The 275495-nt window shown below is 37.8% G+C and overlaps 1 protein-coding gene across 1 annotated transcript; it reads left to right on the top strand.

Moving 5' to 3' along the window:
• The first annotated feature begins 93861 nt into the window (after window positions 1-93861).
• TNKS (tankyrase) lies at window positions 93862-270091 on the top strand. The gene is made up of 27 exons (XM_060001288.1): window positions 93862-94545; window positions 118260-118484; window positions 141197-141292; window positions 179207-179243; window positions 180003-180078; window positions 201027-201121; window positions 202602-202668; window positions 202975-203161; window positions 207352-207473; window positions 208936-209027; window positions 209120-209198; window positions 225635-225806; window positions 227868-227947; window positions 231116-231261; window positions 233213-233378; window positions 234723-234942; window positions 235238-235347; window positions 241506-241694; window positions 243577-243814; window positions 244403-244485; window positions 251206-251326; window positions 252540-252637; window positions 252807-252881; window positions 253598-253703; window positions 254299-254485; window positions 257230-257386; window positions 264097-270091. The coding sequence occupies exons 1-27, from the start codon at window positions 93873-93875 to the stop codon at window positions 264181-264183; spliced, it is 3984 nt and encodes a 1327-aa protein (XP_059857271.1). The 5' UTR covers window positions 93862-93872; the 3' UTR covers window positions 264184-270091.
• The last annotated feature ends 5404 nt before the right edge of the window (window positions 270092-275495 follow it).

The raw sequence follows: 275495 nt of genomic DNA, 5'->3' as shown, positions 1-275495 counted from the left end.
GAGCACTGGAATGGTCTGTTCTCTGGTCCTAAGGAACCTGGTGCTTGAGAGCTATTCTTTGAGGAATCCGGAGAGTTCTTGGGGAAGGTGTTTAGGGAGAGATGCCTTATTTAAAGTGAACTTCCTGGGCTTCCCTGGTGGCGCAGTGGTTGAGCGTCCTCCTGCCGATGCAGGGGACACGGGTTCGTGCCCCGGTCCGGGAAGATCCCACATGCCGCGGAGCGGCTGGGCCCGTGAGCCATGGCCGCTGAGCCTGCGCGTCCGGAGCCTGTGCTCCGCGACGGGAAAGGCCACAACAGTGAGAGGCCCGCGTACCACGAAAAAAAAAAAGTGAACTTCCTACAGAGAAAGACAAATACTGAATGATATCACTTATATGTGGAATCTAAAAAGTACAACAAACCAGTGAATATAACAAAAAAGAAGCAGACTCACAGACACAGAGAACAAACCAGTGGTTACCAGTGGGCGGGGGGGAGCAAGATGGGGGAGGGGAGTGGGAGGTACAAACTATTGGGTATAAGATAGGCTATAAGGATGTATTATACAATATGGAGAATAGAGCCAATCTTTTGTAATAACTGTAAATGGAAAGTAATCTTTATAAATTGTATTAAAAATTGTTTTAATCTTAAAAACAAAGTGAACTTCCTGAATCTAAAACTTCTAAAAATTTAAATTGCCCCAAGAGAATGAGACTGGAAGAAGAGTCATGGAAAAACAGAAACCGTGTCAATTTAAAAGGGACTTTACATAAAAAAATTAATTTTCAATTAAAGTACTCACTGTGAATTTTGAGAGCACAGGAATAAAAGGAGAGTTCCAAATGGATCCAGGAGCTCTCCCTCTTGGTGGAATATGAGAGGTGGAATCAAGTATACACTAGAGGAAGCAGCGGCCTAGGGGCCAAAGAAGCAGGCTCCAGCCCAGCCTGTCACTAACTAGGTGGTTCTGAGCAAACTCACATTACTCCTCTGGCATCCAGGATCCTCATCTGAAATATAAGACCCATATCACATACTAGTAAGTGTGGGTATAGACTCAGTCCAGCCTGGGTTTGAGTTTAAGCCCTACTAGCTGCATAGCTCTGAGCAAGACATTTACACCTTCAGCCTCAGTTTCCTCATCTGCAAAATAGATTAGTAGAACCTACCTCATAGGATTATTGGGATGACTGAATAAAATAAACGTACAAAGCGCTTAGCACACAGAGTCCGGCACATAGTAAGAGTGCGATAAAAACTGGTTCTTATTACGTATAATATAGCTCTAAAATCTCTCCAGCTGTATTATTCTATAATTCTAGTTTTATAGCACAAAGAGAGAAAACCCTTAGTTGAACAACATTACAAATGATGAGTCCGTAAGCTATGTCAATTCATGAAAACATACATATACCATCTTCTTAAGTAGAAGGAAGTTATGACTAGTTGTCCCCAGTGCAGATTTGCTGGTAAAAAACAAGGGGAATATTGAGAAGCAATGGAAGGAAATCGTCATTGAAACAGGTGAAATGTCATATCCTTTTTTTTTTTTTTCTTTGCGGTACACGAGCCTCTCACTGTTGTGGCCTCTCCCATTGCGGAGCACAGGCTCTGGACGCGCAGGCTCAGTGGCCATGGCTCACGGGCCCAGCCGCTCCGCGGTATGTGGGATCTTCCCAGACCGCGGCACGAATCCGTGTCCCCTGCGTCAACAGTCGGACTCTCAACCACTGCGCCGCCAGGGAAGCCCCATATTATCCTTTTTTTCTAAAGTTGTTCAGGAATTCAGTACAGAGTTAATGAGGAGCTAAAACTCTATGAAAAGTGGTTTTGCTTGTCTTCTTTTTCTATGAAATTGTCCTAGATACGTAGAGATTACCATTTAGGGTTACAGTCAGTGATCGAGGGCCCTTGGATAACCATCCTGCCAACGTGATGGATCTAGTTGTTTTGTGGCTCATCTGTAGCTTCTCACAAAAAGCTTTTCAAAAAAGAAAGATGGTCCAGTCTCTCTTAGTGAAGCTGGCTGAACATCTCTCCTCAGAAAACGTTCCTATTAGCTTTTCTCCAACTCAGCCTCCAGTCTAATCCATAAATTATGCAGACACACTCTTCATCAAACTTGGACTTTTTACCTCTTGAACTGTAGTGGGAAGAGAGGATTTAATTAACTTTGGAGCATGAGAAATCACAAGCGAACTCCTGAATGTCTCTGGGTTACTTGGATAGTTATAAAAATAACAACAACAGCTCAATTATTGAGTGTTATCTAGATGCCAGATGCCATGCGAAGCACTTCACACATCATTTGATTCTTACAACAGCTCTATGAAGTAAGTAGTAATATCATCCCCAGTTTACAGATGAAGACATGGCGGCTTAGAAAATTTAAGTAACTCGTTCATGGTTACAGTGTTAGTAAACAACAGAGATAGGATTCGAATTGCCTTTGACGTGGTCCCAAAGCTCATGATCTGAACAGTTACTCCGTAAGGGCTGTCTGCTAAGTGATTGCTCATCCTTAACAGTCTTTCCCAAATTACTGTGGTGTCTCTTCTTTAAGAATAAGACATCTTGGGCTTCCCTGGTGGCGCAGTGGTTGAGAGTCCGCCTGCCGATGCAGGAGACACGGGTTCGTGCCCCGGTCCGAGAAGATCCCACATGCCACGGAGCGGCTGGACCCGTGAGCCATGGCCGCTGAGCCTGCGTGTCCGGAGCCTGTGGCTCCGCAACGGGAGAGGCCACAACAGTGAGAGGCCAGCGTACCGCAAAAGAAAAAAAAAAAAAGAATAAGACATCTTACTGTATGTGGCTTCAAGAGAGTTTTCCCCAGAGTGGGTGCCCAATGAGCCAATAGTTGGTCTGTTTTATGCCCAGCATTGTGCTAAGCTAAAAAAAGCCTTTGAACTTCCAGCCTAATCATTTTCTAAAGAAAATGTATTGGAGGAGAATTAATAGACAGATGAGATTGTAAAAAATTCAAAGTCCAGCTTTAAGAGACTCCTTCAAAAGTAAGCTAGAGGGCAAAAAAGTTCTAAACCAGAATCTGTGTGTGTGTGTAGTTTTGTGTGTCTTTGTGTGTGTCTGCATAAGGGGAGTTGAAGAGAAATGTTGTCCATTTATTCCACAAAATGCCAACAGAAAAGATGAACAAGATCAAGGCAAGAGAAAACTACAGCTATTTATTCCCCCAAAGAAGAGCATTCAAAGCGATTCATCGGCTTGACATTAGCAATCCTCCCAAACATTTATACATGAATTCTTGAAGACAAGAAAAGGACAAATCAATCAGGAGCCCAGCATTTGAAACTATCACACTATCCACTTCTGTAATAAGACATCGACTGTGGATACGGGGTCACTCACCTCCCCTCCACTTGGCTTCCTCATCTTTCACCTCCAAGTATGAAAATACAGCTGGGAATCAGCCAGATCAAGGCAACTGTACTACACATGGGTTCCTTCCATTAATAAGCAGGAAACAAAATGGAAAAAGCCCACTTTTAAATCAACATGGTCATTCGTAAAGAGAGAGCTCCATCTCTTCCTGTATATGGATACAGCACCCCTCAGAGAAGGGCGAGGGCTGATTTCTCTTTCTCTTTTCAAGGGCTAATTCTCCTGTTGTCATTCACAGAATAGAACATAATATCAAATTGGAGGAAAGATCCTTTTGTTTCTCTATGTCAGTAACAGATGTTTCTTTCAGATCAGGGAGCTGCAGGGAGGAAGAAATTTCCTCTCATGCAAACTTAAAATGAGCTGACCAACTCTGCAGAGTTATGTCTCTGCCAGGTTCTTTGGGAAGATTCCTGACCTTAAGATCAGCTCTGTTGGAGCCAAAAAAAGTATTCCTTTTCTTTATAGGAAGCAACTTATTCACATCGATTTGGAACACACCAGTTCTTGGGCCAGAAGTCCTGTCTCCCACAGCACCATGTGAGGCCATGGAGTTTGGCTCTATGATCCTGAACTCTGAAGATGTGCAGACCTGAATTCAAGCCCTCAATTTCTTCTCAGCATCAAGATCTACTGTGATTCAGGGAGAGAGAATAGAGGTGTCAAGTCCAGAACTATTGTTTACAGGATAATTATAGATCTTTGGGAACTATTGTCAAGGTTTGAGGGAAGAGAAGAGGATTCTCACATCAATCTTTTAAAGCCTTTATTATATATTTGAGAGAGAGAAATTCACCAAGTTTTTCTGAAATTTGGTTTCTTCTTTTGTAAAATGGAAATAACCTCTTCTGCTTACTGTGTAAGAACAATCTACTACCAGAGTTTCTTGTGCACAAGGACAGTGTCCTCTAAAACTTTGCTCTCCAATTTTTGAGCAGTGCCTGGCATAGAGAAAATGCAGAAAAATGTCATCGTTGAGTGAATGAGTAAATGAAAGAATGAGCACATCAATGGATTGACAGTAATAAAATATGAAAATGTATGAAGTCCTGTACACTAGTTGTAAGCACTCTTCTCCAAATGAAATAAACTACTGGCTCTTCCTTTGGCATAGTTCAAAGTCTCTAAAGCATCTCAACCTTTGATTTGGAGCTCTTTGAATTATCGGTCTTTTAAATTCTGTTTTATCTTTGGCAAGCCAATGTGAATACAAACATGGCTTTTCCTCTAAAGACTGTGTGATTCATCAGATAGCCTTCACCTGAGCTCTGTCTAATCTCCTGACTGGTCTCCAGGTAGCCAGAGGTGTTTTCATTTGTGACAGCTCAGTGGGAGGTTTTAGGAAGTCACTTCCTCCCCTAAGCTGCATTTCTAGAAAGCAATTCCCCTCCAAATATGATTGGGAAATGGTGCTTTTAGTGGAAAATATTAATGAAATTTGAGGTCCTAGTCTCAAGTGTGGTTTCCCCACAAGGCAGGCAGCAGGATCCACCGGGTTCTTCACATTCAAGACATGCCAGCTGGGTTCATGCTCTTTGTCACATCCCTAGAGGATGTGTTAGCCATCAACCTGTTCTGACAATGGTCCAGGCCCACGCGAGGCTCTGTGGGTAAACCCAGGTATGTTGCATCCACCTTTTCCAGAGAGACAGACCTGAAAGCATAAAAGCTATCCAGTAATCCAAGCCAGTCCATCTTAAGGGCCACCTGAGTGAGCTAGAGTCACCAAAACCAAGAAAGCCTTAGGGCCAGAGTCTTCAGGAAGATTTCGTGGAGAAGGTGGGCCTTGAATCAGGAAGACTCCGCATCTGCACTGACCTGGCACGGAGCCAGCAGGACTCTGCATGGGTCCTGGGAAAAGTCAGCAGGCTGCCGGGACTCTGGCGTTTCCTTTCTTGACAACATTTTCTCCCTCATACGGTCCTTGGAAGGACCAAATTAAATAGTGGATGTGAAAGTTACTTGAAAATTCTAAACTACTACTATCATTGTTATTTAGGAAAAATACGGCCTGAAAAGCAGGTCAGGCACAGATCAGGAAGGACATTAAACGTTTGGCTAAGGAGCCGTGTTGGTTAAAATTGAACTTCGTAAGCAAGAAAGGGCAACAAAAAACCCCGGGCAGGCCCTTGGGCTCCTCTCTCCCTGCAGCAGCCTCCTTCTCTCCCCTCACAGGGTACCACCCACTGCAGCACAAACCCCTGTCACAAACTTAGTGGGAAATGAAAGCTTATCTCTAAGAGTGTTGAGGAAGTGTTAACTCACCCATTTCAGCTCTACCCTCTCCCCTACACAAAGCTAAAAATGAGCAAATCAATTAACGTGGGCTATTTTAGAATTTCGGCAAACTTTGAATGTTAGAGGCAGCGCTGCCTAGCAACAGGAGAGGATGTAGGGATCACCTGGGCTCTGATGCTCTGATTCGGAATGTCCCACGGGCTAGCTGCTTAACTTCGGCTTAACTTTCCTTGTCTGAACCTCATTTTCCTCCTCTGTGAAGTGGGTGGTGTGTGTGTGGGGGGGGGGGGTCTTCCACGTTCCCTAAGGACTTGTCAAATCCTCTTTGAGATGTTTCTGTACCTGAGGACAGGGGAGGGGAGAAGCTCCAGGGAGGGTGCTAGGGGCTCTAGGAGAAGCAGGTGAACTATGTGGAGGATACACTGTCAACCACATATCCTGTCTAGAGCCACGCTGACATGGTCTGTTCTTCCAACAGACACTGCGGATGTGCCCAGTAGGTCTGTGGATGAGTGACACAGAGCTTCTGACATCACGAAGCTCACAATCTAGTGGCAAAAAAATCAGACAAATAAACACACCATTACTCGGAAGCATGGTAAGTGTCAGGATGCAGCAGTGTTGGGAACTATGGGAGACAGAGGAGGGACCACTGCACCAGACTGATTTTCCAATATTCTTGTCCTGTGCTCCCTGCCATGCTTTCTCGGTCTGTTTCATGAATAGCTTCACCAATCAAGTAGACTTGGATACATTTAATCTATTTTTTAAGAATTACAACGATATTAAGTATATCAAATATGCCCGCCGATCAGGTTTGGATCCTCCGCCATCCTCCATGGTGAATCATAAATTACCCAAGGGCCTTTTCCTGGGCCGTCATCCCATGATTCCCTGTCGTGGTCTACGCCGGCTGTTTCTGTAGGGCATTTTCTGAACTCACTTCGAGAAGCATGCCCTTCCTTTTCCTTGCTCTGTACCTGCCACTTGGCTGTGTTACGCCTTTCACTGGGTGTTCGAATTTTGTTGGGCAAATTCCTTATATCCTAGGACAGATACCAGGATACAGACTCAGCACTGACAGAGAAACAAATTATTAACCACCTGCTTGTATTTAATCAGGAGAGTTCATGCCCAAAGCCAATGAGAGTCAATGGGGTCGTGATTAGTGGTATTTAGCAAACATGTACAAGTTTCCACTAGAAAAATTCATGCTTTATTTCTTTTTTCCTAAAATGGCCTTTCTAAACCCTAGAGGGTTTGATATCCAAGAATCTTGTGACCACACACATGATCTCCATCCTTACCCTTCCCCCGTTTCAGAGATCCATCTCCCGCCCTACCACCCGCTTTGCCTCTGCCCCTGTGGACTGAAGATCCCAGTGTCTCCCTTCTGCCCAGTCCTCCAACCCCTTGATCACTTCACTGGCCCCTCCCTGAGCCTTCTCCTGTTCCATTAGAGTTTTATTGAAGTGCAGAGATGAGAATACGCATAGCATCCCTCAAGTAAAAGCAAGTGTTTGTTATTTGTTTCCAAAACTCTTCCTGGAGCCCCCAGTCTCATGCTGGCCATTGTGGCCACATCAACCCGTGTCAGCAGATAAGCCAAAAGATAACCTCTTGGCTTCCTTTCCTCCTCTATTCTCAGGGACAGACTCTCTCCAAGGCTGTCTGACCCCCACCCCACCCCCGCCAGACAATAGCAATTTCTCCTTGCTGTATGGCTGCTCTCTGCCCCAGGTAAGAATCGGTAAGAAGCAAAACCCATTTTGCAGCCAGAATTCTAATCCTGGGCTAAGCGTGTTCTCATCCCGCACGCATGCAGGGCACGGATTCTGACAAACAGATGATGCAGCCACAGTTGTGGAAACAGAGCTGTTCAGAATCTGCCAGCTTCCTCCTGGAGCGGTGGGAGAAGCTCTCCATCAATGCCAGTCCCTCTGATTACACCCCTAAAGCACAGCCACGGTGTGCACTCTCCTTCCAAACAGTGTGAGCCTAAATCCATGTGAAATGAGCTGGACCGTGTTCATCAAAATAGCTTCAGCAGCGATGTGAGCCATTCCGTTTCTTATGTTTGGATACAGGGCTCTTGTCTGTTTTGACTAAAAATTCTAACCTAGGATTTACTTTTGTTCTCCTAGAGACACACACACACACGTGTGTGTGTGTGTGTGCGCGTGTGTGTGTGTGTACCCGCCTCCTCTTTCCCTCTCTGGTACTGTTTCCATATTTCTATTTTCTTCTCTTTTTATATATTTAAGTATCTCCTTTATTTCCTCCCTCCATCCTTCTCCTCCTCCTTCTTTCTTTCCTTCTCTCCTCTCTCTCTCCCTTCCTTCCTCTCTCCCTCCTTCTCTCTTTATCTCCCCTCTCCTCATTCCCTTCCTCCCCCTCTTTCTCTTCTCCCATCTTCTCCCCCCACAATTCTGCTAATTCTCCTAATGCCTTAAACTGCACAAGCCAAAGAGTTCAGCCCGCTCTCCCGAAATTGCAAACTGTTGCGTGGCTTTGTGACGGTAGTGTCATCTACTCAGTCCCTCTCACTATATCCCGGTGTCTAAAGATTTTCTTTAATATGTACTCGATAAGCACCAACATAAAAAATAAAGTAGAAAAAAGCCGTAAAAATCAGACTGTACTGAGCTTAACTTTTCTGCATTCGTTAAAACTTGTTGATATCATGGATTCTATTAGGCTAATCCCAGCTACAGCGTGACATGATTTTTATTATGCCAGTGCAGAGCCCTGAAGTGCTTTCTAAAATATAAAAGATAAAATGAACAGGATTGGGGGGGGGGTTGAAGGGGTATTATAGTACACCTTGATTTTTAGAAAACTGGTAATTTGTCTATGGTATAATTTATATACTAACTTATAACCAACCAGAACATGTGATGGACCTAAACTCTTTCTTCCCTAATGGTGTCACATGGCAGAGAAGCACCATGGAAATAGCTATACAAATTCTTTGTGTAACATATTGGAAGATAATACAGAAATGTGTGTAAATGTCTCAGAGTATAATGGAGTATGATCCAGAAGTGTGTGTAAATGTCAACAGACCTCGAATATCATTCATTCCTATCCTTGGGGTTCCAATGGCAATAGCAGCTGCTTCTGACACATCCTGATTGTGAATCTGTCCCCGCTGACCCACACCTTTTGATGCCTTTGCTCTGGGAAGGTCACCCACTCCTGTTGGCTTTATCTCCCTGGCCTCTCAGCCTTAGTGCTGTCAGGTCTCAGCCTCTAAGCTGCATGTGTTTGTCATTTCAGCTTCCCTGAGAGTAGGTGATGCCTAAACAACTCTGTCCTGCAGGCATTTGGAATGAAAACATATTTTGTACTTGTCCCAGCGGTCATGAATTATAGAATCATAACTCTGAAAGGAACCTCAGAGTTGTCCAATCCAATCTCTCATTTGACTAATGAGTAGGGTGACCGGTTTGTCTGGACAGTTTCAATTTATGCCTCTTGTCCTGACATAGTTATTAATAGCTCCCTCTTTTACTCTCAGATGTATCCTGATGTGGACGATAAATTGTATGGTCTCCCTACTAACGAGAGAAGCAATGTAGCTGAGGCCAGAATCCACACCCAGGTATCCAGAGTTTTTATTTTTTTTTAATAATTATTACTGTGCTGCCTCTTTCACCTTAGAGATATTCCTTTAGAGCAATGCTTCTTAATCAAAATCACCTGGAGAGCTCTTCCAAAACACAAATGCTTTAGCTCTAATAAACTCTCAGGGTAGGGGTTGGACATACATCTTATGGCAGAATTCCCACGGCAATCCTGATGTACATCTCTGATTCAGAGCCACTGCTTAGAGAAAAGAGGTGGTTAAGAGAGATTGCTACACCCCCCCCCCCCGAACCATGTGACAAGATGTACTATTTCAGCACTAACAATTCACCAGACTCTAAGGCTTCATCATTGATCGCTCCGTTTTGTTTTTGTATATGCTGTGTGACTTTGAAATTAGGCTAAACAAGAAGCTAAAAAGCCCGAAGGTGACTTCTCTCTTGGGTCCAACTCTAGGAGACATACAGAAAGACTTCTTTGATCCGTAGAGGTTTCCTTCAGTTTGACTTTCTGCTTCGTATTGACCACGCCATGAAATCAGAGGTCAAAGAGCTAGACAAGGATAGATTTTCTTCACGCCGTAACAGATGAACTTTATAGCCTAAGGGTGGCTATAAGCTAAAAAGCAATGCCAACCACCAGCAATGTGGAGCTGATGACCAAAGAAATTTAGTAAAAGACAGGAGTACTTCTCACATTTGGCCAGGAAGAAAAGAAACCAGCAGAAATGACTCCATGCCAGCAAGGAGAAATGAATCACAGCTGGAAACCTAAGTGAAGGAAGAGCAGTGATTAATCAGTGTTTGAAAGCCATCTGCTTTCTTTGGCTCTGGAATTCAGGCCAGCAGCACTGGCTACAGATGCTTGAAAGTGGGCTGGGTGCCAGAGAAGGGACAGTGTTTTCCTGTTCAGTGAAGGTGTAAAGGTTCATCTTCTGCAAGACTGGAGCTGTGAAAGGGCGTGTTCATTTGGGGCAACACGGGTAGGTCCCACCCACCAGCCCATCTGGTTGACTTTTTTTTCTTTTTTGGTTGACTTTCTTTTATTTCAAGTTTCTGTGTTATGATTTTTGTTTCACAGGTTGGAATCCTCTACCTGGACTTACTGTTATCTTTTTTCCCTTCCAAATCCCCAATTTAAAAAATAGGAAAGAAATTGATAAAAGGTATTAACCTATAGGCAAAGAGAATGGAAATGGAAAAGGGGGAAACAAAAGCTAAAAGATTTCTATAAATTGGGGGGAAATAGGAAGCAGATGGGGTGCTTTGGACCAAATTGTGTTCCCTTAAAATTCATATGTTGAAGCATAACTCCCAATATAATGGCCATTTGGAAGTAATTAAGGTAAAATGAAGTCATAAGGGAGGGGCCCTGATCTGATAGGATTAGTTTCCTTATAAGAAGAGGGATCTCTTTCTCTCAGTGCATGCACACAAAGAGGTCATGTGAGCATACAGGGAGGTGGCAGCTACATACAAGCCAGGAAGATCCTCACCAGAACTTGACCCTACTCGTACCTCCATCAGACCTCCAGGCTCCAGAACTGTGAGGAATAAATTTCTACTACTTAAGCCACTCAGTCTACGGTATTTTGTTATAGCAGCCCAAGCAGAGTAATCCATGAGAGATTGATTTAGCTTAGAAGACGAAAGTAGATCATAAAAAGCTGCTAATGGAGTTGGTAATGGTGCAGGGTAGAAAACGGGTTAGTTATCTCAAAGGTCCACATTGAGCTGTTGAACCAACAGGAGCCACCCTACCTTGAAGAGCCAGGTAACCATCCCTCTGCTCATTCTCCTATGAGAAAAGGGAGGATTTTGATTTGTTTTCTGGAGCAACTGAACCGGAGACTGGGGACACAAGGCACAGATAAGGGCCAGGGAAGCTTGGTGCTACAAGCAGGGTGATTAAGGGCGTACATGGTGAACTGTGAAGCCCTTAGTCCTCTGCCTTGGTTTGCTCCTCAAATGCAGCAGTTTGGTATATCTCCCTCCCACTCCAGGGAGGAGAGGGGACGATTCTTCTTTGGAGAAATAAGTACCCCCAGAGGAGTGATATCTACACAATAAATAGTAAGGGTCTAGCAATGGGAAACAATATTATCTGCATGCTTCCTGACACCCTACAAAGGACCTTACAACTGGACAAACTCTACCCACATGCACCAAGTTCATGAGAGGACAGCCAAGGATTAAGTGAGGGTAGAATAAAGATACCTTCAAATACACAGAACTCAAAAAATTTATTTCCCATGCAGTGCGTCTCAAACTCCTGGAGCCTGTGCTTTGGCAAAAGGAAGGCAAAACTCTACAAAGAGAAAGACTTGGAATTCAGAAAACAAGAATTACAACACAAAATAATGGTGAAGGGAATACCTAGGATGACAAAGAGTGGATCAAGCCTAGAATAGAACTAGATCAGATGGAGCAGAAAGATGGAGGGATATGAAAGGAACATGTCCATAAGGGAAAAAATGTAAATAATCTGATATATTGCAGTGTTTGGAAAAATAATTCCTAGGTGTTTGAAAGATGTTGAAGCATTAGGGGGAAAGGAGGGCTTAATACATATAAAACTGAAAAAGTAAACACAATTAGGCAATTATTAATTACAGGAAAAAGTGGTAATAGCTGGCTTTCAAGAGGTGCCCAGTGATCCCCAGTTACTGGTTTTCATGCCCCTTGTATAATCTCCCATGTTTAATAAGAATGATCATGTAACAACCAGGATTTTGTGGAAATGATGATATAAAAGAGATTGGAACTTTCAGCTTGGTCTCTTAAATCAGTTGCTCTGGAGGAAGCCAGCTTCCATGACGTGATGATACTTAAGCAGCCTTAGAACCAAGAGCCAGCCAAGAGCCAACATAACCTGCCAATCATGTGAGTTATCATGGAAGTGGATCCTCCAGCTCCAGTCGAGCCTTCAGATGATGTCAGTCCTCAGTCAGCACCTCCACTGCAAGCTCATGAGACATCCTGAGCCAAAACCACCTGCTTAAACTACTCCTGGATTCATGACCCAAAGGAACCAAGTAAGATAATAAATGTTTATTGTTGCCTTAAGTCACTAAGCTTTGGGATAAATCTGGGGTATGAAGGTCTTGGTACCTGGAAGTGGGTGCAGCTGTAACATAAACCTAAATCGAGGGTGTGGATCTAGACTTGGTAGTGGGAAGAAGCTGGAAGGACCTTGAGACAATTAGTGAAAGCCTAGAGGGTATTAAAGATATTGTTAGTAGAAGCCTGATAGTTTTTGAGGAGGATGCTGGGGAAGGCCCAATAGAAAGTGAGAGAAATATTATTGGAAATTGGAGGAAAGGCGATACTTCTTATATGGGAGCATAATGTTTAACGATGCTGTTTTGTGCAGCAACAAGGAAATTTTTATTTACAGAAAGAAAGACTCACACTATATCTCAAAGACTTTGAGTGACATTGGTGAAGGTATGGGCTGCAGTAAGCTATAGGCATGATAAAAAGAGAGGAAAATTTACCTGGAAGCTGAGGTGTAACCAGTTTCCAAAGCCTGGGGAGTGAGCCTGGGGGTCCTAGGGCAGAGGGTGCAGCTCCTGGGCTGCTGGTTGAGGGGAACGCACATATAAAAGGAGCTACCTCATGGTCACAGTCTCTTGCAGTTCCGTGGTCTTGCCTGTTCATTATAGTCCTAACCACCATCGTGACAACACACCAGTCAAAAAAGGAGCAAAACATGAAAAGATGCCCAGCATTGCAAAATATTAGAGAAATGCAAATTAAAACTACAATGAGGTACAACCTCACACCGGTCAGAATTAGCCATCATTAAAAATCTACAAATAACAAGTGCTGGAGAGGGTGTGGAGAAAAGGGAACCCTCCTACACTCTTGGTGAAAATGTAAATTGTCCAGCCACTATGGAGAACAGTGTGGAGGTTCCTCAAAAAACTAAAAATAGAGTTGCCATATGATCCAGCAATCTCACTCCTGGACATATATCTGGACAAAATTATAATTCAAAAAGATATGTGCACCCCTATGTTCATAGCAGCACTATTTACAATAGCCAAGACATGGAAACAACCTAAATGCCCATAGACAGATGAATGGATAAAGAAGATGTGGTACATATATACAATGGAATATTACTCAGCCACAAAAAAGAAAGAAATAATGCCATTTACAACAACATGGATGGACCTAGAGATTATCATACTAAGTGAAATAAGTCAGAAAGAGAAAGACAAATACATATGACATCACTTATATGTGGAATCTAAAATATGACACAAATGAGCGTATCTATGAAATAGAAAAGACTCAGAGACATAGAGAACAGATTTGTAGTTGTCAAGGGGGAAAGAGAGTGGGGGAGGGATGGATTGGAAGTTTGGGATTAGCAGATGCAAACTATTATATATGGAATGGATAAACACAAGGTCCTACTGTATAGCACAGGGAACTGTATTCAGTATCCTGTAATAAACCATAATGGAAAAGAATATGAAAAAGAATATATATATATATATAATTGAATCACTTTGCTATACAGCAGAAATTAACACAACATTGTAAATCAACTATATTTCAATAAAATAAATTTTAAAAAATAAATAAAAGGAGCAAAGGAAACGTGTTGGAAGACACTGCTTTTGGAGAACACGCTTAGTAAGATCACAGAGTTATGAAACCTGGGTTCAAGCCCCCTCTGTCACTCATGAGACCCGAGGCCCCGGTAGAGTCATTCAGTATCACTGTTCTTCTCTTTCATCATCCGTAAAATAGGGACACTTCACACAGTGCCTTTTAAACTATTAAGTGCTGTGCAACCAGGGGTCGCCCCCCACCAGCAACTTTGGCAACTGTACTTGCACCTCCTCCCAGCATGTTGACTAGAGAAAGATAGTGCAGCTTTCCTGACTATGAAGAAAAACAGTCCATTACTACCACGACCTAGAAAACCTTCTTAATAGTCAGAATTACCAGGAAAAATTATGGAGAACTGGGACACAGCCCCTTTCCACAGTCAAGTGAGGCAAACATAACAGAGGGCTGAGTGAACTGACAAAGGAAGGCATTAGAGCCCAGACGGTCTTCATGTAACAATTTAAGTGCCTCGCCTCCCCTTCCCTCACCTTCATCCCTTTTACAAATAGCATTGGGTGACACAGGCTTTAGCTTTACTTGCCTTAGATGCTTTCTGCTACACTTCCAGAGTGGAAGGCGTGGTTGCCTCCCCCGGCCCCTCCTTTTTTTGTGCAACATAAAATGATTAGAGGTTAAGCTTCTCATCTTTGGAAGCCCTTCACATTAAAGGACGAGGTGTCCTGAGATGCCCACATTGACTGGTGCACTTGTGAGCAGCCTGCCAGCACAGACATCTTTGTAGGCAGGTAGGGTAGGAAGATGCCGGCAGACATGGGACTCTGAAATGTCTGGTGTTTCCTGCGAGGTAGGGTGGCTCTAAGACTTTCTTTTTTTTGTTTGTTTGTTTTTTGCAGTACGGGGGCCTCTCACTGTTGTGGCCTCTCCCGTTGCGGAGCACAGGCTCCGGACGCGCAGGCTCAGCGGCCATGGCTCATGGGCCCAGCCGCTCCGCGGCATGTGGGATCTTCCCGGACCGGGTCACGAACCCGTGTCCCCTGCATCGGCAGGCGGACTCTCAACCAATGCGCCACCAGGGAAGCCCAAGACTTTCTTGAATTTGTTTAGGGTTGAGATGCTTTCTCCATTCCTATAGCTAATGTTGGCATAGCTACCTCATAGCAGATGTCTAATGTTGCCTGCAATCATACTTTGGGGCAAAACTTGGTGGGAATCATTAAAGGTGCTTTAGCCATCTCATTGCCAAAACAAGGAGAGGACCATGCCAAGAGAACCCACAAATTAGCCTATTTGCATATGGGCACAAGATGCTAGCCTTCTAGTGCTTCTCAAATTTACCCTTGAAATCTTCCTACAGAGCATTTCTAAGCATGAAAGAACTGCAATATGGTCCTTAGAGCTAGAAGGCCACCAGCAATTCTGCACCTGCTACTGTACACAGCCTGCATTTTTTACAGAACGGATGCCTTGTGATTTGTAGGGGGGGAATCCCTCTCACTATGCCACAGAACACAGAGCCACATGTTAGAACTGTCAGCTGCTTTCAGGAAAGGTGGAAATCTACATATTCTCACCCCATCTGTGCAATGATCCTGATTGTTTTAGAAGTTCTCTAGAAGACAAATCTAAGATCACAGCTCTGAACGGTATACTCATCTATACTACTCAATGAGGCAAGGAAGAAAATTAACTAAAACAAATACAATTTCTCAGGGATTGAAAACAACAACTACTACAGACTTAAGAGGTCATTGAATCACATCAGGTGAGCATTCTTTTTTGCAGCTTTCCTGTTGTTTCACAAAAGTATGACTTACAAATTCATCTATACATTACAGAAATACATTCGGTAATTACAAATTACAGAAATATTTATACGGCAGAGAGTGGTCTTGGGTCTAAAAAGAGAGGGAATGATGGTGTTGTGGATAAAAACTATGTTTTCACTAGTGATTCATCCATTTAAGCAATCAATATTTAAAGAGCCTGCTAGGTTCTGGGATGCAGAGATGGTTAAAGCCACATAAAATGGTACGGTCTCTGCTCTCTGGCTTACAGGAGAGAAAGGAGAAGAGGGAGATAGAAAGGTACGGAATAACAGAGAGACAGAAAGTGGAGGCAAACAGAAAATCAGAGACAGACTAGGTAGACATCTTTTGGCACCAAGCATAGACATGGGAGAGAGATGTAAGCCGCTGACTGCTTGCTGTGGGACACTGGTCAACTCATTCAATCTTTTTAGACTTATGTTTTCTCATTTGTTAAAAGCTATGTTTTTTAATGGACCAGAAGAATTATATGATTATATTAATTCTTTCAAGACACATGAAGAATTGATATGCACATAAGGGGAGTTTGTTTACTCAACAAATAAGAACAGCTGTTGAGGCTGTATGCCATATATATCATGTACAATTGTAAGAAAAAAATCCCTACCATCTCTGATCTTACAGGGCTCACAATATCACGACAATCCTCAAACATGGGCCAGGATCACCTGTGGGACTTTTTGTAAGAAAACTTCAAATGCATAGTAGCATATAGTAATGCAATGTTCAGGTTCAAAGGGGACCCTGGAGTCTGACCTAAATCCTAATTCCAGCTCCACCACTTAACAGCCTTAAGACTTTGGGGCACTTACTTCTCAAAACCTTAGTTTCCTCATCTGTAAGCCTAGAGCTAATAATACTGATTTAGTAGGGCTGTTTGAGAATGAAATGAGATAACTCATGAGGAGGGCTTTTCCACAGCTACTGGAACGTAGTAACCACTCAATAAATGAGAGCTCTTGCAATCAGCTTTTAAATTCCTCCCAATCCTGAAATTTCTTGATCTAGTCTATTTTAGTCTCCAGGGTCTAGGTAGGAACACCTTACAAAGAGAAGAGACAATAGCACAGAGCCACCTGAGCTTCTGAGGAGGGCATGTTTGCCACATGTGTCTGGTGTGGACTTGAAGATTATTATTGTTCACTCCATTCAAACCCTGTACAGGAACTATGAGATACATAAATGCTTAAAATTCACATTTCTACATGTTGGTAGCTTATTTTCTTCTTAGTTGATTAGAGCAAGGGTATGCGTCAACAAGTAATGAGATTTGTTGTAATTGCTTTTATTCTATCCCTATCTGAGAAAATGTATCCCATTTCCTATTCTATGAAGTCTAACAAGCCAACATTTAATTGACTTATCCTTCAAAAAGAACAGTTTTCTTTTTTTTTCCAGTTTTCTTTTCTGATATAGTATTTTACTTGAAAACTAAATCTGGATGACTCACTGTAACTAATAACATATTTTGGCTGAAATAAGAACTTCTAACCTAGAAAACACATGGGCAGGATATATCAAAGAGAAACAGTTTTTGGTGTGACTTTACCTAAAACAATAAATCCTAAACTGCTATTACAAATGGATACTATTTTCCTTTAAATTGTGAAATTAAAACAAATTTTCCCATGGATTTACTCAAAAAGATTTTCTTAAGCATAATCTGCTCAGACTAAAGGGATTTGTTTTTAAAGATTAACTTTTAAGGTGCTCTTGAGATTTGCATAAATCTTCTTTAATCATAAATTCCTGTTCCGCTATTCTGCTCCCCTCTATAATATTTGGAGCCATTCCCCTCTTTAATACCTTTTGTCTTTTCAGTCATTTTTTTAAAATTAATTAATTTTTTATTTTTGGCTGTGTTGGGTCTTCGTTTCTGTGCGAGGGCTTTCTCTAGTTGCGGCAAGTGGGGGCCACTCTTCATCGCGGTGCGCGGGTCTCTCGCTATCATGGCCTCTCTTGTTGCGGAGCACAGGCTCCAGATGCGCAGGCTCAGTAGTTGTGGCTCATGGGCCTAGTTGCTCCGCGGCATGTGAGATCTTCCCAGACCAGGGCTTGAACCCGTGTCCCCTGCATTGGCAGGCAGATTCTCAACCACTGTGCCACCAGGGAAGCCCTTTTCAGTCATTTTTACAGAGGATTAAGTAATAAAACCACAAAGAACTGATTCCATTGAAATTTCCCTGAAATATTTGCCATTCTCATAACAGATTGTTTTATGAGTATATTATATCCACTTGCATGAAACAGCAAGACAGATTTTCCTTCAAAAAGAAAATAGGTTGCATGCATCTTTAACTTTTGCAATTCAATTAGAACAAGCAATAGCATGCTTTCAAAATACCAGATGGATAGCCCAGTGTGCTGCTTATTTCATATTGATTATTTAATTGTGCCTAATATATGGACTTACATTGATGTGTCTATCCATTCAATATGCATTGATACCTACCTGTGCCAAGCTCGGTGCTTGTCCTAAAGAGCTCAGACAAGGTTAGGAGGACACTCTCTCTGCCCCAAAGAGCTCACAGTTGGTCAAGGAGATAGAAGAGGCTTCAGAAGAGGGGACGCCACTTGAGCTGAGCCTTAAAGGAAAAGTAGAAGGTTGCCAGGTAGAGGAGTGATGAAATGCTATTCCAAGCAGTGGAACAGTCTTTTCAAAGATTCTAAGGTGCAGAATTGCATGAGAGTTTCAGGAAATGATGAAGTCAGTACATGTAACAAGAGGGCAGTTGTCTGTCTTTGAACAAAGGTGTGATTTTACTTGCAAATTGGTAAAAGCATTGATTGCAGATGTACGTTTCCTAATCCTATATTGTGGGCCACTTGATCCCCGATCTCCCGGACCTTCAGCACCGGGTGGCTTGCTCCGATCACCATCCACTAGACTCCCTGGGGTCACCTTCTTCCCAAAGTTTCCCATACACATAAATATCGTGCCCACTCTAGGCGGTGAGAGCAGGGTAACTCAATGATGAGCGGCATGTACTCTGAAGTCAGTTCTGCCACTTCCTGTGTGACCTCTAGCAATTGACAACCTCTTTTGCCTCAATTTCCTCACTTGTAAAACAAAGATGAAAAGGCACCAACCTCATAAAGTCACTGCAAGGATTAAATGTGGTAAGGTATATCATGATTTACATAAGTGCTTGGCACATAGCAAATTTCAGCTCTTGTTTATTAATAATACTTCCCCCAAATTCCTCACTGTCTGTAAAAAATAAGATTCTATAATAACTGTTCCCTTTTCGGCTTCATCTACGCTTAAGGAAGGTCAAAATCTTGTGGTATCTGCTGCTTTCAGCCTAATGAGGAACCTCCACGTCCTGGGAGGTAAAGTTCCCCGTTCCTCTACCCACCCCCATTATTATCTGTATTATTATCTGACATTTGCTGAAATTGACACAATAACTTTTTCATCTAATCATGCGACATAAAGAAAACTCAAATAACAATATCATCTTGAGTCTCTCTTTGATCTCTTCCCACAGGTTCTGTGCAAGCTTCCCTGGGTTTGTGGCTCCCCCAGCAGGTGAACTTTGCTCCATACACAGGGCCACATCCCCTTCTCAAATACTGGTTTCCTTTGAAAAAGGCATATTTATCCCATCCCCATACTAAAATTCTGAGTTCCATCACATAGGTCGAGGCAATCAGCTCCTGAGATTATATTTTTATGTTCTAGCCACTTAATTCCAAGGCTCTGCATGGTGGCACAAAGATGTCAAAAGCTCTGAGTACTGTTTCTGCCTCTCCCCAGCCCCCCACTTCAGTGTTTCTCCCTGTGAATTTCCTGACCAAGCCCCTTATTCCTCTGTAGCTGGGAACTTTATCTCCTCCTGCTGTATATTCAATTCAAACTCTTCTTTAACTGTCAATTCTCCAGGCAAATAGGCTCTCCCCATTCTTCATGAGGTACAACGCATGTCCACCCAAAGGATCACTAACATAGATCGAACTGTGCTTTATAAATCACACTTTGATTTTGCACAACCTTTGTAGAGCTGACCTTCTTCTCACCTCTAAAATCCCAATAGGAAAATATTACCTGCATTTCCAAGTCCTTTCCTATTTTATCACTATAACAATAATAATGGTAACAGGTAACATATATTGGCCCCCGCTTTATGTCAACAACTAAAATAAGCATTTAATGAACATCAGTTCACATGATATTAATGAGTCCTGTGAGATAGGCAAAATTATTGGTCTCATTTTACAAATATAGGAAACAATGCTTGCAGGTTAAGTAATTTACCTGAGATCACACAGGTGGGAAGTGTTAGAACAAGGATTCAAGCCCCAAACTTTCTTAACACAAGACCTATGCTATTAACCATTAGATTCTACTGTCTTTCCTAAAGATAGCTCAAAATATAAAGTTTTCTTATATATTCTGCATCTTATGTGTAGTAGATTAAATGATTATCCCCATTTCCACCTCTCCCAATATCTACACTCTTGCCGTGGCCTCACAATGGTTCAGCATGTTCCTGCTGCCCCTTGATTTGGGGTTTAGCCCAGGAAATGTGGGCAGAAGTGAGAAGCTTGGGCCTTGTATTAGTTTCCTGGGGCTGCCGTAACAAATTACTACAAACGTGGTGGCTCAAAATTTAAAGAATAGAAATGTATTCCCTCACAGTCCTGGAGGCCCGAAGTCCAAAATCAAGGTGTGGGCAGGGCTGGTTCCTTCTTGGGAGCTCAAAGAGAGAATGTGTTCCATGCTTCTGTCTGAGCTTCCGGAGGTTGCTGGCAATCCTTGGAGTTCCTTGGTTGTGTCAATGTAACTCCAATCTCTGTCTCCATTGTCACATGCCCTTCTCCTTGTGTGTCTGTGTCCAAATTTCTCTCATCTTATAAGGATGCCAGTCATTGGATTAGAGCCACCCTAACCCAGTTTGACCTCATCTTAACTTGATTACATCTGCAAAGACCTTACTTCCAAATAAGGGCATATTCACAGGTAGCAGGGGGTAGATTAGGACTTCAACATATCTTTTGGGGGCACAAATCAACCCACAGTAGCCTTAAAAAGCACTTGGTTTTTCTGCTTGGTACCTAGTACTACTGCCTTCACCCTGGGCCTAAATGAAGATCTACAGAGTAAGAGCTGCCCCAGCCAGACGGATCCACAGTTCAAAGCAGAGCTGCTGGGCTGAGTCCGGACTAGGTGAGCCACCCCCCGTCTGACCCCCAAACCATGAGAAAATATGATTGTCACTGTAATCCACAGTGTTTTCAGGTGGTTTGTTATACAGCATTTTTGTGGCAACATCTAATCAGTGCAATAGGTCTCCTACCCACTAAAAATAACTGATTAAAAGATACCATGTGAGGGAAAAACCCATCTGCAATAGCAACAAAAGCCATAAAACACCTCAGTATACCACTCTTCAGCAGATATTGCGCATGTGAACTTAAATTTTGTATTATTCATGGAAGACTATTTTCTAATTAAAAAATTATTGGGGACCCCACTGGAGATTCATTCAAGAAACAATGTGAACCTATCTGTGGATAGTAACGAGGGATGAGGGGGAGAAAAAAAAAAGGAGCTAAAGACGTTAAAAGAAAATATCCCTGCCCCCAAGTTGCTCACGATTACATGAGTGTACAAACTTCTGTAGGTGAATGGGGTAAACAATATGCCATTATAACTATGTCCAGCTATTTATTTCTTGCCCCTCAAAGGCATTTCTGAAAAAGAACAGCAGCTGCAAAGGAGCCTAACCATTTCGCCAGGAAGAAAAGCACGCAGAGCTGCCCGTAATAGCCAGACATATATATATTGTATTAGTTTCCCGGGGCTGCCGTAATAGCCAGACATATTTCTAGGCTTTTCTTTTCTATGGGCCACAGGAGTTCAAGCTGCCCATTATGCTTTCCAGCTAAAGTCACTCTCAGACTTTCTCATCTCATTCAGCCCTTTCCTCCTGTCACATGTTTCTCAGTCCTGACCATACCCAAGCATCTCCAAGGAAGATTCTTTTCATGCTGCTAATTAGAGTTGATGTATTCATGGAGCTCTATTTTCCCATCAGATCATCCCGTCTGAGGCCAACATTCCTTTTGAAGTCTGGAGACTCTGAAGCTTGGAGGAGCTGAAGAGCTCTCAGAGAACAGAGCCTCCAGGAATAAAACTTTAGAAAGATCTTAAGATCATTAGCACTCTTTTTCTTCCCTGCTCAAAGAGTATCTCTTTGGAAAATCTTCGGTGGTGAAAGTCATTAAGGATCACATATAAAACCCTAATTAATCAAAGTGTGAATCCAATTTTTGACGAGCTGTTTTCATCTCCATTAGATTTGGGGTTTGTAGAAATCTGGACTACTTTAGCACATAACAAAAGGTGGTTGCCCTACAACGTTGAAGTCTAAGTCACTCGAGCTATCTTCTCATTGCATCAAATTCCTGGTGACCTCGCATGGGTCATTGTTCAACACTGAGGATTTCTAATTCAGTCAACAAAGAGCAATGGAATGTTCACCTTTTGCCACCAATTCCTCAGTTTGAAAATGACATTTACCTGCAGTATTCAGTATTCAATCTGTTCTCTTAAATGAGCTAGAAAAGTTACCTTATACCAGGCACAATCTTCCTGTTTCTCTGGCAGACAGCTGTCTAGGAAATGCACTCTGTACTGTTGTTTATTACTTGAGAATCTGCTGCTGTAGAAGCACAGGCACATTTACAACACCATAGAGGGATGGATGGAAATGAAGCAGGGTATAGAAATGAACTGTATGGTTTTAGGTTATTTATTAAGGCTCTCTAAGCATCAGTGTCTTCATCTGTATAATGAAGATAATAATTTTCCTGCCCATCCTACAGGATGATTATGAGAATCAGTTCATCAATGTATAAGCAGTACCTATGATATCCAACACTGTGATAGCTATTTCTGAAAACATAAAGGTATTACTTCTTGACTCCATGGTTTTTTAATGGAAAACTAAAGGAATTTATGTAAATGGTTAACAGTCCTACAAATACAAGGTAGTAGCAGAGGTCATGGTAGTCAACTCAGAAAGTCAATATTGGAAGAGAAGTTAGAGTCTAGCCCTCCCATTTTAAACAAACTGAGTTCCAGAGGGTAAAGGACTTATGCAAGGATGTACAACTAGTAGAATCAAATATTTGTTGTTAAAATATCCCAATTTTTAAGCAGATTCCTGGAAATTCAGTATGAGCTAGTCTAGTCTGCTAAAATTTAAACAGTTCTATGGGGAGAGCTGAGGACATTTAGAGAAACCATTTAGCTTCGTTGGACACTGCAGCTAAAAGGACAGGCTCAGGAGTCAGACTGATGGGTATTGGATTCTGGCTCTGCCACTTATTAACTAGTGACCTTGGGCAAGTTACTTAACTTTTCTGTCTAATTTCTTCATCTGTAACATGAAGATAATAATAGTACCCAACTCCACAGGATCGTTGTGGAGAGTCAGTGAATGAATATATAACGGGCTTAGAACAGAGTCTGGCCAATGACAAGCCTCAGTAACTGTTATCTATTAATGTATTTAAGTCAAGTAGAGGCTCACATGGGTCATTCTGTTGGGAAGAGAGGTGCCTATGGAAGGGATGATTGGGGAAGACAGTCACATCAGACCAAAGGGCAGCGCCCAAAGCAGTGAATGCCCTGAACGCCACTTTCCCGGCAAACCAACCCAGAGCTGTTACCTTTAGGCTATTTCCTTCCTTTCATTAAAGTGTCAGTTAACATCCTGAGCATTTCGAATATTATGCACGAGGGCTGAGGCAGAGCATGAGCCCGTAATTCTAGAACTGTAGCACGGCTCTTTCATCAACTCGGCTCCCAGCAGCAGCTCACTCTGGGTTCAATTCGGGCAGCAGAGAAGAGGCAGCCCGTGTTCTGGGATAAAAGCATTGATCACCCATCATTAACAATTCATTAGCCTCCTCTGGCCGGCTGGAACTGGCCTAGATGTTGACAGGCAAAGCCTGGAGGGGTTGTTTGGTCTACACACTGATCACACGTGATTATATAAGGCTTCCTAACCGCAGCAGAGCGCGACAGGCACTGCAGACCCTAGGTTAGGGTCACTCGGGACAACTGTCCATTTTCCAGCCTCACTAGGTGACGGGACTGTAAGCTAGTCAGTGAAATCGGCACAGCTGGAAAATGAACGTGTCGGCCCAGAGGTGTGGCCAGCTCGGGACAAAGCGGTGTCCACGGCTAGAGGGAGTTGGGAGCGCCCAGGTCGGTGCTGGAGCAGTGAGCTGCCACGAGAATTCAGTCGTCTGATCCCCTCTAGGTAAATCCCTTTGATAGACAGCGAAGCATCCGGCTTCCTTTAACCTTCCAATCAGACAGCCACCTCCCTCTTCCTCGGATTGCAGGCTGCCTGTCTACTGATGATAATTTGACTTCCCACGTAGACTTCACGGCAGGGAGAGAATGTCCTTGAAACAGAGTATGTGTCTGATCTCCTGGCTGATTCCACTTGTCGTTGTAAATTAATAAAATGGTGTTTTGATTTACACATCTGTCTCTTGTGAACTTGGTTAGTATGACTGAGGGCCCAGTAAACTGATCTTACCTCAGTGTGCTGACAAAACCAATTTTCTCAGTTTTTGCACCTGAAAAACAAAGGGCCAGACCCTGGACTGTGTGGTTAAATCACCAAGGTAAATTCCTCTTTGAAGTATCTGGCAGTGGGACAGCCAGCCTTCCCTCTATTGCTTATTAAACACATTTATCTCCTGGACTTTAATCTTTCAAGGTGAACGCTCCATGTTCAAGGCCCACTCAAATGATTGATTCCATGGTGATAAACACAGGAAATGGGAAGTTCGCCCCTACCCTGAGCTACCCATCAACGTTTTGATACATCTACAAAAGCACCTAATCACAACATAATTCTAACGAGCATGCGATTTTTAGTGTTTTACACATGTCCTCTATTCAAAACTATTAAGTTATTATTCATTTATAAGCAAACTTTCCTAAGACTCCTCAGACAGTACACATTAGGTTATGTTATCTTTAAACCCGTGGTGCTGGCTGGGTGGCCCTCAGCCCCTTCCCCCAAGTCCCCAGTCTGCTCTGGGAGTTGTCTGAGGGCATCTCACCTGTGCCCACAGCCCTCTCCTCCAGCCTCTTTTTGAATGTTGGCTGCCCACAGGTCGGTTTCAAGAGAGCCTGACCTTTGCCACCACCCCTGCTTTTGGTGTTGCAGTCATCCGAAGATTTCGTCTTCCAAGCATACTATTTCTGGGAGTCTGCAAAGATATTTTTTGAAGTCAAGCCCATCTACAGAAAGTATGCATTTTCCATCTTCCTCTTCAAGTCAGACAAGGCAGTCTTGCATCCCATCATCAGCCTCTGGTCTTGACACATCTGTACCTCTGTTCAAGGGAAGTTTGATCTTACAGCACATCTAAATGGCAGGAAAAGTCATGTATCTGAAGTATTCAGATCCCTGTTAACAGATCAACAACAGCTATATCAAAATGTCTCATATTTCCAATGGCCCAAACTGTTGGTACTCATGACCGTCAGATAGGAAGATACTGGAGGATACAAGCTCTTTCCTACAGGCAGCCCACCAGCTTGACAAGGAGCTGCAGAGACTTTAGGAGTAGAATGGCACCTCTCAAGCCCAGATCCTATACCTGTTCTATATCTTAGTCCATTAACAGCAGGGAAGGAACTTGAAAACTTATTAGAAAAGAAGGCAATCATGCAATAACAGTGGCAGACATTGTAGATCATCATCCAATTGCGTTTTAGAAACTGGTGTGGTTTTTTAGGCATCTTGACTTGCCCAGTAATTACCTGGGTTGATTCTGTTTTCTGAGCATTGTAACATATTCAAAGATACTCCACCCCTATAGTCTGAAGATGGTAAATACATTTTAACACAAATGTTATGGGACATTATGAAAACACATCAGGACGCAAAGCCTCCTTTGTACATCCCCACACCCCAAAGTATCCAATGGTCTCATTTTTGCAAAGAAGTGATAACTCATTTAACCAGGAGCTATTGAAAAGTACGGTGAAAAACATTAAAATGAAGATCTATGGACCAATGAATCAGATTTTAGAGACACTAAGTGTCCACATTTTGAAAGACAGCAGCGTTTACACTGAGAAATACTATTTCTCTCACTTGTCATATAAAGATGGCATATGATCGTCTCACACAAAACTGTGACAGATCACAAGTACAGTGGTGATGCATGGGTTGTGGAAAAACCTTTGGATGTGTGTGCATGTGTCCTTTTGATGTGTATTGTATAGTCAGTGTGTAAAATAGCACTTCTATAAAAAACACAAGGAAAAACTAAAGCCATAATAATAACAAACTGTCATGTATCCAAGAAAACAGCAACAAAAGACCTGGAGCAAAAACCATTAGTATGAAAAGCCACGTCAGTCTATGACAGAGAAAAGAGATGTCCCCCAAATTTAATAATGTATTTGAGCAACGTAAACTTAAAAATGATATTTTATATATTTACATAAATGTATATGTATGTGTGTATATATGTACATATATAAAATGATATTTTATATATTTACATAAATGTATATGTATGTGTGTGTATATATGTGTGTATATATGCGTGCATATATACACATATATATATGTGTGTATATATGCATATATACACATATATATGTGTATATATGCATATATACACACATATATATGCATATGCATATATATATATAAATATATAAATGTAGATATTTATAATCTTTCCAGGGATGGGATCCTGGGTGTAGTTTTGTACTAGCTGGTCCCTGTGTTTTCAGGAAAAAAGCAGTAGAGCATAAAGGGTAAGGTGTTCTGGGCACACACCTTACACACTTCAGTTCTCAGCTCTTCAATTCACTTAAGAGGAATGCTTCTATATGAGATGCTCAGAAGAGGCAAATCCACTGAGACTGAAAGTATATTAGTGGTTGCCAGGGTGACAAGGGAATGGGGTGACTGCTCATGGGTATGGGATTTCTTGAGATGATGAAAATGTTCTAAAATTGCATAGTCATTATGGCTGCATATCCTTATGAATATCTACCCAAACCACTAAATTGTATACTTTAAAAGGGTGAGTCTAGTATGTGGATTATATCTTAAGAAAGCTATTATTAAAGAAATAGGTTAGGAAATAAAAAAGAGGAACACTTCATCTTCCTGAGCCTCAGCTTCCCCAGCTGTGAAATGGGATGATGATGATAGCTGACTATGATGGTGCATGTAAAGTGCTGAGCACAGAGTCTGCTCCAGTCACTTCAGCAACATCATCCTGTCCTTGCCTTCCTCTGCCAGTGGCTGGTACTCAGGCCTCTCCCCTGATGGAGGAGGGGAGTTGCCTCCCGTATAATTCATACTATTATATAACTTCACTTGTATCTGTAACTTACGTTTCTGCCCTGTTGTAGCACTGATCCACCCTAGAGGTGCCCTTTCTATAGAGGAGGGAGAGAGAAAAGAAAACAGCAACATTTCCTGGGCTCTGGTGACAATTTTTCCACTTCCTAGGCTATGGAGCTATAGAGGGAGCTCCCAGGAAGGTTATTTAAACTCCAGGGCACATCGGTGTTGCTAGGTGCCTGTACCTGGTAGCACAGCCTTGCTCCAAGATCAGTTCCCCCGTCAGACAGTATAATGAGAGTCCAACCCACATGCCTGATGCTGTTCTCTCTTACGGTACCTTTATTTAACCGCCTAATTCCACCCAGCAACCTGAATGGACTCACCAGCACCCCAATCCACTAAATGTGCATATATATGCCTAGATCCCCGTTTGGACAGATTTCAAGTTGTTGCTAGAGGGCTTCTTGCCACATATGGCGTGTGGCTGGTACTGCCCAGCTTTGTGCTCTGGAATAATTGAAACTGAATTTTAATCTAGCTGGGACCCCTGACTCTGCTCTGTTCTGCAGAAAATAGACCTTCTCTTTGTGAGAGAGCCATAGAATGTTTACCAAATATTAATCATATGAAGATAATCTCAATAAATTCAAAGAATAGAAATTCAATACGCCACATTCTCTAGACATAATGCAATAGAACTAAAAGCAATTTATTTAAATTATAACCAAAAAACCCAAAAAACAAACCCCTAACCATTTGGAATTCTTTTAAGTCTTCTAATAACCGTTAGACCAAAGAGGAAATGAATAATACAAGGATATATCATTTAGAAAATAATGGAAATAATGAATACATATCAAATCATGAAATGAGGCCAAGCAGAATTGAGAAATAAATTTATAAACTTCAATTGTTTAAATAAAAATGAAAAACACATGCTAAGCTGTAAAGTTAAGATTTTTGAGGAAAGAAAAAAAAGGTCCCAAGGAAGGAAATAATCAAGTTAAGAGCAAAAAGAATACCATCTTCCATATAATGAGTACCTACGATGTGTCAGGTTCTTTTATATACATTTTCTAATCCTTCCAAAATTAAAAATTGGGTACAGTCATCCCTTGGTATCCTCAGGGGATTGGTTCCAGGACATGGGTACCAAAATCCTCCAGTGCTCAAGTCCCTTATATAAAATGGCTCAGTATTTGCATATAACCTATACACACTCTCCCATATAATTTAAACCATTTCTATTTTACTTATAATACCTAACACAATATAAATGCTATGTAAATAGTTACTGGCACGCAGCAAATTCAAGTTTTGCTTTTTGGAATTTCTGGAATTCTTTTTAATATTTTTGATCTGAGGTTGGTTGAATCCACAGATGTGGAACCCACAGATGCAGAGGGCAGATTTTACTATTATTTCATTTTGCAAATGAGACTCCTGAGTATCAGAGAAGATGAGGAACTTGTTCAAGGCTTCACAGCTCTTAAGTTATGAAAGGAACTTGAGCTCAAGTCTGTCTGACTCCAAACATTGCCCTATTTCTACTATATTCCATCCACTGATATTTGCTCTTTCTAATATATCTCATTCATACAAACATACATTAAAAAATTGACCACATGCTGGGTCATTGAGAAGGATTATATTGGGTTGGCCAAAAAAGTTCATTTGGGTTTGTCCATAAGATGGTATGGAAAAACCTGAATGAACTTTTTAGCCAAATATAATGGATAAGCCTCAGAAAGACTTAATGAACAAAAAAGATAACAATAAACATTATATCAGATGCAGAGATTTAAAAATAAAAGTTATATTCTATATAAATACATAATACTAGGCTTTCTATCAGATAGGCAAAAATTCAAAGTTTAACAATATATCCTTTTGGCAAAGACTGAGGAAGAAGGTGCTTACTCTTACTCTCTGTCTCTCTCTCTCTTACTCCTACATTGCTGGAAAAAATGCAAAATGGTAAACCAATGGAGGGAAATTTAGCAATACATACCAAAACTCCACATGCATTTACCTTTCAACCAGTCCAGCAATCTCACTTCTATAAACTTATCCTGAAGAGACACCACCAACAACACAAAAATACCCAAGCATAATGTTATTCATTGTAATTTCAAATTATTGGCAATTACCTAAATGCCCAAGCATAGAAAGTTGGTTAAATACTATGGAACATGCGCAAAGAGGAGTACAATGCAGCTGGAAAAAAGAATAGGGAAGATCTTTATAAACTTACATGGAGTGATTTCCAGGATATATTGTTAAATGAAAAAAACAAAATGCAAAAGATTTTGTATAATACAGTACCTTTTGTGTAAGAAACAAGGGAAAATCAGAAAACATACATAAATCTGCTATTTTGGGGAAAAAAACACAAAAAGGATGAATCGTAAAACAGTGAAATTTGTAACCTACAAGGGATAATGGAATGGAGTAGAAAGGCTAAGGGAAGGACAAACATCATTGAGTATCAGCATAAACTTTTATTTCAAAAATAAAAATACATATATTTCCTAGTACTACCTGCTAAAAGGACCTAGTGGCCAGATACTGGTTTCTAAATACCAAGGCTGCTTTGAAGGGGTTCCCATTGGCTAAATCTGGGATAATTTGAGCATCAGAATAAATAAGAAATATACTGGGTTACATTCTGCTATTTAATATAGAAATCATGAGTCCATACTGATGGTAGATAACTAGAGAGATAGTGGATATTAGGTAAGTAGGTAGAGTGATAGATAGATACATACATACACATGTACATATGAAGGGAGAGTTCATCCATGTAGCCCATTTATTTTTAAAAAATAGTGATTTGCAACTGCATCACCCCTTGCCAACTGATAAATGTGTAGGGAGTGATGGAGTTGAAAACCACTATTTTGCGATGATCACAATAAAGATTATTTCAGGCAAGAATCATCAATAGATGCTAAATTTGAGGGGAGAAATGGGAGCAGGATATTTACTTGGTATAATGTGTCTCCCCACAGAATGTTTATTAGTTGCAAGGGGAAAATAGTAATTATACAGTGAAGAAACTGGGTAGCATCTTGATTGGGTGATCAAAATTAACATCAGTAATGAGGGGCAGATGGGCCTCCTATGCCTCCAGATATGATACCCTGAGAAGGACACAGTATCAGCTTTGTGGTATTCTGGCCTCCAGTGGATAACTGATGCATTTCATCATGAAGAAACACCAGACAAACCCATATTGAGGAACATTCTGTAAAATAACTGGCATGTTTTCTTCAAAAATGCCAATGCTCTGAAAGATAAAGAAAGGCTAAGAAACAATCCCGATTAAAGGAGAATAAAGAAACACGACAATTTAACATGATACCTGATTCTGGATTGTATCCTAACTTGGAGGAAAAAAGTATGGTCTAAAATTCATTATTGGAACAATTGACAAAATTGGAATATGCATTTGATAAAGTATTAGTCAATGTTAAATTTCCAAATTTTATAACTGCACTGTGGTTACATAAAAGAATAACTTTTTTCTCAGGAAACACACATTGAAGTTTTAAGCACAGTGACACAGTCAACCTGCTCTAAACAATGATGTTTGTGTGGTGTATGTGGGTACTTGTGTGGAGAGAGAGAACAAATGAGGCAAAAAGTTTAAGAATTGGTGAATTTGGGTAAAGGGTATATGAGAATTCTCAGAATTATTCTTGAACTCTGGGAGATTTGAAATTATTTCAAAATAATAAGTTAAATTATATATATATACATAATTTATTTAAATTATATTTAAATATATAAAATTTTATTTTAAACAAAATTATACATATATATTCCTGAATGGATTAAGGGCTTTCCTGTCTCTTTTCTCATTCTCATTCACTTTGGACAATTCTCTTAAATGAAAGACAACATTTTATATTCTTATTCTCATCTTCATCTTTGACCAGATAAATCTCTTCCCCTGCTGATACCTTTATATGTTGTTTCATTACACAGTTTTATTTTGAGGTAGGTAAGAAATGAGAATTTTTCTTCCCAGTTGATAAGTGAAAAAAAAGAGAAAACTAGAAGTGCTAGGAAGAGAACATCCTTGCCAGGGATTAGGCAGGGGAGAGGGCAGCCCGATGTGGATTTTGCACTAGGACACTCGGTGGCTCCCCCGAGACCTCTGGAATTAAGTGGTGGCTTGTAGTAGGGTGTGAGCCCAAGGCTAGAGGAGGCCCCGGGTCCTCATGAGCAGCCCTGATGTAGTCAGCATTTACCACTTCCTGGACTGTACCCAAGAGCACCAGGGGTCCCGTTAGAGGGAGAGCCCAGAGCTCAGTCTTTCAGCTCTTATTCTCACCCAGACACCATCCTCTCTCTTCTCCCTAACAAGGCCATACAATGATAATTATAATGATTTTTTCCCATTCTTCCTAGACTCATTTCCATTTAGTTAAAAATGCACTTCCCCATTGATTCATTTATCAGCCTGCTCCTGTATTTAATCATGCCTTCACCAGCGCCCTTCCCAATGATGTGAAATTGTTATCCAACAAGACCCAAACTTCTCATACTCCCATATGATTGCATGGCACTCGCTCCGTTTCCTTAAGTTATAGCAATAATTAAACTGTGCTTTAATTAAGTAAGTCCTACCCTCCTCTTATAACAGCCCCATTCAGGCAATTTCCTTAAGGTAATTTCCTTCATTTTGATATTATTACTCACGCCTACTGGGGTTAGAAGAATATATGTGCCGGCACAGGATGAGATTTTATGTTGTCTTTGAATGTTGATTAATTACCTTGGCAACATGTGTAATTTCTACAGCTCTATAAAATCTAGCTCCTTATTTTCTCTCTCCAAAACCTCTTCTTCTGGGGAAGTAGAAAAGCAAGCCCTTCTGCCATTTTCCACCTGAACCGTAATCTGCATACAAATCTCCAGACCCAGGAAAGAATTGATGTTTATAGCTCTTGCTCTTACGCACATCAGAAGACATGACAGACTGGAGGGCACCAGTTCTGAGTGCATCCGTGAAGCACCATATTGTGGAATTCCTCAGATCCCTATTAAGTGTGGGATTCCTCAGATCCCTATTAAGTTACAGAAAATGTGAGGCAATCGGTATAATTCTGCTCCGTGTCAGCCTTGCAAACAGGAAGTGCTAGTATATTTTTCAGACCTGAGTGTCCTAAACCAACACAGTCAGGGGGCGCTCTCAGTCTGAGCTTCCTACCTCAGAAGGTTAGTAAGTACGCCTGAGCCCAGGCACCAGTTAAGCCCCTGTCTCACAACTGGGAGTCCAGCTGGGCGTTTCTGCCCAGTCTACCGGAGACCCAACCCAGTAATTCTAGGGCACAAGGGGACCAACCTTCCTGGTTTACCGAGGACTGAGCGGTTTCCTAGGACCTGGCACTGATGCGGGGAGCGGGAACACCTCTGGGATCTTGGGGACATCTTCAACGCCACAGGAATGCAGGTGCCCATGGCTCACAGCAGAGATTCTGGGTTTACAGCAGCAGTTCTAATCTGGACCTCACAGCTGACCTGCACACTCTGGCATTGGACTCTTTGCCCCCTTCAAGCCTGACGTGTGCAGGGGGCAGGACTGAGAGTGAATGATCTCAGCTAGGGCTGGCAGAGGCAGGGCTAACCTCTTCATTCAGCAGGCCAGTGAATTCGCCTGGGGAGAAGAAATTGCAAGGCCAGTGCGCTAAGGTGCACAGTTGAACGTGAGCTGCCCAACTGCCTGAAGTGACCCAGGACCACGACTTTCAACCCTTGGAGAGAACGTGGCTGTCTGAGTTGAAAAGTGGTGGCGGCACATGTGAATTGTCCGAAACCTGAGAAAGAAATATTGGCACGCCTAGCATGGTTTTCAGTCAAACACAGAACCGGCCCCAAAGCTAGCCAGTTAGGTCAGATATGTGGTCTGAACCGTCCTACCTGGAAAAAACACAAAACTGTGAACCGTTCTTTCTGTCTTCCCGAGAAGATCTGAGGCTCTCAGGAAAATGGACGTTCTGCCTCTTGCTTTAAACAAAGAATTCTCATTCCCTCGCTCTTCCCCAACATTTGGCGTTTGCGTTGCATGAAGAGCAATCAGGACCACTGTGGTTTCAGCAATGGATCCTGCTCCTCTGGCTGTGTGTGTGTGTGTGTGTGTGTGTGTGTGTGAGAGAGAGAGAGAGAGAGAGAGAGACACACACACACACACACACACACACACACACACAGAGAAGTACCTTAGCTTCGGCAAAGGCCTCCTTTGCTATGGTTGTTGATGCAAGTACAGCTCAAAGCCTGTTTTCTTCCCCAGAAGTCATCACAGTACACATTTCAGCTTCTTTTTAATGTGCCTGTGTTCTAGAAGCTGAATGTCTCCAGTTGAGGAGAGCAGAGCCTGTTATTTTGCCCCAATCTACTGTCGAGCTATTGCCTGGAGAATTGATGCAAATCATCTTGGCTTTTGTTTCTTTTCTCCTACCCTTGCTGGTGGAGAGTTTTAGAGAATATGGCCACCCTGACAGACTGCTGTTCCTGATCAAAACTCCCCGCATTCTCTGGGCAGAGGGCTCACCCGCCAGCGAGCCGTTTGTAGAGGGTGAGAAAATGAAGCAAAATTAGCATCATATCCACACTCTTTCTTCTCCTAACAGGCCAGCAGCTGGCTCTTCCCACTGGGCAATTTTTCCCTTTTTCTTTGTGATTTGCCAAAGCAAAAAAAGGAAGGGAAGAACAATTAGGAACATCATTTAAGGTGTGTGTACCTGGTGGAGCCCTTTCAAGTGACATTCAGAAGCACTGGATCCCCGCAATTCCTGTGCCCCAGGCCAGTCTGGCCCAGATTTCTTGTTTCAATGACATCCATTCTTTAGTTTCCTCATTGTGTTCTGGTCTCTTCTCAAATGACGGTACCCAGGGGATAAAACATTGCCCTTCTTTTTTCTTTTTGTCTTTATTTTAAGGGCAATTCCCCTAGTCCTTTTGTTTTCAACCATGGAAGGAATTCCTGTTCTCATCAATGGCTCTGCTGGACTAAGGCTAACCACAGGTAGATATGTGGACAGATCTTAAAGCTGGTGGCCTGAAATCTTTTACCCGTTATAGGTGAGCCCCCATCTAAAAATACTCATTCTGCGGAAACCTGAACCTTCAAACAGATTATGAAAGCACTTAAGAGATTCTTTACAAAAAGAATCCTCCCAAGATTGATTCCTGTAGGTAATTGCTTACAGATCATTCACTATAATTAAAGATTGGTAGAAGATTCACTGGAGAGGAAAAATTAATTTGAAAAGAAATTTAAAGTCAACCTGTCAGAACCATCAAAAATTATAATCTCTCAGAAATGTAAATAAACCCTTGGGTTATAATAAAAACCTATGCTGAAACAGAATTTTGTATACAATAATTTAAGCCATATTTTTGTTTTCTAAAAGCTAGATTCTAATGGAATTTGATTAATCAAATGATTAAATCAAAGGCTCATCTGTAAGTACAAGGAACAAACTTGTGTGACCGTCTTATTACTTTCAAATGAAGACGTAAATGCAAATTAGCTCATTATCAGGCAGAAGGAGAAAAGAATGTTTCTTTCTATTTGGAAAAAGGCAGCCACAAAAAGAACCATGCAAGAGTTCCACATTTTTTTTCTCTTAAACTCCTTGGTAATCTAATAAATGAAAAATAGTATCTTATTGTTCTAATATGTATTTCTCCATCCATAAGAGAAAAATGTATTTTCACATGTTTATAGTCCTTCAGATTTTCTCCTTTTTGAATAGTCTTAAATTATTATTATGGTTCTTTTTAAACTTGTTTATAGGAGTAATTTCTATATTGTAGGTCTATGCTGTCCACTACTCTACCTACTAATCATATGTGACTGTTGAACACCTGTGGTTAGTCTGAATTGAGATATTCTATAAGTGTAAAACAGACGCTGGGTTTCAAAAACCTAGTACAAAAAACCCGAGTCTGAATGAATTAAAGAAACACCCAAACATAGAATAAGATCCAATTATATACTGTCTATAAGAGATGCACTTTAGATTTAAGGACACACGTAGGCTGAAAGTGAAAGGATGGAAAAAGTTATTGCATACAAATGTTAACCAAAAGAGAGCGGGGTAGTCATACTTAGACAAAATAGACTTTACATCAGAAACTGTCACAAGAGACAAAGAAGGACATTATATAATGATAAAAGGGTCAATTCACCAGGAAGAGATAACAATTATAAATATATATTCACCCTATATCAGAGCAATCAAATATAGGAAGCAAATATTGATGGAATTGAAGGGAGAAATAGACAAAAACACAATAATAGTAGGGGATTTCAACACCCCACTTTCCATAATGTACAGAACATTCATACAGAAGATCAATAAGGAAACAGAGAACAACACTATATACCTGATGAACCTAACAGACATATAGAGAAAAAGCAATCCTAAAATTCATATGGAATCACAAAAGACCTCAAATAGCCAAAACAATCTCAAAAAAGAAGGACAAAGCTGGAGGCCTCATGCTTCCTGACTTCAAAATATATTACAAAGCTACAGTAATCAAAACAATATGGTATTAACATAAAATAGATGTATAGACCAATGCAACAGAATAGAGAGCCCAGAGATAAACACATATATGATCAAATGATCTTCAATAAGGATACTGAGACTATATCATAGGAAAAGGATAGTCTCTTCAGCAAATGGTGCTCAGAAAATTGAATATACACATGCAGAAGAATGAAATTGAACCCTTATCTTATACCATACACAAAAATCAACTCAAAATGGATTAAAGACAAACATAAGACCTGAAACTATAAAACTCCTAAAAGAAAACATAGGGGTAAATTTTCATAATATTGTTCTTGGGAATGATTTCTTTGCTATGACATCAAAAGCACAAGCAACAAAACCAGAGAGAGAGAGACTACATCAAACTGAAAACTTCTGCACAGCAAAGGAAAAAATTGACAGAGTGAAAATGCAAGGCAACCCAGAGAATGGGAAAAAATACTTGCAAACCATATATCTGATAACAGGTTAACAGCCAAACTATAAAAGGAACTCCTTCAGCTCAATAGTAAAAAAACAAAAAAACAAAAAAACCCAAATAACCTGATTTTAAAATGGGCAAAAGACCTGATTAGACAGTTTTTCAAAGAAGATATACAAATGACCAACAGGTATGTGAAAAGATGTTTAATATCACTTATCATCAAGGAAATGTAAATCAAAACCACAATGAGATATCATCCTAATACACTTAGGATGTCCATTATCCAAAACAAACAAACAAACAAAAAACCCAACCATAAAATAACAAGTGTTTGGAAATTGGAACTCTTGTGCACTGTTGCTGGGAATGTAAATTGCTACAGCCACCAGGGAAAACAATATGGAGGTTCCTCAAAATATTAAGTATAGAACTTCCAGTCGATCCAGCAATCCCACCTCTGGGTATTTATCCAAAAGAATTGAAAACAAGATCTCAAAGAGATAGGTATTTCTAGTCCAGTGCTCATTGCAGAGTTATTTACAATAGTTGAGATGTGGGAACAACCTAAATGTCCATTGATAGAAGCAAACTGTGGTGTATACATTCAATTAAATGTTATTCAGCCTTTTAAAAGAGGGAGGTCCTGCCATACTACAGCATGGATGAATCGTGAGGACATTATGCTAAGTGAAATAATCCAGTCACAGGAGGACAAACACTGCATGATTCTATTTATATGAGTTATCTAAAGTAGTCAAACTCACAGAAGCAGAAAGTGGAATGGAAGTTGCCAGGGGCTGGGAGAGAGGGAAATGGGGAGTTACTGCTCAATGAGCATAGAGTTTCCATCATGCAAGATAAAATTTTTGATTGATGTAGTCAAATTTTTAAAGTTCCCTTTAGGGCTTATGCTTTTAATATTATTCCTTGTATTAATCTTTATAACAATATTCTATATTTTATTCCAGTTGTCTTAAATTTATTATTTTTCTCTTGTTTTAATTTTATTCCATCTGGAATTGTGTGTGTGTGTGTGTGTTGTGAGGTTTGTATAAACTTTATTTTTTTTTAGTTTTGAAAACCAGTTGTCCCTATATCATTTATTAAACAATGGATCTGCTCCTCCACTAATTTGTTAAGCCACCTTTATCCTAAATCATGTTTCCATGGTGTGCAGGGATGTGTTACTGAGCTCTTTATTCTCTATCATTGATCTATTTGATCTATCTTTTACCCCCATGCCACATTGTTTCAATTGCTATGGTTTTATAATACATCTTATCCCTGGTCAGAAGCTCCTTGCCAACCCTCCTTGTTCTTTATTTTCACTTGCTGTTAGAACTTTTCAATTTCAGGATTGGCTCCCCTGCAGCCCTACAAAGAGTAAGTGCTGAACAGTCAGGCAGCTGACTCTCCTCTGGACCCTCCCCTGAGAGATGGTACATTGCCAAGCCCTAGACCTAAAGTCACGTGATCTGGTTCCTATCTTGGGAGAGAATCTGTTTCCTCTCCTGGCCTCTGGCAACTGGTCCAATGCAAGCTGTAACTGGAGGCTATGTCACATCCTCCATCCTCTAGTATAAAGCATGACCTTCACACAGCATTCTAGGAGTGGCTTCCCTGGGTACGTGGTATATATTTGCAGCTCCCACTGGACCACAAAGTGTTGGCCTCCCTTTACTGCAACTTACTCCCTCATCCATCTCTGAATGCTTGGGGCTCCCTCAGTTGCTGTTCACCATGATTCCCCTATTTTCAAAAACAGCTATACAGTTTTAATATCCTTTTGTTATTTTATCCATAATTTCTCTGTATATTAGTGCAGAAGGGAAAGTGTTCTGTGCACCTTGGAGCCATCATTAAAAATTATAAAAGTATATTTATTAATATGGGAAGGTATTTTGATATATGTAAGGGGAAAAGAAGTTAACAAACAGAACAAATGGATACTCTCATTTAAAATACTGACAAACATGGGACTTCCCTGGCGGTCCAGTGGTTAAGACTCCGTGCTTCCAATACAGGGGGCACGGGTTCGATCCCTGGTAGGGGAACTAAGATCTCACATGCCGCAGGAGGCGCAGCGCCCCCCAAAATAAGATAAAATAAAATACTGACAAACAAAATACGCTCCCACGTACCTATATAAGTAGAACCTATATTAAGGTTTTTGGGGCTGATTGGAAAAGACATAGGTTTAGGTTACATCTAATGACATATAAGAATAAATTCAAGAGGATAAATGAAAGGGAAACTTTTTGCGGTACACGGGCCTCCAGGGAAGCCCGAAAGGGAAACTATTAATGCTGCTCATTTAGTCCTTATGGAACTGCAGGGTCCTCATCACTGTTCGTAACAGAGCAGTGACTCTATGCTCCAATCTGGCAAACCTGGAAGAGATGTGACAACTCATGTGACAATCATGTGGCAACTTGCCTTGTCATTCCCCTCAGAGAGCTCTGCTTTGTTCTTTCTGTTATTCACAGGAGCCGGTTCCCTTCTGTCTTGTCTTTACTTCTGCCACTGCCTACTGCTGCAACCACACCTCTCTTTGCTCCCTTCTCTCACTCATAGTTTCTGCTTACCCACTGCTCCTATGGCCTCCTGGCTTCTGGTCACTTCTTTCCCTCCTTGTTTTTCTTCACCACTTAGCTTCTCTAGCATCCACATCCATCTCTGTTTTGTTTTGTTTTTTCTAGCTCCAAAAGAAGGATCTGATTCGTTTTGTTCTTCATGATCCAGTGTAGGGCATCCTTTTGGCTCAAAGTTCTGACAAGAAATCACCTTAGACTATCACAATACTGTGAATCAACTGTACTCCAACAAAAAATTTTTTAAAAAGAAATAAGTGAATTATAAATAAATAAAGGAATAAATGAATGAAAAGAACAAAAAAAAGAAAAAGAAAAAGAAATCATCTTAGAAACCTCTGGCTTCCTGGTATCCGATCTGCATATTGCTGCCTTTGGGACAGTCACAGATGCCTGGCTCCATGAGCAATGATCAGGGCTGCATAACCAGATGACCCAAAGCATGAACACCCTTATGTAGAGGCTGCCTGTAACCACATGACTTGAGAGGATAAGGTGAACCTGCCTGGCAGCCACCTGGACCTCCAGTACATCCATTAAACCTTTAGGAGTTGTTACTATGAATGGGTGGGCTTTTAACTTTCCTTTAATAAGAATAAAAATATTTCCTCATGTAAAATTTTAACATTTGGAAGAGTTAAATATATGTTCTTGCTTATATTTCTTTAAACCTTGCCTTAAAGTATACATTCTACTTAAATGGTGTCCTCTAGCATAATAACTTGACTAATAGAGTTGAAATGAGAATAGTAACGGATTGTTTTTGCTTAATATGATACAGTGCAGAAACATACCAATGTTTGTCTCCACCAGCCATGTGTATGGAAACCCAAGATATTTAAACCCCAAAGCATCAACATCCATCATGTGGTAGATTATCCACTTGGGAGAGGCTACCTAAGTGGAAAACAACCAAGGATTTGTCTTCAAGTCAAAATGATAAAATGACAATAATGATCACATCTGTTTTGTAAAATGTGGAATGATATGATTATGATGATGTGATGGCATCTCTCATTTGCATAGGAAATATAGTATAAAATGGAATTTTATACATTTCATCTTATTTGATTTCTATAGCAATTCTGTGTAGACAAGACATGAGTTATTACCCCCATTTCATAGTTGAGAAAATGGAACTGGGAGAGATTGAATAAAATTGTGGAGTACAAATAGGATTCAGAAATGTTGACTAAGGTCCATTGCTTTTCCCAGTATACTTTAAAATCCAGTAATAAAAATGTAAATTATTTCCATTGGGAAGCACCATTATAACCCTCTTCAGTCACTTGAATAATATGACATACATACACTTCAACTCACAACTATATTCCCGTATGTTCAATTCGATTCAATTAAATCCAGCAAAGATTTGTTTTCTTTTCTTCTCCCAGGTACATCATTTTCTCATAGAAGTGATACCTTGGAGATGTCCAGTCCCGACATTTTTACGTTCTTATTATCTGACACTTTGTTTGTCTTCCTGAAGCACCTCTGGGGCAATGGCAGCACCTACTTTATCCAAACATGTTTGATGTACCTAAATCTCCACCAGCTGGGGAAGGAAGGAATGTTTCACATAACATAGCCTTAAAGTATTAATGTTAAATTCACTACACTATACTGCTGCCCAAATTTCCAAGACCTGCAGAGTTATATGTTCAATTGAGCATAAAACATATGTCAGGTTTGTATTTGACTGCAAATAACAGAAAATTTTACTACAATGACTTAGGCAAATAGAGGTTGGTTTTTTTCTTCACATTCCAAGACATCCTGAGTAGGGCAGGCAGGTCTAGACCAGGCACTGAAAGATACCATCAAGGAACCAGGCTATTTACATCATTCTGCTCTGCCTACTGGTCACAAGATGGCTGCTGCATCTCCAGGCATCATGTCCACACTCAAGTGGAAATACAAAGCATCACCAACTGCCTCTTTTTGATTTTTTTTTTCCCAGATAAAAAGACTCTTTCCTAGAAATCCCTACAAAAGAGTTCCCCTTATGTCTCAAGATTTCATAAGCTAGAGCTAGTTAAACATGGCAGCTCCTCTTTGCAAGAAAGGAAAAAATTGGGGAAATTGGGGCACAGGTTTGTCATGACTGATCATGATCAGGCACAATCCATCACCTGAGGCTGGACTCATGGCTTCTCCAAACAAAATCTATGTTTGTTTATGGTAATAGTGTTGGCCCCTCATAAATCAAACATTATGTGGTGATGATAATGAATACCCAAATCCACAGAAAGTGAGGAAATGAGGCCGGGTAGCCCTACTCCAAAATGTGGGATGAGAAGGTTGGTTTACCTTTTCTTGAACTGAGTGGAAAGGGGAAAGATTTTAAAACTTTGATTTGGTCAGTAAGAACATTTTTATGTATGCCCATATTTTTAAAATAGATTTTACTGTCTGCAAAAAAGTTTTGGAACCCTATAATCTCACAAGGCACAGAAGACTACATTTGGGCCTGTCCCAGAGGGGATGCATTCTGAACAGCAATAGAACTTGTCTAGGATGGCAGCGCCAGGCAGCATCATGCTACCAAGAGGCCTATGATGATTCACATTACCAAAATGTCTGGGAGTCACTTTCATTATCCTTATTGACAATTAACTTTAATGGCAAAATGAAATAATTAAGCAACAGTAATTCTGGAGCACATAGCACTCCCTTTACTGTTATGAAAGGAATTCAGTGGTGCAAAGGCAAGTTTACTGAGTCTAGGGCTCTTAAATTTTTTTTTTTTTTTTTTTTTTTTTTTTGCGGTACGTGGGCCTCTCACTGCCGTGGCCTCTCCCGTTGCGGAGCACAGGCTCTGGACGCGCAGGCTCAGCGGCCATGGCCCACGGGCCCAGCCGCTCCACGGCATGTGGGATCTTCCCAGACCGGGGCACGAACCTGTGTCCCCTGCATCGGCAGGCGGACTCTCAACCACTGCGCCACCAGGGAAGCCCTAGGGCTCTTTAATATGAACCAAGATGGTACGGAGCTAAGATTACGGTGAGAATTATGGTGAGTCACTGAATTCATTAGCAAAATTAACTTTCCGTTTGGCACTCAAGCTATTGCTTTACAAGTTATTTAAGATAATTAATAGAAAATGTGCTACAATAATGAATGGTATTTCAGTAACTTCTTTGCCAGTATGCATTGCAAAGAGCACTTGTATTTAACACTCGCGTGTTTTTTTGTTTGTTTGTTTCTGCTCCTTGGAAGGAATTTTGCCAGGAGCTTGCCTATATTTAACATCCTCGCTCGTTGACTTTGTCAAAGTTAACAGAACTCTAATTTGCCTCTCAGTCACTGTCTTACAGAACACTAAACCTGGGATTTAGGATTTAGTGTTTTCCAACTGAGAAACGGTTACCATCTTGGTGAGAACATGCATTCTTGTGGTGGGGGACTGACACTCATATTGCAGGGAATTTATCATCCCTGGTCTCTGGGCACTAAATGCCGGGAGCATTCCTCAATAATCTGATGACCCCAAACACTCGCACCCATTCCCAGATATCCCTTAAGAACACAGTTAAGCCACAAACTGATATCCAGAGAATGTCTTAAATGTACAGATATCCACAGTAAGATGCTCAGTAACCCAGATTATATATTGATTGGTGGCAGAGGCAGTGCTGGAACCCAGGACTAGAACTCTGAGTCGGGGAACTTTACACAACCACAGGCTTTTTCTGTCACCTAATAGAAAGTTAATAATGTCCTCTCTTGTGCATAATAGCTATTTAATCAATATTTGTTGAATAACTGAGAATCTAATTCCATCAACAAAGGCGATGTTATTCATTAGGAGGTGGCCATCTATGAAACATGGCATCCTTAATAGATAAATAAGGAAAGGTATTTTGCATTTGGGCTCCAACCAAACATTAACTGAAGAGGTTTTGCATTGCCTACAGGGTCAGACAAAGGGCTAGAATAATGTTGTTGAATATAGGTGTTTGGGGCCAAGGCAAAGTCAGTAATTCCATAAATGAGGCATCTGGGTGTCCAGAGAAGCATTTTGTACAATTCCATGCTTTTGGAGTCTGAGCAAAGGACTCAGAAATATTTTCAACAATACTTTCTCTACTTCCTTTTGCCAAACAAACTTTTATTTGGTAGCATTTCACTCCCTTGGCCGGGCCTTCTACCTTTATCATTAAAATGAGCGCTAAATACTTTCCTTCACTAAATACTTACAGTATTCTTTTGCCTCCTTGCTAGCCACTAAAGTACACATTCTATTTATCACTTAGTCATTCCACACAAGTGGGCACAAGGGTACCCACAATGTGGCAGGCATGATGCTCAGTGTTGGAATACAGCTGAAATATATAGCTCACAGAAATGTTACAACAGATGTGTGGCTCTGGAAAACCAGGTTCAAATTCCAACTCAGCCTCTTGAAAGCTCTTTAACTTGGTCATATTCCAACTCTGAGCCTCAGTTTTCTCATTTCTAAAAGTGAGGGGAACACCTATGTTCTAGAGTTATTATAGAAATTAAATATAAATTATGTGAAAATTCCAAGCACAGTGCCGGGCACATAAATTTCCTTTTGCTTCCAAAAGTTTTGTGTTCTGTGATAACTTTGCCACTGCCCTCAGCTAAGACTTTGAATGAGCCGCAAAACCACATGGTTTCCTCATCTGTCAAGTGAAGATGCTACCTGCCATAGCAACAGGAAACAAGGGGATTCATTCACAGGGGTATTATGAGATTTGAGTGATTTGACAGAAAAAAAGAGATTCACATGGATCTTAATCCAAATTTTTATACTTAATTGAAACTTTAAGTGCACCTACTAATATGTTTAACTTATTTCAGATTCATAGCATTGAGTATAGAATTGGAATAACACAATCTCAACTCTGATAATGGCATATGCTTTGCATTAATTTTTTAAAATAAATTTACTTATTTATTTTATTTTTGGCTGCATTGGGTCTTCATTGCTGTGCACGGGCTTCCTCTAGTTGAGGCAAACAGGGGCTACTCTTCCTTGCGGTGCGCAGGTTTCTCATTGCAGTAGTTTCTCTTGTTGCGGAGCATGGGCTCTAGGCATGCGGGCTTCAGTAGTTGTGGCACGCGGGCTTCAGTAGTTGTGGCGTGCAGGCTTCAGTAGTTGTGGTACGCGGGCTCAGTAGTTGTGGCTTGCGGACTCTAGAGCGCAGGTTCAGTAGTTGTGGCACACGGGTTTAGTTGCTCCGCGGCATGTGGGATCTTCTTGGACCAGGGCTCGAACCCACATCCCCTGCATTGGCAGGCAGATTCTTAACCACTGCGCCACCAGGGAAGTCCCCTGCATTAATTTTAAAGAACTAATTCTTACATGCTTTTGGCCAAAATAATCATATTCTCATTAATTCTATTTATATCACTACCACATTTAATCACACATAGAAAGATTTCTCTCTTGTTCTTTTAAAATAAGCCCCCAAATATACATATATATATTATATCTCAATCCAGTTTTAAGACTGTATGATGTCACCGTGATCAATATAATTGTCCTGTGGTGAATGCAAATATTACTGGGAACTTTGTAAAATTAGATTGGCACAATAAAAATCCAAATATTTTAGAGGCTGACCTGGATTCAAATTCCAACCTCTCCACTGACTAGCAATGGAAACTTTAGAGAGGTTGTTCAAAATCTGTTTCCTCATTTCTAAAAGATTAGTGTGAAGAGTAAATTAAATACTGTCTAGGAAACTCATAACAGGATTAAGTACTCACTAAAGATTTGATCCCATATCCAATAGCAGGTGTGACTCTTAGGCTAAGAAGGACCATTTCTTCCCACTTAGTCTGACTAACTCCTACTCATCTTCCAAGACTTTGACCCTGGCATATCTTCTCTGGGCAGCTCCTGGCCACTACCAACCCACTCTGATTCCCAGCTGGGCCAGGCATCTCTTCTTGTGTTCCCCTGACATTTTGTGTGTATCTATCTCAAATCACCAAACACTCCAAATGAGTTGCCATATTTTACCTGTTTGCCTCTGCCGCTAGACCTAGAAGAGCTTAGAAAAGTCCAGGGACCGTTCTCACCCTTATACTCTAATTCCTCACACGCCATAGGTGTTATAAACATACACTTGATTTCAGAAAGTTGAATGAAATAAAGACACACACCAAGTTCTATAAAACCATGCCCCCAAAGTGTTAAAACACTTTTTCTTCCCCATCTTTTCACCAGCCATGAGAGCTGCAGTCTTATCACTGAAGCCCAGAACTTTGAAGTCATTTGATAATGGTGTTAGTGGTGCCAAAAAAGCAAATCAAAAGACTCTCTAAGGGGTTGTTCTTCTCCTGAATTTGAAAGCCAGTGTCCGAACACTGAGATCCTGTGGCAAGAAATGACAGTCCCTTTAGGACAAGTGAGAGAAATTTCCAGTTACTTCCTTCTTTCTGTAGTACTCTAGGAGGCCATTTCTTCCCCAAAATGAATATGGGAGATAAAAGCAATGGTATGGCATATTTAAGATCATTATTCATTTGAGATCCTCATGGAAGTGACATGCGCTGTGGATAATTCTGTCTAAAACTGCCATCCTGTTGGTTACTTATCTCTCTGGCCCCTGCTTGGTTTCCTCTCTGGTCAAGGCAACAAGATAGGCATCTGAGGACAGATGGTGTGTTGTCTTCATGGAATAGGCAGTGAGGGAGAAGGGAAGAGAAAGTATCCATTACTAACTTATTCTGCCAGCCTTTATGTATTTTGCATACATTATTTCATTTAATCCTCTCAAAAGCCCTGTGAGGTAGTTAAGCAGTTCATTATCTTGGTTTTACAGATGTAAGCCCACAGACTCAGAGACAGTCAGTAACTTGCCCAAGGTCACACAGACTGGAAGAAGCTCTCAGTGCCATATGGAGCTCCCACACAAGGAAATTTCTCAAGAAGTCACTAAGCTGCACACAGTTCTTTCATTCGTTCACGGGCTTAGAAGCCACACAGAGGGGTTGAGTCCCAGGCACAGGATACGCTGAGCGAATGTACAATCTGTGAGCACATCTGTTACTTAATCTTTTCCAGGCTCGATTTTCTTATCTGAAAATCCTGCCCCGAGGATTGTTTGGTAGATGAAATGAAATAAAGCATGACGTGCTCAAGACAGTGCAACTGTGCTGGTACAGGACATTTAAATGTGTTTCTACTGATGAAGCAGTCCCAGTCCAGTGGGAGAGCCAGTGTCATAATCAACCCGCTAAGAAACAGCGAGCACTCTTTTAGTAATGATATAAACTAAGTTCTACAGGAATACTAATGAGGAAGTGAAGGATTCTGCCTGAGGGACTAGAGGGGGCTCCCAGAGGGGATGACATTTCTGCTGAGCCTTACAGGATCTGTTCAATTTCCCTGATTTGGCAGAGAGAAGTTGTATGGGGTTGTATCACAGGTGTGGGGAACGCTATAAACAAGGCTTGGGATGCTAGATAGGGGTCAATCATGGGGCGCATGGAGGGGGATGGCAGGAGATTCAGCTCAAGTCGTAGGTTAGAGTCAGTGGGAAGAATCTGACATGTTGGGCTCCAGGGTTTGGGTTCATGCTGTAGGCAGTGGAGAACTGTGAGAACTTCCCAAGCAGGGGAGCCACGTGTTCTCATTTGCATACTGGAAAAAGAACTGGGGAGGCCATCTGGACCACAGATTAGAAGGGAGAGAGCCGGAGGCAGGAAGACCATAGTGACTCTCTAGAACATACAGGTTGATCAAGAGCATGGGAAGGGGATGGAGTGTAGGGCTCCCATCTGACGGGATGGATTACAAGTGTCAGTGATGCAAGCCTGTCCCTCATTTCTCTAGGGCAAAGCTGTTTAGTGTTCCATCTTCTTTTTCAGAATCAGAAAGTCTTATAGGTTTAAGGCAGTTCTTAAGAATTTGAGAAGTGAGGGGACGCTATAAGAAGCAAACAAAAATAAGGGTAGCTTTGTGGGGTGTGCAGCAATGGGATGTGCTTGAGCTGGAGGGCCTTCTGACCTACTCTACGGATACCCCCAATAAGCCTTTAAAGTCTAAACAGTTACTGGAGTTGCCATTCTGTAAACAGACTGTGAATATCATATTCCCATTTTCCCAGGCTCTGCATTCTAACATTCTTCTGGAGAACGTACGTTCGTCAAAATCAGCTCATTAGGAAAAAGAATACCGACAGAGGGGTTCTCTTCAAGAGTCATTTTACCAACTTGGCCCCCAAAACACAAATGGTAAGATTAGCAAGAATGTCCCAATACTGGGTGCAGCCAAACTCTGCAAGATGCTTAATGTCCAAGGATACATCTGGATTTTAAAGGTAGAAAACATTTGTTTTCAGATTTTTATATAAACCGAGAGATAGAATGCTAAGTGTACAAAATTTATTTTAAAGGTTGTGAACTGAAAATTTTAGTCCAGGACTGGGTTAAGAGCTGACAGGGAAAGATGTGAGTACATATTAAATAAACATTCAAAGGGCAACTTCGGGTATTTCAAAGCATAGAAAAAAACAAACAAATTATAATATTTGATGAATGGTGTCAGACATTAAGCTGTAGAAAAAACAAAAATCCAGATTCCTACATACTCATTAATCCAAAATAGACTCCAGATGGGAAATAAAAATATTAAAACAAAACATTTAAAAATGTGTTATGATTTTGGAATAAGGAAGGCATTCCTAAGTAGAAAATATACCTAAAAACCATAAAGGAAAAAGATTGATAATTTTGACAATATAAAAAGTAAAAACCTCTGCAAACATATATTAATAAAGTCAATATTAATATAATATATTTATGTTAATGTACATTAATGAAGTCAATATATCTATGTATTAGTAACATTATAGATATTATTATGATAAAGTAAGAAACAAACAGCAATCTGAGAAAAAAGGCATTTGCAACACATATGACCACCCCTCACTCGGCCTCCATACCTCTATCTGCAAGTGTTAAAAACCTCCCTAAAACCCTATATGCTCATGGCAAGGCTCCTTCTTCTCCCACCTTCAGCTCCCCAGCCCCCTCACCTCTACCCTCGTAGCCTCACCCCCATTTACGTCTTTGAGATCATCAGCACTAGTCTCCATCATGACCTTTATCCTGGTTCATATCAATCACCTCAAGAAGCCCAGATTTCCCTCATTATTTGGACCCTTATCCCCATTCGGCGTACATTCCTCTTCCGACCGCACACCTCTAATTCCTAAAACTGTTCCACTGTGCTGTCACTCAAAAGCAGGTCTCCTATATGCTGAACTTCTTCTCTCAACATTCCCATCAGCTTCCTTTTTTTTTTCAGTCCCGTGGCATGTGGGATCTTAGTTCCCCGACCAGGGACGTAACCTGCACCCCCTGTGTTGGAAGCGTGGAGTCTTAACTGCTGGAGCACAGGGAAGGCCCTGCTGTCAACTTCTTACTCTACTGCCCGGCTGCCCCTGAGCATAGAGCTTCCTCACAGCCCCAAAGCAGTCTGTAAAGTGTGTGTGTGTGTCCATTAAACATCTCTGGAAGGACATATAAGAAGCAGTTAACAGTTATTGTTTCTGGGGAGCAGTTCCAGGAGGTTGAAGAAAGGGAGATTTTGTTATTGTTATATTCTTTTCTCTAGTGTTTACTTTTCATGACATGTATGACATTTTCTTTTTTTTTCAAAGGAGAGAGAAGCACCTTAAAAGACAATGGTCAAGTTCTTTTCTCTTTTATAATTTCAATATTGTGTGTGTGAATCTATTCACATGCGCACGCGCACACCCACATCACCTTTCGTGCAGTGCGTGGAGTTAAAGCAATTTCATATCAGTTAACAGATCCAGTTTTTTTGTTTAAAACTGTTTTCAGACGGCGAAAACAACCTGTCAGGATAGTTGATTAAGTATTCCCTATCCCCCACGTACATATACATAAATTCAATAATAGAAAAATATTCAGACCATTTGTTTGGCATTTTGAAGACAAAGCAACTAACTAATCAATAAACAGCTTCTCATTTGTGTGTGTGTGTGTGTGTGTGTGTGTCTATGTGTTATTCTTTAGACAAATACTATATTTTGGGATTTAGATAGGTAAGTCTATTTTATCTGCCTTGTACCTACAATTGTGCAACACTGGATTAGGTCCTACAAGTAAACAAACTAAGTCTCTGCCTCAAGATGCTCATACTCTTTGAAAAGGTGGAAAGAACGATATAAACACAAAGGAAACAATATAAACACAATATAAACAGTCAGGAAAGATTTAATGGAAGAGTGAAGCCTTGAGAGGCTACAGCAGAAATCAAACCACATAACCAGCAATCAATGGCTTTCTTCTAACAGTTGGGCTTTGAAATCACAGTTTTAATAATCCATGTACTCCAGTAAATTATGACAAATCAGAATGCTACATTAAAGTGGACCCTGGGACAAAACTCCTTACCAAAGCAATTTGAATTCAAATGGGCAGCAGGATATACAAAGAGAAGAAAATAGCGGATACCATTTCCAACATTGCTTTATAAAGATAATCAACTTTTATTTATTCAGATATAAGAAGATACTGCATAGTGGAAAATGGTAACTATTTGGGGATTTTGCTAAGGATGCAAGACTTTCAGGAGATTTCCTCCCTTCCGTTCACCCTTCCTGAATTATTATGCCCATTACCAACTCCATGTCTAAATCAGAAAATTACTCAAATGCAAATTGAACAGAGCAATCTATCTGTGACTGAAAATATCTCCGAGTTAACAGAGCTCCACTGATGAGATCTAAACAAGCCCAGGGAATCACGGTACCTAATTTACAACAGTATTATTTAGCAACATAAATTTAACCACAAGCAATGTATATCGTGAAAGTCATAATAAACACCAGAGAAAAACGGAGGAAAAATAAGAAGTTACACAAAATGTGTTCCATTAAAAGAGAAAGGGATCACAGGACTGTCACATTAGTACTTGACACACCGTCAAATTTCAAACTGGTTAAAGTAATGAAACCAGCAAATTAAAAATTGTGATTCCATTCGTTTCCCCACTGCAGATTTACAAACAAGTAAATCAACTTTTTTGTGCGATTTAAGGTCTCTTGAAAGATTTCCACAGAAAACTATTTCTCCATCCACCTGTCATGATGGTGAAAGTATCATTGTTAAAAATGTAAGGATTTAAACGTCTTTTGGTTTCCAAGATTTCCCTATTAAATCTCAGAGAAAACTGACTCTTCATCAGCTAATGTATCATCGGAGATGATGTATCCTAAAACTGTTGAAATTTGTAGACAAAAGAGAGCTTAGTAATGCAATTATTCCTTTTCCTCCGAATTTAGAGATGAGTAAATTTGAGTAAAGATGAGTAAATTTGAGTAAAAAACTCAAAGATATTATCCAAGGTCATGAAACCAACTGTTGGCTGAAATGGAACTAAAACTTAATGTTTTAAATTTCCAATCTAGTACCTTTTCCTTACTCTGTGCCTGTTTCTTTCCAAGGCTCTACAACAGTGAGACATGAGATACCCAGGGCAAGAAACAGGAATTGTAGGTGTGTCCCAGAAAGAAAAAGGGAAAGCACCATAAAGTAACATCACTAACTTCACAATTTTGCCTACATAGGCTCTATTAAAAACAGGGCTGCCCTGGTGGCGCAGTGGTTAAGAATCTGCCTGCCAATGCAGGAGACACTGGTTCAGGACCTGGTCCGGGAAGATCCCACATGCCACAGAGCAACTAGGCCTGTGCACCACAACTACTGAGACTGCGATCTAGAGCCCAAGAGCCACAACTACTGAGCCCGCATGCCACAACTACTGGAGCCCACGTGCCTAGAGCCCATGCTGTGCAACAGGAGAAGCCACCGCAAGAAGTCCCGCCCACTGTGATGAACAGTAGCCCCTGCTCGCCACAACTAGAGAAAGCCCTCACGCAGCAACGAAGACCCAATGCAGCCAAAAATTAAAAAAACAAATTTATTTTTAAAAAAATGTATAAAAGTTGCCTGCTAAAAAATAAATACGTAAATTAAAAAAAATAAAAACAATTGAGTCTGGGAATTCCCTGGTGGTCCAGCTGCTAGGACTCTGCGCTTCCACTGCAGAGGGCATGGCTTCCTTTGGTCCCTGGTTGGGGAACTAAAATTCCACAAGCCGTGTGGTATGGCCAATAAGTAAATTAATAAATAAAATAAAATGGACATACTACCTTAAAAAAACCTGACTTTTGGCTTTTTTTTTTTTTCCCCATCAAATTCAAAGCCGACCAAAGTTGAAGCTTGGTGTTGGAAAAGTTGACACTGTGTACAATGTTTAATCATATTATTGGTTGTAGGTGATCTTAGTCGACAGTCCCTACAAGGTAAAATCCCTAAATTAACACTATTTATTGTTCTACTGGCCAGAGTTGCTACTGCTCAACTTGATCACTCACCACTTGCAAGACTAGGTTATTATACAAAATCTATATGTACTTACTCCCTTGTGGTAGTGAGATGCTGGGTTACCTAGTAGGCACACTATATAAATGGCTGGGAAACTAGCAAAGCAGAGGCAGCAAGGAAAATGGAAAGAATTTGATAGTTGATATTTTAAAAAATCAAAGCAGACTTCATTTAAGAAAGCCAGAACATTGTCAGATGGCTTTATACCTATTTTATAGCTCGGTGTTTCATTTTAAATTCACATGGCTGAAAGGTTCCATAATCGTTTTTAGAGCTCAATGCCACTAAAGCATTTAAACTAGAACTTCTGGTCGGGATGACTCAGTGTCTTCATGCTTTGCTGCATTCCCTATGCCTCACTCTCAACCCCTCGTCAAAATCAACAATGATAGACAAATAAATGGGTATAGTCAATGTAAGAAAACAAGATAAATATCTCTGTGGACCAGAAGCAGAACAGGACCTCAGAACGGTGAAAGAGACAGGAGCCCCAGCCCCACTAGGATCTGGGTCAGGAAGCCAGCAATGGCACCTGAGGAGTCACAACTTCAGAATGACAAGGATAAACAGTGCTTCTCCCTAGATAGACCTGGAGCCACATGGATGGAGAGCCCAGGGACTAGGATGGGGTCTTCTGTTCTTGAAAAGATGCTGAACACAAATGCTGCCACCATCTACGTGGAGCCACGACTTTATGGAAACTCAGGGCTCTGGGAGAAGGGAGAACAAACCAGTCCTCAACTGGAGACTTAAGTTCTCCTCTTGGCTCAGTGGAAGGATCTTCAATACCCCCAAGGTCACCGTGTGCCACTCTTCCCCAAATTTCATTATGATAGATCTGGTTTGTTAGAGAATAGTGAACACTTTCTTAGTCCAATCAACAAAAGTCCACCAGGGACAAACCTATAGTCCAACAAAACCAGGTTTATTTACTCATTGCTACGAGTAAGACAGCACCCCAGTGAGTGTCTCACCAAAGGGGGAAATAGGGTTAGCATAGGATTTGGACAAGAATGGAGTTTAGGTGAAATTTAAATGAAGAGGGTGTTTATTTAAACCATCCTAACCATTTTGTTTTTTGTTTTTTTGTGTGGTACGTGGGCCTCTCACTGCTGTGGCCTCTCCCGTTGCGGAGCACAGGCTCCGGACGCGCAGGCTCAGCGGCCATGGCTCACGGGCCCAGCCACTCCGCGACATGTGGGATCTTCCCAGACCGGGGCACGAACCCGCGTCCCCTGCATCGGCAGGCGGACTCCCAACCACTGCGCCACCAGGGAAGCCCCATCCTAACCATTTTGAAGTGTATAGTTTAGTGGCATTAAGTACACTCACATTGTTGTGCTACCATCACCACCCTCCATCTACAGGACACTTATCATTTTGCACAACGGAAACTCTGTAGCCATTAACCATTAATTCCTCATTTGTGTTCCCCCACACACACCCCTGGCAGTTACTCCTACTTTCTGTCTCTATGAATTTGCCTACTTAGGTACCTCAAGTAAGTGGAACCATACAATATCTCTCCTTTTGTGACTGCCTTGTTTCACTTAGCATAATGTCCTCAAGGTTTATCCACACTGTATCATGTTTCAGAATTTCCTTCCTTTTTGAGGCTGAATAATATTCCATTGTATGTATAGACCACCTTTTGTTTTTCCATTCATCAATCGATGGATATTGGGTTGTTTCCGTATTTTGGCTATCAGGAATAATTCTGCAATGAACATTGACATACAAATATCTGTTTGAGTCCCTGTTTCCAAAGCTTTGGGGCATATATCCAGAAGTGGGAATTGCTGGGCCATCCGGTAATTCTGTGTTTAGGTTTTTGAAGAACCACCAAATTGTCTTCCACAGCAGCTGCCCCATTTTACATTCCCACCAGCAGTGCACGAGGGTTACAATTTCTCCACATCCTTACCCACACTTGCTATTTCCATGGTTTTGATTATAGGCATCCTAGTAGGTATGAAAGTGGTGTCTCGTTATGGAATGAAGTGCTGTTTTGATAGACTCAACACTAAGCAGGCCTGTGAATAAAAGGGTCAACACCAGGCTAGGACTGTGAAGTGGACTCAGGGTCTCATTTCCTTGGAAACTGCAAAGTTAAGTTAAAGTGAAATGTTGTGTTCAGAAACCCCTCATCTCAGCCTCGGTGCCTGGGTTCATCATTGAGGCTGCTTGTCTGTTGCAGAATGATTTAGATCTTCCAGGCAAAAGTGGAATGCTCATTCTTCCTGATATAATTTCAAACTGCAAAATCTCAGACAGTCTGCGATTTTAGAAAACAAGTTTTCACAGTGAATAAGTAAAAGAAACACCCCTTAAAAAATGGGGGTGGTTGTGAATTTTTACAATGGCAGAGTGTCCTTGGGAGAAATATTGGTTGCTCTTCACTTTGCAGCTGGCTTTGTCTGTTACCTGTTAGCCCAGAGTGACGAGTAGCAGGGCAGATATTTTATTTACTTTCTTAGTCTGAGCTTTTGCTTTCTCAACATCAAGGGTGTGATAGAGAGCAAGGAAAAAATAAGTCATAAATCAAAAGCTTCCTACTCAAAATGAACCTACAAACCAAAATTCCAAATCACATAAATATGACGCGAAGAGAGACAGCCACCTAGCCACGGCCACATCGGCATGACACTGATGACAGATGTGATGTGAGGGTCTGCCTACCTTACCATTAACTAGCAGCGTGGCTTAGTGAATTACCAGCTTTTCTCCGGTTTTTTATTTCATCATGTACAAAATGGAATTAACAATATGACCCACTCAACAATCTTGTTATTAGATGATTCAAGGAGGTAATATGCGAGAAAGGCTTAACATTTCAACATGACTTTCAAAGACCTGGTATCACTATTAGTGCCGTTTCTTCTCCTCTGAACAAAATGTTTGGTGGTATTGCTCCTCCGGCAAACAAGAGCATCTATTCTTCTTTCCAGGTTAACTGAGACGCACGGAACATTTTCTTCATAACCCTAAGCTGTAATATCAGGGCAGAGTCTGGGCGGGACCTACCTCTAGCATCCTCTTCCCTAAAACCTCTTCTGCTCTTCTGAAGTGTTATTTCACCCATTTAGACTGTATTTTCATGGATTGAGATATGGTTGGTAATCTCTTACTATTTCAGCCATTGTCCTTTAAGTAGCAGAAACGGATAGTGAGCCTGTGAGCCTAAAGTGCCAACTGTGCAATTTACATCCATCACTACATAATTAGCAATTAGCTGAGCACAATAAAGGGAGATCCTGCTACGAATACCTCTCCACACAATCCGGACTGGGGCATCATGTTTACTTCTGCCTTGCAAAGTGCACATTGGGAACCATCCAGGTATTTAGCAAGAATAAAATACAACATTTAAATGAACTGCTTAGAGATGATGATGGGGCAGCTTTTATGCAATATAGTCAGGGCTTCTTTGGGGACCTCATTTTCATTGAAATCCAGCTTCCTGAGCCCCGGCTGACTCCCTAAAGACGTATTAAAGATATTTTCTAAATGAAGATGGGGCATTATTTTGGGTAATGACTTCAGACCCTAGGCTACAGTTAGTGGCTGATGAGGAGACCTTCAAGCTGAAAGCTAATATCTAAGAGGGGAACTGATTGGCCCTTTTCACTTTGCTTCTTCAAGCCTGAAAGCCAAGTAGAGCAGCCCCTTGCTGGCAGGAAAGGTGAAATAGACCAGTATGACCAAGGCATCCTTCCGCTTTGCGATTAGAGTAATAATCACTCTGCCCCCTAATTTTCCTGCCCCTGCAGGAACTATAAATGGCATTCTGTGAGGCCACACATTGCTACGGAGCACTTTGTACACGAGGGAAATTCTACTGTTGTGTAAATGGATCGGTTCTCACCTGAAAACTACTGGCCTCTCTCTGACAAAGTGATGTAGGAGGCCTTGTTATTGCTTGCTGGGTTGTGTAAAATACAACTAATTTTACAGGAAAAAAAGCTTTCTCTACCTTATGATCCCTTGCAATGGGGGTTGCCAATTTTTTGGTCAAACTAGTGAGTGAAGCCGTGGTTCTTCTCTTCCTTTTTCTCTTAGGCATGGTCATCTCCTGAACTGTCATTGTCCAGGAAAAGAGAGTCGGTTCCCCTCCGAGGAATCAGCTGAGAGAACATTTTTGTACTCTTTTCCACCATGGTTCTAGACCCAAACCCTCTAAAACGTAGCCCCCACCCCCAAAGCATACCTACCTTCCCTGTCTCTACCTCATCCACACATCCACACCCACCCCACACAAAGATTCACTGTTAGGAAAATTCTCACACTCTCTCTAGGCAGGTTTTCTTGGGCTATCCACAAGAGGTAAACACGTCCTCCTTTGCTCCTACACTACCTTGCTCATGCTTCTGAAGTAGCTCAGCACACTTCACCCTAACGATTTGTCTCCCCACTAAACTATAACCTGCTAGACACCAGAAACCATACTGATTACATCTAACTTTGCATTCCCAACACAGGCCACCATGCCTGGCACAGAGTTGGTTCTTAATGAATGTTTATAGTTGAATATACCTTCTAAGTCATAATTTACCTGTTCTTTTATAACAGGCAATTTAAACATAGTTTTAAGATACTGATTTAAGAAAAGATGGATAGATTTGCTTCCTAGGTCTATGTTGTATGTCTCCTCTGGGGTGGGCAAAGAGGGTGCAAAGAGAACTGAGACACTGCCTACATCCCTAGAGGCTCACAGCTCAATGGGAAATAGACTTGAAGACACATCATCACGATACTGAAATAGAGAAATAAATCAGTGCTAAAGCAGCACAGTGGGAGTGGCCAACTCCATCGGGGCCAACTCGAGAAGATTTCACAGTGAAGATGACTTTTAAAGGGGTCTTGAAATATGGGTAAAATTTTCCATGTATAGGAGGATGGAAGGCATCCTAGGGCAAGAAACAACTTCTGAAAATAAAAATTTCAAGTCTAAAAGGGCCGTGAAGAATGCACTTTTAGGGCTGTGTTGCTGTCCTTCTTACTTGTGTGTACACCCACCCAATCCCCTCCCCCCCCTTCCCATCCCCTCTCTCCAAGCACACTCTGTGGGCTTTCAAAAAGAATCTCTTCCAGTGAGGGGTGGTTGAAATGGGTGAAGGGGGTCAAAAGGTTCAAGCTTCCAGTTATAAAATAAACAAGTCCTGGGGAGATAATGTACAGTATGGTGACTGTTGTTAACAATAGGTGTATTGCATATTTGAAAGTTGCTAAGAGGACAGATCTTAAAGTTCTCATCACAAGAAAAAAAAATTTAGTATCTATGCATGGTAATGGATGTTCACTAGACTTACTGTGGTGATCATTTCTCAATGTATACAAATATCAATTCATTATGTTGTACCCCTGAAACTAATATGATATTATATGTCAATTACACCTCCAAAAAAAAAAAAAAAGGAATGCCTTCACAAGTATTTCAGAGTCTTGTTTGTCTTTCCTGCCCTGTATTTGGGAACTTTGGGTCCCAGTAGGCAGGGGTAGGAACTCTGTAGGGGGTCAGTTCACTTACATCACAATTCTCAGAAGGGAAGGAAAAACCTCTCCCCTCAACTATGAATGAGATCCCTGAGTGCCTTGTTCCTGGTTGCTTGTTTGTAGAATCAGAGATGCTTCTTACCAGAGAAGCCTTTAGAAGTCACCACCTCTGCCCCATAGGAACATGCTAACCCAACCCCTCCACACTCCTCCCCTCCCTTGTGTGTATCTGACTTTCTGAGCTCCAAAGACCCTGGAAAAAATTCCAGAGTATCACTAGAGAACATGCTAGAGAAAATCTCACATGAGAATAAGAATGTAGCCTAAGTTCCTACCAAGGTATTATCTTTTGTCCTATTTTTCTTCCTCAATGCCATTTTATCATCTACTCCGATATCTGAAATGACCTCTCACAAGGCCCTGAGGACAGGACCAGGTACGAGACAGTGCGTGGTAGCATTGCATATTTTAAAATTCTGGTTAGGTTATGCCTTTACATCCAGGCCAACTTTAAATATGTTCCTGAATTGCACCTTTTAACTGCAGCCATCCTGGTTTAAGTGGCCTGGAGGGAATATAATAAGCCAATTTGCACCGTAGACTAAGATACAACTGTTAGCTACACATCAACTTTAACAGACTTTGACCTATGAGAGTCCGGATTCAACTCCTATATTTTGTGTCTCTCTTACCCCGTTGGGTCTCCCTCTGACAGTTTTTCAGTGCTCTCACCCACCCCGTTCACTGTTCAAGGCCTCTGCAGGGGCACCTCACCTGGAATTGACCTTGTTCCCTATACCAGTGATTTTCCAACCTGGATGTACAGTAGAATCACCTGGGGAGTTTGTTTTTACTTCAATTCTAGAGCAGATTGCTGGTATTTGTTTTAAGACCCCCAGACAATGCTATCATACAGCCAGAGTTGAGAATCATTGCTGTAGACAGTGTTTTGTTTTGTTTTTAAGCTTTTGAAAGCTGTAGAACTCTGTTCAAATGAACACTATACCAAAACCCAAAGTGTAAAGGAAATTGGAGCAGAGTTTCTTTGGTTGATGAAGTGTAAGTGTGGAAAGGAACACACATCCATAGGGGACTCCGTAGGACTGTCTAAAAGCCTTCATGGATCTCTATCCACTCCATCAAAATGTACCTTCCCTGAAAGCCACTGCATTCAACCCATGGGCCCACAAACTTTTTCTGTAAAGGGCCGGTGAGTAAGTATTTTTAGGCTTTGCAAGTCATATGGTCTCTGTTGCAACTACTGCACACTGCTTTTGGCCGTGAAAGAGCCACAGACAATAGGTAAAAAATAATGAGCATGGCTGAGTTCCAATAAAATTTTGTTTACAAAAGCAGGCTGAGGACTGGATTTGACACGCCAACCATAGTTTTCTGACTCATGTCTTAAAGCATTGCCCCCTTCTAAATGATTGATTGCTAATCTTACAGACTAAGCGTACGAATGTTTTTCTTCCATCCCAGTTAACGTCTATGCTCGTTAAGTTACGTGTGTGTTAATTGGAGCCCTCTGATAACAGCCCCCAAAACCAAGAACTGGGCTTCCTAGATGGCTTTGGTAGAACCAAGCCACGCGAGGAATTATTTGGTGGAAGGTGGCAGGTCTACGCCATGGGCTAAAGTGGGATGATGGTAACTCGATCAATAGTCTCTTCTGAACTGGAGTTTAAAGAGTATGGAACAGAGGTCCCTCCAACCTCCTGGAAGTACCTGGCAGGAGGGCCCTGATCAGGGGCAGTGATAGCTGTAGTGATCTTGCTTCCTTTATCAGATAATAGTGATAGTGTACTGGGGTAAAAAATGCCCTTCCAAAGTCTGCCATGTTTGCTTGTAAGAGTCTTTGTGTTCGGGCTTCTCCTACTTGAAGGATCACATCCAGTTCAGCTCAGAAACAAAAGCTGAACTCAATGCTCCAGGGAGGCTGTAAGTGCTCCTACTGTAGAGGCCACATAAAATGACGTGGGACCATTCAGAGTGTGAGGATTTGATTTTGCCTGTCAACAGTTCTGCAGGTGTATTTACCTCTGTGCTGCCCGGCCCTGGACTGTGTTTCCCTTGGGCCACGTTCAGGATCAACTTGTCCTCCTCTGCCGACAGGACAGTGTTCTTTTCCCTGTCACGCTGCTCCTGAGGTGCTGGAGCTCACTTATTTAAGAGCATTTTTTTTTTTTTTTTTTTTTTTGCAGTACGCAGGCTCTCACTGCTGTGGCCTCTCCCGTTGCGGAGCACAGGCTCCGGACGCACAGGCTCAGCGGCCATGGCTTACGGGCCCAGCCGCTCCGCAGCATATGGGATCTTCCTGGCCGGGGCACGAACCCGCATCCCCTGCATCGGCAGGTGGACTCTCAACCACTGCGCCACCAGGGAAGCCCTATTTAAGAGCATTTTTAAAGACCACATTCTTTTTTATTGCTTTCTGTTTCAAATCTACTTGACACTCACTTTTCTTTCTCACTCAAAATGCCTGATTTTTTTTTTTTATCTATAGCCCCTTGTAAATGAGAAAAGAAAATAAATGTTGAAACTAGTTAAAGATATGAATGCTGAAGTATTTGTGGAGAAGTATGCTGATATTTGCAATTTACTTTGAAATGCAACAAAAAACTGAGATAGGTTGATAGATGGATAGAAGGGTAGATGGGTACCTGATAAAATAAGTAGAGTAAAATGTTAATGGTAGAATGTAGGTGGTAGGTATATGATGTTCACTGTAAAATTCTTTTAATGTTGCTATAAATTTGAAATTTTCATAAAATGTTGAAAAAAATAAATGTTGGAATATTTAGAAAAAAATAATTTCTTCATATGAATTATGCCAATGCTTGAGTCAAGACTCAAAGACTTGGACCAACATATGAGAATCAGTCTGCTTGGAGTACTAATTATGAGTAACCCTATTACCAAGGAGCCTAATTAGATTCAAATCTTTTATTCCATCATCATGGTTCTGAAATTCCGTTAAACAGCAAGTACTAAATGAAGTGTTCTAGGATCAGCATAATTTATTCTTATTTTTCTCTTTCATCCCTTTGGCTCTCAGGTGGCCAGAATTGGATTTTCCGTAATCCTTGGTCACACTCTCATTATTGGCCCATGGTTGACCCATTTCTGTTTATTCATTATTTAGTCATTTGTATTAAACACCTGTAAATCCACCACCCAAAATAAAAGCCAGAGTCTTGAAAACCCATATCCGACTCCATGGTCTCCCCAGCCCATTCCACACAGCCCTGAATTCCATGACCATCATTTCCTGCTTTCATACGTGTATGTGTTCTTTGTATATCCATACAGTCAAATATATTTACAAATATATTTACAAATATATTTGTACAAATATATTTACAAATATATTTTACAATTATATTTTACAAATATATTTTAAATTGTTTTTAACTTTGTAAAAAGGGTATATTCATTTTGGCCAGTCTTCGTTTTTCCCACTTAATATTATTTGCAGAGATTTATCCATACTGTTGCAAAATTGCTGTGGTTCATTTGTTTGATTACTATATAATATTCCATTATGTGAATCTGCCATTTATTTGTTCCCTTCAGTTATAGACATTCGGTCCCAGGTTTCAATGTTACGAACATTCTTATATGTATCCCCTGCTATATATGAGCAGGAATGTATCTTGGCTATTTGTCTATGAGTAGAATTGCTAGGTATTAGGGCATAAAAAGGTTCGACTTTAGGAGATAATATCAAACTGTTTTCCAAATTGATTGCACCAATTTGCTCTCCTCTCCCCTACATTAATATGGTCTCTGTTCTTAGACAACATTCAATCCAGTGGAATATAGGAAAATATAATGAAATGATTTAATATTACACATACATAAATGGAGTGAAGAATGAAATAAAGTCTTTAAGATATGCCTTTTAGTGATGAGGAAGAAGTGATAATGGATTTGTCTCCCCCTCAATTGCTACTCATTGGAGTTACATCTAGATAGATGTTTGCATTTCTCTCCTTCCACTCCCGTTGTCTTAGTTTTGAAATTGTTTGTTCTATGTGAGTCTCTTGGGTTCCTCTTCACCTTAGAGGCTGTGGAAATGTTTTAACCTTTTATTCTTTGGCAAAACTGGAAGCCCCGTCCTACAATATTTTTCTTCAGCATCAAAAAGCATTAACCTCCCACTCCCACCTCTTCCAATAGTTGTTGGTCCTTCTTTCTCTGTCAGTTTTCCTCTGTCCAGTGAGTGGCTTTGTGCTTGGAGGTCAGAGGTGCCCAATCCATTTACTTTGTTATTCAGTGTCCGGAGAGCTTACTTGGGCCTCTGGCTTTGTTAAAAACACTCCCTGCTGGTCACAAATTGGTGTGATTCATTTTATAGCTAATCCAAGTACAGTCGGGCTGTTATTGTCCTACTGGTGTCCAATCCGTCTAATATCTGGACAGCCAACCCTGAAAATGGATGGTCTCGGGCAGCAGTTGTGATAGGCCCGTGACCACACCCCACCACCCCTACTAAGAGCTTTCAACATTTATTCTGCATATCAATTCACCCGGACAGCAGAGGAATCCACCACCTCTGGGGCAGGTGTGAGGGTCACCTCAGGTTCCTGGGAGCCGGTGTTCAGTATGCGGCTCTGCCTGCCTACACCAAGGCGGCCTCATCAGATAACGAGTTTCATTATGTGCTGTCCACTGGGGACTCTCCTAAAAGCAATAAATTCATTTCACTGTGCTAGTCTCTGGACTATTAAAGCATTTTAGTGCTGTTTCTCCTTTAAGCTCCCAGGAGCCAAATATTCACTCTGACAAATGCTATTCATTACAAAGTTAAGATGACTTTGACTGTTTCTCTCCCATATAATACAATGAAGACGCTTTGTCCTGGATTCATCTACAGCCTGACAGTATTAGGAATAAAAACATGCCAAGGCAGGCAGTCTGTTCTCCAAAATGGACTGAAATTACCTCTAGCTAGCTATGCCTTGCTTAGATAAAGAGTAGCTGAAAAAAAATCGTTTTCTGCTCATTTTTAATATCCTGGAAGATATATTGCTTAAGGGTGGATGATCAGAAAAAAAAAATAAAGTAGAAAAATGAAACATCACTGGAATATAAAGAAGATCAAATCCCTTTCACTCCTCTTTTTTTTTTTTTTTTTTTTTTTGCGGTACGGGCCTCTCACTGCTGTGGCCTCTCCCGTCACGGAGCACAGGTTCCGGACGCACAGGCTCAGCGGCCATGGCTCACGGGCCCAGCCGCTCCGCGGCATGCGGGATCTTCCCGGACCGGGGCACGCACCCGTGTCCCCTGCATCGGCAGGCGGACTCTCAACCACTGCGCCACCAGGGAAGCCCCCCTTTCACTCCTCTTTAATCCACAGATATTTTCTCCTGCCTTTTCTCCCCAGGCTGAGAGTTAGCAAATAAATGGGGGAATTTGGTGGAGTTATAGAGTATCTCCAGAGCTGGACACAAGGAAGATCTTGGAAAGATCTTGGTGATTGATTGATTTGAGCAGAAATTATAGCTATATTTGATTTATCATCAAAGTCCAGCTGTGGGTCCAAATCACGCTTCTAACACGTACCAGTATCGGGTAAATTTTTTAACCTCTGGTATGGGGTCCTCTTTCCTCATCTATAAAATGCGAGAAATAGTACTTCCATTATAGGTTTATTGTGAGGACTACATGAAATAACATATGCAAATCTCCTAACCCAGCACTTAACATATACAGTAAGAAAAATTGAATATTTATTTCCTTTTCTTTTTCCTCCCTCTTCTGTGGAGAGCTAAAGAGAGAGGCAGGAGAGGAGAAGAAGAAGAACACAGAGGTAGATTGTTGTTGAGTTCAGAGAGAAAGCTCTGTCCCACAAATTTGACTTCAGAGAATGTGATCTCTCTTCTGTCTACACCGACGGCATTAAACCAAATAACCACAGAAAATGTGATCACTGTGTTTGATGCAGGAATGAGGTTGCAGATATTTCAGATAAAAGCTGCTAGAGGAATTTCTTTGTAGTCAGAAGTTGGAGGAGAGCTTTGCAGCCCACGAGACCAGGCTTGCTCTGGTTTTAAGTGTAACGGATCATCCTGCCCTCTTTATGCATCCTGGGCTTTATAGCTGTGTTTTGGGTACCAACTTCCTGTCTAGTTTCATCTTAATCCTCCCCTTCATTTCCTTTCTCTTTCATGCACGAATCTTCTTGATTTCCTTGCTTATTTTCTGCATTGTTGTATGCTAGGTACTGTTGCAAACCACCTTGTACCCTATCTGATGACTTTGTTGATTAATTAAAACTTGGCTCTCCTGCTTTTATCCCCACAGCTCTGCACCAGGCTTTTCCTTTGCACGCCTGATGGGAACAGTGGAGGCTTGTCTGCTCTAACAGCTAATGTCCGGTCTCAGGAACAAAGGGAGTCTCTGTTGCTTCCACAGCTGTGGCCAGCCCCATCCCAGAATAAGGAGAGATTTGGGCTGAACTTTCCAGAACACTGGAAAAAGCCCCCCACCCGCCAAGAAAATAACAGCCAAGTCATTCATCCTCTCACTTGTCTGTCCAATTAGAGACATTGCTTTATAAATAATTATTTTTCTAAAAATGTTTCCATCCACCCTCTTTTAGTAGAGTAACTTTAAAATACCTGATATTATCAACTCTGAGGAGTTCCTTGGAGAGTGTGCAGGATCCATCACGACAGGAAAAACTATTTTTTAATGCCTTCTTTTTAAAAAGAAAAAAATGCCTTCTTAAACCCTGGAATTACTTCCGAAGGACACCATTAGAATACCATAATGGGGGAGGGAAGGAGAATAAGGATAAATAAGAGTTTTTCCAATTAAAATTGTATATTTGTACCTCAATATGTTCAAATAGTTCATCAATTTTTTTTATTATTTATTTATTTTTGGCTGTGTTGGGTCTTCGTTGCTGCGTGCGGGCTTTCTCTAGTTGTGGTGAGCGGGAGCTACTCTTTATTGCGGTGCACGGGCTTCTCCTTGCAGTGGCTTCTCTTGTTGCAGAGCACAGGCTCTAGGCATGCACAGGCTTCATTAGTTGCAGCACATGAGCTCAGTAGCTGCGGCACGCAGGCCCTAGAGCATGCAGGCTTCAGTAGTTGTGGCTCTCAGGCTCAGTAGTTGTGGTTCGCGGGCTCTAGAGTGCAGGCTCAGTAGTTGCGGTGTACAGGCTTAGTTGCTCCGTGGCACGTGGCATCTTCCCGGACCAGGAATTGAACCCATGTCCCCTGCATTGGCAGGCAGATTCTTAACCACTGCGCCACCAGGGAAGTCCCAGTCCATCAATTATTAACTGACTGGGAAAGTTTGCTGCACCAAAACATACAACACCGGAAGGCATTCACCCAAACAGGTTTTATTTATTGAACGTTGTTTGCTATCTCTCGGCAGCTCTGTCTTTTGGGATGTTGTCTGGAAGTCTCCCTAAGGTATACACTGTCGAGGGGAGATATCTTTGTTTGGATTTTTCAAATGAAAGACTGGCAGACACCCAAAGGCAAGTATGCTAACTTCAGATCCTTAGAGAGATCAAAGCAAGGTATTCAGCAGCAAATCCACCTATGTTGAGTCCCTTCAGTTTGTTGAATCAGTTCAGGACTCTGATTTAGTGGTGAGGATTAGACCTGTAATGCTGTGGTGCGTTATGATGAAATTCAGAGCTTAACATACTGTGAGTGTGAATCGAAGAACAGATATGAGTAGAGAAGAAAATTCATGGTATTTAAGATGTGAGCTGGTGTTGTCCATTCTTGGCAGCATACTGAACATTTCCTTTTATCCTAAAATCCTTTAGTTTGTTATTCTAAAAGGTAGAAGGAGTTGAGAAAGAATAAGAAATATAGGGGATTTTATTCTGTATGTCTGAGAGGTTTCTTTCAGCACATGCAAATATAAAGACCTGGCTTTCAAAAACATGCACAATTGTGTAGCCTTTTAGGTGTGAAGTTATGAATTTATTAGGTCTTTTCATTGATTTCTTTTTGAGATGAGCATTTTGTTGAAACCTCACTTTCAAAGGAATAAAGAATGAAACAATAGGATGAAGAAAAGAGGTTGGGAAAAACAGATCTGCTGAGATCTCAAGAGTGACTGGACATGGCCTTGACTTTGCAATGCAGTCTCAGAGATGACCACAAATCTTGGTGTGTTAAAGATCACAGGGCAAAGCAACCATTCCAATGAATTACCTGGGCACGTGCCCAGGGCACAACAATCTATGCATGACCGAGTCTAGAGGGGGGCTACTTTGGTGGCCGTTTCCACCAAAGTAACCTAGAACCCCAGATGTCGACTCCTATCTCAGGCTAGAGGCATGTGGAGGAGGCTGGGGTACCCTATGTGCAGGTACAGAAGGCAAAGATGGGCAGATTCTTGGTGGTTATATCCACCAGCATCTTTTGCATTCCCTCACCACCAACTTCCCTCACAACTTGGGTGAAGGTCCATGTAGGACTCTTGGGGCACTGAATGCCACATTGCACAGGGAACAGCGCTAGCCAAGCGATTGGATGACTTTTTCTATATTAACCCTCACTTCTTGGAGACACCAATAAAAGTCCAAGGAGGTGAAAGTACTCGTCTACATCCACCTGAAGCAAGGCAGTGGCCAGGAATTTACTAAAACATGAACTACAGATTCCAGGCCCAGGGTTAAGCATTCATAAAGGCTGGTTTCTCTCAGTAGAGCAGTACCTTAGAGTGAACAATCCCATAATGTAGGATCATATAATTTTTATTCTAACATATAGAGGCATAAATGGAAAATATTTCTAAGTTTTTTTAAAAAAGAAAAAAAAACACATGAAAGCATCTAAAGCTATTTTTTTAAATTTCACAAATCCAGAGTATAATGATTGTTTTATTACAATATTTCATCACTTGCTTTTCCAAGAAACATCATCCAACTTAACCTCAGGGTACTTGAAAAAGAGGCACAGAGTTCCGGCTCTGTCTAGAACAGTTGAGGAACTGGGGTTCTGTCCTCCTTTGGTGACAATTGAAGAGGATATATTCTTGCTATGTCATCTGAAGATTTATATCCCCAAAATAAGGGGGGAGGGATAGTTAGGGAGCTTGGGATGACAAGTACACCCTGCTATATTTAAAATGGATAACCAACAAGGACCTACTGTATAACACAGAGAACTCTGCTCAATATTATGTAACAACCTAAATGGGAAAAGAATAGATACATGTATATGTATAACTGAATCACTTTGCTGCACACCTGAAACTAACACAACATTGTTAATCGACTGAACTCTAATATAAAATAAAAAATTATAAAATTTTTAAAAATTAAAGAAAAAAACATTGCAATGTACTTGATAAATAGCGACCATGTTCTATAATAATGTTCAGATGCACTGGCTCTATGCCATCCCCAACACAGAATGACAAAATGGAGATAATGTGATATAGCCATCTCCCTCTCCTACCTTATTCCTCATTATATAAAAGCAGTGCCATTTTTCTCTGAACAACAGACCTAAGAAAGACATACTTTTCTTTATACTTCCCCAAGGAGCAAATTTCACGAGAAAGAGTTACATCCACCGAGAGCAATTTGTGTAACAAAAGTATTCAGAAATGCTCAGCCTGCAGAACCATCATTAGCATTCGATCACACACTTTGTTCCTAACAAGCACTCCTTGGCCCTACAAAAGGTAATAATTGTAGTTCTTCTTTATCTACTTTAAATTAATTTATCCTTTGGGGTCATAGGACTGCCAGGTTAGCAGTCCCAGAATCTAACATCATAATTGTACTAAACTATAGCCTTACAAGCTTTCCTTAACAAGCACTTTAAAAAAAAATAGTAATTCTCTCCAAATCCTGGAGTTTAGAAAATAGGCAATGAGGGACACAGCCGACCTAGACCTAGAGGTTGATTCCTAAATTATACAAGACAGGACACAGAGCATTCAATTCTTTGTATCTATTGTATACTTGTTATATATATTTATCTGTAGAATAAACAGATATTTACAAAGTACGATTAGGGCACATTATTCTGAGTGATCGGAATTAAAGAAAATACCTAAAACCATACTCTTCCCTTGAATTTGCTAATCTTGGTTGATTTTAACCCATTGTGTCTTTTTTCCTGCATCTAGTTCAGAAGTGTATTTAATGATGATAATAACAGGGTGCAACCTTAAGTAAACAAAAATGAACCTTATGGAGATTTGAGACATCCAGTCGATGCCATGATGGCTCCAAGCCTGGGTTTCCCACTACGTGAAGCAACTCTCAAGCAAGAAATCATTGCACTCTCCCCTCTCTGCTAAAACCACGTTCCAGTGGGAGCAGGAGAATGGGTCCAGCTGGTAGGAGTCCAGGCAGGAAGATGGGGATCCATGGGTGCTGGTATCCACATACTTGACTGAGCTCCTAAAACATTGGCCCAACAGGTCAAATCCAAGAAATCGCAGAGTAAAGCACTTCTCTTGGGGCTTTGGGAAAACCAAACACAGAAAAACGATTCATGGTTACAATCAAAGCCCATTATAGAGTCCAGGAGCAATTACAGGAATTAGAGGATGTGTGGAGCAGAAAGAATGGCCATTTATTGGGTCAGACTGTACTCACAGGAGAAAGACGATTGCTGAGCAAAGTTGAGAGGACACTGAATGAGCCCAAAGTCAGAACAGAGAGATCCAAGCTGGTCAGAGTCAGCAGCCTGCTGGTCTGGTGAGTACCCAGGGAGCAGTCACTTTCTGAAGTGACAGCTTCAAACCCTGGCCTTAGTTGAACTTATTTTTAAATGCCTTCCACCCTAGTAGGCTGAGAAGCTGCAAGGGTCCTCCCAGTATTTGGTGACTCTAAAGAAAGCTGTGTGGCACTTCCTTGGTGGTGCAGTGGTTAAGAATCCACCTGCCAATGCAGGGGACATGGGTTCGAGCCCTGGTCCAGGAAGATCCCACATGCCGTGGAGCAACTAAGCCCGTGCGCCACAACTACTGAGCCTGCACTCTAGAGCCTGCGAGCCACAACTACTCTACTGAAGCCTGCGTGCCTAGAGCCCATGCTCTGCAACAAGAGAAGTCTACGGACTGCAACGAACAGTAGCCCCCTCTCGCCGCAACTAGAGAAAGCCTGCGCACAGCAACGAAGACCCAACGCAGCCAAAAAAAAAAAAAGTTGAGGAGGGATGAATGTTACTTTAAACATTTGTGTCCCCAGGGTTAAGCACTGTGTGGAGATCAGAGGAGGGACTCAATAAATATTTGTGGAAGGCGGGGAGGTGAGGAAGGGGTGAACAGGCCAGATTCAAGTACCATTAATAAACCATTCAAAACAAGTCCGGCGTCCAAGGCTGAGTCGGGAAAGGACAGAAAGCCACAGTCGAGCTCCTATTGCTGTGGGATAGAAATCATCAGAAAAGGGGCTGTGACTGGGGAGGTGGGTGGTGGAACTCTCCAGTCACAAAGAAGGGCTGAGGTGCAAGATGGAAACCCCAGTGTAGAGAGAACGAGGGATACATCCTGCCTCCAAGGAACTGGAAAATTAATTACGACCTTAACCACCGAGACACAGGAAGGAGGAGAGATCAGGGTACCAGGGCAGGGAGGTATTGAGGATAGCAGGACTAATCACCTCAAGCCCTGACTAGGATATTCCCCTAACCAGGGTCATTGTTAGTCCTGGGATAAAGATGAACCTGCACGAGGGGCTCCGTACTCCTCACAGAAAATGTTCAAGGTCCAGCAGACATGGAAATCTAACAGATTATTGCATGTCTTTCTGGTGGTTGGTTATGAGTTATTCATTCTGCCCCCTGGGTAGCTGGGGAGATAGGGTAAGTCCTCCTTGGTTTGGTAAAAGATCTGCCTCTTGCATTCATTTTTTTAAAGAGAGGAAGGACAAAGGACATTGATGAATTGTTACCTGGAGAAATAAGGTGGTGGGAAAGTTCATCCATAAGTACAGTTCTTTTAGGAAAGTGTGATGGAAGGAAACAGGATGACCTTTAAGGGGGAGGCATGATGTTCCAATTCAACAATATCCTATCAATCCAGTCCCTGGCTGTAGGTTTCAGCTCCCATGTGGGTCATTTGCCCCCTCCTAGCATCCTCTGCTATTTCCATCTTAGTACACTCTGTACATTCTTTGCAATTGCCAGGTTATTTTATTTCTGTCTCTAAAACTATAAACTCCAAGGGAATAGGTACCATGTGTATTTTTTTCATCTTTGTATCCCCAGAATCCAGTTCTGTGCCTGCAATGCTCAATAAATAACAGTTGGATGGATGGATGAATGAATGAGTGAATGAATAAATATCAAGAATTTATATCCAATTTCAACAATAGGGAAGAGAAAATTTTAGAGACAAGAGATGCAGGGATAGTGTTGCTTCTAAGTTTCTGCTAAGAGAGCTCCTGAGGGCTGCAGTGTAGCAACATATAATCTCTCTCAACACAGAATTTGGGGCCGGAAGTCCAAAACTTACAAGAAAAGAATGGATGACAAGAAGTATGCAATAACTTAACAGTAATCTCTAGGTCACTTGCAAATGATTAGCGTTAATAATTACAAGCTTTTATTGGGCCCTTTCTATTTTCAGAGTGCATTACAGTCATTAATTTGTTATTTCTCACAACATCGCTGTGAGGTAGATCATCGGTATTATCGCATTACAGAAGCACTAAGGATGTCGAGTTGGATTTAACTGACCCAGGAATGTACCTATTCTTAGTAGTTCATTTGCCCCTCTGCTTTCTGTTCTTAAAAATCTATTGATGCTGCCTAGAGGGTGATACTGCTGAAGTGCAATTTAGAAAGAAACATTGCGGACAACCACAGAGAATCCCAGGAGCAGAGTAGGTACTACATTTCTGAAAGGTAAGAGGTGCCGGAGAGAAGCTTCAATGTAGTCTAGAAGGGCGCACACTAGCTTCCGAACCTTCCGATCATTCTCTAAAAACGTCCTTTTCGCCTAAGGTGACTGCCATCTTGAAAATACAGATTTAATTTAGCATGCATAGGTTTGAAAGCAATTCATACGATTTGGCCTCACAATGTTAAGCCAGGTTTCCTATCAGTGATAGAGCTGAGTCCTGGGACCAATTTGTTTTGTTCCTATGGGAGCTACATGTGATTAGGTGTTCACTCCAAGGACTAAAACAAATAGGGTCAAATGCTGGAAATAGTATTGCCCAAGAAGGCTGATGAACCTGTAAAGCAGCACTTCAATCACTGGAACGATATTCAAGGAGAGGGCTTTACCTGCCTGTCTATGGGATATTTTTCCTTTCCCTCTCCATTGCCTGGCTTTCCATTTGTCCACCTGCGGAGGCTTCTCAACCAGCACTGAAATTGTTCTTGTTGTGGGCTGAATTCTGTCACTTAAAAAAGCTATGTTGGAGTCCTAACCCCCAGTCCCTCAGATTATGACATTTGGAAACAGGGTCTTTGTAATGGTAATCAAGTTAAAATGAGGTGATTAGGGTGGACCCTAATCCAATATGACTGGTGTCCTTACAAAAAAAGGGGAAATTTGAATACAAGACAGACATGCAAAGAGGGAAGCAGGCCGTGTGAAGACAGAAGTTTGGAGTGATGCATCTTCAAGCCAAGACACACCAAAGATTGCCAGCAAACCAAACCACCAGAGGCTAGGAAGAGACAGGGAGGGGACATATCCCTATAGGTTTCAGAGGGCGCACAATCCTGCCACGGTCTTGATTCAGGACGTCCAGCCTCCAGAACTGTGAGACAATAAATGTCTATTTTTCCAAGTCACCTAGTTTGTGGTACTTTGTCAAGGCAGGCCTGGGAAACTAATGCAGTTCTATTGATCGATTGATCTCGAAAGGAGATGAAACATGACATACTGTCCAAGGCCACTGCCCAGTAGTATTTAATTCTTCTTTGTATAAGTCACTTCCTACTATATAGTAAGTTGGGTGCATGAGAGATGAACTCTACCATCCAGACCATTGGGCAACATTTCGAGTCATTCCATTAACAGTTATAATTATGGCCACAGCTCTACATTATAGAAGCTGCCCTCTAAAAAAATAAGGTTTTCATACTTCGTTTCTTCAGGGATCCTCATTTGAAAACTCATGCTTTTGGTTCCACAAAAGACAATGAGGAGAAAGGCAAATAGTATAATGCAACCTATCACCATTATAGAGAAAGTGTCTTAAATGCATATCTTCCTAGAATCCATCACAAGCAATTTTTTAGAACACAGTAAATCACATTCAAATAATGTAGAAGAAAAGAAATAACAGAAAGAGGAGATGAATGAAATAGAAAATATAAAACAAAGAAAATCAACAACGTCAAAAGTTGGTTCTTTGAAAAGACATTTAAATGCGATAGATATTGAGCACAGCTGATAAGAAAAAGAGAGATAAGACACAAATTGTGAATATTGCAAATAGAAAAGGGACATTACTGTGGATTAAATAGATGCTAAAAACTGCTAAGATATTGCGAATAACATGTCAACAAATTGACAATTTAGACAAAATGTACAAAGAAAAACACAATTTAATAACAGAAAGATAAATTTAAAATTTTAAATGTGTATCTATTAAATAAATTGAATACTCAGTTTAAAACTATCTTACAAGGAAAACACCAGGCTAGGCTAGATGGCCTTGTTAGTTAAGTTCATCCAAACTTATTTAAGCATGGAGTAACAACAGTCTTAACAAAATCTTTCATAGCACGTAAGGGCAGAAGCCCTTTCCAACTCATTTTATGAGGCCAGCATAACTTAACAATGACATTACAAGAAAGAAAAACTACAGGATGATATCTCTCATGAGCATCGATTCTAAAATCCTAAACAATATGCTAGCCAAGACCTCTTACAGAAAACTGTAAGGCTCTTGTACAAAAATTAAAGTGGCCCCAAATAAATGAATAAACCATATGCACCAATTTAAAAATTTGATATTATAAAAACAGAAATTCTCACACAAATAGATATAGAGATTCAATGAAATACCAATCAAATCCCAAAAGTTTTATTTCTGTGAAAACTGACAAATTGACTCTAAAATTTAGAGGAATAAAGGAATAGCCAAGACAACCTTGAAGAACAAAGCTGGAGGACTTACGCTACTAAATACCAAGACACTATAAAGCTGTAGTAATTAAGACAAGTATTGGCCCAAGCATAGATAAACAGACGGATGGAAGCGAATACAGTATTCAGAATCGACAAACAGCAAATACAGCAACAGAATTTATGACAAAGGTGACACTGCAGTACAACAGAGGAAAAGATGGATTTTTCAATAAATGGGGTCAATTGGATTCCATATGGAAAACCATACTGTTATTCCTGCCTCACATCGTATTAAAAAAATCAAGTCTAGATGATTTCAGATTTAAATATAAAAGGCAAAACAATAATGCTTCTAGCTGGGAGAATATCTTCACAAATGGAGCAAGCAGATTTTTCAACAGGACACAAAAAACACTGACCATAAAGAAAAGAAAAATGAACACACTGGGCTTCAGCAAAATTAAGCACTTGTGCCCATCAAAAAATAACATTGAAAGTGAAAAGGCAAGACACAAAATGGGATAAATATACATGTGTGTGTGTATAAAATTTCCTGTATCTAGGATGTAAAACTCGGTATATATAAATAACTCCTAAAATCAATAGGAAAAAAGTGAGCATAGGAAGAAAGTGAGCAAAGGATTTGACTATACACTTCATAAAAAACAAAAATCAAAATGGCCAATAAACATATAAAAAGTTACTCAACATCAACAGTCCCCAGGGAACACAAATTAAAACCACAATGAGATAGCACTACCCATTCACCAAAATGGTTAACATGAAAAAGGACTGCATAACCAAGTATTGGTGAGGTTGTGGGCAAACACTCATTTATTGCTGCTGGGAATATAACTTAGCACAACCACCTCAGTAAACTGTTTGCTGTATCTACTAAAGCTAAGGATACACATACCCCATGGCCCAGTGATCCTACTCCGAGGTTCACATCCAACTGTAATACACACAAGCAGCTACCAAAACACATATACAAGAATATCGAGATTAGCGCTATTCCTAATAGCCCCCAAATGAAAGCAACCTCATGTCCATCAAAACAAAATGGATAAATCGGAACACAGTACAACAATGAGAATAAACCAGCTATTGTTACATATGCTAACACAGATAAACCTCATAAATCTGTGTTGAACAAAAGAAGCTAGATACAAAAGAGAACATAATTTACGTAGAGTTGAAGACTGGAAAAATGAATCACAAGTGATAGAAGGTAGTGGGCAGGGAATGAGTGGGAGAGGGTCTGAAGAGACTAATAGGGGTGTTGGTGATGGTCTGTCTCTTCATTTGAACGATGGTATATGTTTGTTTAGAAAATTAATCAAGCTATACACTTAAGGTTTGTGCACTTATTTGTTTGCATATTTCAATACAAAGTTTCCTTGAAAAAAATGCATCTTACTGATAGTGGATCTTACAAAACCACAGAGCTTTAAAATCTGGTAAATTCTTAGATTTAAGGGTCAAAGGGGAATGACTGACTCACCCTTGATAGGGAGGTGGCTAGAAATGAGGCTGGGAGAATAAATTCAGGCCACACTGTGACGTTCTCTCAACGCAATGCCAAGGACTTGAGAGTTTATTCAGTGGAATGCAGAGAGTGAGTCGGGACTCAGTGACGCAATATGACTAGATTCACGTTTATAGAAACAAATCTTATACCAAGATATGAAATAAAATGAAAATGGGGAGGAGAGAGAAGATCCAGGGAAACTAGGTAAGACACTGTCAAAATAACGAGGAAAAAAATGAAAGCCTGAGATGGCGAAGAAGTAAAACGTATGTTTTGCCCCTGCCCATCCATGTCTGCCCTTTATCTGGACCTACCGAGTAAACAAGTACAGATTCTGAAAACACCGGTTATGCCTGGAAAGTTGCCGTTTCTCCATCCCAGGAGCATCTTCACGTTGATGGCTTGCAGGAGAGGGGCGATTCCCCGGAGTAGCTGCTGTCAGACCGTTTTTATCCTGACGAGTTCTTGGGTGCTAGTTCTTGTCATGCTTCACAGCTCAAGGCACTTTCAAGCATGGCATTTCCTGGGAAGTTAAAAGGGAAAGTTATGTTATCTGCTGAAAAATCACAGGACAGAAACTGCAAGCAGCACACATCTGAGGACTACAAAAGTGGATCAGTGTTTTTTGACACTAACTTCTTTACTGGGGTAACGCAGTCTGAGGTTTAAGATAGATTGGAAAGGTTTTCTGGTCTCTTTGATGGACCTTTGTGCATGTATACCTTGTTCATAAACTCGGGGGGAGGTATTTCTGGGGTCCACAGGGCTGGAGGAACACTCTTGTTACATTTAAAACCATAAACAAGCTACAGCATTCCCTATGCTTTTTTCCCTGTTACTGTATAGATAGATACATAGATACATACATAGAGATAGAGATATAGAGAGAGAGATTTTAAGGAATTTGCTCACACGATTATGGAAAGGCTGGCAAGTCAAAAATCTGCAGGGTGGGCCAGTAGGCTAGACACCCAGGAAGATAACCATCACAATCGGAACACCTGCTTTCCTTCTGGGAGTCTGGACATATGGTACATGCCAGGCAGAGGCTGCGTTTGTGACCAGCTTCCAATAAAAACCTTGGGCATGGAGTCTCTAATGAGCTCCCCTGGTAGACAGCATTTCACAAGTGTCTTGTTTTGTTTGTTTGTTTTTTTATACTGCAGGTTCTTATTAGTCATCAATTTTATACACATCAGTGTATACATGTCAATCCCAATCACCCAATTCAGCACACCATCATCCCCACCCCACCGTGGTGTTCCCCCCTTGGTGTCCATATGTTTGTTCTCTACATCTGTGTCTCAACTTCTGCCCTGCAAACAGGTTCATCTGTACCATTTTTCTAGGTTCCACATACATGCATTAATATATGATATTTGTTTCTCTCTTTCTGACTTACTTCATTCTGTATGACAGTCTCTAGATCCATTCACGTCTCAACAAATGACTCAATTTTGTTCCTTTTTACGGCTGAGTAATATTCCATTGTATATACGTACCACATCTTCTTTATCCATTCATCTGTCGATGGGCATTTAGGTTGCTTCCATGACCTGGCTATTGTAAATAGTGCTGCAATGAACACTGGGGTGCAGGTGTCTTTTTTTTTTTTTTTTTCTGTACGCGGGCCTCTCACTGTTGTGGCCTCTCCCGTTGCGGAGCACAGGCTCCGGACGCGCAGGCTCAGCGGCCATGGCTCATGGGCCCAGCCACTCCGCGGCATGTGGGATCCTCCCAGACCGGGGCACGAACCCACGTCCCCTGCATCGGCAGGCGGACTCTCAACCACTGCGCCACCAGGGAAGCCCCAGGTGTCTTTTTGAATTATGGTTTTCTCTGGGTATTTGCCCAGTAGTGGGATTGCTGGATCATATGGTAATTCTATTTTTAGTTTTTTAAGGAACCTCCATACTGTTCTCCATAGTGGCTGTATCAATTTACATTCCCACCAACAGTGCAAGAGAGTTCCCTTTTCTCCTTGCAAGTGTCTTCACAACTTGTTGTTGGGGGAATTAAGCACATCCTGTGCACCTCCACTGGGAGAGGACCCTTGGAAGATTGCTTTCCCCCAGACTTTATCCCATATTCCTTTTTCCTCTGCTGATTTGGCTTTGCATCCTTTTGCTGTAATAAGTCATAGTTGTGAGTATGACTAGATATTGAGTTCTGTGAGTCTTCCTAGTGAATCATTAAACCTGGGGGTGGTCTTGGGGATCCCCCAACCCAGGGTATTACAAGAGCCCATCTTATTCCCTTTCTCCCTTGAACTACATCGAAAGGCGTAACACAAGTAAATCACATAGTGTATCAAAAGAACATTATAATGAATAACATAAAAACAGCTCGAGAGGAACTAGTGATTATATAGTACTTGGGGAATAAGAAGTGCTACAAAAATGCTAAGTAACGATAATAAGGCAAATTATACTTTTCCACTAATTGCAAAGGACATTTCCACTGATTTTCACAGAAAACAAACTTAATTATGTGTGTCCAGCAAGAACTATTATAAATCTTTTAAATAGATCTAGAATATTTTTAGTGAGAAGGATAAGTACAGAGATCCATTAACTAAAGGGAAAAATGTTTAGGGACAATTGAATGAAATTTCAAGCCTAATAGGTTTTGAGATCAATTTATTAGAATTATAAGGAAATATTTCATGTATAATGATCTCTGGGTTTTGCTTAATAGTCATACTAATTAACTTCTCAAATTCAATAAAAGTGTAGGAAATTTACTTATGTTCAGTACTTGACAAAATAAATCATGGTAATTACACATATTCACATGGCCAATGATAATTCCTCTAACTCAGTCTAATAAGCAAGGGTTCTTTAAGATAATTAGTCTTTAAAAAAAAAAAAGAAAAAGCCACATGTATAAAATGACTCCTACTTATTAGGAGTTTTGAGCCTTCATGATGATGTATAAACAAGAGTTTCCTAAATCTTCAGGTCAGTAGTAACATCCTTTCAGGTGCAGCTTTAGTAAGATGCGTATTCGCATGACATTATAACACACCCAGGTACGATCTCTAGGGGGTTGAAGGTGTTGGGTGACATAGTAATGGGATTTTTTAATTTCAGGGCTGCCCTGACATCCACCGTGGCTACATGGGGAACAAGGTAATATATCAGAATCCCAGGAAAGTTATAGATGATGAATTATCAAAAGGCTGATACCTAAGAAGTGATTAAAACCATATACCAAGCAAATTTTATCTGTCTTCTGTATCACAAATGAGGCTGGCATTCCATCTCTTGACATATATAATCTAAAACAATTCTCAAAGTGTGATTCTCAGGTCATCATCACCTGGGAATTTGTTAAGAATGCAAATTATTCAACAACAACAAAAACAAAGGACCCAATTCAAAAATAGGCAAAGGACTTGAATAGGCATTTCTGATAGACAGAGAGACAGGTAGATAGATAGATAGATAGGTAGATAGATATACAGTACGTATATGCAAATGGTCAATAAGCACATGAAAAGATACTCAATATCACTAGCTGTAGTGTAAGTGTTTGACTTTCAATTCCTGAGGCATTCATTTCAAAAGACAACAATTCTGAATAAACATATTGCCAGGTGTATAACACAGCAACTAGCAAACCAACTAGATAAGGGACTAGGCTGTCCCCACCCGTGAAGGTCCCCTTTTGGAAAGCCCAAGGTAATCAAGATAACTGATTGAGTTATCCCCTTGGGGGACCCCACTTCTCCCTTCTTGTGCTACCATTCCTGCTCTTATCCTTTCAATTAGCCAATAAAGAGTGAGCCCAAGAAACTCTAGACACCTCACTCTCAGACCCTAATAAAGGCAGAGCCCCAGGTCTGAGCTCTCTCTCTCTCTTTATCCATGACCTCACTGTGGCCCTTGGGTGTGCTGTATATCCTCCAGGACTTGTGAGTTAAAAGTATGTTCCTCAGCGTTCTCTGACGGTTTTTGCTGAAGTATGTCTGTAAGAGCTGGCCCAGTCATAAGTAGGGACCCCAGTGGGGAAATGTCTATGGAGGTTGCTGGGAGTAATGTGTACCCAGTGGGTGTCACAGGCATTCCTAACCAAGTAGGCTTGGGACCCATGGAAGATTAGTCATTAGGGAAATGCAAATCAAAACCACAGTGAAATACCACTTCCCACCCATTAGAATGGACATGGAAATTATTTTTTAAAAAACAAAATGGAAAACAGCAAGATTTGGTGAGGATGTGGATAAGTTGGAACTCTTGTGTGTTGCTGGTGGGAATATAAAATGGGGTAGCCACTCTGGAAAGTGATATGGCAGTTCCTCAAAAAGTTAAACAGAATTACCAAATGATCCAGCAATTCCACTTCTAGTTATATATCCAAAGAAATTGAAAGCAGGAACTCAAACAGATACTTGTACCTCAATGTTCATAGCAGCATTATCCACAGTAGCCAAAAGGTGGGAATGACCCAAACGTCCATCAACAGATGAATGAATAAATAAAATGTGCTCTATACCTACAGTGGAATATTACTTAGCCTTAAAAAGAAATTAAATTCTGGGCTTCCCTGGTGGCGCAGTGGTTGAGAGTCCGCCTGCCAATGCAGGGGACACGGGTTCGTGCCCCGGTCCGGGAAGATCCCACATGCCGCGGAGCGGCTGGGACCGTGAGCCATGGCCGCTGAGCCTGCGCGTCTGGACGGGAGAGGCCACAACAGTGAGAGGCCCGCGTACCACAAAAAAAAAAAAAAAAAAAAGGAATTAAATTCTGATACAAGCTACAACACGCATGAACCTTGAACATATTATGCTAAATGAAATAAGCCAGCCATGAAAGGACAAAGACTGTACAATTCCACTTATATAAGGTGCAAAGCCACAGCTGGAGACATCCAAGACAAACAGACAAGGGCTTCTTAGCATCAAAGGACAGTGAAGTCTGATCTTAACAACATTTCTGAGTTCTCACCCTCCCAGCAGGAAGCAGCAGGCAGGAAGAACTGACTCATTAACAGTCATAAGCGCCCCTGGGAGTTCTAGAGAATATTTGGAGAGGAGACACCTAGGGAAAGTCTGGACTTCTTAATCATCTGGCAAGTGAAAGGATATAAATATGGGTATAAATATGTGACCATATTTTATTGTTGTAGATGGGTAAGGCCAAGTCTGTGTTACAAAAGGGAAATAATAGTGAGATGTGGTTGTCTGAAAGGTATTTTTTCCAACTATCCTCTTACACACTTGTTTCCTGTGGTACTTGATTGTAATAAATCATAGTGGGAAAGAGTCTGTGTAGCTGATCCAGTAATATCCTAATATCCCTGGCAATGGAGAAGCCAGGCATTCAAGGAAAGTAAAATAGGAAATAAAATAAGAACACAGACTTTCAAGCCAGACAGCTGAGGGTAGTGGATTCTAAGGGGGTTCCACGGGCGCTCCACAGGCTCCATTTCTTAGCAACACTTTGAGAAGCAATGTAGCAGGTACTTGATAATGGATGCTACTGATATCATTCTTGTTATATGACGGCAGTAGACCCTGTGAAAGAAGTTCATTTAGTAAACTCTTACCTTCTCATTACTTACATCTGCTTTGATTTCACATGACCAATAAGCACCCTGTGTATTCTCAACAGCGACCAAGAGCCACTGGGTTCCCTATCTTGATCCATGTCTCTGTCACTTTGGAGCACCTCCCCCTCCCCTAATGATGACCACCCTTGGTAGCTGACCTCTTTGGGTCTCCTCCACTTCTCCAAGTCTGAATAGTGATGATTATGAGTTTCCAATGTTAATCAAGGCTTAAGATATTGTCAGCCAAATCAATAAAAGCTTTGTATAATTAAAGTTGAGCACCTCTTATTTTGCTTGAGAAAAGCTGTAAGGATTCTCTCGCTCTTTAGAAAGGTTTGGCTGACATCTAAAGATTTTCAATAAGTTCAAATTGCCAGAGAGATTTGTTTCTCAGAGGGCCGAAAGAAAAACGATAAAAAGAACTTGAGAGTACTGTATTGGAGAGAATTGTAAAGATAATTACCCACATTAGTCACATTTTATCCATTTTCTTTCTCTGCTTTTTTTCTAAAAAACTAGAAATGGAATCCAAGAAAAACCTTTGTGATAATAGAATAGATCCCTTTATGAAGTGTATGTGCGCTTGAGATATAAATCCAAACGGCAGTGCTGTAACCGCCAGCCTATGTTCAAATGTTCTGTCCAAGTTAGGTGCTGAGATGACACTTGATCAAGATACAGATCACTGGTGTTCGTAAGAACTTCTCCTCGGGTGCCCTTGGGTTGGCATGGAGCTCTCCCAAGGGAGATTGTGATATGATTCTGGGCACCCTGCTCACAGAGTGAAACCAACTATGCTGCATTCTATCTCCCTCTAGAAGCACAGGGACCCTGGAAGCCCGGGGGCAGCTTCTTCAATGATTTTAATGCCAATAATACCACTCACCATTTGTGACGAGATCTTGGTAATCAATGATGGTATTTCATGAATACACAGTGCACCTAACTGGCTGATTGGTATTTGTTGGATATCTGTGAGATTTTCAGTTTTGTACAAAATAACAGAACTACTATTATTGAAGGTGTGATTCCATGAAGCTTTCAACATAGTAGAGTTGTACATATGTGCAACCCAATGCGTGTGAGGACCCATATGCAGGGGTGATATTCAAAATACTTAACAATCTATATGGCCCAGCCACCAACTTGTCAGATAGATGTCAGTCAACAACAATCATTGCAGCCCTACTACTGCTTTTTTTGAAAATTATTTTATATTGGAGTATAGTTGATTAACAATGTTGTGTTAGTTTCAGGTGTATAGGAAAGTGATTCAGTCAGCCCTTGGTTCCTGGATTCATGAATCCTGACTATCGGAGAAACAGCACCATATATTGGATGATGAATTAGAGCATAAACATCCTCCCAGAGAACACTGCCCAACACTGCAAGTATTGCCACCTAACTTGCGCTTATATCTGACTCTCTTCAGAAGGCCATTCCACAGTTCTACCAAGCCACCTGTTTTAGGTCGATGGGAAACCTGGTAAGACCAGTGAATTCCATGAGCGTGGGCCTATTACCACACTTCATTTAGTGTGAAATGAGCTCCCTGATCAGAAGCAATGCTTATACTATGACAGTGGATAAGGCAGTCTGTAAGTCCACAGACGACAGTTTTGGCAGAAGCATTGCATGCAGGAAAGGCAAATTCATATCTAGCGTATCTATTCCAGTAGGAACAAAACATTACCCATTTCCTGATGGAAGTGATCCAGTGTAATCAACCTGCCACCAGGTAGCTGGCTGATCACGTCTGGTTGGTGCCACATTGGGGACTTGGTTTTGGTGTCTGCTGTTGACAGACTGGGCCCTCAGCAGTGACTATAGCCTGGTCAGCACTGGAGAGTGGAAGTCTATGCTGCTGAGCCCAGGCATAACCTCCATCGCTACCATCATGGCCACTTTGTTCATGGTCCATTGGATGATGACAAGAGGGGCTGGGGGAAAGGCTGACTGGTATCCATGGAACGTGTCATCCCATCCTCGTGATTATTAAAATCCCACCAGTTGGTGAGTATTGACATGGGACACAAATACCTTCATGTTTTTTACCCACTTAGAGAGGTCTATCTGTATCCACCTCTTCTCAAGACTTCTTTGTCACTAATTTTCCAATCATACTCCTTCCAAGTCCCTACCTATCCAGTCAAACCACTGGCCACAGTCCAGAATTGGTATGTAATTGCACATCTGGCCATTTCTTTTTCCAAGCAAAATGGCCAAGCAGGTGCGCTCCTCAAAGTTTTAGTTAACAGAAGGATTTCCCTTTACCACTAAGAAAGGGGCTGCAGTGCCCTTACATATTGTGGTGCCTGAATATTGTGCAGGACCATCTGTAAATCAGGCACACGTTTTCTCTTCATTAGGGAACTCCCCACAAGGCCATAGATGCGGGCTGGGAGAAAATAATGTAAGAGTGGCAGCCATGGGCACTTGGGCCAATTCCTCGTGTAACTTACTTGTGCCTTCAGGGCCCGCTCAAGCCCGATCTCCTATATACTAGGTCCATTCGATTACGGAGTGTGCTGTGCAGGCCCAGCTTTATGGCTCTGTGGGTCAGACAACATTCAGTTCACGATGGGCAGTTCAGGTCACATGGTAAATTGGTGAGCCGTGCATAAGCAGCCAGTCTCTCTAAGACCCAGGAGCAAGCCAGTCTCTCAAAAGGAGAATAATTATCCACAAAGAATGGCAGGACTTTGCTCCAAAATCCTAAGGGTTTGTGCTGGGATTCACATATAGAGGCTGCCAAAGGTTCCAATCAGTGTCCTTATCTGCCACTGCCACTTCAAGCACCATTAGATCCGCTGGCTTGTGCGGCAGAGCAGTTTGCACATCATCATGGACTTGTAGAGCCTCCTCTTGTTTTGGACAAAACCAGCAGCTTTGGGGGTCACTCAGTAAATAGGCTGGAGTCATACGCTCTGAGGAATATGTCTCCTCCAAAATCCAAAGAGACCCACTAGGCGTCGTGCCTCTTTTCTGATTGTAGGAGGGCCAGATGCAACAACTTATCCTTCACCTTAGGAGGGATATCTTGTCATGCCCCTTCAGAGGCAGAAGACCCCTGAATTTCGGATTTATTTCCCATCCTCTGACAGGCAAATGTCTTAATAATAAGCCCACAGTCATTACAAACTCCTGCTCACTAGGTCCAATCAGAATACTATCCTCAATGTGATAGGCCAGTGTGATGTCTCACGGAAAAGAAAGGCAATCTAGATCTCTGTGGACAAAATTATCATAGGAAGCTAGGAAGTTGACATGCCCCTGAGGAAGGACAGTGTTAACCCCATCACAGTTCTCTGACTAAATATGATGCTTTGTCTTCTCCTGCTCCTTCCATGTGGTAAATTAACCCAAATCTGCCCCTTAGGGCAGCCTCTCTCTCCTCTTCAGATGAGGGGCTCTTTGGCATTCTCATTGTAGTAGGCTGAATAATGGCTCCTCAGATATTCCCACATCCTAAATCCAGAACCCATGAATGTGACCTTATATGGCAAAAGAGACTTTGTATATATGATTAAATTAGGGATTTTGTGATGGGGAGATTATCCTGGATTATCTGGGTGGGTCTGATGTAATCACAATGGTCTTTCTAAGAGTGAAGCAAGAGGAGTCGTAGCGAAACTGACTTGTGACCCCCTCACTTCCAAAGCACATCACTCCAATTTCTGCTTCCACCATGACGTCACCTTCTGTCTCTCAAAGAATATTGGCAGCTACTAGAAGCTGAAAAACTCAAATAAACATTGTGTCCTCAGAGTCCCCAGAAGAAACCAGCATTGTTGACTCCTTGACTTTAGCCCAGCGCCACGGATTGCAAATGTCTCACCGCAGAACCGTAAGAGAATAAATTTGTGTTGTTTTAAGCCACTAGGTTTGTGGAAATTTATGACAGCAGCCGAAGGAAACTAGTACACTCTGCCTAGGGCTTTGAGGTCAGCCTGTGCTATGAATTGTGATTGTGAAAAGTGAGGAGGACATTTTTGTGACTCCACAGTGTCCATTCCACCTTCTCCCATTCAACATGAGCCATGCCATTTGGTGAACTGATCCCCGGAGGGGGTCATGATTAGCTCAAGCCCAACTTCCTTAGAGTTGGTTGGTTCAGGAGCACAAGCCCAAGTCAATCAATGCACGGATTTCTCCTGGCAAGAGGGATTAATTTAGAAATGGGCATGTGACCCAACTGGGGCCAGTGAGATGCAAGGAGAAACAAAGACAGTCTTTCTTCTCTGTTTTCTATTTCACTAAGAAAGAAGAAGCGGTCAAGAGTCTTTCTCAATCTCCCACCATGTATAGCCATGTATTGCTTCTGTGCCCATACACTCTGCCTTTTTGTGATACTAAGGATGAGCTGTAAGTTATTGTCCTCTAGATTTGATCCCTTTTACCTACTTGAAGACATATTGCCCCAGAAATTCTCCGCTCTATCTACTGCATCATGAATTACCCCCTCTGTACTAGATTCTTCTTATCGGCATGAAAATATGCTTTTATTTTTTCCATCTTAAAAACATCCCTTTTAAGTGACTGATAATGGGTATGAGGTTTCTTTTTGGGTTGCTGGAAATGTTCTAAAAGGGATTGTGGCAATGGTTACACAACTCTGAATATACTAAAAACCATTGGTATGTACACTTTTTTTTTTTTAATTCTGTCAGTATTTTTATTTACTTATTTATTTAATTTATTTTTGGCTGCGCTGGGTCTTCGTTGCTGCAGGTGGGCCTTCTCTAGTTGCAGTGAGCGGGGGCTACTCTTCGTTATGGTGCAGTGGCTTCTCTTGTTGTGGAGCATGGGCTCTAGGCGTGCAGGCTTCAGTAGCTGTGGCATGTGGGTTCAGTAGTTGTGGTGCACGGGCTTAGTTGCTCTGCGGCATGTGAGATCTTCCCGGACCAGGGATCGAACCCATGTCCCCTGCATTGGCAGGTGGATTCTTAACCACTGTGCCACCAGGGAAGTCCCGGTGTGTACTCTTTAAATGGGTGAATTGAATGTATGTGAAGTGTATCTCAATAGAGCTATTATTAAAAAAGAGGATATTGGCAAATATGATATTCTAAATGTTTGAAATTGGGTAGAATAAGTCACAATGATATTTTAACTACTTTAATGGAATATCTGAAAACATCTGCAAACTTATTCTATAAAATGATATAAATAGTATTTATTCATTAATAAAAACATGATAAAATAGAAAACAAATACGAAAATAAAAGTACATCTATAAACAAAGGCCCTTTCTTTTTTATTATTAATTTTTTAACTGAAGTATAGTTGATCTGCAGTGTTGTGCCAGTCTCTGTGTACAGCAAAGTGACTGTTATACACATATATACATTCTTTTTTTGTATTAAAAAAAGCCCTCTCTTGACATCACTCCTCCCTCCAGTTGCTACTTTATTTCTCTCCTTCCCTTTGCACTAAAGTTTATTTTAAAATTTGCCTTTACTATTTTTCTTCAATCCCTCTTTTCCCACATGCTATTGAACCTACTCCATTCAAGCTATCACCTCAACGCTTCAACAAAACAGCTCTTCAGGGTTGCCAGTAACTTCCACGTAGTTAAATCTCATGGTCAGTTCTCAGTCCTGATTTTACTTGTCCTATCAGTCATATTTGACAGTTTATGATCTCCTTGTTTTCCTTGTTATCAGTCAACTATTGCTATAAAAGTGTTCTGTAAAAAACCACCCCAAAACTCAGTAGTTTAAGACATTTTTGCTTATTCATCTGTGGGTCACACGAGGGGTTTTTTGATGTAGGCTTGGCTCAACTGGGCTGGGTGGGCTCCAAGTGGCAGGATGGGTTCTGATCTGTTCCATAAGTTTCTAATCTTTCTTGGACCAGCGTGTTAACTAGGTCGTTTCTCTCCTGTAGATGATAGACTACAAGAGGGCAAGTGCAAACACAGGATGCCTCTAAGGTCCAGACTCAGAACTGGCATGGGCACCTCCACCATCATTCTGTTGGCCAAAAAAATCATGTCTTTGAGCCCAAAATCAAAGGGCTGGTGAATATGCTCTATCTTTAAGGGGAGTATTTACAAAGTAAATATGGCAAAGAGTGCGGACACAGGGAGGGGTGAAGAACTGAGGTCTCTAATTTGATCTACTATTCTCCTCCTTGAATCACTTCCTTCATTGGTGTCCAGAATATCGCATTCTACTAGGTTTATTCCGTTGCCTGCTTCTCTCAGCAGTGGAATTGGAATGTCTCAAGGCTCGGTCCCTGGACTTCTTCTCTAGCTATAGTGACTCATTTGGTGATCTCATCTAGTTTTATGGTTTTAGAAATTGTCTATATGCTGATGACTCACTTGTTTATATCTTCATTCTGACTTCTCCTCTGAACTCCAGACTCATATACCCAACTATCTACACTTGAATGCCTAATAACAAGTTTAAACTTAACAAGTCCAAAAACAAACTCCTCATCTTCTCCCTTAACTGTTCCCCTGGTAATAAATGGCAACTTTTTTTTTTTTTTCCCAGATGCTCAGGTAAACCCTTGGAGTCATTCTTACTTCTTTTCTTGTCACCATCATCTCTTACATTTTAATGGCCTCTTCCACCCTATAATCTGTCTTCAATACAGCAGTTAGAGTAAGCTTTTAGAAACAGAGGTCAGATAATGCCATTCTTCTGCTCAAAACCCTTCAGTGGCCAACATCTCACTTACAATACAGCTCTGCTATGACTTTATAATACAATCTGATCTTCTGTTATCCTTTGACTCTATTTCTTTTCACCTCCTCATTCGTTCTGCTCCAGCCACATGAACTTCCTTGGTGTTCCTTGAATAAGCCAACTATCTCCTGTCCCAGGGCCTTTGTATTTTTTGTGCCTTCCCCTGGAACGCACTTCCCCCAGATATACCCATGCTTGCTCCTTTAAATTACAACCCTTACCTCCATCACCCTTTTCCCCAGCTCTCATTTTTTCTATAGCATTGTTTATCACCATCCTACAGGCTATAGGTTTTACCTATTTGCTGATTGTCTATGTCTCTTGGGTGGATATATGAGTTTCACAAGAGCAAGAAGTTTTGTTTTGTTCACTGCTATATTCTCAGAATGTAGAACTGTGCCTGGCACTTGGTATGCACACAAAAATATTTGATGAATGACCAAATGGATGGATAGATGACATTGAAGAATTTGGTTAACCTGATAAAATCTGCTTCATTCATTGTGGTTGAGCTTAATGATTGCTAAAACTAACCTGACATACCTTAAATGTCTCAATAAAAAGTGACTACCTGGCTTCCCTGGTGGCGCAGTGGTTGAGAGTCGGCCTGTCGATGCAGGATCGTGCTCCGGTCCGGGAGGATCCCACGTGCCGTGGAGCGGCTGGGCCCGTGAGCCATGGCCGCTGAGCCTGCGCGTCCGGAGCCTGTGCTCCGCAGCGGGAGAGGCCACAACAGTGAGAGGCCCGCGTACCGTAGGAAAAAAAAAAAAAGTGACTACCTGATGAGTGTTATTAGCATCGTGGGTATGGATGGAATTACCCAGGAAGTACATACACACAGAGAAAAGAAGAGGGCAAGGATTCCCTTGTTCTTCCTTCATCTACCTGTCTGGCTACTTCCTATGCCTCCTTAAAGCACAGACATTTCTTAGAAGCTTTTCCAGTGAAAACACTGGGGCTAAAGGGAGTTATTTTACCTTTGAAGAGAACTAGTATCTCTGCAAATCAGGGCAAGATAAAGCTCCAGAAGAGACTTGGGCCTCACTGTGTGCACAGGCATTAATTTCACTCCTGGCATCCAAGCAAAAGTCCTGGAGTTATTATAGAAGGTAGTAGAGGGTAGGTGTTAAAAGCCTGGGCACCAGAGCCAAAACACCTTGCTTCAAATGGTGACTCCACACTATTAAGTGTCCTGTGACCTTGGGCAAGCAACCTAAGTTTTCAGTTCCTCACTTTTATCATCTGTGCAATGCATTTAATAACAGCAGAGTTACTGGGAAGATTAAATGAATTAATGAAGATAAGGCACTTAAGACATAACGCACTATAGGTCATGTACATGTGATATGTAGTGAGTACTGTACAGTGACAGTGATACTGCTGCTATTTGGAGGTAGGATCTTATTATTTGAGACATGGCACCATCCCCTCCTTGAGTGCTCACCCACGGCTGGGTTACAGGCTGCTTTGTGTTTCCAGAGCACCCTGTATGTACTGGCCTTGGAGCACTCACATCGTGTTGACATTATCTCCCCCACTAGACCATAAACACTCAGTGTTGAGGGCCATGTCTAATTCATTTTGGTAATCACTTCCTGGTATAGCACCTGGCACTTAGAAAACACTCCCGTGCCTATAGGGGCCAGGTCTTTATTGAGTAAAGTCATCTAGATGTAAATCAACAAAAGGAATGGTAGAGAACAATTGCCCTCTGGCGATACCAAGTAGCAGCAACTATGCAACTTCAGCCTATTGTCATGTGGAAAAATAGGCAGCGGGCTTCATACCATCTGATTTTCCAATGCCCTCTAGTTTCTATTGCTGCTGTAACAAATTATTACATATTAGTAGCTTAAAATGACGCCAATTTATTATTTTATAGTTCTGCAGGCCATAAATCTGGCAGGGGTCTCACTGGGCTCAAATCAAGGCGTTGGCAGGGCTGCACTGTTTTCTGGAGGCTCTAAGGGAGAATTTGTTTCCTCACCTTCACCTTCTAGCTGCTGCCCACATTCCTTGGCTTGTGGCTCCCTACCTTCATCTTCAAAGCTAGCAATGGCTGCTTGAGTCCTTCTCACATTGCATCACTGCAATCTCCTTCTCTGCCATCCTTTTGCACTTTTAGGAACTCCTGTGATAATATTAGGCCGTCCACATAATCCAGGAAAATCTCCCTATTTATTTTTTAATTGAAATATAGCTGATTTATAATGTTTCAGGTGTACAGCAAAATGATTCAGTTATATAACATATACATTTTTCAGATTATTTTCCATTATAGGTTATTACAAGATATTGAATATAGTTCCCTATGTTATATAGTAAATCCTTATCTTTTTTTTTTTTTTTTTTTTTTGCGGTACGTGGGCCTCTCACTGTTGTGGCCTCTCCCGTTGCGGAGCACAGGCTCCGGACGCGCAGGCTCAGCGGCCATGGCTCACGGGCCCAGCCACTCCGTGGCATGTGGGATCTTCTCAGACTGGGGCACGAATCTGTGTCCCCTGCATCGGCAGGCTGACTCTCAACCACTGCGCCACCAGGGAAGCCCTATTTATCTATTTTATATATAGTAGTGTGTAACTGTTAATCCCAAACTTCTAATTTTTCCCTCCCCCTTTTCCCCTTTGGTAACCATAAGCTTCTTTTCTATGTCTGTGAGTCTATTTCTGTTTTGTAAATAAGTTCATTTGTATCACTTTTTTAGATTCCACATATAAGTGATATCATATGATATTGGTCTTTGTCTGACTTACTTCACTTAGTATGATAATCTCTAGGTCCATCCATGTTGCTGCAAATGGCATTATTTCTTTCTTTTTTATGGCTGAGTAATATTCCATTACATATATGTACCACATCTTCTTTATCCACTCCTCTGTCAATGGACATTTAGGTTGCTTCCATGTCTTGGCTATTGTAAATGGTGCTGCTATGAACATTTGGGTGCATGTATCTTTCTGAATTAGAGTTTTCATCTTTCCTGGATATATGTGCAGGAGTGGGACTGCTGGATCATATGGTAATTCCATTTTTAGTTTTTCAAGGAACCTCCATACTGTTCTCCATAGTGGCTGCACCAGTTTACATTCCCACCAATAATGAAGGAGGGTTCCCTTTTCCCTACACCCTCGCCAGCACTTATAATTTGTAGACTTTGATGATGGCCATTCTGAGCAGTGTGAGGTGATAACTCATTGTAGTTTTGATTTGCATTTCTCTAATAATTAGCAATGTTGAGCATCTTTCCATGTGCCTGTTGCCCATCTATATGTATTCTTTGGAGAAATGTCTATTTACATCTTCTGCCCATTTTTTGATTGGGTTTTTTTTTATATTGAGCTTTATAAGCTGTTCGTATATTTTGGAAATTAATCCCTTGTCAGTTGCATCCTTTGCAAATATTTTCTCCCATTCCTTAGATTGTCTTTTCAGAAAATCTCCCTATTTTAAGGTCAGCTGATTAACAGTCTTAATTCTATCTGCAACCTTGCATCCACTTTGCCATGTAAGGTAACATATTCACAGATCCCAGGGATTAGGGCATGGCTATCTTTGGGGCACTATTATTTGGATGTAAAAATGAATGTTGGATTGTTCTATTATGTTTTCTCTGATACAGGGCCTTTCATTTGTTGGGTTTGCATTTTCTCTCTCATGCTGTAGGCCCCTCTCATGTATTTGGTGACTTATGGTGGTAAGCTCAACTTCCGTGGGAGATTTCTGCAGACATCCATGTGTCACTGACCTCAGGAACCATGGCTGTGTTGGTTTCCCTTGAGGGGGCTATGGTGGACTCCCACACTATAGCCACTGTGGTTTCTCAGTACCGTGGACAGAATGTTTTGAGGGAGAGATGCGCGAAGTTCCAGGCTGAGCATCCCTTCTTTGCAGAGTCTCCACCCCCCACTGCACCCAGCACACACATCACGACTACAGCCAGGAGGGAATAGCTGCCTTTCCCCTTCCGGTTCCCAAGATTATTAGACCTTCCTCTAAGACACTGTGAAAAAAGAAGTATGTACGAGAGGCTGCATATCAACATTATTGGGTGAAAAGGAACCTGTTTGTTATTAGACAGGCAAAACCAGTGCAGTCTCCCAGGTAGCCTTTAATGTCCCATACCAGAGGCCTTCTCCAGTTTTTGATAATAACGGTTGACATTTACATAGCATTTAGCATGTGCCAGAAGCTGTTCTCAGCACGTGGCATATATTAACTCATTTATTTCTCACAACTCTTAATATCCCCACCTTGCAGATGCGTTTACAGAGGTTGAATAACTTCTGGATTATTCAATGTTTTATTTTGAGCAACATCTTCAAAACAAAGACGATATGAAGGAATGCGCAACAAGAGAAACTGCACACACACACACACACACACACACACACACACACACACACCATTTAACTCAAACAGGTTTCACTCATTTATTTCCTTCAACAAGCCAAACAATGCCAGCAGGCAAGAGGAGTCAGCGCCTGGAGAAGCGGGTGGAATCCTGTTCTGGGATGGACTAGTGCCTCTTGCTCCCTCGGCTGCCACTTATTTCCAGCCAGTAGGTCTGGTGATCTCTGCTCCCAGAGTTCTTTGCTCCAATCTCCACTGGAGGTAGGAGACGGCTCACCATCATTATGTGGGAGCCTGCAACCCCTGACAGTCGCAGGAATCAACACTCAACAAGGCTTGGCTGGCTGGCCCTGTGTTCTGACTGGGGAGGCTGAGCCCTCCAGGTGTGCCTCACAATCTATTGGTTAGCAGCGGCATCAGCCCTATTCTGATTGGCTACATGCAAAGTTTCGTAAGCCATCATTTCATATTACATCATTAGATATGCATTATTGGCTAGTTATATCATTCCTCATCAATATATTCCAGAACTTTCAGGAACTTTTCTAAACATGTTTATGAACTTGGGAACTTTTCTAAATTTGTTTATGACCAAGTATTTATCTTTTTTGAGTGAGGAAGCCACATGCTAACCCTTAATGAGGTATATATGTACGATTTTAATTACTTGTGGAAAAAATGTTTACAAGAAATGCTTTGGGTGGGAAAGCTAGTTTACCATTTTTAAAGTACAGCAAGTAGGTTTTTATTTATCCCTGTTAGAACATAGGGTGGGCCATCCTTTAATCACACACAACTAGCCAGTGACAAAGCTAGGATTCATATCCAAGCAGTCTAAATGCAGAATCCACATTCTTAACTACTGTCTTATATTTATATTGCCTCTCTGCCTGGAACTAACACTCCTGGCTCAACTCAATACTCCTCCCAAGTGTACAGACCATACTCGGAGAAAAGCCAAGTTATCAAAAGGGCAGACTACGGATGTCTTGTGAGCAACATGCAGAGGACCCTGCTGTGTAAAAGATATAAAGCTACTGAAAATTTCCAAGCGGGGGGATGCTAATAAACTAATATATAGGGGATCTTTAAATTACTGTAATTTTCCTGCCTTGTAATAGTTGCTTTGCTTTTTAAATAAAATTTTCTCTGATACAATGTGGTTGGCATGATTGCAGCTGTTGGAATTATTGCCCACCTATAGCTTTACAAAAAAAGATTCTCCCGGGTTTCTGGATGAAACTTCAGCTAAAAATTCTCTTAGCTTAGTAGTAATATCTTCATAGAGATATTTGGCCCTTTGGCACCATGGGCATTAAATGACATAAGGATAACATTATCTTTTTCTAAGGCCCAGGTGAGGAAATGGCACTGCCTCCGCCAAACTATAGCTTTAGCTTGGGCTGTGGTTGCAGAAGAGGCATTGCACAGAGCATCAAACAATAAGTGGACTTAGTAGATTGGAGCCACTACCAGTGAACGTGAATGTGGAGCAGATTACTGGGAAGCATATGAATGGAATAAACACACCAAGTCTAATTGAAATATGGAGACTGCACAAGTTCACGTTGTGTAATTTACAAAGTGTGTCCTTTGGGGGAAAAACAAACATCACAACACAGTCCAGAAGGTGAGTGACCTTTGAGTTGGTGGCTCTTTCCTTTGTATCAACAACATGTGGCTTAAGAGAGTGCTATGTGCTCACATTTTTATACCACTTGGACATGATTTTTCTGAAAACATTTTTGAAAATGGTAAGATGCTACACAAATTTGATCTGCAACAATTATTGGAAACAGTCAGGGCCCGTATGAAATCTTGAATTTTCAGATGAAGAAACAATTCAACCTGATTTTTCTCTGCCTAAGATTCATGTTACATGTAAAATAGTGGCTATTTATTTCTAGTCATTATCTTTGTCGTAAAGGAAGTTGTGAGGAGACAGCTACCGATAGTGGCTATTAACACTTTATGTATGACACGTTAGAGCATGAAACTAACAATCAAGGTGTGCTTACAAAACACCCAGGACTTTTAATCCTCACGACAATGCTACAATAAAATCAGAATTTTAGAATGACAGAGCTGAAGCATATCTACCAAGACTAGCCAACTAGTAATCATTAGAGATGTGATTCAATCCCAGGTTTGTTTTACTATAAGCTTTTCTCTTTTCACGAGGGTACAGTGCATCCCTCATGGAATTGTTTAGCTATAAAAGATCGGGTAATGGTATCTGCTTTTTCATGTTTAGAGCTCAACGTTAGTCCATATAAACCCAAACCTTATAAATACTTAATGTTAAGTACTTTTACTACTTTCCAGCGGAGGGGAAAAAAGCAATTTCCAATTGATTGAACACATTTTCAGACACAGTTTACCAGTAGAATAGTTTCAGGCAATTCAGCCTTTTTATCTCAACCAGCAGAAACTTTAAAATTTATTTTGTACTGATAAACAGACATGCTAGATGCATTTTGAATTCGGGTGAACATTACTACTTCTTGTGATCTATGAGTAACTGGCCATCAGGGTACCCAGTGAGATAATTCCTATGTTTCCCATTCAGGGAGAATGTCATAGTCAAGGGGGCACAAGGTGAGTTATGGGCATCTAATGCATCATGTTAATTCACCCCCACTCCTCAATGCCACCCTCTGCTGTGCATTATGATTCAAAACCAGGAGAATGTGTGTTGTGGACAGATTTTAGTTACACCAATGGAGTCTTCCTATCCAGCCACACATTTGTCAATATGTGAACAATAGCACAAATTTATAAAACACATGGATAATGTTAGAGTTATAATCTGCAACCCCAGACTAGATGACAATAAACGTCACTCATAATATTATGTTCCTGACCTTGTTGTATTTAGATGGTAGTCCTAAAGAAACTTACCTATTTATGTGGATGGGAATATTAGCATCACACTTATATTTCATAATGAACATGTGAAAGAAAAATTTATCACATAGTTTGGTATTTTGTGAAGCGAAATTTCTACTTGACCCATCTAAATCTTGGGTTTTTCTTAAGACACAGAAGCTCCATTTGTGTCCACTCTCTTGGAATAATGCTGTTTGTCTAAATTTCCAAAATGCCTAGTTTACTATTAAACAGGAGGCAGGAAATGCAGACCTTACTGAGATTATCCCATTCATTGGTACATTTCTTTTGATGGTAGACAAAAAAAGTAGGTATAGGCAGAGGAAAAAGAGATAAAGTAATTGCTGAAGAATGGCTTCTGAAGGTGAGTGATGGATGGAGAGCAGTCAGGTTTTTATCTTAGTTTGGGAGGGGGAGGGAGGAGGGATGAGAGGAACAGACATGAGAAGGTCAGCTAAAAAGAATTCAAAAGAAAGGAACATATTCGTAATTATTTGGGTCAAGCTTAAGGTGAGAAATAAAAGTACAGAGATAATAGAATAGGAAAAAACCACAATTTTAATAGTTAACATTTATTGAACTATTAATTCCATTTTGCAGAGGGGAACCTGAGACACAGAGGGGTTAAATAGCTTGTCCAAATTTACACAGCTCGTTCACGACAGAGCTTGAATTTCAATCCTGGCAACCCGAACCACTATTTTAAAATGGGATATTAACGAAGTACAATACATAAAGTGAACTCTCATAGAGAAGGGATAGAGAGACCAAGGGATTAACTGGGGGGGACGGGGAGGGGAAAAAGTCTGCATTTCAAATAAAATTTACCAATGGGCTAATTATAGTTGTGTTTTATTAACGTACGGAGCACTCTGTATATGTTAGCTCATTTAATCCCGCTAACAATTCTGTGAGGTAGATACTAGTCCATTTTTCAGACAAGGGCACTTGATATTTGATAAACGACACATACCTTGCACAGAGTTCCACCTCAATAGCAGGCTCTGGAGCAAGAAAAGGAAGACTGAAGAAGACCTGGCAACTGAACGGAACAGGGCAAGGTAAGCAGGCTGAAAAGTGAGAAAGGCAGGAAAAGCTTCCCGTTTAAGCCTAGGCTGGCTCCAGCTTTCAAATCTCCCCGGCCAGCCCGCCAAGGAGTCACAAAGCCCGCCCCTCAGCTACAGGGCGACGCCCCCTTCCGCGGCGGTTCTCGGAGCTCCCAATACTTCCCGCCCACTCTCTGACCCCGCCCACCGCTCCCAGCATCATTTCCTGTGCGCTGGGTGCTAATTGGTCCAGCAGTCGGAAGTGAGGGCGGGCGGTGGGGCCGTTGCCGCAGTGACAGTGCTGGGGGAGTCTGAAGATGGCGGCGTCGCGTCGCTCTCAGCATCATCACCACCATCATCAACAACAGCTCCAGCCCGCCCCAGGGGCTTCGGCGCCGCCGCCGCCACCTCCCCCCCCACTCAGCCCCGGCCTGGCCCCGGGGACCACCCCAGCCTCCCCTACGGTGGGTGGCCTGGCCCCCTTCGCCTCCCCGCGGCACGGCCTAGCGCTGCCGGAGGGGGATGGCAGTCGGGATCCGCCCGACAGGCCCCGATCCCCGGACCCGGTTGACAGTACCAGCTGTTGCAGTACCACGAGCACAGTCTGTACCGTCGCCGCAGCTCCCGTGGTCCCGGCTCTTCCTGCCTCATCTGCCGTCGGGGTCGCTCCCAGCCCAGCCGGCGGTGGCAGTAACAATTCACCGTCGTCCTCTTCTTCCCCGACTTCTTCCTCATCTTCCTCTCCATCCTCCCCCGGATCGAGCTTGTCGGAGAGCCCCGAGGCGGCCGGAGTTAGCACCACAGCAACATTGGGACCTGGGGCAGCAGGACCTGGGCCAGGGGTCCCAGCAGTGAGCGGGGCCCTCCGGGAACTGTTGGAGGCCTGTCGCAATGGGGACGTGTCCCGGGTAAAGAGGCTGGTGGACGCGGCAAACGTGAATGCTAAGGACATGGCCGGCCGGAAGTCTTCTCCCCTGCACTTCGCTGCAGGTCAGAGACTTTGAATTGCTTATTAAGGGTTTTGGTGTTGGGGACGGGGGTCCGGGTCGGGAAAGAAAACAAGTTATTATGATGGAACAATGGGGGCGTGGTTATGGTTCTTCAACACTTCTCGGGAAGACTTGAGGTTCCTTTCTTTAGGTGGTGCCTGGGTGACGGGGGGCGTGGTAGGGGAACGTGTGAATCCATTCTTTTTAGTGTTTGCACAGTGATCCTTGTACTCATCCCCAAACTCCTTTACTGGTACTCAGGATATGGGTATACTTAAACTTTTTCAGTTACGAGTGTGCAGGAATAAAGTTAGATCTGAACAGTCTTAGAGTAGTTTTGTCGTTTGTTTGCTAGTTTATTTCGTTTTTGCAAGAGTAGGTCCCAGGAGGACAGTATAGACCAAAAGAAGTTTAATGTAACTCGACAAGTGTAGAAGTAGCTATCGTCGTCTTAGTGGGCCAATGAGAGACATAAATGAAGTTAGTGAAACTTTCCCCCCTTTTGCAAGGAGTTTACAGTCCAGTTGGGTAGATCGAAAGGTGCCTGTATGAAACAACTGGAGAAGACTATTTGGATGCATTATGTGGTGGCGGAAGAAATACAGGCTTTGAAGTTATGGACACTGCTGTTTGTTAGTTTTGTAGCAGACAATTTACCTTATCTCAATTGCCTCCATTTTCTCTTGGGCAAAAGTGATACAGTGAGGTTGTGTGAGGATTTAGTGAGAAGCATCTGGCGCATAAGTTCTCCCCTCAGAATGCTAATTCCTAAACACTGGAGCACTACACACTTTTGTCTTTTTTTTTTTTTTTTTTTGAGCAAGTAGTTGACTCTTTTCTTTTAAAAACACATAACATATTTTTATAAAATACAGAGAAATATAAAACAAAAAGGACTATAATCTCACTGCCTAGATACCTACTATTGATATTTTTAAAAATAAAGGTAGGGCTTCCCTGGTGGCACAGTGGTTAAGAATCTGCCTGCCAATGCAGGGGACACGGGTTTGAGCCCTGGTCTGGGAAGATTCCACAAGCTGTGGAGCAACTAAGCCCATGCGACTGCCCTCTAGAGCCTGCGGGCCACAACTACTGAGCCCGCACGCCTAGAGCCCGTGCTCCTCAACAAGAGAAGCCACCGCAGTGAGAAGCCCGCGCGCCGCAACAAAGAGTAGCGCCCTCTCTCTGCAAATAGAAAAAGCCCGCGCACAGCAACAAAGACCAAACTCAGCCAATAAATAAATAATTTTATAAATTAAAAAAAATAAAGGTAATGTTATATACATTAGAAACGCTACATTAAAAATGTATATGTTGTATGTACATTGTAAAATTAATGTAGCATAGAAATATATACAATGAAAAAGCACCAGGCACACACACACAAACATCAGAGGTAATACCCTGAAGATTACTTCTGCTAAGTTTCTCCTTCAGTTTTTTCTGTTAATGGTAAAGCATATGTTAAACTTACTAAATACATTATTTATTTTTACCACACTTGGAAAATATTTTTATCTTCATTTCATAGATGACACAAGTGGAGCACATACTGCTTAAATAAGCCCATGTTCACTAGAAGTAGTGGAACCTGGATTTAAACTTTGATTTTAGAGTTTGTTATATCAAGTTTAAACAATTATAACATACCAAGTTTAAGGTCACTTTTCTTTTTTGTGAGTAATTTTGATGGAGTTTCTACTTTGGCAGTGTTTGCGGGGAAGAAGTAATTGGGGGCATATACTCCAGGAATAGTGTTCACACATTTTATTTTTTGCAGCCCATACTTAGCAGTATATTGTCACCCACACACAAACTGAGTCAAAATTTCAGGAAACAATTCTATCCCTTGCTACATGTGTTGCACTCTGATATTTTATATCCTATTCCATTTCCTTTCTTACAAATGCTGTTTGTGATCCCATTAATGAGTCATGATCAACAATATGAGAAACACTTACAGGAAATCATTATTAGATGGCTGGGTCCATTCTTGAAATGTAGCCACTACTGTTAGGAATGTAGTGAATTGAGTCATAAACAGGCTTCCATTTAAGTAGATGCATGCTCACGGTGTTGCTTATTTTAGATGAAAAATCATTTCTTTTTCTTTAGGCCAAATGATAGATCTATAATGAATGAAACGAGACCTTTTGCTTTTGCAGACTTTATTCCATATTTGACTATTTTAACACATTGTTTCACAGATCTTGTCATTTCTCACAATATTGCATTACAAGTCATCACTAACAGGTGATAGCTAGTTATATTAATTTGGGTAATAATGTACTGATTTAGGATTAGTCACACATAAAATAGTGCTTATCTCCCAAATCACATCTTCTGTTTGCCACAATAGTTACTTTATATTCTGTTTTAGTTTTATGTGTACCCAGATAAGCTAGAAGACAAACAGTAAAACAGCCCTGTAATTATGTTGTAGTTATGAGAACCTAATCTTGAACTGGCTTTTTTAGAGAAAAAAAATAATTTTTTTTAGTTCAGTGTGGAAAAAAGAACAAAAACAGTAAGACTCTCCATGGTCTAAATGCACAACACCCTGTAGTCAATTTACCATGCTTTCATGTTTGTGTTCCTAGCATTAAAGCATTAAAGCTTTGTTAAATCTAGTCTTCTCCATCATGTGTAGCCTGGATAATTAAAAGTAATTCTCAGTTGACTATTAGTTGGTTAGAATGCTAGTCACTGAATGTCATGGAAGAGCTGTTTTAAAGATAGGAAATTGGTACAGTCCCTTGGATGGAAAGGTTTAAAAATTGTAGTTCTTTTGTTGCACGAATCTTTTATTACTTATCATAGGTTGATGTTAAACACTGACACAATTTTCAAGTGGCAGGTAGTCCTTACCCTTATGGAGCTTCAGTCTGCGGGGGGAAATTAAATAACAACAACAACAAAACCCCACAAAGTGTATAACCTAGAGTGACAGGAAGAGTACACTATACTGTCTTTTGGAGCAGGCAGTAAGGACTCTTGTCCTGATTTTAGATCATTTAAAGAAGTCGTCTTTCTAAAGAGATTGTTTAAAACAGGGGTTTAAAGGATGAGTCCAAGCTAGCCAAGCAAAGATGGGAAGGAAGAATGTTAATTAATGCCTTTATTTCCATTTAAATATAAATATAGTTCTATAGAGTGAAATGAAACCATTTTTAAGACCCTCTGAAGTGGTATGAACTCATACTCATATTTAAATCCTTATGCTTTTTTTTTAGCCGTAATTCTTTCCAGCAGCAGAATTAAGAATCCTTTCTATCTCACTGTGGATTGTGATAATTATTAGTTTAAAATGTAGCTTAGAGACAGTATTAATAATGGAATCACCCTATCCACAACTAGAAACATAGTCTTCAGTTTCCACTGTTGATACAGGTTCTTAAAGTACTATTTCTAATACCTTCTTAAGATAGCCATATCAAAATGATCCAGTCTTTTATTGTTGACGAGTTTATATAAGACTTTTTCTTCTACAATTAAGATTCTTGACCCTGGTTTTCTATTGTTCAAAGGATAGTAGTCAAAGCTTTAGAAATAGCATTAATTTAGAACGATATATCTCCTGAGTTCAGTTCCTAGTAGTGACATATTTTTGTTATACGCGGGCCTCTCACTGTTGTGGCCTCTCCCGTTGCGGAGCACAGGCTCCGGACGCGCAGGCTCAACGGCCATGGCTCACGGGCCCAGCCGTTCCGCGGCATGTGGGATCCTCCCGGACCGGGGCACGAACCCGTGTCCCTTGCATTGGCAGGCGGACTCCCAACCACTGCGCTACCAGGGAATCCCCTCTGATGACGTCTCTTTTTAAAGAAAAGTTCAGATGACGTCATTATTAAAAAAAAGGTTTAACGAAGCATTGAATTCTGAAATTTCACGGTATTTACTTTAAATTGAAGAAATTTTGAAATAGGCTTCCTGGTTAACTTTAATGGTTAACATTAATTAACATATGACTTGAATTAGGACATGTAATATGAGGTACTTCAGTATCAAAACCAGCAAAATATGTAGGGCAGTTTTATGCTTTCTTTTGATTTGAGTGGTTTCTACATCAACACACATTTAACTATGTAGAGGTTGCCTGACTCCTTTTTCTCCTGATTTTTTTCAGCATGTCCATGCTTGTTCCTCCCCCCACTTCACTGTACAAATGTAGTTTCTAGTAAAAAAAAAAAAAACACTGTGTTCTCTAAACTGTTGCCCATCAGTGGGTAAAAAAATGAGTCAGAATGCTTCAGTCCTGGAATGGGAATCTTTCTATACTTTCTATTGTCTGGCAAGGTCCTTGATTATACTATTTTATTTTTAATATCTTTATTGGAGTATAATTGCCTTACAATGGTGTGTTAGTTTCTGCTTTATAACAAAGTGAATCAGCTGTACGTATGCATATATCCCCATATCCCCTCTCTCTTGTGTTCTCCCTCCCACTCTCCCTATCCCACCCTCCCTATCCCACCCCTCTAGGTGGTCACAAAGCACCGAGCTCATCTCCCTGTGCTATGCAGCTGCTTCCCTCTAACTATCCGTTTTATATTTGGTAGTGTATATAGATCAATGCTACTCTCTCACTTTGCCCCAGCTTACCCATCCCCCTCCCTGTGTCCTCACGCCCATTCTCTACGTCTGCGTCTTTATTCCTGTCCTGGCCCTAGGTTCATCAGAACCATTTTTTTTTTTTTTTTAGATTCCATATATATGTGTTAGCATATGATATTTGTTTTTCTCTTTCTGACTTACTTCACTCTGTATGACAGATGCTAGGTCCATCCACCTCACTACAAATAACTCAATTTCGTTTCTTTTTATGGCTGAGTAATATTCCATTGTATATATGTGCCACATCTTCTTTATCCATTCATCTGTCGATGGACACTTAGGTTGCTTCCACGTCCTGGCTATTGTAAGTAGAGCTGCAGTGAGCGTTGTGGTACATGACTTTTTGAATTGTGGTTTTCTCAGGGTATATGCCCAGTAGTGGGATTGCTGGGTTGTATGGTAGTTCTATTTTTAGTTTTGTAAGGAACCTCCATACTGTTCTGCATAGTGGCTGTATCAATTTACATTCCCACCAACAGTGCAAGAGGGTTCCCTTTTTTCCACACCCTCTCCAGCATTTATTGCTTGTAGATTTTTTTTTTTTTTTTGCGGTATGCGGGCCTCTCACTGTTGTGGCCTCTCCCATTGCGGAGCACAGGCTCCGGACGCGCAGGCTCAGCGGCCATGGCTCACGGGCCTAGCTGCTCTGCAGCATGTGGGATCTTCCTGGACCGGGGCATGAACCCGTGTCCCCTGCATCGGCAGGTGGACTCTCAACCATTGCACCACCAGGGAAGCCCTGCTTGTAGATTTTTTGATGATACCCATTCTGACCCGTGTGAGGTGATACCTCATTGTAGTTTTGATTTGCATTTCTCTAATGATTAGTGATGTTGAGCATTCTTTCATGTGTTTGTTGGCAATCTGTATATCTTCTTTGGAGAAATGTCTATTTAGGTCTTCCCCTTTTACCTTTCATTTCTCATAAGGCAGGAGTTAGGAAAGTTTTTCTATATATGGCCAGACAGTAAATATTTTAGGCTTCATGCCCTCTGTGGTCTCTCTTTAAACTGTGTCAACTGGTCAGCTCTGCTTTTGTGCCATGAAAATATCCATAGACAATACATAAATGAATGGGTATTGTTATATTCCAATAAAACTTTATTTATAAAAATAGGTAGTGGCCATATTTGGCACAAGTGTTGTAGTTCGCTGATCCCTGTCATAAGACATTGTCTGGGTATTTTTTTTTTCATTTTTGTTTTCCTTCTTGTTTAGTCTTTACTTCTGGAATAACCTTTTCTTTTATTTTGAATTATTTTCTGAGTTCTGTCATCTTATTTCTAATTCACACATGCTAGTTTTTCATATCATATCATTTTCACATTGTCTTTTAGCTATTATTGAAATAGTAGAGCATAATTTTGTCTTTTTTGGGCATTTTCTTCTAGTATATTGTCTATAGGGATGCTTTTCTCCTCAAATTCTTCTTATAAGAACTTTACATGGGATTTGACCTCATTTTTTTTCTACCGCTCATTTTTACAGAAATTAATTGCTAAGTAATTTCAAGGATAAAAATAGAGGTCTGAGATGTTGAGGGTAACTCCCCTTGTCCTTCCTCCTCATGTTGGACATGCAGGTCTGACCTAGAATAGATGAAGTCTCACAGGAAGGTTTGCAGGATCATCTCTTACAGTAGTAGCATTTAAATTATGAAACATCATTTTATATCTTAGTTTATATAGCCTACATGCCACTTTCTAGAGAGCCTTTACCAGAGACATTGTGCTAAGGGCGTTTTATAGTTAAGATGTCTTCCTCATAGTCTGTTTACATAGAAGTTTTAATAATAAGAAGTTTAGTCACCTGCCTTTTTTTTCCTCCCCTGGGGCATCCCTTTTGTTCCCAAGGAACTGAATAGATCGCAGGCTAGGTGTGCCTTCCTTCCAAACCAGATGTGATTCTTTGTCAGTTAAAAGACCAGAGAAATATATCTGGAGAATAGAAGACATATCTTTAAGGACCAAGTTGTGAGCGTAAATATGTTTTAAAAAAATGGTATCTTAAGCTTAGAGCCCAGGAGAAGAAAAGTGGTCAAGGAATGTAAATCATGCTAAGAAAATGTATTTTATTTTAGTGTTAGGTTTTAGGAAGGAATCAGCATCATCATGAGTCTTGCGATGAAATGCAGTTGAAAACACTAGGGTAGCTTGTTCTTTTTTTTTTTGCGGTACGCGGGCCTCTCACTGTTGTGGCCTCTCCCATTGCAGAGCGCGGACGCGCAGGCTCAGCGGCCATGGCTCACGGGCCCAGCCACTCCGCGGCATGTGGGATCTTCCCGGACCGGGGCACGAACCCATGTCCCCTGCATCAGCAGGTGGACTTTCAACTACTGCGCCACCAGGGAAGCCCAGTAGCTTATTCTTAAATGTATTTAATAGCCTGCTTTTGCTTTATGGACAAAGAAATGTTTCTGGTAGTTGATTGTAAAATATGTGTGAGATACGATTGAAGACACAAGAGCCTCTTAAATTCTTATTTTTCCTGTATGTCAGAGTACTTGAAGTTACTTTGGTCTATGTTTATTCTTCTGACAGGAACACTCAGAAACGTGGGATGTAGCTCTGATCTTGGGGGGCCTAATACCTGTATCATCAATGTGGATTCATAATAAGAACTGAGTAGTGTCGGTGTTTTGGGGATTTATACTAAAGCCTAGGTGCTCAAGATAACTTTGAGGTTCATTTTCTAAAAATCATTTGATTTTGAGTGATTGAGGAAAGTTATGAGTGTTTTGCTTTTGTGTGCCTACTGGGTTTTCCCTTTAAGGCTTCATCAGATATTCAGGATTGCTTTTCCCTGCAGTGAATTGCCGGGTTCTTTGTCAAGTGGAAACTTGTTTTGCCTGTTGGTTCAGGAATCTGTGTATAAAATTAAAATTAAAGTAGTGTGAGCGTAAACCTTTTTTTTTGAGACTTTTTTGGGAATGTAACAGCTCCCTATTCAGTTAAGATTTGTCATTTTTGTTTTAATTGTAGAAAAAGGGGAAATAAAGTGATGTAAATGTTCCTCTCCCTTTTGCCTTTTCAGTAGAACACTAAACTAATGGTTGGTGGCAGATGTTTGTTGGTTTGTTTGTGTGGACTTGCAACTTTTTTCATTGCGGTAGATTTAAAAAAACATGAAGCAGACAATCTTTATTAACTACAAACTGAAAAAAAAATTGTTTTAAATTTACTGATTGACCAGATCTTTGAAGCCAAGGTCCCTGTATCATCAGGTATGGTTTAAAAATAACCTAAACCTCCTGATGCCCAGCTGTAATGCTTTGGAAAAACTAGGATATATGTATGTATATTATGAGCCATAAAGATCAGATGCCTTCATTCTGGTATATCGACCAACCATAGAAACCATTTTGATGTTTTCATCCATCTTGTTAATAAATAAGATATACAGTTCTCCATTTCCAAAACTCAGGTTGTTCTCATGTTGACGACGGAAAATGGGTTTTTAAGAAAGAAGTGACATGGGATTACAGTTGATAGCTACATTTTAGCTATTTTTTTCTAGTATCTTGAGAAGAGATGCCAAGCTATGCTTTTGTCTTTGCAGGAAAATGTTCTCTTTTGGAAAGAAAGAAACAGAAAAACCTTTTGGACTAATTAAAAAACTTTTAGCAAGCTATCAAAAACTTGGTTGCCCTTCCCCCCCCAAAAAAGGTCCACACAATTTAACATTAGGAAAGTGTAGCTGTTAGTTGGAATTTTATGAAAGCAGATAAATTTGAGGTAAAAGGAGAAGTTCAGTGTTTAGTTTAGTGAAATGTTCATGGTATGTGCTCTATAAATATTTGAGCAGATGAACTTTGTAAGTTAACACTTCTGATTTCTGATAGTCTGTCTTTCTTAAATGTATAAATGGTAATTCTTATCTATTAGTCTAGTTCTTTGTCATCAAAGTACTTTTACTGCTCTGTTGGCATATAAACGAATAAATTTAGTATTGATATTGTTGCTAAATAATAGTAAAAGCTAATAAAAATAACAACAAAAAAGCTTTCAAGTGAATTTTGCACTTTCCCTGTGTTATTTAATCCTTACAGCAATCACACGAGATAGGTTTTAACTCTGTTTTACAGATGAAGAAACCGAGACTCAGGTGTCTTGTCTAAGGTCACATAGCTGTTAAGTGATGGAGCCAGATTTAAACCCCTATCTGATTGTCCTAAAATTGTTTGGGTAATCCTACTCAAATAGAAAGTTGGTAGCAGTAAGAAATCAACTCTTTTGAGTATTTTATTATTTGACAGTTTGTTATTGCCTTCTCAAATTTGTTTTCTGAAAATATAAGTAATTGTACACATTTTGGAAAGTTCAGTAGAAAGTAGTTAATCATCTCACTACCCCAGTGCAGCTAATAATAGTCATTTTGGCATCTTTTCCCCTAGCTTTTTTCCTAGACATTTAAAATAAAGCAAAACTGCATATAGATGCTCTCTTAAAACATGACTAGGATTTGATCGAGACCATGCTTTTAGTAAGTAGGCTGTTGGAACATTTGTGATTAATAGAATATTGGACTCTGATCTTTTGATCAGTTGCTAATTAAACATAAAAAGTGTGATTGGAAGTAATCTTCAAAGAACCTCGTAGTTTAATGGAAGAAGGATATCTTAGCAATTCCTTTCTTTAAAAAACTACTTAAATTTGTTGAAAAATCTCAAAGATAAGCTGCTGTATGCTTTGATTCATGGAAGCAGTCAAGAAAAAAAACCATTTTGAACAGTAAATAAAGCATATGGGAGTCACAACAATTTGAAAGTTTAATGCCCCTGAACTGATAGTTTAAAATGGTTAAGATGGTAAATTTTATGTTAAAGGTATTTTACCACAATTAAAATTTTAAAAATGGGGATGGATGTCTATCATAGTGTGCATTATGGTCTCTCTATTGTCCTTAGAGAGAACTCATTTCTTAATATTACCAACATGAAATATGGAAAGTAGCATATTTAGCAGTGCTACGTTGAGGATACCCTTTCATCTCTTTTGTTAATTCACATTTTTGAGAGTCACTGTCGTCCTTCTTTGGCAGTATGAAACTAAGTATTCATGAGGTGTTTATGGAAATTCAAAAGAACTTCATGCAGCTTGTTTAATTAACAGTCATTGAGACAATTTCATAGTGTGTTTCCCCCCTTTGGTCTTTTTTCAGGAATCTGGCATGAATCCTAAGGTTTTATAGTGGTTCAATGACAACTCAATAAATGTAAGTGCTATAAGGAGCAAAATGATGGAATGGCATCAGTTCCTGCCCTTGCAAAAATTTATAGTCAAAATGCAGTAGTTCTCAAACTTTTGATCTCAGGACTCTTTTACACTCATAAAAATAATTGAAAGAGTTTTTGTTTATATATATTATATTGATGGAGATTTATATTAGGAATTAAAACTGAGAAAATAAAAAATTCTGTTCTATGTTAGAGTAAATCACACTTTCAATAAAAAGTAACTATTTCCTAAAACAGATTAATGAGAAGAGAGGCATTACTTTACACTTTGCTAGTCAATGTCTGACTTAATAGAAGACAGGCAAATTCTCATCTGCTTCTGCATGCCATTTGTTGTGCTTTATTATGTATATTGAAGTATATTTAGAAAATCCTGCTTTAAACAGATATGTAGTTGGAAAGGAAGGAATATTTTAATAGCATTTTCAGATAATCTTAGATTTTTTTGTTTGATACTACACCCAGACTTGACAAGTAGTAGTTTCTTAAAGGTTAGTTGCAATGTGGAATCTGAAGCCATATCAATAAATTTTTCATACTCTGTTATGTATGAAATGAAATCCATTGGTCTGTCTTATATAAATGGATTTTATAGCTACACACATTTAAGTATCGAGAAACTTTTAAGCTCATGGTGGCAGATACAAGTTTTAAAAAATTCTCATTTTTTGCTTGAAAGCTCACATTTTATCATTGGGAGCAAATACTGTTTGTTGTTTTCCTTGAGGTGACAGGCTCACTTTGTTCATTCTTGAGAAAATGTTTACCAAATACACAGGTCAGACGGAGCTCAAACGGTCTCATACGGTTGTTCCTCAAGACAACCATACTTTGGTGTGTAGCAGAAGTGCTTAATGTGTATTTCTTATTTTGCCACAAGAATATTAAAAAAGATACATACTCAGGGGTTGGAATTTAATAAAATTAATATTTACATTTTCATGAAGGACATTCTTAAGTGAAACTGGTGGCGTTTTTTTTTTTTTTAAACTGTGAGGGCCTGGTGGTGAAAAATTCAATGACTAATATATGTCCATATATGTCAACTCTACAGAATACAATGACTGTATAGTTTGCTGCCACTGTTTTGGTTCATGCCAAGATGCCAGCAGTTTCACCTACCATTGCTTTTGCACCATCATGAGCACCATGACTACATTTTCCAAATGTCCAACACATGATGTTATAAGATCTTGCACTATAACTGTCTTGACAGTAAGAAAGCTAAAATCATCTTAATATTATTTTGTAAATGGTTTTGACTTCTCAGACCCCCAGAAAGTGTCTCAGGGATCACCAGGGGACCATGGACCACACTTTGAAAACTGCGGAGCTAATACAAATAGATATTAATTTTGTTAACATTCTTTTGAGAATCTGATACTAGGTATGGACATTTTCCCCAGAAAGATATACTTAAATAGCAAATTTTACATGTAATTTTCAGAGGATTATAAACTTCCAGAAGCACTAGAGCTATGGTTCCCAAACTTTGCATCAGAGTCACCAGGAGGGCTTTGTTAAAACAGGTTGCTAGGCCACACTCCCAAGTTTCTCATTCAGTTGGTCTGGAGTAGTCTAGGAATTTGCATTTTTGTGTTCATTCTCTGTGGTACTTCATGAACTCTTATTAATCTGAAATTTTACATTTTCCTTTAATTATGAGACATCCTGTCATTACTTCTACGTATATCTTTCCTCTCTTCCAATCCTCTGTCTTACCTGTTTCTTCTCATTCTCTGCTTCTGTTTATCCCTTTCAGAATTTTTTGGCGAAGTTCTTCTACCAGTTTTTCCTCAGGAATTTCTCCTTTGTTTCTATTATTATTCAGTCAATTTATTGTATTCTTTATTTCTCCTGTTATATTTTTCATGATAATATTTCCAGTTGGTTTTACTTGGTAGATTTTTGTTCTCATGTTTTCAGTATTCTCCAGTTTTTCTCTAGCAACATTTAATATGCCAATTTTAAATGTTTTTTTTTGGTCTGTTAATTCTGCTTTTATTTGCTCTTTCATGGTACTTGCACTCCTCAGACATCTTATTATTTTCTGCTGTGAGCTTATATTCCCTTGGAACTAACAACTATTTGGGCCAATATTGCATTTGTTTGGGAGGATGAGTTTTGATGGGGGTCCGGTTTAGGACTGGTGAAAAACCTGTGTTCTAGGTTTTGGTTCTCCATGTGGTCTGAGGCAAATAGGGACATGCCTCAGGGTAGAGAGGCTCTGGATGGTGGTTACATCTTAGTTGTTGAGGATTTCACTGAGCAATTACATGAGGTGAGTGCTATCACCGTCGTGTAATTGCCTAATTGGGAGTCCACCTGTACTTTGCTTCCCACCTCAGCCAAGTTCCAGTATTTTACCTTGATGTTACCCCTTCTCTTTTGGCTAGAGGTGTGCTGTAGATACTGCTTTCATATTCCACAGCACAGGGGACAATGTGATAATGTTGAGGAGTGAAAAGGACACAGATCACTTTCCTCTGGCCTGTCTTCTGTCCAGGATAACTGATCTTCTGCAATTAAGCTGATGTTTCTTCCCACAATGGCACCCAACCATTTTTTTTTTTTCTTCCCAAGGAGGAATGATTTCTTACAGTGTTTTTTTGTTTGTTTTGTTTTTTTAAGCTGGAATCTGGGATTTGTCTCATACCCTTTTGCTTCTGGTGATTTCCCAATGTTTTTGGAAAAAACACACATTTTTAACTGTGTTTGCTAATGAAATACTTCTTTTATCTGAGTATAAATGTTTTCCTTTCTAAATCAGGTTCTATAAAATGGAAAAATTAATTGGTCAGAGTCCACCTTTGACAAATGAAAAATATATGCAACGTCATTGCTTTATAGAAGTCATTTTGTAGTTTGTTTTCTAAACTGTTATTTTAGAAATAACAGGGAATATACTCTTATAAGTCTTAACCATGACTTCTGATCTAATGGAGTGTAAAATAGTTCTTTATTTAAAGGCTAATAGAGTTAGAAGAGGAAGCAATTATGACTAATGTTAAGTAGAAAATGCATGTTTCTTTGTCATAGAACATTTCTTATAAGGTAAGCAGAAATCTATTATTAGGTACCTACAGTTCTGTGTATATTGGACTGCATAAATTTAACCCAGTGTATAGAAAACCTTTGACATTTTAAAGAATATATCACAAGACTTTCAAGACTTTCCCCAACTCCCAGCTTAGAGCATAATACTGGGGCATATAATTTCCTTCATAAAAAGTAGTAAAACTGAAAACTTTAAAAGACTAGAAGATAGGCCTGGTACACAACATAGTGATTCGATATTTCTATACATTACAAAATAATCAGTTATCATTTGCCACTATACAAAGATATTACATTGTTATTGACTGTATTCCCTATGCTGTACGTTTCATCCCTATGATTCATTTATTTTGTACCTGGAAATTTGTATCTCTTAATTTCCCTCATCCCCCAACTCCCTTCTCCTCTGGCCACCACCTGTTTGTTCTCTGTATCTGTGACTCTGTTTCTGTTTTGTTATATTTGTTCATTTGTTTTTTTTTTTTACATTACACGTAAGTGAAATCATAACGATATTTGTCTTTCTCTGTCTGACTTATTTCACTTAGCATAATACTTTCTACATCCATCCATGTCACAAATGGCAAGATTTTCTTCTTTTCTTATGGCACAGTAATATTCCTCTGTGTGTGTGTGTGTGTGTGTGTGTGTGTGTGTGTGTATAATACCTTCTTTATCCATTCATCTGTTGATGGACACTTAGGTTGCTTCCATGTCTTGGCTATTGTGAATATGCTGCAATGAACATAGTGGTGCATATACCTTTTTGATTTAGTGTTTTTTGTTTTCTTCAGAAAAATACCCAGAAGTGGAATTGCTGGATCATATGGTAGTTTTTTTGAGGAACCTCCATACTGTTTTCCATATTGGCTACACCAGTTTACATTCCTACCAGCACTACACAACAGTCCCCTTTTCTCCACATCCTCACTAACACTTGTTATTTGTTGTCTTTTTGATAATAGCCATTCCAACAGGTGTGAGCTAATAGCTCATAGTAGTTTTGATTTGCATTTTCCTGATGAATAGGGATGTTGAACAACTTTTAATGTGTTTCTTGGCCATCTGTATGTCTTCTTTGGAAAAATGTCTGTTCAGGTCCTCTGCCCATTTTTAAAATTGGGTTGTTTGTTTTTTTAATGTTGAGTTGTATGAGTTTTTTGTATATTTTAGATATTAACCCCTTATCAGATACATCATTTGCAAATATCTTCTCCCATTCAGTAGATGGCCTTTTCATTTTGTTGATAGTTCCCTTCATTGTGCAAAAATTTGTAGTCTGATGTAGTCTCATTTGTTTACTTTTGCTTCTCTTTCTCTTCCCTGAGGAGACACATCCCTATTGCTAAGACTGATGTCAGAGAGCGTACTGCCTGTGTTTTCTTCTAGCAGCTTTATGGTTTCAGGTCTTACATTTAAGTGTTTAATCAATTTTGAATTTATTTTTGTATATAGCGTGAGAAAGTAGTTCAGTTTGATTCTTTTGCATGTAGCTGTCCAGTTTTCCCAACATCATTTATTAATTTTTAATTCAGTACAATTATAAGTTACTGTGTTTAATGGACCTTTAGAGATGCTCACGGATATCTAGAACTACTGGTATTAAATTGCTGAATGATGACTTTGTTAGCTGGGAAAGAACAGTTACTTTAGGAACCTTACAGCTATTGCATAAATGTGTCATGGCTGAAATTTGTTTCACTGAAAGTAATTTTATTGTCTTTTTTTTTTTTAAATGTTTTTATGGGGGTGGAGGTGGTTTGGTATGCTTAAGAAAGTAACCAGGCTATTCTGATATTTTAGGTTCAAGTTTTTCCTAATGTTTTTTGAGAGAACAGTGAACACGTCTCATCTGTCAACAAGTACCTTTTTATCTTTCCTAACTTACTTTCTGTTATTTCTTCTGTCAGGAAAATAGATACCATATATATATATATATATATATATATATATATAAAGTTCATGAGTTATTTTGCTAGACAGTCCCAAACTTATTTTATTGTTACTTTGAATGTCTTGAATATAATTTTTTTGCACTTAAGGAAAAAAATTATAAATAAGTATATGTGAGAGATGCAGTATAAATTTTTTCATTGGTTTTATAAGTCGATGAATTTAGCAGTTCAAATGATATATAGTGCTTGGGGCTTTGCTGACGGTCCAGTTAGGTCGAAAGAGTCTTTAAGCTATGACTTTGCTACTATAAATAAAAACATCACTTTTTAATACTCCAAACACTTTAGGTTTTTCTCCTTTTATTAAATTTTAGAATGCATTGTTGTTATTTACAAGATTTAATATTGCCCAGGGTTGTTCCTTTGAAGCTTTAAGTTTAGGCAGTTTAAAATGCTGAACACAACTGAAACAAATTACTGTCTCTATGAACTCAGACCTAGTGAATAGATACCAATGACCTTACATTTGATATTGAAACATTTTTGAGTGGTTTTAATTGAAACTCTAACGTTAGAATAAGAAACTTGGTACGTATATTGGGTTTAGGTAATGTGTAATGAATTTAGGTTTTCCTCCAGTGCCAGCACAATGCTTTCCACATAGTATATTTTAAAATTTCTTTGAGTATGTGAAATAATGTAATTGTTTCTCCTACTGCTTAGGGGAAAGAATGTGCTGAAATTTACAAGAGGTTCCTATTACTTAGTTTGGTTGGGGAAGAAGAATTCATCAGTGTGAACTTTTTATTGCTACTTGGCTTGCCCTGCTGAAATTCAGACTCTGTTACTTATGACTCAGAGGTTCTGCGTGATCTGGTTTTACTGACCTTTCCTAATGCACCACTGCCCCTTCCATCCCCAAAGCAATGAAAACCTTAAAATACCCAATAATCCTTGACAGATATGCATAGGGTATTAATGGAGAAAAACACAAAATAGAAGAACATAAGAGACCTCAATTTAAGGAGAGGTATATCATACATATGGATTAGAAGACTCAGTATTTAAAATTTTCAACTTTCCAGAATTAATTCTAATCAGTAAGCTTTTAAAGAAAACAATTTCCAACAGGCTTCTTCATGGAACTTGAAGATATTTATATTGAACATCAAAAAACAGTAATAGCCAATATAATTTTTTAAGAGGAGCAGAGTGGATTGACATTGCCCTACTCAATATCTAGGCTTATTTTGAAGTTAAACTGTTGAACAAACAAACTGATGGAAAAGAAAAGATACGGAAAAAAATAAAATTAGATCTTTAACTCACACCATACTTACAAGATCTAAATGTGAAAAGCAAGGTTATAAAATTAATCTAAAAGAAAATGTAGGAAAGTATGTGAATAGGAAAGATACTTTAAAGATCACATAGGAAGCACAAACCATGCTTCCTATGTATGTAGGGAAAGATTGTTTAAGTTTAAAACTTGTCTGAAATCAAACACAATGTAAACAACGTTTAAAGACAAGCCATAAACACAGAGAATATATTTATAATGCATATAACCAACACAAGATTGGTGTTCAGAATATATAAAGAACTCCTACAAAACAATAATAAAAAGACAAATGAAAAATTGGGCCAAGATATCTGTCTGATAGTTGACAGATGAAACTTAAATTGTCGTGGATTCAGCTATAGATATTCCAGAACTCAACTAACAGAAACTTAAAGCCTAAGGACATTTATTTCCTGCTTGACAAGTCTAGAGGTAGGAAGTTCAAGAGTTGGTCCAGTACCTTATGAGCATAGGAAGGATCTATGCCATTATTTTCATAATTCCCTTGACCTTCTTATCATTTCAGTGGCTTCAGATGTCACCACCTTTTATGAGAAATTTTCTAAAAATAGAGAGGAAAGGGGAAAAGAGAAAGGGACCCTCTTCCTTCATACACCTTCTCTTAATGGGGAGAAAAATCTTTTCAGAAGTTTCTAGATTTTCCCTTCTGTCTCATTGCCAGTCACTGACAGAGAGGAATGAAATCACCTTTCCGGCTTAGAGTAATCAGGAGTCACTCCCTGGACTGGGGAAAGGATTGCCTTCTCTTAGCATATATTGGCTGTCCAGTTCCTGAGCAAAATAGAGTTTCTGTTTGCCAGCAAGAAAAGGGGATAATTAGAAAAAGCATTTGACAAAATTCAAATCCATTTATGATAAACAGTCAACAAAGTGGGTATAGAGGGAACATAACTCAACATAATAGAGGCCATATATAACAAGCCCACAGCTAACGTCGTACTCAGTGGTGAAAAGATGAAAGCTTTTCCTTTAAGATCAGGGACAATACAAGGATGTCCGCTCTTGCCACTTTTATTCAACATAACATTAGAAGTCCTAGCCAGAGCACTTAGACAAGAAAAAGAACTAGAAGTCATCCAAATTAAAAAGGAAGAAGTAAAATTGTCACAATTTGCAGATGGCATATTATATATAGAAAATCCTAAAGGCTCCATCAAAAAGCTTTAGAATAAGAAAATTCAATAAAGTTGCAGGGCATAAAATCAATACATAAAAATCTGTAGCCTTTCTTTGCACTAATAATGAACTATCAGAAAGAGAGATTAGGAAAACAATCCGATTTACAATTGTATCAAAAAGAATAAAATACCTAGGAATAAATTTAACCAGGGAGGTGAAAGACCTGTATATTGAAAACTGTAAGACATTAATGAAAGAAACTGAAGAAAACAAATAAATGGAAAGGTAGTCTGTGCTCATGGATTGAAAGAATTAAAGTTGTTAGAATGTCTATACTGTTCAAAGCAATATATAGATTCCATGCAACCCCTATAAGAATTCCAGTGGTACTTTTCACAGAAATAGAACAAACAATTCTCAAGTTTGTATGGAATCACACAAAAGACTCCAAATAGCCAAAGCAGTCTTGAGAAAGAAGAACAAAGCTGAAGGCATCATATGCCCTGATTTCAAACTACATTACAAAGCTAGAGTAATTAAAACAGTATGGTATTGGTATAAAAACAGACACATAGATCAATGGACAGAATAGAGAGCCCAGAAATAAACCCATACATATATGGTCAATTAATTTATGACAGGAGCCAATAATATACAACGAGGAAAGGACAGTCTCTTCAATAAATGAGATTGGGAAAATTGGACAGCTACATGGAAAAGAATGAAACTGGACCATTGTCTTACACCATACACAAAAATTAATTCAAAATGGATTAAAGACCTGAATGTAAGACCTGAAACCATAAAACTCCTAGAAGAAAACATAGGTGGTAATCTCCTTGACATAAATCTTGGTGATGATTTTTTGACTCTGACACCAAAAGCAAAAGCAACAAAAGCAAAAATAAACAAGTGGGACTACATCAAACTAAAAAGCCTCTTCATGGCAAAGGAAACCATCAACAAAATGAAAAGGCAAACTACTGAATGAAAGAAAATATTTGCAAATGATATTTCTGGTAAGAGGTTAATATCCAAAATATGTAAAGAACTCATGTTGAGGGGCTTCCCTGGTGGCGTAGTGGTTGAGAATCCACCTGCCGATGCAGGGGACACGGGTTTGTGCCCCATTCTGGGAAGATCCCACATGCCGCGGAGCGGCTAGGCCTGTAAGCCATGACCGCTGAGCCTGCACGTCTGGAGCCTGTGCTCCGCAGCGGGAGAGGCCACAACAGTGAGAGGCCCGCGTACTGCAAAAAAAAAAAAACAAAAAAAAACGTTGAAAACAATGACGGAAGAATGTGTGTGCGTTCGTGGGTGAATTGAAATTGAGTAGTCAGTCAAAGTCTCTCCTAGTTGTTACCTTTTGGCTGAGAATTGGATGACAGAAGGAGCTAGGCATGTGAAGATCTGGGTCCAAGGTCTTCAGGCAGAGCACACAGCAATTACAAAGCCCTCTAGACTGAAATAAGTTTGTCATATCCAGGGAACAAAAAGTGGAAGACAGGGTTAGTAAAGCTCAATGAGATGGGAGAGGTGAGAGTGGCCAGCTCACATAGAGCCTTGTTAGGTCATAAGGAGATTTTAGTAATATTTTATGTGTGTTATTGGAATCCATTGCAGGATTTTAAGTAGGGAAGTGACCTAATCTGATATGTGCCTTGAAAAGATCACTCTGTCTACTCTGTTAAGTATGAATTGTCGGGCAGCAGCTGTGACAGTAGAGAGACAAACAGAAGGTTATGTGCTGAAGTCTAGACAAGAGATTGTGGAACATGAAACCAAGCTGGTGGCACTGGGGAGTAGGCAGATTTGAGATGTGTGTTTGGAAGTACAGTTCACACATATCAGGACTGAGGGGAAGAATTCTTCAACAGTAAAATGAGGGTAATGGTATCTCTCACAGGGTGTTATCACAGGAGCTAATGTTTGTCAAGCATTTGGCATACTTCTTGACACACATAAGAGCTTACTAAATGTTAGCTACTTAACCATTATTATTGTTATTTTTTTTGTTGTCAAGAACAGGGCATGTACTTTAAGCAAAAAGAATTTTTCTGTAAAAGCTAAATTATACCTGTTGTACAACTCTCAGATTGGAAGTGTTATAGCACATACTGTTTTGTTGGTAAAAATCAGAGTATTACTCTGTCTTAATTTTTAACAACCTTTGGATCGGAGGGAGATGGTCCATTGGTTTTCCTTTTGTACTTCATAATACTGAACCATAAATATATATATATATATATGTATGTAGCAACATTCCTTTTAAAAGCTGTGACTTAACTTTTTTAAATGTGTGCTAGCTTGACGAGCTGGGACGCTGAAAATCTTGTCTGCAGTATGTCTGTAATGCTTTCACTTAGGGACTGTTTCTTTGAGTTAGTTATTGATACGTTACTTCAAATTCTATGTAGTTCTTTGAACTGACCCTAATTATTATTTTTACTTTGGTTCTTTAGACCCAAATAAACAAATCAATTATAGAGATAATTATGACTACAAACCTTGGTTATGAAACAAAGGCCTTATATAACCATCAGAGATAACAAATTCTCTTTATGTGTGAAAAATAATGCATATGCATTCAACATGGATAGAATGGCGAATGACCAATTATGATTTGTGCTTAACAGTACAGGTAGAGTATATGTTTTGATAAACTTTTTATGTATGGTTTTCTAAATTACAGTACTTTAAATAGGGGACTTGTTTGTTTCATAGATAACAAAACCTCTGATTTAATAATGTATTTTAATACAAAATCAAATTAGAAGAGTTTACATCATAATTGCCATATAAAATGTATCTTTACGGGTTTTGACTGTTCACCTCCACCTTCTTTTATAAACTTATATGTGTACACCCACATATATTTTATACAAAATTATGTTTTTATATAATAATTAAGAAAACAGATAATCAAAAAGAAAAATATTCCATACTTCTACTGCTTAGTGATTTAGTCTCTTTTTCTACCCATCTATGTATCAAATATATATATATATATATTTTCTCCTATATTTTGTTTTATATATTTTTAATCTAAAAGACTGATCTAAAAAAAAATCTATGTTGTTGAATTTTCTGTAATATCCTGTTGTGTGTGTGTGTGTGTATGGTCTACACCTTTTTTGGTGATTTTTTTCATTGTGGTAAAATATATGAATTTTAAAATGTTAAAATTTTGTTTATTTTAAGCAATTTAAAAATAAAATACCATTTTAGCCATTTTAAAGTATATGACTCAGTGACATTAAGTACATTCACAGTGTTCTAGCGTCCTTTTAATACAGGATGGTATTATATCAAAAACCATCACTTCATCATTCACTTAACAGAGTCTTTATTGTTGGGCATCTAATTTCCGTGATTTTCTAGAAATATTATGATAAATATTATTTTTATTTTTTTAGTAGGCATTCAATTCATACTGTTTTAATACAATAATTTTAGACCCAGAATTACACATACAAGTAAATCTAAAAGGAGGGGAAAATACATGTTACATTTGTACACCAACATTAATGTGCCTGCAAGTTCCTATCATAACACAAAATTCTAGTGAAACTTAAAAGTGGCATATCCAGGTGTATGACTTCTATCTACAATTATCTCTGGGACCAAATGCATTCACATTCCTCCACATGACTCCACAAGACCACTTCATAAGGATTCACGGGGCCCCAACATAGCACCAAATGAAGAATTTCCTTGCCACCAAAGATTCAGGGTATGAGCATAGAACTCCAAAAACTACTCTGAAGATGACTCTCTTTGTGTTTATTCTCACCATTTTCCAATTTGTTTAGATGTAGCTAAATATGGTCTACAAGTACCTACAAAAGAAGTTGGCCATAAAATTACTTATAATAACACAGCAAAATTTAGTTCTCTGCAAAATAAGTTAATATAATACTATTTGTTCCCTCCCATAGATAACTTTGGATTTGTAATATTTAATTTCCTTCACTTCTATTTGAAAAGAAAGAAAAAACATACAATAGGGGAAGCCAAACTATTGCATGGAAATATTTATCCCTTACTTTCTCTCCACTTTACAAAGCAAATTGTATGATTCTAACACTTAAAACAAAATAGACTTTAGGAATAATTTGTTCTAAACTACCTGTATAAGTTTCCTGTGGCTGCTGTATCAAATTACCACAAACTCTATGGCTTTAAAAGAAATTCTTTTCTGTCACAGTTCTGGAGGCTGTCAATCCAAAATCAGTATCACTGGGCCAAAATCTAGGTGTTGGCAGGTCTGTGCTCCCTACCAGGCTCTAGGAGAATCTGTTCCTTGACTATTCCTGGTGGATGCCAGCATTCCTTAGCTTGTGGCCACATCACTCTAATATGTTATTATAAATATTCTTGATGCAAAATATTTTTTCATATGTGAATCTTTTTTTAAATGATAAGGTTTGAAAAGAGGTATTGTTGAGTCAGAGAGTATTTAAGCCTATTCATGATAATGCTACATTTTTTCTAAAATGTCATACCAGTTTTTATTCACATTTTCAGTATGTGAGCACAGTTCCATTTCACCACTTCCTTGCTGATACCAAGCATTTTTGTTTTGTTTTGCTTTATTTTATATTTTAGATCTAAAAGTTTTAGTAAAAAGTAAACACACTCTTTGCTATTTTGCTTCAAAGTTATAACGTATATTTTTTAAAGTACCAATTGATACGTTAAGAAGTATCTTATTTTATCTTTATTTATTAGTGAAGAAAGGAAATTAGTTCTCAAACACTGTTAATGCACTGATGAGGGTGTGTTTGCACTCAGGCTTTACTCAGATCTGTAAAGCAGGAAAATCACTAAATCTTCATGGGTAAAGAAAGCACCTCTGGCCCAGTGGGACAGTAGGGCTGTGACAGTAGAGGCAGGAGGCACATTGAAGTCAGAGAATTAAACAGAATGTAATATCTGTAAAGTTCGGCATATAATAAAGAAACAGCAGGATGGTGATAGTTCCATTAGCATGTACCCTATACTTTTGGTGTTCCAGTTACTAATATGAAATTGACTTCTTTTCACCCAAAATTTTCAACTTAATTTGAAGGATATTTTCTGTGGAAACCTAATTCTGATAAATATCTGTGGAAACATATCTTTTACTTTGAAGACTTTTTTTAGAGCCTGCTTTCCTGGAATGAGTGGATTTCTAAAGATAGTGTGGAGGACATAACATTGAAAGAAACCTTTTTCTTTTTCCTTCTATTTTCCACATAGTTCTCATTTATTTAGTTTATATATGCATAAAATAAAGGAAGATAGGACCCTTATTGCTTTTCAGTTTTATTTAAGATGTCATTTTCTAATAACATTGCATGGTAAGTAATAGCATGGAGGTAGTGATACCTAGCCAGTTAAGTTCTAGTTAAATTTAAAGTAGGAAAGAAAGGATCATAAATGAAAGTATTAAGCTGTAAAGATAAAAATACTAATATTTGCAGTTTCCTTTTTTTTTTAACCCATTGCAATGTAGCTTGTAACTTCATCACAGTACTATAATGACTTTCAAATTGTCAAAATAACTGTTCTTTTCCATTCTCCATTGACCTCACTAAATGCTCATCATGTTGGACTTTGCATAGTGTTGTTGCCCTTTGACTTCCATAATGGTGTGTTTTCTTGGTTTTCCTTACCTTTCTCAGTGCTTGCCTAGTCCTTACAGTGCTTTAGATTTTTTTCTAGCTCTTCCGACAACCCCCCGCCATTTTTCTGTCTGAAAATTGTGATACTTTTCACCAGTGTTCTGGCTCTGTATTTCCAAATGCCTGCATTCTCACTTGTTCGTCATAAAATTTCCTCCAACTCAGTAAATCCAAGCTTGAATTGTTTCACCTAACCACCCATTCATTTAGTTTGGCTACCAGTCCCAAGATAGATGTTATGGCATTATCTTTATTTCTTCCTTTTCAAATATCTTGTAACCAAACTATCACTGCATATTTCTGGTTTCCATATGTTCTTCTCCAGTTGCCCTAGTGTAATGTTGAGTGTTATGATTTGGCTTAGATTTGGTTGTCATTGGTATTTAAATAACCTTTATTAAAATGTAGAGATGGATTTTATACATATGATTTTGTCTTGTGAAGCATGAGGGGAAAGTGAATGCCTTGGACAGGAATCTTGCCTCATTCATTTTACATTTCTAGCACAGTTGCCCAGCACATAATAGATGTTGAAGAAATGTTTTTTGAAGGAACTGAGCAAATTAAGGGAAGAGCTTTCTTAGTTCTAAGTTCTGTGAGATGAGAGAATCCATTTGAATGGCAACTTTTTTTTTTTTTTTACCTTTTTGCTATAGAACACAGTACTTCAGTTGTTCGCATTTGTTGGTATTGTTAAAGGAATTCTAGTGGTTCTTTTTACAAAATTGACGTACAGTATAAAATATTTTCCCTCTTCCGTTTTAGGTTTTGGAAGGAAGGATGTCGTAGAACACTTACTGCAGATGGGTGCTAATGTCCATGCTCGTGATGATGGCGGTCTCATCCCGCTTCATAATGCCTGTTCTTTTGGCCATGCTGAGGTTGTGAGTCTGTTACTGTGCCAAGGAGCTGATCCAAATGCCAGGGATAACTGGAACTATACCCCTCTGCATGAAGCTGCTATTAAAGGAAAGATCGATGTATGTATTGGTAAGTATTATTTGTTGATATCTAAATTGTACTATCAGCCTGACAGGTGTAACATTTTAAATGAAGGTTTACACAAGGAAGAAGGGTAACTTTTTCCTTGTTTTTTATTGCAGTGGAAATAGTGTTCCCAGAGAATAAATAAAGAAGGCTTTATTACTTATTCTTAGAAACAATTCTTTTCCACCAAGGGGAAGTAGAGAGATGGAAATCTAAAGTTGGTTAGGAACAAGTTTCGCAACATTAACTCTCCAAATGTGAGGCAAATGTCCACTGGTGTGGAACTAAATTTTGATGGATTACTGTTATCAACTTTAGTTAATTTACAGTCTCTTTAAAAGACTGCAAGTTTTCCATCCTAGCATCAATGAGAACCATTATAAAGTACAAGTTCTAACTGAACTGGATGACATATTTGGAGGTTTTAGGTTGATTCAAGGAAAGTCATGTAGTACTAAGGCAAAACCTTTTTCTTTACGTTACTAAAATTGAACACCAGCTATTTTATTAGCACTGGAAAAGCTCTGAGTGGTTTGAATACAGTAGTTCAAGGCTTAATATTTTCAACATGTGCCATAGTCTAGAGAAAAAGCAATTTCAAACAAAATTGAAATTTTCAACGATTTTAAGTATTGTGATTATATGAAATTGTATTCAATCAGCATGTCTTTCTATTTTATATGTATCTAAGTATATATATTTTTAGATTTTGCTATATTTTATAAACTCTTTCATTTTGAATCTAAAACAAGCTTCTAGAGAACAAGCATAATTTCTCCTGAGTGTATCATCTCCTTCTTGAAACTTGAGGTGGTGGATGTTCGTTTAGCCTGTGGCAGGTTGATTTACATAATTGTTGTCTTCCTGAATGGCATCCATTTGTTTAGTCAGATATTTTTATGATAAAACTCAAATACATATGTCATTTTTAAAGGTACAGAGGCGGTGCCATTATTAAGATTTTCTCCCTCTTCATAGCCATCTCTTCCAGCCTCAAATATATTTTTTAGTGTTCCTCAAATTATTGCATTGCCTGACAAAACTTCTTTATCCCATTCTCTCTCATTATCCTTTGTCACTTCACCATCCATTGATGTGACCCTTTGGACACCTTATCCTTTTTGATCTTTGACATCTTCCATTTTCACTTGATTTACCCATTTCCTCCTATGTCTCTCACTGAAACAGCCATGTCCTAGACTAAGTCATTTCATAAAAGTAACCCAAAAAGCTTGAACTTACCACATATTCTCTGACCACTAAACATCTTAAGTTACTTGTGATAAGTTACTAAGTGATAACAATTATTGAACTTGACATGTATTCTTACCTAATCTTCTAGACCTTCAACTTCCCTACTTTCATCCTTTCTTGCTTCACTTTGTCATATCCATTGGATTTTTCTGTCATTAGCTATAGAATTTTATACAGTTTTTACCTTCTTGGAATATTATCCCTTTTAGGCTTCAGTGTTCTATTTTCCTTCCTGTACCTCTCTGAATTTTTCATTCTATCAGTGCTTTTAATACCTTATTGAAATTAATATTCCTCTCCTCCTCCTAAATCCACTTCCCAAAAGTATATAATGAAAATGCTCCTTTTATCTAAGTTCATTTATTGGTTTTTTGAGTGTCAGTTAAAATTGAGGTTCAGTTTCAGACAACCCATTTCCTACCATAAAAATACTAAAATTCATTCCATAACTAAAAATATAAATATATACTTCTATAAACATTAGAATATAAAACCAAACTCTTAATATAAAGCTATATTATAAATATTCCTTTTGGGTCATTTTCTTGCACGGGCAGAATTGAATGAGACCTTTCTAATTCTGAGTGCAGTGATACTTGTATCTAAACTATATACTTTGTTTTCCTAAATCTCCCACAGGCAAGCATAGGCATTCTTTATTGCCCAAAGAACTTTTAAGTAATTAAAATTAATTAAAATTTAATTAAAATTTAAGTTTTTTGAATATTTTTATTGATGATTGTGATTCTGATATTATAGATTCTCCTCTTGAAGTGATCAAACCCTTTTTTTTCCCACTGAAAACTACTGATGTCTTACTTTATCCGTTAAAAATTGCAAAGGAGCATGTCTTTGCTGATGTTGTGTGCTTTGGAGATGTAGATTTGTTTCATCCAGTTGTGGATTCAAAAGGCTTTACACGTCATAAGTTAGCACATCACGCTTTATCTTCAGTTCCACTGATCATAGTAGAATTGGTCACCATTTTGTTGATGATGATCAATAAGATTGTGTGGGACTCATTATAAGGGCATAAATGTGTTTGATATTTGGGTGGGAGTTGAAGTTAAGCTTTTAGCTCGTAACCTCTTATGAGTTGACATTGGCTAGGATGGTCTAGGAAACCAGGCTAGGATGGTCTAGGAAACCATCAATTGTATACTATAGAGTCTAAGGTCTAAATAATACAGAATATTCACAGAATTATAAAATATTTATTAAATTAAATAGAAAATACATTTCTCATCTATTTCTTATACAACTGAATCTATAAATCTTTGCATAATGGGTCAATAAAACTAAGAAAGCCTCCTGTATGTTGTCTTGGCTAGATTGTTGTGTTGCCCTTGCTAGATTGCTGTGTTTCCCAGTAAACCACAGATCTTAAAATATCATATTGCTTTATTATATTTAACTCTTTACATAATAAGAGGCATTTATTATGTTTTGTTTTTGTTTTTGTTTTTTTGCGGTACGCGGGCCTCTCACTGTTGTGGCCTCTCCCGTTGCGGAGCACAGGCTCCGGACGCGCAGGCTCAGCAGCCATGGCTCACGGGCCCAGCCGCTCCGCGGCATGTGGGATCTTCCCGGACCGGGGCACGAACCCGTGTCCCCTGCATCGGCAGGCGGACTCTCAACCACTGCGCCAGCAGGGAAGCCCTATTATGTATTTTTAATATTTATTTTGAAATATAGATTCATAGGAAGTTGCAAAAATAGTACAAGAAGATCCATGTATCTATCCTTCACCCAGTTTTCCCCAGTGGTTACATCTTATGGAATCATAATACAGTATCAGAAATAGGACACTAGTGTTGGTACAGTGTGTATAGTTCTATGCCATTAATCACACGTTGAGATTCATGTAACTACTACTGCAGTCAAGATACAGAACATGTTATCAGACTCCCCAAAGATCCCCCTCATTCTACTTATTTATAGCCTACTTTTATAATGACCTACTCCCCATCCCACATCCTTAACCCCTGGCAACCACTAATATGTTCTCATGTGTATAATTTTACCATTTTGAGAATTTTATATAAATAGAATCATACAGTATATAATTTTTTGAGATTGGCTTTTTTTTTTTTTTTTCACTTGACCTTCCAGATTTTTTTTTAAATTGCTGATTATTATGCCATGGTGTTGATGTACCATAGTTTAGCCATTCACCAATTGAGGAACATTTTGGTTGTTTCTACTTTTTGGCTATTACAAATAAAGCTCCTGTGAACATTTGTTTACAGGTTTTTATGTGGAGATGAGTTTTCTTTTCTCTAGATAAATGCTCTGGAGTGTGATTGCTGGTAATACAGTAAGTATATGTTTAGCTTTTTAAAGAAACTGTCATAGTATTTTCCAGTGTGTTCCATGATTTTTCATTCCTAACAGCAATGTATGAGAGATCTAGTTTCTCTGCACCCTTGCCAGGATTTGGTATTGTCACTATCTTTTATTTTAGCTGTCCTAATAGCTCAACAGCGTTTTAATTTACACTTCCCTAATGGCTAGTGATGTTTCACTTGCTTATTGCCATCTGTATCTCCTCTTTGGTAAAATGCCTCTTCATGTCTTTTGCCCTTTTTCTTGAAATGGAGTAGGATGTGTATTATCTGGGATGCTTTTAGTTGCAAATAACAGAATACCTCAACAATAATCGCTTAAACAATAAAATCTTATTGACTCACATGATAGAAAGTCTGCACGAGGTTTTAGGATTGACTCAGGAGTTTCAACAATCTCTAAATAGGCAAACATGTTAGCTTTTCCCTCTTGGTTTCTAGCTCCAAGCATCATATTCTCACATCAACATCCAAAGCAGGAAAGGAGGAGGTAAAAAAAGGGCTTTTTCTACTTAAGTTTTTTTTTAAGAAGAAAAATCTTTCCCAGAAAACTTCCTCTTAAGAGCCCATTTTTCGGAAGTAGGTTATATGTTCACCCCCTGCAGTAACCACTGGCAAACAGGAATGAGATTATCAGAATTAGTACCAGTCATGATTTATCCCCTACATCTGGGCACCTTGCTTCCCAAATAAAATTGGATTTTTTTAAGTAGTAAGAAGAGGAAATAAATTTGAGTGGATGATTAATGATGTTTCCACAGAAGGATAAAACAAGTAAGATATAAGACTTATTAGTAACATGCCTAGGAGTGGGATTGCTGGGTGGAATGATAAGTGTGTGTTGAATTTTACAAGAAGCTGCATTTCCCTGATGGCTGAACGTGTTGAGCATATTTTTATGTACATATTGATCATTTATGTGTATTCTTTTGTGAGGTCTCTGTTCAGATCTTTTGACTTTTTTTCCTTATTATTCCCAAGTTTTGAGAATTCTTTTTTGTGTTATGGATATAGACCTGTGTTGGATTTATATATTGTGAATCCTTTCTCCCAATCTTGCCTTTCATTTTCTTAATGGTGTCTTCAGGCAAGCAAAAGTTTTCAATTTTGGTTGAAGTCCAATTTGTCAGTTAAAATAGAAAAAGTATTTGGTGTCTTCCCAGCACTGGAATAATAAGGTGAGGTATCTAATAGACAATTATTCTTAGGTTAAACACAGTTTATAGTGAAATAAGATTATAGTTTTAATTATCAATACATTGCAGAAATTCAGGAAAGCAGGTTTTGGTTTAAGGGTCTCTGCTTGAAGTGCCTTATGATAACTTAGGATACACTTTTAAAAATTAAAATGAAAGAATTGGCTACCCCATAATGAAAAATTGAATGTATTATGTGGCTCATTTTTAAGATTTAAAAGTCAGGTGGATCTTGTTTAATTAAAAAATAATTATCCAAAATATGCATGGTTATTTCTGTGATAACATTGTTTGCCCCTACTATTTGGAATATATTTCTAGAATCTAGGGAAATAGGTTATTTTTAATAACTTGTTGCATGAAATCTTTCTGTGAAGGAAGACATTAATTTGTAATACTTAAACTTTTTTTTTTTTTGGTTTGTGCTATCCCTTGGCTCTTCTGAGATCAAAAGACACACACAGATGTTCTTTGAGCTGTTTCTTCATGTCACTGGCTTTGGTCATAGTTTTTCATATTCCCGCAATATTGAGACAGGAATTATAAGCAGTTTAAGTAGTTCAAAGACAGTCTTTATAGTTCTGGTGTAGTCTTAACCTCTAGTTCTCATTGGCATCTCGGAGTAGAGTAGCTATCTGTCCACTCAATAGTATATTTCCTTTCCTTTTTTTTTTTTCCTACAAAATGTGAGTTGGGAGCCAAATATAAACTTTGGAGCACAAGTTTTAAGGACCAGAGTACCATTTACCATATTTTATTTTTTCCTACCTATGTTATTTAGGGATCACATTTTCACATAGAGTCCTCTTCAGCCTGGGTCTATGAGTGAGGGAACTCCCCTGCTATCACTTTCCAACTTGTAGCAGAAGCAAGGAATGAACTTATTTTACTAATAAGCCTTTGAGATTATGGAGAACATTGTTACTGGCCATAACCTAGACTACCCTGACTGACTACACTCTATTTATGAATTGAATTCCTAAGTAAACAATAAAGAAATGGTTACGAAGAATGACTTGTTTGGTTACCATCACAGAGAAAAATATCTTGGAGCTGATCCCCAAGTGAATCAGGGTCATAAACACAGTTCAAAGTGCTTTCCTACTTAATAATTAGCATATACAAGTGGTATGTGCATAGTGATGAATTAAACTAAAATTGTTGTAATCAAAATATATTTGCTTTCCAATGCAGCTGTAGGGTCAAGTGACAGTCTCTTAAACTGAATCAGGTAAGGCGTCACTTTGAGCATGCTTCCAATCAGTTAGTGTCTTGTTATGTGCACCTTTGGTATTCTGCTGAGATTGTACTTGGTTCTTCTTGGCTGATCCTATTGTTAGTCTTCTGTGGTAAGGAACTAACAATAATTGTCTCATTTATTCTTGTATTCTTGTTGCCTATAGCTGGTATCTAATTGTATACTCAAGAAATGTGTGTGGAATGACAGAGCAATTCACAGGAAGATGACTAGGTTCTCTCTGGCTTTTTTGCATTACTTTGTGTTAACGTGGATAAGGAAGTTGAGTAATTTTCTACTCCTTTTTTTTTTTTTTTTTTTTTTTGCGGTAGGCGGGCCTCTCACTGTTGTGGCCTCTCCCGTTGCGGAGCACAGGCTCTGGACGCGTAGGCTCAGCGGCCATGGCTCACGGGCCTAGCCGCTCCGCGGCATGTGGGATCTTCCCAGACCGGGGCACGAACCCGTGTCCCCTGCATCGGCAGGCGGACTCTCAACCACTGCGCCACCAGGGAAGCCCTCTACTTCTTGATTAGGTGGTATTTTGAGATTCTTTTATTTTAAAGTTATGTGAATTTGCAGCATGTCAGATAATCCTCTATTTATATACAAATATAAAACGTATAGTCAGATATAAATTATGTGTAGATAATCTACCATTTGTCAAATCGTCATTCTTCATTAAGGATGGGTTGTTGAATATTGGTTCTGAGCATGCATTGACTTCTGGTTATGGATTTTCTATAAGGAATGGGCAGTCATACACTTTTTGTTGTTACTTGTAGATTAAACCCATGAGTTCTCCTGTCATGAACTGAAGAGTTGAGACAGGGAGGGAGAAGAAAGAAAAAGGTGATGTTGGTACATTTACCAAAAATTGCTTTGGTTACATGATACATAATACAGTGTTTTCCCTTGAGGCAGCCCAAAGTACCTAACCAAACAATTTCACTAATATTTATAACCTATGCATGAAGCAGATGATTCAAATTACCTACCATTTTACTAGTGAAGAAAGGAGAAAGCTGTTACTTTGCCACAGTCTGTAGAGCTGATATAAAGTTGTTATAATAAGAAATGTTTTCTTGACTAAGAACAGAAAGTTCTCTCTGCTTAGTGAGATTTATTTGAGTGTATTTTAAGAATAAAAAACTAATTTCATTCTTTAAATGTGCCAAACAAATCCTTCTTTATTCTTAGTTCAGCTTTTTAGATCATCTAATATTTAACAAATTTAAAGTGGTAATTTTACCTTGCTTTAAAAACAAAAACAAAAACAAAATCTTAAGATAATCTATTTACTAAAGCTTAAACTGTTTTTATTATTATAACTCACTCCTAAAGTAGTATCTCTTTCATAATTTCCAGGCAACTCTATTTTATGTATCTTTTATCTAGAAAGATATATTTACTTTCCTTATTCAAACTCTATTTTAAATTACCTTATCTACACACTCGTGTTTCTCTTTAGATCATATAAATCTTTCTCCTTTACTAAATTACCTGATCATTTCCATGGTCCTTTGATGAAAAGTCCTGGAACTTGGGAGTGGCATAGGATTGAGGGTGGGGGGAGAGAAGGGTGGGACTACTTCTGGTACATTCTTGTCTTTTCAAATATAATACATTGAAGATTAACAGCTTTCTGGGTTTTGTCTTAACAGTAATATTAAAAGTAATAGATGTTCATTTAAAAAAAATTAGCGAGTACACTGATAATAATTGTCACACCTCATTTTCTGTCCATTTAGATTTATGTAGCCAATAAATGAAAATCGGTTAAAATGTAAAAAATTGAAAATTTAATTCCTCAGTTGTACTAGCCACATTTCAAGTGCTTAATTACCATATCTGGCTATTGGTTACCTTATCAGAGTGTGTAGATATTGAAATTGCCATCATTGTAGAAAGTTCTATTGGATAGGGCTGTTATAGTCAGTGTACCTGTGTCCATAGTCCTTTCTACATAAAAATGAGATCATTCCACGCATGCTGTTTTCTTATTTTTTCACTTTGTGTTATGACCATATTTCATTATCAGTGAATATTTTTGTCTAATCTCTTTTTTTTTTTTTTTTTGCGGTATGCGGGCCTCTCACTGTTGTGGCCTCTCCCATTGCGCAGCACAGGCTCTGGACGCGCAGGCTCAGCGGCCATGGCTCACGGGCCTAGACGCTCCGCGGCATGTGGGATCTTCCTGGACCGGGGCACGAACCCGTGTCCCCTGCATCGGCAGGCAGACTCTCAACCACTGCGCCACCAGGGAAGCCCTCTAATCTCATTTTTAAAGGCAGTCAAGAATTATATAGAAATAACCACTTTTAAAATCATTCACCTATATTAGGCCATTTAGAATATTTCTGATTTTTCACTATTTTATAAACAGTACTATAGAGACTATCATTTTCATTAATTACATATGTAAACCCTGATTACTTTAGGATAAACTACTGGAAAGCTAGAGCTTCTTAATAAGAATCAAAGAAATGTAGCTGCTGGAGTACTCTATTAGGGCTCTTGATTTAGTCTGTCACATTATCTATCCATATGCCATCCATAAATGAGCTAGGTTAAGAAAAGTCATTTCCCACACCTTCCTTACTCTTTGTAAAAATTCATTGAAAATTCAGTGAAGTCTTGAGAATTTGTTTCACTTGCTTTTGTTTCATTTTTCTCTCTCTTCCCTTTTTCTGCAAGAATACTTCCCTTTGGCATTTTTTTTTTTTCTTTTGCGGTACGCGGGCCTCTCACTGTTGTGGCCTCTCCCGTTACAGACCACAGGCTCCGGACCCACAAGCTCTGGACGCACAGGCTCAGCGGCCATGGCTCACGGGCCCAGCCGCTCCGCAGCATGTGGGATCTTCCCAGACCGGGGCACGAACCTGTGTCCCCTGCATCGGCAGGCGGACTCTCAACCACTGCGCCACCAGGGAAGCCCTCCCTTTGGCATTTTTAACATTACTTTTCCAAATAAAAACTGAATTGGGATCTTTTAAACAAGTCTCAATGTAGCATTTTCATAAAAACTAAAAAAAAAAAAATGGCAAAATTCCATACTTGTATCCTTAAAAAGGAGAAGAGCCAAAAATGATAGCAGTTTTTCCCTTCTGAAATAATCCCTGGTTAGAGTGTTTATGCATTTACCTGATATATTTGGGCTTACTTTAGTAGGCATTCTGGTTAATGGTGTTAAATATATATTGATATGTTTATATAGAGAGTTTGATATTTGTTCATTGTATTTTATTAAAATTCCCAGAATGAATGTCTTTATTCTCCTAAGCACTTAAGAAATATATCAAAGATGCTTAAATTAGGGGGAAAAAGGTCAAGTAACAAGAACAAAAGAACAACCAAAAAAACACCTCATACATCTTAAAAAGTGATGTAATGCTTTGCTTACTGCTCAAGACTGTCTGTTAAATTAATTAATTATATGTTTGCACTACTTTTAGATTAAACATGATTGTCCAAAACAGTCTATGGATTTCAGTGAGATGCATGGCTTAAGTTTGGTGTTGTATGAAAGTGGTATTTGAGGCAAATGGCTCATGTAACCAGTGGGTTCTCTTTACATGGTTATCATGTTATCTGAAACGCATGTATATTAAAACTGTGTCCTTGCTTTGTACAGTTCCCTGGTAACTGAGATTTCAGAGGCAGGCCCAGATTGGAGATAAAGACTCATGGAGTCCTTCTCACTCCCCATTTTCAGCTGACCAAACTAGAAAGTTGTTAAGTATAATAATTGCAGTTTCAGGCTTTAAAAAAATGTTATGTATTTTTGTTGTTTTAGTTCTTCAGTTATTTAAATCTGCTAATTCTCTTTTTTTAGATGGGGGTGGGTGTTAGACTTTTCATCTGTAAACAGAATCCAGGATTAAGAATGTAACCTTATTGTGAGTTGTTTCATATTCTGCCCTCAGGTATGACAGTACAAATAAGACATTAAGAAATCCCACAGTGTGTCCAAATATATGTTTATTTTGTGTCAAGCCTGAAAATTTCTATATTTGTTGTGGTACAAATAATCATGGTTACAGATAGAGGGCATATATTTCATTTTGCCTTTGGGGGGCACAATTTTGAGCGTTGATCTTTTGAAAGAATCTTTTGTACTTGAGTATGAGGATGGAGGGAACAAGAGAAGGAAGTATTCTAGTGGGTCTCCTAAAATGGAACCCTGGCTGCCTTGGTGTTACTGCAGAGTCTGGTTGCCTGCTTTCCCACAGGGGGTTGTTGGATGGGGTTAGGAAGAGGACATTGGTCGCTGGAGGAAGGTATTTAGGACAGATGCATAGATGTGCCCTTTAGAATTCACATGAAGGAAAGAAAGCTTGAGTTACAGTTCTGGTGTGATCTTGGCTTCTACTTGTGTAGAATGATAAGGTAGAAATTAAATGCTTGGCTTTAGAATTAAGTATGAATTCCCCTTTACCACAAATAATTTACTTGCTTTGAGCCTCAATTTCTCACATATAAGGTGGGCATCAGACCTACTGCATCAGGTTGTTATGGAAAGTTAAATGAAATAATAAAGCAGGTAGAGCCTCAGCAAGTGCTTGTTTCCTTCCACTCTCTTTTCCCTTGGGTGGCAGCATAAGGTGTTCTCAGAGATCATTTCTGTATTCTGACACTCCGGTAAAAACGTAATGACAGATATGTGGCTCTTTGTTGCCTTCAATGTGAATTAGTTTATGTCCTTTGTTTCATATTCATTGTTACTTTGTAAACTTGAATTATGATTTGATAAGACATGAAACTTTTTAAAAAATGGCAGTTTATACCTTTTAACTTAGCAGAGACATTGCAGGTAGGATAATGGAAAATTATCGTAACATAAACATTTTCCCCACAAATACTTCAATAGCAGGAGTAGTGATTTGCTGTGACTAAGTAAAAAGCGTATGAAAGCTTGACAAATGCAAAGAGATGTGAACAATGATAAGTTTTTAAAGGCAAATTAATTATGAGTAAATAGTTCTTCAAGTTGCTAGAGGGCATCATAATTGCTGTTTCTGAAAATTGCAGCCCTCTAGGAATGAGAGAAGGGAAAGAGCAAAGGAGGAACTCTGTTAAAAGAAAAAGGCATTCTTTTCCTCCTCACTGTGGCGGAAAGGAGCTCAGGTGGGATGTGAGAAACGTGATTGAATACTGTCATTAAGAATATCACTCATAGGATAATTTATCGAAAACAAGCTACATTAAAAAAATTATTTGATATATTTCCCAAAGAATGAAAACTTAACAGTTATGTTCTTTGCCTCCTTCAGGTTGAAAGTACAACAGTATATTGAGGTTCCAATCATTTGAGTTCTTAGAGACATAGGAAAATAATAGTTGTGATATTATTTCTTAAGAAACTAAAATTCAAAGCAGAATCAGAATATTATGGTACTGGCTCAACCCTGTGTTCTTGTGAAAAATGTTTTCAAACATGTGACTTTAAACCTTGTATCACTAAAACTGTAGCACTAAAACTGAATTGGTCTTAATATTTTATAGTGGGGGAATTTGCCTGGAAATGCTAGTAAGTCCTTGAGGCCTTACTCAGCTCTTAACAATTTAGGTGTGGACTCAGAAAGGCGGGTGAAACTTCTCTCAGAGAGATTGGGAAGCACCTTTTGCATGTGGTTGCTGTCCCTAGAACTGTAAAAATTCTGTCATCCTGTTATAAACTTACGTGGTCAGACTATAATATCTACTTCGTTACTTATTAGTGTTTTATTTACATGATTCTAGTCAAGCATTAGAAAAAGTAATCTTCCCCTAAGTACAAGGAAGTATAAAACAATAATTGGGCACAAACGAATTCATTGTTCCTAGGGCTGTTACCAGTTTGCCTTTATTTTAATCCAACTGGTATTTTTTTAGCACTCTGTGCATGGGATTCTATTTTTGAAAGGCAGATGAAAAGGTCCTGATTGAAGGGATAGGGTGTTTATTGAGTTCCTATTGTGTGCTAAGAACCAAGCTAGGTTTATATATATTGTCTCAATTATGACCGCAATCCTTGGAGGAAGGTAGTGAAAGAGGAAATTGAAATTGACAGAGGTGAAGTCACTTGACTCAGGCCAGACAATTGCTAAGTAGAGAGCAGTATTCTCAAACCCAGGTTTGTCTGACTCCTAGACAGGGCTTTCTTTTAGACTTGATTCTCTAGGGTTTCCAGGTAGAAAGGAGATATGCTTTGTTATAATCATTCTTATATTTGTTCTACTGCCTGCTTTATCTTATAATAAATTGTGGTTTGTGTAAGCAGATAATGCTGATTTCCCAGATGTATTGGGGCCTGCCTTAACTCCTTATTGAAAAAAGGATATAATTGAATTGGATATAAGAATCTGCTATATACACATACAGAATAATCTATACCTAAGTTACTCCATATGTAACGGACCTTTTCAAAAATTCTTGGTCTTCTCTGTTTATAGGAAATCTTGATAATGGGAGCAAAATTTAATTGGAGGATTCTTTTATTATTATAACATTTCATGCCAAAGTTTGATCATAAAGAACTAGTCTTATGTAAATTCAGTAAAATTTTATTTACTCGGATTAGCTTTTTTGAGTAAGTAATTAAATATTTTCTAATGTCTTTAAAAAAATTCTTACATGCACATGTGTACTATATGTTAGCCACTGTTCTAAGAGCTCCTTAAATATTTATTTGTTTTGTCCTCCTAATAATCCCATGAGTAGGTACTGTTATTATCTTCTGATTTACTGGTGCGGAAATGGAAGTACAGAGAGGTGATGTCGCTTCCTGGGGTCCCAGAACTAGGAGGTGGCGGAACTGGGATTCTAACCCATTCAGTCTGGTTCCAGAGGACCAACTGTTAACTGTGGTGTTTTGCCATTAGTAAGTGCAGCAGACTTAGGAGAGAATTTGATTTTTTTGAACTTATTTTAGCTCAATGAACTATCTGCCTTTATGTGCCTCATTAGATGGAAACCCATTTGTAACTTTTTTCCGTGTCCCTCACCAGGAAAAAATAAGAATACATTTTTTTCCTAAGTTCAAAGGCACATAAAGACAGATAGTTCCTTGAGGTAAAATTATGTATCACAAGTATGCTAGTCCCAGTTGTTGACAGAATTCTGAATTTTTGGTGACTTTTGTATGACAGGCAAAGACTAAAAAAAGTATGGTTAAAAACCTGGACTTTTACACAATAGAAAATTACTTCTTGACTATTTTACTTTAGACTTATTTCTACAGTCTCAGCATTATCACAGATTCTAAATTAATGTATTTATTTTATATTGGAATTGTTTATTTAATGCTATACCATATTTAATGTTGTTTGCTTGATAAGAACTGCCCAATTCTTATTTCTCCATTGGTTACAAATTAATTACTTTAAAGAGAAGCTTTAAGAGAAGTATTGTTTTGGCGAACATACTTAAACAGCATGTGTAAAGATCATTTTTGTCTGAGGAGAAATATCTCTCTCATTATAAAAATAATATATATTTGTAATAAACATTAAAACACTGTAGAAATATGTAAAATAGAGACATTTTTGTAACGATTCATTTACCATGTATAGCCATATCTACATAATACTTTAAATTTAAGATCTGTTATTGCTGTAGATGCCCATTGAGGTCCGCCCATGTACTCTAGAACTAACGCCTCTTTCCCCATCACCATTGTTTTTATTGCCTCTTCCAGCTTCTCTGGCCAAGCTTTTGAAGTCCAGAACCAGATTTGAGGCAAGCTGGAGCAAATTCTCTTTAATGAGAGTTTGGAATTAAGGTTCAGATAGTACAAGTATATGTATTGTCTGTAGCTGAGGGTGATGGCAATAAAGCTGGGAGACAGGGATAGGCAGCAGCAGGATAAATTTGGGGACATGTTTCTGCCTTTGCTTTTGATGAGATGCCTCTATTCAATAAATTTTCGTGTTGTTTAAGCCAGTTAAAGTAGTTTTTTCTCCCTTGTAATTAAAAAAAAAAAGCCCTCTAATTGATAAAGTCAGTACTCAAAGATATATTCATAAGTCACAGCATCTTAAAATTAAAAGAATCCTTAGAAATCATTTTTATTATTTACCTTTTACTATTATTTACTGTTTTTAAAAACACTAGTTACTATTTTATTGATTTACTATTTGTTTATTTCCTATCATGTTATTAAACCACAGAAATCTTCCTTCAAATGAAATCTAATGCGGTAACCCAATATGTTAAAGTGTTGAGAGGGGAGAAGCATAGACCTTCATGTATTCCACCTCACAAAAGTTCGTGTGTGTGTGTGTGTGTGTGTGTGAGTGTGAGTGCGGGGAGTAGGTGTGGTTTTAGCCAGGAGCAGTTTTGCCCATTGAGGAGATATTTAGCAATATCTAGAGACATTTTTGGTTGTCACAGTGGGGGAGGGCTGTTTACATCAATTGGGTAGAGGTCAGGGGTGCTGTTATCATCTTTCAATGCCCAGGGCTACTCCCTACTGTTGCAAGTTCACGTTGCAAGACAAGCCAAGGCCAAAGCCAGGGCCTGACTAATTTGACTAGAAACGATGCCACAAGTGCCAGCTCCTTGTGGTCCTTGTACTAGACAGCAAAAAGGATGACACTGAGAGGAGAAGGGCTGAATGACTGCAGCACAAGTTGTGGGATCCTCTGTTGCTGAAGAGCCAATAGAAGGGGAGATGAAGAAAGCCCCCTACCCTACCTCATCAGAAGTGGGAAGTGATGAGGGAAGGTAGAGTGGTGAGTGGAAGGTGGCCTCACAGTAGCTCCTTGCAAGTCTCTCATCCTTCATTTCCAGAGGTCACAAGGCATTTGCACCAAGACACAGATGAACTGTGATTCAAGTCTTTGCTTAGCATGTGAGGATACTTGCAGAGTCTCCAGGGCACCATGGTGGAGCCATCACCCTACACCTGCAGTAAATAATTATCTGGTCCAAAATGTCAGTAGTTCACTCTGCTCTAGAGTAGTGCTGTTTGGTAGGTATATAATGCCAGACATGAATGTAATTTAAATTTTTCTAATAGCCACATTAAAAAGTAACAGGTGATATTAATTTAATAATATATTACTTAAAGCAGCATATACAGAATATTATTTCAACATATGAGTATAGAACATTATTATGCTAAGTGAAATAAGTCAGAGAAAGACAAATACTGTATCACTTATATATGGAAATATAAAAAATACAACAAACTAGTGAATATATCAAAAAAAGAGGCAGACTCACAGATATAGAGAACGTAATAGTGGTTACCAGTGGGCAGGTAGGGGAGGGGCAATATAGCGTTAGGGCAGTGGGAGGTGCAAACTGTTGGGTATAAGATAGGCTTCAGGATGTATTGTACAACCTGGGGAATAGAGCCAATATTTTGTAATGACTGTAAATGGGAAATAACCTTTAAAAATGGTATATAACATTAAAAAACATTATTAATGAAAAATTTTATATTTTTTTCAACTGGTTTCTGAAATCTAGCGTATATCTTCTACTTAAAGCACATCTCAATTCAAGCAAACTTTTCATCAGTAATACTTGATCTGTATTTAGATTTAATAAAATTTACAGTTGAAACAGTAGATTCACATATCTAAGGTGTTCAAAACATATTAAACATCTTCCAATAACTGAATCATGTACCAGTGTATCATGTATCAACTTAATATTTAAATTAATTAAAATAAAATATAATTAATAATTCAGATCATCAGTCTCACTAGCCACATTTCAAAGACTCAATACTTACATATGGATAGTGGCTACTATATTGGACAGTGTAGCTCTAGGCACTAGAAGATCACTTAATCATCTTAATTTATGGCTAACCAGGCCAAGCTAAGACCACACAACCATTACTTCAGAACTTTTCTCCAGCTTGCTTGGATCTCTGTTCATTATATACCAGAATACCTGCTCTTAAATCTCCATTTCAGAAGAGTTTTATAAGTAGGGTCACATTAGGCTAGGCATTATATTATGAGGTTCTCAGAGGTTTTTCCAAAGGATATTAATTAAGATGAAAGAAGCCTACTTCCCTCAGTGAATGTCACTACTCATTCAGTGAAAAGATACCACTGAGCATCAAAAAAAAAATCAACATGAGTCTAGTTTATGTTGAGAGAAACTTACTGATTAGCCTGAGTATGTTGACAGGGAATAGAACTGATCATTCTTTCTGAGTCCCAAATTTAATTTGGTATGTAGAACCAGTATTTATCTCCTATGAATGTTAGAATTTGAAGGATTTAAATAGTTAGTTTATTTGGGGGTGGAAAGTGCTGGTAAGAAGATGGATCTTAATAAAGGAAGAGAATTCTAAAAAATATAAAGAGGAAATAAAATATTTTCAAAACAAAAAATTTTGCAGATGAAAATAAATATTAAATTTATATCAAAGAGTTTTCTTTGATTTGCCTAGTCAGACCTTATATATCTTGGTTCTAGAGTACTGTTTGTAGGAATGTATTTAAAGCTATTAACATTTATTTTAAAGTAATTTTTAAGGTATAACATAATTTAATTGATGTTACCTAAATTAAATTTATCCCAAGAATAGGAATATGGTGTTTTTACACTTGTAAAAATATCGTTTTTTGCAAATATACATGGAAACAGATTTATAGTTAAATCATTGCTTAACATCTGCTATATAGTATAACATACACTATAGTTAGGATAGGTTCACAAATTATTTACCTCTGACGTATTACTCTAAAACTTATTGCTTTGTTTTGAATTATCAACTATTTTTTATAGTAGTTCCTAATTTATATGTGTAATATATTTTTCTGTATCATTGAGTTTATCCTGTTTGAACTTCTTGAACGTATAAATTTGTGTCTCTTATTAGTTATGGGAAAATCTTAGGCATTATCTCTTCAAATATGTATGTGTTTCTTTTAAGACTGATGACAACATATTAGACCTTCTCACTCCATCCTTCGTCCATGATTATTTCTCCTTGCAGCATTCTTGGATCTGTTGACATGTTTTCCAGGACAATAAATTTCTCTTCAGATTTATCTAATCTGCGATTAAACCCCTCTATTGAGCTTTTAAAAAATCAGCTTTATTGAATTACAACATAAAATTAGTTTGAGATAATGAAATAAAATGCATCCATTTTAAGTATATATATTGACGAGTTTTGACAAATGTATACGCCCATGTAACCAGTACCACAATTTAATAGAGCAGTTTTATCACTCTAAAAAGTTCTTTGGTGTCCATTTGCAGTCAGTTTTCTCTTCCCCTCCATCATCCCCAGGGAACAATTGATCTGTTTTCTGTCACTGTAGATTAGTTTTCTGTTCTAGAAATATGTTCTTTCCTGTATGGCTCCTTTTGCTCAGCATGTTGTAGAGATTTCATCCCTCTAGTATGAGTCAATAGTTTATTTCTTTTTATTGCTTAGTAGTATTCTTTTGTATGGATATGCTACAATTTGCTTATCCTTTTACCTGTTGATGAATATTGAGATGTTTTTCATTTTTTTGCTTTTCTAAATAAACATATGAAATTTTCACGTGCAGGTGTTTTGTATGGACATATTTCTTTTCCTCTTGGATAAATATCTAAAAGTAGGATGTTAGAACATACAGTAGTGTATATTTACCTTTATAATAATTGCCAAATTGATTTCCAGAGTAGTTACATACCACTCTACAGGCCCACCAGCAATGGATGAGAGTTCCAGTTTAGTACATTCTCATTAATATGGAATACCATTAATAATAAAAGATGAGTCATTGCCCATCTTTTAAATTTGCATTTTCTTTTGAATAATAATATTGAGCATCTTTTCATATATTAGAAGTTTGTATATCTTTTGTCTTATGCATTGGCGATTATAGCTAGCTAAAATTTTGTCTCTTAGTATTTTGCTCCAAAATTAAAAATTTTATTTGCTAAACTTGGTGCTTTGTGTGATTTAATTTTAGAAACTCAGTCAAATGAGTATTTTTATACTCTAATTAAAAGAGCAAGATGGGGCTTCCCTGGTGGCGCAGTGGTTGAGGGTCCGCCTGCTGATGCAGGGGACACGGGTTCGTGCCCCGGTCCGGGAGGATCCCACATGCCGCGGAGCGGCTGGGCCCCTGAGCCATGGCCGCTGAGCCTGCGCGTCCGGGGCCTGTGCTCCGCAACGGGAGAGGCCACAACAGTGAGAGGCCCGCGTACTGCAAAAAAAAAAAGAGTAAGATGACTATGAAATACTTGCGAAACATTTTAACATAAACATAACTTCTTTTAAAATAGAGTGTTCATTGTGAGGAACAGTTTTAGACCTTTAATGTAGCTCTAAAATTCGCATAACAAAGAATTTACCATATCTTAATAGGAGGGTTTCTGCCATTAAAAGTGAAAACTATACTTAAATGCTTTTTCGTAATTTACCTAAAAGCCTTGCTACATTTTTAGCTTGGAAAATTCACATTGTTTCTATTTCTTCTATCTCCTTAAATCAGTTATTAGTGCCTGTACTTAAATATAATTTATCATAATAGCACTTCATATTTTTCTAGGAATTTGATAAGATGAGGCTTCACATACGTGTAGAAATATTTTCTAAAATGATATGAATGCTTAAATTGAATAGTTTTGAGGAATTAAATGACTCGATTTCAGTCTCTCCTGCATTGGTCACAGACTGAAGGCATGCTCCTTGAATCTGGCTCGCTGTTGCTGAATGTTTGCACCAGAAATAGGAAAATCACATGTCCTTCTTGCCATAGCTTTTTTGAAAATGTCATTTTGAATATTCTGATCTTACCTTGGGTTTAACTCTCTGTTATTATGCTAGCTGCTATATTTTCTCCACCCTTATAACTTCCAAAGGAGATAAATGGGTTTGAGATATAGAGCCTAGACATTTGGGATTTGAGGTTTGATAATGCCCTAATTGGTTAAAGATAATACAAGGAGATTTTGAATGTCCGTCCACAGTAGTCTCGAATTTACTTACTGAATGTTACTCAGATTTTAGTTTCCTTGTTTTTCTTTCAAACCTTAGTTTGTATATTGATTGTATATTCTGGGAACTTTGCTTCAGACATTTGTGCTACTTTTGAAGAAGAATCTGTTACAAGATGAATTTCTAATTGTATTATGTATCTGTAGTCATATTTTATTATTCCTTTTGGTAGCACAGAACTTTGAAAGCAACTTTTGAAGCATCCAGCATTGAGACTCCTACATGTCACTACTTCAAGTACAGACTGACAGTCTTGAAAGCCATGGTTGTTTTCTTTGCCCTATGTATGTGCTGTTCTTCTGGTATTAGAAAATAGTATCACACAGATCTTCATAGGGAATAGTGTGAAACAAATTTGACTTGAGGAATTGCTCAAGAAGTAGTTTGGTACTTTTTAATATGTACCCTACAACTTTGATCATGGACTCAACTATTAATTTTGTTTTTGTTAAATCAAGTGTTAGGATAAATAAATCTTTTTTTTTCCATTTTGATTAAAAGCGTAGGGAAGGAAAAGGGTCTGCTTGAGGCAAATCTTTCTTTTTTAAGATTTTAGATCTTAATGCTTAGACTGTAACTCTAAAGCATTATCAGGGATTTGAGGCCTATTCTAGATACATAGAAATCATTTATCTAGTCCAGGTCCTTCACTTTATAGACCTGGGAACTGGCTTAGTGCTTCTCAACCTTGTCTGTGGTCAGGGACCAGTTTTTTTCCTTCCCCAATACATGGCAAACTACAATAAAGATGAGGTACTGGAAAAAGTAATTTTAAAATGACACACACAGTTTTAAATGCTTCCTCTTGATTTCTGTGGTTATCTCAATGTCGATGGATTACAGAGAGTGCGAGGACTAGAACAGTCCATGGACCACACTTTGTCTATTACTGCCCACACTTTATCTATTCCTGCCCAAGGTCGAGGTTGGCAGACTATGACCATGGGCCAAATCCAGCTCACCCCTTGTTTTCTGTATGTCCTGTAAGCTAAGAATTGTTTTTACATTTTAAATGATTTTTAAAATACACAATAATAACAATATTTTCTTATATATGAGAATTATACAGAATTCAAATTTTAATAAAGATTTATTGAAACAGAGTCACACACATGCCTTTAAGTATTGTCTGTGGCTGCTTTTCCTCTGTAATGATGGGGTTGAGGCAAGGCTGAATAGCTGAGACAGAGACCATATGGTCTACAAAGCCTAATGTATTTTCTCTCTGGCCCTTTACAGAAAAAGTTAAGATCTGAAGGTTTGGTTCTAGGACAAAGCAATGAATTAGTAGTTAGTGGTAAAGTTGAGAGTACAAATACATTTTAAAATGTGCTTTAAATATTAGTATTAGCTGATATGTATTGTCAGGCTCTGTGCTTAGTACTTTTGATGCTATTTTTTGTTCCCATTTAATCTCCCCAGTGCTGCCCTTTTATAAAAAGTTAGGTAGGTTTAGATCCCTTGTGGTCTAGTTATGGATACCTTTATTGCTCCTAAAACTCTTAACTCTACTGAGTTTTGTGGGTTTTTTACCCATATCTGGTGAATTAAAATGGTTCGATTATTTTCTAATGTGGATTTTGTTATCAGCATCTGGTTTGGAAAATTCAGCTGCTTCTTCCCTGTTGCTACATAACTCTGCAGTGATGTTTCTGTGTGTTCAGGTCCAATGAACGAGATGCATATGACTCAAAAATGTTTAGAAAACAGATACTTCTAGTGAAAAGATTACTCCTTTCAAAGTCAACTAAAACAAAGCAAAACTGCAACTAAGCTGTAATGGCAGATTTCTGTTGCAAAATAGCAAAGATATAATAGGTAAGGCTGAGACTTAGGTGACTTTTGGAGGAACAATAAGGCTTTCTGTGTTTTGCCTCTACCACGCATTAAGCTGCAAAGTAAAAGCTCCCACCATATTTTCATCAAGGATTGTTAAACTACGTTCTTATACTTCTTGTTTAAAGCAGGTTCTGAAGTTCTCGAAGTATGCAATAAAAAAACTCAGCTTTTCATGGTAGCTGTCATTTCTTTGTTTTCCTACTTTTTGCATGTGATCACTCAGCATCTAAATAAAGATATAGCGATAGCTGTCATCTTTACATTTGATACATGAGCTTGCTTCATGATAAAGACCCTTTACAAGCCAAATCTTCATGTTGGGATTTCTTCCTGGAATAAAAAATATATATATTGTTGTGAAAGCTTATTCATTATGATGAAAGAATAACTACCGTTTCACATTATGGTACTTGCTATTTTGTGCTACTTTTGTCACTTTATAAACATCTGGAAAAGAATTATGTTCGTTGCTTACAGTCAGGAGTGAAAGTCTTAGCAAAATCTCACTGCATCTTTTCAAGCCATGGCTAGTTTTTGTTATCCCAAGTCTGAAAGTATCCAGGATTTAGTGCAAGAGATGCTGATGCACGCTGTCCCAGCAGCTGCGCCCCAATTCTAGATAAGGCTATTCCTTTGTACCTTATAGTAAAGCCATCGACTAGATGGCTTATGTATTAAAGGGAGAAGAAGAGCTTTATAAAGCTCTATTCTTAGTAATATATGAGGCTTGCCTTCCAAATATTCCTAAAGAATGTATGTACTTTAGCATGGGACTGTTAATGAATGAAAATCTGGGACACATCAACAGTCATTATATATAACATGTCTTTAACCATTTATTTGAATTTAATATTTCTGCTTTGTTTTAAATTTATGCTATAGAATATTGGTAAATGGTAACAACTCCTGTTCTCTCCAGGAGTACACAAAGTGTTAGATTTGAACTGTTAGAATAACTTGTAATTGAACTTTGCTTATTAGACTAGTTTTTAATATATTTATTAGTTTAACCATTGGTTGGGTAGTGTTATAGCAACACCCGCCCTCCCCTCTCCACTATCCCCACCCCGCCCCTGTACACACACATACCAGATATAGTTGAGAAATGTTTTAGATTAATAAATTATATCTGGATTTTACTTAAACAGTGATTCTCTCTTTTGGAAGCCTACACATCTCAAAATTCTCTGTAGCTACTTTTTACACAATATAGCATGTGTAATATTCATTCCTCAGCATATATCATAGTGATTGAATTTCTGATTCTAAAAATTTTTGATGGCCAGAATTATTGTGGAAGGCAGTTCCTTTCTGCAGCTCGGCTGCAGGGAACCAGAGTTGCATGCGTTACTGTGTCTGGTAAACTTCTTGGAAGCAAGCCAGTATGTTCTGATGCGTTTCCATACATGTAAGCAGTGAGCACTAAAAGGCTTGCACAGCATTACAGCTGTTCCAAGACGAGGAAGCGGTGGGAAATTCAGCAGTGAAAAATTCAGCAGTGAAGCAGCAGCAGCAACAAGCAGCCACAGTGGTAGTAAAGACAGGGCAGGCTCATAGTGAGAGGATTTCACAGCGCGAGGCAGCGAGCATACAGCTCCCCATCCTTCTGCCTGAAGGAGGCAAACCCAAACTGTCTGTTGCAGGATTTTTCTAGTTTCGTGTTTATGATGTTAAGTCATGTGATAATACTGTACCACAAGTTGCCAACTTCGCTTTACTCTAGAGAGGATCCTTTGCTGCAGAGCTTTTTTTTCTTTTTCTTTCTTTCTTTTTTTTTTCTTGAAAGAGAAAAAATTGTGCAATGTATGTTTATGCCTACACCATGCCGAGGCGGCACTTACCAGTAAATAATCTTTGTATCCCTGAGGTAAGATACTGTTTCTGCTTTCCCTGCACAGTGCTGCTGCAGCACGGAGCTGATCCAAACATTCGGAACACTGATGGGAAATCAGCCCTGGACCTGGCGGATCCTTCAGCAAAAGCTGTCCTTACAGGTAAGAAAACAGAGCTGCCCAATTATTTTATCTACTAGCTATTGGATCTATTTGCTTGCTTTTAAAAATCTTTATGGTCTGAATTTTATTTTATTTTTTACTGATAAAAGCTCAACAAATATATATGCCATTATCTCTACTTTATTATTGATTTGTTATATTAACTGTTTTCGTTAATCGCTATACTGGCATAAGCATAAGCAATAGGATTGCTTATTATACTTAGAATTTCTGAGAATTACAGCATTAGATGATAACATAATTATTCATGCTTTGGACTTTTTTTTTTTTTATGGTTTGGATTGTAATTTCCTGTACCTCATCTTCTCAGTTGATTCTTTTGAAGACCTTCACTATTGAGCAAGCAAGGGCATTTGTATTACTTTATAAAAGTAGTTTTGATCGGAAAGACAACCTGCTGCCTTATTGCTTACATCAATGGTTAAATAAAATATGATGCCGCTCCTCACTTGCCACTCTGTTTATATTTTTATCATTATCTTCTCCCTTTTACCATGATAGCAAAGGACTTTTTAACTGAGGCAGTGGATTACCTTCTTTCTTCAGATAGTAAAAAAATTTGGCTTAAGTATTGGTTTTATTAAGGCAAATGTCAGGAACCAACAAAGGAAATGCTGGAATAGAAAGGCTCTCTCAATAACAACATAGGAAATAATGCTATAAGTGATGTGATATTGAGCAACCGTTTTCACTGATCTTCATTCGCAGAACGCTGCATTGGATCTATTTTTGTTTTTATTCTCAGCATCTGAGTTCTGCTGCCTTTGCCTTCTTTTACTTAACTGACATTTATAATTTGGAGCCTCTGTCACTGCAGTACTCACAGTATTGTTTTAGGTTGTATGAAAGTAAATGACTTTTAGCTTCCTTTTAAATTTGTCCAGGTTTGAAGAAAATAAATCTTTTATTCACTTTTGAGTCCATTTTTAACAAAGATTCTGAGGTGAATGGAAAATATCTATATACAGAAAGCTTTGAAAATATGTGGAATTTTGCTTAATTACTCTGCATGGAAAGACAACTTGCCTCAGTGTTAAAATTAACATAATCTCTGCTAAATCAGAGTAATCTGATTTATCTAAATTAATAAGAGTTTAGGTGATTTGGTTGCTGAATCATGATAACATACACTAGAGGAATAAAGCTATTTTAAACCAGTGTAGATAAGAAGAATTTTAAATATAATTATAAAGTTTTAAATAATGAAATTAAAGTCTGTAGCCTCAGGGCTGCTGTTTAGGTTCTGCAGCCTTTCAGTCTCTTCCTTTAGCAAAGCCCCGGGCAATGATTGCAGCCTTGGAGTGGTCTCTGACCAAAGGAGAAAATTCATAGTACTAGAGGGATATTATAAATGCTGACCAAGACTGTCTCTGTATCTGTGTCCTCTATCTGACCTTTCCTTCTCTTCAATCCTCAACACCTGCCTTGTCCTTTTGTTAGATTTGTCCATTTGTTCATTTAATGCAGCACTGCTTTAGATCCACTTTCACTTTTTTTGAAGGCAAAGTTTGAATATAAGTTATGAACAGCAAGAAGCTATCTTCTAAGTGGAAGTGAATTTCAGGGGAGCTTATACTGGCTGTTAGTTTGGGAAAGAAATTTGGCAGAAAAACTCATAGAGACCAAATCTTCCTGGAGGACAGATACCATGTCTGTTAAACTTCCCCGGAAAAGCATCTAGCACTGTATTTGGCTTAGATAGGAAGATATTAAATTCTTCTTGGTCATAATACTGAGCTCATTAATTGTTTTTTTCACAAATATGCTCTCTTGGAAATGACATACAACTTTTCAGATACGATTTAAAAGAAAAACATTCTAGTGGAAAATATAAGCTAATGATATTTACACACTCGTGTTATATAATGCAGTGAAATATATTCCAAAATGTTTTTCTGCCCATGCAGGTTCTCTTCTAAGCAGTTCTTTCCGATGGAAAGAATTCTATTCTGATGGAATTATGGTGGAAGTATTATTTCCAAAGTTAAATCTAAAAGATTGAGCAGTGATAAAAAGAGAATCTTTTGAAAGTCTTAATTTAGAGTTATTAGAGATTATTCTAGATGATGTGTCATTATTTTTATGCCAGATGTAGTTGTAGTACCATTACTTAACCTTGAGGGTGAAGTTTCTGTTCTTTATTTTTTTCGTCTTTGGGAATTTAATTGCCAAAGATGACTTCCAAAATTTTTTATGTTACTGCTTTTGTGCATTGGCTAAAATTATGTATAGATATATGTATATTCCTTAAAGGAAATTAACAAAGTGAAAATCTCTCTTACCAAATATTTTAAAATAAATAAATGACTAATACCCTCTTCCGCATAAAGAATGCATGAGGTTTTACAGAGCTGTATAAAACAACAACATACCCTTAGTCTTACAGCTAAGGGAGCCCAGCATATAGCCATCTGCTTTGAATAGTGCACTTAGGTATTTTAAAGAGAATAATCAATTGGAAAGACTCATCAAACTCTTTGTTGAATTATTAAGTGAATGATTTGCTTAGAAGAGATCTTGAGGGTTTTTTGTTTGGTTTTGGTTAATGACTGAAGTTCTGGGCAGTCAACTGAAGGACTTGGAGGTGGTTTTGTTTGTTTATTTTTTGTTTTTTAGGAAACAAGGATAGGAAAAGCCTAAACAAGCCTTGTAAATTTCATTGAAGAGCAGTTTCGGTGTGTTATGATTATGGATTTTTAAAAAATTACTTATTTTGACCTTTTTTTCTAGGTATAAAAAATACATTCATTTAGAAATTAGGGAAAATAGGAAAAGTACAAAAAAAAATTACTCATTATTCTACCACCTACAGAGAACATTCTGGTATATTTTATTTATAACCTTTTTTTCTTAGTATACACACCCCACATTCTTCTTTCTCTTTAATCAAATCAGCCTTATACATTACATATTGCTTAATAATCTTTTTTTTAATTTAGTTATATGAATATTCCCAGAAGGTGCTAAGTATTCTTCTGCAACATGAATTTATAAATTTCATGGTATCCTTCTATGGATATATTAGTTTTTTGAACTAATCCTCTAGTATTTACCATTTAGGTACAGTGTTTTCATCCTTTATTCTTCCTTGTGAATTTAGAGTTATTTTATCAATTCCATTGGAATTATGCTTCTTTACCATATTCAGACTTAGCATCCACACACATGTATCTCTCTATTCCTGAATGAAGTATGTGAGGGTTTGGTGAATGAGGAGCTTCCTTTTTAAAGGGCTGCGCTGCATGTGGTATTACTTTGCCAGAGCTACATGTAAATTAAAGGTGGTTGACAAAGGGAGTGTTCATTGAAGAGGACAAGGATGTAGGAGTATTTGTTAATCATGTAAAGGGGATTCTGTGGGGTGCAGTGGGAAGTTGGGTCATAAGAAGAGGTGACAGCAGATTGAGGCTGAGAGTTTGGGAAAGGATAGATGGCCAAAGGAGAGTTATCGTTGGCAGAACTGAGGATGACAGGGATGTAAAGTGAGTGAGTTTAGATGGTCACGAGGTTGCCAAGGTAATTCATCCCAGCAGTTTCCTAGTAGATTTAGGGATAGAGGAATAAGGGAGAGGGATATACTTGCGCCTGGGTTTCTCAAGAATAAACTTTCGTCTGGATTCATTGCACTTCTGAGGAAATGCTAATCTGTGATTGATGGGCTGGCTCCCTTTCTAGAAGGAATCAGCTGTGGCTCAGGCTAGAGGCAATGTTGAGGGGTCTGGTATGTGCTTGCTGAGCCTGGTGTGTTAAATCAGCAAGATATATCTGGAATCCTATCTCTTTTTTGTTCTTCTTCTTCTTTACTGCTTCCTACTGCTTTTCAGATAAAACGAAAACCTTCAGCATGATCAGCGAAGACTTAAATGATCTGGACCCTGCCTCGGTAGGTTTGACTGCTAGGTTTTGCTTAAGCCAAAATTTAGGATTCCTTTCTTCTTCTCACGTTTCGAAAGCAACCTATCAGTAATTCAGGTCTACCATACTTTCAAATCCCCAGTCCAACCATTTCTTACCAGCTTCACTGCTCTAGCCCTTGTACACGCCTTTTGTCTTTCTTTCATGACAGCGGTAGCTTCATAATGGGTCTCTCTGCCTCCACTATAGCTGGAGTGGTCTTTCTAAAGCATAAATCAGTGCTGTGATTAGAAAATTCATTAATATATTCTCATTACCCCTGAATAAAATCCAGACTTTAACCCTAGCCGACCATGATCAGGCCCCTGCCTTGCATATCTCTGATCTTGTCCTGTACTGTGTTCTCCCGGGAGCTCTTTGCTTCAGCTACAGCTGTATGCTTGCTGCTCCTCACACAGATGAAGCCCCTTTCTGTGTCTGCTCTTTACTAAAACTGGGACAGTGCCCCAGAACTTCACATCGGTCATCAGTCAAATCTCCACTCAAATGTTTACTCCTCAGAGAAGCCTTCTTGTTCTCAATTCCATTAGCTTACTTCATTTTCCTTATGGATTTATTACTTTATTTTCTTTATGGATATATGAAATTGCATTAGTTTGTTGTTGTTAATTTTTTGCCCCAATAGAATGCAAGCTTCACAAGGATTTGGGCTTTTGTCTCTCTTGCTCACTTCCTTGTGCCCAGAACTTGGATGAGTCCATGAAACAATTGAATAAGTAAGGACATCTAGGCTCTGATTACTGGTCACTGAGGGCAGCATATTTTCCAGGTCCTACAAGTACTCAATAGCTATTAATTGTTTCACTCTCATGCTATATTGTAAGAGTCTTATTAAATTTTCTGCTTCTTAAAAATGGTTTTGAATTGCTTATAGTCATGTATACCTCTTAAAACACAGTGCATTAAAGTTTTTCTTTTTTTTAATTGGTGTGATGGGTAAGGTATCTATTGAGCCTTTTTCAACAGATTTCTTGGTTAGTTCCTTTGCTTGAAAATATTCCAATTCTGGAAAGATCAAACTTCCTGCAGCTGTCACATCAGACTTCCAGATGTCACATCAGACTTCAAACCAAGGCCTAATTTTTACTCTTCTTTTGGTTATTGTTCTGTTAATGGGCTGTTTTGCACATCAGCTGTACTAGAGTGGAGCATATTGCCTTTCATGTGTAGTACATTTTTACTATCAGCCTCCATGACTGAAGACAGATTTCTCATGTCCTTAATTTGAACTTAAGTAATTATTTTTATCAGTTATTAGGAAATCTGATAGTACAGTGTACCTCCTAGGAAACAAACCATGAAAGGAAATCCCTTACTTTTAAAGAAAAACTATATGTTTATCCACTTCAGTTTTATTAGGTGAAAATTATTGTTTAACATGAATTCCTGATTTAAAAAAAAACTCCCTTTAGTATTAGAGCAAGAAAGTTAAAAATTGTCATTGAAATAAAACAGTGTGAATACTCATTTTAAAGATGTGTTGAAAATGTTAATCCCTTAACTGATTGTTAAGAAAATTTCATTAATGGTTTGATCTGTCTATAATTTTAGACATGAGCAGGAAAATTAAGATTTTGTTATTAAAAGTGATTGAAATACTTTTTTGAAACCTTAAAAATATGAAAAGGACTTAGGAGAGAAATATAAAAGTAGTACCTTTTTAAAATGACCATATCTGACATAGGTCACCATGATTTAAATTTTAAAGTGTTATTTGCATCTTGAACAAACAGGTCAAAGGTTAACCTGAAGCTAGTTCATTTCTTCCTTTTAGCACCTGTTCAATTCATTTAGTAGTTTTTATTGATTTGTCTTTTAGGTTACTTGCAGCAAGGCAAAGTTTTTTTTAGAAGTTAGCTTTATGTAAAATACAGTAATAATAATAGCAGCTGACAACTCCTGAATGCTTCTGTAAGCCAAGACCTGTTCTAAGGGCATTCAATCCTCATAACACTCGGAGATAGATATTATCACTGTACCTTTTTTTACACCAGAAGTTGGGTTACTTTTACAAGTTCACAGTCCTTAAGGGAAATTTTTGGGATCTGAACTCAAGCAGTTTGGCTCTAGAGTTCAGTATTCTTATATATGCAGAATCAGATTTTTTAACCCACTCATTCATTTAGAAGGATGTGGTATAAAACACGTTTGAAAAATTGGACTGACCCATAATAAATTCAGGGTTTAAATTCAATCCATTAATATAATGTTTCTCTACTTTCTTAGCTTAAAGATTGTTCTTTTCAAAAAGAAGAAAATTTACCTGATTAATATTACCTGCAAGATTTATCATTATATTATTATAAGAAAATGACTTACTTGCATAATAAATTGATTTATCCAACTTTATAAATTATGTTCTTAAGTCTTTGCTCTCTAGGCAGCAGGCTTGAAAAACATTCATTTGAAATATTGAGAAAACAGTATTTAGAAGTGTCGTGTTGACTTAAAAAAATGCATAATGTGAGAGTTGCGAGTTAATTTTTATTTGGGGCAAAATGAGGACTACAGCCTGGGAGATAACTGAGAGATAGCTCTCAGATGACTCTGAGAAACTGCTCCAAGGAAATGAGGGGAGGAGCCAGGATATATAAGAGTTTTGCAACAAAAGGACGGGTAGTCAAAAGATTATCTTCAATTAAAGAAAACCAGATATCTCAAGTTAAGGAATTTAGCGCTTTTCTGTGTATGGGAAGATGCAAGAGTCTGGGCTCACTGAAATCATTCCTTTGATATGCACCTCAGCTTTCTGGGGCCAGTATCCTGTATTTTCACAAACCGAGTTTCCTCAGGGCTCACCGCAGGGAGTGGCTTCAGTCTGATGGCTGCTAGATGGCAGGTATTCTTTTCAGCTCTGAGTTTCCTCAGGGCTCACCGGCTCAACCCCTCAAGGAGGGTTGCAATCCTTGATGACTGTGACATCCTTTGTTTATTGATATGGCAAGAAGTATTCCACTTATAAATATTCCATTCCATTTATAAATATTCCATTTATCAGAAGCTATAAGGAAAGATATAATAATCAAAATGTTTGAACTATTCAATTCATAATGAATAAGAGGCAGCTCAAATAGTTTTAAGTGTGTACACCTTAAATGAGTTACAGATAGTTAGACATAAATATATGGAATGGGAGAGAATAGAAATTTTCTGTTTAGATAACCCAGAATTCTAGTATTTCACCCTCTTCCCATCAACCTTTTGTGTAATTAAAGCCAGCAGGCCTACTTTAATGATCATTAAAACCAGCATGATCATTTAACTCATCAAAAATGACATATTTGTGAAGCATAATATCTTGTTAGTGTGTACTCTGAGAGCAACTGTCATTTTCCCTAGTAAACTGTAGCAACCTTATAGCATTTTCATTGCAATTTATATTAGAGCTTCAACTACAGCCAAATTACTGTTTTAAATGGTTCTTTAAAATTTTCTTATAATAATTACTGTTAACATTTGCTTTCTTAAGTAGAACGTGTGACATTAGAATTCATTAATGCTTTAGTATTGTAAGGGTTAATGAAATTTTCATTAAACTTTCATTTTGACATAATTGTAGGTTCACATGCAATTGTAAGAAATAATATAGGGAGGTTCCCAGTACCTTCTTTATTATTTTCCCTTAGTGGTAACATCTTGCAAAACTGTAGTATGGTATCACAACCAGAATATTGACATTGATGCACTCAAGATACAAAACATTTCCATCACCAGAAATACCGATTCTGTAGTTTTCCCTACTTGTAATGTCTTTATTTTGGTATTAAGGTAATGCTGGCTTCATAGAATGAATTAGGAAGTGTTCCATCTGCTTTTATTTTCTGGATGAGATTGTTTTCTAGAAGAAATTATTTCTTTTATAAATGTTTGGTAGAATTCATCAGTGAAACCATCTGGGCCTGATACTTTCTTTTTTGGAAGATTATTATTCATTCAATATCTCTAATAGGTACAGGGCTAATTAGGTTATATATTTTTTCCTTGTGTGAGTTTTGGTAGCTTATGTCTTTCAAGGAATTTGATCTAAGCTGTCAGATTTATGTGTGTAGAGTTGTTTGTAGTTTTCTTTTGTTAGATACCTTTTAATGTCTGCAGAATCTGTAGTGATAGCCTCTGTTGCATTCCTGATAACTGGTAATTTGTGTTTTCTCTTCTGTGTTACTAGTGTTTCCTAGAAGTTTGTCAGTTTTATTGACCCTTTTCAAAGAACCAAGTCATTGTTTTATTGATTTTTTTTTCAGTTATGTTGATTTTTGTTCTTATGTTTATTATTTCCTTCTGCTTACTTTGGGCTTATTTCACTCTTTTTCTTGGAGTGGTAGTTTAGAAAATTGATTTGAGACTTTTCCTCTTTTCTGATATATGCATTTAGTGCTATAAATTTCCCTCTAAGTACGACTTCGGCTGTATTCCACAAATTTTGATACATTCTATTTTTACTTTCATTCAGTTCAATATATTCTTTTTTAATTCTCGAGACTTTCTCTTTAACCCACGGTTAAATACTTTCTCTTTAACCCATGGTTAAATATTTAGTAGATGTATGTTGTTTAGAATCTAAGTGTTTGGAGGTTTTTCTATTACCTTTTTGATATACCTTCTAGTTTGATCTGATTGTGGTTAGACAACACTTGTTATGTTTTCAGTTCTTTTCATTAAAAAATTTTTGTTCTATGGCCCAGAATGTGGTCTATGTTGGTATATGTTAAATGGGCATATAAAAAGAATGTGTTTTGGCTGTTGTTGGATGGAGCGTTCTATAAATGTCTCTTCCATCCTGTTCGTTGATGGTGTTATTGAGTTCTTCTCTATCCTTGCTGATCTTTTCCCCACATGGCTTTGACTGACATCACAGGAGGAGAAGAGGGGTGACTTCGTTACCATTGGGCTGTAGTGAAAGTTTGTGGCAGTCTGTGGTCTCCACCAACACTGTGGTGAGGAGGGGCTAATTGTTACCTGGCAGAGATAAAGTCTTGTTTCCTAGTGAGCTTGCAAATTTAGACTCATCACAGGCCTTTGCTTCATGAGTAGGGGTAGAGCCACAGTTTTTTTGTTTTTGTTTTTCTGGGTTGTTTTCGTTTTTTGTAGTATTTGACTGGAAGAGGCAGTTATTGTCTAAAGGTTTTCTGTCATGCCAGACTTTCCCTTTCCTGGCCCTTTGGCTTGAGAGAACAGGCTTTTGTTTGTCTGCACCTATTGGCATTTTCTGAGTTGTCAGCTTCTTCAGCTCTTAAGTCTGTATATATGGGGCAAAAAGGACTTGAGAACTCACCACCATGAGTCATTCCTTGGGTACCAAGGTCCTTAACTGGTCTGCCTTCTTCTGTCCACCATTGAGAGTGTTCTTATATATATTTTACATATGATGTCTAGGTTTTTTTAGGTGTACTTAGTGGGAAGAGTACAGAAAAGTACATCTACTCCAGTTTCCTAGAAGTAGAAGTCTTGAAACTACTTTTGATCAGTTATTACTATTTGGAATCAGTCATTTCTCATATGTGTACTCTGAGGATTTAAGCATTGAGTGTAACTACATGAACAATAGGAATTTCGGTGGCATGCTTATTTTTCTAAATCTACCTGCTGATCAGAAACATATATTTAAGCAACTGTGAGTTATGAGGGGTATGATTGGACTCTCAGTACTATTCATAGTGCTGCAGAGAACTTAATTGTTTAATGCATTAGCTTTTTATAGGTGAATAAAAAGCAAAATTACGATTTTAGCATTTACAGCTGAAATAATTCTGACTAAAAGTAAAAGTTATCAACAGCTTGCTGCTTTATCAGTTGGTAACTGGTAGATAAGCCCATAGTCCCCTCCTTCATGATCTTCTTTCTGTGCTGTTCATTATTTCCATTTACTCTGGCTCAGCCCTAAGGTTGGAATAGCCCAGTAGCCAGTATTTTCCTAGTTTATCTAACGTAGGAGAATTATTTTTCTGAAAATTTAAAAAGTCATTGAAACACATGGCATGAGGCTTTATTATTTAAAAAATGAGGTGTCCCTGAATAGTGGAGTAAAGGGAGTAATTGGTAATTATTTAGGATTAAAGAGGCTTTGTAATTAAAGTAACTAACTTAGTGTTGGAGAGTTTACTGATGGAATTTTTGCAGAATACCGTCTTTTCCTGCTGTACTCCAGCTTTGTCAGTGTCCCTGCCTTACCTTACTCATTCATAAGGCTGAGAAAACTGGAGCAGGGTGTGATGGTGCAAAAAAATATAGGTTGACCTAAAACAAAAACCTTCTTTGAACAGATACCCACTTTTGTGCCTGGTGTTTTCTAGCAGAACTTGCCTTACACCTACATTTTCCTACCTTCCAGTGTGCTGTTTAAGCAGATATCAATGAGGAACATGTGCTAACTGGTAGGAAGAAGCGAATGAGCTGTGTATACACATTTGCTTAGGGAGCAGTTTCTCAAAGCTTTGGACTAGGATGGTTGTTGGTGACCTAGGAGGCACTGTGCTCTTCCTAACCCTTTGCCCACTTTACGGAGGAAAAGCTATCACTAGCAGCAGGTTCGTGGCCGTACTGCAAGACTGCAACACTGGCTATATAGCACAGTTACACGAATTTTTGGAATCAAGAATATCTGCATTGGAATGTCACTTCTGCTGCCTACCAGTTGTGTAGACTGGAAAGTTACTTTGCATTTCGAAGCCGCAGTTTCCCAGTTTCCCAAATTCCATGAGGAATTTCCTTTAGCAGTAAGTTATTAAGACCAGATGAGCCATAGATCTGCATCAGTATGATTAGGAGGGTGTGGTAGAATTCTGCTCCTCTAAGAGATGTTGATTCCCTTGTCTCCCTCTTCTCCCACTGCCCATCCCCAAGTCTTCACATGTCTAATTTAGCTTGATGAAGAAAAGAGGGCATAGTTATTCTGTTTGGTGGAACAGAAGATGTTTGTTGTGTTTCTAATTCAGGAAAATGAATTAGACATACATTCATTAAATATATTAATATAAGGAAAGATGGGAAGTAAGGAAACTGCCCTGGAGCAAATTGTGGTAATTCAGGCCTGAGGATGAAGCAAAAGTAGAATGAAGGAGAAAGAAGTAGAAGGAAGAAAAAGGGGTGGGTCCGAAATACATGAAAAGCACAGATCTAGCATAATAACAGTATATGTGTACTTAACTTTTAAATTTATTTAGGATATTTGCAATAGACTAGCTGATAGTTCAAATAGTTTTGAGTATGTTTAGAAAGAGCTTCTTATATTTCATTGAAAAAATAGATGCCATCAAATAAGAAGTTAGTGCTATGACCAGTTCCACCAGCCTAGCTGCATCTGTACTCAGATACTCTGCATTCCTTCTCACTACAATGAAAGAAGCATACTGCTTCTGGCTAAGGTCAGCCCTCTTCTGAGTTTGCTCTGGATCCTATCCCATCTCACTTACTCAAGGACCTGCAATTATGTTCTCCCTATTGGCTTATACCATTTGCATATAGACAGATTCTAATAGCTCCCACTTTAAAAAATAAAGTAAAACAAAATTGTTTTCTCTTGATCGCTGCATCACTCTCTAGGCACCCATTTTTCTGCTTTCCCTGCAGAGCATAAAGAGTTTGCTCATGGGTTCTGTCTGTTTTCTTACTTCTTATTCTAAACTAAACTTACCTGGTCCACTTTTTGTTCCTAACCACTGTACTGAAATATTTTCTTTTTTCTCCCCAAGTTTATCAGTAAATTCCATCATCTATATATATTCCTCCCACACACACAGTGGTCACTTCCTTGTGCAGCCTCTCAGCAGGATTCAGTATAATTTCCTTTTTGACATAGTCTCCTTGTGCCTTCCAGGGTACTATTATTTTTCTCCTCCATGAAGCAGTATATACATACTCATGAGCTTTTCTAAATTTCCATACAGTTATATGAGGCCATTATTAATTTGATCTTTTAACAAAAACGGCTTTTGATTCTGTTGATTCTTATGAGGCTATTATTGTGTTAGATGTTTTTGCTGAGTATTAGAAACCTCCTATCTATCAATGTGTTGATTTCAGATGTTTCATTTTAACACTTAGCTAGTTCATAAAGCAGTTTCCATAACATTATTAAACACCTATAATTTTTATATAGCAAGAATCCTCTTGTGCTTCTGAAGGGTGTCAAAAGGGATATTCCACGGCTGACCTCTGTCCCCACCCCCAGCCATGACATTGTCACAGTCAAGAGCCATTTTAGGGTGTTTTAGGGTGTTTTAGATTGAGAACCATCCGAGACTGAGAACACTCCTGCTCCAGTGTGATATGATTTTGGAGGGTGTATTTTCACTTATTTGCTTAGGGGTCATAAAATAGACTGATGAGAAAGAAGCCATTGGTAATTATTTTATGGTAAAGCCATATTTTATGGATAAATAAATTAAAAGATAAATCTGTCTTCTGCTTTAAAATATCTCTCATATATTCCAATCTACAAAATTTTAAGTTTTATATTGGTAAGCTTGTTCTTATTTAATTTTTTTCCTTTTTCTGTTTTTGATTTTTCATCTTCTTCAGTTTCAAAAGACTTTTCCAAAATAGTACTAAAACAAAATCTAGCATTGTTGGTTGTGTTTTTTTTTTTTTTAAGAAAAAGGTGACAAGTTTTTAAGAATTTTCAACATGAATCTAACTGTAGAATGCAGATGTAGTTATTATAAAAGGGCATCTGAAATGGCAATGATGCATGCTTCAATGGTTGACTCATTTTATAAATCTTATGGAAAAGGGGAGATCAGCATTGGCTAATCAAATTCTACATTAAATCTTTGAAAAGGCTTTGACTAGATCATTAGTGACAGTTTTATGTGTTATTATTGTTTATATCCTGAGAGAACTTAATGATATTAATAGTTGAAACTTGTAATTAGACCTTTGGTAAGTAGAAAGATGACAGATTTCATACTAAAATAACAATGAAATTTTTACAGTTTATACTGTTTAATGCAAATTCAACTCCCATTTTTTGCCTCAAAGTTGCATTCTAAAGCATTGAGCAAACAGAAACTAATGAACCACCTGCATTTCAAATAAATAACCACACTAAAGGAAATAAAGAAGAACTAGTCTAAGTAACTTTTGAGCGCAGTTCTTTGACTTTATACCTTCAGTCTAGAATGGGGTAAAAAAGGGCAATTTCAAACAAACCCTCACTTCCTTCTATTAAGTTGTTTTGCAATAATATGGTATAGTAATTCTGAACCTATTTTAGGTGTATTGTAAGATTGAGTAAATAATGAGAGTAATGGATTATAACCCATTAGATAAAACAGGAATAGATATGTTCATACAGTGATAATAAATGAGTGAGTGGGGAGCGTTCTTTCTCACTGTTGGAATGCGCATTGATAAATGTGGAGGAACTGTTGAAATTGGAAAATCACCATTTGCAACCATCACTTGCAACTGGCTAAGACAAGAATCCTTAGTGGATGCTAAATCTCAAGGACCAGATCCGATGAGGAGCAGGATGTTTGCGTGGTTCTGAGTGTGGCTGTCGATAGATGGATTATTACTCGGGGAAAACAGTAACTGTACAGTGGAGAAATCTGATAATACCCTTACTGGGGAAGCAAAATTAATATAATCAGTGAGAGTCAGATAAACCTTGCATGCTGTCAGATGTAATACCTGAGAAGGACACAACATCTCTCATGTTGTATTCTAGCCAGGGATGCATAACTAAATCTCACCGGGAGACATTAGACAAACACAAATTTAGGTGCATTCTACAAAATAATTGGCCTGTATTTTTCAAAAATGTCAGTGTCATGAAAGACAAAGGCTGAGGAATTATTTCAAATTAAAAGAGATTAAAGAGACATGACAACTAAATGCAAAATACATGATCCTGGACTGGAGGGGGGAAATGCTATAAAGGATATTATTGGAACAATAACAAAATTGGAATATGTACACTCTATTAGATAAAAGTATTGTACTAATGTTAAATTTCCTGAATTTACTTACTATACAGTGCTTACGTAAGAAAATATCCACGTTTTTAGGAAATAAACACTGAAGTAATAAAAGGCAAAGAGACATGATGTATTGCAACCTTCTGAAATGGTTTAGAAAATTGTTTATTGCTTCTACATACATACATAGAGATATAGAGGGGAAAGAGAGAGGATATAAAGAACATGGACAAAATATTAAAAATTGGTAAGCCTGGGCAAAGAGTATATAGGAATTCTCTGTACCTATTTTGCAGTTTTTCCCTGTGTTGGAAATTATTTCAAATGAAAAGATTTTAAAAATTATCACCCTGGGCAAAAAAAAATGTGACAGTTTGGTTTATAAATTATATGGTCACCCTGTACTATTTTTTTCTACTTTTCATCCTCATATAGTCTCATTTTTTGAATTACTAAAGCTCAATCTTTTTTTTTTCTTTACATTTTACTTTTTTTTTTTTTTTTAAATCTTTTGGCTGCACTGCGCAGCATGTGGGATCTTAGTTACCCAACCGGGGATCAAACCCGCACCCCCTGCATTGGAAGGTGGATTCTTAACCACTGGACCACCAGGGAAGTCCCCTCTTTACATTTTACTTCTAGCTACATTGGTGTCCTTTTCTGTTTATTACTGCATCAAAATTAAATGCTTGTTTCTTTTCTGTGGATAAAGTTTCCTTGTTTTAGATCAGAACACCATCTTATGGGCATTGTTAGAATTGTTAACTTTCCTTGTTTTCTGTCTTGTTCTGAAGGAAACTCTTGGGCATTAAATTTGTTGAGATTGTTTTGAAACAAATATCCGTACCCTTTTGTCTTTCTCCCCCCCTCGCAAGACCACAATAGACTCAATGTTCCTGTTTGGGTGAGAGTATATTCACGCTGGTTCTTTGAGGATACATGACCTTAGTGGGCACAAGGTGGGTACTAACTATTTCCTAGGAAGCTTTTTAATCAGATTAGCCTTCTTGTGCTTCTGACTGTGATAGGTAGGTGAACAGTATTTTCTTTTCTCAGGGAAAGGGTCAGGTTTACTTAGAGTGTCAATAACTTAGAGTATCTTAAAATTATGTGTTTGATAATCAGCCTCTGACAGTTTTAGAATTGCTAGATTTCTTTTGATGTGGACATTGAAGGTCATCTGAATTGATAGCCTGACAGGGCATGGAGAGAAATACAGTGAATTATGTGCTCAAGTGTTTCTGAATGAAAGGGGGAAATATAATCAGAAATAATAATGAGTACTGTTTTTTATATGTGGGAGTTTCTTTTAAAAGAAGTAGTTATTAGGAGATTAATTAGACAGTACTAGATAAGGAATGCTTTACAAATAGGCTGTCCTTTGATTTGTGGATTATCAGAACTCGTCATCTCCAGTTTGTATCTCTTTTCTTTCTGAGATGGAGTAACATTCTGTGTATGAGTTTTTCTTTATGTCCTTTCCCTCAGGTTTTTTTCTTTGTGGGGAAAAATTCATTGCTCCTTATAATTCTAGTTATATGTATTTGGCTTCAGTGTTTGGAAATAGGGCCCAGGTGAGTGAAGAAGAATCTTTTTTCTCTATTGATGTTCTAATCTTCCCATATATTGTTTTCCATTATTCTATTATCCTCCATTGCACTGAAATGAATGCAAAATGAATGATATATTGCTTATGACAAGACATAAAAATGACTCTTGTTTTTAAGAAGTTATTAGAATGCCAGTGGCAATAACAGACATGGGAGAGTATCCTATTCTCCAGAAGAGCGACCGATTTTGTGAACTTGTTTGCAGAATAAGTCTTCTTTCTTTTTTTTTTTTTTTTTTTCTGTACGCGGGCCTCTCACTGTTGTGGCCTCTCCCGTTGCGGAGCACAGGCTCCGGACGCGCAGGCTCAGCGGCCATGGCTCACGAGCCCAGCCGCTCCGCAGCATGTGGGATCTTCCCGGACTGGGGTACGAACCCGCGTCCCCTGCATCGGCAGGCAGACTCTCAACCACTGCGCCACCAGGGAAGCCCCGTCTTCTTTCATTTTTAAAACCTAATAAGGAAAAATAAAATAACTGCTTGCCTATACTCTTTGTAAAACAGAAAGAAAAACCTACCAAATGGTAATATTAATGATGGTTTATAGAAGAAAAGGCTAGCCAAGAATGTAGAAGGAAAAGAAATTCGATTAAGAATGGAAGCAATATTTAAATGCTTTATGCTTAGTACCATCATACCAGAAGTTTATGATTTTACTCATTTCTTTCTCTTAAGGGTATATTTTTATACATAGTCTTCTTGATATTTTAATTCTTAACCAGAGAACATTTGACACTTAAAGGACTAGGACTTCATAGAAAGTTCTTGGATCCTTTTATATTTCCCTACGTTTACCTTAATCATGGCTCTCAGTGTCAATGTTACTTACTGTCTCCATTATTTAAAGTACACTTTGGGCCAAATATCATGCTTAAATGTTGTGGGTAGTACTTTGAATTATTGCGGGTTTTGGACCTAAAGATCTTCTAATCTCCTGGAGAAGAAAATAGCCATGATCATACAGACACACACATACATTTTACATGATTACTTTTTTTTTTAAGAACAGAAGAATAATGTTACTGAATGATAGTTTATATATTTTGTTTCTGAAAGAAAAGAAAACGGCAGACATTATTCAACGTACTTTCTTTAGGTCCTTATGTGATGCTTTTCAGAGAAAAATGGTTAACAGAAGTTGAGATGCTCTTTTTAAACATGATTTGACCAAAGAATGAAAGTAAAGATAGTCTTTCCTAAGAAGTATTTGAAAATGTGAAGTAGAAAGTTCTTTTATATGTGTTAGAAGCTATAAGAGCAGAAAGGAGAATGGCATATTTTTTGGAATAGAAAAAATAGGAAGTGAATGTACATACATTGTAAAATTGGTGCCCAGATCACAGAGCTAAAGAACATTTAAAGGAATGAATGATTGCAAACTTTCTATAAACCTATTAAAGGATGGAAATGAGGTAGCTATGTCCGGAAAATTTTACTCATAGAGAATAAAGTGAGTAAAGTCCTTAAGAAGCTACAGAGATTGCAGAAAGACAGGTTTACAAAATGGCTGCCTTGCAACAGAGTTTCCGTCAAAACAAATGGTTGTCTTACCCACTTCTGTTAACTTTTTTCCTGTGAACCTGAGTCGGAAAATATTGCTAAACTTTTATCATCACACTTTGCCAGTAGATTTGCATTGTCCAGTAGTGTGATATAATTGTGTAAATGTTCTCAATGTTGTTATTTAAAGCAAATCAGAATGCTGCTTTATAGATTCTTTAAGGTTAAAATTCAGGAACACTAGTCTATTTTTTAAAATAGACCTATCTTTAATTGGTCTGAAAATCAGTTAAGCTTTCAAGTAACCCACATTTACAAACTGTAAGTTGTTTAAACATAAGAACAGCTTATGAAAAGTTTTTATTGGTAGGATATGAGAGCAGCTTTCTTTTGATTTTGACCAATCATTTCTCTGTGGGCTAAAAGAAATGAAATGTATTTTTTCGATTGAAATGATGAAAGTATATATGATCACTTTACAATGTATTTATTACATAGTAGATTTTTTTTTTTATTCTACTGTATAATCTTGTTCACTAATTCCTTATTTGTTTGGCTATCTGGGTTTTCCTAAGTATTTTTCAATGAAAGACCTTATATCTTTTAATGATGTAGGATAACATAACGTGTATTTATTATGTTTTATGTGTTTAATGAAGTTCAATAACTTTTGTATTTACCTAATTTAATTAAGTGAGCTTAATTAACCACTGAGGCTATCCCTCAGAAACTATGGTGAGTTCTTAGTGTCATAATTAGGGAATTTTGCTTTGTGTTATGAGCCTACTGCTTAAGGGCTTGAATTGAAGAAGGTGCACAAGCAGAAGGACTTCTTTGAGTACTTGCAGTCCCTATACTTAGAATTTTTCATTCATTTTCCTTAAGACACTCGTTTACACATATGTCTTCCAGTAAACTCTATAAAGCTTGATGTCCCAACACAATTAGGAAAGATCAAGAGCAGTGGGAGATGTGCTCTTTATGTATTCAACAAAGGATAATTGCAGAAAAGCACTGTAGACCTCTGTAAATCTTTCCCACTACATCTGAATTCTTTAGCTGAAGAGTACTTATGCAGGGAATATACCAAAAGATCTCTCTGGTAATTTTGGTATTCCTACATCTTGATCATGCCAAGGTTAGGTTTATCCTTAAATACCTGGCTATATTATTTGAATTATTTATTGGAGAATCGTTCAGCCCTTGAACATTTTTAGTTAGACTATAATATTGGAAAGGAACTAAATCACTGCCGCCATTACATTCAATAATCTATTGGTTTTATGGATGGCAATGATAGGCAATTAAATTTGGCACAGGAAGAGTTCCCAAAGACAAGTTTATTATTTTTTTCACTTGTAAATGTTTGCTCAGATAATCAGTAGAAATAATTTTTTCATTATCAATTAAATGTTCTTTTTGAGAAAGAAAATAACACCTTATAAATGGGAACTGTTGTGACACATCTAGGCCACAGACAAAAACAAGGTCATTGTGAACTCACAACATAGTAAACATCTTCTTCAACTGGCTAATATACGTGACAGTTGCTTTTTTACCCAGCCATAGAATTGCCCCCATTTTCTAATGGCATACAATCTAGAACAAACCTTTGCTTCCTTATATCCTCCCCTGAAATATCTTAACTAAGCTCAAAAGCTATAATGGATTCTAACATAGTCTTACTGAGGTGCCTATGTTCCCCATGGCCTGTGTTCTCTCCCTCACTGTAACAAGTAACGTCCCAACTTGTTCAATGATAGCTGTGTTCCTAGTGGTCTTTGGCTGGAGGGCATCGACACTTTCCTTAAAGATATTTCTTAAGGTACAAATTATTCCCCTAACACTTAAAAGTCGAATGCTTTGTTAACTTTTTGTGTATTTATATTCAATTCAGCGTGTTTGTTAGTACTTACATGTTCAGACATTTTGATAGCTGTTAAGTATATAAGGATGAATAAGACACTGTCTCTGCGCTCTAGGAAATTTCAAACTGAGCCATTGTTATATTTTCACGTGTTAATAACAGTGAGTCTGATTTATTTATAAACCTCTTTCCTTTATAGATTCTACTCATTTTTTACCATGTTTCAACTGAAGGAAAAAGAAAATGCTTGAAAATTTGTTAACTTTGTGTAGGGTATGGAATTCTGGTTACCTTTGCCTAATATCGTGACAAGGGCTAAATTTTTGGAACTTATTCACAAGAACTCTAGTGCTACAGAATTTATAAAATAAACTCTTACTGAGAATGCATTTGTGTGTATGTGTGTGCGTGTCAGAGAAAAAGAGACAGGGAGAGACTGAGAGAGACATTTACTTTGTAACTCAGTCATAATGATTTACACAGAACCACCTGATGGCCAGTTATGATGATATAGTATGTGCCTTTCCTAAAAGAACTTCTGGAATTACTGTTAGTTCCAACATCTGCCCCAGGATATATCTATCTCCACAAGTCATTTTCAGTAAGATGTGAAAGTTTCTCAGTTCAGTCTATGTCATGAAAACTATAGGTCTTCATCTCGCACAAAGAGAATGAATCTTAGAGAATGAATCTTAAAGTGTTTCTTAGTTTCACTCTTCAACAAATAACCTTGCCAAGTCTTCTTATATTCCAAGGCAAATCAGTGGGCCGCTGGGATTTAAAATTTTTAACACTTCCAAATGGCTACAGATATTTCTTTACAAACTGCATATAGAAATGTTTGCCTTAAGTCTTTTAAGATTATCAAGATGAGAAAACATTAGGCTGTCAAGAAGCTGAAAATAGCTTACTGAAATTTTATACTAACTCACTCTTAGGTAGTCCTTGTCACGATTCTTGGGTAATTGTTTGCAGAAGCCTTTATACAAATGGCTGGTTCTATCAATTAAGCCACATTTACTCAAAATGAATGCATAGTATTTTTTGCTAGCACAGAATGAGAGCTTATGTGGGAAGAATCACTTTCAATATATGAATGGTGCTAGTTACCCTTAACTATAGCTTTCTCCAAAATGGATGTATTATCACATAATCACAAATTAGAAATGTTAAGTTATTTGAAGTAATTATCTACTTTTGTCACACCAAGATTTCTACAAACATTACTTAAGGTTTATTTGTGTCTGTATGCTATTTGGGCTGGGGACAAATAATTTGAGATGGTGGCGGGTGGGTCAGAATAATGTCATCTTTCATAAACACCGCTAGTCATGAACTATCGTAGCTGTAATTTGTCAGACTGTTTGTTCCCTTTATGTATAAAAAAGTTTTTTAATGTTGTCCTTGAAATAAGACTCAGTTTATTTTAGTTTAGAATATTAAATACCATTTTTTTCTTTCATTTTTTTTAGCTCTAATTTCTCATCAGGTCATTTCTGGAGATATTTTAAACTCTATTTAAAATGTATAATGGTACCTTTAGTAAAAACATGCTATCTCTTTCTAGCATATATAAACCTTGGTTTATAACTGTAAAGAAAATATGACTAAATAAATGTACATACTTTAGTGTCTCATAAAAATGTATGTAAACTCAAATCAAAATACAGAAAATGTATTGTTTTTAACCTCTTTTGGAGGACTACTATCACTAGCAGCCTGCTAGAAGTACACAATTACTATACTTCTTTATACCCTATTGTCATAAAGCAGCTGATTATACTATACTCCCATAATAGTAAAAAATGAATATTTTATCAAATTTATTTTTATATAGATTTTAAGTCAGTGAAATGAAAACACAGGTCAAGTAAAAACCAAAATCAGCTTTATTAAGCATAATTTAATATGAGAAATTTCGATAGGTTTGCTTTTTACCATATTTTTAAGTCATTTACAGAATCTTGGGAAGTCGGTTTTTATTTAAAAATATTTGCATTAGACATAGTCTTGAAAAGAAACATAAAAGAAATTTACGGTAATACCACTTCACACCCATTAGGATAGCTACTATTTTTTAAAAAATGAAAGAGAAAAAATAAATATTAACGAGAATGTGGAGAAATTGGAACCCTTGTGCACTGTTGGTGGGGAAGTAAATGATGCAGTGACTGTGAAAAACAGTATGGAGTTTCCTCAAAAATAAAAATAGAATGACTATGATTCAACAGTTCAACTTCTGGGTATGTATTCAAAAGAACTGAAGCAGAGACTCAAAGGAATATTTGTACACTCATGTTCATAGTAGCATTATTATAGCCAAAAGGTGGGGGCAACTCAAGTGTCCATCAAGAAATGAGTGGATAAACTAAATATAGTATATTCATAAAATGGAGTTTTATTCAGCCTTATAAAGGCCTACCATTCATAAGCCCAGTATTCTCCTAGAGAGAGAAAAGTAAGTTCTTTGCATAACATAAATGACTAAATGCTTGATTAGTTTACTATTGCTATTTATTTATTTTCTTATACTAATTCAAATAGCTCTCTCCTCAAAACTATTTGCCTTGCTTTCAGGAATAAAAGATATGTTCGAAAAAAAGCTAAAAAATAATAGGCAGCCAAACTTTTACTGGAAAGTACTGTTATATGTATATGCTTATAATAATTTTTTTTGACTGAATTAAAAGCATAACATTTTCATTCAACAATTTCAGATTGCCACATCAGATTTTGTGTTTGCTCATTCTGATTTATTTATAATGCAATTTTCTAAATCTGTATCCTAATCCTGTTCTATTGGTTTTTTTCAGGGGTTTCCTATGTAACCTCATAATACTTTCATTTTTAGTTCTAAACTTAGATACAGTAGACTCCTCTGTTGCAGTGGAGCTTCCTCTGGATAAGACATTCCTTTTAGGAAACATAGGCATCTCCAGGGATGGGAACGTGGGTTAGGTGTTCCTCTTTTTTAAAATACATTGAGCACTTACGGAGATATGAGAAAGAGTATAAAATATGGTCCCTGACTTCAAGGGGCTCAAGTTAGGCAAGGAAGACAGACCCACAAATTATTTTTCATACAATATATAAAGTGTTATGGAGCACAGAGGAAGGTGCAGTTGATTCTCTGCAGGAATTACTAAAGCCAAGAACTCAGCATTTACTGCACCTGGGTTGTTCTCTGTCCACTTCTGAGACTTAGTATTTTCTATCTAACATTTCTATGTATTTTTCCATTTAGAATATTTTGTTTTTCTGTACTTTTGATCAGTAGTGTCAAAAGAATACGGCCTAGACTAAAACCAAATGATCTTATTCAGTTTCACTCCCCAGTTACTTCTGGGTCATCTGTAAGCTTGGCAGGAAATAAATGCAATAAGCAAACTAAGCAAAAGGAAAAAAAAAATACAATTCTTCTTTAGCTTGTTCTCAGCAAGAACAGTATCATTCTACCGAATCAATAGCACTTTCTTCTGAATCCATCAGGAGGCATCAAGAATCATTATTCAGAATCAGAATCATTATTCAGAACTTGAACACAGTAAGTTGCTGTCTAGAATGAGGGTAAAAGTGAGTTTGCCTGTGTGCACACACTGGTTTGCTAGTTGTTTTTTAAAGTTAGAGCATGTATAACCTTGGAACCTTCTCCTGAAGATGGTAATAGGTAGTTGCTGATTTGAGTTTCAAATGTGCCCTTTCTTTAATTTTTCTAAGATACTAATTAATTTCTTGCTGCTAAAGAAGCAAGAAAAAAGGAAAAGGAAATGTATATCTCCAATCCACAAATCATAGATTTCTGAGCTTTATTTAGTGTTTAGCTGATACACTGGGGGCATATACGCCTACGCGCGCGCGCGCGCGCGCACACACACACACACACACACACACACACACACACGGGTATGGGTAATCAATAAACTAACCGCACTGATTCTGAGCTCAGGTTGGTGATGTCATTATTAAGAACCCAGAAGTAGGGATTCCCTGGTGGCGCAGTGGTTAAGAATCTGCCTGCAAATGCAGAGGACACAGGTTCGAGCCCTGGTCTGGGAAGATCCCACATGCCGCAGAGCAGCGGGTCCCATGCGCCACAACTACTGAGCCTGCGCTCTAGAGCCCGTGAGCCACAACTACTGAGCCCACGTGCCACAACTGCTGAAGCCTGCGTGCCTGGAGCCCATGCTCTGCAGCAAGAGAAGCTACCGCAATGAGAAGCCTGCGCACTGTGGCGAGGAGTGGCCCCCGCTCGCCGCAACTGGAGAGAGCCTGCGCACAGCAACGAAGACTCAACGCAGCCAAAGATAGATAAATAAATAAATAAATAAATTTATAAAAGAAAATAAAAGAAACCAGCAGTAACTCAGAAGAAAGGATTGCCCATCATTTTTATAGCAGTGGTACAGCCTTGTAAAGAAACATTGTTTTATGTGGCCTTGTCCGTGTCCTGTTGGAAACAGTCATTATCAGCAGGGCTGACTTGCACATCCTCAATATTTAACATAGTACTAATGTTAGATTGATTTTATCTTTAATTTACCTCAAACCTCATGCTATGTGCATATTAACCTTTAGTCACATTTCATAAGGATTGCTACATTGCAGAGTTGGTACATTTCTGTGGTAGATAGGTAAAAATATGTCAAAATTGATATGTATTTTATGAAATCATTATATATAATATAAAGTAAATCTAAAGTTAAAAATTAACAAAAAACAAAACATGTATGAAATATAGTAACAAATTCATATTTTTCAATATGGCTTATCATTATTGACACATGGGTATACTTGAAGCCTGCTTCTAGAAGTCAGTAAGTTACCAATTAGTTTATTACAGAACATCAAATATCTGTATGATAGGAGCTTACTACCGAAATATGCATCTTTCTTTTGGAATTAAGTTTTCTCTCTAATGAGGAAATGAGATTTACTCTTTGTAAGGTTCTATCAGTCTCGGTATGATTCTATCTCTTTGGGATATGGAAGAGAAGGGAGAATTCACTGCATTGTTTTTCTAACTATCTTTCTCTGAATAGCTTTCACTTTTTCTTGGAAATTATTTAAAACCTTCTATTTTTTCCACTACTTGATTAATGTTGTACATCAGTTTTTATAACTTTCTGCTCATGTTGTGATTACAACTTTCTAAGGACCCAGCAAAGTGTTTAGGACAGTGAGATAAAATGCCCCCCCCTTTTCATTATATTAAAGCCGTTTCATTATAGAGAAAGTTACTGGGGTATGGAGAAATCTGTTCTCTCAGTTCCCTTAAATGTTTTCAATCAAAATTCTTTCACTGATGCTAATGAAAAAGAGGTCCTATCTCCCTGATGATTTCAGGGGGAAATAATAAACAATTTTTAGTAAAGCAATTGCTTTAAAATTTGAAAAGCATTATTCTTACCATCATCGTCATCATCATTATCTTGTCTTGGAGGTTTACTGTAAGGAAAGCATTGTTGTGTGTTTTATTTATATTATCCCTGACCCTCAGAGCAACCCATAAGATAAGCTTTATCTTTCTCATTTTACAATGAGAAACAAGAAGCTCAGAGGAAGGTTAAATGATTTGGTCAAACTCACGAGGCTAGATAGTAGCTGACCCAGGATTTATTCAAAATTTCTGGCACAAATGGTAATGCTCCTTGATATGACTTACCAGTGATTCTCAAGCCAGGCCCAGGTCACGTGCCCCCGGTGGACATATGCACAAACCACCCCGATCTTTGTGATGAAAGTCATGAAGTTAGAGGAAGAAAAAAGATTAAAGACAGCAGTAATATACCATCCAGACTCAATTAGAGCATTTTACCTTCTCCTTTAAGTCTGTTCAGTCTTTTTTTTTTAATTCCAACATGCCATTAATACACTTTTCCTTATGAACTTTCAGCCATAATCAGTCCATTGTTGAATAACTTAAATGGTTAGAAATATTTCTCCCATTAATTAAGCCAAATACAGTAACTTCTTTTTGGAACTACATTGTATATGGCTAAGCATTTTTCTTTTGGAGAGCCTCCTCTGAAATACGGACAAGAGTAGACGGGACCCTTTGTATAACTGTAACCATCACCTCTACCACCTTAGTCTTTTATACTGTAAGCCAAATAGCCCCCCACCCAGTTTTTTAAAAAATTTATTTGTTTATTTTTTGCTGCATTGGGTCTTCGTTGCTGTGTACAGGCTTTCTCTAGTTGCGGCGAACGGGGGCTACTCTTCGTTGTGGTGCGCGGGCTTCTCATTGCGGTGGCTTCTTTTGTTGCAGAGCACAGGCTCTAGGCGCGTGGGCTTCAGTAGTTGCGGCCCATGGGCTCAGTAGTTGTGGCTCTTGGGCTCTAGAGCGCAGTCTCAGTAGTTGTGGTGCACAGGCCTAGTTGCTCTGTGGCATGTGGGATCTTCCCGGACCAGGGCTTGAACCCATGCCTCCTGCATTGGCAGGCGGATTCTTAAACACTGTGCCACCAGGGAAGCCCACGCTTTTTTTTTTTTTTAATTCTGCTGATACAGCATAAGTTTCCATGTGTTTTTTTGTAAATTTGTCACATTGATTCATTGAGTTTCCTGTCAGACCAGCTACAGAGTAGTTGAATCTGGGCTCATCTTAAGCCAGTTTTTAGTCTTTCTTGACTTACATATTTGAACAGTTGACTTTTTGTTTTGTTTTTACTCTAATAGCAGGACACTGTATTTATCCTAATTCTTTATGTTCTTCTTGTAATGCTTGCCATCAGTTGCCATCATTCTGTATCTTAAGATGGTCAGGTTCCTCAAGACCAGATTTTGTTCCTCCATGTTATCTAGATAGCCAGCTCTTCTTTTTTTTTTTTTCCAAATTTCCGTTTCTCTTAAGTTATTCAGCAGGAAGAAATGATGAATTTACCAAGTCCTTTGGTCTTTTGCCCAGGACTTTCAGAGTCACTAGAAATGGTCTCTATTTCTTTTGATACAGTTGTTCATCTCTACAAGATTCAGTAAAAGTGATTAGTGGTGTATTTGATATACTATCTAAGCATATTCTTAGTCACTTCTTTGCATTTGCATTCGAATGAGGTAGCCTTATAAAAAGCTGTGCTATACCCATGAATCATCATTAACCATACTGGTCCCTTTCTCTGGATACTGTAGTATGTTGCAAGGCTTCTTCAGTCCTTAATACCTATGCATTCTCATCATTATTGCATACATCTTTGAAAGACCTAGATTACCTACTAAGAAAAGCCTCATTTTTGCATTATTCTGGTCATTAATGCTCAATACTTCTTAGGTATTACTCACCTCTGAGTTTCCAGTCTTCTCACCTGCTTCATTATTGGATTCTTTCCCGCTCCCAACCTCATTTATATCTGTTTTTACTGCTCTCCTTCTCTCTTATTCTTCCACTTCCCTTTCCCTTTTCTTCTCTCTCCCATGCATCACTCCACCCCTACCAAATAAATGTCCAGAAGTCATGCTCTGAATCGGGAGTTCCTTATACCTAGGAGAGTCCTTACATCACTCAGAGGGAATTTGCTCCTCCATAGTGACAGTGTTTACCAAGTTTTGTAATCTTCCAGCTCATGATAGTTTTAGATGCGCACTGTCCAGTACAGTAGCTACTGGCCACAGATGGCTATTGGACATGTGAAACAGGCCTAGTGCCACATGTTGAAATGATAATATTTTAGATATATTGGATGAAATAAAATATCTTATTAAAATTAGTGCCCTCCGTTTACCTTTTTTTAACATGTCTAATAGAAAATTTTTAATTACATATGTGCTTTGAATTATGTTTCTACTAGACAGCATTTTTAGATACTCTAAACTAAAAGGAAATAAATAAAGAGATTATTCATTAGCACAATGGAAAGAGAAAAATAAATTACACATGAAAAAAATAATAAAATGCATAGCATTCCGGAGCCATTTTGGATCGGCACATCTCAATAGGCCCAGAGAGCTTTGCTATACTATTGTACAGTCTGGTCTAGGTTCAAAATAATTGCCCCTGATTTGTCAAGAAATGTTAAATTATATTTTGAATAATCCATTTTTGAATGCATAGAAGTGTTTAACGTATTTCAGAAAGAAATTCCCTCAAGAGCAGGAGAATTAAAATGCTAAATTAGCAGTATGTTGAAAACTTGGCTATCTAGAGTGATTTAGCCCTTGACTTTTCCAAGACAATTAATTTTTATGGTTGCAGCTTTTAAATAAGGCTAAGTGATAATTTTTATATGAAGGTAGTTGATAAATTTATGGGGGCAAAAATAAGCCCATCAAAGAGTAAAAGTACCAAAATATTCAAAACCAGTTTTTTTCATCAGAAATGTTTCTTAATGTTTGATGTGAAGTATTTATATTAAAATTATTTCAAAAAATTAATTTTTGTTGTTTGTTATTAAGATTAGTATACAGATTTCATCTCTTCATTCAAGGAACTTTCATATGTAGTACCTGCAATCTCTGTCTTTGGTCATCTTGTTTAGAAATGGTAGTAATTGTCTCTCATAGGCAATTTCTACAATAAAGTTATGGATAGTACAAAACTAAAACCTAACCATGGAAAACAGATTAATATTTTGAACAACGTGGCAGGGTTGTATGCATGAAGCGATATATATCACGGTTAATCCAAGCAGCTTTCTGAAATATAAGAGGAACAAGGAAGTTCTGAATAACCATCTACTGAAAAGATAATATCAAGCATTGATATAAATCTAATTTCTGCTAAGAAATTCATATTAGCACACACAAAAGACATGACACATGTCAAATCTGTTGACACAGATTTTATTATTGATATACAATTATCTTATACATGTTTCTGATAGAATTGTTGCTGTCCTGTTTTGCTAGATATTTAAAATAAAAATGGAACTAGACAATAAAACTGATACTAAGGGATGGGGTTAAATATATTCCAGGTAAGAAAATTAAAATGTACAGTTGACATGTGGCTTCCTGCTTCTATACATAGGAAAATATATCCCAGTAAGATATGTAATTTTAAGATTATCTGAAATTGAACATCTACTTCTGTTTCCCCAGTTTGCTACTTCAAATAAAGATGTTTTTCCTGATTTACATTTAGACAGACTTGAAACAATTTCCCAAAGCAAAATACTACGGAATAATTTTTCCCCCAAAATTGCAAATATGTCCTCTTCATTTCCTCAACTTTAAAATCTTTCCTCCATATTTTTCTGAAGTAATAAACTTCCTCATATATCTCCTTCTCAGTTGAACAAAATAAGAAAAGAAGATAAAAGTCTAAGAAGAAAGTCAAAATCAGTGGTTATCATGTTAGTACACTAGCCCATTATAGTAACTTTATAATAAGAAAGTAGTTAAGTAAATTAAGTGAATGCTCATCTGTATTGGATTTTTTTTTAAGCTAATATTATGCTCAGGAAAGGAGCAAACTGGCCTTCTAGACATTATACATTAGTACCTCTCTTATAGTCTTTTATTTTTTCTAAAACTACTTCTCTTGGAGAACATTTTCTTTAATATGTCTGAAACGCCTCCTAGGTGAACTATGAACTCTCAATGTCTGTCTTGAAATTGGCTGTGCAAGAATCAAAGATTGTAGTTTCAACATCTAAATAATTAAATAAATTAGATATATTATTTAAATAGATTATTCTAATTTAATGGACATTCTCAGTATATGAAGTCTGAGTCTGCGGTAATATATCCATTAAGCAGAAGCTGAATTAGCAAAGTGTTGCTACTGTGAGCATGTTCAGAAAGATTATTGGGTGAAGTATTAATCTAAGATTGAGATGTAAATATTTTAAATTTTACCATTCATAGCATGATATCCCAGGTGACACATAAAACTAACACATCAAATATAAGCTCTGCTGCATTGTGATGCATTCAATGCCTTCTCTCTACTTGACATTCTTTCCATTCTTACTGCCACCATTTACGTACTTTTCTTCTCACCATCTTGCTACAATAGCCCTGTAACTAATCCCCAGTGTCTCCAGGTCTTAGTTCATTGAGCTACCAGGTTAAGTTCAGCTTTACTTAGTTTACTCCCCTGCTCAAAAAGAAAGAAAAGAAAAGTAAACGAAGAGTTCCTATACCTTACAAAATCATGTTAAACTCTACAACCTGGGCTTCCCTGGTGACGCAGTGGTTGAGAGTCCGCCTGCTGATGCGGGGGACACGGGTTCGTGCCCCGGTCCGGGAAGATCCCACATGCCGCGGAGCGGCTGGGCCCGTGAGCCATGGCCGCTGAACCTGCGCGTCCGGAGCCTGCGCTCTGCAATGGAAGAGGCCACAGCAGTGAGAAGCCCGTGTACCGCAAAAAAAAAAAAAAATACTGGCAAAGGACATGGATTCTTGTCCTAGCTTTGCCACTGTATAGTTTTAAATTTTTAGGCAAGTTATTTACTTATTTTGGGTCTTAACTGAGTCATGTATAAAATAAGGATATCAAACTAGTTTATCTTGCCAAGCTTGCCTTAAGATTATATTTAGAATCAATGAGTGTAAGTCAGAGGTACTTTTTTTTTTTAACAGCAGTTCTTTTTTTTTAACAGCAGTTCTTAACTTCATAGACTCCATAGATTCTGTAAAAACTCTTAAAACTGTAGGCAAAAATTTGAGTTTATCTTCATATGTGCAAAGAATTTTCTCCCTACGGAGAGGGTCTAAAGCTGCTTTCATTAGCTCCTTAAAGTGCTTCGTGACCCCCCCCAAAGTTAGGAACTATTATTTACCTGATCTAAATCTTTTATTAACACAGACATACACACACTCAATGCCTCAATCTCTCTCTCACTGTCTGGTGAATATCTCAAAGCTTTAAGAACATAGTGCTTAGCTCTGTCATCTTCTGAAAGTGGTCCTCAACATCTTTTCCTTAACATACCTGACAGATAATGTTTACACATGTGATATACTTCTGTCAGTGACAGCTGTGCATTGCAACGTGCTAAATGAATAATATATTCTATGGATTTGATACCGTTCCTCGTGTTCTAGCTCTGTCCATCACTTTTGTCCTACTAACTCAAGATTCAGTACATGATACAGTAGTAGTAGCTGTGTTATACTTGGCATATTATAGATAGTGAATATATATTTGTTAAATAAATATGTTATTCAAAGGAGAACTAATAAATGAGTGGCATTAAAAGAGAGAGAGAGAGTTTGAATGAGAAAGATTATGCCCAGGATAAAATACCATTACTCAGACTTCACTAAGTTTAATTAACTCTAACCCTGAATAAGAGATTTAGTGATACTTTGGGGGAAATATAAGAAAAAAATAAGCATTTGCAGCTTAAAGAAGTAAATCATAATTGGTGCTTCCTGAAAAGACCAAAATTGCAAAGTTACTACATCTTTCAGAGACTTTGTAAACAGGACAAAATATACAAAGAATAAAATGCAATCATATGCAATAATTACAGTGAAGACAAGACAGTTCTTACATCATTCAAAAAGTAGTCACTTGTACTTCTGCATTAGCCTTAGTTTCCTTAATTCCTTATATTTGGTGTAAGAAGGCAGAGGTCTGACTATCCCAAATAGGTGTCTCACCAAACTTCTGGCCCTCAGTAGGCTGATGCATTGAGGGGCTGAGCATCCTGATAAGAGCAAGGACTGCAGGAAAGTAATTTCCTTTTCACAGATAACAGTATGGTTCCTATAAATCAAAATATGCTTTGTTCATGTGTTCTCGTAGCTCTAAGATCGCAGGTACTACATACAAAACAGTTCCTTGAATGAAGAGATTAAATTTGTATATTCTCCCTATTTCAAAAAAAGTACAAAAGACAGAACAAGTGAGAAATGAAGAACTAGAAGCTGTGCAAATTAGTTCAGTTTTTAGGTGAATTGCCCTCAAAAAGAGGCAAGATTGGGATTTCTAGCTGTGAGGTTGAGATTTCTAGCAGTACAGTACTGTCATATTTCTCATTAGTCAACTTTTTCTCTTTTGTTCTTTTTCCTTTCTGTAGGTGGTGTGATTATATTCCAGAATAAAGAATTTTTCAAATTTTAAAAGAGATGTGATTTGTCAGTTTCTTATAAAGTTAAACATACATTTACTGTACATCCCAGCACCCACACACCTAAGTATTTGCCCAAAGGAAATGAAGACATAGGTCCATACAAAATCCTGTCTGAATTTTTACAGTAGCTTTATTCATAATCACCAAAAGCTGGAAACAGCCCACATGTTGATCAGCTGGTGAATGGATAAGCAAATTCAGGTGCATTCATGTAATGGAATACTGCTTGATAGTCAAAAAGAACAAATACTGGTAGTCCAGAACATGAATGAATCTCAAAAGCATTTATACTAAGAAAAAGAAGCCATACTTAAAAGTCTACATATCCTGTGATTCCATTTATATGACATTCTATAAAAAGTTAAACTACAGAGAAAGATTAGATTAGTGGTTGCTATTGGGTTGGGATAGATTGATTACAGAGGGGCCTGAGGGAACATTTTGGGTGATGGAGATGTTCAAATTTTGAGATAGTGGCTACACAGCTGTATAAGTTTGTCAAAATTCATAGAACTGTACATTTGAAAAGGTTGAATTTTAATGTATGTAAATTGTACTTCAGTGAGTAAATAAAATATTAAAAGACACAGCACATGTACTATATCATAAAATATCCCAGAGGAGTCTGGGCTTAACCCTATAATCAAACATTAATGTATATGATAGCTGTGTATACCAGGTGAGTCAAGTTTTGCTGCCAAATGAATTTTTAGAGCTTTGGGGATTTTGAATTGGCACCTAAGAAATTGTGGGTTGATTGCTATAGAAGAAGGATCCCTGATATAGAGCAAAGAATGTAAAACTATTGGCCTGTTTTGGATCAAATACTATTTTACTTTACCAGACCATTTTTGGACAGCAAACATTGTGATAGTAAAGAATCAATATCCCAGTTCTCTCAGCCCTGACCAGCCATTTACACAGATAGTTGATGGCTTAAGCAGTGGTGGGCGTTCCAAGCACCCAGATACCACACCATACATGGCATCACAATCTGACATGCTTAGAATGAGATCTCATTCCTTCCTTCCTACCTTCCCTCCCTCCCTCCCTTCTTATTTTCTTTGTGACGTATCAAAAGATCTTTTAAAGTACAGGCACAGTTTGCAGAATGTCTCATTGGTTAACAATGTGCATTAGGAATACCTCTCCTGGTTTTTAATACCAAACTTTAGAGAATGCATATATATTATAATACAATATTTTTTTGGCCAGTGTGTGTTTGTAGTTATGTCCCAGATTTTAATACTTCCGTTTTTAACAAACAAACAAACAAATCTGTGAAAAGTCTTGAGTTACATTCCAAATACAATTGACAGAATGTCAGAAGCAGGTATAAATTATTTGAAACCCCACTTAAGTGTCCATAAATGGGATGCCTATCTAAGATGTCACTGGGGCTAAGTGAAGACATACTACTGCATACAAAGAAACTGGTTGGTAACAATCATTTATTGACTTCATTATATGGTTTTTTTGCAGAGCCTTTGTTATGTCTGAGTGTAATTTTGTGTTTTTTAATGTTTTAGGACCTTGGTTTAGGTTTTTTGTTAACATGTAATACATTATAATTTTTATCGTTTAAATATTATAAGATAATATAGTTGCATTTGGGGGCCTTTTATCTTCGAAAATTGATTTTCAGCTGCCCTGCAGGGCAGGATGTGTGGGACACCTCCATTTTTCTAAAGAACTGGAAAATTCTTCTCAAGCTGCACTGTACTGGACAGCCAGCTTGGAGTTTACGTTAGTACTGCAGCACAGGTTTAATGTTAGCGAATTAGAAAGGTCAGAGTTGTAGGGAGCAGAAGACAGGAAGGATCTCCACCAGGAAAATACTCTATTCAAGCCTAAAATTTTAAAGCCCCCAATTATTCCTTGTTTAGAATCGATGTGGAGCGTTTAGTTTGATCGTGATTCTAGACTTCTCTAATGCTGTGGACTTTGAAGCCAGAATCAGAATGAGTGGGAAGATTGATAGGTTTCAGAAGTTGGAAGAAGGCATAGAGGACTCTTAATACTTTGTAATTTTTTCCCAACATTGTCCTGAAAATATTTATGAAAGATTTCAGAGAACGAAATAATAATTCAATTGACAATTGAAATAAGTAATTCAAAAAATAATTTCAGAGAGAGGATGCAGATCATTCCTGGGGCCATGTGTACATATAGTAGATACCAGCCTGTCTGAAAATTGCTTTTGGTGGAAGACCTAGCTTAACATCTTGAGATTAGATTACTTCCTGGTGCTTCAGTGAAATTCCTTCCACAACTACGTGGCTGCTTCTAAAATATCAAATCTATTCGTGGAAACACAATGGATTATGTCACCCAAATTAATATTTTATTCCCCATATTGGCTGTCAGTTTAGTTACGAGAATCAGTTCATCTCTTGTATTTGTTGGCAGCTTGATGAGAAAGTATCTATATGAGAATTAGCAATTCATGGTACTACTTAGCCCTCAGCAACAAAAGGGTCCCTAAACTTGATAATTGAGATTCTTGATTGAAGTCTTTACGTAGCTCTTACCTTGAGATACCTAAAGCATGAGGAATTAACACATGCTGTGGGAAATGCAAAATGTATTGGTCATTTTAATAGACCTGGAATACATTGTCTTCATTCCTACCTATTCCCTTGGTCCAAAATGTTAAAACAAACTAGAAGGTAAAACTTTTTTTTTTTTTTTGGCCCATGTTTACAAGCTCATGTGAAAGTTCCCTGCTTTAAAGTAGTTTTGATGGAAATATTTGGCTTATGTTATATAAATATGTTCAACCTGTTTAAAGCTAGTTGTTGTCATTGGTTTTAAAATTGTTTTATTACTATTATTGTTGTGTTACTCTTTTGTTTACATCGATTTTTCCAAAACGCAGATTTGGTTAGTTTCTGCTCACGTTAGCCTTTTTTCAGGGCTTGACAGATAGTGAATAATACTCAGTGAAACCTTAGGCAATTCATTTAATTGTCTTGGTGTCAGTTTCATTAACTGTAAATAATATGTTGATGATCCCTTAGGAAAGCTATTCTGAAATTGGGGATGAGGTGACAGGAGAAAGGTGACTTTCAAGTTACACCCCCCCCCCTCACTGCATATAACAAGAGATGTTACTGATAGGCATATATTATGCATGGTTTCAAAGTAGAGAAAAGAAAGGTCAAAATTCTTTTTTAGTCCTTTATTGCTTTAAGAATTTATGATTCTGTGTTCATAATTTTTCCATGTTGTTCCATCTCAACAAAACCAAATGACTTATTTTTAGAAAACTTAGTCTGCTTTGATCCTGTCAGTTGCTAAAGAAAAGAACGAAAGCCCCTTAAGATGTTGAAATTGAGATAAGTCAATAATTATCACGTCTATTTATTGATTCAGGTTTTATTCATTTTTATTCAAAAAGTAATTTTGCCTTCACAGTAAGTGAAAGAGAAGTTGTTTCTAACTACCTCAGAGAAATACAAAGGGGAGCTTTATTTTTAACCTTTATTTTTTAACTTTCATTTTTAACCTTCTTTCTGATAACATATTGATACTTTTTAACACATTAACTCATATCTCTGCCCCCCGACTGTGTGTGTGTGTGTGTGTGTGTGTGTGTGTGTGTGTATTTATCTTTACATGCATCCTATCAATACTTAGTTTACTAATAAAAACAGTTCAGATTTTGGAAAGTAAACTTTGTGGCTTGCTTATTTTTTTTTTAGCCCCACTTATTTTATTCTAATCAAAGAAAAATATTTTAAGCCATCTGTTTTCTCCGTTTCTGGCTGCTATTATCTTGACTATAATTGCCTAGTTTCCCTTCTGGCTGATCTATTGCTAGCCTTTATCTGGATGTTATTAAAGAATATAAATGGTCCGCAGAGCACCGGAGTCTCAGCCAGAATATTTTCAGATTCGCAGCTAAAATGAAATAGAACTAGGGGTTCCACTGTTAAGTAAGCAGCTCGGATTTGTTGTCAGAGTGTGTGAGGGACTCTAAGTTCATTACGCTACTTATTTCTGCGATGTAGCATTTGAAAAATAGCTTTGAATGTTTATGGATGGTGGTCCTCGGGCACCAGATAGTGGATGTTGGAATGTATTGCAGAAAAGCTGAATAAGTACGAGGAACTCTAACAGTGAAAGTAGAAAGTCATTTGTAATACCTCCGTCTGACACTGTTGGGTGCACTTATATGTTTCCTTTTGAAAGCTTTGGTTTATTATCAGTTTATCCATGAGGGAATAACTTTTTTTTTTTTTTCAAAAAGTGCCCTTTGGAGAAAATATCAAGCTATACTTGATGAGAAGCTTATGTATGTAGACTGATGTGAACTTTGGAGATGCCAGATACTTTGCAGTTTTATTTCCTAGCTTACTGAAGTCATGTTTCACTATGACTTCAATTTCAGTAGTAGCTGCTTTCAGATCTCAATTTCAGTATGATTACTGTATATCAGGAAATGTATACTTACACCAAAATATAGACTGTGTCAGAATTGATTGTCTTCACCTCCCTTTACCCCGTTTGGGCCACTTTCCTCCCCAAGAAAAGTTCACTGGAGTAGAATATGGGAATATTTTAAATAATCACAAAGCATATAGATCTTTAAATATACTTTGCACTCTACTTGTTAACATATTTCAGTATTTCCTCATTGTTTTCAAAATAAAGTTCAAACTTCTTAGAGTGCCATTCATGTGATCTATTTCTTCTCTGCCTCATTCTTACCCATTCCCCTGCAAATGTGCTTTGTTTCAGGTTTACTGAGCAGCCATTGCCCCTCTCATTTCTTTTACTTTGGTTGCTTCCTTCTCCCTCACGCTTCTTCACCGGAGGATCACCTGTTCTTCCTTTAAAAACTCTGCACAAGTTTTCCTTCTTCCAGGAAACCTTCCTTGAACTACAATTATCCTGCATCTTATTAATCCTACTTAGACTAGCCTTTAAACTCTTCATAGCATAAGACTCATTTCCTACTCTCATCGTTTGTTTACTTGTTTGTCTTGTTTAATAGACTATTATTCCTTGAGTTTAGAGATGATAGTTTCTTTTTTTGGTTTTGAATCTGGCCTATAGGCCTTTCAAATAATTGTTTGCTGACTGACTAAATGAATGACTTTTATAGATTATCCCATAATTTCACTTATTTTGCTCTTGATTCTTAAGGCGTTTGAGGGTATGGGTCATACCATTATCTCAGAAGGAGATTCTTAAACTGACTCATTCACTTCCATATTGCCACCTAAAATATTTAATAAAGGTAGGTCTTTGGTTTTGGGAAGAAAGAACCTTATTTGTGGGGGATTAGAATAATGTAAATCTTAAACTGTCAATCAGTTAAAGAATCTGGAATACAATACATGGGAAATTAGAAAGACCGACTCTTATCATGAAGCATGCATTCTAGCTTATCCATGTATATTGTTGAGCCCGTGACTTTATTGGTATATAAAATTCCCTTAGGAGAGACTAGATATTTAACAATTTTTTCCTTATTTGAAAATAACTGCTTACAGTTTCTAGATTTTAATAAAATCTTAATCTAAGAATCAAGACAAAAGTTTAAAGAAATATTTGCTAATGAAGGGTTATAGAATTTAAACATGTGCTTGATGGTCCTGAGATGTCCTTAAAATATTTGCATCAGGGCTTCCCTGGTGGCTCAGTGTTTGAGAGTCCGCCTGCCGATGCAGGGGACACGGGTTCGTGCCCTGGTCCAGGAAGATCCCACATGCCGTGGGCTGGGGCCGTGAGCCATGGCCGCTGAGCCTACGCGTCCGGAGCCTGTGCTCCGCAACGGGAGAGGCCACAACAGTGAGAGGCCCGCGTACCGCAAAAAAAGAAAAAAGGAAAAAAATTTGCATCAATATTCTGCATTCTGTAGCAAAATAAACAAAATGCAAAGAAATCCATATTTATAAGTGATAAGATTTGTTAAAGTAGTTTAAGCTTATTTCTTAATAGAATTATAACATTTTCATCTAAAATTTTATTTTTTGTATGTATACTTAATATTTGCCTTCACATAATTACTTGCTTAGACATTTTGTATAATTATTTCTTTAATGATATAGCAAACTGAGTCAGCATATTATAGCTGAATCATGGTCCTGGCTGTTCCTTTTATTTATTCAGTGAGCAAACTCTATATTACTAAAATTCCTTCAGTTGTGCTTGCAAAGACTTGTTTGTTAGTTCTTGAATGCCCTAAGAAATTTGTATTGAAGATTCTAAATTATATACCTATTTTCAGTCTGTGATATATTAAAAAATAGAATGGAGAAAAATTATTCACATCTTAATAGTTGGATGTCTGCTTATTCTCAGAGACCCCAGTCTCCTTTTAAAAAATATTTTTAAGATTCATTGTTGTTAAACTTTGGTATTGAATTTGTATAAAGTGTAGGTTGCAGCACGTTAGAATATTATTGTCATTTAGGAATGTATTCACTGTTTTGGTTTTTAGAGCACTGCCTCCAAGGGGTTCATAGCATTTGGTACGTAGTTCACGTATTTCTAGTCTACAGACCTACCCTATCGAGGCAAAGGCTTCTTGATCCTGATATTTTTTTTCTTCTGCTATAAAGCTCAGCAATGGTAATTAATGTGTGGTTTTTTTTGACAAAACTTTCCATGTCATTACAAATAAAACTGAGGTTTTTTGAAGACTAGTAATTTGTACCTTTAAAGAGCCACATTTTGCTTTTGTCTCAGAATGTATTATGCTTCACAAGTATACTGTGACAGCCTGAATAGAAAAGGGGGGAGGGGACATTGTCTTCAACTGGCATGCTGTTATCAGAGGGAATGTGTTTCTGGACACGAGATTTAGCATTCATTGGTCGTCTGAAGAAAGCTATTTCATCTGAGGATTGGACAAGAAGCTGCGTCAATTTGCTGCCCGTCTCCAAGGCACTGGTGATGCTGCCTTCACAAGCTGGCTAACGTCACGGCTCCATCACCCAGCGGGGTGTGGACTCTCTTTTTCTGTTCTTTTCTATTTAATTCTCTATTTGCTGCCTACTGCATTTCTTAATCTGTCTTCTGCCAAATGCTAACAGCATGATATTTTGCAATCATCTAGGTGAATACAAGAAAGACGAACTCCTAGAAGCTGCTAGGTAAGTGATTCCATTCATTTTAAGTGAGTATAATGCATTTAAGGGAGAAAAGGAGGAGGGCAGGTGGAGGACTGTAAAAATTATAACATGTTATTGTCTTGCTTGGATTTTATACGATAATGCGGGTAAGACCTTATACTAAATCTTTGTATACTTTATTTTGCACGATTAGTGTATTAAATGAGACTGTCTTTCAATATGGTGATGATTGTAAGGTTAATTTTATTTGGAACATTTCTTAAGGTAACTGCAAACCCGAGTTGCCGAGCTTTTCGAATGATATTCTTGGAGTATTTAAATACCTATATCTTTATTTTTCTCTGGAAATTTTTCTAGCCAAGCTTGAATGAGGGGCATGAAGTAAATGTTAAAATTCTCACCCATTTTCTTTTGTTCTTGTTCATTTATAATTTAATTGATTAGCTTTTTACAGCATTTTATATGTGTTTTTAACTCCAGTGTTTTAGATCACTTATCAGAGTAAAGTTTGTTTGTAATTAAGAAGGTGACTTTATGCAGATAAATAAAACAAAAATGTAGAAAGCTACCTTATCTATGATATACCACTGGATGATGATTAACAGGAATTATTAGGAATATATTGATTGAATTGAATAAAGCAAAAGAGATTCATTCAGAACCATATTAAAGAAATCAAAGCAAGCCCATATCATTTTCTACTCTCTTGTAAAAAATATCCCTAAACATTCATAAGAAGTGCTATAATTTTATAGGAATTGACTTACTACCTTTTTGTAGGAGTGGTAATGAAGAAAAACTAATGGCTTTACTGACTCCTCTAAATGTGAATTGCCATGCAAGTGATGGGCGAAAGGTAAGTCATTTAAAATATAATATTCCCCTTCAGTGATTTCTTTTTGCTTTACAGTTAAAAATTTTAAAGTTGGCATATATATGTGTATATACATATATATACACACACGTATATATACATACATATATATGGTTGTATTTTACTGGTACCTTTTAACTGTAAAATGAAATGCTGCTGTGACATGTTCATAGAGCTGGTGAAGCATGGATCTTAAGCCTTTTCTCTTAAATGTCAGACACTGAAAGTTATTTGTTAAATGGAACTGCAGCTTTTTTAGCGATTAAAATTATAACAACATATATTATTTTCTGTGTATGATAATGGAAATTAGAGATATTTGTTTACATCCTAATTACCCATCTTGGTTAGGATATAATTTTTATTTCTTTTTGGCAGAGGAAAATTTGTTTGCTAGGCAACCAACACTTTTTCCATTTAAAGCTGAGAAAATGCTAATGATTTTTTTAGGTCTATTGTAACGGCCCTGCTTTTTTTTTTATTGGCTAAGTTTTCATCGTTATATATTGAAAGAAAGTATTAAAGCAGAGAAAAATATTCTGTATTAATATACAGTTGTCATAAATGTAAGGTAATATATAAAATATGCAGTGGTATCTTCATTATCTGCTTCAAATTCTTGCTGAATAGAGACTGAAAATGTAATCCTTTATAGCCTTTGGTATCTGACCGCAAAGTTTTGCAGTGATTTGCCTTATAGATATGGAAAAACAAAACACTTTGTACTATAAAGTCTTTTTTAAAATGTTGGTTAATTTTTTAATGTTAAAGGATGGCTTTTATATTTTTAAAACCTAAAACATTTTTAAAGTTACACTGCAGATATTGAGGAATTTCTTGTACCTAATAATTAAAGAATTAATTCCTTTGGAATTATTTATATCAAAAATATACTATGGAAAGTATCAGGATGGATGGTACCCCTTAGAAATAATGAACTGTTTTGCTTTTAAAAACTCATTTTTCTCTGAGTGATAATTTTATAGATTAAAATTATTCAGCTTTCCTTTCACTTTTTTCCCTATACTAATGAAACACATATAATAGTGGCATTGAATTGAATCCTTCCAAATATATGTTGTTATTGAAGATGGCTTGTATATTATTTCACATAGCCTAATGAATGTTTAGTTTCTCTGGATAATTTGGAGAGAGACTTGTACTTTCATGGTAGGTTAAATTATGTATATATAAAGCTATAAATTAGCAAAGATTTACTTGGTACTATTAATGACTTTTGGGAGATGTTTTTAAATGGTTACTGCTCATTTTCCCTTCAATTTTGAAGTTGCTTTGGGAGTTTTAACTTCCTTGAGTTACTTTGAGTTCCAGATTTTGTTTGGATCCTTTTAGTAGATAAGGCGACTTTTATCACTATGCAGAAAGAACCCTTCTTATCTGTAAATGCAGGTATATCTTTAGACAGAGCTCTTTGAGAGCCCAGCCTACTTCAGTTTTCCACAGCCATTTTAATATTCCAAAATTTATGTGAGATTACTATAACAGGAGTCAGTTTCCATCCCAGCCTCATTCTCCCATCCTTACCCTTATACCTTGACAGCCCCATTCCTAGCTCAGTAAATCAAAATAATTAAGGAGTGTGAACACTGATAATTAACAAATTACCTCTTCTCCTTGCTTCAGTCCCTACACAAATATGTAGAACTTCTTTATTTTTCCTTCTCCCCAAAGGAGGATACACTTCCTTGATTCCTGTAGCTGAAACTAGCATATTCCTCATTCAAATTCCTATGGCTCCTTTTCTGTATTACTCTATGGCATTTACCGCAGAGTTCTTGAATTGTGGTTATTCATACGTATCTTTTTCTTCTACTTGGCTATTAGCTCTCTTTTGTACCGGACCAAGCCTGGCATTTTGCATGTAGCAGAAACTTAGGCTACGAATATGCTCCCAGATGAACATAATTTTATCCTTCGAGTGAAAAAAATCATCTGTGCTCTTTGCCAGTTAGAAAATTAACTCAGAAGTATATGAATGGGGAATTGTATATTTTCTGTTATTATATATTATTACTAGTATTATTTTATCAATTTATTTTTGAGTAATTGTACCACAAGGGAGAATTATATATTTTAATGTGTAGAACATTTTTAAGTACATGTCTCAAATATTACTATTATACTGAAGGTTTCACAACATATAAATAATGTAATAATTTTCCAAAATATGCTCCTATACTTTTTTAGATTATCAATTTTCTCAAATTAGATAGAAAAAGAAAATTAGACTTAAGCGTTTATTAGGTTTTGGTGCTATGCATATAATATAAAAAATCATTCAAAATTGTTCATCAGAATGCAAATAAAATTTCATGTTTAAAATTGAATAATGTTCATATTTAGATATTACCCTTGTTTATGGCACAGAGCAATTCTTATTAGATATGCCAGTTGCAGTATAGCCGTGAAGTGGTAGATATTGTGGGTGCTGATGGAGATTGGGAAAAGATTCTTTAGTTATGACAGTCTCTTTTGTTTTCTTGCTATTAATATCAAGAGGATGTGTAAGCAAATCTAGCTGCTGAATTACAAGTCAATCTTATATATTTAGTATTTTTCCAGGCCATTAGCATGTGTTTATCTAGAATTAGGAAGTCAGATTGTATATAAACAAGAGGATACAGGTACTTTACATGTATAATAAATTAGTCAGGTATATGAAGTTTTATTTCTTGAATTTGCATTTTAGAACACAGTGCAGAATTAAATTCATTTTTAGCAGGTTTTTAAATGACTGTATCAATGCTTAACCGAATCCTTGCCTGTCACTGTTTTTACTACGATTCCTGGTTTGTAAATTTTAAAAGCCCATGGAAGTGTCAATTTTGTAATGTTTTTAGAAAAGCAATGTTCCTTATACACTAACTAGTGGGTGGAGAAATTGCCTAGATATATGTGGGGGGTTTAGATGTCAGCATTCCTTTTCCAAGTGGTACGTGGGCTTGTACAGTGACACTGTAAATTTAAATAGTCTCTTAATTCTGTACTGTGACCTGATGGTTATCCCATTAGGTAATATCTCAGTGGTTAAAATTTTTATTTCCCACAGACATTTGTTTTTATAACCTGTAGAATCTGAAAATAGTGAAGTACCAATAAGGTTTTAAGTAACTTACGTGGTTATATTTTGCTTTTATTTGACATGTAAATCAAAGCAGAGCTTGACTGCTCTAGAAATTTCCAGGTGTTGTTGTTTTCCCTAAAAAGCAAAGGCAGAAACATTTTTTGTAATGTTTTGTTCTAAAATGCTACTTTCATACAATTACACACCTGTTCTAATGCTGGCCACTTTAGAAACATAGGGTCATAGATATAATTTATTGTTCTTCTGTCTCCTGCCCATTGTGATTAGGCATAGCGTTCCATAGTTTCTTATTTTGAATTTCAGCGACCAGTTCCTTAAAACAGATTGCTTCCTTTCTGTAATTCCTATATTTTCAAACTTAGATGTCTTGTCCTTTGATCTCTCTTTACAGCATGTTCTATCATGATCAGACATCTTGTTAGCAATTATCCGAATATTCTGGTCTTGTTTGCTATATAAATTTGAGATGGTGATCGTCTCTTGTTTTGCAATATTAATTTTTATAAGGATACCTTTTTACAATGAATGAAAATAAGTATTTGAATACATCTCAGATGATTCCAACACTCAGCCCTCTTCAGAGTTCTTTTAAGTCCCTTTCCTGGCTGCCTTTATCCCCTTCCAAAATAAATGTCCTAAATTTATGCCCTCCTTATAACAAGGAATAGGTTGGAGTTTGGCATTACTGTACATATTCCTAAATAGAAATAATATGTATCTTTGCATGCATTTACTATGCATACTATTGCTGTAATTGTATGTCACCAAATATTGAAAGTAACTAATGGTTGGTTGGAATTTTGTTTTTATTATAAAATATTCAATGTTATGGTAGTTTCTTTCTGCTCCTTTTGTTCATTCAGTCAGCACTCAATACATGCCATGTATAGGTCACTGTGCTAAGTGTCATGGGAGATAACTGTGTGTTTAATGGTATTGGTTCACAAGGAGCTCAAAATTGTTAGAATGATGAAGACATAATCCAGGACATTGAAGCCAGTGCCTAAAAAACTATGATTCCTTTTGCTGTGATACAAAGTGTAGATTTAAGGTGAGATTTTTTTTCTTGCTCTTTTATTTTTAAAGCATTAGTATTTAGACATGTATGCTCTTCTGTAAGAAATCACAAATTTAGATGAAAGGCAACTGGAGGAGCATGATTTAAATTCAGAAAGATTAACTGAAGAGTTTCTCTAAATGTCAGATTTCTACTGTGTAAATGTTTGCTTCCATAAAATAGTTAATAATGAATAAGACTCTGGAAATGGAGAACAGTAAAGTGTTTAAAAACTATTTTTTAATAGAGATCAATCAGAAATAAAGTAGAATTTAGTACCATCCCTTGTAGATACCATAAAAAACTATGTGATATAGTCGAGCAAATAGGCTTTGAGGCCAAACAGATGGATTCTGTTCTCTGCTCTTCCACTTTCTAAGTGTGTGACTATGGCTCTACAGTTTTCAGTGTATCCTTTACTAAATGGGGATAATGATACCCATTCCACAAGACATTTGAGAGGATTAAATGAAATAATGTGATAAATGTAGCACATAGCAGAACTTCAGAAACTTAGATCCCTACTCCTCTGCTACATTTTTTGCTTTTGAGCGTATTTAGAATGGACACATACATACTTCTGAGTACTTCTGCATCCCCCACTTCTCCACTTAAATTATCTTTATTACCAAGCTCAGTCCCAGGTGGCATTTGGATAAAACGTAGGTTACCAGGTAATCTACAAAGCATACAATCGAATTAATTGTCTTGGAACTTGGTCTTTGTCTCCTCCCCACCCCACATCACATTTAATAAATTAAATTTGTTTATTTTTGCAGCTTATAAATTCAGAAGTGTGTTCATAAGATACATATACCCATTTTTTAAGAATATATTTATTAAAAATTAATATCCAGCTGAAAATAATGCCACAACATTCATTTGAATTCCATAAAGCACATCCAGTGTAGCACAAAGAATATGTAGGATTAATGCAATGGTTTTTGCAATTTATACTTAAATTTTAGGGTTATGTGAATTTGTCATATTCTAATACAGTATTCTTGGTTAACACCTCCCTCCTTCAGTGTAAGTCTTCTCTAAATATTTTGCTGGAGCAGGATTTTAACAGTCCTCATGTTGTTACTTTGACAACCCCTCGATGAACCGGGCCTCTCATTATTTATGCTCTTGTCTAGTCCCCTCCCACACAGACTGTGAACTAAGCCTGGGACTGCTTTGATGAATAAAATGAAGTAGAAGTGATGCCATGCCAGGTTTAGGACTAGCCCTTGGAATTGGCCTGGTAGCTGCAGTTTCTTGCTTTTGGAATACTCTTTCTTGGATCCCAGCTGCCATGCCATGAGGAAGCACAAGCAGCTGTATGGAGAAGTTCATGTGGGGAAGAACTGAGGCCTCTAGCCAAAGACCCACCAAGCTTGGTTAAGCCTCTAGATGACTAACTCTCCACGTGTCCTAGACTTTTAGCCTCAGCTGAGTGTCCAGTCCAGCCTCCAGGTGACACCAATTGTCCTAACACCTAGCTCATACCACATAGAGCAGAAGAGCCACCCAGGGTGGTTTGTTATGTAGTAATAGCTAACTGAAATACCCCTGCTATAAGAAAGTATTGAGTATAACTCAATGCATATTGTCTATTGGTCAAGAAAGTTTGCGTCATTTCTCAGGCAGATTACTGAAAATGGTTCTCTCACAGCTGCTTGGAAGAATAAGTGAAGATTTTTAAACAAATCACCAAACATATTTATTTCTTTTGATATGTTCAATTACTTTGTATTTATATCTTACAATTTAAGATTTTTTTTCCCTCAGAAAACAAAAAATAATTTTATGCACATCTTCATGGGTCATGGTGTTGTAGGAAAAAGCAGGAAGTTGAAGCTAGAAGACCAAGTTTTAAGCTAAAATTATTACTAGCTATGTGATCATGGCAAGTTTTATTATATCTCTTGAGTTCTCAGTCTTTTAGCCTAAAAAATAATGGCTTTGGGCCACATGAGCTCCAATTTACCTTTCAACTCTAACATTTTAAGATTGTTATGTATTTTGTTACTTATTTTTCATCAGAGTAAGTAATACAGACTTGGATTATGTAAGAGTCGGCAGATAAAACACTCCTGGTATCTGGAATAAAGTTTATATACAGCCTTTTTCCCCTTTAAGAAAGTGTTAGCATTACCTGAGGGCCCATGCGTGGCTCCCTGTGGCCTTTAGTGGCCTTTATCATCCTTCTCTGTTCTTGCCACATCTTGGTAGATAAAATGTCAGACCATTTTTTAGTGTCCAACTTTTCTGGCTCATAGTTTAGGTGTTACTTGGGATTATAAGAAGGTCAAAATGCAGTAAGTGTGCATTAGGGAACTCTTCAAGTACTTTAAGTTTAATTATATATCTAATCAAATCACTTCTTTAAAGTACATCTTGCTGAACAGTGCATGTCTTAACGGTAATGCAGAAATCCCTTGGAGCAAGTTTTCTTGCCTGCTTACGTTGGGATATAGTGTATAAAATCTTTATGCATGTGTATATTCACTGTGTAACAGTAAGGCCTGAAAATGTCTTTTTTATTTTTCATTAGGGGATCACTACTACTAAAACAGTCTCTATTTTGTCGAGCATGACATGTCTCCTGGTGAGGGTAATTAGTACCCATGCCAACTATGTTCTGTTTTTCTCTTTGAGAAAAGAGTTTTTAGTAGGAAGGGACCTGTGTTAAAAAGCAGGTGGTAAAACTTAGGAATTCAGTCAAGCTCAGCTTAGCCGCCCTCCTCTGGACTTTGGTTTCTCCTATACTCATATCCAAAACCACAAGTTTCCTGCACTTTTCAATATTAGACTAGTTGAGGGATAAAAAAGGAGCGAGTACTAAATCATTTTGCTGGGAACATGATTCATTATTAAAATTTGATTTAGAAGCCAAATTACAAAAGTGATATTTCAGTATATCCTTTTAAAATTGTAAGCATCTAAGTTTAAAGTGCTTCTTCTGACTCTCCAAGTATACCAGACTTTATAGGGTAGGTTAGATTACAGCTGCAGCAGTAGCTTGAAAAACATCCATCTGGCAGAGTGGCAAGGGAATAGGAGATCAGGTAGAAACACAGAAGGTCACTTTATGCTATTGTTGATGTCCTAGTTCTTCAGTGAGTGGAATTGTGTTATTTACATATAGTTATTTATTAATTATTACATAATAAAGGTATTTTAAAACAGCCCTCTAGGACTTCCCTGGTGGCGCAGTGCTTGAGAGTCCGCCTGCCGATGCAGGGGTCACGTGTTCGTGCCCCGGTCCGGGAAGATCCCACATGCCGCAGAGTGGCTAGGCCCGTGAGCCATGGCCGCTGAGCCTGCGCGTCTGGAGCCTGTGCTCTGCAACAGGAGAGGGCACGGCAGTGAGAGGCCCGCTCACCGCAAAAAAAAAAAAAAAAAAAAAAATAGGCCTCTAATGATTATGATTTGATTATGGTCTCTCTGGCTTAAACTGTTTAGTTAATGTCAGTTGACAGTAGATTATTCCGCAAAAAGTTTTTAAATCCTTTTAGTAAAGGGTGAACCTTAGTATGTGAAAAAGGCTTGCTTAGTTACAAAAAGAAGTCTGATGTCAGAAACTCTTCTGGCCTAAGGAAAGGCAGCAAAAAGTGGAGAGTTCATTATGGATTTGAGAACTCTGATATTATCTGTAGCTTTGAATTGGTATTATTAGAAACAGTTGTTTGGCCATAATGTGAAAACAATATAAACAATTAATTTCTTAATTCATTGTGTACCAGTTACCTGGTATCTCAGTTAGCTCGGGCTGCCATACCATACTGGGTTCCTGGCTTGTGGAGGGCTGCCTTTTTGCTGAGAGAGAAAGAGAGCTCTTGGCTCTCTCTTCTTTGTAAGGGGCACTAATCCCATTATGAGGGCTTCTACCCTCATGACCTCATCTAGCCCTAATTACCTCCTGAAGGCCCTGTCTCCAAATCCCATCATGTTGAGGGTCAGGTCTTCAACATGTAAACTGGAAGGGCGGACACACTCACCTGGTTATTTTTGTATGCTACTTTTTTTTTCTTTTTTAAAGAAGTATAATAATTGTTCAGGAAATTTCCCCTCCCCCACCTCTGAAGCATATTCATCCATTCTCTCACTTGCTTAATTAATTTAGAATTATAAAAGGAAATTTCTAAAAGTATCAAGAATCTTAATATCCTTTTTAAAAGAAGGCTATTTTCAGTGACTAATAAGAAAATGTCTTTCTCTGCTAAGAATGGCATCAATAGTAAAACTTTAAAAACACTATAAATACCGTGCATAATTATTTGAAATACATATTGGGTAGTCAAATTAGTAAATTTGGAAATAGACTAAATATAAAATACTTCATATGTTGATTTTCCTTTTGTAAAGATGCTTTAATTTTTCAGTAGTAACATGGTAATACCCTACTCTGAATACCATAAAAATTCCCCTAAAGTAATCTCCTAGTGTCTGAGAGGGTTCAATACCCATTAGAATTGGGTAAGGAGGCTTCCGCAGGGAATAGAGCTAGAGACCTCTGCTCCTGGCCGCCTTTGGCTGCTGAATTCACATGTGCAAACTCAGAAATGTCAGGACTCGATCACTGAAGGAACTTTGAGGTAACAGCATGTCTCCCAAGCCCTAGAGCTCTGAAGCACACTACAATCAGATAACAGAATTTCTCATTCTCTAGTTTATACGGTTAAAATGACTGTCCAAGGATCTAAGGTGGAATGATTTCCCCATAAATAATCTTTAAATGACAATTGGTGGACTTGTTTCCTTGTAATTCCAGAATAAGTCATCTATCTGTTGAACGTTAGTTAGAATCTTTGATGTTTAGATTTGAAAACTTAAGATTGTAAATATTAATTATAAAAAGGAATTCATGTGAGGTTTGAGTAGTGTGAAAACTTTTCTTTTGAAAAGTATAAGACATCAGGTTACTGTCAGACCAAGAAATTTGATGTCCATAAAGTCTGCCAGCTGTTTCTCATTAAGCAATGCAAAATTAATGTTGCACCTTCTGAAAGTGCTAAGCATTCTTTTTTCTTTCCCATATAAACCCTATGAGAGGACACTAGAAACTCATTTTCATGCATACATTTCAATTCTTCAGCTGATTCTGAGGCTGAAAAAGAGAAACACAAATTTCTGGCTGTTGAAGAATCCCCTTGGAGTTTCCACAATGATAATGTTGAGTTAAAATTTAATTAAGTTGGCATTCAGAGCTTTACCCTCACAAAATTACCCTGTGGATTACCCGCTCTTTATTGTCTGTTCATTTCCTTTCCCCTATCCTTCTCTTCCCCATACATAAGACTTAAAGTAAGGATAGTCCTTTATAGACTCATTTTAAAAAATAAACTTTTACTATATAAGGCAATTGAAGTACAGAAATTTTGTTTTATGAGATATTTCATAAATTCTACAAATTTTCAAATGCCTTAGGTTCCTTCCTAAAGATGACTACATATGTTACTTTGGAAAAGCATACTCTTTGAGACTAAAATATCAATCATTATTCTACCTCACAGAACTTTATTTGGAAGAGGACTTAAATGCCAACTAGTCCAACCTCCCAGTGCAATGCTGGAAGCTTTACTGTAATGCTGACAGGTTGTCATCTGGCTCTGCTTGAATGCATAGCCAGACCATATCTGGATTTAGCACCAAACTTAGGGTTTCACAATTTAAGGAGGGATGGTGACCAGGAAGGTAGTCAAGAAATTATTCTGGAAGAAGCAGTTGAATCAATTGGAGGGATTTAGTTCAAGAAAAGACCAAATGACTGTTAGAGATACATAGAAAAATCCAGCACTAGGAAAGAAGCAGGTAAATTTTCTTCTCCAGTTTCAATATTCTGTTATTCCTCCACGTCCCCTGATGCTTATTATTATTATTATTATTATTTGTGGTATGTGGGCCTCTCACTGTTGTGGCCTCTCCCGTTGCGGAGCACAGGCTCCGGACACGCAGGCTCAGCGGCCATGGCTCACGGGCCCAGCCGCTCCGTGGCATGTGGGATCCTCCCGGACCGGGGCACGAACCCGTGTTCCCTGCATTGGCAGGCGGACTCTCAACCACTGCGCCACCAGGGAAGCCCTATTTTATTTTATTTTTTGGCTGCGTTGGGTCTCTGTTGCTGCTCCTGGGCTTCCTCTAGTTGCGGCAAGCAGGGACTACTCTTCGTTTCAATGCGCGGGCTTCTCATTGTGGTGGCTTCTCTTTGTTGTGGAGCACGGGCTCTAGGCGCGCAGGCTTCAGTAGTTGTGGCACACAGGCTTAGTTGCTCTGCGGCATGTGGAATCTTACCGGACCAGGGCTTGAACCTGTGTCCCCTGCATTGGCAGGCAGATTCTTAACCACTGCGCTACCATGGAAGTCCTCATGCTTATTATTTTAAATAACTTCTTTTGTTAAGAAGTCCTACATTTCTAGGGAACCCTCCTACACTGTTGGTGAAAATGTAAGTTGGTGCAGCCACTATGGAGAACAGTATGGTTTCTTAAAAAACTAAAAATAGAGTTAACATATGATCCAGTATTCCCACACCTGGGCATATATCCAGAAAAGATGAAAACTTTAAGTCGAAAAGATACATACACCCCAATGTTCATAGCAGCACTATTTACAATAGCCAGGACATGGAAGCAACCTAAATGACCATCAACAGATAGATGAATGGATAAAGAAGATACATACATACAGTGGAATATTACTCAGCCATAAAAATGGATGAAATAATGCTATTTGCAGCAACATGGATGGACCTAGAGTGAAGTAAGACAGAGAAAGACAAATATCATATGATACAAATTGTATGTGGAATCTAAAATGAACTTAATTACAAAACAGAAATAGACTTACAGACATAGAAAACAAACTATGGTTACCAAAGTGAAGAGGCAGGGGAGATATAAATTAGGAATTTGGGATTAACAGTACTATATATAAAATAGATAAACAACAAGGACCTAGTGTATAGCACAGGGAACTATATTCAATATCTTGTAATAACCTATAATGGAAAAGAATCTGAAAAAGGATATATATGTGAATCACCTTGCTGTATGCCTGAAATTAACACAACAATGTAAATCAACTATACTTCAAATTAAAAAAAAAAAAAGTCCTACCTTTCTGGGGCATTCATCCAACAGTATGGTCACACTCTCAGTATTGATAGGGTTTGATCTGAGTGCTGAGTTGAGTCAGAACTACCAAAGTAATCCCTGCCTACCAAGAGTAATTCTTCCTGCCTCTCAGCCATACTGATCCATTTCTGAACATACTATCATACTATCTAGAACCTGAGTGCCCAGCCAAAGGAAAGGAAGGAAGGCAGAATGAGAGTTCTGAAGTCAGACTTACCTGCATATGATCTCTGACTGTGCTATTAACTTGCTGTATTAACCCCCCTGTTTCTCAGTTTCCTCATTTGTTATATGGAGGTAATAATAGTTTCTAGTTCTGGTAGTAGTTGTGTAAAGTAAACAAGTTAATACATAGAAAGTACACAGTAGATTTTAGCTGTTATTTCAATAAAATACTTGGTATTTTCAAAATGTTTTTATATGTTTTATTTCATTTTAGCCAGAAAATAACACTGTGAGGAAGCCAGTACTATTGTTACCCAACTCCCTCCCATTACAGAGATAGTGACTTCAAAACATTAATACGTTAAACACTGTTAGGTTGTAGGAGTAATATGTCTATTTATGAAGCTAGTCCTGATTTAATCTGCTGTGATGGGACCGTATCTATTATTAGGTGTATTTAGCTCTAGGCACTGTGCTTTAGAGAACTGTTGACCAAGAATCCCAGGACCAGAAAAAAAGACTCATGATGGGAAAGAAGTCATTATTATTAGAGGATCTAGTAAAGTGTATTCTGTAGAAGAGACAAGTTAAAGGAGATATAGTTTGGGGGGAAGGTGTGAATAAAGTATCTTTTTAAAATTTTATTTCTACTTTGGTTCATCAATTTTCATTCTCCAGATAGTTTCTCTTTTAAATTATTATTAGAATAGCCCAAGAGTTGAGAAACTTCAAGGAGACTGTCTAATCTTTATTATGGTACTACTTAAAATACCTCTTCAGAAGACAGGCATCAGCGATGAGATATATTTATTTCCATGCACTCATGCCCGTATTGATTCTCTAGCTTTTAATTTGGCTTGATTCTGATTTAAGTATCACTGTCTCAAAGAACTTCTTAGCTGTACCTCACAAGCCGATTAATCATGTCTCTGTGCCTAAAAGAAATTTAATAAGCTCTGATTATGCAGTTATTATATCTTCCTGGGAGTTTTGTATTAAAGGCTGATACAGTATTTTATTTGTAGAAGGGGAACACTGATCTATCTTAACCAAATGATAAGTTTGAATGAGATGTGTTTTGTTAAGATAACCAGAGCAGAGCTGGAACATTTGTAAATGTCCATTTATAAGGTGATGGTTAAATAATTACGATGCAGCTACACGATGGAAATACTATCCAGAGAATAAGATAGACCTCTATGTGCTAATATTTTGAGAGAAGAAAAGCAAATTGCAGAAGGAGAGTTGTCAGTATTGTAGAAAAAGAAAGAAAGGAGGGACAAAGACTGTCGTAGATTTGGGGAAACATAACGGCCCAATAACCAAATGTATTCTTCCTGACATCCGGCAAATGAACTTTTAAAAGTTTTTGAGACAGACAGGAAATTTGAATACTGACATGGGCATTAGATGATACCAAAGATTTACCACTATTTTATTAGATGTAATAATATCGGGGTTTTTTAAGAAATTGCCCATAATTTTTAGAGGCACCTACAGAAGTATGTAGTGTCTTGAATTTGCTCCAGAATACTTCAGTGGGGAAAATAAAAGAGATAACAGAAGCCAGTGTAACAAAGTCTTAATAATAAGTGATTGTTGAATCTGGGTGATGAGTACATGGATGTTCAGGTGAACACTGAAAGATCTGAGCAGATGATAAAGTTTTATGATTCTTCTCCTGATTTGGTAAAGTAGTAAGTCTTGCCTTATTCTGAATGCATGTGTGCCCTTGCAGGTGGGCACACACACACAGACACACACGCTACTTTCTGACTTGGGACAGCTCCGGAAACCAAGAAACTCATTCAGCATTAAGCCTAGCTAGAGTAGGGTGATCAACAATCCCAGTTTTCCTGGGATGCGTGGCTTTCCTGAGACTAAGAATGTCTCGGGCAAACCAGGATGAATTGGTTAGCCTAATCTGAAAAATTCAGGAGGATTTGATCTAGGTCAAAGTGGAAATCTTAAAGAAAACCTCAGTACACTACACATCATGCAGTTAGGCAGCTCTCTGATGACTTACATCCTGGCTTCTCAGTTGTGGTTTTGTTCTTTCCTAGGGAACGCTTCAAACATCACACAGGCCTGTGTTGAAATGTGGTGTAAATCTTTCACACAAATTCAAAATCAAATTCACCAAGCTGGATTATTCATATCCCCTGTTCTCTTTTATTAACGTAAATCAAAAGCTAACCATAACTTTCATTTCTTTTTTTACTAGTATGAGACACTGTGTTAAGCCTTCTAACGTAAAATTAAGATATGCTGTTCATTCTCAATGAGCTCACAGTGGATTAGAGGAGACAGACACATAGGTATTTAACTATATGATTTCATGACAAGTGTTACAGTAAAAGATTGTGGCAAATAGTTTTAAGACTGTCTTTGGCAATCTTTTTAGTGACCACTTTTTGTTGCAAAAGTACTGTCCAAAGACAGAATAAGAGGAAAGGAGATATTTATCTGGAGTACTGGTATTTTGGAATCTCATTTTAAAATCTTGTTTAAGGATTGCCGCAAATTTTGTACAGGCAGACCTCATTTTACGCTTCGCTTTAGTGTACTTCTCAGACACTGTGTTTTTACAGATGGAAGATTTGTGGCAACTCTGCGTTGAGCAAGTTTATTGGCGCCATTTTTCCAGCAGCATTTGCTCACTTCATGTTTCTGTGTCACATTTTGGTGATTCTCACAATATTTCAAACTTTTTCATTACTCTATTTGTTATGGTGATCAGTGGTCTTTGATGTTACTACTACGACTTGCTGAAGGCTCAGATGATGGTTAGCATTTTAATAATGTATTTTTTAACTAAGATATGTACATTTTTTTAGACATAACACTATTACACACTTAACAGACTACAGCATAGTGTAAATATAACTTTTGTATGCACTGGGAAACCAAAAAAATTTGTGACTCACTTTATTGCGATATTCACTTTATTGCAGTGGTCTGGAACAAAACCCACAATATTTCTGAGGTATGCCTGTACTTTATAAAAATAGAACAATAATAATAGCCTTAAGAAATTAAGAATTTTTATAATATTTTATGTTTCTTAGATGAGAAGTGCTGTAAAGATTGGGATATTCTGTCTCTGTGTTAACTTCAAAAGCTTTCTCAGTACTAACAAACTGAGGAACCTTTCCCCAGTACCCAGCAGTCATTTGTGAGATAGCCATGTGTGTTTTGTGTTAAATGCTAAAATTCCCTTAGGATTGAATATGTAACAATACATTTAAATCTTGAGACGTAGTTTTCATGATTTCTTTGCTCAGTAGGAAAAAAATATTTGGAAATTAAATTTTGATATTCTAGGCACATAATAAAATATAGGTCTTCCAAAGGTGATGGCTGCATTGTGTATCTATAGGATTTTCTTGCTTTGATATTTAATCCTTAGGAATACTTTGTCTTCCATTGTTCGGATTTGTTAAGGAGTCATGTGTGAAATTAAATTTAAGTGGGAAAATATTTTGTTATTTGTAGGCCTTTAGTTTTTTTAGCAAATTAATAATTGTGGCAGTTGAGCTGTTTGGAGTGAACCAGAGTGAACGATGAGGTCAGAAAGTTGGAGGTAGTACTGAGAGATTGTCTGTGGCCTTCTAGATCATTGTAAAGACTTCAGCTTTACTTAGAGTGAGATGAAGAGCCATTGGAAGATTTTGAGCTGAGGACCGGAGCATCTAACATTTTAACAGGATCACTCTGCTGCTCTGTTTCGTAGGCTCTCAGAGAATTATGCTGGAAGCAAGGAGGCTGTTACAACCAATCAGCTGAGAGAGGATGGTGCTTAGACCAGGATAGTGACAGTAGATGTGGTGAGAAGTGATGGGATTCTCAAGAGGCTTTGGAGATAAAGCCAACAGAAATAGTCTGATGCAGTGAGCATAGTGTGTGAGAGAAAGATGACAGTCAAGAAAGACTATCAAAGTTTTTGACCTGAGTAACTAAAAGGATGGAGTTGCCATTAACAGCAATAGGAAATTCTGCAGAGTAGCTTTTGGAGGGAATACTAAGAGCTCAGTTTGGGACATGATAAGCATGCAGTGTCTCCTGTATATCCGTAAGGTGATGTCAAGTAGCACGTTAGATTATGAGAGTTTGGAGTTCAGCAAAGAAGACTGAACTGGAGATAGAATTGAGGAGTTGTCAGCATATAAATGTTTAGAGCCCCAAGACTGCATGAGATCACCAAAAGAGTGAGTGTAGATAATGAGGAAAAGAGATCTAAGGACACAGTCCTGGAGTTCTCCAATGTCAAGAAAGTGAGGAGCAACCAGAAAAGAAGTGTGGGTACCTAGGTGTCCTAGGTTTCCAAGGGGAAAACATTTCAAGAAGGAAGAAGTGCTCAGCTATGTCAGATGATGCTGATAGGTAAAGTAAGATGAGGACTGATAAATGACCGTTAAGAAATAACTTCTAAGATACTTAATAAGGTGATAATAAGTAATAACCACCATTTGTTGAGCTTTTTCTATGTGATACTGTATTAGGTGCTTTATATAGTTATCTATAATGCATGAAATAGCCTTATATGGTAGGAATTATAATTCTCATTTTACAGATATTAGAAACCAAGGCTCAGAGACATTAAGAAGTTAGTCCAAAGCCATATACCTTGTAAATTTTGCAGAGGAGGAATGCAAACCCAAGGCTTAAAAGCCTCTACTCACTTCCTTATATTGTGGTGCCTGCACTTCTGTTAAAGTTGCATCCACAGTTTTATAACAGGTTGTCAGTTGTTCCTATTTTAACTATGCATGTATGTGTAGGATAAGTTAATGCATTATTGTATGCTGCAAATCTATATCATAAAAAGCAAAGATAAATGTATATATATAAGTTTATTGTTTCCTATGGCCTGATTCCAAGGAGAAAACTTTGAATTATGAGATTTATTTAAGTAAGGATTCTTTTTTCTGTAAACATTTTACGATATGAAAATATTAGTAATAACATTTCTCTTACAGCAGAATAATATTAAGATGGGTTTTTGATAGAGTTTTTATATTTGCAGTTGTTTCATACTTTATCACCCTACATGTTTTTTATTTTATTCTTTTTTTTTTTTTTTTTAAAGAAGATGTTGTGGGTAGGAGTTTATTTATTTATTTTTGCTGTGTTGGGTCTTCGTTTCTGTGCGAGGGCTTTCTCTAGTTGTGGCAAGCGGGGGCCACTCTTCATTGCGGTGCGCTGGCCTCTCGCTATCGCAGCCTCTCTTGTTGCGGAGCACAGGCTCCAGACGCGCAGGCTCAGTAGTTGTGGCTCACGGGCCTAGTTGCTCCACGGCATGTGGGATCTTCCCAGACCAGGGCTTGAACCCGTGTCCCCTGCAGTAGCATGCAGATTCTCAACCACTGCGCCACCAGGGAAACCCCCTATTTTATTCTTTTTATCGCTCTACATGTTTGACTTTTAAAGTATTCCCAACAAAATATCTGTTTTAAGAATAAAGATGAGGTGTGTAAACTGACAGTGACTGCTGTCTTGTGCACAGTGATGCCTTAAATGTTTGATTCTTGTGTTTGCTAGTTTACAGCCAACACAAAATTATCGAGTAACATGTGTGAGTATTTTACAAATGGGCCTGCTTTCCTTTTTTTTCCAAACCAAAATTACACTCTGTTAATTATCCTAGCATTTAGAAAATTACTCTTATCGTTGCTATGCCATTTGGTAGTTGAGGTATAAAGTTGGCACTATGTGGTAACCATTCACTAGATCACATGATTTTAATTGCTTTGCATCAGAAGATAGCATTTAGTATATAATGTTTAGTGATAAATTTTTTTCTAGAGGAAAAACTCCTGGACTCTTAGTAGTATAAGCTTGTTCAAATCATTGTTTGTTCTCAATTTGTACTTTTTCTTTTTGCTTTATACCATTTCCTCAAATTTATTGCAGGCATTTCACAGATTTTTATGTGCCTTCCAATGATACTATTTAGTTTGCACAGTTAGCATCCACATTGGAATGACTCCTCAGAAAGTTTCATCCTGCTTGTTCTGTACTCACTCTCCCTGTGAGTTCATCCACTCCCATAGCTCAACTACCTCTACTTAGATGCTGCTACCATTTTGCTAACTGACACTGTCATTATCTCCCTCCTAGATTAGTCCTGCAGCCTTCTATTCAGGTCTTCCTGTCGTTAGATTTGCCCTCCCTCTCCAGTTTATTCTCTACTGAGTAACCAGAGTGATCTTTCCAAAACTCCATTCTTAGTCCCATTACCACTAGGGTATCGTATAGGCACTCAAACACAATAAACCCAAACCTCACATTCTCTCCCTTTGGCTTCCCTTTCCTTCCCTTCCCTTCCCTTCCCTTCTCTTCTTCCCTCTCTCCCTCCCTCCCTTCTTCTTTTCCTTCCTCTATCACTGACATTTCCAAACTGGAAGCTGCTATATCCCTTACTACTTATTATCAATTATCAGATTCTAGCAATTCTCCTTCCTAATAGTTTTTGACACTCACTCCTCAACTTCATTTTTTAACAACTGCTCTTTTTCAGGCCTTCTATCACTTTCTACTATTTCAATTACAGAGCCTTCTAGTTTATTTGAGTTATATAAGTTTTAAAATTATACAGATTAAAAATTATATTACCATTTTCAAAGCATTATAGATAATTTTTAGTCTCATAATGATTTTTTAAAATCCAGAAACTAGATATAATTTTTTGATTTGGCCTTCTATATGAACAATTAGTGTGTGTGTATATGTATTCATTCATTTAGGGACTTAGTTTATTTTCAAGAATAAGAAATAAATACTATTATTGACCCAACTATATACAAATAAAATTTTGTAAGAGATACTTAATATGAAAAAAGAAAATCTTTTTGTGCATCAGCAATGAAATTGTCACCTTTTCATTATAATATTAAATGTCAGCTATGTCCTTTGAGAGCTTACTGACACATTGACCATTCATCCAAAGCAGTTACTATCTCTTGAGGAAGCTTCCCAACTGCAGTTTAAAGTCAAATTCAGCCCTGAAAGTGGGCCAAGAAGGAGTGACAGGAACTAGATTTACCTTCCTTCCTGAAACAATTAAAAAAAAAAAACTGGATAAAATATATGAAACTGGTTTTCAGAAGTTGAACATCAGGCAGTACATAGTAGTGATCCTTGAGTGATAGGAATCAAATAAGGTGAGTTCTGTGATTGCTCCAAGTTGCTGCCTAGAAAGAATTTCCAGGCCTTGATGCAGGGAGGGAAAATCCAGGAGGCACCCAGTGGTTTCCCTGACTTGAGAAGATGGAATTAGAAGATTGAGGAGACCAAGGTGGCAAGAGTTAGCAAGGTGGAGGACCAGGGAAGGGAGAGCTGCACAGAGAAGAGAGCTCCAGAGAGCTGCAAAGGATCCCCTTACTATCTTCAGCTGAGTACTGATTGATACAGATATGAGGAAACTACCTGAGGCTGATAAAGGAACCGCCCAAAAGGATTAGAGGTAACAATCCTAGCAACTCACAGAGACTTTAATCATTTCTGTTGCCACCAGCCAGAAGGGACAAACCTCATAATTCATTAGATATCATAGAGTACTCAAAAGGGTAATGCTTCAGTAGAAGGGGAAAATTAGTCCTAGAACAAAGGCTGCTCTGGTCCTGCTTACAAAGCTTAAACACAAGCTTTGAAAACAACCTAACATCTGTACAATTGGAGTCCCCAAAAGAGAGAATGGTAAGAGAGAGGGCAGAAAAAATATTTGAGGAAATAATAGCTGAAAGTTTTACAAATTTGATGAAAACTGTAAATAATAGATCGAAGAAGCTCAGCCAGCCCCAAGCACACACATACACCAAAAAAAGAAGGAAAAAAAAAAAAAAACTGTACCAAGGTACAGCACAAGTCAAATTTCTTAAAGTCTGTGATAAAGAGAAATTATGAATGTATCCAGAACAAAAATCACATGTACATAGGAGTAAGGATAGCATGTAGGCAGATTTCTAGTCTGAAACAATGCAAGCCAGAAGATAGTGAAACAACATCTTTAAAATGTTAAAGGATGGGGAAAATAAGCCCTGAAAATAATTTGGTAGTCCCTAGAGGTATCATTTACAGTAACATTTGACAGGTGTCTGAAGGCAGAAACTTGGATGGGCTGCTTGTTTGATGATTCAGAAATTTTAGTCATCTGTTTTTATATGGCATTTTACATTTTAAAGGTATGTGGGTATATGTGGGAGAAAACTTTTCATGCACTTTTGAAATAGCTAGGATGGGTGGTTTTATCTCCATTTTACATGTGAGGAAGCTGAGCTATGTAGGTAATATAACTTTCAGAGTTCCACAAGTCCAGGACTGTGATCATGTTTCCTGACTTCCTATTCAGGACTCTTTTCCAAACTATCTGACCTCATTATTAGCTGTGTATTGCTCAAAAATAGTTCCTAAACTTAGAGACTGTCAGAACATATAAAATGTATGGAGTGCCTTGAAAGCAGTAATAGCACAGTATTAAGTAATTCTATTGTATCAAAACATGTGAAGAAAATAAATTGAAAATCTTATTAAATCCCAAGGCCCAAAATAGAAGACATGAGACATGGTAGTACATTAAAGTATATTAGACCCTGTGTGAAAAGCCATTACAGTACTGAAACTTTAAATAAATGAGCAGAGATGGGAAAATTGCTATGGTTGCAAAGAAACTTTTAATTAAAGTAATGTTATTTCTGATTTTTTTTAAAAGGTGAGGACACGTTTGATTATTTTAATTATCATATTATATGTGAGCAGAGCACCTTTTAATAACTTGGTTCAAATTAAAATGTGGCAGAAATTAGTTGGGAAGAAACTTTATTTTCCTCCTGTATTTATACTGCATATGCAGTACATAAAATAGAAGAATTATATACTATCTTGGCATATTTCATCGTATCCAAGATAGGAAATTAATTCTGACCCATTACTAGCAACCTAATGGAATGAATACGGTCCATTGTCTTTTTTGTTTCCACTAGAATTTCTTCAAATATTCTTCAGAGATGATTTTCAGCTTTTCCTATTAAAGAGAAATTTTGACAGCCAGCTCTTTATGATAGAATTGGGATTGAAAAGTTAGAATTTGAAAGGTGGACAGGATGCAAGTAACATAAAGAAGAATGTTTCCAATTATGAGCAATATGAGCCCCGACATGTCTTCCCAGAACAGTAGGAATGGTCCATGATGGAAAGAAATTAAGAAATAATGTGGAATAGGTAGGGTAGGGCTTGATAACTGAAGGCCTTGGAAAACCAGTAGGAGAAGTAGGTGAATGGCACTGAAGTTAGAATTTACTCCTGAGATGAGTGAATTGTCTCTCATCCAGTTAGGAAATAGGAATTTTTGGCACTTCACCTCAGTATTTTCTGTGTATGTTAACACTCATTGTCTTTAAATAAATAAATACAGATTAGATGCCAAAGCAACAATTATTTACCTGAAGAGGGGGATACATTTTTCTTTCTCTTTTCTATCTAGTCAACTCCTTTACATCTAGCAGCGGGCTACAACCGAGTTCGGATCGTTCAGCTTCTTCTCCAGCATGGTGCTGACGTGCATGCAAAAGACAAAGGGTACGTGTATCAGCGTATTTCCTGTAGTGGTTTCATTCATGGATATTTACTCTTTGTTTTCAACATCTGATACACTAAAGTTTTTGAGCACTAGACAAAGTCTTATATCCCATTGCCTTACAGCTTGTGTAGCATTTTAAGAATGTTCACGGTGATTTGACTTAATTTTCATGTTCCTACTAATTAAGGATTCTTCTCATAACAATTTCCTAAATTAGTTTAATTTTACTGTATTCTATTATTTGAAGTTAAAATTTGTTTCTCTCAATTGCAATTACTATTTTTCAACTCTTAAGTTACACTGTAGAAAGATAGATAAATAAAAAATTCTGATAATCCAGTAACATAACTATCCTATTTATCAGGTATGAAAGGACCATCTCTTACTAATAAACTAAAATCATAAGTATACGTAAGTATACAATATTCTGATTTTATCCTGATGAAATCTTGGCCATCTAAACTGAGAAAACCTAAAAGGTCCTTATGAAGGTTGATATGGGAGAGAGGTATCTGGGAACCAAGAAAGCAGTATATCATTTATTTTATGAATAGGTGCATTTTGGAAACCTTTGTACCACTTTCCTAGCTAACCTCCAGGGACATGTGAATTGGGTCTGCTAGCCTATGTGATGGGCTAACATTTCTCATTTATGCCACTTTAATATCTAAAAGATAATTGACCTGACTGCCCAGATGAAGTAGTGTTCATATTACACTGATGAGCAGCATAAAGAAAAGAAGCCCTGGAGCAGGCTTTTGTTCACTTTGCCCCTCTCCATGTCAGGAAACACAGACAAGAAGAAAGAGCTCAGTACTTGAGACAGTTCTCAGAAGAGGAGTCCATCATTTAAAATCTGCTCTTTTTGGTGCTCTTTCTCTCTTGCCTGCGCCAGGTTCTGTGCCACATGTGAATGGTGTTCCCATAGTATAGGGGCACAAATGCCTGATGCTCTTGTAAATCTCTTTTCCTTTGTGCATGTCTGAAAGCAGATGGTGTACAATAGGTGAGTCCTCAAGATAAGTACACCACAAAAAAGAGGGTCTTTGACTCATGCAGAATGATAACTCGGATATGCAAATTGTAATAGTTTGGATATTGAATTCTTATGCTGGAAATTACCATGAAAGTGAAATAAAATGGTAGGAATATTTCAATTCACTATCAGTTAACATGTATTTTCTATATACACTTACTATATAAAGCATGCGATTTTCAATTAGTACATGCACTTCTTCCTTTTACCAAAATGCTTTTCTAATTGGTGCTTTTATCATTATATTTAATGACATACATAAAACAAGATAAATACAAAAGGTTGAGCATTAGTTATGCTTTGTATTCTCTTATTTAATACTTCAAAATATTTTAAACATAATTGTACTAGGATTTATTAGATTTTGTTTCTTAGCACTTCTTGGATAAATGACTCTAAGTTCTTTGAAATGTCAGTATTTTAATTGGCCTTTTTCCATTTAGTGGACTTGTTCCTCTCCATAATGCATGTTCATATGGGCATTACGAAGTCACAGAACTGCTACTAAAGGTAAGAGAAATTAAAAATATTGAATATTATTTGCTTTTTTTTTTAACTCATCATGAGCTTTCATGCGGGTTTTTTGCCAAGATTTTTAAGATAATAAAATTGTTTTTTTTTAAGGTTCACCATTGCCTTAAAATTTTTTAATTATTCAGCTTATTTTAAACTATTTTTTTAAAGCTGAAATTAAAGAAATTAAAACAATTGTTGACATTTCAGAGTTATAACTGAAATTTACAGTCAAATAAGCGAGTTTGTTTTTGATCCAGTGAAATGATTAGTGACCTATAACTTTTTTTTTTCTCAATTCAGCATGGAGCTTGTGTTAATGCTATGGATCTCTGGCAGTTTACCCCACTCCATGAGGCTGCTTCCAAGAATCGTGTAGAGGTCTGCTCTTTGTTACTTAGTCATGGTGCCGATCCCACTTTAGTCAACTGCCATGGCAAAAGTGCCGTGGATATGGCTCCAACGCCTGAGCTCCGGGAAAGATTGACTTGTATGTATTTATATCCTAAAGTCAACATTGCTTGTTGTAAATTGTAATATCTTTCTTTTTTTTAATATTAATTAATTTATTTGGTTGCGTCAGATCTTAGTTCCAGCTCACCAGTTCCTTAGTTGCAGCACGTGGGCTCTTTAGTTGTGGCATGCGTATGGGATCTAGTTCCCCGACCAGGGATTGAACCCAGGCCCCCTGCATTGGGAGTGTGGCATCTTAACTACTATTCCACCAGGGAAGTCCCTAGAATATCTTATTTTTGTTATTAGGGCTGTTGTTTTGTCTAACTTAGATAATAGACTTCTATTCTTACATGTTCACTAGTTTATTATCCTCTTTTCTTATCATTACTTTTCTTTTTGAATTCTACAGGAACCTCACATACATATACTATGTTTATTTTGTGTTTATTGAAGCCTAATTCTAATTCATGTGTTAAGTAAGGCTCCTTTTTTATTTTAAAGATAAAAGAGGATGATGAGTCCATCAATAACCATCTATTGAATACCTACTATGTTCCAGGAACTTGAAATATAGCAGTGTACAAACCAGAAAAAAATCTCTAAGCTCACAGAGGTTATATTCTTGTGCTATTGGTAGTAATAGATGATATCTAACATTATGGAATACTCACTATTTCCCAAGCCCTGCAAGTTGCACATTCATGTTTTTATTTATGTGTGTTATAGCCCAAGTGCAATTACTTGCCCAAGTTTAAATAAGATAATTTTTATGATTTGGTGGAAGTAATCTTCTCAGGTACTGATACATATTACCTATGTTTACATATGCATGTTTTTAAATAAACTTTTAGAATAGTTTTAGATTTACATAAAACTTAACAAAAATAGTACAGAGAGTTCTTTTATACCCTATATGCAGTTTCCCCTATAAACATATTAATATGGTACATTTGTCAAAATAATGAACCAATACTGATACATTATTAATTAAAGGCTGTACTCTATTCAGATTTCCTTATTTTTTAACTGAAAGTCCTTTTTCTGTTCCAGGATCCCATTCAGGATACCACATTACATTTAGTTGTCATATCGAATACTGAGATATATTTAATTCTATACGTAGGCATTACAGGTTTAAATTAAAGTAGGCGTTACCTACCTAATTTTTCATTTGTCCCATGGTTGATATTCTCTTACATCTAGGATTCTGAGAATCAGATAACTAGATTTAAACACCTGAGAAGACCTTTAAATGATAATTTAAGAAAAAGGCATAGTCAGAATGAAAACATCATTTAAGTTTAAACAGATTGTAAATTAGTTTATGTTGAAACAGTTTTGATCTTGCAGTTTTGATCTTGTTTAAATGGAAATTTAAACTTATTTTGGTACCGGAACAGATGACATCTACTAGATTACAGGCCAGCACAAACCAGATTATAACTGGGCAGATGTCTTAGCAATGAATCCTTGTAGAAGTGCATTTATTCTCTCTCCCACTCATATGACTCTTGCCATATGTTATCTTGCATTATATAGTGCATTTTTCTATGTGTTGTTCTGTCTCCCCAGTGAAGTTTAAATTCTTAGAAAGACCTTTGGTTTTATTATTCTGTCTTCTTAGCACCTATACAATGCCTTGTTACCTAATAAAATGTTTTGATGGTAATTGTGCTTGGGTCTGTATCTGCCTACCCCCAACTTAGCACAGTGCCTTGTGCATGCTGTGTGCCCAGCAGGTTTATTGAATTGAATTTAACTTAACTCAAAATTTATTTTTTACATCTTTTTCTAATTTCCTTCTTTTAGTTTTATACCCTGGGCTCAGCGTTATCCCCATGTCACCAATTTGACTTCTTTTTTCCTTTGAGTCATTTTGTAAATTATGAGTACTGTTATGGGTTTTTATGTTGTATTTCACTGGTCTACCTGATTCCACTGTAAACATTAAGATTTAACCTAAATTTGTATAGTTTTGTAAAGGAAGAAGTTCCCTGATTAGAGTACTTTGAGACCTTCTCAGTATCTCCTTTATTTTATTAAATAAGATTCTACCAAGGAATTATCTGAAGGAAAGGATGTAACAAAGTTGGAACTTTTCTAACCAGTTTTCATCCTCATGCTCACTGCTTTATACTAGGCAACCACAATGACAGAATTCTTTTTAAGAAAATTATACAGGAAACAAAAACAATATTTTGATCATACGCATTTTCATTACACACATTTTTTTTGTTCTTTCTTGTTTACTTTTTTATTTTTGTTTTCATGAAGCCAATTGAACACAATAGTGTGGGTTCTGCACACACTGGAGCTGAAAATACTAAAAGTAGCTTTTATTCTTGTTTCCAAATGCATTTAGAAAGAGAGATTTTAAGGCATTTTATAAATATTAAGTTTTCAGGGTAATTGGGATTTCTGAAGTTTCATAGGCCTGTACTTTGAAGAATTTAGCAGTGATAAAGTACCACTAAACAAGAGGTTATATAAAGATGTTTTTTCCCCAAACCTGCCATGACTTATTTTATAAATATTCAGCATTCATGCAATAAATACTTATTGGCTACCTACTATATGCCAAGCACTGTGCTAGGTGATGGGACTACCATAGCAGATAAGACAGTGTGATAAGTCCTGTGATATACAGCTAAAGGCAAGTACGAAGGACTTCATAAGAAGGAATCCTAATGGGGAACAACAGGAAGGCTTATCCAAGTATCTGAATTGAGACCTTGAGTGACGAGTAGTAGTTAATAAGACGCGAGTATGTGCACACGTGTGAATCCGTGTGTCTCTCTGTCTATTTAAAATTGCCTTCCTTTTAATTAATTGATTAATTAATTTATTTATTTAGGCTGCATCGGGTCTTAGTTGCGGCATGCGGGATCTTTCATTGCGGTGGGTGGGCTCTTTGTTGCAGCATGCGGGCTTCTCTCCAGTTGTGGCACGTGGGCGCCAGAGCATGTGGGCTCTGTAGTTGTGGTGTGCGGGCTTAGTTGCCCCGCAGCATGTGGGATCTTAGTTCCCCAACCAGGGATCGAACCCACATTCTCTGCATTGGAAGGTGGATTCTTAACCACTGGACCACCAGGGAAGTCCCTCTTCCTGTCTTTTGAAGAGCAGAAAGTGACATGGGGCCCTCAAAGGAAAGGGAGAAAGGAAAAGAGAAAGAATTCAGCCAAGTGACTCAGCGTTGCTGTGCACCTGAAGCTGTCACAACATTGTTAATCAGCTATACTCCAATATAAAATAAGAAGTTAAAAAAACCTGAGAGATACTGTCAATACTTTATGCCTGATAATATCAAATATTTATATGAAATGGGCAAATACCTAGAAAAAAATCTTACTTTAAAAAAAAAAAAAAAAGAATTCAGTACCAGGCAGATGCAAAGGCAGGCCTGGAATTAATGTAACATATTAGGTCACATATCATTATATCTTTTTAGAACAATGTTCAGCTTTTTGTTAATAAGTAGTCATATCAAAATACAATCCAACCTTGTAAAATAGAAAATAAGATGATTTGCTTTCAATGAGTAAGAGTGGTGGATTCTTACTTATGCAATTAATTTAGAAATGCCTTTTTAAAAATCTCTTACTTGCTTATACAAATAATAAATAAACATTAACTGTTCTTTGAAAAATTTTCAGACTCTGGCACTTCCCACATAATTCAGTTCTTCCCTTCTCTGTGTCAAGACATAATCACTATTAACATTTTGGTGAATATTTCTCTAAATGTCTTTTTTATATCATTAGTTATATTTAGTTATGGTGGCAGTAGAAGTAGTAACAGTACCAAAAAAAAGGGTCAGCCTGTCCTCCTCATTTGCTACTTGAATTTTCATTTAATAATATATACTTTCACGTCAGTATATACATAGATCTATCTTTTTGTTTAAGAGTTATAAAGTATTCCAGTGTATAAGTATTCACAAATTATTTAACTGGTTTCTATTTGTGGAACATTTAGGTTGCTTGTTTTAAAACTTTGCTGGAGTGAGTATCTTTATGAACTCCGAGTAGAAAATAGTCTTATTTCAAAATTTTTCATTGACCTACACCCTCATCCTTTGCACCTTTATCATCATATTGTCATTTGTTGCTGTTGCTAAAATAGAGGAATGTGTAAAATTAATAATTTATCTACTTTATTTATAATCATGCTAATGATTTTTATAGATTTTAAATATTTATATGTCAACCATTATTTCATTAACAGATGAATTTAAAGGTCATTCTTTACTACAAGCAGCCAGAGAAGCAGACCTAGCGAAAGTTAAAAAAACACTTGCTTTGGAAATCATTAATTTCAAACAACCACAGTCTCATGAAACTGCACTGGTAAGATCCTATTGTTAATCCATTCCTTGGGTCTGTAATGGTAGTGTAAATGCAGAATACGATTTTCATTTCAGAAACATTAAGGTAACTTTAGTATCTGAAGTGCCAGGAATTTGCATTTTAATATTGGTTGCATTGATTTTTAAATTTGGTTAGGGAGATAATTGCTTTCATGGATGAGAGAATAGACATTTGCTCAACCTTAATCTGAAAATTATTTTTACTTTTGTCTTTACCCAACCATATTATAACAAATGTACTTTTGTGGCCAGTGCTCTCATGAAATACAAGATGTGATTTTTCTCTATAGAATCTTCTTTTTCTTGTGGTTGCTAGATAAATACTGTATTTGCTTTCTATCAACGATTAAATTATTTTCAAAGATACTTACATCATCATTTTGAGCAATTGTAGTCAAAGAATTGTTACATTCATTATAGAAAAATGGTATGGTTAGGAATTTTTTTGTTCCAGACTGTACAAATTTTTAAAACTATTCATGTTTTTTCTTCTACTGTACTTTGAGAAAGATTGTTCTAGTTTCCTTGTCATTGACCACATTAAGTTTCAGGTATAGGGCTGGTTGGATTATACCTGAATTCAGAATTTAAGCATAAGTGATGCTTCTATCACAGACCTCTAAATATGCTTCAGTTAACATTCTTTATATCTGGCACAAAAGGGTCAAACTCTAGGCAGTACCTGCTAAAAACAACATTATAAGAGTTACCAAACCAAAATAGGCCAACTGTATGTATACTCAGAATATGGCTCTCATGCTGGGGTTTAGATACATTCAAGCTACACAGCATTTCTGCCAGGAGACACTCAAAGCCACAGAATGAACCTGACCTGCTTTTTTAGAGTGTTCATTCTGTTCATTAGTATGTAGTTTTCTTACTTTTTCAGTTTTAATACAAGCATGAATATAAAATGAAGTTGAATATAAAAGTTGTATAAATAGAGGGTAAGACATAAAATTTCTGAGAATACTTCTCCCTCTAAGCTCCTTCAAGTCTGTTACCTTCTTACCTGTCCCTGGGCATATGGACTTATTCTCCTGTAGTGCTAGGAGTACCTCTGGGAAAGAGCTTGAGAAATATTGATTTATGTGGCTGACAGCCTACTGAAGGATTGAGTAATTCAGTTATAGATTTCTGTAGCTTTGGAGAGGCAGTATTCTGATACCTTCAAGTAAATATATACTGAATAATTACTTATTGGCTGAAGGGAAAGAAATGAAGTCTCTTACTACTCAACTGAGAGCATAATTTCACCTTGGTTTAAAGGCTTATGTTTTATACTCCCAGTGTATTTAGGAGGAATTTTGATCATCTCCATAATGTTAAAATACATGTTTTGAGATAACAGTGTTTTAAATAGTCAGCAGGTGCTATTCAATTCAGAAATCTATTTTTACATAGAAATTTATTTTATTAACTTGGTTTTCTTTACTTTACAGCACTGTGCTGTGGCCTCCCTGCATCCCAAACGCAAACAAGTGACAGAATTGTTACTTAGAAAAGGAGCAAATGTTAATGAAAAAAATAAAGAGTAAGTGCAGTTGCAGAAGGAGTTGCTCAGTTCTTAAAGGGAAAGTGTGGTACAAGTTTGGACATTACCTTTTCCTTTCCTCCTCTCCATAGTTTCATGACGCCCCTGCACGTTGCAGCAGAAAGGGCCCACAATGATGTCATGGAAGTTCTACATAAACATGGAGCAAAGGTAAGGCTCATGCCTGAGATAAGGTGCCAACCTTGGCATTGAGTAGCTAGCTGCACTTAAGACTATTCCTATTCTCTCTGATTCTCCCGAAGAAATTAATCTTATAAAGGACTGTTAGCATGTATTTGAATTCATAGATTCTCCTTTAAAGCTGATTTAAATCTTGTTACTAATAGAGATAATTACCTGTGTTTTATATTGTACTTTACTATCATTCTTCTATAAAGCAATAAAGGTGGCTATGGTCTTATCATTTGAAATACATTTCAACTTTATATTGTTTCACCTTAATATTGGAATTGATGTATTTTGGTAGTCAACATCAATTACGGTTTATCAGAAAGTAATTTATGTAAATGATAGGTAAAATATTGCTACCTATTTTAAAGAACATTTGTTCCTTCAAACTGGTAATGATAATAATTTTCTCAAATAACCTTAATATAAAGAAATAAAATTTTAATAACCATTTTTATTGGCATTGTCTGAGTGACATTATCTGTAACTCCATGACTCCATAAATTGCTTGAGGAAAATTTGCTTGAAGGGAAGCAAACTGGTTGTTTTTCGGAGGTACTTGAACTTGCAGATTTTTAAATCCTTAAGAGTGAATACTTTAAAGCAGGAGTCCCCGAAGTAGGGTGCAGACACTCTATGGAACATACAAGATGAGCCATTGGGTGTAGGAAAAAAATACTAGAATTTTGATTTATTAAAATAGTAATTTATTTACAAATGAAAAAGTTAAGATCTACAGTAAGTCCCCTACATACAAACAAGTTCTGTTCCGAGAGCATGTTCATAAGTCTAATTTGTTCTTAAGTCCAACAAAGTTAGCCTAGGTACCCAACTAACACAATCGGCTGTATAGTGCTGTACTGTAATAGGTTTATAATCCTTTTCACACAAGTAACACATAAAAAACAAACATAAAAAATAAAACATTTTTAATCTTACAGTACAGTACCTTGAAAAGTACAGTAGTGCAGTACAACAGCTGGCGCTTCTTAGCAGTACCAGCTACATCACCACTGCTTTTTATGCTTGCTTCCAGACATCCTGGGCTTGAAATAATGATACTGTACCACTGTACTCTATACAGTACTGTAAAGTATACAAAAGCAGAACCACTTGTAGAGGATGCATTCATGTAAAAATGTATGCCAGACATGTGAACTAACTTACATGATTGGAGATGGGAACGCACGTTCGCATCTTTGAAAGTTTGCAACTTGAAGGTTTATATGTAGGGGACTTACTGTACTAATATTTCATACACAGATTGATGCTGGCACTCTCATTATGTCCATGTGTCAGCCTGTCTGAGTCTTGTCAGAGCCCAAGGTGTTTCGTGAGGAAGAACACGAGTTGTGTGGGGGGGGATTGACTGTGGCACACTCACTCGTCTGCTCACTTTCAGCACTTTGTGACACATTGCACTTTACATGAGTAGATTTATGGATATTATCCTAAATGGTAGAATCTTGATAAATATCGTTGTTGAAAATCAGAGGGAATGACCATGACAATCTTATAGCATAAAAAGTTTATCTGGCTATTTTATGAATCAGGATTTTCGGGTTGACATACTTAGTTGTTGTGCCTTTTTTTTTTTTTTTTAATGAAAATAAGGAAGTTCAAAATTTGCTGATAGTTCTATGGTGACAAATGACTATTACTTGTATGTAGGTACTTTTTTTTTAAAACAGAAACATAATCAGAACCTTAAAGGTGAAAGTTATATATTTTAGAGTGAATGAGAAAGTGACTGCTCTTTAAAAGGAACTTTAACAAATGAAGAGGACATTTTGAAAATAGATTTTTAGAAAATATCCACTGTTTTGTGATTTTGTTGCCAAAAAATGATGTGTATTTATCACCCATCTGTCGTATCTATATAATTTAAAAACTGGGCAACAGGATTTTCTAACCTGTTTTAAAGTTTTTGTTTTGTTTTAAAATTTGTGTTCAGGTAGTTTTTGAACCTATTAAAAATATTTTAATGCAACACCTCATAATAAGTTTGCAAGAATCAAGAAAAATGCAATTTTACTAGCAGAATTCAGTTAAAACCTTAGCATAATTAGTAAATTACATTAAAAAATAAACATTGTGATTTAGAAAGCTTTGCTAATAATGCATTTTTTCCAGTGGCACTACATATCTATGTGAAATCTTTTTAGCTAATCTAGCCAATGGGACCAACTATTGAAAATGAACTTAGAATCAGACCCTCAAATCTACAACATAATTTTTATAAGATTTTTTTAAGTTTCTTTTAATTGAGCCAAATGATATTTTGTACGACTAATAATTTAAAATTTTTTTAAATTTTTAATTGTTTCACCTCTTTCCCATCCTTTGTAATTTTTTTGTATAAATTTTATATATATTTATTATGTATTAGTGTAGCCCTGCTTGGTTATAATTTACAAATGTACATAAATGTATATTGAGACGGTTCTTAAAACATTTTTTTATTCCTAAGGTGCATGATCCTTGCTTTAAAAGGACGGTTGATGTTTTTAATTGAACAGGATGAGCTGGAATGAAAGGAACAGAGTTCTACAGATTTATTACCTATTTTCAGGGTATAACTACTGCACTGTTACATAAATAATGTCTTGTTGTTCTGTCGAACAAAATAATAAGCTAAGTAGGCTTTCTGCTACACTTAAGAGCATGGTATGTTTATCATTTACCTATTTTTAAAAATACCTTATGGCATTTATAATGTTCTTGAATAACCATTAATAATGCCCTTCATTTTGGGAAAGTATCTCTTTGTTGTCTCCCACGAGTCATTTTATTTCCTGAAGGTTCAGTGAGAAATAACATTATTTTATATAACCTATCCTAGTCAGCATTACTCTAGGTCTGTGGTTCTAAATCTTTTTTCTGCCCTTCATGTTCACAGTACATTCTCATCAATGATGTCACAATTTATCAGTGGGTCATGTATAATTTTAACCACCCTGCTAGTGATGTAGAATGCCTTTTATACTAGTATATCCCTAGTCCTTCCACTTCAGTTCAACAAAATTGAGAATTCCTGCGACTAGGCACTTTAAATGGGAAAAAAAGTCATATTTAATCAGGGTTAGGAACCAATAGATACAAATTTCCATCCTCCCCTTCACTCATTTCCTGGTTCCAAGGCAAACTGCTATCCCTCAGGGCTAGTTTATCTGGTGGCTAATGCATTAGTAAAAGCTCACTATAAAGACCCAACTTAGCTACTGTTGGGCCCTAATGTTTGCTTGCCTAGTGTTCTTTCTGGGCAACTTGTGGTTCCAATTTGATGTTTGAATGACTCATTGTTTCCATCTGATTCTAAAAGCACCTTCTGAACAAGTAGCCCCACTCCCAAATTAGGATTCAGCCCTCTTAGGCTGCTTCTACCATTCTGCTGTCTTCCCCTCCTCATGATGAACCTAGTTCTCAAGCTAAGACTACTAAATCAGAAAAGGCAGAGAATTTGGTAGGGAGATCTAATACCATTAACTAACTTGTCTTACTTAGACAAATAGAACTTAGTAATATTTATATAAGCCAAAGCATTCTTTTGTGTAAAACTTGGTAATAAATACAAAGTACAGGTTCACTCTGCAAGTTAAGCATATTGTGTATGTAACATAGACAGATACAGTTTTCAGTTTAGAATCTTCCACTTTCTAGTTTTATGACCGTGAACTTAATTCCTCTGAACCTCAGTTGACTCATTGGTGATATGTGGGTATTAATACCTCCCCTACAAGGATGTTTTTTTGGTTTGTTTTTTTGGTAAAAATTGAATGAGCTTATATATATATGTATGTCGTATAGTACCTGGCACACAAACAATACTTTGATTGCTAGTAAGTATAAGCATTGTATTTTTTTCTATATTTGTCTTTTCAAACTTATATACTATATATTTCCTTTAATTATCTACATTTTATTTAAGAGATGTATATAATCCCTTTATCATTTGTTTTGATCCAGTAGCTCAACATTGAGTTGTAAAATGATAAAGATTGTGAGCTGGATACCGTGGGAAATAGTTTGGAAGTTAAAGCAGTTACCAAACTTGAAGCTAATCCTGAACCAATTTAGTGGCATCAGTAATGAAAAAGGAAGAGAAAGACGAAAGCCATTTGGAAAGACTAATTGGGTGCTGGAATAGACTTAGAAAATGGTGGTAGTTGGAAATGAATTGGGTGCTGGAATAAACTTAGAAAGTGGTGGTACAATTAAGGAAGTAAGAAAGCTAGAAAGAAATACTGGCGTCCTATGTCTTGGTAATGATTTTGTACTTGGAGTTAATATGATAGAGGGACATTAAATAAAACTAGTGGTTGGAAATACAGCACTAGAGTATGAAAGAGAGCTTAGGATTAGAAAAATCTATTGGGAAGCCATTGACATAGTGATCATACATTGTGGGAATGAGGAAGGTTCCTGGAAGAGAATATGGAGAGATGAGTTGAGAGTCAAGGAATAACCTTTGAGAATTACTCATGTTTGTGGAACAGTAGTGGGAAGAGGAACTGAAAGGCTTATCATGGTGTCTGTTGAGTGCAACGGAGTGTGAAGAAGGAACAGGTGATTAGTGCTGCAGAGAGAAACCAAGGTAGACGATCCATTTAACTTGGCAATTTTCACATAAGGGCCTTGGTAGCTTTTGAAGGAGGTGTTCCAAAGATATAGAGGTAGAAAATTGTGTTAGTTAGGGTCTTGGCAATAAAAAGCACACTCAGAGTGGGTAATTTGAGGAAAGTTTAATAAAGGAGTTATATACAAAGGTGTGGGCAAGGTTTAGGAAATCAACAAAGGATGAGGTAGTACCAGCAGCAAGTGGGAGCTATCATCATCCTGGGCCTGAAGGGGCAAGGAACAGGGGAGCTATATAGAGCAGGCCACCTGACAGCATCTGTAGCCTTTGATAAAGGCTATATCTAATCCATACTCCTCACTCTTCTCCTTCCCACCAGTCCCCTTGTCATTACTTCCCACTGGCCAAATACAGCGAAAAGTTAAAGACCACAAGAGCCCATTGATGTGATCCATACACGTGATTCTCCCAGGACCCAGAGCAGGGTGGAGGGTGGATGTGGGTCCAGGGAGGCAAGCAGGCAATATTTAGCAAAAGGACAGAAAACAAATGACTCTTAAGGAAAGGATGGTTATAAGAAAATGGGGTTATTAACCAACTTATTTGAGAAATCCACTTTTATAGGAGTAAACTTCTGTATCTTAAAAAATTAATAATTATCTCTACCAACCCCTGCTTCGCAAGATTACTGTAAGGCCTAAATGGGAAAGACATGAAGATTTTATCCTTTTTTCTTTATTATTGTTAATGTACCCTGGCATTCTGCATTCTGTTGCTACTGCCTTGTTTGCTAACATTATTAAGTACAACCTAAGCCCCAATTGCATACGGTATTATTAATACAGCAGATACAAAAGGTTTGATTCAGAAGTGCGTTTTTCATACATGAAAGCACTGCTATTTTGTCATTAGTGAGCATCTGTTAAATGTGTGAAACATGAAAACTTTTTTTTGATGTTCGTATGTCTTAATTTGACAGATTTATTTATAATGTGTGTAAGAAGAAATTGTGTCAATAGTCATTGGCATTAAATGGGCTTATTTCTCATATTGAGAGTGATCAAGACCTTTGCTCACTTTGGAGAAATGTGTTAGCTTATTTTAAGGATTTTATTAATGCTCTTCTAGAGGTGGATTGATAAGCAGATTCTATTAGGCCAAAGGTGTTAAAGTGCTTTTAAAGATATAGATCCAAAGTAGATTTTATAGTTCAAATAATATCTGAAGTTTGATCATATCAAAATAAAGTCCAAAGGGGCCAGTGTCTCAGAGACATTTTAGTTACTGTTCAGTTAGATTGACTGAATCTAGATTAGACATAAGTAGAAATCTGTTTTATACTTATTTATATACATGCCTGCTTATTACTTCTATGAGATAACCATGTGGTTAATCCCAAAGAAATAATCTGCAGGAATTCTAGCTGAGATTCGCAAAAGGCTGGAACAAGTTTCGAAACTGTTACCTTGGCTGCCATTCTCTCTCTGTGTCTGTCTCTTTTTCTCTTTCTGAGATTGTGTGGCTTTCTTTTCTCTGCTGGTCTTTGTTCATCTGCTTCATTCTTCTTTTTATAGACTGTATTTTTCTGTTTTACTTCTCTGTGGCCCAAATATGGTCTTTTCAGCCCCTACTTTATAAGCCTTTGGCTTAAAAATATACCATCTGCAGCTGCCATCTCTCCCAAGTCTCAGGGATGAGAAAGGGAGCGTATGAATAAGACTTCAGTTTGTTTAGCACAACCATGGGATTGGCACCTCGAGTCTAATCAGCTGTGCTCTCTGCAACTTATTTCTCTGACAGTTAGGGCATGTGGGCAAGGTAAGTACCCCTTTAAGAAAGCAAAGAAAGTATGCACCATTATAATATAATATACCTCTTTTCAGAGAACTTGATTGTTCCTTTTAAAATTCCATGTGAATATTGAAGGTTTACAAATAATAATACTCAAGTTTGGCTAGTAAACATTAATCTAGTTTCATGTTTCTCAAATTTAACTTTTCTCAAATTAAAATTTAACTTCTTAGACAGATTCCATACTCTGGTGGGTTCATAACACATTAAAGGATTAAAAACCTATTAGAGTAAAATATTGATTACTGTAGCAGAATTCTAGCTAAGAATTGAATTTTTGCTTATTTTATTTATTTCATTCCTCACAGGAGATACTTTTAACTGTGTATATCCCACTGTGGATAACAATGGCCTGTAAATATCTGTAAAAACATAAATTATACTTTTATTATAGATAAAGTGAATCAGTTTTTTTCAATATTAAACAATTCTATCAACACAGGCATTTAACTTTTTTCCCTCCAGATTTCTAGAGAAAGAAGAAATGCATGGTTTTTGGTTAGAGAATAGTTTGATAGTCTCTAATGTTTGTTCAGTATACAGAGTAGTATGTTGAAAACAATATTCTTTATCATAAGAATTTACTAATTTGTCATTCTTTTGAGCCCTCCATTTACCAACCATTTTCAAACAACCGGTGTACAAGGTATTGCACTTGTTACTATGAGGTATATAGGAAGTTTGAATTTGATAAAGATTCTTATCTTAAGGGACTTAAAATCTAAAAATAGTCTTGTCTAACACAGTCTACTTGAATATCTGTTATACGGGTTGGAAAGTACAGGTAGATTGCTATTCAGAGGAGAGACCAATTACTTCTGTTAGTGGTGGCAGGCTAGGGGAAAGAATGGAGAAATTCCATGAAGAAAATAGAATTTAAGCTAGGAATGTCCAAGAATTAGATATATAGAAATAGACAAAATACAAAGAACACATTTTAAATAATGACTCAATCTGAAAAGCAAAGGAGTTTTTTAGTCAGAAGTTATGATTAGTTAGTTCAGTAGGTGGAGTAATAGGTAGTCCATGGGGGATGGTGAAAATCTGAAAAGATATGCTGGAACAAGATCTTGCTGGTCTCAGCTGGAGAGCTTTGGTTTGTTCTCATGGTACTTGGAGAGCCACTGGAAATTTTGAATAGGCAGATGGCATGAACAAATCCTGCTTCAGGAAGATAGATAACATCCTAGGAAACTACTTTCTCTTAGAAAACCAATTACAGAAATGTAGACTCAAGGTATATGTATAACAGATGGCATAATCATTTAGCAGTATTCAACAAAGTTAGCTTTTTAAGATTTTTATAAAAAGGGATGATGTCGAGTTAATGTTTCTTACCTTCAAGCTAAAAATATTACAGTATGCCTGCCACCTACCTGTTCCCTAGGTTGTAGTCTCTGTCTACCAGGGCATAGACCTGTTTCAGATTCCTGTCTTTATCCCTCTTTTGTAGATTTTATTAATGCCTGTTAATTTTTTTTAACTATTGTTTGCTTTTAATTTCAAAGTATCCTGATTTGGGCAGAAAAAAAAATTGTCACTCTAGCTAAAATAATACAGAGACTGTTTTCAACTCTCAGATTACTCGAAATCAGGTTTAGTTTGGGATGTACACATGTTCATAGTTAACGTAAAATTATAATGTGAGCCTACATGCCTAAGTACGGAAATGTCACAGAACAATTGATGATGAATTACTAAATGAGTGATGTGGACAATGATAGCTGAAGTTTAAGCGAGAGATGAACTGAGCCTCATGGTTAGCTGTTGAGACTAGGCTGTTCACACTGATTTTTGAAAGAATCCCCTTAACCATTTCCTTATGGTCTGCTTGCTGGTTTCCAAAACTGTTTTTGGCATTTTTTTAATCATAATTTTATGTCCTATACATTTCAGGTCACATACCATTGTGGTTTTATATCATTTTATCAAATTATCCTCTTTAGGAAAGTCATTCTTACTATTCAAATAGAAATAAAGATACATACCTCAACTTGGTATCTCCAGATACAAAAAAAAAAGAATGTTTGTCTTTAAAACTGCCAGACATCTGTTATTCTTCTCACACCTTCTGAATTTGTATCTTAAGCCAGTTCTAACCATTAATTACCACAGTTGAGGTGTAACACATTAAATATAACGTTTTTCTTATTTGAGGCAGTTTCTGTACTTTAGAGAAAACAGATCTCTTTAGTGCTGAATGCTAAGGGTCTTTGAAGACATCCTCTGTCATATCCTTGTGGTAGAGATTGGGATAGAGGAAAATAAAACTGTGTCTTAAAAAAGACTTCATCAGTCCCAACATTCCTGAATTTCTTCAGTAAGTGTGCTGGTAATTCCAAATAATACATATATATTAAGAAAGTTGTATTTATTTAAAATATGAAGAATAAATTCATGCTTCTGTATATAAAATCAATCTGTCAAATAAATTTTTTAGGTTGAAAACAAAACTCATGCACAGCAATGCATATATATAGCTGTATAACTTGAAAGTTCCTAGAAGATTCCTTGTGAGCGGCAATGTCATTTATTTGGTTAGCTCAGTTTGAATGACCATTTAGGCACTTAATTATATGTATAATACTAGACTGTATATTTGTTTTGTCTCTCTGTTGTTTTAAGAGTTTGACTCGTATATAAAGAATATTTTGAATGTTGTTGAGCCTAAGTTTTTTGCCTGAGTGAAGAATTATCACAGTGTGAGTCACAGTCATCAAAGCCAAGAGGACAAAGAACAGTGTTGTGTCAAGAGATATTCTAGCTTCTGGACTATATTCTGTACTTCAGTTGGCCCTTTTTTTTCAGTGTTTCCAGCATTGATTTTATGGATGACATGCACCGGTCATTTAATCTTTTCCTGTTATTTCTCCACCAATAGAGTGAATTATTGTCGTTTACCATTTATGTAACTTACAGAATGGTGGAGATTAGAGTAATAAATCCAAACTTAGGAGAACTCCCTTTAAACAATGAGAGTTCCCTACAATCCTCTGGCATCACAACAAAATAAAATTACACTGGCTCCAATATATCACCCTTCTTCACTGTGAAACTGAACTAGAGCAGCAACACAAATCCTGCCAGGTGACTCATTTAAAAAATCGGGGGACGGGGATTGATCTCTAGTCATATCACATAGTTACTGCTGCCCTCCAGGAATAAATTTATCACACACACTTTGTACTTGTGTGCCTTGAACCACTTCAGAATATTTGGAGGAAAAAATTAGATTGCCCACTTTATAGAGAGCCCTGATTCTAACCCATGACTGACTGATAAACAAATAAAGGTAGAACCTCAAGGGTGTTGATCAAGTTAGATATGAGAGGGAGTTAGGGACCTTGAGTTTTCTTTTTTCAGTTTTGAGTCAATTTAAAGATCTGTAATGACTCAAGCAGAGAGTCGATTTCCCATCCAGTAATCATTTTTCAGTAAATGTGTTCTTAAAAGTCCACATAGTAAATATTTTAGGCTTTGTGGGCCAAGAGACAAAACAGAGGATTTTATGTAGGTACTTATATAGCCATTTAAAATGTAACCATTTAAAAATGTAAAAACCGTTCTTAGCTTGCAGGCCACACAAAACCAGTAGGTTGGAGCTGACCCGCAGATCAAAGCTTGCCAAGTCCTTCCGTAGAGCTCCGTTTTGTTCAGATAGAGAAGCTTGAGGGTCTGAGACAGCTCTGATGATCTCATCTCGTCCTTACTAGTGCCTGGTAAAGGCATGGGCCCACAAACCATCTCTGGCCCCAACCATAAGGAGAGGTTCGCTGAGAAAGCTTTCTTCTCTTTTAAAATAGATGTCGGCAACTTCCCTTTTGGCCTTGGGTAAGACTGCCTGGCACTGGTGGAGTGCGGCTGCCACAGTCATCTTATGACCTGAGACGGGAAAGCCCGGAGCCCTGAGACCAGGGAATTGGAGAAATTTCTGACATTTGCTTCTAGAGAGGAATAATTCTTCTTCACAAAAACCCCTATAGAATATCTGTTTAATATTTCCCTATTATTGATTGTCGTTCTTTCTAAGTGGGTTATACAAAGTCTCACCAAATTTTTCTAGTTTCTTTTTTTTATTAAGTTTTTTTTTTTTTTTTTGATGTGGACCATTCTTTAAGAGTCTTTATTGAAGTTGTTACAGTATTGCTTCTGTTTTATGTTTTGGTTTTTTGGCCACGAGGCATGTGGGATCTTAGCTCCCTGACCAGGGATTGAACCTGCACCCCCTGCATTGGAAGGCGAAGTCTTAACCGCTGGACCCCCAGGGAAGTCCCTCTAGTTTCTTTATTCTACTTATTTCCATGGAATGAGTGCTTCTATTACATTATTCGCTGATACTTTTCTATGACTTCTTGTAGTGCTTCAGCCTTGTTGTCTGATGAAGCACCCCATGGATATTCTTTTGTTGCTATGAAACTATTTAGAATTTGAGGGAAGAATTATTTCATAAAGAAAAATATATACATTTACTAAAGCAAAGAATTTTGTGTTACACTGGTCTCTCCTGTACTTTAGGGTAGAGGGAAGAGTTACATTTAAGGTTAAGTCATAGTCTCTGCTTTTAAATAGCTTACAGTTTACATGTAGCATCTAATATTAGCAAGTGCTTAGTAAATGGTAGTTGCATCCCTTCCTTATATTAGTGAGTAGTGATTTATGCTCAGTATTTCACTCCATGAGTGCATGTCCCAGAATGAGTAAGAGGCGGAAGAAGTGAATCTGCAGTGTTCTATATTGCGCTCAGTTCCACCATGCATATTAATAGAGAGAACCGCTTCTTACACATAGTGTGTTGTTAATGTTTAAAAATACTGTCTGTACTTTATCTGGTGTTCAGTTGATCTGCTTAGACACTGGAAGTGAAACTGGCTGGTGTTGGATTTACTGAGAAACTTTACATCTGTCTCTACCATCGCATTGCTGAGGTATCTTTAAGGATAATCTTGACCAAAGGCAAATTTTACCTTTCACGATGACTTTAGAAACTAACACCTTCAGAAAATGGGGCTCTAGGGTAATCTAATAAAGCTGGAGCATAGCAGGCCTATCAGATTATGAAGAAAAAATATAGTGGGAAGAGAGGTAGGAGAGGTGGTGTAAAAGTAAATGACAGATGGTCTTCAATGACACGCTGAGGGATTCAAGTTTATGTGAAGGCACTGAAGAGTCACTGAGTTTGGGGTGAGGAATAACTTGGTAAGATCTGTATCTCAGAGTAGTAGTTCTGAAACCATGTTCCCATGATTTAATGAGCTGGATTATGGATTTCCATCACTATAATTGAATAATTTAGTGGGTGTCTTATCCAATTTCCAGAAAAATGTTAATGATTAGAATGTTCTTAAAGTTTTTCTCCTGTGATGAGGACATAACAGAAATATTCACAGAAAAATTCAAGAAGTTTAGTTTGACCACTTGTGTTTTCCATTAGTACACGCTAATGGCTGTGCTTTTATGTTGTTTATGTATAAACAGTCATTTTTCTGCTGGCAAATGTGATATAATTAAATTTGTCGGCATTTCATGGTGAATCTTGTGCACACCATTAAGAATTTATTGGCTCTCTCTTGTGAGAACACCAGAATCACAACTAGCTGCTGAATAGTCATTGACAGGAAGATGCTGGAACTCACCAAAAAGGATACCCCAAATACAAAGAGAAAGGAGAAGCCACAATGAGACGGTAGGAGGGGCACAATCACAGTAAAATCAAATCCCGTAACTGCTGGGTGGGTGACTCACAGACTGGAGAACACTTATACCACAGAAGTCCACCCACTGGAGTGAAGGTTCTGAGCCCTATGTCCGGCTTCCCAACCTGGGGGTCTGGCAAGAGGAGGAGGAATTCCTAGAGAATCAGACTTTGAAGGCTAGTGGGATTTGATTGCAGGACTTCAACAGGGCTGGGGGAAACAGAGACTCCACTCTTGGAGGGCACACACAAAGTAGTGTGGGCATTGGGACCCAGGGGAAGGAGCAGTGACCCCAGGGGAAACTGAACCAGACCTACCTGCTGTTGGAGGGTCTCCCACAGAGGTAGGGGGTGGCTGTGGCTCACCGTGGGGACAAGGACACTGGCAGCAGAAGTTCTGAGAAGTACTCCTTGACAGGAGCTCTCCCAGAATCCACCATTAGCCCCACCAAAGAGCCCAGGTAGGCTCCAGTGTTGGGTTCCCTCAGGCCAAAAACCAACAGGGAGGGAAAGCCAGCCCCACCCATCAGCAGTCAAGCAGATTAAAGTTTTACTGAGCTCTGCCCACCAGAGCAACAGCCAGCTCTACCCAGCACCAGTCCCTCCCATCAGGAAACCTGCACAAGCCTCTTAGAAGGAACACTCCCAAACTCATTCTGTGAGGCCACCATTACCCTGATACCAAAACCAGACAAAGATACTACAAAAAAAGAAAATTACAGACAAATATCACTCATGAATATAGATGCAAAAATCCTCAACAAAATACTAGCAAACAGAATCCAACAGCACATTAAAAGGATCATACACCATGATCAAGTGGGATTTATCCCAGAGATGCAAAGATTCTTCAGTATATGCAAATCAATCAATGTGATACACCATATTAATAAACTGAAGAATAAAAACCATATGATCATCTCAATAGATGCAGAAAAAGCTTTTGACACAATTCAACACCCATTTATGATAAAAACTCTCCAGAAAGTGGCCATAGAGGGAACCTACCGCAACATAATAAAGGCCATATATGACAGACCCACAGCAAACATCATTCTCAGTTGTGAAAAACTGAAAGCATTTCCTCTAAGATCAGGAACAAGACAAGGATGTCCACTCTCACCAATATTATTCAACATAGTTTTGGAAGCCCTAGCCATCAGAGAAGAAAATCAAGAAAAAGAAGTAAAAGGAATACATATTGGAAAAGAAGAAGTAAATCTGTCACTGTTTGCAGATGACATGATACTATACAGAGAGAATCCTAAAGATGCCACCAGAAAACTACTAGAGCTATTCAATGAATTTGGTAAAGTTGCAGGATACAAAATTAATGCACAGAAATCTCTTGCATTCCTATACACTAATGGTGAAAAATCTGAAAGAGAAATTAAGGAAACACTCCCATTTACCATTGCAACAAAAAGAATAAAATACCTAGGAATAAACTTACCTAGGGAGACAAAAGACGTGTATGCAGAAAACTATAAGACACTGCTGAAAGAAGTTAAACATGATACCAACAGATGGAGAGATATACCATGTTCTTGGATTGGAAGAATCAATATTGTGAAAATGACTATACTACCCAAAGCAATCTACAGATTCAATGCAATCCCTATCAAATTACCAATGGCATTTTTTACGGAACTAGAACAAAAAATCTTAAAATTTGTATGGAGACACAAAAGACCCCAAATAGCCAAAGCAGTCTTGAGGGAAAACAACGGAGCTGGAGGAATCAGACTCCCTGACTTCAGACTATACTACAGTGTTACAGTAATCAAGACAATATGGTGCTGGCACAAAAACAGAAAAGTAGGTCAATGGAACAAGATAGAAAGCCCAGAGATAAACCCACACACCTATGGTCAACTAATCTATGACAAAGGAGGCAAGGATATGCAATGGAGAAAAGGCAGTCTCTTCAATAAGTGGTGCTGGGAAAACTGGACAGCTACATGTAAAAGAATGAAATTGGAACACTCCCTAACACCATACACAAAAATAAACTCAAAATGGGTTAGAGACCTAAATGTTAGACTGGACACTGTAAAACTCTCAGAGGAAAACATAGGAAGAACGCTCTTTGACATAAATCACAGCAAGATCTTTTTTGATCCACCTCCTAGAGTAATGGAAATAAAAACAAAAATAAACAAATGTGACCTAATGAAACTTGAAAGCTTTTGCACTGCAAAGGAGACCATAAACAAGACGAAAAGACAACCCTCAGAATGGGAGAAAATATTTGCAAACGAATCAACAGACAAAGGATTAATATCCAAAATTTATAAACAGCTCATGCAGCTCAATATTAAAAAAACAAACAACCCAATCCAAAAATGGGCAGAAGACCTAAATAGACATTTCTCCAAAGGAGACATACAGATGGCCATGAAGCACATGAAAAGCTGCTCAATATCACTAATTATTAGAGAAATGCAAATCAAAACTACGAGTATCACCTCACACCAGTTAGAACGGGCATCATCAGAAAATCTACAAACAACAAATGCTGGAGAGGGTGTGGAGAAAAGGGAACCCTCTTGCACTGTTGGTGGGAATGTAAATTGATACAGCCACTATGGAGAACAGTATGGAGGTTCCTTAAAAAACTAAAAATAGAATTACCATATGATCTAGCAATCCCACTACTGGGCATATACCCAGAGAAAACCATAATTCAAAAAGACACATGCACCCCAGTGTTCGTTGCAGCACTGTTTACAATAGCCAGGTCGTGGAATCAACCTAAATGCCCATCGACGGATGAATAGATAAAGAAGATGTGGTACATATATACAATGGAATATTACTCAGCCATAAAAAGGAACAAAATTGTGTCATTTGTTGAGACGTGGATGCATCTAGAGACTGTCATACAAAGTGAAGTAAGTCAGAAAGAAAAACAAATATCGTATATTAACGCATGTATGTGGAACCTAGAAAAATGGTACAGATGAGCCGGTTTGCAGGACAGAAGTTGAGACAGATGTAGAGAACAAATGTATGGACACCAAGGCGGGAAAGCTGCGGGGGGTGAGAGGTGTGATGAATTGGGCGATTGTGATTGACATGTGTACACTGATGTGTATAAAATTGATGACTAATAAGAACCTGCTGTATAAAAAAATAAATAAAATTTAAAAAAAAAAGAAATTATTCGAACCCTTGCCTGAAGTGTCACAGCCTTACAACAATGAAAAACTGGAGACAGGGAGACTGTCTTAAATCCTTTCTTTTCTTAATCTTGTGTTTGGTGGGGGTACCCAAGTGTTTTGAATAACCAACCAGCATATATTTGAGAATTTACTATGTACCATTAACGGGAGCTTTCTAAAGGACCCAGAAAACCTATACAATACTTTCCATATTTCAGTAACCTTAGTTTTACTTGGTAAACAAACACTATCCCTGTGTTCTAATTTATAAAATAGTGCTGAATTGACATAGGTGTTCAGAAAGGAAGTAATCAGCAAGGCTTCAAGTAATCAAGGAAGATTTCTTAGAAAAGGTGAGACTTGCACTGGATCTCATAATCCAGAAAGGCAGAGCAAAGGGCTTCTCTGAAAGAAGCAACATGTACAATGAACATGGACTTTGGTCTGAGTGGAATAGAGTCTTTACTGGGGTATCCTAGAAAACAGGTTAGGACTAGGTAGTTTTGATCAAATTATAAACATGATTCCAAAGTTTAACATTGTCTTAACAGTCTTAAAATTATTCTTCCTTTATAATTCTTCAAAGTTTTAAAAATGGAACCTTTGAATCTTCAAATCAGGTTTTTGGTTAAATGTGTAATTCAATTAGGGCATTCTATCAAAATCATTTACTAAAATTAGAAAAGAAATGCAATTAATTACTTTGACTATCTTTGCTTACTTACTCTGTTGTCTTTATATTCCGGGAACAAGTTTGGTAGAGCTCATTCATCCAAAAGTATTTACTGTGCATCTTCGACGTGGCAGGCAGTGAACATCGGGCAAGAGTCCCAGCCCTCAGGGACCTTACAGAGACCCCTAGTTGTGAGGAGAGTGGCAGGGAGTGGAGGACGGACAGGAAGACAGTCGTTCAGGGAAAGGATGGGTATGTTAGAATTTTCAATAAGGTGGTCAGAGAAAGACAACTAAGAAGATGGTATTTCTTAGAATCAGTAAGCGAGAATTAATAATGAATAGTCTGTGGTATTTTTCAAAAAGCTTTGACAGTTGATTTTTCTCATAATTTATTCGCTAGGGTGTAAAAGGGAACAAAAATAGCTGCTCGATCTCATGTGCCCACCCAATGATTTTTCAGATGAATGCACTGGACACCCTTGGTCAGACTGCTTTGCATAGAGCTGCCCTTGCCGGTCACCTGCAGACCTGCCGCCTGCTACTGAGTTACGGCTCTGATCCCTCCATCATCTCTTTACAAGGCTTTACAGCAGCACAGATGGGGAACGAAGCAGTGCAGCAGATTCTGAGTGGTAAGTTCAAATAGATAGACATTGCATTCTATTCTTCCTCTTCCATGTCTGTCCACTGATAAACTCTTTCCACAGACAAACTTTGTGCCCATTGTTTTAAGTGGCTCTTTGGAGTATTTTCTTTGCCTGAATATTTTTCCTGCCTTTCCTTGCTTGCAGTTTAGCCTGTGGCTCTGCCCATCCGCCTATTTTGGTGGGGTTGAGGTAGGTGTCATGAAGAGAGGCAACCATTTTCTTTAATTTTTTTAGTGTTAAGTTGGAAACCTGACTTATGGGTGTTATGATCAAAGGTTACTTAAAACTCCTATAAACAGTGTGGAATTACGGTTGCTCCGAAATCTATCAAATAGGGAAAATTACAAATCGTTCATATGGTAATGATCTTAAAATTAATTGTTCTTACATGTGTTATATTCTGCTTTCTGTAATTCTTAACTTCATTGTACTATTATGATATTATCTTGTCTTTCCTGGTTTAAATATAATTATAAAATCTTACTGAGTGTTACAGTGCCTACCTAGTACAGTGCTATATACTTTAAGTATCTCGTTTATTGAGGGCGATCAAACATAAAACTGTTACAAAAATAGATACTAGTTTCCAAAGCCCCCAAATCAGAGGAAATAACACGGTCTGCCTACTGAAAAATGAATAAGAAGTTACAAAAGAAATTTAATATAATTGACTCTTCTTTCTCATTCTTTTAATTTTTTCCATGGATTATGTCTGCTGTAGAATGACCTAACAAACTGAAAGAGTAAAATGGAGTAGGCTACAGGCAAGGAATCAGAAGCCTGCTGCTTTCCCTACGTATGATGCAGTAGTTCTTTTCTTCATCAGACGCAGCATACCCTCTTATTATGAATATTTTATAGCATCCATTTACTATCCAGAAATGAAATTCATAGATATTATGACCTAACTATACAGAGACCTTTCCAAAAATCTTTATTAAATGCCCTATCTTACTCTGTAAAACTCACTTCCCTGAATAAAGTACTTTAGAAAGAGCTGAAGTATTTCTTCTGAAATCTGAAACCTTATTATAGCATCACTTGATCTTCCTGTTTGGACACTGGGCTCAAGGAAGGTGACTCTGGCCACAAGATATTGAAATCTTAAGCCTGGAAGAGAATTTCTGGGAAACCAACCAACGCTCACTTTATAGGTGCGAAAACTAAGCTAGTCAAATGATTTGTCCATCATCACAATAGAGCCCAGTCTAAATCCAGGTTTTCTGGACTTAAGTTCTTTTGTGTTACATGAGTGTGTGTACACATGTGCATTATAAAAGCCACACTTAATGTCCATGATCATACTTTGAGTGATAAGCATTGTTTTCTTTAAAAATCTTTTTATTTGGGCCAATGTATAATGAATTTTTGGTTTGTTTATAGTATTGGATTAATCAGAATAACTCATTTGTTAGCCTCATAACTTCTAGACTTAACAGCCTGTTTTAATTATATTCTATTTAACATTTGTATCACACCTCTTAAGACATTTTAAATTGCATTTCCCTGAAGCCATAAATGCGAATTAAACAAATTTCTGTATTTAGTAGGCCTTTATCGTACACTGATTATATTTTCTAAGGTCACTGATTTCAGGAGTATTACTTCTGTTTCATAGTGTAGAAATTGAGACCAAAAAGAAAGGCTAAACATTAAGTACTGAAAGTTGAGTGGCTTCCCTCGGTTTACATAACAGAATCTATTGCAAAGCTTCGCTCCAACACTTTGAAAGACCAATGTATCATAAAGATGTCCGTGATCTCATGGTCCTATGTTTCTCCATTCCCCTTTGCCAAGTTTTGACCATAAAATTTGAAAGACAGAGTAATTGGGATGGAGAGGATTTGTGTGTCCTAAAATTTGTTTGAATTTGGCTTATGATAAGGTGGATATAGATTGAAGTAAGACACCACAAAACCTTAAATTAGATCTTAGAAATTTCTGACACCTTAACCTCTCTCTTTCCATTCACCAAATAATTTTCCCTCCTTAGCTACTCTGTGATTCCTTGAAAACCAACAGTACCCTTTCCTTTCTTTCATGTAGAAAGCACACCTATACGCACTTCTGATGTTGACTATCGGCTCTTAGAAGCATCTAAAGCCGGAGACTTGGAAACTGTGAAGGTAAGGTAGCGCTTTAATGTCTTGGGTAGCTCTGTGGAACCTTTGCTTACCAATTCATTTTAGGCTTGTAAGTGAAACTACTCAAATCCAAACAATAAAAGGGATGAGCAGAGTAGATCCATAAACAGGAGAGATCTTTAACTGTGAAGGTTTTCCTAGTATGTGCCGTACATTAAACCACTTTCTAGTCAGTTTACTTCTGGTTATATGAATGCTCTTTTTATTTCTACTTTTATTAATTAAAATGTTATTTTGGCCACTTTCATAAATTTCCAAGCTAGTTCAAGCCCAGGTAATAGTACAGTAAAGTTTGAAACAATGTTCTTGACCTTTTCCAAGAGGTTCTCACATTTGCTCTAGGAAAGCATCCTTATGATCCTGCAACCATTTGGAATTAATTATATGCAGAAGATGGATCTTCTTTTCTATGTCATTGCTTGCCAAGGAAATTGTATCAACCTTTACTTGTGGTGTAGAAACAATGATTATAGATTGAATTTTTTCAAATATAAAATTATATTCTAGTATTGAATACACCTTTTTAAAACACATACACTTCCCCTCTATAATCATTCATGTGTGGGAGAAGATAGCAGAAAGGGGTATGAGTTTTATTTTTGTTTGGGGATTGGTCTTGTAGTTTTATTTTTTATTCCTTTTTTTAAAGAAAGGCTAATTGCAAATTTGGTATTGATAATCTTACCAGCTTATTTTTTACAAACTAATCTTGCTCATTTCTTATTGTCGTTTCTTATTAAGCAAACTTGGTTTTTGTGATTTTTAGCAAACCAATTTTCGTACTCGATGATGTATACTGGTTGAAAATGACAGTAAATGCTTTCTAAACTCTGTTGCCTAGAAATTTTATTTTTGTTGCATTATGTGGCTACTTCCAACCTCTCTTCCATCTTACATTAACTTCTAAGTTATTTAAAGGAAAATAGTAAATTTCAGTCATAACAGCCACTAGAGAGAAATTTTAAATTTCTCTTAGATCTGAAATTATATATATTTTTTCTTAAAAATACTTTTATCATTTGAAATGTATCCTAATAAAATCTTAAAATATAAAAGCGATTAGGACTCCTTTTCTGTATCACAGCATGATAACCCCAGTGCTAGAATTGCTATATGTGCCCATTATAATTAAATTAATAGTTTATTATTTTTTTAATGTGTAGGTTTTAATTCCTACATCTTGTATGTATTAGAAACCATGCCACAGCTTCCAGGTTTCTTAAACAATCCATTCACAATAAAGGCCAAATATATTTTTATGAATAGAGTAGAAATGGCAGAAGAAAACAAAGCACAAATTAAGTGAGAATTAAGCATGGTAAACTTTTCCTTCCTTAGAGGCTTTAGAAAGCATTAGAAATTAGTTATTAGAAAAAAAGGCTGTTTGCTGAGTAAAGTATTTGAGAAGCAGGTAGGAAGGATATAAAAATTGCCTTGGCATTCAAAAAGAAATTGAAATAGAATAGAGGATAAAGAACTTCCAAATAGTAAAAAGCAAATATTTAATAAGCCGAATTGGCTTGCCTTTTGTTAGTAAAAACATAAAATAAATTGGGTTTCATTTCCTACCTCATCCCCATTTTGCCACTGTTCTCTGCAAAAGAAAAAACAAGCTAACTTAGAATATAAAGAACTAGAATAAAAGCAGCAGCAGGAAGCAGCTTCAGTCATGTAAGACACCATAGAAGGTGTTTATTGTCAATTTTTGTAGCCTTTCTTTCTAGTTTATGTATTTATTTATTTCTATTTAATTTTGTTTTTTGATTCTATAATTTATATATTAATAAAATATATAAAATTTGCCACAGACTCAGTTGTCATGAAAAGATATAACCTGGCCAGATGACAATGGCTCTTCAGATTTTAGTCTCTCCCTTATGCCCAGACTTCCTTCTGTCATATAAAAATTGTACCACCTGAAAAGCCCTGTTTTTACCCTACCAGTCCCTCCTCAGTATCTCCATAGATATCTTCCAGGTTTAGAGTTTTTATATTACAATAGCTCATTACAGTGAGCTATATATGAAAGCCCTTGCCATCATACCTGTAGCCTAGAAAATGTCACCGTTTTTCTCTGCTTTTTTAACTTAAGAATCCTTCTTTTCATTACCTCTTTTCTCATCACTTCCCTGAGTTTGGGTAAGTAAGTAGGTAAGCAATGATGTAGCAAGAAGATCAAAAGATTAAGAATCAAGAAAGTGGGGTTTGAGTTTTTATTCTACCCCTTACCCACTGTATGAAAAAGGATGTCACTTAACTTCTCTGAGCCTTGGTTTATTTATCTGTAAAATGGAGATGATGATTGTTTTCACACATAGATAATCTCTCACTGAAAAAATAGGAAATTCTTTATAAATTGTTCCTCAAATATTTTTATTGTAGTCCATCTGTCACCATCAGCGATGCAACCACTCTGGCCTAACTTTGCTTTTACTGCTTTGTAAGCAAACAGTTGAGCTTGTGCTGAAATGATAATATTCAAAAGGAGAATAGGTGAAATAGAAGAGATTTGAAGGATACAGCTGAAGGAGATAAAAGGCCAGAAACTAGAACATGATCAGAATCAATCTGACGTGTAGACTTAGACAAATATCCCCTCAAAGATCAAGTAAAACATTGTTGACTGCATGGCTTTGCTGAGATGGATCAAAGGGCCAAGTGGATGGCCCAGACAGAATTAATGTAATTTTCCCAGCGCCTTCTTGCCACGTCAAAGGAGGCAAGAATTCTGGGTAATTCTGCAGTCAACCAGGGTTGGTCTTATTTGAGCAAAGAGTGGCTAAGAGCGTGCTGGTACAAGCATACAGGCTGTTACAGGCAGTCTCGGGGAGGAAAGCCTTATAACTATGAAGAAGGAAGGCACCATTTGCCTTGGAAATGCTTGCCTTATTATGGGTTTTTCTTTTTGATTAAGATTTTGGCCAGGAAATGTTGAAAAAGATTAAATAGCTCTGCAAACATAGACACTGTAAAGCCAAACATCGTGCTGATTTTAAAACATCACTTGTATTATCTAATCTTTGGAAAGAAATATTCATTAGAAAAATACAATTTATCCAAGATGTCTGCAGTATTTTAGAGCGAGTTCTATGAATAAATACTAACGTTCTTCTTGTGTTTGTGTGTGTGTGTGTGTGTGTGCCATAAAAGCAACTTTGCAGCCCTCAGAATGTGAATTGCAGAGATTTAGAGGGCCGGCATTCTACACCCCTGCACTTTGCGGCAGGCTATAACCGTGTGTCTGTCGTGGAGTACCTCCTACACCATGGTGCCGATGTCCATGCCAAAGACAAAGGGTATGCATTAGAATTCCACTGTTTGGGATTCATTTTCTTGATACTTAAAATTTCTTTTCTTTATATTTTTGAAGTTTTAGGTATTTTTTCCCTATTAAGAAAGTAATGCATGTTTTTTTTAAGTTTAAAGCATAAATTAAAACATTATGGAAATGTATAGTATAGAAAGTGAAAAGTCCCTCTCACTCCACCTCCTAGCGATTACAGCATCAAAATTTTGTTGTAACCGTCTGGAGTTTTGAAGGACCTGTCGCAGTGTGTGTGCTGTTGTGGTGGAGCTTATTTTTAATGTAAATGATGATGTCACTGCACACGGTCTGCTTTGCAATTTGCCTTTTTCAGCCAGTAGTATATGCTGAATGTCTTTCCATGTCAGTACTTAATAGTTCATTTCATCCTTTTAATGCCTATATATAGTATTTTACTGCATTATGTACATGTGTTTATATAGTTTGTAATTTATTGTTTATCCCTTTTTTTGCTATTAAAAATGTTTAATCTCCTCCTAAAAGAAGCCACCCATCCCAAAGTCATATTAATAGAAACATAATTTTATTTTTACTCATTCAGATATTCTCTATTTTTTATTAGTTTACTGAACTGTTTTAATTTATCTAGACAGAGTTTAAAGCAGCCGTGGAAGCTATTTAGAAAAGCAAGAAGGAAGTTTTAACTGAAATGAGCTTCCATATCCTGAGTTAATTTCATATCATCTCAAAATATAAATAAGCACCTTTCTGTGTAATTACATACCAGACTGCTGTAGAATTAAACCACACAACTTAGACCTCAGTTAACCATCTTGGGCTTATTTATCTTTTAAAAGGGATACATCAGACATGAATATTTAATAATATTATCACTAGCTCTTTCAAAGTATTATGGTGCATTAGAGAGGAACCAACATTTGTTTCTATTGCCATCAGCGCCCCCCACTTTATTCTTGGCCACGCCGCGTGGGATCTTAGTTCCCCGACCAGGGATTGAATCTGCACCCCCTGCATTGGAAGTGCAGAGTCTCAACCACCGGACCGCCAGGGAAGTCCCTCTATTGCCCCATTTTAGCAGTCAGTATTTTTGGTCTCAAAACATTAAAAACAAAAACAGAAAAACCTGATCTCTCTAAGTAAAAAGGTACTAACTTGATACCTTGTGTTTGCTGTGTACTAAGTGCAACTTAAACTTATCCTTTTGATGCACCCTTTTTTATGGGGACATCTTTGTCCTTTTAGAATGCCAGCTGCCTTCCAATCAGAACTTAGAGTCATCACAGGATAGTTTGCTCATCTGACTAGAGTTTATGGTTGATTTCATTGTTTTCTTTACAGAATACTGAAGTTTCTCTATCACCTGGATTTTGAGTTTTCATTGCTTGGCACCTAAATATTTAAATCTATGCACAGAAACCACTACCAGATTATTAACAATAAAAAAAAAAGCCAAAAACAAAAGGTTGAACTTGCCTAAGTAAATAAGTTAGATTGCATTGTGTATTTTATAAGTAAGCAAGCATACAGTTTTCACTAGGAAGACCCAAATGGAAGAAAATCTGAGAGATGATAAAACCAGGTTATTAATTAGTTATTCCTGAAATCACTTTGTAGTGTTGCTCTTTATATTGCCAGGATGAAACCTGAATTAAAAGTATTAAAATAGAACCTTTTTTTATGGGTATATCTATACGTATTTTAAGAATAAAGATTGCTGTGAAATTTATATCCATCACCAAGAAACTAAGTAAGTCCTTATATTGAAAGGGACATTTTTGAAATTTTTGAAATTGTTAATCCTTATTTGGAAATGGATGATGCTGTCTTCAAGATCAGAGGAGAATTTTTTTTTTAAGTGAGTGTTCAATATAATCAATGCCATAGAGAATTATTTTTATTATACATATCATTTTAATGCAAAGATTTGTTGTATGTCTTTAAAATAATTTTCTTTTGTTTAGTGGCTTGGTGCCTCTTCATAATGCTTGTTCATATGGACACTATGAAGTAGCTGAGCTCTTGGTAAGGCATGGGGCTTCTGTCAATGTGGCAGACTTATGGAAATTTACCCCTCTACATGAAGCAGCAGCTAAAGGAAAATATGAAATCTGCAAGCTCCTTTTAAAAGTATGTAATTTTTAAAATTATAAAGTAATTATATTTATTATTTGGTTAGGACATAAAATTACATCAGAGTAAATTATTCTATAATACAGTACAGTAAGTGCTGTAGAGACTGCTTCCATTCTCTATTTTAGGGGGATGTTTAAGTGTGATATCATGATACTCACGTAGCTTTGAGTAATGTCTGAAGTGCCTTTCTGAACTGACTTGATTATGTTGAGTCCATCACAGTTCAACAAGGTAGGTTTTGGAAAGAGTTGAATTAGTTTGCATTGCTTATCTGATACTTACAGTATTAATATCAGAAAACATTTGTACGAGAAGAACCAAGTTTTTCCATCAAGTTTGATTTTTTCTTCTTACTAGCTATTTTATTATTGTTAACAAGCTCATTTCTAATTATTAAGCATTATTTAAACATTAAAGGATATGAAGTTAAATTAAAAGATGTGAAATTAATTAAAAGATGTGAAAAATGACTGGACATGTATTTATGTCATTTTCTCTTTTTTTTTTTTTTTTTAAACTAGAGAAAAACTTGTCCTGGTTAAATATAAAATTCTTCTCCTGCAACTTTCATGGGATCAAGTATGTTCTTATGAGTTTTGAGAATAACACTGTATTTGATACTCATTTTTATTATCACTGGTTAGTAAGAAATAACTTCTAGGACAATGTGAATTCATTGTCTAGGTTGGTTATTCCAGATTTCTCCATTGGGCCTATAGGAGTCTGTGTCAGGCCTGTAATAAAGATTCTTGACTTTTATTGACCTTATTTCATAGGTATAGATGATTAAACTTTTAAAATCAAATTAACTGTTAATACATTTCTACCTAATTTCATGATAGGTTCTAAGACTTACATTGGAAATATTTTTAAATTACCAAGCTTTCTTTTTATTGATTCCATTTGGAATTAAGTACTTTTTCCACCTGTGTGTCTTCCTCTTCTCACTTCATCAACACTGAATATCTCTATATAATTGAAATCTGGTCAACATTAATATCCAGGCCATGATTAAAAGGAAAAGTGGTTTCTGAAGACAGCTTGGAGTCTGAGAAAGTATATGATACGAAAAGTAAAAGACACTCGACACCTTTCCCACTCACCATCACTGTTGATCCTGAGGCTTGGGGCTTTGGTTGGGAAGTATTGATAGTTAGAAAGCTGATCCAGTATATTGCTAAGTAGGAATTTTGCAAGAAGGACCAAATATTGCCTCTGTTTTTCACAATGTGTATAGAATAGATAATCTTTCTTTGGATGAGTGAAGGTGAAGTTAAAAATAAAGAAACAAAACAAAGATACTGCAGAAAACACAAACCCCATTTGGTTCCTTTGTAGCACGGAGCAGACCCGACTAAAAAGAACAGGGACGGAAATACACCTTTAGATTTGGTAAAAGAAGGAGACACAGATATTCAGGACTTACTGAGAGGAGACGCTGCTTTGTTGGATGCTGCCAAGAAGGGCTGCCTGGCAAGAGTGCAGAAGCTCTGTACCCCAGAGAATATCAACTGCCGAGACACCCAAGGCAGGAACTCAACCCCTCTGCACTTGGCAGGTACGCATCACCAGCACTTCAAGGCTCACGAGCTTTCTTAGATGCCTAATACAGCTTGCCAGAAGACGAAAGAAATGCTGAGCATGAAGAGTGCTACTCAGAAAATGCTTGATTGATGTTATTTTAAATAACTTCTTATTATAAATTATATAAATTTCTTATTGTAAATGTCTTATACTTAATTATGTGATAGTAGTTTAAAGCAAAAAGTATTAATGTTTTCTGGTCCTTATCATTTATATACATATTTTCCTTTTTCTTTTAAGCTGACATTTGCCTTTTCTCATTCTAACAGCAGGCTACAATAACCTGGAAGTAGCTGAATATCTTCTAGAGCACGGAGCGGATGTTAATGCCCAAGACAAAGGTGGTTTAATTCCTCTTCACAATGCAGCATCCTATGGGGTGAGCATGCTAAAGTTAAAGTCTAGAAAACTTCACTGATATTTACTACTTTGCTAAATGCATACCATGCATGCAATAAGTAGATATCTAACCAACAGCGTAATTTAGCACAGTTTTAATCTTACTATTCAGAGTGTTTCTAGCCTTCTCAGGCATAACTATCTTTTGGCCAAGGACCATACTTTTTATAGCTTTTTGGTCTCTTCACATTATCTAGCACAATAATTGGTATGTAATGGCTGCTCAGTTAATATTTATTGATGTAGATAATAAATCTTAACTCTACCTTAAGTAGATTTTAGAAACTATGAAAGCCAGGAGGTTCCTCTGTAGGCATGGAAATTATGCTTGCTTATGTTTATCCTCAGCATCTTAGAAAGATTCAAGAAAATGGTTGAGCTATTGGTGTATATGGTTTCATAGAGTTCAGATGACTAGCTGAAACCCCACAGTGAAAGTCACAACTGATTCTTGCAAAGCCCTGTAACTGTAATCTGTAATCATCAGCTGAAAGAGGAAGAGGGTTGTATTCCAGTGCCTTGACATTTGTTGGACTGACTGCCTGGAAGTCACCAAGGCCCACTTTAGGTCTGATGAATCACACAGGAAGAAGATGAATGCTTTTGTGCTTGTCAGAATCCCTATTTGACTGTAAAGATGCACACGTGCCAGAATGTACATACTAGGGGCTCTCATAGATGGAATCATTATTGGTGAGGACAGTTTCTAGATTTGCAAAAGCCTGACAGACTATAAGTAAAAACTAATCACCATGATTTCCATATTCTCTTACTCTCTTCTCCCTTGCCCTTCATAATGAGAATATCTGCATCTTCTCATGCCCCCTCTCAAAGACCAGTATTTCAGGGAGATGACATGTCTGAGTGGGAATAATCAAGGAAAGCAAACAATCTAGTTTCAAGTTGGACAGAAAGGAAAGAAAATTTTACTTCCAAGTGTGATATATGCTAATTGAAAGTTATCAGATTTAATAAATATATTATTAGTACTGAAATCCTCTTGAAACTTCTGTATTTGAAGTTATCTTTCCAAAGATAATTAATCCTTTATTAAAATCATTAGAATTTTCTTTTAGCCTTCTTGCATATAAAATTCTCAATTTCACTGTACTATGTGTATTTCTGCTGAAGACCAGGCATGCTAAATATTTACTGCTAATATACTACATATACATGTGTGTATAATCCTTTTACCTTTGAGTTATAAGTATAGATATGTATCATTTGGAGAATAATGTCCAATATTTTTCTTAGCATGATCCTTCTCTCCATATCTCTAAGCCTCAGTTAAAAGTTTTATCAGTTAAGAGTTTATAAAGCTGATGGGATCAGTGTCTTTTAACTTCTGTATAAATCTACTAATGAGTGAGGATAGGTGTAGGCAGTAGAATTATACTTCTTGACTTGATCTAGTAAAACATATATTGTCAACTGTGTAGACTATGTTGATCTATGTACTGTGTTTCCAGTATATCCCATACTTTGTGGATGTGGAAAAGTTCAGTCCTGTCAGTCTTTTCCTTTCATAGCTTTCATCGTTGTCACTGAGGATGAAGAAAGTAAAACTGAATTTTTAAGGTTTACGTATTTTACCTTTTAATTCCCATTCTTCTGATGGGAAAGGTGTTGAGATTCTACTTATTACACATATGTGTCAATTTGTGACCAGTGTGAAAGAAAGAAAATTTATAGCGGTTCTCTTTTGTGGCTAAATATAATAAGGTAGAGTGCAGGACGGCCTTGTCTTTGTTCGTAGCTATCTTGCATTAGCTGAGGGAGTATAATGCAGTCCGCCTCCTGAGCAGAGGCCCACTGTCCCGTTTTCATAAACTTATTTCAGCATTATCCACAACTCCTGCTCTCCTCTTCTAAGTCCAAGTGAGAAAGATCATGAGCATTTTTAGTTTCATTCTCTCTTTTTATGTTATCCTGCTTTTTATGACATCCCTACTGCTGAGCTCTTTGTAAATGAATGTAGCTTATGGAGGTAAAAATGAAGAGAAAGTTCTCCAGGCTGTGTAGAGGGCATTTGGTAGAGGTTTCAGTCAACCTGGTTCATCCCATCCTTCTACTAAAGAATGCTAATGAGCTAGACAGTATGTTTGTAGCAAGTACTTTTGCCTCAGTGTGTGGGTGGATTTTTTGACTCACTCTAAAAATCCTTCTTGTATTAAACTTGGAAACTTAAAAATCGAATATCTGTGAGCTAATGACTATGTACTCTTATTCACTAAAACCTTTACTTTGATGGTTTCTTGACTTTTTTTGGTTACCATGTTTTTACCATGTACAACATATACCCACCCTCCCACCCCCAGTAACATCTCATAGTGATTTTCAGTTGGCAGTAGGTAAGGTCATTCCCTCCATTGAGAATCTCTGCTCTATGAAATAATTTTATCTAATGCAGTTTGTATATTATATAACCTGTTGTCAGTAACCACATCAAATCTGTATTTATCTCAGTCTCAATTAGTAGACTTAAAATAAGGACCAAGGTTAACCATGATATAAAAAATGTTTAAGCTACTTTATCTTACTTTAGCTAAGGGGTAGATATAATTATATTTTCATTATCTCTAGACATATAAATCCATATGTTTTTCCAAAGCCCCTTTTTATTCATACAGCACATAAGCCTTGGCTGGATATTTTAATGAAATTATAGGGCTCTGTTAGGGTGGCAGAACACTGGTTACATAGTATTAATATCAATGATGCTTGGACTGGCCTGGCTGCGTGGTGTATATGATGTACTGCCCTGAAGTGATAGTTTGGTGAAGGAGATTTTGGTGGCACTTTGTATGGAATAGAGGCTTCTATATTTAAAATAAGGCTATTGGTAGAGTAGTTTTAGGTATAGGGTTACCCAGTGATCTCTGCTTAAATAGCTTTTCCCTGATATCATACTCTCTGCCATTTTCAACTTGTCAGGAAATGGCGCTCATGTTTTAGTCTAGCAAGACCATGCAGGCAGATGTGGCGAAATGGAGACCTGAATTTGGAGTCTGAACCTCTGGGATCTAGTCTTTAATCTTTTCCTCCATAACCCACAAGTCTTCAGCAAGTGCCTTAATCTTTCTAATCTTCACTGTCCTCACTAGTAAAACTTAGATGCTGAGACCATCTTTACAGGGTTATTGTGATAATTAGATAAGACCATGCATGTGGAAAGTGCATTCTGTCCAAATCCAAGGGAATACAGTTATTATGAGATAACTCGGTCCACACAGCCCTCATACTGGGCCGGTCAGAATAAGGTCTGTGTGTCACTTTTATATCTCACAGCCTTAGGAATTAGCTGTATGTTTGACCAGCTCAATATCAGTATTAAATAGATTAATTGACTTCAGTAGTGGATAATGACTGGTAGCTGCAGATAAAATAATTGTGTGAGATATCTGAAATTACATAAAGTTACTTAAGCCGTTATTTATTGGTCATCATTCTTTGATACATATTTTACCTTTTTTCCTCTGGAGAGCTCAGTCAGCTCTCTGTGTGTCTTTGGGCCTTTTTATATAGAAAGAACTTACCACTTCAGTTTTTCCAAAAGGAGAAACAAAGACATAGTTTAAGAAGTTTAAATAAAAGTTACAGATTTCATGAGAGTATATATTAATGGTAATGTGCATTATCCTGTTTGGTGTTTTTGTATTATAACGCCTTATATTATTTTTAATATACATTTACACAAGACAACTAATTTTTTTGCTCTTCAGTAGATATAAAGCATTGATATATATTTACCACACAGCATGTAGTTTTCTATTATCTCATAAGAGTAAATCAATTTGCTGAGTTTTCTCTCTCAAATTTTTCATTTTTTAATGCTTTCTCTAAAATGTATAATGTTAGGGGGATTTCATGACATTATCGTACAATTAAATTGCTCTAACTGGAACCCAAACACGTTTCTCTTCTCCCTACTTCCCAACTTTCTAAAATTAAATTAGGGTCCTTGCAGTGTTTTTATGTTGCATTTGTCATTTAAAGCATTTTGTGTTGCAGCTGAATTTTGAAACCATATTAAGTTGACTCCTGGAAACGTTCCAGCAGAGTTCAATTCCTGTTCTAGACCTTCTAGTTCAATGCTTTGCTCTTATGTATTGTATAGGACTGAGCTGTAGCTTATTTATTGCATTTGTCACCCTTAAATTTCAGTTACTTTTTTTGCCCCAGTGGTGTGGCTGTTTAAAAGATTTAAGAATTGTGTTTTTAGTCTACTTGGGTAGCAGCATATTTCCTGTTTATTGCTGTTTCAGATGTTTGTCAGCAAATTTAATAAGCACGTAATTGGTTTCTCTAAGCATAAACTATAAATTTAATATAAAGAAAGTTTAATAATACATACCATATATATGATTCATTTTATACACACACACACATAATTTTCCTTGGACTATCTAATTTTGGAAGCCTATACAAATTAGTCTACCAAATTATATTATACTGCCAACACAAATGGAGTAGAATAAAACTAATCATCAGGAACCTAGTTTAAACACCCCATAACCTTACTGGGGAGAAGCTTGAAATTACTCCATGCTTTTGGGTTAATTGAACAAAAATAGCTATTCTTTTCAACGTATATCCTTTGAATAAGGGAGATAAATCACTGGGGTCTGTTTTAAGTGATTTTGATAGTGCTACAAATGTTACCTATTTTTATCATTTGTGTTAGAATCAATTTTATAATCATGGTATACCTCATTCATAATCCCCAAAAGATCACAAAACATGGCCTGTTCTCAGAAGCCCTAGTCTGGTTATGCTCTTTTTTGTTGTTGTTGTTGTTGTCTTTATATTGTCAGAGCAAATATGGAAGCTTTCTTAGAAGTTGTCTGATTTGTATTTTCCTCTGTTTTCTGAAATCACTTTTCCTAAAATTAACAAGTATTTGTATTATATTAAAAAAACACCAAAAAATACTTTAATACTACCTCAGAAGAAGTACCTATTCTTTTTGAATAGGTACTTCTCTTCAAGAGAGCAAAGAAAATATTAAGGAATTTTAAAGGAAAATTTGAAGAAACATGCCCTAAATTCTATCCTGGGATACTTCTGTCCTTACTTTCCCCATCTCTTCCCATTCTCATGAAATTCAGCTTCAGATAGGTATTCAGCAAATGTTTGGTTGGTGGGTGAGTCGGTAAGAGAGAGTAAGTGAATAAGTAAATGACCCCCTTATCTGTGCTCTGACCTTTTGTGTGAAACCATTTACAGGACATCATTACTTAGATATTGTACCTCAGAAACCACATACCCCAAGTGGACCTTCCTTATAGTTTCATTCCTAATTAAACTTCTGCTACTCAATTTCTGTTAATGCTTCCATCTACCCTTTTTTTTTTTTCTTAATCTTCTAGACCAAATTAAAAAAGAAAAAAGGCAGTCACCTTTGACTTTTTTTTTCATCTTTCTTCCTCTGTGGTTAATTTGTCTTTCTAAAACCTGATTTTTTTGCCTTCAAAATTTCTCAAATTTAGCTCTTCTTTTCCATTCTTCTCTAACCATCACAGTTGAGGATCTTATCACCTCATGCCCAGGTTATTAGTTAATGCGTCTGCAGCTGACATTTCTTCCACCCCCTAAGTCATTTTGGCTCGACAGACTAATTTTTGTAAAATGTTTTGTTATGTTACTTTCCCAACGGCTGAAGAAAGAACATTGAGAATCTTTGAGATGAGTGTTTTCAATAAATAGATCAGGTTGCAATAGGTTAGAAAGAGAAATGGGAAGATAAAGAGAAGCAATGGTTATAGGTTGCTGGTTTGAAAAGTTTGACAGACAGGTTAGCCCATTATTAGGAAACTTGGAGTCAGGTAATATATGTTTATTTTTAAGATAGATCTGAATATAAGGCTGAATAAAAAAAGTTTTTAAGGCTCCCATGAAGAATTACAGGGTAACAGAATAATTGTGGAATTGATATTTTAGAGGAAGCAAGAAAAGATGAAGTCCAAAATACAGGTGGAGGGGTGCAATGAATATTCTTTTTTTATAGAAGAAACTTCTGTTAAGGATGAGAATAGAGATATAGAGGGAATGAAATGTTAAATAAAAACAAGTGTACCTGAAGGAGCTTTACCAAATAATCTCATTCTTACCTCTTGGCATCCTTTTGTTTTTCTTCAGCATGTGGACATTGCAGCGTTACTGATAAAATACAACACATGTGTAAATGCAACAGACAAGTGGGCATTTACTCCTCTTCACGAAGCAGCCCAAAAAGGCAGGACACAGCTCTGTGCCCTACTCCTGGCACATGGTGCAGATCCAACTATGAAGAACCAAGAAGGCCAGACACCTTTAGATCTGGCAACGGTAAGTCCTCATTTCAAAATATTTAGACTTGCTTGTTATACTTTCAGAACTGACAGTAAATTCCAGGGCTTAACAGGTTTACCTCTAGTGGTGCATATATCTCTTGGAAGAAGAACAAATTTCCTTCCTTATGAATTTTTTTAAGTTCTCATTTTTAGATAATTTAAAACTATTAAGGCAAACTAAGCAGTAAGTTAATTTTTTTTTTGCCATACTTAACTTGGAGGGAAAACATGAATCATAGAAAAACTTGTATATAGATTGTATTCGCAAAATATCTGAGCACCTTCTACTTTGGCTTATTATTCTAGAGCATCTGATGTTCATGGTAATTTACCTGAGGGGGGTGAGGTAGTCAAAGAAAAAATTATCTTCTAAGCAGTATATCGTTCTTCTGAAGATGGAAAAGTAAACTGACATACTGTAGAAATAGTTTCAAAATCAAGAATTAAATTTTTGTGGTTAAATGATATTTAACTACAGAATTAAACACAGTAAAGAAACATCTTTCCTGAATTTTCTGGAAATCAGGGAGTTACTGTATGGTCACATAATTTAGAATTTTTTAACCAAAAAACTTTTCTAAGCCACATTCTGTTTTATATATCTGTTGCTGAGTAACAGTTTTCAAAACACTTAGTAGCTTAACCAAAACCAAGTGAGTGGCTAGTACAGTGCCACTCACAGTTATAATTCCTCACAGTCCTCTGGGTTGACTGGGCTCAGCTAGGCAGTTCTGCTGTTCTGCCAGCTCCCTTTAGCTGGGAGCTCAGCTGAGGCTGCAGCATCTCGGATGGCCTTAAATCCTACAGTACCTCTCTCTGCGTAGTATTTCACACTCAGTGGTCTAGTTCGAATTTCTTTACAGCATGGGAGGATGACTTCTAAGAGAAAAAAAGTAGAAACTGCCAATCCTTTTAAAGCCTGGCTCAAAAGCCTCAGAACATCACTTCCTCTACATTCTATTGGTCACAGAAACTCATAGGCAACCCAGATTCCAGGGAAGGGAGGTGCCACCTCTGATGGAAGGAGGGGCACAGATGTACATGGAAGTAAGAATTGATAGCTGGCTCTCTTTGGGGACAATCTCCCACATACTCTAACAACAGTTGTGCCTAGCAGACTGTAGAGTTCGTGAATAAGCTAGCCAAAATAAGTGCTGTCCCTTTAAAGTTTCACCAGATTTTAATTGTACATTAAATTATTAAGTATGCACTAAATAACTGAAGAAAAATTATTGTAGTTGTTAAGCATAAACAACACATACTATGTATGGAAACTCCTTCTAAAGAAGAGATGATTGAGAATCAGCATTCTAAAATGTGCTCCTTTTTAGATGAAAGATGAAATATTTTATTTTTTTAACTCTATTCAAATCTTTGTTAATTTACATGTCCTTTGAATACATGTGTAATAAGTATGAACAATTGTGTGCACACTTTTCATTTAGTGTTAAAAAGTATTTCTAGGAGTCAACATAGTTCACATTCTTGGATTTTTTTCACAGTTAACTTTTGTCTGTGTGTGCGGTGAGAATACTTAAGATCTACTCTCAGCAAATTTCAAGAATATAGTACAGTACTTATATAAGTACTTACAGTACTTATTAACTATAGTCACCAAGCTGCACATTAGATCTTCAAAAGATGAAATATTTTTTTTTAATTGTATAGTTTCTCCATTCTACCTATTGAAACTACTGGGACTCTTTGGAGCTGTGGATCAGAGAAGGAAGGAGGAAGGAATGATCAAAACCCAATAGGGAATAATGGAGCATTCATTAAAGAAAAAATTCACTAAGCATTTTGTCCTTAATGAGAAACTTATTGTTTTAAAACGTAATTTTTTTGTGTTATTTTATTTTATTTATTTATTTTTTTAGGCTGACGATATCAGAGCTTTGCTGATAGACGCCATGCCCCCAGAGGCCTTACCTACCTGTTTTAAACCTCAGGCTACTGTAGTGAGTGCCTCTCTGATCTCACCAGCATCCACCCCCTCCTGCCTGTCTGCTGCTAGCAGCATAGACAACCTCGCCGGCCCCTTAGCAGAACTGGCAGTAGGAGGAGCGTCTAACGCTGGGGATGGCGCAGCAGGCACAGATAGGAAGGAAGGAGAAGGCAAGTACACCTGTGAACGCGTATTGGTTTTGCGGTTTTAAGTGAACAGATTCACTTTTCTATTGGTAATTATTGAACACCTCACTTAAAGACATCCTGTCTGTAAGTTTTCATGTACACAACAGCTTATAAGAAATATGTCTTCGTAGAATAAATTCTTTGGCATCTACTTTGTTCTTACTTATGTATATCCCAGTATATCCTTTTCCAACCATAGTATCTTATTGAACTGAGTGAGTCTTATTACTGAAATTATATCAGAAAAATACTGAGAGATTATGTAAGAAATGAAAACTGAAACAATAGCTGATAAATGAAAGCTGAAACAATAGCTGATAAATTTGGATTTTTTAATTCCACTGTTAAATATTTCACTAAAAGCATTATATTATGCTTTATAATATTAATATAAGTACTACTGATAAGATAAACTCTGCTTTTATTTCCCCATCAAATTCAGAGATAACTTGAAGTAAAACCATCTGCACAGCCAAGGGTGTCAAAGAGCCGTGGCTTTAAATAAATACTGGAACTTCCTTTAGATTGATAAACTTCTTTCTGAAAAACTTTAATGTATGTCTGTTTTAGTTGCTGGTCTTGACATGAATATTAGCCAATTCCTGAAAAGCCTTGGTCTTGAACACCTTCGGGACATCTTTGAAACAGAACAGGTAAGCTCTCATATATAGTTGAGTCTTTTTAATTTAATATTAAGAGTTATTAATTGCCACTTGTTCTTTCTTTTTCTGCTTCTTCGCTGCTCTTTTAAAACTCAAAACAAATTTCTGAAAAAGCTAGAGGAATCTAGTATTTTATGCTTCTTTCCAAAATTGTCTAACAAATGATTAGAGTCTGTTATTTTGTTGTATCTTTATAAGCAGTCTGGCTCAATATGTTTTATTACATATCAAAACAGGCCATGAAACCCCTGCAAAAGAATGTTTTCAAAATCTTTCCTCATTATTTTGTTTCCAAAAAGTGTTAGCCATTATTCATCTCATTTTATTACAATGTGACTAGACTCCACTTAAAACTAGTGAGAAATTTTTATGTTAACTATTTAGCAAAATCTTCATGAAGCAGTTATCCATTACTGGATAGCAAAATAATTCTTGGGCAAGTGTACATTTTAAAAATTGCTTCTTTATGAAGTTTCCATTGCCTAGTTGGAGCCTAAAATAATGCTGAACCAAAACTTGGCCATATGCTTATACACTTAGCCTATTTTCAGATATATCTGAAATGGCTGTGAAGGTCTTAGTATGAAGTCATCATTAGGGTGTTTATGAATTAAGATCCTTCTGTTTGTCATTGTGTTTTTATACAGGATAATGAGTTTTTAACTTATCACTGTATGATTTTATTACCACTAACTATCAAATAATAGATTCCTGAGTTTGACTTGACTGTTACTAATACACACAGCATCTTAGAGTGGGAAAGATCTCTAGAGGTCACTAAGTCATTCTCCCAGATGTAGGAATTACCCTTTTTATACCCATGTGGACAATAACTTGTTACAATTTGGGCAGGTATGATAAAATGCTTGTAATTTAAAGTACACCCAAATCTGCCCCACGTATAATCTATTAATCTTATGTTTACATTTTACCCTGTTTTGCACAGAAATCTAACCTCTGGTCTACATATTAGACTAGCATTAGTTTCATAGGGCTGCCATAACAATTTCCCACAAATCTGTGGCTTAAACAACAGAAATTTATTCCCTCACAGTTCTGGAGGCCTGAAGTTCAAAATCAAGGTGTCGGCAGGGCTGCACTCCCTACAGAGGCTCTAGGGGAGAATCTGCCCCATGCCTCTGCCAGCTTCTAGGCCCTTTGGCTTCTGGCCACATCCTTCCAATCTCTGCTTCTATCTTCACCATGCCTTCTCTGTGTCTGTCTTCTCTTCTGTGTGTCTTTTGTAAGGACACTTGCATTGAGTTTAAGACCTCCCCATATAGTCCTAGATGATCTCCTTATCTCAAGATCCTTAACTGAATTTACATTTGCAAAGATGTAAAAAAAGTTTTTCATAAAAGATTCTTTGCAAGTTCTGGGGATTAGAACATGGACATATCTTTTTGAGGGCCACCATTCAGCTCACTACAACATAATATAGCCCTTCTTATATTTCTAAGACCTAGTCAACTTATCGTGGATTTACCCTTCCAACCAACCACCCACCCACCCTTACAGAGTTTCTCCTAATTTAGCATAAATTCACCTTCTTTTTCAGTTATTCTTTATATGGATATAGTGTCCAAATTCTTCACTGGCCTCTTTGCCCCATCTGATTTCTTTGTTAGGCATATAGTCAGTTTAGAGTTAATTAAAAGCTCCAGGTCTTTTTCATATCAATTATGATGTTAAGATTTTCTAATGTCTTTTTTTTTTTAGCTGAATTTCTTCATATTATATATTGTAGTTGATCTTTAATGCTCTTGATGATCAAAACAGTTGGGTAGAAATAGCACTGGACTAAAAGAAGACCTTGATTCTGATTAAGGCATTTAACCTATCACTTGCCTTACCTGTAAAATATAATAATACTTTCAAAAGTCCAGATAGTTAAAATTCCCAGTCAGATGCTTCTGTGCCAGTTTTTAAAATATACTTTAATGAAACATCAGTTGTATCTTCTGTCTGGTGGGGAGGACTTCATAAACTGCTATAATAATTTCCTTTTCCTTTAAGCTGCACCTGCCATTGATTCACCCTCTGGTTTGGAGATTTCTTATGAGAATAGCCTAAACAGTAAGACTCTTTTTCCTTTATCCTTCCCTTGAAGGTATTAAAGCTGTTTTAGAAGCAGTATCCTCTGCTAAAGCCATATTCCAGCCATCTCCCTTCTTCCCAAATCATATCCACAATAACTGTGAAATTTCACATATCTTTGCTTAATAAAAACAGACGCTAATTCAAATAATTCCAGTTAACCGTTTTTCAAGAGTTCAGTTTCTACTCTTTTAGTCAATTCGCATCATAATTTTATGTTTTCTTTTTTCTGTTTTACTTTATATATTCTCTTTTATAGTAACTGATTTCCTGTGGCCTGGTTATCTCACTTTATTGATTTTAATAGTTTAATAGTTTAGTCTTAACAGTTGGTCCTTTTGACAGCTTATCCTGGTTTCATCAGTTTCATTGTTATCTTTTTCACTTCAGTTTTGTTCTGAGTAAATGGTTCCATTGATTTTCCTTTTGCCAGAATAATTTCTGTATCTTTTTTTTTTATCAATATGTTGACTCTTCCATTTAATGTCTATTACCTAGCATAGCTCTTTCCTCCAGACAAATGATATCACCATTCATTGTGTTGAACTCTGTGTGATGTCTTTTGGCCCAGTCTTCAAGCAGTTAAAAGTTTTATTTTGACTACAATTGTTACTTGACTAGCCTTTAGTTATAGAGTAATACCTTCTGTAACCCTTTCCATAACTTACCCAGAGGATTTTCTGCCATTAACATTCTATGTCAGTCCGGTAATATATGATGAGGGCCAGGTATTTGTGAGGTGAGGGAAAGTGTTAGGGTGTATGTATTGTAGCCATTTAGTTCATGTCTACTGAGCTGAAGGCAGAGTTGTCCTCTTTTCCTGAGATGCTTTGACACATAATATCTTATTGCCTCTGTTCCCACTGATAGATTCTTCTCTCTCAGTGGAGTGGGGAGCATAGTTCTTTTATTTCTGGTTCCAGGGAAACTTCCTTCAGAGCATCATAGCCTCACCTCTTACCTTCACAGTTATTCTCTCTGAAGTCTCTTAACTAACTTGACTTGTTTGTCATATATACTTTGCTAGTTCTATATTAAATAATATATACCTATGTCCTTTATAGTTAGTTAAGTATAGTACCAGTGTCACTTTGGCCCTTCCTCTATAACATAGCTTCCTGACTAGAATACTTTTTCTGTGGGAAAGACTGATTTGATTTACATTGCAATTCCTGGAACATAAATGCCGTGACTTGGAAGATTCCTTGTGAACATATTTATGGTTCACATATATATTTTCATGAAAAGTGACCATATAAATTTTTACTTCAAAATCTAAAGACAAAGGAATGGACTCAAGAAATTCATTATGAACATGATTGTAAAGTTAGTTCTAATTACTGTTACTCTAGCCTGCAATCTTTTAAGCCCAAGTAAAAGAAAGGCCTTTTTCATTAAAACTCCAATTCTTCTCACTCCACCCCAGAGAAAATGAATAAATCTTAGAAACAAGAGGCAGCCCTTCTTAAAGTAACACCCTTGAAGTGACATTTGCTTTATGTGCAAGATGACCTAGCTGATACATGGATAATATTTATTTTAAAGATTATAATTTGATTTTAACGTGTGCTAACTATAAATAACTGGCCCAACAAACTTGTAATTTCCTGGATGTAACTAAGTTAAGGTTTTGTGTTTTTTTAAAGTGAGTTAATTTAAAGATAATTTCCAGAAAAATATTTCTAGCAGTATAAAAGCCTTGAATCTTGGAGAAACATACCTAAAATCCAACTAGCCTGTTTTACTTCCAATTATTTCCATTTCTTTTATTAACACAATAATCTCATATTCACTCAGCTTCAGAATTTTGGAATAATCTTTACCCTCATTCTTTTTTTTTTCTCTAACCATTTCTATTTACCAGGCCCTGTCATCTGTCCCTTTGAAATTGCTCTCCGATTCATCCCTTCCAATCCGCTCCACCCTGTCGTCATCTTGTTCACAGTCACTTTCCCTTCCAGATTTGCCCTTCATACTGCCATCCTCCTGAAAGACACCTTTGTGTTGCTCTGCTGAAAAGGTGTTCTTGGACATTTTGGACACTGTCTTAACTTGGTGTGTAAAGCCCATTAGATCTGCTTTTAGCCTGCTGCTCTGTCCATCCCTTCTTTTATTCCTGTATATACATTATACGCTAATCATTATGAACTTTATTGCTAGAGTCTCTCAAATGTTCTGTAGTCTCTCACTTGATTTTCCTTTTGCACATGGTCTTCCATTTGTCTTAAACACCCTTCCCTTCTTCCTCTGCCTAAGTCCTCTTCCTTAGCTGAATTATTACTTTCTTCTAAGAACCTTTCCTGATCCCCTTCCTAGTCCTTTCTTTGTTCCCTCCCCTACTTGTAGCCTCAAGCCAGTAAGTAATCTTCCTAAGAGTTCCCATAGGGGTTCCTCCAAAACATTTACCAACCTTTACCAAATATTTGTGTTTACCTTTTATCTCCTTGGTAGCGGAAATAGCGTGATCTGTAGTGGTAGGATTCTGTTTGTTCCCTGGCTCCACTCTTTTACTACCAATTTGGACCAGTTATTTACCTTTCTGAGCTGAAGTGGGTTGTTTTAGAATTAAATGAAATGTTTAATTAGTTACTTTTTTGGAAATATCTAGCATACAGAAGGTACTCATTAAATATATTATGTATGAATGAATGATTAGTGAACATAAATCTAAATTCTTTAGCTTGTCATTTAAGGTTTTCCAGTTGCCAATTCCAATAAATATGAGGACAAATAGGGTAGCACGTAACTCAAAGCAACTAAATTTAATGTTTAGTTATGTTAGCTTTTTAGTCATCCTTTTTAAGAAAAATAAGCAAGAGGAAAGACAAGTATGGCAATACGTTTCAGCTCTTCTGTGTAGTATTTTCATGGCTTCACTGTGCCTTAATTTTCTCATAAGGACGGTAATAGTATTTCATGAGTCATTGTGAGTATTAAATGAGGTATTCATTTCATTCACAATTGGAGCTATATATAATGAACAAATGTATCAAATGTTCTCCATCTCTTCTCTAGAAGCTAATACTATGTTTTGCTGGCCTGGTTTCTGCTTCTTTCAGACATACACTATATGTATCAATTCAGAAAAGCTAAGGACTCTTTAAATTGAAGCTACCACATAGATATGAGATCCTGTTTTTATGTCAACCTTATGTGAAGTTTAGAAGGAAAAAAGAATGGAATATCAGTAAAGTAGTAAACCTTGTGCATGGTTTCCAAATTATATTAAAATCACATCTAGCTAAAAATGTAAAGACTCCTATTATGTTGTGATCTATTCCATCTCAAAGATGCATATTTCAAAACTGTTGCTTTTTAAAAGCTCTGCTGAAAACTTCCTTTGGGTGATTGGAAGTGAACTGCCCATTTTGTGCAATGGAGCGATTATTTCTTAAATGGCCACTTAGGAGCAATAAAGTAAATTATTTCCAAGAATGAATGATGTATGCTTTTTGTACTGAGGAGATCGGACTCATTATATAGTATTCCATTTTGACAATAAAAACCATCAGAGCTCCAGGCCTAATATGTTAGTTTTTTAAAATGCTATGTGCAAGGATAAAGGTAGAGAGAGCTATGGATAGATAAAAATATCTTGTTTGAGTGGGAAAAAGAGTGTCTCTCAAAGGATTTCTCCTTTTCCAGAGGAAAGAGAAAATCAATGGCTAATCTTGTGGAGTAGTATTTGGGCTGTCAGAGGGGCCAGCTTCTTCTGAGCTGAAAATTGCAGTTCATCCCTCAAGAAATGTGGCCGCCCAGGACTTCACCCTGTGCCTTCAGAGCACTGCCACTGGGTGACGCTAGAGTCACAGTTCCTTTTAGTCAGCAAAGGAATCTGGTAATTTTGAGTCGTGGCAGCTAACCATCTCCATCTACAGGGACGAATAACCAAAAATTTAAAACCATTGTTCTGTACAAAAATAGAATGTATGTTAGGCTTCAGGGATTGTTAGATCTGAGAATTTAGAAGAGACCTTAAAAACCATCTATCTACTCTCTTTTTTCTTCTCCAAATTGGAATTCTTTATATAGTTTCTATATAAAGTGGTCTGTAATCTAACTAAATGCTTGTGATATAAATCTTACTACTTTCTAAAGCAGCCTTTTCCATGCTCGGATACTTCTTAGCACTAGGAAGTTCCTTCTTATTTTTATATAAATGCTACTTCCCTAAAGCTTCTCCTGTTTCATTATGCTGAACACCTCTCCCGTTCCCTACCATTCACCTCTGCTACCTTCTGGATGTTGGGATCTGGTATTTCCCCATTTTCAGGCTACTGGTTGTTCCCTCTTATATCTTGAGGCAAGCAAAATGTGGCAGAATTAAATAATCAAAAGGAAAAATAGCAATGACCATTTTCTACTTCTATAGCATTATTTCTCCCATTTTAATTCTCCATTAACTGAAAGCAAATTAGGGAGTATTTCAAGTGAGCAAAAAGCTGATAAGTTTATGGGGGCAACTTTAAGAAGATTATCAGTTCATGCTTATAAAGGAAACAGAAGAATTTTCTTAATTTGACTGGATGCTATAGCATTGAAGGCAAATGGAAAAGTTTTCATCATGTGAGGAGCTGTTAAAGATGTAGCAATTAATTTTGACTCGTTTTTCAGATTACACTAGATGTGTTGGCCGATATGGGCCATGAAGAGTTGAAAGAAATAGGCATCAACGCATACGGACACCGCCATAAATTAATCAAGGGAGTAGAAAGACTCTTAGGTGGACAGCAAGGTAAGCTATTAAAAAATAAATAGATCTCAGAAATTAGTTGTACAAGGTAAGTGTCCAGGCTGGCATTTGCTCGGGTGGCCTGACCCCAGAACTCGTGCACTCAGCTGGGGTGGCACCTCCTGCCTCCCCATCTCCATCCTTGACCTCGCTCTCCTTCTAGTTGCTTTAGCTAGAAATCAGAGTCACTCTTCCCTCTTCCCCAACACTTTGTATCCTAAATATCTCTGGAATCTGTGCTTCTGTCCTTTCCCACTGCTGTCACCTAATCCCTATCACTGTCATCTCTCTCCTGGACTCTCACAACCACCTTCCAGCTTATCTCTGACAGTCACCTTTGCCACCCCTCTGGTACCTTCCCTACACTGTAACCAGAAGACACTTTTCAAAATGACTATATGATCATATCATTCCAGAGCTTAAAACCCTTCAATAGAACACTGTTGCTTTTAGGATAAAATCAGATGTTCATAGCATGGCTTTTCATAATCTGACCTTTCTCTCTTACCTTATCTTGTGTCTTTTCCCCTCCCTCACAACTGTCAGCTCGGTCTTTTTCCATTGTACTTTGCTGTTACACGCCTATCTTTCTCCTTTGTGTGCCTCCCTGTTCTCTGTTTGTTAGAAATGCTTTCACTATAGGAAAGCAAAGGGAGAGAAAGAAAACAACTTGAATTAGTCATTTAGTCTGCAGAGGTAATAAAATTGCAAGAGTGACATGAAACTAAACGTTAACAGATGTTGAGCTTGAGTCTTGCTTATTTGTACTAAATCAACACGGGTAATGAAATTAACAAGAACAATGTATTTTAAACTTATTATAAGTGACCATTTCAAGTCATCTCACAGATAATAATTCTTTTAGAGGATAATTCTTATATTTTAGACCATACTACATTGTAATCACACTGTGTTTTCTTTTGTATCAGCATCATGTATGTTCATGATTGAGTTCAGTTCAACAAATAATTGTTGAGCCTGCTGTGTGTATGTACAAGGACCTCTGTAAGAACAGATCAAATTGATCACCAAACACATCTCCATTTCTTCTCTTGTCTTTGGATGTACTTGCTTAATACAACCTTATATATTAGGTTCAAATTGCACATACATTAGACTTGTTCCAAAATATCTATTATTTATGACAAGTGTTCCCCAAAATGGAGCCTGAAGAGTGTGGACCTTTGTTTAATATGTTAATTTTTCTCTCCTGCAGGCACCAATCCTTATTTGACTTTTCACTGTGTTAATCAGGGAACTATTTTGCTGGATCTTGCTCCAGAAGATAAAGAATATCAGTCAGTAGAAGAAGAGGTAATTGTACATGAAAATTTTTAATTATCTTTTCCTGAAATCTGTGCTGAGTCTTAGACTCATCAGTGACACAATATAATAGAATTGAACTTTTGAAAACAACAGGAGGAATGTCTTCAGAATTACACACTGGCGTATTTTCAGAAAGTTACTCTCTTTTGTTCTATAGATGCAAAGTACAATTCGCGAACACAGAGATGGTGGTAATGCTGGTGGCATCTTCAACAGATACAATGTCATTCGAGTAAGTTTTTAAAATTTCAGGGTGAAAATTGGATTGCACAGCTTGCCTGAATATCAAACATAGGCCGGGGCAGCTGGCGTTAGTGAGGCAAACATGGCGATAAGACTCCCAGCTCAGCCACTAATTTGGACCATAGCTGACAGTAATTTCTGTTATCACTATTTCAAAGTAGCATTAAAGGCCTGGATTTTCAATCAATTTAATTGAGTCAGTGTTTATATCAGTATGCATGTATCTCTTAATCTCAGTATCTTATTTATAACATGGAATAAATGACTGCCATATGCTTTTTTTCAGAGGGATGTCATGAAGATGAATAAAATCAGTTGAGAACTGGGTTAACCCTTTGGGTTAATGGACCTATTGAAATTACACCAGTGCACATCAGAATTACCTGGGGAGCTTTTTGAAAGTACAGATTTATAAGCCCCTGTATCCTGAAATTCAATAAGTCCTCAGTTGATTTTGAGGTATAGCTAGGTATGGTGCAGAATAACAAACAAAAACTGTAGCTGAAACTTACGTCACTAAAAGCCAGAGTATTAACTGAATTACACTGGCCTGGCAACTTTATCGTTTTTAAATAATGTTTTAAGCAAACAAAACATAAAACAAGTTGAACCTCCCTAAAGGAAAACATACTTCTTATTTTAAATCATAAACTACCAATTAATAAACATTTCACTAATTCACTTCTTTCTTCCTCATCCTTAAAGATTCAAAAAGTTGTCAACAAGAAGTTGAGAGAGCGATTCTGTCACAGACAGAAGGAAGTGTCTGAGGAGAATCACAACCACCATAACGAGCGCATGTTATTTCACGGTGAGTGTCCCGACAGTCATTATCTCTCTGGGCGTTTGCAAACTCCAGTAGGGTGAAAAGCCTGTGTTACTGACTATATTAGTGTTGTGTTAAAAATGGTTTGTTCTGATTTTTTTTTTTTAACTACATGTTGGTACCAGCTTTCTAATGCATTACATGTTAGTACAGGCTTTCCAAGGCATGTACAGTGAAAATAATTTATCTGAAATTGTCTCAGAACTTAAATTGCACACTGAGCCATCTAGATAGTGAAATACTCTTTTTGTTGTAGTTTAGCATAATTGTTTTAGTTTATTAGATTATCTGTTTTTGCTTAAAGTAGGACTGGGTGTAAAATAATCTGTATCTTCAAAGCCACGTTGTACCTTGCTATCTAAAATCTCATGCCGTCTGCAAAATCCATATGACATCCTTGCTATGTGTCCCTGATAAGATTCTAGTACATGATAATTTATGTAAGTAGACCATCTTACAAAATAAACTTTTCATTTAGGCGTTATTAATTAGTATTAATCTGCCAAGTGCAACTAGTATGCAGCTAATTGAGATTCTAGAAAAGTGCTCGAAACTGATCTTTCTGTCTTTATATTTTTAGGTTCTCCTTTCATTAATGCCATTATTCATAAAGGGTTTGATGAGCGACATGCATATATAGGAGGAATGTTTGGTGCCGGGATTTATTTTGCTGAAAACTCTTCTAAAAGCAACCAGTACGTTTACGGAATTGGGGGAGGAACAGGCTGCCCCACGCACAAAGACCGGTCGTGTTACATATGTCATAGGTGAGCATCTTGCCTTCTGTGTAATGGTTGCTGTCCTCAAGTCATGAACCAGATTGGTTTCTCAGGCTCTGCAGAAGTCACAGGTCATCCTCAGCCTTACTCCTAATGAGTCAGACTGTTTTGGGGTTGGGTAGGAATAGCTGATCAGCCCCTGCCCCAATAGGAGTAGTGACAACAGAGCTGACAGCAGCGGCAAAAGCTAGTCATAGGTTACAGTGAAGCTCCCTCCATTTTGGCTTTCTCCCTGGGTTCCAATTTCCTTGCTTCAGATTCAGAACAAGGTTGAGAATTATTTCTGGAGAACAAAGAACCTCTAACTTCAGTCACATTTGAACTAAAGTCACATTTGAACTAAAGCACATAACTTCTATAAACAAGTAGAGCCTTTAATTTGCTGACTTGGCTAGTGATATTTTAAGGCAGGGTATATAATTAGTTAGAAGTCCAACCTCAGAATATAACTTTGGAATTAATAGTAAACAAATGAATATTAGCTTTTTAAATGGGATTTTAAAACTCAGAAATTTGAGAGAATGTTATAAACTCTCAGAAGTCAGTGCAAAAAATACCATTCCCTTTCCTGTCATTGGAAAAGGTACAAAAAGAATTGTGCTGTACAAAGATTGCAACTCATTGCGTTTCTCTTTAGATTAACCAGCTGCATTATTTTTGCAAAGTCAAGTTAGTAAGATACCTTGTAATCCAGTTGAAACCTCAGAAAGACCCATATAACCATGAAATTCATTATAGTTGTTCATCTTAAAACTTCTCTCTCTCAGTTTCGTTGTGAAAAAAATTGTAGCCATCAGCAGTTCTAGGACAGATGCCCTATGTCCAGAAGAAAACTTCTTTCTATTAAGGTCGCTGTGGTTAATAACACATAAAAATTCCCAGGGGTATATAATTGCAGAAATTTTCCTTTGTTGCTTCAAACCTAACTCCTAAATAACAGTAAAAGTGAACGTAGATGTGGATTAACAGTTGCTTATTAAAATTAGACACACATGTTTATGTCTTGGCCAGGATTTCCTAGAAAACAGAGCCTGAAGCAAAAGCTTATGAACTAGCACTTTCCTGGCAAGTGCAACCTCAGGGAAGCAGGAGTGAGGGCAAGGAAGTGAGGCGGAGAAAGAGGCAGAGCAAAGACCGGGAGGTGCACCGGTGAGCTGGCCACGGTTTCATAACCAGTGCAGTCGGTTGCTCAGTCCATGAGACCTGGACTCATACGGTCTGAACTGTTACATCTCAGAGCAGTAGTACATCATGGGGGAAGAGAGCTGAATCTATGTGCTGGCGCCTGTCTTGCGCTGGTCAGCGTTTGCCCCACAGGGCGTTGGTGTCCCCCCTTGGGGCCGCTGCATCTGCAGAATGCACACACAAGGCACAAGGCAAGCCGGTGAGCGGACGCGAGCTAGTACCAGCCTCGCGGGCCAGCCGGGCAGGTCCTGCATCTTCTTTTGTCTCCACAGCAACAGGGGCACCCTGGGGCAGGAAGCAAAAGGCAGAAAGCGAGGGCCTGTCAGGTCAAGCTTTGAGTGACATATGGTGACATATGGACACTGGGAGTAGCCCAGCGGGCTGAGCGGGCAGAGTCCAGTGACACTGTAGCGCCACCACAGTGTGGAGATAGAGCTCAGAAAGCTTCCTTCTAATGCAGATCCAAATGTTTTCCTATGGGACCTACAAGAGGATACAGTTGCTGCCAAGCCAGCATCCCAGAGGGTCATCAGTAGCATCACACTAAAAAAGCCAGCCCAGGCAGGACTCAATTAAACTGGGTCTGGCACAATTTTTACTCAGAGTAATATCTCTGATGAGTCACAATGCAAATATCATACTCCATTACTAAAAATAAACTATTTGATTGAATAACAGGTATTTACAGTTAACAGTGTGACCAATCTTATAGCGTAGTTAAAATATTTATTAAAATGTTTGTTAAGGGTTTGCAAACTTTTATTTTAAAGAACTACAAAGTAAGTGTTTTAGGCTTTGCAGGCTGTATGATCCCTGTCACAGTGACTCAGCTCTGCCCTTGTAGTACAAAAGCAGCCATGGTCGACATGTAAATGAATGTGTGGCGGTGTGTGGGAATGTGTTGCAGTATGTGTTCCAGAATGTGTTCCAGTAAAGTTTTATTTACAAAAGCAGGTGGCAGACTAGATTTTGGCCCATACTTTGCCAACCCCTAGTTTATATAATACACTTTCTTTCCAATCAATCTTTCTTCTCCTCTATAATATTTAACAGCTGCCCCAATTCATGTTTCACTCAGGTAGTATAATTTCCAGACATACAGTTAAGCTAAGTATTTTTATACATAACCCCCTTTTATTATTATGTATCTCATCCCAGTTTTTGCTTCTTCATAATGAGTAATAAGCCTAATCTTAATTTCAGATGCTGCTGCTATCTGCTTATTTTCTTCACTTTCTTCCTATCCAGCCACATGCATCCTTCCAGAAGACAGTTTTTGCTAGTATTTGTCCTTTTTCCACTAGTCAAAAACTTGCCAAGTGTTTTCTATGATTGATTTTTAAACCACACCAAAATTTTAAATGTTAAGTATAACTATTGAGCCTGCTAACAGCTTATAGTAAATCAGTATATCAAATCTTATCCTATTCCTACTCATAAAATCAAAAGTGACATTTAAATTAGCTTGCCTTATATTAACTGCTTTTGAAAAACTCAGTAAGGCTAACAGTTATGTCATTCTAAGATTGCTTTCCTTTTTTCTTCAGACAAATGCTTTTCTGTAGAGTGACCCTTGGCAAGTCCTTTCTGCAGTTCAGCACCATGAAAATGGCTCACGCTCCCCCAGGCCATCACTCTGTCATTGGGAGGCCGAGTGTGAATGGGCTGGCCTATGCTGAATATGTCATCTACAGAGGAGAGCAGGTATGGTGCTCGTGGAATAAGCATGACCAAGCTACCATAAACAGTTGATTCAGAATGCAGAGACCACGTAAGAGTTAAAGAAAGCCATTTAATGAAATATCCACCACATAGTTTGATAGCATTAGTTGATTCAGTTCAAAATGAGCATACCAAAATTCTTTGATATCATCTTTATACGTAGATCCCATCATTCACCTGTCAGCCAGGTAATACAGTGTAAACAAGATGGTGGCTGAGAAATAAAGGTGTGGCGTCTCGTGCAGCTCCTGTGGCCTGCTGTTCTGAACTAATGCCTCCGCGTGGCATGGAGAGCTAAGAGTAGCTGCCATTCAAAGAGCTCCGCGAGGTCCTTGCCACAGGCTGGTCGCATGAGCTGATCAGGGCACTTACACAGAAGAATAGCTTTCTGAGTCTTAAAGCTACAGTACATTGAATTCTGCCAAATGCTTGAGGCTCCAAGATAAAATTGTCAACAAACAGGAAAACTTTCTATCATTTTCAATCCAGGCCTTAACTCTCACAATACTGCTAAATGCCTACTAATTTGTCTAGAAACAAAAACCAATTTGTCTGAACTTAATTGAATTTCAAATGGATACTTTAACTACACTGTTAGAGAAAACTAAAAAAGGAGAAAGAAGAAATTAACTATATACAAGTAAACTACGAAAACGATTTTCTTATATGCCAACAATCTTGGGCCGGGTCAGGTGTGGAGTAGGGGGAAGAATTGCAAACAAATCCTGGGTTTCATTTAGTAGATCTGTTGATTGTGGTGGTTTGGGCAAAGCATTGAAACTCTTTTAGCTGTATTCTAGGATTGAGCAAATGAGTAAATGTGTTGATGTGTTCATTTTGGGAGCTGGGTTCTCACTGTGGAAGAAGAGACATGTAAATGTGGAATGGGGGAAGGTAAGAATGATGCTAGGGACGGACTGAAATTGGAGATATCGATATGAACTGATGCTTTCTAGTACGTGTATGTTTGTACACATGTAAATAATATGTATGTATAGGTATATGTGTAAGAGGTATATAAGAGATATATGTAAGCATGAGTATATATGTGCATGTATTTCTTAGCACTGTCTGCTGAAAGCAAAGAAACCCCAGTAGCAATAAGCACACCTAAAGCCCAGATCTTGGTCTCCAATACCAAGCCCCACTAAAAGGAACTTTGGAGAAACAGCTAATTCCAGGGCTGGAGCAGAATAGGACCAAGATGAGCCCGGAACAACATCTTGTTATAACAGAAAAGTAATGAAGTGCTCAAAAGCAATGATGGGAGCATGTCACAAGGACGCAGAGCTGGCTTGAAGTGGCTCCCACTGGCCAAATCTGGGATAGTTTGAACATCAGAATAAGTACAGTGATAAATTTTAAAACATTGGAAAGAATACAAATTTATGTTTCTATACTGATAACAAATAGATAAATAAATAAATGAAGGGGAAAGGAAGGCTTTGCTTACAGTAGAAAGCCAAGGGCAGGTGGTAGATAAGGAGGGAGTACTAGATTTGCAGCCATCATGGTAAAGATTAGATCAATGGATGCTAAATGTAGGGGATAATTTTGATACGGAGAGGAGGATTGTGCATGGTCTTCTTATTAGTTACAAAGGACGGGGGGAAACCCACAGTAATTATACTTTGGAGAAAGGGGGCAGTACCTTGCCCAGATGATCAGAATTAACATCACCAATGAGGGAGATACACACAGAGTGTGCCTCCAGATGTCATATTCTGAGAAGAGCCAAAATCATCTATGCAGTGTTCCAGCCAAGAATGTATGACCTCAGTCTAATCAAAATGAAGAATGTTCTATTAAAAAAAAAATTGAGGGGAAGACTGGATTCTTCAAAAATGTCAATGTTATAAAAGAGAAAGGCTTTGAAAACTTTCAGATTAAATGAAACCCAAGAGACAGGACAACTAACTTCAGATTCTGCCCCCAAATTGGATCTGGTACTAGAAGAGAAAGGACATTATTAGATCAACTGATAAAATTGAAATATGAACAGTAGGTAGATAAAAGTATTATGTCAGTATAAAATTTATGTAAGAGAATATCCCTATTCTTAGGAAGTAAATACTGGCATATTTAGGGATAAAGAACCATGATGAGGTATATTACTTACTCTCAAATGGCTCAGGGAAAAACATAACTGAATCTATCTGTCTGTCTGCCTAGTATATATAGAGGTGGGAGAAGTACACATGATAAAGCAAATGGGATAAGTAAAACCTTTACAGTATTTGGATGTAGGTAAAGGGTATACAGGTATTTTAGGTACTAGCTTAATTTTTGCAACTTAATATGTTTTGCAGTTGTTTCCAAATAAAAGTTTAAAAACTACCGAAGAATAAATTTGTCAAATTTTTCTGTTTAAATCAGAAACTCCCTACTTCTAGAGAAAACACTTTCACTTTGACTCAGTAATTCCACTTTTAGAAATTTGTTTTAGATATAATCAGTGATGATCACACCCAAAAAAAACCCTACAAGAAGGTTCATCGCTATGTTGATTTTCATAATGAAAATTTTAAACAACCTAAATATTCAACAGAAAGAGAATGATTTAAATGAATGTTAGTATATTTATGTGCCTGTGATTTAAAAAGTATATTTACATGGTATATGCTAAACACAGAATCAACCAAAACATAAGAGCAGTTATCTCTGGGTATTGAGACTATAGGTGATTTCAGTTTTCTCTACCATACACTTTTCAAGATTTTGTAAGTTAGCTATGGGAAATAGAATTTCTTTCACGTTTGGGTGGAAAGAAATAATAAGGGATACTAATAATAGGTTTACATTTGTAGTATTTGCTGATCTTTCAACCATTTCCTAAGTAGTTTGACTTGATAACTTGTTTAGATTCCCTTGCTAAAAGAATTTTAGAGAATGATGTGGTCCAAATCATATTTGAAAGAAAAAAGTACCTTGAAAACTGAAATGTGTGTAGCTGTTTTGTTTCAGGGGAGCATACCTGTGCTTCCATATCCAGGTGCTTCCCACATGGACAGTGTTTACTCTAATGTCTACTAATTGAGTCGCTGCCCATGAGCAATTTCTCCTGATTTACGGTGGACTTTTCCTTTGGTAACTTTTCTTTCATTCCCCTTAGTGATACCTTAAATCATCTTTCACCCTTAGTATCAACACTTTCAAGAATACGTAAATTCAGGGGCTTCCCTGGTGGCACAGTGGTTGAGAGTCCGCCTGCCGATGCAGGGGACACGGGTTCGTGCCCCGGTCCGGGAAGATCCCACATGCCGCGGAGCGGCTGGGCCCGTGAGCCATGGCCGCTGAGCCTGCGCGTCCGGAGCCAGTGCTCCGCAACGGGAGAGGCCACAGCAGTGAGAGGCCCGGGTACCGCAAAAAAAAAAAAAAAAAAAAAAGAATACGTAAATTCAGAGGGTTGGTTCGAGGAGTATTATTTATTTATTTGTTTGTTTTTAAATTATTTATTTATTTTTGGTTGTGTTGGGTCTTCGTTTCTGTGCGTGGGCTTTCTCTAGTTGCAGCGAGCAGGGGCCACTCTTCATCACGGTGCGCGGGCCTCTCACTGTCGCGGCCTCTCTTGTTGCGGAGCGTAAGCTCCAGACGCGCAGGCTCAGTAGTTGTGACTCACAGGCCCAGTTGCTCTGCGGCATGTGGGATCTTCCCAGACCAGGGCTCGAACCCGTGTCCCCTGCATTGGCAGGCAGATTCTCAACCACTGCGCCACCAGGGAAGCCCCGAGGAGTATTATTTATTATTGGTGGGATTATTTGTTTCTTTGGAATTGAAAAGATGTGTTGAAAATTAACTACACTGTGCTTGAAAGAAAAGTAGTTCTGATTTTAGTATATGACTGGACTTAGAGTATCAGGAATTTTTTTGTGCGTTGTACTATAAGCTTCACATTAAATTAGACAATAGAAGAGGTATTCTCTGGTCATTGGCCGCTTCAGACATGTGACCTGTTTTACTGAAATGATATGAACAATGCAGAGTTATGTAACTTGGAGAATAGAAGACTACACAGTGATTTGTAGGATGATTTTCAAATATACAAAATCATTCAAGGGAGCATGTTTCTTCACCTCTGTGGAGAATTAACTGAAAGCATTTGAGTTTAAGTTGTAGCATTGAGGATTTGGGTTAAGAAGAATTTTCTGAAATTCAGTTACTAAAAGTGGCTGTTGAATCTTTTCTTGTAGGTACTTTAAAAATATGCTCTATGCTTTTATAACCAGCATGGGTTTAAAGTAAGACTTGACAGGAAATCATGTTTGTTGGTCTATCCTGGGCCCTTCTAGTCCTGCAGTTTAGTAATTCCCTTGCCTTAAATCCCTCTGGACTTTGATGTGATTAATTCCTATCTCAGTCTGTACACAGAAGCAATTCAGTAGCCTAATCAGTAGGAACCAAGAGATAAGGACCTGTAAGTCATTCATACCATTAGCATCTTAGAATCTGCCTCAAATTTACATGTGTTAGGAATCTCCTAAGATAGTGTACTACCAAAATTCACATGCTTGCATTACCGATCCCTTTGCTTAAGCAACTTTTCTGCAAGCAAAAGGATGTATCATACAAAGTATCATAGATATTAAATTTCATTGGGACAAAAGGAAGTAGGAGTGGGCTTCACACTCTTTTTTTTTTTTTTTTTTTTTTTGTGGTACGCAGGCCTCTCACTGTTGTGGCCTCTCCCGTTGCGGAGCACAGGCTCCGGACGTGCAGACTCAGCGGCCATGGCTCACGGGCCCAGCCGCTCCGCGGCATGTGGGATCCTCCCGGACCGGGGCACAAACCCGTGTCCCCTGCATCGGCAGGTGGACTCTCAACCACTGTGCCACCAGGGAAGCCCCACACTCATTTTTGACACTTAGCACATGCTCACTGGGGTTAGTTTTAAATTCTTCTTTTTCTGTCTGGCTTATCTTCCCACTTATCCCAGAGTGCTTTGTATGCACTAGATGCTCAATATATGCGTATTGGTGATGAATAGATAATTTTCTTGACCATTAAACTATCTGGTTGATTAACCAGTTTTTTTCCATTTTTCCACCAGTTTTTGAGCCTTCCTAGATTCTTTATACCCAACTCTAGAATTAGCAATAGATAGCTAACCTACCTTGTAACTAAAAACTAAAATACCGTTTAAAACCATTTCAACAATTAAGCAGTGTTCACATTATAATAAAATAAAACTACAAACTATTTAGTTATTGTGCTCCGGATTGGAAAGTCAGGAGTAATGAGGATTGTCAGTCTTAGTTATTCCAACTACGTGTACTAAAGATGGAAACCGTTGCTGTTTTAGTTATTCCAACTACGTGTACTAAAGATGGAAACCGCTGCTGTTTTTAAGTCAAACCAAAACAGACTGGAATTTTGGAAAAGAATATTATGAGTGATAATGGTTCCTTACATGAATAGAAACAGTTATAACTTTTCAAAACATATGTACGGTTTTTGTTTTTTTAATCCTTACTGAGACCTCTTCAAGAAGAACTAGTCTTTGATGAATGAGAATAATAATGTTAATAGTAATAACTAACACAAACTAGATTTTTACTATGCCAAACCTATTCTAGGATCTTTGTGTTTAATCCTCACAAAAATCTTGGTGTCATTACTGTTCCCATTTATAAATGAGGAAAGCGGAGGCACCTGACATATAACAGTTTCTGCAGAGGTGTAAAATTATAAAGAAATAATTCAATAAATCTATCACATGTTCATTTCTGCATTTTAACTAATAAACAGTCCAGTTTTTTTAATCCTTCATTCTTTCCATTATCTTACTCTCTCTAGGTCAGCATTCAACCAATTATTTGGGGGCCCCAAAACACTTACCTCACCAAAGAGTACTATTTTTCACCCACAGACCACTCTGAAATATTGAGTCGAGTCTTATCATTATGTTAGAGTTAGGGGTGACGGGTTCCTTGGTAGTGTACATGGCTTCACCCTGCCCCCCTTCCAGCTGCCTTTGTAGGGATTTCTGGTTTGTAACCGCTTCCTGGTCAGGCTTCCTCTTCCCACCAAGAAGTGCTCTTCCCACTGTAAGCACCGAGCCTTCGGTTTTACTACAAGAAAGAAGACACAGAAGAGGAGGGAGTACAGGGGGTGGAGGCTCTTCATCAGAGTCATTTTCTTTCCTGTAAAAATTGCCTTTAACTAGTCAACTTGTAAAAATCACCTCCAAACTGTTGCCTCTGAGTTACTGGTGACTCAGCACACGTTGCCTTTCTTCCTCCTCACTCAGTGGGTTACATCATCATCTATGATTAATTTGAAATCAGTTCAGTGAATTATTCTTTCATGTAACAGACTTCTCCTGAAACATGCTATGTGACGGCACTATGCTAGGTGCTGTGAGAAAGAGATTTTTTTCTTGCCTGAGTCTTCCTGTTTATGGCATGTGGCTCTCTAGTGAGGGATAAATATAGTGTAACCATTTTACAGTATCCAAAAGTAGAAATAACATTATAACAATTCTAGGATTATAGGATTTACACAGGTGTATATACAGATATGGAGGCGGACCTCCTAACTGTCCAGGCACCTGTGAATTAGCTGACCTTCTTAGGCTCTTGGGTGTACATAGAGTACGGGTTATGATCAACAGACTCTGAGGCTTCCACGTTAAGTCGGGCTTTAGTATTTTAGCTGCCCAGAGGGTGACGTGTTTTGCTTCCTGTCCTTTCCAGGCATACCCAGAGTATCTCATCACCTACCAGATCATGAAGCCGGAAGCTCCTTCACAGACCACGGCAGCTGCAGAGCAGAAGACCTAGTGAATGCCCACTGGTAAAGGCCAGATTGGATTTAAACCTGGGACTGGATGACAGTGGATTGTTTTCAACAAAATCAATATTCTATAAATCCCTGACAGCCTAGAAATAAGCTGTTTGTCTTTTATAAAGCATTGCGATAGTGATGAATATAGTATGAGTAACTGATACATACTCAACTGCTACTGTTCCCTTTGAGGAAATGTTTACAGGGGCGGCCTTTTAACATATCTCAGGCTCATTTTCATTGTAGTTATCCATTGCTAAGACAGGATTGCTTCAATCTAGACTTGGAAAAAAAGAAAACATAACCAGTACTTTCCCAAATGTTCACAGTTCACACACTACATTTGCTTCGCTATATATGGCACGTGTATATAGTAAATATACACATACGACAGGTTCATTTTTCGTTTTTTCTGAACATTCGTCATTCATTTTTTGTTGCTATCGTTGTTGTTGTTACTTTGAAAATGAGCCGAGCCTTCTTGAGGATATTTTGCACAAAGTCACACTGACTAAAATCACTAGTGATGTAACCCAAGCTTCTGGCTGAGCAAGGCTTAGTTTCCACTTTTTTTTTTTTCCACTGATTTATTTTGTATCTGTACTTCTTATCAACGTAAACTGAGATGGAAAGGAAAAACACCACGTTTCAGTTTCCTTCTATTGATTGGCCAGTCTTACAAGGGAAAGGCACAAACATCAACCTGATTTAGGAGCTCCCAAGTTCAGAGTAGTCAAAGCCAACGAGAGCCACTCGCACTTTCCAACTCAGGCCTTCCTCCGACGTGTTCAGGACGGTGCTGGAGGGCCAGGAAGAGCCCAGCCAGCGAGAGGCTTGAGTGATGCTGTTGTGACGTTCAGAGGGGAGACCGCCAGGGAGGCCCGTGAATCCAGGAGAAGCAGCATTACGACACATGAGGGGCCTGTGGTGCGATAATAGGACCACAGAAAAGGACAACGAGGGCTCCTCACAGAAAACACGACTTCTCTCCACTTAACCCGCACCACCAGAATTGTCGCCCCCAAAATTAGCTGCCTTATTTCCAAATTCAGTGGAATTATTGTGCTGCGTTAGAGTCTCAAAACAATTACTTTATTGTTTCTCTAGTTTAGAAAGCTGGGATTCAAATCCTGTGTAGTCACTAGATAGGCACAGATGCAAGAACTTTTTTGTTTACTGCAGATTTGGGGTTTATTTTGAGTGAGGTGCTTCCGATAGTTTGTGTAGGTCCCTGCACTAAATTTTTGAACCATTTTCTCAAACTTCTTAGTAGACAAGGAGAACAAAAATGGAAACCAAAGCTCTTTCAGTTATTTTTTAAATGAAAGTGGAGAAATAACCATACTGTTTCTTCCTGAAATCACTACTTTGTTTTGCTTTTTTTCTCAACATTTGTCAAGTGCACATTGTTACTTGTAAAAAATTATCCATTACAGTTCTCACGCTTGCCCTTTTCACCTTAACTGAATATTGAATTAAGTGCATTAACTTACTTACTTTGACATGCTATGCGTCTACTCAGCTTCGAAGCAAAAGTAATATAAATGTGATGGAAAAAAGGAAAAACAGTGTGACGCAAACTTGCCATTTCAACTTAAAGTCCTGAAAACTAACTTGCTTGTTTGTTCTTTAATACAGGCTGATTAAGCTGTGACCTCATTTAATCTCCTGAGGAAAAATAAAATGGTTACATGCAAAGATTCTAGAATAGGCTCTTAAAATATACATTTTGCTTTCCTTTTGGCTTGAGTCCAATGCTAGAACTAGACATCGGGAACTAGTCTTGAGTTTTATAGCTGAATCTTGCATGGGTCCTCAAAATTAAATCAAGAATTAGCCTCAGTTGTTGCTTCTATTGAAGTTTTAGTGACCCAAGCTGGGTGTTTGTGTCTTGGCTACTTGTTTAATAGCACTAGAATTCCACATGAAGCTCTCAAGTTTGATATCCATTGAGGGCTTTTTTCCTCCCTTCCTTCTTTTTTGCTGTGTGTAACAGTGGGTTGAAGGAATTGGCATCTGTGTAGTTTTCAGTAGCTGTGAAAGTGTATATTACTTGCCTCCCCAATTAGATATAGTTTAAAATGGTAAACACAGCTGTGATTTTTAGTTACATAAAAGGGTTAATATGGTATAGATCCCAAAAGCTTCATAGCTTCATTAAAAAGATAAGCCACTACCCAACTGTGGTTATATGTTATTTCCATCATACTAACTAGATTAACGGATGTGCCAGTTTTGAACTTCAGCCTTACACTTGAGAAGGTAAACTGTGGTTCAGTATTTAAACCGCCAATGTTACGTTTCTGATGTTCTGTGTGCCGAGTAAAGGTACTGTGTGTAAGGAGGACATTTGCTGTACTTCTTGTCTCGTAATGATTCAAGTATATAGTAGTTCTTGAAAGAATGTGTACATATTATTCATCTGCTGAAGAGAATGAGTTCATTGATGTCTCACAGGAGCCAAATACATTTTTTCAAAACTTGAAAACCAAAGGTCATCATGAGTGCATTCAAGTTAGCAAAAGTTGATTGCGTTTGGAATTTCCACCCATAGCAGTGTGAAAAACCCTTTGGAACTCAAAAGCATGGCTTTAAGTTAGGCTAAAATGCACTTAATTTCTTGTATACACACTGTATAGAAACACTAGCAAGTGAGGACTTCCAGTGTGGCCTCCCCTGAGTGGCCCCTCTGTTTCCCAAACCATATAGAAGAGAGAATCCAGACGCCTGCACCGGTTCCACCACAGGTCTGACATCAAAGGGCTTCTAGACCTGATGGCCCAGTTTGCTAGCTATTGGCATCAGTTAAGTGCTCTGGACTGGACACTTTCTCCTTGTACTTGGCCTCCTTCCCTTTTCCCCAGATTGCTAGTCTGGAATTATAATTAGCTCCAGCAATTACCTTTGACCCCTCTCATTTTCCTCCTTTCTCCATCTTGAGTCTTGCGTATGGCGACCGTACCTCTGCATCCACTTCGCAACTAGAACTGGGTATTAAGCCTCATGTGCTCTGCTCAGAAGACTCTGCCACTTTGTCAACAAATGACAGCATGGAACCCAGAGTTTTAATTCTATGCAAAATAATAGCAGTACAACCAGGATTCTTCCTTACCTTTTCCTTCTTGGAATTTGGAATCTCTAGCTTTTCGGTAACATAAGTAGAATAAACAGTATTAGGATGTTTTTGTGAAATGGCACCCTTGTGCTCGTTTGAACTTGATGTTAGTGGCTACAGTAATTTCCCTTTGCTCTCAAAATAGCGAAGTGCATTGATATATGCAGAGAAATGCCTGAATGTGGCAAATAAAGTAATATAGATGAATATTCTATTATTATAGCCTTTGTACAAAGAAATAAACTTTTGGTGTATGCTGGAAGACAGCATTAGAATACAATGAGTTGTCTACGTTTTTCTCTATTTCAGTAAGTCTCCCACCTGCACAAAGGTTATTGGCCACTGCTTACCCTCCCTTTTTTTTTTAACATGTTTATTGGAGTATAATTGCTTTACAATGGTGTATTAGTTTCTGCTTTATAACAAAGTGAATCAGCTATACATATACATATATCCCCATATCCCCTCCCTCTTGCGTCTCCCTCCCACCCTCCCTATCCCACCCCTCTAGGTGGTCACACAGCACCCAGCTGATCTCCCTGTGCTATGCGGCTGCTTCCCACTAGCTATCTATTTTGCGTTTGGTAGTGTATGTATGTCCATGCCACTCTCTCACTTCATCCCAGCTTGCCCTCCCTTTTAAAACGTGTGCACCTTCTGGATTTCTGTAATTGCTTTCAAACAGAGATGTTATGTATTTTTAAGCACCTTTCCCCCAGTGTGTCCAGATCCCATTTGTATGATAATCTGTGATAAACAGCCTTTTTTCTGTGTTTTCTGTTGGGCAGTTATCTTGCATAGAGCTATAGATTTTAGTCATTCAGGCAACACTCAAAACTGACATAAAGATAGGGTTTCATGTGTCAGAAATTTACTTAAAGACTGAAGCTAAACTTCTTTGTTGTCAAATCAGTGACAGAGAAATGAAAAGACAGTGATTGTGAAGATAATATTTGCGCTTTGGCTGGACACGTCTAGCACATGAAAAGGAAATGCATTTAAAAAAAAAAAAACCACCCTAAAAAGTGGAGGCTTCTTCAGATACTTTGTGAGTTCTGAAATTAATAGACACTCTTTCTTCTTAAGAAAGCCTTAACTATGGCAGAAACTTTTTAACCTTTTATATCCTAATAAATACAGAGTTGTAATTGCATTTCTCAGTGTGTGAAAGGTGTCACCGAGTTGGGCGTATCTCCACGTATCTCACACCTGGTAGGCTACTTAATGAGAGTCTGTTTCATAAGTAAGCCTCCTTTATGTGCAAAGGAGCTGAGAGAATTGATCCATCCCAATTTCTCTACATCTGAACTTCCTCAGCTACCAAATCTTCTGGTTCAGAGAAATGCTAGAAAGATTTTGAAACCCATTAAGTTTTGTGCATGTGGGGATTAGCAACAACAAGTGATACCATGTAGAATTTGGGTGTTGCACAAGCTGATTTTTAATCATTTTAAAATATAAACCACGGTGATAAGTGAAAAGCAGTAGGAAACTAAAGATTTTATATACTAAGACCAAACGTGCTCACGATGTGACCAGTTTTAAACATCTGCCAGAGGGTTGTGGCTCCTTTGAAATAACGTTCACACAGTAGAGATGATTGCATTTTGACTCTTCATTCTTTCGTGTTTTCTTTTGCGATTTACACTTTCACATCTCCACACGCAGCCCACCACCCATCTTTTCAAACAGATTTCTCATGCTCTAGAATGCAGAGTGTTCGGTTATTTTTCATCTGTCTGCCCTTTTTTGCAGGCAGCCCTTGAAGCCCCTTGTTGATTCCTAGCATTTGCAGAGAAATATAGTTAAACCCTGGTAGTGGGGGTGTCTCTCCCACACTCCCAGGCCCCTCCCAAGGTTCAGGATGAAAAGCTAGAGGACGCAACAGTAAAAATTAGAAAAGAACCAAAATCTTTAAGGCTAATAGCCTAGACCTAGAAGATGACCTTGACTATATAACCATTGTATTCATTACACAGAATATTTAAACTCTTCATGTGCATAGAATACCTGCCTCTGCTTTCACTGTGTCAAGCTCACCCTGTCTATGTGGTAGTAGTATTTGTCTGATACCTACAAACTAAAAAGGTACTTTTATCAACAAGGTGTCTCAAACACATTACAAAACCAGCTTTGAGGAAATCTAGAGTGTTTCCTGGCAACAGCATTTGGAGTAGTAACTGTATTTTCTCATTGTGATGTTGGTCTGTGTACGTAACCAATGTAGTGACTCTTTGGTTCATCATTGGTGTTGTTTTCATTTGTAGTCTCTGTGTGACCCACCAGTGGCCGGGGGTTCCAAGCCCCTTTCCTTTCCTTTTTGCATTTGTCTTTTTGTAGAATTGCCAGATAAAATACAAGACACCCAGTTAAATTTGAATTTCAAACAAATAATTTGTCCCTTAAGTATGGTTCATGCATTATTTGGCATATATTTACTGTAAAAAAAATATTATTTATCTGAAATGGAAACTTAACTGAACATCCTAGGGGTTTTGGCTTTGCTTTGTTTGGTTTTACTGAATCTGGCAACCCTAGCGATTTGGTTGTGGAAAATCGCTTTCAGCACGTACATTCTTCTAGATTTCACCATCTTTCACGTGGAATGGCACCTTTTCCCCCCACCCTCTACTTTCCAAAAGCGGGCATCAAGGAATTCAACCTGCCTGCATGGTGGGTTTCTATTTAAGGCATCTTTATGATTATATTTAACCAGTAATTGTGCTTTGGCTAAATGTCTAACTTACAGTACTTGTAATTGTTTAATATTCAATAAAAACATTTTTAAAGTTTACTGTATGTGGGTAGCAGTTAGCTCTGAAGCGTTTTCATTTGCCTGTTTGTTCCTTTCAACCTGACCAACCTTAACGCAACTGACCTAAAACTGTCGGAAAATACGGATAACAGCTCCCTCTCATCTTCCTAGTGAGACCTGTGTGAAGGGCCTTAACCTCACCTCTGAGCCCACATGGGAGTCACTGAAATACAGCGCTAGCAGGAGAAGCACAGCTGCCTTTTAGAAACATCTCCGCAACGAATCACACCGACTCCCAGGGCAGCTTGAGGGGCAGCAAACTCCTATCCCTGCCCCCCTCCTCCTATCATACTGGGGGAGGGGGCGGGGAGCGGACTACCTGCCTGTGGTGGTACTGCCTTGGTTGCTGGGCCTCAGGTTAGAGGCAGCGCACTCTGTTAACAACACTTGTAAACCTTTATCACTGGGCACGGTTCACTTTCCTATTACTTTATAATCATAAGACAGTTACAGCGGGCCTCCAAGCTGAAGGAGGACCTGGCATTATATTGGGAATAATAAGAGGTCATCTGTTCCCATTGTTGGGACCTGGCTGCCAGATGTGCTGCTTGGCATCCACTCCGAAGGCCTGGACCTAGAACGAGCAGAAGTGGAAGGGGGTGGTGTGTGACTTCATTTGACCAATCCCCACCTGCCCTATAGGGCTAGTAAAACGTCTTTATGCAAGATAATGTGTAGGTGACATGTTCATTTTGTTAGTACGATTCTTGGCATACTTTACGTAGCCAAGGACTGATTAGAAAAGTAAGTCTGTTCATCTCCACTTTCATAATTCTGCTCACAAATCAGGAGTACGTGATACAAAGCATAAGATAAATTAGGTGTTTGGGATTAACAGATACACACTACTATATATAAAATAGATAAACAAGGACCTACTGTAGAGCACAGGGAGCTATATTCAATATCTTGTAATAACCTATAATGGAAAAGAATCTGAAAAAGAATATATATCTGAATCACTTTGCTGTATACCTGAAACTAACACAACATTGTGAATTAACTATATTTCACTTTTTTTTTTTTAATGGTTTTTAAAAAAGAAGATAACCGTGCCATGGATGCAAATCTACGGCCGTATGAAGAGGCTGGAGTTGTCAAGAAGCCATGGCTGCCCTGGGCCACTAAATTGCTTCACAGCTCCCAGGAAATTCTATGGGGACTCTGGTTCTCTACTTTTCTATCTACCAAGTAGGAATACTTTCTGCCAAATAGTTATTTAATAGGAATATTTGGAAGATATACAAGATAACACAAATCAAGTGCTCTTGGGGTCCTAGGAGAAAACAAGTTTAACAATGAGAGGCTTAGGCGACCAGGTAGTCTGTTAGTGCAGCAAGTTTGCTGAAAGACCGTGTAGGATGAAGACACCACCTCTGCCCTCAGACTGCCTAAGTTCATGGCCTGGCTCTGCCACTTACACACCATGTGACCTTGGGAAGCTCCCAAGGTGCCTCAGTCTCCCCATCTTCAAAATGAGTCTCCTCCTACTACTAGTTCAGAGAGTTGCTGTAAGAATTTAATAGTGTTTTCTGCTGGACTGGAACCCAGGTACTGGAGAGTAGACCTGGACCTCCAAGACACACAATGAGCAGCTGCTGATTTAGGCTGTGGTTAACTAGTTCTCTCTAAAAACAGAATGCTCTGGTGTATTTCAAAATGGTTCCTTTCTCTCTCCCACTGCCCGAAGCACAAGGAGATTTTTCTCCAATATTTACTATTTGAGCTCCTGGAAATAAATCTCACACAATTGTAGTGGACCCTGATGACTGTGTCCTCCTGGAGTTTTGAAGTTAGAGTTGTCCACATTCAGCCTCCAGCAATTCATCAATTACAGTTCTTGTTTTCCTTCCGGTACTGGTTCCCAGAGAAGTTTCTGCTCATGAGTCTCTGCTCCAGTAAATTGTTATTCTCTGTATTCGCCTGTCAAATTCTCCAATCCTGGGGACAGCAGTTTCCCCTGTGTCCTTACCACTCTTATGTATCCTAGAAAAGTGGGTTTTTCAGCCTGGGTTTTGACGTGTTGTTAGGAGTAGCACCTTCCAAGCTCCTTACATCAGAACTGGGACCCCCAGACCACAATGACTTCTTAAAATATAACACTAAAGGCATGATCTATGACAGAAGGAAACTGATAAGCTAAATTTTTATTAAAATTAAAAACTGTTCTGCAAAACATACTGGGTAGAAAATGAGAAGATAAGCCACAGACTGGGAGAAAATATTTGCAAAAGATAAAGCATTGCTATCCAAACTATACAAAGAACTTGTAAAACTCAATATTAAGAAAATGAACAACCTGAGTAAAAAATAGGCCAAAGACCTGAACAGACACCTCGCCAAAAAAGATAAACAGATGACAAATAAGCATATGAAAAGATGCTTAACTTGTGGCATTAGGTAAATGCAAATTTTAAAAATGACATACCATTACACACCTATCAGAATGGCCAAAATTTGCAACACTGATGACACCAATTGCTGGGGAGGATGCAGAGCAACAGGAACGCTCTTGTGTGCTGGTGGGCACACAAGATGGTACAGTCACTTTCGAAGACAGTTAGGCCGTTTCTTACAAAACTAAACATACTCTTACCATAAGCTTCAGCGAAAGTGCTCTTTGATATTTACTCAAAGGTGTGGAAAACTTATATCCATACCGAAACCTGCACACAGATGTTTATGGCAGCTTAATTCACAATTGCCAAAACTTGAAAGCAACCAAATGCCCTCCAGTAGGTGAATGGATAAATAAACTGTGGCATATCCAGACAGTGGAATATTTATTCATTGCTAAAAGGAAATGAACTATCAAGCCATGAAAAGACATGAAGGAAACTTGAAAGTTAAGTGAAAGAAGCCAATCTGAAAAGGCTACAGTCTGTATGATTCCACCTGTATGACATTCTGGAAGAGGCAAAACTATGGAGACAATTAGAAAAGTGGTTGCCAGGGGTTTGGAAGGGAGAGAGATGAGCAGGTGAGCGCAGAGGGTTTTCAGAGCAGTGAAAATACTTTGGTGATACTGTAACAGTGAATACACGTCATTAGACGGTTATCAAAACCAACAGAATGTACAACACCAAGAGTGAACCCTAATGTAAACTGTGGGCGTTGAGTGATTGTGACGTGTCAGCGTAGATCCATCAGTTCTAACAAATGGACCACTCTGGTGGAGGATACTGGTTAAGTGGGAGGCTGTGCACGTGTGGGGCAGGCGTGTATGAGAAGTCTCTGAACTTTCTGCTCAATTCCACTGTGAAACCAAAACTGCTCTAAAAAATTTAAGTCCATTTTATAAAGAGAGAGAAGGATAGAAACATGTACAGTCAAAGTGTATACATACATACTTTCTCTTTTCGTTGAGAGAGGAGACAGAGAGATGCACATGAAGAAATAAATATTAAATAAAGAAAAGTAGTTAATTAATTTTGACCTAATTCCTCCTTTGACTTCAAGGAGGTGAATAGTGTAAACATATATTAAAGAAACCTGGTATTTTTAATTAGTTTAAAACTGGGGCGAGGGACTTTCCTGGTGGCGCAGTGGTTAAGAATCCGCCTGCCAATGCAGGGGACACAGGTTCGAGCCCTGGTCCGGGAAGATCCCATAGGCCGCGGAGCAACTAAGCCTGTGAGCCACAACTACTGAGCCCACGTGCCACAACTACTGAAGCCCGCACGCCTAGAGCCTGTGCTCCGCAACAAGGGAAGCCACCACAAATGAGAAGCCCGCGCACTGCAACGAAGACCCAACGCAGCCAAAAATAAAGAAAGAAAGAATAAATAAATATATAACTGGGGAGGACAGAGGGAAAAAGCAAATATTCTCTATGTTTCCTCCACTTTGAGCTCAGAACCCGGTTTTGTAGACCAGTGCTCCAAAGTTCAGACCCTGGAGAAGCGTGAGGAAAAGAGAACAGTTAGCCAGACAAATCTTCTCCCAGGCGCTCACTCAGTGTATGACATTGAAATAGAACTGATGTTCCCTTGCTTGGCACTGGGGACCAAGCTACAAGGTGAGCAGCTGTGTTCTCTATCTAACTATTCTTTAAAATAAGACAGGAGAGTGTTTACAAAAAGAATTGAAAGCAGGGACTCAAAAAGATATATATGTTTTAAACTATTATAAGCAATAGTCAAATGACAAACTGGGGGAAATATTTGCAATTCAGACTATAGACAAGGGGGCTAATCTCTTTCATAGAGAAAGAGTTCCTGAAAATCTGTAAGATAAAACAAATCAGGTAAAAGTTATGAACACACGGTTGCTAGAAAAAATACAAATGGTTCTTGAATGTGTAGAAATTGTGCAATCTCATAATAAAAGAAATGTAAGTTAAAATAATAAGAAGTTAACACAAGTTACCTCTCAGATTGACAAAACTCAGGAATTTTTATAACAAAGTGGTGGTGAGTGTTTGGGTAAAAAAGCAGTGGGTGGGGGAGAAGTTACATAAATATAAACACACTATACCTTCATGTGCTTACTCATAACTGATTCTCCCAGAATATCTTCTGGGTGAGTATGTCAAAATCTGGTAACACTGGTAAACACGGGTAACCTGGGTGTTGAGAGAGAGTTGAGAAGGAGGCGTTTTATCATATACACGTCTGTATTTTTAAAACGTCTGATCTGTGTGAATAAATTAGCTACATAAAGAAATTAGGAGTGAGTCAAATCATTTATCATTTGACTTGAGGCGATTTCCACAATACACAGAGGGAAGCAAGATGCAGAAAATTGTGTATCGTAGGATCTTGTTTTTATAAAGCAAACAATACCAAATAAAATCCCTATATGTAGTTATACATGTAGATACATGGTATATGTGCTTTATACCATATAATACAATACATTATATTGTATACAACTCTATGAGCGTGCAAAGATAAGGAAGGACACGTGATCGTTAACAGTGGTTGTCTGCAGAATCTGGTGGAGGGAGGGAGGGAGCTAAGTAAAAAGAAAGTACTCTTTAACAATATGGCTGACATTTTTGAAAGAAATAACTGTGTGGGTCTGTGTGCGTATATATATATTTTTTTATGTCTTTCTGTCTAGAACATAGAACAAAGAAAGAAACATCACCTGCAAGCCACAGAGAAGTATAGAACATGAAAGCATGTGTATGTATGTATGTATGTATGTATCTATGTATACATGCACCCACATATATATAGAAAGATGGCAAGGGAACGTTGAGGGTGATTGTAACAGAGATACAGGATTTCAGAAGATTTTTTGCTTCCTAATATTTAGATTGTGTTTGAATTTTTTTTTTTTTTTTTTTTTTTGCAGTACGCGGGCCTCTCACTGTTGTGGCCTCTCCCGTTGCAGAGCACAGGCTCTGGACGCGCGGGCTCAGCGGCCATGGC

Source organism: Delphinus delphis, chromosome 21 (genome assembly GCF_949987515.2).
Source record: "Delphinus delphis chromosome 21, mDelDel1.2, whole genome shotgun sequence".
NCBI classification, from domain to species: Eukaryota; Metazoa; Chordata; class Mammalia; order Artiodactyla; family Delphinidae; genus Delphinus; species Delphinus delphis.
Note: the sequence above shows the minus strand (reverse complement) of the source record. Positions and strands in the feature narration are given on the sequence as shown.

Coding starts and splice junctions, on each gene's coding strand:
- TNKS (XM_060001288.1), top strand. CDS start 93,873: ATGGCGGCGTCGCGTCGCTCTCAGCATCATCACCACCATCATCAACAA. Junction 209,199..225,634: donor TACATAAACATGGAGCAAAG/GTAAGGCTCATG, acceptor ATGATTTTTCAG/ATGAATGCACTGGACACCCT. Junction 251,327..252,539: donor ACTCTTAGGTGGACAGCAAG/GTAAGCTATTAA, acceptor TCTCTCCTGCAG/GCACCAATCCTTATTTGACT.